This window comes from Drosophila nasuta, chromosome X, assembly GCF_023558535.2.
Source record: "Drosophila nasuta strain 15112-1781.00 chromosome X, ASM2355853v1, whole genome shotgun sequence".
Taxonomy (NCBI): domain Eukaryota; kingdom Metazoa; phylum Arthropoda; class Insecta; order Diptera; family Drosophilidae; genus Drosophila; species Drosophila nasuta.
This window is the reverse complement of record NC_083459.1, coordinates 2,434,458-2,685,021: the sequence shown is the minus strand read 5'-3', so window position 1 is coordinate 2,685,021 and position 250,564 is coordinate 2,434,458. Positions and strand designations below refer to the sequence as shown.

At 37.2% G+C, this 250,564-nt stretch overlaps 5 protein-coding genes and 1 pseudogene across 5 annotated transcripts; 4 read left to right on the top strand and 2 right to left on the bottom strand.

The window, feature by feature from the left end:
• Nucleotides 1-73,397: 73,397 nt before the first annotated feature.
• LOC132795472 (uncharacterized) lies at nucleotides 73,398-74,002 on the top strand. The gene has a single exon (XM_060806192.1). It carries the CDS (start codon nucleotides 73,502-73,504, stop codon nucleotides 73,643-73,645), a length of 144 nt encoding a protein of 47 aa, XP_060662175.1. The 5' UTR covers nucleotides 73,398-73,501; the 3' UTR covers nucleotides 73,646-74,002.
• A 28,581-nt stretch (nucleotides 74,003-102,583) lies between these two features.
• Nucleotides 102,584-104,539, top strand: LOC132796320 (sodium-coupled monocarboxylate transporter 1-like; annotated as a pseudogene).
• Nucleotides 104,540-104,806: 267 nt separating this feature from the next.
• On the bottom strand, nucleotides 104,807-108,529 carry LOC132796539 (importin-9-like). Its single transcript, XM_060807742.1, has 5 exons — nucleotides 108,194-108,529; nucleotides 107,482-108,123; nucleotides 107,010-107,419; nucleotides 105,535-106,944; nucleotides 104,807-105,478 (listed from the first exon to the last, which is right to left on the bottom strand). Exons 1-5 carry the CDS (start codon nucleotides 108,345-108,347, stop codon nucleotides 104,966-104,968), a joined length of 3,129 nt encoding a protein of 1,042 aa, XP_060663725.1. The 5' UTR covers nucleotides 108,348-108,529; the 3' UTR covers nucleotides 104,807-104,965.
• On the top strand, nucleotides 108,407-109,136 carry LOC132795409 (uncharacterized). The gene is made up of 3 exons (XM_060806104.1): nucleotides 108,407-108,428; nucleotides 108,515-108,917; nucleotides 108,977-109,136. The coding sequence occupies exons 1-3, from the start codon at nucleotides 108,407-108,409 to the stop codon at nucleotides 109,095-109,097; spliced, it is 546 nt and encodes a 181-aa protein (XP_060662087.1). The 3' UTR covers nucleotides 109,098-109,136.
• Nucleotides 109,137-136,194: 27,058 nt separating this feature from the next.
• LOC132795497 (hornerin) lies at nucleotides 136,195-247,028 on the bottom strand. The gene is made up of 6 exons (XM_060806237.1): nucleotides 246,187-247,028; nucleotides 187,933-187,969; nucleotides 162,580-162,673; nucleotides 153,241-153,948; nucleotides 150,541-152,411; nucleotides 136,195-136,333 (listed from the first exon to the last, which is right to left on the bottom strand). The coding sequence occupies exons 4-5, from the start codon at nucleotides 153,835-153,837 to the stop codon at nucleotides 150,600-150,602; spliced, it is 2,409 nt and encodes an 802-aa protein (XP_060662220.1). The 5' UTR covers nucleotides 153,838-153,948; nucleotides 162,580-162,673; nucleotides 187,933-187,969; nucleotides 246,187-247,028; the 3' UTR covers nucleotides 136,195-136,333; nucleotides 150,541-150,599.
• LOC132796831 (uncharacterized) lies at nucleotides 177,833-179,007 on the top strand. The gene is made up of 2 exons (XM_060808148.1): nucleotides 177,833-178,792; nucleotides 178,861-179,007. The coding sequence occupies exons 1-2, from the start codon at nucleotides 177,924-177,926 to the stop codon at nucleotides 178,874-178,876; spliced, it is 885 nt and encodes a 294-aa protein (XP_060664131.1). The 5' UTR covers nucleotides 177,833-177,923; the 3' UTR covers nucleotides 178,877-179,007.
• Nucleotides 247,029-250,564: the final 3,536 nt, after the last annotated feature.

Genomic DNA, 250,564 nt, shown 5'->3' with positions numbered 1-250,564 from the left:
AGACGCGCGCACTAAACGGCACATTCGAGCCTTGGCAACAGCTAATACAATGAGTTGTGCACAAATAAAAGCGGAGTTGCAGTTGCCAATAAGCAGACAAAGAGTGCAACAGATTTGCAAAAAAAGATTTGAACTTGCAGAATGATGCAAAGGTGCACAAACCAAAGCTCTTACCAAGACATAAGAAGGCCAGGCTTGCATTTTACGAAAAGTATAAGTTTTGGGAAAATAAATTTGAAAAAGTGATTTTTAGCGATGAGAAAAAGTTTATTTGGACGGCCCAGACGGTAACCAAAAGTATTGGAGGGATCCTAGACATCTAAGACAGACTTGCCATAAACGAAAAAAACGGTGGTGGCTCACTTATGGTTTGGGTCGCTTTTAGTGTTAAAAGAAAGTCTCCTATATGCTTTGTACCTGGACGGATAAATGCGCAAATGTATACGGATCTCCTAGAAAGTGAACTTATACTATTTGCAGAAGAGTTGCATGGCGAGGACTGGATATTTCAACAGGATAACGCTCCTATACACGCTGCGAGGTATACGATGTCGTTCCTGGAATCGAAAAATATACCCCTATTTCAGTGACCAGCAATAAGTCCGGACTTAAACCCAATTGAGAACCTTTGGAGCATCCTGTTAGCAAAAGTTTACAAGGGTGGAAGACACTTTGAGTCATTGAAGGGCTTGAAGGAAGCCATTGTTAAAGAATGGGATGCCATCGACACAAACACGCTCCAAATCTTGGTAAACTCAATGCCCCAACGTTTAGAATTGGTCGTACAAGAAAACGGAGATTCAATACCATATTAAAATAATAATCTCAAGTCATTTTGTTACTTAGTTCCTTAATATTATGCGTTTTTTCAATTTTGCACAAATATCAACTTTCGCTGAACAATTTTTTCAATAAAATTTTTTATGTATTAAACATTTTATAATTTGTTAAAAATCATGTTTATCAAATTTCAATACCAACTACCTATTGAAAAAAAATATTGAAAAAAAAATGCGCCAAATAAAAGTTAAAAAATAAACCAACAAAATATGATGCACAAATATCAATTTTACTGAGGTATATTTTGAAAAAATACCGCAATATTTTGCTTTTATTCAAAACGGGTAGCGGGTATCTCACAGTCGAGCACACTCGACTGTAAATTTCTTAATTACATATTTAAAAAAAAATTTGGCGTATAAAATTTTCTTAATGAAGCTGACGTTTATTTCGGAAATAAGAGTCGATATTCGTTTGTGATATATAGTATATAGTAATTTGTGTTCTAATTGTGTTTTAGTTTTTAACTACGTATATGGATTTTTACTTTATTATATTATTTGATTTCTATTTATTTACTCACTCATTTTTATTTTGTAATATGTAATTATTTTTTATTAATAGTTTCCCAATTGAAATATATTTGTTAGCAATGTTGTGGACCCTAACTCGTAGTTTTGAATTTAAGATTAAAGCCAACTTAAATTGAACTTTAACTTTTTTACGCAATCTTAGCACACTGTGCCGCATTGTTATTGTACACTCTAGATTGTCAGCTTTTGCAGCTTCAAGCCATTGAAAAGTTCTCAGTTGCAACTGCAAATTATGTTGCCTGGTGTGCGGACTGTTGTCGTTGGCGTTGCTGCAGTTGCAGTTGCAGCTGAAGTTGTTGCTGGCTGTGCCTGATAATGGCACACAATGTTTATTTACTTGCTTTAACAATTTTTGTTGCTGCTGTTACTGCTGTTCATTTTGCTTTACGTTATTTTCGTCGATTGCCCCGATGGCGCCGGCACAGCGTCCAAGCTTTTGCAGTCTGTGTTGCATGCAACATGCTGACAATGAGACACTTGAGCATTTGGCGCCTGATTGCATGCTACACTTTTGCTGCACAGCCGGGCAACGCAACGTGCAACAAAGACAGCAATAGCAACAACAACAACAACAACAGCAAACACACGTAGATAGATTCATTCATTCATCTCATTCTCGCCTGCAATGTTTGTCTGCTTTTTGACTTTGACTTAACTTATTTGTTGTCTCTGTGACTCTGCGTTGCACGTAAATGTGCGAGTGTGTGTGTTAAGCCCACACACATACTCGCTTGAGGTGTCCGGCATCGTCGCGACGCTACTGTTGCTGCCTCTACTGACGTCGACTGCGACAGCGACAGCGACAGAGAAGTTGTCGTGTTGGATTTGCGTAATTTATGCTCTATTTGCCTTTCGGCTTCATTTCACTTTTTGCTACTGCCACTTTTTGCAAAGTATTTTAAGTCCCCTACCAACCCACTAGGGTGTGTCTCCACCCTTCCTTTTCACTCCTCCACCCACACTCTCTGCTGTACATGAACTTATTCAGTACCTTTGCATTGCCCTTCGCTTTCAGAACACTAAGCCGCTGAAGCAGCGGCGACAACAACGACTTTCATATCACCTGCATACAAAAACCAACTATACAAATTTAAAGTCTTACTATATGTGATTCGCATTTCTTTAAAGCTTCACAAAAAATAATCATTTTCATGTCAGATTTTGAATCGATAAAATACTTTTATTAAACTCACAAATTCCTTCCCTAATCCTTCAGCTTTTGTTTTCTAATAATTTCACAAAAAATAAAAAGAAAAATATTAGCAAAAAATATATATATTTAATACGGCCGCCGAAATTCGACTCTTGTGTGGCTATTTCATGAATAAAATTTGAGTTAAATATTTGTGTTTTCTTTTAGTCAGAGATTTAATTTATGTATTTGGTACTAATTATTTGCTAGATAGAAAAAACATTTAGGATACACTTTTTAAATTCTGGGTTAAATTAAATGAAATACAAAAATAATGTTGTATATTATAATACTGACGATGCTCTCTAATTAAAATAAAATACAACAATAATTAAGTATATTTTAATATTGACTTCTCTGTGTAAATGGAATAAAGTGCAAATATATTTATCATATTATAATATTGACTATATGGTGTAAATATATATTATTATAATATAATAAAAATATTATTATTTATATATAATAATAATAGTATGATATATAATAATAGACAAACAAAATGTAGTATATTATTATACTGCCTATACACTGTAAATGAAATAAAATGCAAATATTGTTATAATACTAATTTTACGATATAATTTGAATTAAATACAAATACAATTTAGTATATTATAATACTGTCTCTACTCTGTAAGTGAAATAAAATACAAACGGAATTTAGTATTTTATTATACTGACTATAGGCTGTAAATGAATTAAAATACAAATATTGTTAAAATACCAACTTTACGTAATAATTAGCATAAAATAAAAATATTATTTAGTGTATTATAATACTGACTATGTGCTGTAAATAGAATAAAATACAAATATTAAAAATAGTATATTATAATATTAACTATACGCTACAATTTGAATTAAATATAAATAAAATTTAGTACATTATAGAAATTGAGTATTTTATTATACTGACTATACACTGTAAGTGTAATTAAATATAAATATTGTTATAATACTAACTTTACGCTAAAATTAGAATAAAATATAAATATTATTTAGTATAATATAATATTGTCTATATATTGGAATCAAATACAAATATTATTTAGTATATACAATATACTAAATTACATTTATTTGTTGCTGCCCTCTAAGTTGAAATCGTTTCTAGTGTAGGGTACAAAAGATTGAGCAACACAATGACTACAACAACTCGACTTCTACTCTTGAGGAGGGGGGAGGCGCAGAGGATTGGGCTTTGTTTGCTGCATTATTTTTATAACATTGCTCAATATGAGAACTCAATAAATTTGCCTTACTTTGGCGGCTGTGCGAGCCATTTCAACAGGCGATTAGTTGCCAGGTGCCCCGGTCTGCAGCTAGCTCCTGGCCAGGCTTTCCACATTGCCAACGACTTTTGCCACGTTCTCTCTGAGCTCCTCCCCTTTAGCTCTTTGCTACACTCTGCCCCGGGCTTTGCCTGCGGTGGCGTTGGCAAGGCTTGTGCAACAGTTGAGCGCCGGGGGCAAATTGAATGGCCGGCTGTGGCACACGTGAATTCGAGCCCAGGCCAAGGACCAGAGGCAGAAGCAAAGTCACAGTCAGAGTTGGAATTAGAGTCGAAACTCGAGCCTGTTGCCCTGTGTAAAGAGGAGACTGCTCGGAGAGGGGAGAGGAGAGAGGAGAGTCTGGATCTGGGTGGCGCCCTAATAGGTTTTACATAACACACACGTCGCAAATAAATCTAAATGCAACAGCAGTGCCAGCAGCGGCGGCAGCGACAGCGACTGAGGCAGCGCCAGGAAACTTCATGAAAAATCCTTTAGCAAATAAAATTTACATAGACCACACACACACTCGTACACGCACACACACATACACACACATTCTTGAACACTCACGTGGACGTTTTCTTGTGAATTTATTTGAAAATTTATTGAGTTTTCGTGTTAACCATGCATAATTAAGTTTTGCCAGCCCAGAGTCGAGTGCTTGGACTGGTAGCCAAAAGAAGGACACCAAGGAGCAGGAGTTTGAGGAAATGCCAGAGTTGGACTGGGGAATCTATTGGCCTGCGGCATAAGCCAAAAAGTTTTTGCATTTAAATACCCTAAGCCCCCAATGGCTACGATGTTACAGATCTGCTCTCTTCTGTAGTATTTGTAAATGCCACAGTTAAGCAATTGCTGAATTATCGTTTAATTATGTTTTGTTTGTTTTATGCAAACAATGACATCAGCTGAAACTGACAGCGCAAATCGATTAGGAAATTGTCTTTCTTTTCTCTCTTGCCATCCATCGAAATGTTTTGCAATGAATGGGCAATTTATTACTTTTGTTGTTTACTTATGAAATTCATTTAAATACATAAAACATGAAGCGCAGACACAATTTGAATGCATTTTACTTATGCTTAAATCCACAAGAGATATGTTAGAGCCTTTTATTATGAATGGTAATTGGGATTAAAAGATCATTAAGCTATGAAATGAGGCTTGACTTAAGTTAAACCCAAATTATGCTATTTAACAATAAAGACAAATGTTGACAATTAACACATTTTAAATTATTTAAAATAATAATAATCAAATTAATTTTTTACCAAGTACCAAAACTCATCTAGGAAGTAATCTTAATAAAATAGTGCTGGATAGTCAATGCATAGAGATAATATGTAAAAAGGTTAAATAAAAATTAGTTTAAATAATATTTAATTTATTTGTCAAAAAATCAATCATAATTCCTTTTAAAAGTTTTGAGATAAAGAAAATATTTAAAAAAATATATTTTAAATCATGGAAAATAATTTAAAAATATTTAGAAATATATTGAAATAGTTTTGGCTATCAATAAATAGAGCTAAGAGCTGAGAAAATTTGTTGGCTATAATTTTGAATAAGTTTCTTGGAAAAAAAATAATTTATTATAATTTTACTACTTATTAAACTATTTTCAAATATTCCTCCGCTTAAAAAGTTTTGCTAAAAAAAGACTATCAACATAACATTCCATTTTCACATTTATATCACTTTGAAATAATTAAATTATATATAAAGATATACCAAAAATAATTGTTTGTATATTTCAGAATTTTTGGTATACTAATTCAAAATATTTTAGGAATAATAAGGATGCTCAATAAGAAGCTTTGGTATATTTTAGTATTTATGGTATATTTTGAGAATAATACCACGCTGTTTTGCTCATATTCGTAAAAGAGTAACGGGTATCTCACAGTGGAACAGACTCGACTGTAGCTATCTCACTTGTTTGTTAAATCTGAGTGGGGATCAATCAAGGTCAGTGGAAAGTGAATACCTTGCTCGGACCGTCAACAGGGTATATTTACTTGAGGTTGTTGTTGTTTTGCGTGTTAAGTCGCCGTGTTGTGTTTTATTCCGGAGGCGTTAAAAGATAGGCTTTGGCTTTATTTACGAGCCAGGCGGCGCCATCGATGGCATCGCTGTCGCTGTCGTTGTCCCTTAATCCTCTCCTCAGTGGAGTCGCTGCCTTGACAAGTATTGGTTTAATTCACTAAATGTTGTTTATGCATCGCGATGTCGCGTTGGCAAAATGGGCAAATGGGGAAATGAAAAAGGGAAAGGGAATGGGAAAGGGTAACGGGGAACGGGGAACTCGAACGGCGAGAAATCAAGTTATTTGACTGCTGCTCGAATTATTATTCGTGATTGCATTTATTTGGTTTATTTCTCGCACGGAACACTCGGAACTTCATCTATAATGCAAGCAACTTTTTTTTTGCTTTCGCTGCCAGACAACCCGTCGCCCAGGCTCCACAATTTATCCAGACTCCGCCAGTTGCGACTCAACTCGACTCAACTCAACTTTTCTCGTGTGCCCTTTTTTTTGCAGTTACTTAAGTGAAATGCATAAAAATCAAATAATTTTCCTGTTTTTCATTTGCCTCACTTTGCTGGCTGCTCCTTTCTCCTTTCTCCGCTCCACTCCGTTCCGTTCCGTTTCGTTTCGTTTCGTTTTTCTTTTCTTTTTTTTTAATATATAAATATATACTTTGAGCCGGCTGTCTCCGAGTTGCCCCCTTTACATTCTGGCAGGCAGCATTCGAAATGTTAAAAGTAATTTCCTCGACTATAGTTGATAGCCACCGCTCCACTGCAAGAGAACTGCTTCTGGCCCTGGCCCTGGCCCTGGCTTTGGTCTTGGTCCTGGTCTTGGCCCTGAGACTGCACGTCACTCGACATCCTTTTGCGACGCGCTCTCTCCCCTCTCCCCCCTCCACCTCTCGCCCAATGCAGTCTTAAACTATGCAACACATTTTTGCAAGTAGCTTACGAGCTTGTCCCAGTTGCGTCAAGGTAATGGAATGCCATAAGGTTCCATTCCCATTCCCATTCCCATTCTCAGTCCCTGTCCCTGTCCCATTTCTGTTTTGACTCACTCAAAAAAGTTGCAAGTAGCAGCAGCGGCAGCAGCATAGAGTCAAGTATTGTGCACTTTGTGGCATTATGCTCATCAAGCTTCATTAAGCATTGTTATAGCAACGTTTCTATTATCCTCATGCATGCACTCTCATCAGCATACTCGTTGTTACATTTCTCAGCATACATTTATTAGCTGCATTTGGTGACTGTTTACTTTGTAATTACTTGTATTTTAATGAGCATCTGAATTACACTTATTTGCTCATGGTTTAAGTACACTTTATTTAATCCATCATCTGAATGTTTATTTTCAATTACAATAAAATCGAATATTTGTAGAGAAATTATTAATTGCATTGAAAACAAGTAAGAAAATTACACATTTTCAATATAACCATATTCTACTAATATACCAACATGATACCGAAAATATACTAAAGGATATGTTGGTTCTGCGATTTTCCATAAAACCATATTCTTGCAAAAATTGTAAAAATATTACTTTAATATTCATCTTTTTTGAAAACAAAAATTTTAATTATGGTATTCAAATGAATTTAGTGTTTGTTTAATTGTAGATTCGCAAGCTGTTTTATGCGTACTTCCTGCTCGAATTATCTAATTGTAATTGCAATTTGGGAATTCATAGCATAATATAGTAGCTTGACAATATTTTGATCGAAAGGTGTTTACAAATTGTAGTTCAGTTTGTGAACCAATGCATTTTTTAATGTAGAAAACAACGCTGACAGTGTAAGTTGCTGGTAATCATTTGGTAAAAAAATGTCTGTCAAAAAATATGTCTGTGTAGATCAGGATTTTTCAATGAACAATCCAGCTTTGTCAACTATTTCGCAGCTTGCTAAGTCTGTGTGTAGGTTTGTATGCTTCTGATCAACTGCTGCAAGTTTTAAGTTGCTGCAGTTAGTGCAGCAATCATCAGATGGAACTTACTTAGGAAATACAATAAAACTTGGCACATGTTCTTATCAATAGAAACAAGTAAGAAAGTTACAGTCGAGTGTGCTCGACTGTGAGATACCCGCTACCCATTTTTAATAAAGGCAAAATATTGCGGTATCATTTTGAAAATATACCGAAAATACTTTAAAAAAAAAAATACTAAAAATATACCAAATGATATGTTTGGTATATCAATATAGTACCGCATTCAAAATATACCATAGACGGCTCAATATACCAGATTGTCAGCCAAAGTAACTAAGACCCTTATAAGTAGGCGTTTTTGCCCATACAAAAGTATTTCTTTTATAACTTCGACAATTATCTGATCGCAACCAAATTTTCAGGAATCATAACTACTATAGTTATTATTATATATACCAAAATTTGCAACTCTAGCTTTAAAATTACGCTTGTTATTCGATTTTTTTGATTTGCGGGGGCGGAAGTGGGCGTGGCAAAAATTTGAAACAAACTTGATCTGCGTGCAAACATAACAAATGCTGTCGAAAAAAAATTATAGCTCTATCTCTCGTAGTCTCTGAGATCTAGGTGTTCATACGGACAGACGGACGGACACACAGACACACAGACGGACAGACGGACATGGCTAGATCGTCTCGGCTGTTGACGCTGATCATGAATATATATACTTTATGGGGTCGGAGATGCCTCCTTTTACCTGTTACATACATTTCCTGTCGGCACAAAGTTATAATACCCTTCTACCCTATGGGTAGCGGGTATAAAAATAACTATTTTGTTCAAGATATTTTGAAATACTTAATAGAATTGGAAAAATAATGTTAGATTTGTCGGCATCTTTTTTTTTTTTTATACAAATTTCATATTTCTATTTACATTATTTATAATTTCTTAAAGATTTTTAATTGAAATAGCTTTAAATTTGAAATGTTGAACAAATAACCAACGAATAATAAGTGTTCAAGCATGAACATGAAGATGTTACAATTACTAAGTTAGCGTAAGACGCAAAATATATGTATATAACATAATATTAACATATGGTGTTTGTCATAGTTTATAATAAGTAAGAAAGCTTCAGTCGACTATTCTTGACTGCGACAAATTTACATACATTTGTATAAATATAACAAATACTTAAATATACCGAAGACTATATTTAGTATATTGAAGTAGTGTTGTAAAATATACCATTGAGTACTATATATACCAGATTGTCGGTGCAATATTATTCTTAAAATATGCCCAACTAGTATACCACAAAATTACTAAAACATGCTGAAGGCGATATTTGGTATATTAATATAGTGTTATATTCGAAATATACCATAGAGTAGTAAATATACCAGATTGTCAGCGTAAGCAACTAAGACTTTCAGTAAGCAGACTTTTTTACTCCATGGGCAGCGCGTATAAAAAGTTGCTTAAATAAAACAATTTACATTTGTGATAATTTAGCATTAAATAAATTACTGGCATCACAACTACAAATACTTTGCTTAGTATCACGCGTAGTTTTAGCTTCCATTAGCAGCTGCTTATGCCAAATAATAAGGCTAATATATGTATATATTCATATTCATACTTTGCAGATGCTGCTGTCACTCGCCTTGTGGCTGGAGCTGAAGTGCTTTTGTGGCCAAGACACGCGACTGATGTTAAAGCTGAGATGAGTTGAGTTGCGTAGCATTGAGTTGAGCATAATTCTTAGTACAATTGTAAAGCAAAGCAAGAACTTTGAGTAGTTGTAGAGTTAGTAGCTGCTACTTAGGGTAACTGTTATTAGCTTTTGGCCTGGCAATGGCAGTGGAAATTGTAATGCTAATGGGCCACTTCAAGTTGAATTCAAAAGGCGCTCGAGTAAACGAACCGCAAAGCGAAAGCAGCGGCATCGGCGGCATTTAAAACTATGCGGCGGCGGCGGCTTTAAGGCGCACGCGTCGTATGCGCAATGCCAAGTGCCTCGATTTACATTCCTTTTATGTTTGACAGGCGAGTGGAAGAAGGCGGAGTGGGCAGGGGAAGGGGTTGGTTTAGCCTCGCTTGCATAATTTGTGGCATTTGGCTCGGTTTGTCATACGGCAAATCGAAATGTTATTTATATGCCGTACGTGTGCGGAAGACGAAGTGCCAGCTGAAGAAGCTCGAAGCTGGAAGCAGAAGCTGAAGCTGAAGCTGAAACAGAAACTGAAACTGAAACTGAAGCTAGAAAGCTGATGACGACAAATGCGAGAATGTCGACGACGTGCAGGGCTTATCGCTAGGCGTGGCACACACACACACACACACCCACAAACACACACACACACAGACTATCTGCTGTCGCTTTAGCTATAGCTTTGTTTATGATAAGATTTTTACGTGTCTACAAATTGAACGCTGCTCCGCTTCTTCTTTTTTTTCTTTGCCTCTATTCCCAAACTGCAGCTGCGTAATGCGACCAATTTGTATGGGCATCAGCTAGTGGCAGAAGCAATGCCTTCCAGCCATAAGTGCCAGAACAATTTAATTAAACACATTAGCCAGCCCCATCGAGTTCGGAGTTCCAAGTGCCGAGAGCTCTGAGCGTTCTCTTTGTATTGTTCTTGGGCAGCCATTTAGCCACTTAGCCATTTAAAGGCACACACGACTGCCTCGACACGGCTGTCGCCAGGAGAGCAAGAGCAAGAGCAAGAGCAAGCCAAAGCCAAAGCACACCAATGATCTCTATTTGCTTGCATTGACTTTGTCAGTCAGACACAGACAGAAGCAGCATCTTGAGCCCAAACTCAAATCTCAGCTGGCAGGCAAGGCTGCTAGGCGACTGATAAGCCCAAAACAAGCGACTGCATGGGTCGATGCCGACAGTTTCAAACACTTTCAGCTCTGCAACGTTGCCCTGCAGCTGACTTTCCAAATACCCTTAACCGTGCTTAGCTTCAATGCGGATTGAACGAAGCCTGCGAAATCATTATTAAAGCATATACAGGAACAGGATACAGTGGACAAAACTTGAAAAATAGTTTAAAGGCGGAGAAAATAAAAAAACAAGACATCTTTAAATTTTATTTATTTATTTACAAAACTAATTCTTTACAAAATATGCTCATATAATGGCGGTTTATTCTCGTACTCAACTAGAACTTTTGCTAGAGACTGGATAACTGATAAAACTTTTGAAATATATCATATACATAGGTATAACAGAGATGTATTTCAAAAGAAAAATTAAACACAAATCCAATTACGAAATAAACAGCTGAAAATAAAAGAACATTAAGTTACTATACGACTGTTTAGAGCACTAAAGCAAACTACTCTTTTATTTGAATTGTAATATAATTAGTTGTTTTTATTTAAAATAGACCTTCCAAAATTTTGTTTTATTTTGTCGTGTTTTCTTCTGAAGTGATCTTTCTATAACAATGCAACTTAAAAATTTATTTTCGCATAATAATTTTTATATAACTTCCCAATTTGACTTTTGATTCATTCGTTGAATATTAGAACACTAGAAAAGAAAATAAAAATTGGTGCCATTTTGAATTTGTCAACTGTAAGAATCGCAACTCTTGAATTTTAATTACCAATCTAAAGAAGATATCTTTAGATATATCTTTATCTTTATATAAGATATCTTTAACATTATGTTATATACATAACATATATATATACCATATATCAAACAAATTTTAATTTTGAAATTAAAACATCAAATAAACATTTAATTAAATAACATTTAAACATTTAATAAATAATAATATAAACTTAAATAAAACAGTTTTTGCGGTAATTTGTCGTTAAGTAAATAAAGCGTGTTAGATGAGAAAGAACACATGACATATATTTATTTATTGAAGTAATTTTAACTTCAAGTAATTAATGCATTAAAGGAAAAGTGACTACATCACATAGCTTTAAAAAAGATAAGGCACTTAAGGTTGCAGTATTCGTAAAACTATGTTATTATTATGATTATCATGAATGCTGCATGAACGCTTCTTCTGTTTTGAATTTTTTGTACACTTGCATATTAAGAGCGAAGATGTAATGAGCATTCATTGTGAGTGTGAAAGGAAAAACGTTGAACGTTGTCAAAGAGCAGTTGGTAGCTAAAATAGCTGACTTTGGCTTGCAAGGAGAGCTTGCAACTCGCAAAGTTACAGCAGCATGATGAGAGGGAGAGGGAGGGGGAGAGGAGAGGAGAAGCTGCATGAAAAGGAGATCAATTGAGAAGAGTGTGTATTGCAAGTAAACGCCTGCAAGCCTGTTGATTAGAGCGCAGCACTTGAATGCGCCCATGCACTCGTGTCGCATCGCCTGCTGCTGCTGCCACACGCCGCATGCCCCATGCCCCATGCCCCATGCCGCATGCCACCCTTTGCTGGGCTGTGGGTGGTGCAATAAAAATGCCAAGTTATAGATGCAAAACTTGCTTGCAACGGCAGCTGGCAGCCGTGTGTTGCCGATACGAGCAACAGCAACAGCAGCAACACAATCGACACCAGCAACAGCAGCAGCGACAACAACAACAACAACGATCAACGGCTGTGACATCGACACCTGACGCCATCGATAGAGTTGTTGGTCGCCAGCTTTTAGCCAAGTTTTTAGTTGGTAATGAGAGACCGCAGCGGCCGCAATGTTTGAGCTTTGAGTGCATAATAAATATGCTAACTTTGTGGCTGCTGCTGCTGCTGCTGCTGCCAGCAGCTGGCGGCGCTAATCAATGCGCAAAATCAAAAGTAAATAAATGTACATAGGTGAAAGACAGAAAGAGAGAGAGAGAGAGAGAGAGACAGAGAGTGTGTGAATGGCAGTAAATGTTGCAAGTGCGCTGGCAACCACGTGGCTGCCACTTGACTTTAGCGCACTTGTCACAATGGCAACAGCCTGTGGCAGCAGCCAGTCGCAGTGTGAAGGGGAATGAGGGTTGAAAGGGCACACGCAGCAGCACACACACACAGACAAAAGGCAACAGACTATGACGCGTTTTCATTTCTATTTCTATTTCCAACTTGCACTTCATCGTCAACGGGCCATCAATGGCAACGTGTCGCATTACTCAACATGGCTACGTGACTTAAATGCTATGGCGGCAGCATCACCATCACCATCACCACCGACAACAGTAAACGTTATGCCATTTTGTGGTCTCAGCTCTGCCTTCAGTCGTCAGTCTGCTGCCCAAGACATAAAACCTGCGCTACATTACGTAATGAATGGAAAAGTCCAACACTTGGCGTTCTCAAGCAGCTCAACTTCGTTATGCAAACAGCAAGACAAAACAAGAAAGAAATCCACAGTCGAGTGTGCTCGACTGTTAGATACTTGCTGCGCATTTTTAATAAAACCATGTTCTACATATATACCAAGAATATACTAAAATATACCAAAGGTTATATTTGGTATATTGATATAGTACGGCTTTCAAAATATACCACAGAGTACACAATATACCGGATTGTCAGCTATTCCAACTCAATAAAAACTGTAATTTTGTTTTGATCGCAACAAAATTTTCAGAAATCTTAAATTCCGTAGAAAAATTCACAATCTACAAAAAAATAAATTAAAAAAATACCGCAAAAAATACTAAAATATACCGAAGTCTATATTGGGTATATCAATATTGTTCTACTTTAAAATTATACTAGATTGTCAACTAAAGCTATTAAGACCCGGTTAATTTAGGTGTTTTTTGCAATACAAAAATGTTTTTTAAATAACTTCAAAAAAATTTTATCCGATCTGAATCAAGAATTTTAAATACAATACTATAGCTTTAAAATTTAGCTTGTTGTGGGGCGGAAGAGGGCGTACCAAAAATGTGAAACAAACTTAATCTGCTCATCAAGAATATATATACTTAATGTGGTCGGAGATGCTTTCGTTTGCCTGTTACATACAATTTCTGCGTCACAAAGCTATAATACCCTTCTTCCCTCTCAATGAGTAACGGGTATAAATACTCATTGTGGGGGCTCCTTCGAGATGGCTACGTGATAAAAAAAATACACACACACACACACCAAAAAATAGAAAATGAAATATGTATTTAAATACTAAAAGGAAATGGAATGGAAACAAAATAAATACAAATGTGGAAAAAGTTGGACGTACAGACATCACGTTGAAACAGCAAGCATTGCAATAATAATCTAATTATAATCATTCATTTACAACACATTCTCAAAAAAAAACAATAGTGTTGGGCGCGTGAAGCAAGTGACATATGTATGTATATAAATTGTAAAAATACAAACTTTGTATATGATAAAGCACTAGATTTTCAAATGCGATGATTCAGATTGGTATTAAAATTTGTAAATTACAAAATGATTTAACTGTTAACTTTGCTTTCTTAGCATGTCGATAGAAATATTTTATAAAGCCTGATTTTTTTTAACTATTTTTAATTTTTTTCTTATATATACTTTTATATATACTTTTTCGAGTTTTTATTTTGTGGGAAAGTTAACGATTCAACTGTTCTTTGTATAAATTATTGCCATTTGGGCTGAGAACTGATAGTTTAGATGGTCATGTAATCTGGATAAGGGATTATATATTCCATTCCAAAAGCAAAATTTATTGGCGATGAGAAAGCAAACAATTTTCATACTTACTTAATTAAAGCCCTAGCCTTATTGCTCTATAACCTTAACTCATACCTAAGTTCAGTTATGAAATAAGCTTAATCAAATATTTACATGTGTATATTGTATGTATTTTTTTTCACTCCTCTTGAGAATTTAAAAACCCAGCCTTTTTGCAAGATGAAATTATGTCAGCTGTGCTGTGTATAAATGACAGCCTCCTAGGTCTTACCATTTGATATAGTTAATAGCAAAGCTAGTCAATTTGAACAAATATATATATGTACATATTGGGTTGCTCATATAGTCGGCGTTTATAATTTTTTTAACTGCTTGTGACTCTGTAATTGCATTCTTTCTTTTGTCAGTTATTAGCTGTCACTATTAGCTTGCTTTAGAAAAAAAGTGCGCGTAATTTTGTTTACATTTGTTTGATTGGCGCCCTTTTTAATATGGAGTCCACAAAAAAAGCATTTTCGTCATATTTTACTTTATTATGTGTATGGTGATAAAGCCTTAAAAGAAAGACAGTGTCAAAATTGGTTTCGCAAATTCCGTTCTGGAGATTTTTCACTTAAAGATGAGCCATGGAATTGGAAGGGTGTGGTATATTTTGAGCTGCTCCCAAGGAACCAAACGATTAATTCGGATGTTTACTGTCAACAACTGGACAAATTGAATGCAGCCATCAACGAGAAACGGCCAGAATTGATCAATCGTAAAGGTGTCATTTTCCATCATGACAACGCCAGACCACACACATCTTTGATGACCCGGCAAAAACTGGGACAGCTTGGCTGGGAAGTTTTGATGCATCCACCATATAGTCCTGACCTTGCACCATCAGACTACCATTTATTTCGATCTTTGCAGAGCTCCTTCAATGGTAAAATTTTCGGCAATGATGAGGCTATAAAATCGCACTTGGTTCAGTTTTTTGCAGATAAAGGCCAGAAGTTCTATGAGCGTGGAATACAACATTTGCCGCGGGAAGATGGCAAAAGGTTATCGAACAAAATGGAAATTATATATTTGATTAAAGTTCATTCTAAGTTTGATTAAAAATGCATTTACTTTCTTTTAAAAAATCCGCAATTACTTTTTGGGCAACCCAATATATCAATATATATTGAAAATATTTTCTTCATTTCACCACTTAACGCTCACGTTCACGTGCTCATCTCTGGTTTTGCACTTCGGTGCACTTTGGCAACAAGTTTCACACTTTTCATTGCATACTTTTCAGCTGGGCGCACGCAGCTGTTGCTGCTGCTGTGGGAAAAGTTGTCGCTAAAGCATTCGGACTCTGGACTGTAACTAATCCTATTTACCGGATGTTGTCATATCACGCGCGCGTCATTTGACCCACACGCACAGACGCACATGGTTATATATGTACATACATATATATTGCGTATATATCTCTCACGTCTTTGCTTTGGCTTGACCATATGTCTGTCTGTCTGCGTGTCTGTCTGACTGTCTGACTGTTTGGCTATCAGCAGCGATGCTTCGAAGCTTCGTGCCACGTTCAGTGTCATTGTCAACATCTTGTGGCCATCAGGGACACGTAGGCAGGGATCTGTGGCCCAGACTGTTGGAAAGAAAGAGAGACAGAGAGAGAGAGAGAGAGCGAGAGAGAGTGAGTGGCTCTAGTCGCGATGCTGCTCTTGCTGCTGTTGCTGTTGCTGCTGCTATCCCATAACCACAATTTGCATTGGCATCGGCTGTCAGACGCAGCGAGGCGTCTGCCAATTTATGAAAGCGACTCTTAACCCGCCATCGCCGTTTGTTATGCAATAATTTATCAATTTTTTTAAGCACAATAAAAATTGAATTAAATATAAATCAAAGTGCGCGCACGCGAGCACAAACAAAAGAAATGCAAAATAAATAACAACAACAGCAACAACAACCATGGGAAGAGAGAGAGAGTGATAGAGGGGGGAGGAAAAAGAAGGATATACTAAATACTTGCATGGGCGGCTGCCTTTAACGGTGCGCGGTGTGTTCAACTTTTGCAACCGCAAAAATTGCCACATGTTTGCACGGCGCCCAGTTGCCAGAGACCCTTGACCACGCCCCCGATTCTCGCATGCTGCGATGCTCAAAATTGGCCACAAACCAAAAGTGCCAAAAACGCTTGCAGCACAGCAAACAACAACAACAACAATAACAATAATAACAACTGCGACAACAACAACGATTGTATTTTTTTTTGTTATTTTTTTTTTTGTAGTAAATTGTTGCCACTCGTTGAACAAGCGACACTCCACGCCTCCGACTTGTGCCCATCGGTGGCACAAACCACTCGACACCATTCGAACGCCTGCTCCAACCGCCGCAGCGAAGCGAAGCGAGGCGAAGTTGTCTTTTTATTGAACTCGCAACGCAGCGGCGGGGTGACAAAAAACGGTGACGATTCCTCCGCTTTTTCTGCATTTGCTTTTTAAACGAGTTAACTGACAACTTCCATTGAACCATTTCGCTATAAATTCGCAAATTCAAAGTTTGTTGTTTCTGTTTCTATTTCTATTTATCTCAATATTTTACATTTTTTATGGCACTTTTATAGTTGACGCTTTGTTGATAGTCTATAATGACTTCAGCTCAAAATCATTAAGCTGTTATAACTAAATTTTGTCTTCAAGTTGCGTTTATAGTAGTATTCAATTTCAATTTTAAGCGCAAGCTATTTCAAAGTTCTCAGCTGTATTTTTTTTTATGCATACTTATAATTTTAAATTTAAATTTAAATAAATTAGTAAGTAATTGAATAATTTCGGTGTTTTTGCTTTTCAATAACTTTTATTTTTTTAAATACAAATTTATTTATTTGCATTTTAAACTAAACTCTACTTTTCTTATACTATGTTCCTTCTTAGATTGGGTTTTCTATGCATATTTTAATGTTCTTTATAAAGGCATTCATTAAATTGCTTTTATTTTGATCAGATTAAAACTAAACTTTACTTTTCTTATACTATGCTTCTTCATAGATTGTTTTTCTTAAATGTTTGCTTAAGTAGTAAAGATTTAATTCACCAAAATTCTTATTTTGTAATATGAAGTCAGGTTTTCTTTTGAAATATTAATTTGTTATTTTTGTAATTTGTAAAATTCAAAGTTGACTGTAAGCTGTTGATATAAAGAAAAGATTGCTTTTGTTGAATTAAAATTAGATAATAGGTATTTCAATATATCTTTTATAGCTATAAATTTTATATTGAGTTCAGTAAATCATAATAAAATGTTTAATTAATTATAAGAGTAAATAATAAGAATTAACTTATTGTTTAAATTATTGTTAAGATAATAATAATTTCTCCATTTATTTTTTTTCAGCCCATTGATTAGTGATTGTGAAATAATTTCTGGGAATGCTCGAAATGTGTTGCACGTTGCTGGTTGAAGTGCAAATTCGTTTCAATGAGCAGCAACAGCCGTCGCACATCGACCACGAGTCCTCTCTATACAGTAGTATGTTGTCCTGTGCAGTCCTCTTCGTGTCCCGTCCCGTCCCGTCCCGTCTTCGCCTCGTCGTGCATCCTGTGTGTATCGTGTCCTGTGTCCTGTGTCCTGTATGTCCTCGGCCTGGTCTTTGTATAAAAGTCATATCCATTGCGTGTTTTTGTCGCGTTTTTTCAAGCGTGCTGTAATTTTTTTATGCGCTGATTCTCGCCTCCTTCTTCCCTCATTTCCTCGCCCCATCTTTCGGTCTCGACTGGTGCGGCTAGACGCATAAATATTCTGATTTGGCAAAAATTATATGCCCGTACGTGCTGCAGCCCTGCTCCCCACTTCCCTGCCCCCCACTCCACACTGTTCGACCGTATTTGGTGTTTATACCCGCACCTTATGGGGTAGAAGGGTATTCTAACTTTTTGGAGGCAGGATATGTGTGTAACAGGCAAAAGGAGGCATCAGAGATTATAAGAATTATTTTCATAAATCAATATACCAAATATATATTTCGGTACATTTCAGTATTTTACTCAGTATATTTATTTAATATACATATATCTATGATAATCCCGTACTCTTTTGCTTATTTTGAGTAGGTGTTGGAGTATATCACAGCATTTCAGTATATTTCAGTATATTTTTATATTTATTTCGTATATTACAATATCGCAACATTTTTGTTTATATTGAGAACATGTAGGCATATCACAGAAATCTCAGAAATTGGCCTATAATTTCACAGCACACCTTACCGAATATATATTTAAGTATATTTTATTATTATTGTGATATATTTTAATAATAATAACGCTCTCTTTGTATCTCACAGTATTTCGGTATATCTCAGTATTTTCCGGTATATTCGTTCAGTATTCTTCAACGATAATATCACACTCTTTTACTTACATATATTAAAATAGAATAAGGTTACCTCAGAAATCGAAGACAAGGGGCTATAATTTGGCAGCATACTTTCAGTATTTTCGGTATATTTATTTTGGTGTATTTAAACGCTAATACCGCGCTCTTTTGAGCTTTTATATTGAGAACATGTGGGAGTATCTCACAGTCGAGCACACTCGGCTGTAGCTTTCTTACTTGTTTTTCTTTTTTTTTTTGTATTCTGTGTTGAACGCCTCTCGGGCGCGCAGTCAGGCTCGATAATTTTTCGTCGCGTAGCCTCGCTATCGAACCGGTTGGACATTGTCGTTGTGGTTGTTGTTGTTGTTGCTGCTGTTGCTGCTGGATCTGACTGGTTGCCGGCAGCCGGCAGTTGGTAGAAAACGCAACGCAACGGGGCTGCTTTATGACAGCGCATAATTTACAAATGGGCCAAAAGCCTGTTGCATAAATTTAAAACTCGCGCGCACTTTTTTCTGGGACAAGAGACAAGCACAGTAGGCTGGCAAAGGGTGGCGGGGGCAAAGGGGGGAGAGGGGAGCTGCCCATCGAACCGCGCCGCTTAAAGCCGCATTCGAGTTGGGATTCATTTGCATGTTGCCACTGCCACAGTTTGTTGCGCCTCCTCGATGTCCCCATCGTAGGCGTTGCTGCCGCTGTTGGTGTCGCCTATCGTCTTATCGCTGCCCTCAATGCTTCTGTCGGCCTCGCGTCTTCTTCTGCCTACCCCGAGGGAAGAGGAGAGAAGAATGAAAGTGTTGGACGGGGAAGAGGGAAGGGCATGCTTTTATCTTTGTGAATGGAACGAACGACTTTGAAGTTGTTGTGGCTGTCCTACAATGGATGTCACATGGATTTATGGCGATTAAAAATGACACTTCACCAGCGGCAACGGCAGCATACTCGTAAGAGGAAGCAGCAGAATTTCGTTCGTCGAAGGTAGATTTTGCTTAGGCAAACATTATTTTCACTTATATGCTAAGCTGTCAACTCTTTGCAAATAGTTTCAAATAACTTTATTTATAAGCATGGAAATTAGGTTTTCAATTGATAAGAGAAAGATGAAAAAAGCAAAAAGGATTACGAATAAATTTTGTTCAAAATATATTACAAAAATTACTAAATATAATCACAAAGAATAATTTTTAATTATATTTTAGTGACTTAATAATTTGATTTTTAATTAAAAATATTATAAATACAATTGAATACATACAAATTACAAGTAATAACTATTTTGAAATATATTTCTGTGACCTCATTATTAGTCTCTTATTTTAAAATTTAGAAAACAACAACAAAAATGGTTTAAGTGTATTGAAATTATAGTTATTATACTTCAGGAGAGATTTGGATAAAAATCAACTACAAATTATTATTTCAAATTTATATAAATTACAAATAAACGTAGCGATTTCATAGTTCGAGTCATCATTTTATGTTAACTAAAGCATAATAAAGTTTGCAAAACATTTGAATAATATTCAAACAAAATTAGAAATAATTACATAAATATATTAGATTTATTGTGACCACTTTGTACGGTTCATGCAGAAATCAAATTGTGACTGACTTTAACATAACATTTGTGCTGACATTAAGAGAGTTTATATTCAAAATAAACACACACAATTAATTTAAATTGTAACTACGAGTAATTTCATAATTATATTCTTAATATCAAATTCACCAACTAATAATTACAAATACATAAGTTTACATATAGCTTTTGCACTGGAGTTATACCTAAAACATATAGTGCTGTATGTCAATTTTTAAATTAACTTTAAACAACGATAAGTAGCAAATAATTTCACCATATAAAATGCAAAACAAATGATTTGATGCTAAGAAAATATATTTGTTTCATTATTACATTAAAATAACTGATAAAAAAATGTATATTATGATTTAAGAAAATACATTGAAGACCTTCGCAGCAAAAATCATTCCAAAAATATTTCGTTGCCCCCAAATGTATGCTATAGATTTTAGGCATCTGAAATGTTTCGTTGCCCTTGAAAGTATGCTACAAATTGTTGATAGTTCAATTTTACAATTGAGGGCGAACGAATTGTGATTAGCTTGCCAAATGGGCAATCAAAACTGCGCTGTTGGTGGCATGCCACAGCCCATGGTACAACAAGTTGGGCTTGGGACGCTTCGTGATGCTGTTGATGCCTTTGCATTATTAATAATTTTTTAGAGCTCGAAAGTTTCGCAAAAGATTTTCTATTTCGTTAGGCGAGAGTCCCCCTCCTCTCTCTCTCTCTCTCTCTCGCTTTTGCTGGCGCTCTTTTGTCTCTGCCTACGCTCGCTGTGATTTATTTTTCTCGATGATTTATGTATGTAAGCGCGGCAGAGCTTTTCCCTTTGCTTCTGCTTTTGCTTTGGCTGCTCGCTTGCTTGCTTAAGATGCTCCGCTTGATAGGCGACGCCTTTTATGCTGCTGCTGCTTCAGCTCCTTTGTTTTTTTGGGTCTAACATATGCGATGCTTTCTAATAACTTTACCGACTCGCAAATATAATCGACAACATGTCTCTCAACCCTTGTTGTTGTTGTTGCTCTTGTTGTTATCCTTGTCATCTTAATCCTTGCGCGCAATTTGCGAAGCTCGCTTTTCGCTTTTCGCTTTTGTGATTTTATTTTGTTGTTTTGCGTTTCGTTTTTTTGTAAATGGGTTAAATAACCTTTAGCAAGTAATCTCAATGCGATGCCGGGTCGTTGGCTCTCTACAAAGTAGACAAACCACACACACACATGCACACACACTGTTACAGTTATAAAGAGCAGCCAGTTGCGCGCGTGTCAGCATCAATCCCAATCCCCTTCTCTCTTCCGCTCTGCTCTGCTCTGCTCTTCCGCCATTGTCGCGCTTATCAACAGCATAATTTGTCTTGGCGTGTGGCGCAGTGCTAGCCTCCCTTTCTCCCTTTCTCCCTCCCCTCCACACCCCTCTGCACTCCCCTTCTATTCCCTTGTGCTGCCTTGCATTCTTTTGTCGCAAAATTGTTGTTATTATTCTCACGCTTCTGCCATAGCAAACATCGTTTTGTGTGCTGTCTATGGGATCGTCCCCTCCCTTCCTCCCCTTCCCTCTTCAATTTGTTGCATAAGCAAATTGACGGCCCCAACTGCCACAAAAAAACAAAAACAAAAACAAATACAAGCTGCAGATAAAGCAGCAACAACTGCAGCTGCATCGCATTTTTATACCCGCTACCCATAGGGTAGAAGGGTATTATAACTTTGTGCCGGCAGGAAATGTATGCAACAGGTAGAAGGAGGCATCTCCAACCCTATAAAGTATATATATTCTTGATCAGCGTCAACAGCCGAGACGATCTAGCTATGTCCGTCTGTCCGTCTGTGTGTCTGTCCGTCTGTGTGTCTGTCCGTCTGTGTGTCTGTCCGTCTGTCCGTATGAACACCTAGATTTCAGAGACTATAAGAGATAGAGCTATAATTGTTGTTCGACAGCATTTGTTATGTTTGCACGCAGATCAAGTTTGTTTCAAATTTTTGCCACGCCCCCTTCCGCACCCGTAAATAAAAAAAAAACGATTTACAAGCGTACTTTTAAAGCTAGAGTTGCAAATTTTGGTATATACAATAATAACTATAGTAGTTATGATTCCTGAAAACTTGGTTGCGATCAGATAAAAATTGTGGAAGTTATTAAAGAAATACTTTTGTATGGGCAAAATCGCCCACTTACAAGGGGTCTTAGTTGCTTTGGCTGACAATCTGGTATATTGTGCCATCTATGGTATATTTTGAACGCGGTACTATATCGTACTATATATATATATATATATATATCAAATAGTATATTTGTAGTATTTTTGTAGTATTTTGGTATATTTTGAAAAAAAAATACCGCAATATTTTGCTTTTATTCAAAATGGGTAGCGGGTATCTCACAGTCGAGCACACTCGACTGTAGCTTTCTTACTTGTTTTCGTTAGCTTCGTCTATTTTTTACGAGTCCGTATGTCTTCATTGGGTCCCATATGTACTATGTGAGAGCGTGTCTAGACCCGACTCGGGCTGAGAAACAATAACCCAAACAAATTGATCCACTTGTCGCCAAGTCAAAGCCCAACTGTGGTCTATCCACATTCAGCGAAACGAATAAAGTGCAACTAAGTACACGCAAAATCCAAGCATCGAAACTTCAGGCACAACTTTCAGTGGAAATAACTAAGCGCTCTGTCGGAAAATGCAAATGAAAGATAACTCTAGAAGTGTATGAGGGAAAATAACTAAAATAACTTGCTATGCGTTGAAATATTTTCTTTTTAATAAAGTCAAAGAGCGAAATGTAAAACGTAAGTCCGATTTATTGATCAACATAGAAGTTTATTAATTATTTCAAGTGCAACTCCTTGACTAAAATTAGTTTAGTTGTTTTATTAAAGCAGACAGTGAATACTCTTCATTAATTTTTTTGATTAGCTCATCTTATTTTAAATATTTTCAATAAACTAAGATATTTATTGACTGAAGTAAATCAATCATCTTCCATTTTATACCCGCTACCCATTGGGTAGAAGGGTATTATAATTTTGTGCCGGCAGGAAATGTATGTATCAAGTAGAAGGAGGCATCTCCGACCCTATAAAGTATATATATTCTTGATCTTGAGATGATCTAGCCAAGTTTATCTGTCTGTCTGACCGTATGTCCGTCTGTCCGTATGAACACCTAGATCTCAGAGAGCTATAATTTTGTATCGACAGCATTTGTTATGTTTGCATGCAGATCAAGAATATATATGGTGTATACAATAATAAAAATAGTATTTATGATTTATGAAAATTTGGTTGCGATCAGATAAAAATTGTGGAAGTTATTAAAGAAATACTTTTGTATGGGCAAAAACGCGCCGTCTTTGGTATATTTTGAATGTGATACTTTATCGATATACGAAATATACCATTTGGTATATTTTTAGTATTTTTGTAGGTCTGTCTGTCTGGTCTGTCTTATATATATTCTTATTATTTTATATTCTTTTATATATTCTTGATCAGCATCAATAGTGGAAGCTATTAAAGAAATACTTTTGTATGGGCAAAAACGCCTACTTACTAGGGGTCTTTGTTACTTTGGCCCATAATCTGGTATATTGTGCCGTCTATAGTATATTTTGAATGTGGTACTATATCGATATACCAAATATATCATATATTTTTAGTATTTTCGTAGTATTTACGGTATATTTTGAACATAATAGCGGAATATTTTGATTTTATTCAAAATGGGTAGCGGGTATCTCACAGTCGATCATACTGTAGCTTTCTTACATGTTTTTATCACACAAAAGTATTTCTTAAATACCTTTTAAAATTATTAGCTGTTATGAATATACGTATAAAAATATGTAAACTATTTATAATTACATGAATTACAAACTCAAATAAGCTCAATGTACTCATTGTAGATTTGTATAAAAATATTATGAAAATGTATATGAAAAAATAAATAAATGATTTATAAATATGGTAAACAATTCCTTACTCAGAAATTTACTCATTGTAGATTTATTTATATTAATAGTTAACATTCTTTAAAAATAAAGTTTAGCTTTTGCTACATTTCTGTAGTTTTTGCTTGCACTTTGTTTCTTTATAGGTTATTGAAATCTTCGAAAAATTATTGCTTTGCAAAGTGATGTATCAAAGAGCTAATAAAAATTAAGGAAAGCTATGCAGAAAGTTGTCTGCTAATCCTAAAAAATATTTGCTGCTTCTTCGTTGTTCTCAGTCTCAGTCTCATTTTCGTTTTCATTTTTTGTTCTCAGATTTCGCTTTCAACTTAACTGTTGCCAAGCGAAGTCTATATTTAGCATAATAAGCAGTACTGAGCTATGCTTTTTTCATGCTTGACTCTCAAGTTAATTGCAATTGTTGCTGCTGTTGTTGTTTTGTTCGGTATCGATATAAATACTTGTGCTTACTAATGATTTACTTGACTTGACTTTTCTCTTGTGTTTAACACTTCGCACTATGGTCCAGGAGACCACTTTTCTTGATGGAAATAAATAACTCCTAAACTACGTGAGATTTGATTGATGCGGTTTATTTCAGTTGAACTAAGGAAGGTCCCTAGAATAATTTGTGAAAAGTGGGCGTGTCTACTCCTACTGGAAATATTTTTTTTTTAAAAAAATTTTGTTGTATATGAAGATGAATTCAAAAAATCACAATTTTATAAATTTTGACCTAAATTTGTAGTATTATATTTTCGTTAATTTCACTTCTGACCATAAGAAATTGGGTTTTTTTTTTTGGTAGCTGAACGAAATTGTTTCTTCAAGTCGGCTTCATAATAATAAGGGATTAAGACTCAATGGAAAATAATTTTTTGCTATACGTTTACGTATAATTAAAGCATATTCATCAATTATAAATCAAAAATATTATAGTTTTCTGCATTATCATGCTTCATAAAACTAAACATGTTCTCAGCGGTCGCCTAAAATCGTCTAAAATCTTCTTATTAACTTTTAAATTTCCCTTGTCGTATGCAATAATATTTGTTTTAGTATATAGTGTCCTCTTTTAAGATATGTAACATCAGCAGAGCCATATGTATATTGCGTATTGAAACGGACTTCAAATATCTCACTTTTGTTGCAATTTATTGTCTGATTTTACCAATATTGAAATTTAGATTTATTTTCAAATTGGCCCATGTTGCACGACACACTTTAACATAAAATTAGGAAGAGATTATACGCCACAAATAACAGAACACGTAGAACAAACCACAATCTTTATAATTAATTACAAATTACAAATGTAAAGAAATTATCGTTTTATTTAGTTTTATACTAAACTTTAAATTGCACTAAATTCTGCACTTTTCCACAATACGTGCTATTGCATCACATCAGCTGTGTTTAAAAGCTGATTTCGCGAAAGTGGCGCCCTCTATTGAAATTCATGGTAAGCAACATCAAAAACTATTGTTTTTTTGATCTTTCTTTAACTTTCAAAAATTGGTTTTCCATCAAGAAAAGTGGTCGGCTGGACCATAGTGCTGCGTTTGTAGTGTAACTGCAGCTGCTCCAAGATAAACACTCTTTCCACTAGGAAAGTCCTCTGTCTCTCTCTCACTCACTCCTCACTTTCTCTCTCTGCTTATGAGTTTATAATGTTATTTGACTTTGTGTGTTTGTTTGCCGCCTGACGTCACATTGCAAACAGCCGCAGCGCAGCGATATCTATCTACACGTAGCTAATACACACACACACACACACACACACACACACACACATAGATGTAGTCACACCAATTCACACACACACACACACCCATCCCTTTCCGCTTCGTACCCCTCCACTGCTGCCGTGTAATTTCCTTTCAAGTTGGCGTTGCTGCCAATTTGGCTGATTGCTTAATCGCATCACGACGCTGCGTCGCTGCCGGCGCTGACGTCGACGTCGCTGTCGCTGTTGCTGTTGCCGTTGCTCTGTTCGTGTTGCGAAATCAGCTCGCAGCCACATTACAGCAGCAGCAACAGCAACAACAACGTGACACAGCAATCTGTCTAAGACCGCCCAACACTTTCGCCTCCTCCTGCCTCCCTTCTCTTCCCCTTCCCCTTCCCCTTCCCCACTCCTCCTGCTGCTCCGCGCGCGCACAAAAGATGTCGCGTATAATTTAATGACTTTGTATGCCTTGAATTTTAATGACAACAACACAGCAACAGCAACAGCAACAGCAACAGCAGAAGCAGCAACAACAATCGACAGCAGCAGAAGCAGTTTCTATTCTGTTTCGCCTGTCCGCCTCGTCGCGCCGTGGCAAGCGGCTGTTAAGGATAATGGATCAAGTGGAGGCGGTAGCAGCAAACAAGCGACACCACAAATTGCAGCAGCACGCAAAGCCGCAACAGCAACAGCAACCGAAGCAGCAGCAGCAACCGAAGCAGCAACAGCAACAGAAGCAACAACAACTCAAAGAAGACATTGCCATGCATGACAGTCGCTATGTAGACAACGGGATTTGTTTGTTTGCAGCAACGATCAAGTTGCTGTTACTAGTCGCAGTCGTAGTCCTGTTACTCCCCCTCCCCCACCTTCTACCCCGCTTCCCCTCTCCGACGCCCTTGGCTTGCTCATCCGCTTTTGGCCACTGGGCAAGCAACGCGCATTACTTTAGTGGCAAAGATTTATGGGTTTATTTGTTTATTGTGCAGCCAGAGTTGCCGCTCTGCCCCTTCCCCCACTTCCTCACTCCTGCCACGTCACTTGCCGGGTTATTTTTTTATGTGGTCGCTGCGTTGCTCGGCTCAAAGCGTCATGGCAATGCTGCCACAGGATGAGTCTATGCCGGACCGGGCGACAGGCCTGGACAGGATGCCCAGCGATGCAGGCCGGACAATGTGAGCTCCACTGAACTCAGTACACCGCCTGCTGGCATTTTATCAGACACACCGACTGCTGCAATACCCTACAATTCAACTACATTGAATACAAATCATAAAGAATGAAAGATGAAGATTAAGGATGACGATAAATTTAATATAAAGCAGAGATGAAAAAGATTCTGTAAATAAGTTATAGAATATATTTCAATTTAGATACTAAAAAGTATATTAAATAAATATCCGGTAAGTGGACTGTGATGTATATATTGAAGATCGAGATTGATGTATAAAAATAAAAATATACAGCAAAACATTACAGTATACATGAGAAGCGAAATCTATAAATAATATTAAGTATACATATGTTTAAAATCTATATAAAATTTAAAAACTAAAAGCGTATGAAGGTAATACAATCTATAAATGGATTATTTTAAACTAATTGGATTCACTGTACATATAGTACAAGATATCAATTTAATTTGCTATATACCTCAAAACAAATCATAACCTTTATTTTGTAGTAATTTAGAAGGGAGTAATAAAATTGAGTTTTTCAATGGGAGTGAGAATGACAAAATTTATAACATTAATACAAGTGAATCAGGAAAACGTATTATAACAAATTTATTATATTCTAATTATTTGGTATTAACTCATATTTCATTTTCTATTTACAAGGTATATTATAATGCATTGTTGTAAGTTGGTTTGATAGAATTTTGTTGTAAATGCGCCCATATTAATTAAATCATAATTAGCATAACAAACATGACCGTATTAAGCTTTAAATACCTTTACTTAGTTTACACTTGATGTTAACTCTTTTTAGGTCTATAAATTTTTTGTGGTTAGATGCGCAGCTCCTAACGAAAATAAATGTTAATTATATATATTTAAGACCAAATCAATGTTGTGTATTTGACAATGAAATACATTTTTTGTTGATTGATTATAAGAAATTATTAAACAAATAATTTTCTTCAACCAGTTCAAGGCACTAACATATAAAATGTTAAACAAAATTATGTTAATTAAACTCTTTTAAACTCGAGAAAGCGCTACAATTGAATAATTATTTTAATGTAGGGTTTATTTCAGTGCACATAGAGCTTCTTGTGTTTGATGCAACTTGATAAAACTTCGTTATTTTCATACTCTTGAAAATATAATGCTAAAGCTTGGCTTCTCAGATAACTGACTTTTAAGATATTACTTTTTAAAATAATACGAGAAAATTAAACATTTCCAAACACAGTTGACAATTCTTTGCAGTGTTTAGATTATTTATATAAAGAAAACCTATATGTTATATATTTTCAAATAGTATTTCCTTAAAAACCAGATTGAATATTCCACAGAGTGAATCACTTGTTTGCTTTGATTACAGGGTATATGTATGTACATCATTGGACTGCACTTTCAGCTTGTTTATTGTGGTAGAGCATTAGACGAGTCGCTGAAACTGTCGCTTACACAAACACACACACACACTTGCAGCAGACGCATACACATGCACTTGGCAGTCACAAGTATTTGCCAGGCATTTTCTCTCTCTCTCTCTCCCACTCGCTATCACCCTTTCCCCTTTCTATCCCTCTCCCTTCAACGCGCTGTTTTAGTTATTTTTTGTGTGTGTTCTTTTAGTTGCTTTGACTTTTAGCTTGGCACTCGCTTCCTGTTTATTGACTTGTCTCTCAATTAAGTTGGTAGCACACACACACATACACACACATACGCACAACTGGCCTTTTTGCTCTCTCTCCTTCGGTCCTTCCTTCTCTTTCATTGCTTTGACTTGCCTCAACATGCTCAGACGGTGGCCACTAACAAGCGGACGCAGAACTGTCGCCTGGCATTGCGTATCCATGTCCTTCCTCTTCCTCTCCCTCCCCCCTTCTCTCCGCTTCTCTTTCTGGCTGCTGCGTTCTCTTTGTCCTCTTCATGTGTTTTTTTTTCCATGTTGCTTGTTGTTGCTTCTTAGCTTTCTTTCTGCGTTTCCAATCTCAATTAATTTGCTCATAAATTTGTTGCCCACTTCAACTACTTCTCCAGCCACTGCAACGCCTTGCCTCGCTCTCTCTCTCGCTCTCTCCCTCTCTTTCTCTCGCACTCTCTTACCTTCTCTCTCTCTCTTGCTCTGGCGCTGTCTTGCTGTTGTCGTTGTCTTTGGCCCTTGTTGGTTTTGCTTTATGCCCGAACAACTTATTTTTTATTGTAATGCCATCTTATCGCCGCCCAGCTCCACGTCTGGGTGATGTATGTGCCCAGGCTGCCACTTCTTCAGCAACCTCTTGCTTCCTCCTCCCTCGCTCTTTCTTTCTTTCTTTCGCTATCTGGCTTACTATCTATGCGTCTCGCTCTGACTGGCTCTTACTCCTTTGCGCCGCCTTGGCCTTGTTTTTTAACCGTTCGCATGGTTTATGTATTTTAATTTATGCTTCCCGACTCTCGCTATCTCTGTGTGCTACTATACATATACATATATATACCATATAGTATATATATATCCCTGTATGTGTGTGTGTGCGGCTTTTTTATGCCTTTCTTAGCGTCTCTGACGTTGATTTCTATCTGTTGAGATTGAGGCAGCAACATTCTGCTTAAAGCGCAACAACAACAATAAGACAGCCGAATAAGAATAAGATGTGGCATGGAAAGAGCGGGTGACGGGTGACCGAAAAAGGGAGTAGCGGGCACAAAATGTCGTTTTTATGGCGCTTAATTAACTTGGCCGCCATTTTCTAATTGCTTTTGCTGTTTGTCCAGCGCCCTTTTGTCAACTTGATTGTGTTTTGCTTTGTTTCCCTTTGTTTATTTGTGGCCGCGCCGAACAACAGAATGGGAGAAGCTGCTGCAGAAGAAACAGCGAAGCGAAGATGACACAGAACCCATACCAAAAAATAATAACGATGTTTGCCCAATTATTGGGGAAATATTTGTGCGTTTTTTTTTTATTGAATTTTTCAACATGCGAAAAATGTGTTCAACGTTTGGGATTATTAGTTAATTAAAGTGCTCAGCGAGACGCTAATGATTGAAACGTCGTCGCTCACAATTTCCCTCAACCCGTATCTCTCTCTCTCTCTCTCTTTTAGCTCTCATCAGTCGTGGCTTTTTGGTTTTTAGCCATTTGAACATTTTAACATTTTGCTGCCTTTTACTTTTCAGTGACTTTGAAATGCGCAGATTTATTGCGACAATTTGTTTAATGACAGGCATTTATTTTGATGGCGCCCAAGAGGGCGGAGGCAAAGGGTTTCTTAGCCAACTCTAATGGCCTGGGTGGCACTCGTGTAAGCTTTGCCTTTCTGCCATCCTGACTACGTCCCGTTTCTGCCACGTCTGCCTCGCTGCGTGAGTCTGCCACATTTGCTGCCGCCATCCTTGCCTTCCTTGCCTGCCTGCTCGGTTGCCACTGACAATTTAATTATTTTACGCTTACATCTTTCTTTTCGCACACGTGGGTTGCTTCTTACGTTGGGCGCCACACCGTAGCCAAATGACTCCATCTACCTTTCTCTCTCTCTCTCTCTCTCGCTCTCTCTCATCCTCTCGCGCGCCTATCGAAGGCACCTTTTGAATTTGAAGGAACGATTGCTTGGTTTGCGATTGAACTTTTCATCCGATTTTAATTGGCCCGTTGGCTGTTGCAGTTTTTGTGCTTCGCCTAATTGCACACACACACACACACACACACATGCGTGGCGCCCAACGTGCGGTGTGGTATTGAAGTGAAAAGCATTGAGCTGCTTAGCTGCGAGGCGCTCGCTTGCTTATTATTTGTAAACGATCAATCATGCAGTGCAAATGTGATGACACACCACCCGCTGTTTCTGCCACGCCCATCGCATACACTCGCCCCCCGCCCGACCGCACATACAAAGAAGCGCACAATTTATGCACTGCTCGATAAAGGGAAGCAAAGGGAGGGGAGACACGATGCGTCTTCCTCCATATATGGCGCATATAATGATATTTTTTTACAACGCCAACTGAATGTAATAACGAGCAGCAGGACAACGCCAAGGATGAGCACAAGCAACCAGCAACCAACAACCAGACGACAACAGCGACAACGACGACGACGACGACGATAGTTGTGGCACATATGAAGACAAGGGTCTGTCAAATACAAGTTTCTGGCGGGGCTCAGCCGAATACCTCACTCCCTCTTCTCTCTGCATAAGAAAAAAAACACGAGCGAAGAAGAAAAAGTAAAATAAAAGAAAAGGAAACGAGATGCGGAAAGCTCAACGTGCAAGCAAGAAAAATTGAAGATGTTTTTAAAGGGCAACACACACACAGACACACACACACACACCAGGCAAATACGATATTGCCATGTCTCCTGGCGTGCGTGTGTGTGTGTGTGTGTCTGCGGGGGAGAGCGTGCATGTGTGTGTGTGTGTGTGTACACAATATAAGCAGCAGTGCTACACACTTTGCTCAAATTGACAGTACACAAAACTGTCAAAAGCAGCGCCCCAGCAACAACAACAAAGTCTGTGAAATATATGCGAGTGTTTTGTGGGTTTGGATACACTTATTATACCCGGCACCAAATGGGAGAGTGCATGCTCATTTTGCGGAAAAATATATATGCATATATGTATGTATATTTGTTCAATGTTAATGTAAAAGCCAGTTTATATATATATATATATATATATATATATATATATATATATATATATATATATATATATATATATATATATATATATATATATATATATATATATATATATATATATATATATATATATATTTTTATATATTATTATATATATATATATATATATATATATATATATATATATATATATATATATATATATATATATATATATATATATATATATATATATATATATATATATATATATATATATATATATATATATATATATATATATATATATATATATATATATATTATATATATATTATATTATTATTATTATATTATTATTATTATTATTATTATTATTATTATTATTATTATTATTATTATTATTATTATTATTATTATTATTATTATTATTATTATTATTATTATTATTATTATTATTGTTATTATTATTATTATTATTATTATTACTATTATTATTATTATTAATATCGGGTATCAACTTGTCGAATACTTATATACTTATTTATTTTTGTCGCATTTTTTTGCACAGTTCTGCGCATTTGCTGATGCTGTTGTTTCTTGTTTCTCATCTGCATCTTCAACTTCATTTTCAGCTTTATCTTTTTGCTTCAAGTCTCTATCTTCCTTTAAGGAAGAAAACTAGCTAAATATGTGCGTGATCAAGGATCAGAAGAATGCTCACTAACTCTCTCTTTCTCTCTGCTTTTTAATTTCCTCTGCAGTATTTGGCAAACATTTGCATTAGCACTTGTTAGAGCAGGCGACGAATGGCAAAAATAACAACAAACAAAAAAGTAAAGTTGCAAGCACAACCAATAAACCAAACACACACACATATATCTATATAGCAGTGTGTGTGTGTGAGAGTGTAGACTAGACAGTCCTTTGCTTCATATTTTTGTTGTTGCTCATGTTTTTTTCTCTGGCCTGGTAAATGCGAAAACAACGACAAACTACGCAAAAAAGGTATCCGACTCGTACACAAATAAGCGCTGCGTAGTCTAGATTGTGTTTCACTGTGTGTGTGTGTGTGTGTTTGGGTGTGTGCGTGGGTGTGCAGTTGAGTGTTTACATATATTATAACGTTGGATGGCTACTGCATTTTAGAACGCCACATTAACTACACAACATTGCACAGCAAGGGCGACAGCGAAATGAAAGAACTCGATGCAATGCAGGGGGAGTAACGATGGGGGGAGGGGGAAGGGCTGAAGAAGGGTCCCTTGGACAACAACATGAGCATTTAGCAAAAAGAAAAAGTGTAGTAAAACACACACTCTAAACTAAGGCATTGCTCAACTAAATGATACCCTCTAAGAACATTACAAATATTTCCCCAACTTTTCGATTTAACAACCCAAAAAATTGTGCCACATTTTATACAAAAAGAGTTGCATGAATAAATTAAATAAATATTAAAAATATCGAAGACTTGTCATTGTCATCCTACACTACAGAGTATATAAAAGAAAACCTGGCTAAAAGGAAACGTCGCTGGGTTCGCTACAAAATGGTCGTCAGCGTCAACAAAGCGCTCTCCTCATCGTCGTCGTCGTTCTCGACGTCTCTTGTCACAAGCAAAACAAACTGCAAATTGTATGACAACGCCCCCCGCAACGACAGTGCAAATACTCTTGCCACACAGCGGAGCCAATTCGAGACAAACTTGCTGAAAACTTTGTGCGTTAATCCGCTGAGAAAGTCATCGATTGCTCTCGGTTATGAGGTATCAATCGACACAACTTCCCAGTTTAACTTAACTAAATAGCTCATTGACGAACAACAAACAAAGCAAAACAAAACAATTATTGAAATTGAAATCAAAATAAAATATGTTTTAAAAGCAGGAATTGTAATTTATAGAAAAGCGATATGGGAAAAATAATAATCACAAAGTACAAATTGAATACTAAATTTATTTATTATATCTTCGTTTTTAGTATTATGATTATTTACAACTTGATTATTATAAGCTTCATTAATTTTAGTTTGATATTAACAAATATAATATCTAGAGTACGAAACAAATTTTTAATTGAAAACTGAAAACTATAAACAAGTTAGAAAGTTAGTCGAGTGTGCTCGACTGTGAGATACTCGCTACCCATTTTGAAAAAAAGCAAATCAGCGCGGCATTATTCTTAAAATATACCCAAAAGCAGCAAACTACAAAAATACTAAAAGTATACCAAATGATATTTTTAGTATATTTGAATATTACTACTTTAAAAAAATACCATAGAGTGCAACATATACTGGACTGGCAGCCAAGGCAACTAAGACTCCTAGTAAGTAGGCGTTTTTATTTAATACCTTCGACAACAAAATTTTCGAAACTCTTAAATACTATAGTTATTATTGTGGGTACCAAAAACCGCTCTAGCTTCAACATTACGCATGCTATTTGATTTTTGTCGATTTGCGGGGGCAAAAGTAGGCGTTGAAAAAATTTGAAACAGACTTGATGCAAGGATTACAAGATTAGAAAAAATAACTATTTATCTGAGATCTAGATGTTCACACGAATAGACAGACATACGGACATGGTTAATCGGTTATCTTTATAATATTTGTACAACTCACATTTATTGTATATAAAACTGCTAACACATAAGACAAGATAACAATCTGTTTTTAAATTTTCTGCATGAATATGAATGTATATATACATATATAATATTATAATTATGACGAAAGAATAAAGCTCAATCGTTTTAAAGTTCCACAAGAATATTGTAAGTGATGCTATTCTTACTTTCGACAAAAATATTTAAAAGGAAAAACGATAAATTTATGATCTCAAATTCAATTTTAAAGGGGACATCTAAAATATATATACAAAAAAGTTGTTAAACATGTTTCACCCATATCATTCATTATTTGATGAATAAAAAACAAAATTTCGGAGCTTTACATTTTAAGTGCATTGTTAATACCAATGAATTGAAGTCAAATAGAATATGGATAATTCACTGTCGAAAATGTCACGTGCGACATTTATCTAAAGTGAATAAGAACATAAACTAAATAGTTATTTATTTGGAGTAAAATTTTATCTTTTAGCTCTTGATTAGCACTTTAATTAGAGCTAAGAATGACTTTCTAATTATTTTTCTGTTTTAAGATAATTGCAAAAATGAACGAATTCGTAAGCAAACCAAAAAGTCAACGAAATTGTATATTTTATCGTAAAACAGAAAAAGTTCTTAAAATCAATTCTAGCTCTAAATTTGCAATATATATACTATACTATATACACATATATATACTATACTATATATATATAATGCAGAGCTATAAGAATGACCTTTACTTATTCTTAATATTGTTTGAGCTTGAGTTTCACCAGAGAAACTTCTTCGTCTAGCTGATGGACTCTCAGCTGCGTTGTGCAGATGCCTTGGCCCTTGGGGCAGCAAAACTTGCAGGGCAAATGTTGTTTGTGTTATATCCGCTGTGGCAGTAGCCCGTTGTTGTCTAGCCCTCTCGCTCTCGTTCTATATCTGTGTGTGTGTGCGTTACAGGATGTGGCGCATTTTTATGCCGGCATTTAGCAATTTTCTGTATTTTGCTGGCTTCTACTTCTGCTGCTGCTGCTGCTGCTGCTGTTCGCCATCGTCGCTCGTCGCTCGTTGTCATTGTCCTTTCGCTTTTCTTTGGCTCGCAGCTGCTAGGGAAATTCAAATTCAAATTCTCATGTGCTGCCTCCCCGCCCCGCTTCGCCTCTCATGCATACGCTGCCCTCGTCATATAAGTATGCTCATATATTTTTATTCCCCCATTTGTCCAGACTTCCCTCCCTTTCTTCTCTCCTCGTTTCGCGTCCAACTCCCACTTGTTAGCGTAATGATGCGTTACGCATAGAGAGCTTAGAGAGCATCGCTCGTCCTGCAACTAAATAGATGTGCTAAACCCCCTCTTGGGAGTGCGATAGAGGGTAGAGGGAAGGTGGAGCGAGAAGTTTGTTTTAATTTCCGTTTGATTTCAGGCAATGCCGGACGAGCAAAGAGCACAGAGACAAGGACACAACGATTGCAGGGGGGCAAAAGGCGCAGGGCGTTAATGAGTGCGACTTTTTGCCAAATTTAAAAGCAATTTCATTTCGTTTTTATCATGTGTGCGTATGTGTACGTGTGTGTCTGTGTGTGTGTGTGTGTGTGTGTGTGTGTGTGTGTGTGTGTGTGTGTGTGTGTGTGTGGCACAACAACTGGCAAATGCCAAAAGCAAAGTTACATCATAATTTCTATTAGACAAAAGTTTTTCGAATGCGCAACTTTGCCCAGCAGCACAAATGTGTAAAATATAAAATCAACGTATGGCAAATATTTTTGTTCGGCCAACAAAAAGCCCAATATATATATATGCCATATATGTATGTATGTATGTGTGTATATCTGAGATCTTTGTGTCGAGTGTTCATTGGCTTTGCTGCGGTTGCATCGTTGCACTTTGCATTTTGTTGCTCGGAGCTCCAATTGCATTTACCGCAAGGGACAGTTGCTGTTTTGATTTATTAATTACAATTTATAATCCCGCATCCTGCAGCAAGACACAAGCCTGCAGCTGACACTCGACAAGCTCAAGTTTTTGATAGCTCACAACAACAACAGATGTTGCAAGTGTAGCAGCAACAAGCGATAAGAATAAACGATTAGAAGATGAGCTGCAGCCTCTAGAGAATTTCTCCCTCTCCCTCTCTCTTTCTCTTTCACTCGCCCTGTCAGGTGGCAGTCACTTCCGATGCTACAATTGTCAGCTCTGATTACCCTTCATCCCGCCTTATATGAGCATTCTCATCTCACAATTCCTGTGCATATTTCATGCTGGCATTATACTGACTTAGCAGCACTTTTCACTCCATAAATTTACATTGCACTGACATTGTTCTCTCTGCCCATTAAAAGCAGTTTAACTTATTTAAGATCGAATAGATCGCATACTCTATAAGGTGAAGTATTTTAGTTTTAATCGCAAAACACGCTCCATACACACACACACGTTGGCGCAACATGTTCGATCTCCAACAAGTTCGCTTGCAACTCAAACTCAATTCGAACGCTGCGCTAAAAAGTATGCAACGAAAAAGGAAAAACGTAGAAGAAAAGACAAACTTGGCATATTTTAATATCGTCTTAAGCCCTTAAATGTCATCTCAATGGACTTTGATTTGTTTGCTGTATGAAATGCAGCTGTGGCTGCTCGCCAAATAGTACAAGTCCTTTAGATTTTTAATCTCATCAACGACGCAGCCACAAAAATAGAATAGAAAATTCGCAATGCGCGGCATTTGGGGAGCTAGCCTCATTTTCACTTTTGTGGTTGCGGCCAACATGAGCTCATTTTGGCCAAGGATTTATGGCTGGCTCAAGTCGATGTCGCACGCCCGCCCAGTTTCAGTTTCAGTTTTAGCTTCGGCTTCGGTTTCGGTTTGAGTATGAATTTGAGTTGAGTTGAGTTGAGTTGAGTTCAGTTCAGTTTATTTAAAAATCTGTCGGCTGGCCAAAAAGTTTGCCGTCGTTTGCCGACTGGCACAATGGCCGCATTGATCATCTTGTCGTTTGCTAGATAAATGGCCCGGGGGACATTTTTAATTTACTGTCGCGGCTTAAGCAAACGCCACAATGATAACGTGGCCAGAACGTGCCACAGAGCTGTTGAGGCAGCATTGAGGCTGCTGCTTGCTGCCTGCTGCCTGCTTTTTGTTTGCTTCTAATTATTAATCAGATTTGTTGGGGACTCCTCCTGGACTCTTGTGTCCGGGGCTTTTTGCTAATGTCCTGTGTATCCTTCAACATTCAACTAGCTGTAATGAGCGACCATTGAGCGTAAATCGCATTCGCTTTCAACGTCGCAATCAGCGTCGCTTTTCTCCTTCTCTCATATTTATTCTGTGCTCCGCAATTAAATATAACAGGCGGCCAGAAGGTATCTTAAAGTCTATTTAAAACGTTCTTCTTTTGTCTGGGGATATGAGTGCCCATATTTATTTAGTTTACATTCATTTCGATACATATTTGAAAACATTCCAATACTCAAATATTATACTTATGTTATTCTTTATATTACAAACAACAAACTCCAAATATGAACTTTATTTTCTGAGAAGCATATATCTGAATTATCCGAATCTCATTTTTACAGTTAAGCAAGATTGTTTACTGTAAACGTGAGGAATAATTTTATGCTCTTTTATTTATATAAAATTGTTAGCTACCGTTTAAATTGTATTCATATATTTTCAAAACTTCAGTGCAAGCAGAAATTTAAATTTTTAGTATATGCAAATTTTGTATTATTTCTTTACTTTTACTGTTAAAAATAGTTATTATATTTAAAAAAAAATGTATTAGAAATAATTATTTTTATATGGCAAAAACGGATGCTGCAGTTAGAACTCAGTTGCTTAGATTTGGTATATCTATTATATTTTACGCTATATCGATATACCAAATAACATTTGGTGTAATTTAGTATTTCATCAGTATATTGCTTTGGTGTATTGTAAAAATAAAACTGATTTATTTATTTTGTTATTATTATTATTATTATTATATTTATAAAATTCTAATGTATATTTAACTTATATATTATATAATACATTTCAACATGCATAAAAGTTTTATTTAGTTCAATTAAATTTCATCACATATTTTAATCAATACCCATACTCAAATATAAGACTTACCTATGTTATTATTATTTTAATTTCTGTTGCATTATATTATTTACCAAAAAAGTATTCATCTGAATTATGCAGCTCTCACTTTCACAGTGGCAATTAGTTACTGGAAAATAATCTTAACCTCTTTGGTTTGTTTGAAGTGTAATTGTAATCCATATACCAAATATAGCACTCGGTATAAATTAGTATTATTTCAGTATATTCAATTGGTAAATTTTGAAAATAATACATTCATTTGGTATTTTTTGAAAAGAATACTGTTGCCTTGTTTTGTTATTTTAGCTTTCTTAAATGTTATTTTTTGATTATTTATTTTCCTATTATTATTTTGTTTTTATATTTGTGTTATTTATTGTTTACCAAATTCTGTTGTATAATTCATTCATATTTAAATTATTTCTCCTTAATTAATTTGTTATTATTTTTTATTTTATTATATCTTTATTTACCAACTACTGTTTTATAAAAAGCTTAAGCTAATTAAGCATCATCATCCATATAAACAATTTAGCTGCCTTAAACCTTGTCAGCCGCAAATGAACAGTTATTCCTTAAGGAAGAGCTATGCGTATACTTGATATTTGCAATGTTATTCAAAAGACAGTTGAAGTATTCATATCATTCATTGCATTCGTCAACTTAGTTTAAATAGTGATGAGAGTTTGTTCTCAGGGGAAGAAAAGTTTGCATTAATTCTGTCAAATGAAATGTTATAGAAAATAGCAAAACTAAACGCTAAAGTTTTTAGCTGTTCCCTAAGCGACTCACATATAGAATATAGAAGCAACAGAAGGCAGCGGGGAGAGGAAGCGTTGCATATGCTGCTAATGCAAAAGTAAAACCAAAAACAGAAACAGAAGCGAATGCGAATGCGAATGGCTTTTGGGTAGCGTTGACTTGGCTTTGGCGTTGGCTTGGCTTAGCTTTAGTTAACATAAGGAGGCTGTTAATAAATATTAAATACATTTTGGGCCACGTCAAATGGCAACTTCAAAGCACGCACGTAAAACGTTTACTTTGAAGGCGTCGTCCTTTAGGATCATCTTCATCATCTCTGTCAAAATCATCATCAACATCAGCTTCAGTGGCGGCTTTTGGCTTTCGTTGCTGTTGTTGTTGTTGTTGTTGTTGTTGTTGTTGTTGTTGTTGTCGGCTTAGGCCGCGGGGTCGTAAGCGAGTGGCAGGGAGGGAGGGGGAGAAGGGAAACGGGGCATGCCAGCGACTGCTCAATTAACAAAATGACGGCAAAAGAGACAGAGAGAGAGCGCGCAGAGGGAATATGAATTGGGAGCGAGAGCGAGAGAGCGAGGCGAAAGCAAATGTCAAAAGTGTTTTCTAATTTGCGCAACACTCGACAGCAACAGCAACAACAACAACGACAACAACAGCAACAATAAAGCCAAATGTATTTAACAAAGTGCCGAAAAAAAATGCGACAGAGTCTCCAGCGAAAGCCGGAGGAAGGGCGCCCAGTTCTCAGCTCTCAGTTCTCAGTTCCCTTACCGAGTTCTCCGAGTACAAAAATGTTTAATTTATCAAATGTCAACGCCTAAAAGACGGCAACATTTGTCGTCGTCAATGACAATGTTGATGACTACAGCGCCGTCGACGTCGACTGCGACGCTGACATTGTTAATACTATACATCGCCGCGATGCCCAGTTCTCAGTTCTCAGTTCCTCATCCTTGCTCCCTCCCTTTGCTCATGCAATTTTTGGACGACGCGACGTCCGCCCGCGGCAATGTTTTGAAAAATGAGCGTAGATTTTCCCATACGGTATTATTTATTGTCGCCATCTCCGCTCTCCGCTCTCTCCTCCCTTCCCCTCTCCCTCTCGCTTCTTGAGTTGCCACCCACAAGTTGAGTCAGCGTCGTGCATTTGTATAATGAATTTAACAAGTGAATTGTATCAGCAGCTGTTTTCTATAATTGAAGATGACTAAGAGACAACAATGAGACAACGACAAAATAAGAATAAAAAGAGTACTCCAAAGAAAAAGAAGAACAAAGATGTCCTTAGATCGAAATTGAATTGATCGAGCATTGAATTCATTCAACTAAGACTTGAGCTAAATTAGAGGGGAATTTAAACACAATATCCTCACAAAAGTTGAAATCAAATAATGTGAGATTGAGCAATTTGCATTTGTCTAGAGAGCGAAATAAAGTGGGATATAATTGCAGATAATTTTTAAAAGAAAGTTGTCTAAAGTATATTTGATTTTCCTTTACATTTTAGTTTTTGGTATTGTTTGTACACTATGGTACATTTAAAATGTAGAACTATATAGTTATATCAAGTATATCATTTGGTATATTATTGTATTTTTATACCCGCTACCCATACGGTAGAAGGGTATTGTAACTTTGTGCCGACAGGAAATGTATGTAACAGGTAGAAGGAGGCATCTCCGACCCTATAAAGTATATATATTCTTGATCAGCGTCAACAGCCGAGACGATATAGCCATGTCCGTCTGTCCGTCTGTCCGTCTGTGTGTCTGTCCGTCTGTTCGTCTGTCCGTATGAACACCTAGATCTCAGAGACTATAAGAGATAGAGCTATAATTTTTTTTCGACAGCATTTGTTATGTTTGCACGCAGATCAAGTTTGTTTCAAAATTTTGCCACGCCCACTTCCGCCCCCGCAAATCAAAAAAATCGAATAACAAGCGTAATTTTGGTATATATAATAATAACTATAGTAGTTATGATTCCTAAAAAATTTGGTTGCAATCAGATAAAAATTGTCGATATACCAAACATACCATTTGGTATATTCTTTGTATTTTTTAGTATATTTGCAGTATATTCGGTATATTTTGAGAATAATAACGCAAAATATATTGCTTTTAATCAAATTGGGTAGCGGATATCTCACAGTCGAGTACACTCGACTGTAGCTTTCTTACTTGTTTTGGTATATTTTTAGAATATGGTTACATTTAACATGAGTAACGGGTATTTCACAGTCGAGCACATTCGGCTGTAGCTTTTTAGCTTGTTACTTATGCTTGCTTTAGATTTGTTTTTTTAATTAGTTTAAAATGATACTGTGATATTCAATTTCAATTAAAAATTTAAAAGTCAGGCACAAAAAAAAAACTAATGCAATTTAAAAATAGAGGTATATACATATATACAAATATTATGAATAATAATAACATAAACAAATAATAATAATAATACAAACATTTAATAATATAAGAAAATAATAATTTAAATTTAATTTGAACTAAAGTCGAATTATCTCTTAAATATAAAAAGTGGGACAAGTAACTATCAATAAATATAATATTGTTCCGCATATTTCAATTTTTTAACATTTCACACATTTTAATTTCAATGATATTCGATTAAATTTCTCTCTCTGCATTTGTATTGGATTATGATTATAAAATTGCAAACAGATAATAGATTTAGAAGTCAAACTAACCTCTTAGACCTTACATTTTAAATAACTTGAGTTGATGGAAATGATAATAAATATATTGTTATTCAGAACACAATTAAATTTCGGTAGTTTCGTATATAATGATAATGTCTTATTACGAATAATATGAAATTAAATATAATTCCAATACTTAATGATACTTAAATGCATAAAATAGTTAGTTAACAGTTAACTGAACTACAAAAAGAAATTAAATGTAGAAATTAAGGGAAAAAAAAATAAAAAATTATCTGACAATATAATTCTTCGATATTTTTATTGAATCAGCAATGAGGATTATAAACTAAGTGCTGTGATAACTAATGCTTGCTTATTTATCATAATGAAGTGATACCAGAATTGTTATTAATTTTATTTAGAATAAGTGTCTATACGACATTCCTTAGCAAAGTTCTATCAAGCCTTTGATATTCCAATTTACAACAATAAATTCAGCTCGCTTTAAACGATGTTTTTCGTCAAAATTAATTCTGGCGAAAAATATTCAGTTTTTGCCTTCCAAGAAATATGAGTTTAGTCATTTAGTATTTGCAATTAATTTTGAGGGTAAATGTCCAGTTTTTCCACTACTTTTGATTAAACATTTTCTGTAATTCAATTGAATAGCATATTTAATAATATGTGTACTAATGTTATTAAATATGCTGTTCAAATTCGTTGCGCTTATCGGAATTTAGCCATCGATCTAAGCGTCCCTTCACGTTTTTTTGTTTTAAGCAACACAAAAAGCCGCTCAAGGCCAAACTCGAAGCTCCAGCTGCGAACTTATTATCCGGCCAACGTCCATTTGATGTCCTTTCTATCCCCGCTTTCCTTTCCCCCTTTTGCGACTCCTTTGCGCTGGCATTTCGATGCTCGCAGCCGTAAAAAAAAAGATGGCAAAATTCACGATAGCGAGCGGGGGCATAAAACAAAATGTATCTGCAAATATCTTTGGCCCCATCTTAATATTTATTTGTATTCGCTTTTATATTGCCGTCTATTCGCTCAGTTTTTCCTCGCTTTCGTTGTTAGTTGTTATTTTTTTTTTTTTGTGTTGTGTTGTGTGTTGTTGCTCGCTTGTTTTGTTTTTACAGCTCACGTAAAATTGACCACAAATGGAGAGCACATTCCTCGAGGTTCTCTTCCCCCTCTCGACCACAAAAACCCCTCGCCGGCGAAGCGCAGGCTTCATTCAATGTCCGTTCAATTACACGCACGATTTCCGCTTCCTGCGGCGGCGTCGGCGGCGACACAAGAAATAATAAAAAAAGCGCTAGCAAAAAGAGAAAAAAAAGAAAAAAAAAAATGGAAAAAGCAGCGAGAGAGCAGCAGCCGAAGAAGATGATGAAGAAAATTTGCCGATACTTTTCGTGTGCGTTTATTTGACAAATATAAAACACATTTTCACCCCGGACAAACGCAGATGCCGCCGTCGTGGAGTCCTGGAGTGTCCTGCCGGACTCTAGATCCAGATCCTGATCCAGACCGACTGAGCATTAATAAAAATAATATTTTCGCAGCGCCAACGACAAAGTGTTGTGCAAGTGTGTGTGTGTGTGTGTGTGTTGTAAAGTGGCAAAAACTCAGCAGGCGTTGCTGCAAAAAATTGTCGAGCTCAGCAGGAAACGTTCGCGTTCTGTGTCCTGTGTCCTGTGTCCTGCTGTTGTTGTTGTTGTTGCCACCTTCCTCCTTGCCTCGATTGTTACTGTCTTTGCTGCTGCTGCTGGTCGTCAAGTTTTTGGGCCAAGTTTTGTTGCCACTTTGCAAATATTTGCTTGTCGTTTGGCTACGCGCAAAACACTTTTGCAACAGGAGCGTCCACCACGCCCCCTTCCGCCCTTCCTCCCATCCCTTTCCTCCTTCCTCAGGCAACCACAAAAACCTCAACCCCAATTGCTTTCAGTGTGACCCATCTTTAGTTCGCTTGTTTTTTTGTTACCCCTCCCCGCCCACTCTCTGCTTGCCCTTTTCGCTTTTCGTTTTTTTTTCTGTTTGCTGCCCCTCGCTCTTCATCATCGACATCTTTTTCGCATGTGTCAAAAACTTTGGAAACTTCATTACGGTTATTTGGGAAGCGCGCGTGAAAGGCGCTCTGCAAACGCCGCGCAGCCACGCCCCTTTCTCAACACACGCCCCTCTTCGCACACACACGCACACACACACACAGTCACACACATGCAAATGCAGCGCAAATTAGCAGACTGCTTGGCCAAGTCCAAGTTATTACCGTTAATTTTGTTTGCGTCAAAGTTTCGCTTTGGTTTTTCCTATTGATACCCTAGCAAGAACTACAACTAAGCTGGGGTATATTGATTTCACAGGCAAGTGGCATAGATAGTGAGTGAGTATGCTTATTAAACTACATAATGCGGCTACTCTTAAAACAAACTTTAATTCGATTTAAGTTAGAAAAAAACCAACCCTATTTGGCCTTGCGTATTGTTAGCTGACTCAGTCGGCTATAGAGGGAATATATCCATACAACTATACTACTGTGACTACGTTTTAGTTGAAATGGGAATTTTTATAAACCCAGCTTTATTGCACTGAAGGTGACAGCCTTCTAAGTCTTACCATTTATGATGTGAATTGATACAGAGTGAATACATTTGGAATGATTGTCACAATGCTAACATAATACATAAGTCTTATAGCCAACATTAATGTGCGGTTTATTTTATTTGGAATAAGAATGAATGAAAAACCCAATCTTAAAGCACTCACAAATGCATTAAAATAGGAGCCTCTTAGTTCATACGATATGGACTGTACCTAGTATCAAAATAGGAGCTTTAGAGAATTATAAAGTGTGACTACTTTTTAATTAAAGTGGAAATATTAATAAACCCAGTCTTCTGCACTAAAGATAAAAGCCTCCTAACTCTTACCATTTATGTTGTGCCTTAATAAAGAGTGAATATAATTATAGTTATGGAATTATAGACACAATCTAATAATTTTAGCAAACATTGATGTGCGCTTTAGATTACTTGGAGTAAGAATGAGTGAAAAACCTAATCTTATTTCACTCACAAATGTATTAAAATAGGAGCCTCTCAGTTCTTACCAACTCAACTATTCTTTGTCAGCTCACTCCGTCGGATAGAAAGTGAATATATTCATACAAGTATGTTAGATTTTTTAGATAAAATATCAATTTAAATATGCTTAGTCTTAATGCACTAAAGATGTCAGCCTCCCAGTAATTTCCTTTTATGTTGTCATATATATACATACAAATACATATATATTGTGGTTAATTAAACTTTAATACACGCTAATGTTGGAGTCTGAAAGAATGAAAGACCCTGCTTTATTGCACTAATAAATGTATCAAAACAGTAGCCTCTTAGTTATTACTATTTCAACTATGCTTTGTTAGCGCAATTAGTTTGATATATTCATACATTTATATCGTAGCTATTTCCTTTTATGTTGTCAGTTGATGAAGAGTCAATATACGAGGGTGGGCTGATAAATAGTCGGCCTAACAAAGAAAAAAATTTTTAAAAATTCGTAAGTATTTTATTCGATTAGTGTTTTCTATCAGCCGATTACTGTGAAAGTTTCATACGGTTTTATCAACACTGGTAATTTTGGCGGGACTTTTAGCGCATTAACTTTTGCATTGTCGTCAACATGAATAAAATCGAATATCGTGCTGTCATAAGATTTCTGTTTTTTAAAAGAGAAATCCAACGACGATATTAAAAATGAGTTAGACAAAATTTATAAGGATTCAGCTCCATCGTTTTCAACAATAAAATATTGGACTGCTGAATTTAAACGCGGGCGGACAAGCATTTTTGACGATGATCGCCCGGGTCGTCCTAGAGAGGTGACAACACCAGAAATTGTGGATAAAGTCCATGGAATGATATTGGATGATCGCCGAATCAAGCTGCGAGAGATTGCAAATGCTCTAAACATTTCTCGGGAACGCGTTGGAAACATTTTACACGAATTTTTACATATGAGAAAGCTTTCGTCAAGATGGGTGCCGCGATTGCTCACAATGGAAAATAAGCGCAACCCATGAAAGAAATTTCATTCAAATGAACAGGTAATCTGTGAAAAAACGCCTATTTTGAGGACCTGGGACAAATCCTATTTTATGGAAGGTATTGGGAAACTGGAGGATCGGTGGTCCAAGTGCATACGTCTAAAAAGAGATTATGTTGAGAAATAAAAAAGCAAAATTAAAAAAAAAACGTTTTTTCTTTGTAATGCCGACTATTTATCAGCCCACCCTCGTATTAAGATTGTGGTTAGTTAAACCAACTTGGAATGAATGAAAGTCTCAGCCTTATTGCACTATCAAATTAGTACAAGGTGCCGCCTTCTAGCTCGTGTCAATTGAATTATGCGCTTATATGTCGTTAGTCGTTCATCTTTGGTAAACAACTACATATCAATAATTTTTAACGAATTTATGTTTCCTTGGTGTTGTTTTATCTAATTTCCGAGTCTCCATTTCAAGCGATCTTTTCGAAATTTGAAGTATAACCTCGCGTTTTGAAAAAAAACACTTTTTGAAATAACTTACCGAACTTATATACATACATATATAGATTATTATGAAAAATTACAAACTTTTATTTTGTTTATCCAAATTTAAACTTATAAATAAAGCATTAAAGTTTTAATAAATAAAATTAAATGATAACTATTTAGTTACGTTAGTGAATACGCTTCATAACAAAGTTGCAGTAGTTTTGAAAATAAAATATTCTTAATATATATTTTTTTATTTTCTAATTTCAATGATATTCAATGATATCTCAGCTGTTCATCATTTTGTGCAACCTCAAATCCTGCAATCGGTTCGTTTTTCATTTGACCGACTGCCAAATAGTTGGCCACAGAGTCTTAGTCCTCAGCCTTTGCTATTGCTCGAAGTGGGGGCGAAGTGAGGTGGGCGTGGCAGCGGCAACACGACGCGTCGTCCTTCCCATCATCTGAATTACTTTCGGCTAGTTTTGGTTACGTTTCGCTTCACCCATTTCCGTTTGTTTTCCTTTCGCTGCTTTCGCTGCTTTGGTCCGTTTTCTTTATTCTCGCGTGCCGCCCAACAAAATGATAAATTATTTTGTTTACTTTGGCGTGTGGCAACTATTTTCGTCCGCGTATCTGCAGCCGCACATTGATGAGCCATCGATTCCGACTCTGTGTGTGGCAAGCAAAAAAACACACACAAGTTGAAGGTGAACTTTAAAGGCGATTCTGCAACAGTTTGCAGACTTTAAGGCAGTCTCAATTCTCAATGTTGCAAGTACAAATCAATGGTCAGCACTTCAATCGCTTATAGAAAAGTTTCACTTTCATTTGACATTTGTGCAGCATGCGAATTGAATTAAATGCGAAACCTACAGAATTCAAAATAAATGAGTTCAAAAGAGTTTAGACATTTTCCTTTTCATCAGGACATTCATTATGCATCAATTTATTTTTTTTGTTAATCGATTTAAAATGAATTATTTATTTAATGTGATGAAGACATAATATTATTCAATTGAAATCTTTGTGTAATTAATTATTATGAAATTATGTTATAATATATTTTGCGTTGTCGATTTATTATTAAATGTGTTTATAGAACATATAATACAATTCTATAACATATACAAAGATTTTATATATAAGACTTATAATTTTATAGATCTCATCTCGGCTGTTTGCGTTTATCAAGAATATACATATATGTATGTAAGGAGATGCCTTCTCAATAATAATGGGATAGAATCTAGGGAGAGCTTTCTCCAATTAGACAAGTGAAGCAATTGTGTGACAAAGCAAGATGTATTCATAATTATGCATGGCGCATAATGTGTTAGAACGGGACAACTCGATGAACTCAATTAAATGTGCGAACAACTTCACTCATAGTGAGATTTGAAATACATATGTACATATATATTTAAAATGGTTGCAATATATTTGGCTTTACTAATAATTTTCTTGGAGAAGAGCACTCTAAAAAAGTCCAAAATAATTTGCACTTTACAGCACTGAAATTGGGTATTCAGATATTTTATATGAATAGAAACTAATGCTGTACTCTAGTTCATCTCTAGCAGATGACGTAACATTAACTTTGACCATCTCTAATTGTCATCTCCTTCTTTAATTGTCGAACGCCAACGTGACAAGTTTACTTTGCTCCTGTTGTTCAGTTTTTTTTTCAAAATGGATAATCTGGATGATTCTAAGTTAGGCGACTCTGCATCGCCGAGTAATGAAGAATATGGCATCGCAGAAGCCTGTCCTCGCAAAGGAATTTCCGAGGAGGACGATATCCATGAGTTGACTGCCCGGATGAACTCTGTGCAGGAGCGAAAAATGAATGTGGAGGCTTTAAATGAGACAATCGTGCAGGGCTGCGAAGAAACTAAGGGACAGGCGACAATGTCTCAAGTGATGGAGAATCAGCCACCTGGCGATATTTCGCAATTTCTGTTCGCTGCATTGCAGATGGCAGGGGAAAAGAAGGTTAAGCTCGTCGGCCAGCGGGGACAACTACTTGAACCCCACGAGCTGAGCGTGCAGCTACAACGTCCACCACCGGAAGAAGATTGAAGAAAGCAATACAATTCTACATTTTATTACAAATTATACACACATTAATAACTATACACATACACACACATACACTTTATACAACAAACACATACAACAGGCAACTAGTCAAACGTTGAATAAAATTCGAAGCTTTTTTTCGACTGGCCTGCAACAACTTCTGCAAGAATAGTTTAATTTGATTGTAGCGTTAGATTTTTACATATATACATATTCATATTTTTGTATGATGCTGCAACAATGGCAAGAACAAAAACACATGTCTGTACATATCTTACAGTGTAAGATAATAATAGTTAATTATATTCTTTTACATATTTTATTAGTTTGCCATATTTTACAATGCGTTGGTCACACAATAGTCACGCTTAATAATGGGTTTCTCGATTTCTTCCTTGTAATACTTTCTACATAAGTGTTGCGTAATGATTAGTTTATTTAAGTGTTGTAAAGGTTTTTGTGTTTAATGATAACTTCACTTTAGTGTTAAGTAGTGCTTACATAGTTTAAGTGTTGTATAATAATGTAAAAAGATAATCGGATAATAAATGAAGAATTTTTCTATTCTTTTATTCAGGTAAGGAACTAACATGAGTTTTGTATACTAAAAAAAGGTATATTGCGTTTTATAATAAATATTTATTTAGAGTCTATCGTGTGCAGAGAATAACCAAAAGAAAAAAAATACATGACATATTTCGAAAATGATTTTTCTCTTTTGGTTGTAACGAGGGAGAAATGTATTTTTGCTTTACTAGAAAACTAGCTTCGATTTCGCATTTTAAACGTTTATTGGAAAATAATAAAAATATGCTTGAGTGCCTTCTCCTCATCTCTCTCTCCCTCTCTCTCTTTCTTTGTGCAAAACAATCATCAGCACTTGAAATGAAATTGTTATAAAAATGAAATAAATGAAAATGAACCAAGTAGAAGCTGCTCAAATGGAGACTTCAGCATTAGATTGCTGTGATTGGAATGTTCAACAATTTCGTTATTCAAGCTGACATACTTTGTGGTCTTCCCTCTCTCTCTCTCTCTCTCTCTCTCTTACTCTTTCTTCATCTCTCTCTCGCTCGCTCGCATTATTGTCTTAGGCAGCGCCTAAAATGGGAAAATAGTAAATGGAAAATCCCTTCACAATGTTAGCTGATTTTTCAACTTTTAATGATGCTTTCTCGCTAAAATGTAATAGCTGCGAACTGTGGAATTTCGCCAACAGATAAAGTCCGAAAAATGGAGGAGTGAAGAAGGGAAAGACAGATAGAAAGAGGGAGAGCGAATAGTTTTATACGTTTTCAAGAAGCTTTTAACGTATTAATGGGCACTCGCCAGAGGCGAAGCTGTGGGAAATGGATTTTTTGAAGCTGGCAGCCCAGACTTGTGTTCGCATTATATCCACCTCTATCGCTAATTTACCCTCTCTCTCTTTTTCTTCCCATCTCGCTCTCTCTCTCTCTCTCTCTCTCTTCAGCCGATTGTTGCTCGGTTTTTACGAGCCAAAAAGTGCTGACTGTTGTCCATTTAGTTGCTCCAAAATTGTTGACATCAAACTGTCGCCATTGTCGTCCACGTCCAAGTGTTGCTCGTTGTTGTTGTTATTGTTGTGGAAGTTGTTGTTGTGGTTGTGTTAGTGTTAGCGATTTCCATCTGCAATGTCTTCAGCTGGCTACGATTTGCGGCTCTGCGTATGTTTTGTGGCAAATGCTAACAGTTTTTGTGTAATTGTCAACAGCAACAACGACAACGACAACGACAACAACGACGACGACGACAATGAGAAATGTACGTAAACAAGCAAATGAGCTGGGGCGCAAAATGTTGTGCAATCATCAGCAGTTTTAGTCCCCCAACTAACTAACCGCAAGCCCGAAAGCGAAACAGATTCAAGTCCGGGCAAACTGAAGAAGATTATTTTATGGCTTCAACTATGTGTGTGTGTGTGTGTGTGTGTGTTTGTGTGCTGCACACACTTTCATTTATTGAGTTAACTAAACAGAGGCAACTCTGCTCTAGAGGTGGCAAACAACACTCAAAACTGCCAACTTGGAAATCTTGTGGGCTGCGTTACGTTATTTCCGCACAAGGATTAAGCACTTGGCCAACGGCTGCTGCTTTGGCTGCTGCTGCTTCTGCTTCTGCTTCCGTTTGCTGGCAGGATTATCGTTTTGCTGAAATGGCAATGCGAAGCCAAAGAGCCACAGAGCTCCATTGCCAATGGCAACCGGGCCAAAAAGCAACAGCAAAAGCGGCCACAATAAAAATGCAAAAAAGGTGCGACAGACCATGAACCAAGCTTTCCTTTCCATTCCCTTTTTTTTTCGTCTCTCTCTCTCTCTCTTTCTGTGTGTTTGCCCCATAGATCTTTCATCATAGATAAAAGTGAGTTTAAGCTCGACAACAGCAAAACGCAGCGCATAAACATGTTATTATTATTATTAGTACATACACACACGTATACCTACATATATGTATTTTGTTTTGTTGCTCGCATATATTTAGAGCATATTTATTTTGTATGCAGTCTCTCTCTCTCTCTCTCTCTCTCTCTCTCTTGTTGTCGCTGCAAAGCTGCTTACAGTTTGACAAGCACTGGGCTGCAGCTGCATCGCCTTGCAAATGATTGTCAAAGCAACCTACACACACACACACACACACACACACACACACACACACACGCGAGCGTACACGTACAGCACACACTCACACAGACTTATTCTGGCGGGCACATGTTACTAACATTGTCTACTTAGTTAAGTTGTTATTTTTATTATAGCCAGCCTTCAGGCAAAGTCGGGCAGCTGCAGCTTCACTTCTCCCTCCCTCTCATCCTCATATTCGCTACATTGCTATCTCGCTCACTCCTTACTCCGCTGAGTTGCCCACGCTATTATGACAACATAAGTTCACAGATAGATGGAAACTGCCAGATAGTTACAGTTTCAGTCTCTCTCTCTCAGCGAAGACGAAGAAGAAGAAGACGAAGAAGGAGAAGGAGACGGGAAAAGCAAAGTGTGGAAGCTAGGTAACAGAATATTCCAGCGTTTTGAGCGCTTAGTAATAACAACAGCAGAAACAACTAACAAGCAGAACCTATGGCAAGACAATAGAGCGAGCGAGACGGCAACTCTATGAAATATGAAGAAAGTGAGAGCGAGCGCGATGAACACAAAAATACCCTGTAGAGAATTCAATTATTCAATATTTAAATTTAATGAGTCGGTGGTTCAGATAATTTATTAAATATAAATGAATTCAATCAATTATTGTACCTGCAGTCATCAATCATTGACTAAATCAGTAGTTCAATCAATCAATCAATCAATCAGCAATCAAGCTTTCTAAAATGGAATTATCCATCTGATCAGAAATTAATAAATTTAGTCTAAAATTTAGATATATTCAGTTATATGATAAATTCAACTATATTTGCATGACTCAATCACTTAATAAGGGAGAACATCGATTATTAATTGTGATAATCATGAAACAATTAAACATATTAATGATTTACTTTACTCGATTATTAATCTGCATTAAATTGTAATGTTCAGTAATGAGTCAATCATTCAATAAACGTCTACATCAAATAAATAAGCATGTCAATTAATCATAGCAACTGAAGTTTTTTTCATATCAACAAATGTATTAAAACGTGATTGTCAATCATTCAATCAATAAGCTTTCAAATTATTTCTTTAGTATTTGTAATTGTTTTCTAATTAAAAAAAATTTAGATATATAAATAATAGTCTAAATTTATAAATAATAAATCTAAATTTTTTCTTTTTTCATATATTAATAACAACAAATTTGAAATTACTACATAATTCTAAATTTTCATTTTTTTTTTTTAATTAGAATTAGTAACTACTTTTCTTTATCTATCTACGATGAAAATCATAATTTACAAAGCTTTATAAAACATATAAAGACTTCCGAATAATTGTCTTAAATTGTTTGATCAACATTAATTTGTATTTTTATGATAACCTTTAATAAATGCAATAAAAATAAATTGCTTTAAAATGTTTAAATATCATATGTACACAATTTGTTTTTAATTTTTAATGGAATTGATAGTTATTTGTGAATAATAAAAAATTAATATATACAACTTCTTTATTATTCATAAATAATTTCAGTTCCATAATTAAAAACAAATTTTATGATGTATGATGATATGCATTATTTTTAAAACTAATTTACAAAAAAGAATTTATGTAGTTCTATAATATTATTTGTAAATGAATATTATACTACAAATTCATACATAAATATGTTAATATATATTTCTTTTAATAATTGTATTGTATTTATAATGAAAAAGGATTCCTGAATAATTGTTGAAATTAATTAGTTCTCAAAGCCATGAAATGTAATAAGCTGTTGATGGTCTCTCGCGATTGTAGTATTATTACAGGGTATAGCAATGCTGGTTGATACTACTTGAGCCGAGCTGAGCGCAGGTAAGAATAACAGCAGCGATGAAGAAGAATGAGAAGGAGACGAGGAGGCAAGGTTGTAGCAATGGCAACGTTGCTGCAGGGCAGTAGGAATATTAACAGCAACAACAACAACAGAAACGGACCAGGAGAAGGAGACGGAGAAGGAGAAGGAGAAGGGCAGAGGGAAGGACAACATTGGCGACAACAAGGACAATGCACAGGAGCTGCGATGCGGATGGCAAGAAGGACAAAGCATTTGGAGTTGCTTGCTTGATTTCATTGAAATTGCTTGGCAAAGCAAGTAGATGATAGATAAGTTAACGATATAGCTATAGCCATAGGTAGAGCTAAATCCTTCTCCTCCCACTCGCACTCCCACTCCTCCTCCTCCACCTGCCGATATGCGGATGAGGATAAGGCGAAAGTCAAAGTGGAAGGGAGAAGGGAGAAGGGAACTCGGGTGATGGTAAGTAGCCATAACAGTTAACCAGAAACGAGTTAAGAAGATCGGAATGTCGCTGATAACAAAATGGCCGGTTTCAAGTCAACTCGAACAGCGAGGCAAAAGCTCTGAGCTCTCTGAGCATTCATAAGGATTACAAAGGACACCTCACACCATAATAATGACCTGCAATTCATGAATAACAGCTAAACTGAAAGACATATCACTTCAGCTGAGTGTTGCTATTTCCCTTGAGTAAATTACTTTCCACTTTTGCAGTTCTCGATTATATACGAGTAGAACATCTAGTTAATATCTGAGTTTATTTGAGTCTATTTGTAGTAGATAATATTATAAGACTTGTTGACTTTAATACTAAATATATTTATTAAGTATTTGTGGCGTTCAATCAAATATTTATTCACTATACTTTCCATTATTATATATATCATACTTTTTGTTGATTTAAACACTCACTAAATATAATTTTATAGTATTTCTAGTCTTTACTTTCTAAGAAAGTAAGATAGCAGTAGTAGAATGTTCTTCAAACTATAAAATCCAAAAAAATAAGTAATGGAGTTAAGAACTAAATCATTGAAAACATTTTTTTTTCTCAGTTATATGATTAAAATTCTGTAGAACAATAATTTAAACCAGTCTGATATTTTTTTTTTCTTACTTTACATAAAAAAAATGATATCAAATTTAATTCAATTTTTAAGATTTACCACTTTCCTCAATTTTTATAAGGAATATTTTTTATTCCAGCAAATAAATTGTAAAAGTTATTTAAAAAATAATTTTGGATAACAAATAGCGCATACAGAAATCAGGTTTTAACTGATTTGACTGACCGCAAAAATACTAATACTAAGGTATATCAATGGCTAAGGTACTAAATTCAAAATATATCATAGAAAGAATATACCTGTCTATTATATTTTCGCCTATAATTTAGTATATTTTCGCTTCTATGATATATTTTGAATTTAACTTCAACGATATACTTTGGTATACACATATATGTATAGCCTTTGATATGCCTTAGTATTTTTGCGGTATATTATTTGGTATATTTTACAATATTCACGTTATTATTTTCATCTTTTCAATAACTTTTGCTCTTTATTCGTCATGTTATTGTACTCAATATTGCCATAATTATAAAATGTTGTTTACTCATTTGAATTTCCTTCTCTTTAGCATCTTTGTAACTTTTAGGAGACTTGAGTTCGGAATATTGGTTTTGCATTGCCATCGATCGTTGCAGGTTGGGAATGGTAATATGGTCAAGGTGCTTCAGAGTCTCGCAATTGTTTCCATTACTTACACTTAGAGGCAGCTTCTCGATGCTTTGCATGCTTTGCCTACACAGAAGAAGGACGAGGTGGGGAAGGTGGAGGGGGAGGGGGAGGGGGAGGGGGAGGAATAGCATCGAAATTGAGTGCGCTGTGCGCTGCAAGGACAACAGCCGGCAGGACAATGGGAGGTAGGTCAAAAGTGGTTGTGGCAGCTGGCAGCTGGCAGGACTTTAACTGCTTTACTCTGTGCCGTGCTCTGCTGTGCTGTGCTGTGCTGTGCTGTGTGCTGTGGCCATGATGAGAGCTATGAAAATACCTGCAAGGAAATTATACGAAAACTGAACAAGCCCAAAAAACAACTCAGCTTGTTATTTTAGAGTTCAAGTTAAAGTTAAGCAGCGCCTGCAGGCATTCAGCCAACAGAATCGGGCAGGCAGGAAGGCAGGCAACAGTCAGCAGGCAAGGACTCGAAGCCGACTAAACGGGCAGACGCCAAGCGGCAATGAAGTGCACTTCAATGTGAATGTGAATGTGAATGTGAATGTGGATGTGGATGGCAACTGTGTCTGTGGGAGTGGGCTGTGTGTGGGTTGCATTCGGCTTTGGGTGCATTAAGCACTGAGCACTGTGTGTCTCTATGTGTGTGTGTGAGTGTGTGTGTTTGTTCCACTGTCATTGTCTGCGCTTCGTATCTTTGTGGAACAATTTTGCCTGAATGCAAGCGGCAAAATGCTTGAATGAATGAGGCAGTCAGAGGAGCCCATTCACACACAGAGCGAGTGAATAGCCAAGTCTCCCTTTCTCCCTCTCGCTCTCCCTCTCGCTCACTCCTGTGCCCATCTCCTTTATCTTCTATCTGCGTCCATTCGAATGACGCGGCGAATGGCGCAAAAGTTTTTGCCGTTGACTTAAGTGATGGCAAGTGCAAGTGAACAATGTTATTGTTGTATGCCCAAGTATTAGAAGTAGTTGCTGTTGTTGTCGACATTGTTGTTGTTGTTGTAGTTGCTGCAATTAGTGCACATCGCACTATTATTATCATTATGAATTTTAAGCAATCAGCAGCAACAACAACTTTTATTGGGCAACAATTCCACTTAAAGTTGACGCGAAAACTTCAAGAGCGAACTAAGAAGAGAGTGGGAGTGAGAGCGAGAGCGAGAGAGGGGGAGGCAGCAAAGTTAACGAAACTCTGACTCAGAGGCTGCGCCTTCAAGTGGTTCCTCCTCTAAAGTAAACACACGCAACGAAAAAGAGAACGAGACACACACAGAGAGAGAGAGAGAGAGCAAAACACAAAAGGCCGCAAAAAAGGCCAAGAGAATGCGCCACACAATTGACTTTTGTTTTTATTAGCCCCACTGTTATTCTTCTATTTATTTGTTGTTGTTTACCTATGATAATTGTACTGTTTATTTACGAAATAGCTGGAAAGATACGCTCGCTGCTCCTCCAAAATGCTCCGAATGCCATTAAAAGCAATCGCTTCAAGTGTCTTATCATCGAATATCATTTAAAGCACTTTTCTAGCGATATTTGCGAATAAACAATAAAACCGCGAGTTCGTCAAACCTTCGCTTCCTTTTGCGAATTGTGAAAATAATGCAAATGCAATATGTAGTATATAAAATATTTCTATTATATATACATATTACAATTCAATTGCATTGTATAAACTTGTTTATATTCCTTATTTATTACTTTATTAAATTATACTGAATTTATGAACTTCCTCTTTATACTAAGTATAAGTAATTAAACCATGTCTAAAATATACTCAAGTTAAGCTATTTCATATTAAGTAGATTTATTATTGGGCTCTTACAATAAAATATAATCAACACATTTGTGCGCACAAAGACTATCCACGAAACAAATAGTTGAAATACCGCAGTAAAAACTTTTCACAATTTTATTTTCATTGCAGTTAAACGAGACATGCAATTATAAATACCGGTAGAAAGTTAAGAGTCACAAGTTGTCCGAGCGAGCATTCATATCCCAAAAAGGATACTATGCAAATTTCATATCACATATGAGTCCAAATAGTTGTGCGCTGTGTTTTGGGTTTCGCTTATGATGTCTGATGCCCATTGAATTACAGTAAACTCTCGCTAATACAAATTACTTTAACTCATATTTTTGATAAATACAAATTTCACCACACACCACACTGTGCAATTTGTATTTTTTAATTGTATGCAACAAAAAATAGAAAAAAAAACTTCACAGGATTCTTTGTTGTGAGTTTCTACTGTACTGTAATACATAAATATGGGATACAAGTAATATTCTGCGATGATTGCAGCTCAATAAATGGACAAGCCGAATTTTGATTATTGATAGAAGCCAACAAAATTGACAAAAGCCAGCTGCTGTTATGTTATTGTTGTTATTGTTGTTGTTGTTGTTGTTGTTGTTAACCATAACCCTTTGGGGTTATGTGCGTGTGAGGATGGCTGGTCGAGTGACTGAATTGTCGGCTGAACGAGGGCGGAAAGGAAAAGGAGGGAGGTGGTTACGACAGAGGCTCATGCTGGTTACTGTACAACTGTTGTACCACGCCCAGCGCCAGACGCAATTTGTATGCAAATTTCATGAGAATCTCAACACATGCAAAAACAACAAACCCCGCACACCAAAAAAAAAGAGACACGAAAAAAGCACAATAACAAAAAATATATACTGCATGTGTGTGTGCGTACATACATATGTGAATGACAACAACAAAGAATTGACTGTGAGCGCGGAAAAAAAATACAAAACAGAACATGCAACTTAATAAGAAATGGCAAAACAATTGAAAAGTTTTCTGGCGCCGCTCGCAGCAGCCAAAGCAGAGAAAGCAAGAACAGAAGCTTGAACTAACGGTTAATGTCTTCTAGTGCAAAGAGCAGGCAGAGCAAGAAAAGGCGAAGCCTCATTACGGCAGAGTGAGCAGTAAGGTTGCTAGTACAATTAAGTGACAAGTAAACGTAATCAGTGCGCTCTCCTTACACGCGCTCTCGCTCACACTCACATTTGTGCTGAGCGACTCTCGCGATCTGCAGTGCACAAAAGAGAAGCCGAAAATGAGCTAACTAAATTTGCAGTGAACGCGTGTGTGTGCAATTAAGTGCGAGATTAGCAATGAGCAGCACACACACACACACACACACATACGTAAAACAAATAACAATAATAGTTAAGGAAAAAGTGAAATTAAAATGAAATCTATGGGACGCGGATTTCTTAAGCATCGTTCTTAGCACATGCCGTCTCGTTTACACCCACTCTGCCTCTCTCACGATATCTCGTTCTTTGTCTAGCTTTCACTACGCCGCTGTGTTAGAGCGAATGCGACGCCAGAAAAATACCAAACATACCAAAGCCACTTTCTATGCAAATTTTTATGTGTTAAATGCATTTTGTTGGATTTAACATTCTCGCTGATTTTTTGGTTTACATTTTTGCATACAAATGAAGCCTGCGCTACCATCAGTTGCCAAGATGGTTGAACAGTGGCGGGGGAGGGTCGGAAGGCCGCAAGGCGTGAGGAGTGCGTGATTCTGTATGTGTGTGGGTGTGTGTGTGCATGGTGGAAGAAAGAGACAACAGAGCAACACACGCAAATTAGAGGATTAAGTAGCTTGGCTGCTGCTTCTGCTGCTGCTGCGCTGCTTCTTGTGCTGCGGCGGCAGCGACGGCGACGCTGCAGTCGCCATTTGGGATTCGCTGCGCGCTGTGCGCAATTCGCCTTCATGTTCATTGTCCTCGCAGCTGAATAAGAAGAAGCAGCAGAAGCAGCAGCGTTGAGACAATTACGCTAATTCGCCTGAAATTGTTTTGCATTTTCTTAACGTGCCTCCCTCCCCTGCATCCCTTCGTTCACCATTTGCTATTTCACTGCTGCAGCCCGCATGTGTGTGTGTGTGTGTGTTGGTTCGAAATCTTTTCAACGCTTGTTTAAACAGTTAAATTTGATTGCGCTGTAAATAAGAGACAAACAGCAAAGTGAACATGAGAAAGTTTACGGAAATGGTGTGAAGCAATCTACGAATACTACCTTCATCTCCTGCTTCGCACATAACGGTAGCTGCAAATGACCTCTATAAAGAAATGCACACCATAAACATGCTCGTATAAATAGAGCTTTCTACAAAATGCGCTAATTTGAGGAAGCACAGGGAAAACGAGTCCAAGAACATCTTAAAGAAATAGAACAATCCCTTCATAGAAGGTATAATCTAAAATTTATAAAATATATTTATTTATTTTTTACCTGAAATGCTTTAAAATCTATAAAATATCTGAATACATTTTTAAATTAAAATAAAATAAAATAAAGAAAATTAATTTGAGGAAGCACAGGGAAGACGAGTCTAAGAACATCTTAAAGAAATAGAACAATCCATTCATAGAAGGTATAAACTAAAATTTAAATACATATTTCAATTAAGTATTAATTTTATAAAATATATTTATTTATTTCTTACCTGAAATGCTTTAAAGTCTATAAAATAATGTCTAAATACATTTTTAAATTAAAATAATAATGAAGGTATTTAGTAAACGGCAGTAAAATACAATTTATACATTGAAATAACGATTTGTAAAACTATATTTTATGGCAACTTGATTAAAATATTAAAACTGCAATTAACGAAATACTGTAAACTCACATAATGTGTCCACAACGTAATCTACATAAATTTGCATACCCAATATACATACATATATGTATGTATAGATGTATGTATATTTTAAGCAGCGGGCCCACATAATTAGCTAATTTCCATTAACATATTGCATGCTCCATTTTCGAAAATCAATAATCCATTTTAAGCTGCAATGTAGAGTTAATTAGTATTAAATAAGCACAGAGCGGACACAATATAAATTGCACAACGCACTTAGCTGCTTTAATGAGAGCAATGACAATTAGTTGTTGAATGGAAAAAAAGAAAACAGAAAAATACAAAATAAAATTAACCAACAAAATATTGATGAATATTCGCAAAAAGCAAAAAGCAAAAAATCAAAATCGCTAAATGCTGATGGTACAAATACTTAATGTGACTGTGCTAGGAAATTAAACGCATAATACTCACTAGTAACTAAGTCCGGCAAAAGCGTGTTGCAAATTGGCAACTGGATCCCATCGGGGCTTAGATAGGGGCAATTGGAATCCTTTTGTCATTAGTCCGCAACATTTGCCAATTGGCCTGAGTCGATTTATCATCGTTATCGCAATGGTTTTGTACGATGTCGATGCCGATACCAATGTCGATGTCGATGTCGTTGTTGTAGTCGTATTTAATATGCAAATCAGCATAACGCATGAGCGCCCCAAACAACATATGCAACAGGACACGCGTGCAGTGAAATGTGGCAAATGCGACTACTTACATGCTTATGACCATGTAGATGTGAATGTTTACACGCTTCTGGCATTTACTCGTACTTTTTATTCAATCGCTTACCCACTAAATTAACCAAAGAGAAGGCTGCTAAGCAACAACAAAAAATGTTGCATACTTCTAGGCTGTCAAATTAATCGTAGCAGATTTTATCATTGCACTATGTTGAATTTGACCCGTTTTTGTGGCCAAAATTAAAATTTTTTGAAATTAACAAGATTTTTGAATGCAGGTTTCTTGTATAATGAAGGTTATTACTGTAGAAAGGTATTTTAAAAAAGTGGGCGTGTCAACGCCCACAGAAATCGAAAAAAAGCGAATATCTAAAGCAATTTTTAAGTTAGCGACCCCAATTTTGGAACTCAGGATGAATGTCCTATTTCAAATGCGTCCTGCAAATTTGGTCCAGATCGGATAAAAAATATGGAAATTATTCAAGAAAAAAAAAATCGCAAAGGCTTGACCAAGGGCTTGTTTATCATTTTGCGAAAAGTGACGGTTTTTTCAGGGTTTAACGCAAGTAATCTTAATAGGACAGCAAGATCAACAAGTTATGACAGTGTATATGGCATTTTGTTTCTCGCAAAAGCTTCTTGCTTACGCCACACTTCTAGCAGTTCTGCAATTCTGATCAAAATGTTGCTCACTAATAATTCAAATTACGCAAAAAACCGCAAAAAACGCATAATGAGCTTACATATTATGAATTCAGAATTGACAGATCTACAACATGTATATGGACACTCACTGAACAAATTTGAACATTTTAGTTAAAACCTTTTGGAAAGTTCAACTTTCTTTCGAAAAGTGACAAGGGAAGAACACTTACTAAATATACAAATTGTTAGAAAAATGCGAACAAAACACGCAACATATTAGTATCAACACATAGTAATAACTTGAAGAAGTAATATTCCTTTTGAATTTTATTATTTAATGATTTTTGTGGAAGATATGCCAATTTGAAATTGCACCGCAAATTTAACATTTAACACTGCACGTGGTGTCCGCTTACAACAGCTAACTTTAACAGCTGTTATTTTAACATTAAACTGTTAAGTTAACATTTTAGGTATACAATATCGCGATTTGATCATTTCTTAACATGGTAACATTAAAAAAACGGAATTTTGAATACTTGCGAAAAATGAGTTTTGGCCACGAAAACGGGTCAAATTCAACATAGTGCATTGTGAACTAAATTATTATTGGTGTCTGTTACTCTAGCATTTTTCTACTTCTTATTCTGTTCTCTTCCAATTCTTATTCTCTCTCATTTTTCTGCAATTAGTTGTGTAAGTTTCGGAAATCCAGCCAAAGACAAAGCTGTTTGCGAAAAAGTATTGCATACTTTTAGGCTGACAAATTAACAAAATATATTCCATAAATTTCAAGTAATTGGTATCTGTCAGTCGATCATTTGGTTTATTGTTTGCTTGTTATAATGTTTTTCAATTTTTATTCTCATTCGGCTTTGTACAATTTGTTGTGTATTTTTCGGTTTGGTTATTCATTAAAAATAATGAGAATTGAATATAATTTTGATGTCAACTGTGCTGTGTGATGATGTCAGGCCTAATTATAATTATGTTAATCGCGCACGTTTAATGCAATTAAACATTGATTTCAATTCGTTAGACACTGTGCAATTTAACAAATACGTAACACATTTCGTTCATTCCCCCCACACAGAGAAATACGCGTGCCATTGTGCGTATACGCAATATACATATACGTGAATGTATTCCAATTCAATTCAATTGAATTTTCTTGCTGTTGTTTGTGTTGTGCTATTTGTATTTCGTTGTTGCTGTTGTCTTAAATAAACTGAATTGGCATGTGAAATATGCGTGAGATGCTTTCCGATTCATATTACAACCTGTTTCGAATTCCGCTAGAAAAATGCGCGGAATTAATTTGCAAATGCCATTGCATGTTCTCTTTCTCTGTGTGTGTGAGTGTGTGTGTTTCTGGCTTATTCGGCGATTAAATCTTTTTAACAATTAATACCTCAAATTTTTTGCGAATTCGTCTTATCGATAAGTGTATTATTGAGTTTATTAGGATTAATTTGAGTAATCCGACAAAGTGCTCAGATGACATGAAAATCATTTCGTTTGACTTCAATTGTTTACTGTTTTTTAAATATTTTACTTTTCAATAATTTATGCTTTCTCTTGTTGAGATAATAAATATTAATGAAAAATACTTTAAGCTGTAAAATTAAACATTACACATATTTTATTAAACGGAGATTAATATTACATCACAAAAAAAACGGCTACTAACAACCTAGTATATTTTGAATTCAATGGTATATTTTCAGCATAATAGTATGTATATCGGTATACCTTAGGTTTTAAGTTTAGAATCTTATCGATTTATTGATTTGGTATATTTTAAAAATTATTCTTAAATGTGTGGCCTTTATTGACTGCAGCTTTCTTACTTAAGAAAAGTTCCAATAATGTATGCTTTAATTTATACCAACTCTTTATTTTCTATACATTTTACTTTCTTAAACAACTTTTTGGATATAGCAACTTAATATTTTTTTAAAAATTTATCAAAACAGACTTTGTCAAAAATGAATTATATTTACAAACATGAGTAGAAGGGTTTAATAACTTTGTGCCTCCAGGAAATGTACAATATATGGTATATTTTGTACTCTGTAGTATATTTTAAATGTGGTGCTGATGTACTGAAATGTAGTATTGATAATATACCGAATGCATGCAATGGGCACTTTTAGTAATTTTGTGGTATATTAATTTGGTTTATATGGTATGTTGTACTATATTAATATACCAAATATTGCCTTTGGTATATTATAGTATTTAAGCGGTTTATTAATTTGATTTATTTTAAGAATAATACCACACTTTTTTTGCTCATTTCTAAAATGAGTAGCGAATATCTCGACTGTAGCTTTCTTACTTCTTTTAATATTGAAATGATCTTTAATTATTGAGCTCAATTCAATCGTATTTCTCCTCCCAGTTCAGTCTTTATCGCAACAGAGAATTTAGTTTGCTGGAGCTCACTTCGGTCTTTCGTCTGTCTATCATATTATGCTTTTATTATCCAATCTCATGCTCCGCTCTCAGTTTCTCATCCGTTGGTAATGTTTCGGGTCTATTCAACGATATGGAAACAATCGTTGAGCTTTAACGAGGAGGCGGGGAATCGGCTTGTCAGTGGATTGCCAAGTGGCAAATGTTTAAAGCAGTCACTGTCGACGCGACATTAGGCAGCGGAGGGAGGGGGCGAGGAGAGCAAAAGGGGCACGGGGCATGGAGGCACGGGGCATTTTGGTTTTTTGGCAGTTGGTTACAGCGATTGAATTTAATTAGCTTATCATGAAAGCGTATTTCACATAAATTTATCAAAATTGCTTTACACAACAGCAGCAACGGGAGCGGGAAAAGGGGGGGGGCAGGAACAGTGGCATCATATCTAGACAGAGCGAGAGAGAGGGAGAGAGAGGGGGGTGACTGGTGGATGCTACATGCTGTGGCAGGGGCAGGGGCAGCGATGAGGGGTGTTGCCCAAATTGCATTACGGCCCGCCCATTAAACTGATAAAAACGAGAATCGAGTTGAGTTGTGTCGACTTGGGCGACACTTTAAACTTGATGGGTGAGTGAGACAGTAAATGAATGAGAGAGCATGAGAGTGACAGAGAGAAAGAGAGGGAAGGGAGGTTAAAATTAAATTTATTAACGCACATTACAACGCATACACTTCACAGCACTCAAAAATGGGAAAGGGGGAAGGGGGAAGGGAAACTCTACTTTTGGTGGTTACTTGAAGGTCGCTCGACAAGCGGAAGCAGCCACAGGAAGCAAAAGCAAAAGCAACCGTCTTTTGTTTTCCAAATGGATTGCAACCGATGCCAAAGCCAAGCCAACAAACAATCTAGAAAAGCGACAGACGGGAAAAGCAGAAAGAAAGAGAGTCGAGGAAAAGACAAAAATAACAGCTTAAAGCGAAATGCAAAATGCAACAACGAACGAAATTTATTTCATTTACTGACTAAAGTCAGTTTCAGCTAATTTCATAGAAACAATTGTTCATTATTGCCAATTAAAACAAAGGCGAAACTATTAGAAATTGTTCTTAAATCAAATTAGCAGGAAATATTTACAGAATACCAAATTTTAAAGTACAATAGATTCTTCTTTTTATTGTTATTTATTTGTTTCAATTAGTCTATTTATTTCAACATAATTGTATTAATCAGACAAAGTACAATTCAGTGAATCAGAATACGACATGAATATAATTTAATTACATTTTAGTTGTCTTCATCATCTTATTATTTCACTTAATAAGTTGCAACAATTTATCTTTTATCAACAATATCGGACAGCAAAAAACTTAATATAATAACGAATTAAAACAATCGAAAATATATTTACTTACTTCAATTTGTTTAAGACATTCATTAAACTAGCCAAACAAAGTTTCATTTGATTCAAATTTATTTCCGCAAGCAAACAAATTAAATATAATTTAAATGATCGAACCCAAAATACATATATTATATTTTTTTCATTTATTTGTTAATTAAAACATTAATTGTAAACTCAAATCTAGTGATTTGCGAAATGTTTTAAAAATAATTGATTTACTGTTTAATTATTTCCGTTTCCTCATCATCTTAATTAAAGTTTTATACAAGAGTTCTTCAATATTAAGTTATTTGTTGGCATTTATTTATTTTTTTAAGAACTAATTTCGTTAATCAAAGAAAGTATACAACTTTCTATACAAATTAAGAGGATGTTAAGAAAATCATTTCAGTTAATTTTAATAATTTTTTGCTGTTAAACATTTTACCGGCAAAAATGTAAGTTCATTTTTTCTCCTTTGAAAAAATTAAGTAATATATTTCATGGAAACGAATAAAGAAAAATGTTCTTTATTTTAAAGAGTTATATTCAAGATATATAACAAAGTTATATTAAAACACGTTAACTAGCTTCAAGCTGCCTTTTACAATTCACATTTTTGGTTCCCTCTATTCGTTATTTAACTTCAATATTTTTAACTAGAATTTATCAAGCAATTTATATTTCAATATAACATTGTAACATTAGAAGCTTCAATAAGTTTAAAGTTTTCACTCTCATTATAAAATATTTTATTTTTACATTTTCGAAAACCAACTTTTTCTCTATAAAATAGATTTATTAAAGAATATAGCGACATTATTAAATGCAATTCATTTTTACAATAATAAAATAAAGTATGCTTTAAAAATTAATTATGGAGCTGTGACATTTAAAGAGCTTTAATAAACTTTAAGTGGAAATCTCTTCTCATTTAAAGATATTTGTTAAATAGATTGCTTAAAATAAAATTTATTAAATACAATTTATTTTTAACAATAATAATAAGTGTGTTTCAAATATGACCTTGTGACATTTGAAAAGCTTTAATCAGCTTAAAGCTGAAAGCTTCCGACAAGGCCATTGCATTGGAAATGTGTCAGATAAGTTTAATAGAGAAAATCTCCCATAAGTGCGCGGTTATTTGAGCAGCTTGTGGATGGGGTTAAAGTTGGGGGCTGGGGTTGGGTTTTGTGTATTGTGTATTGTGTTTTGTGTTGCTCGATTGCAGCCTTATCGATGACACTTTGATAGCTGGCGAACTGTGCTAATTGATAAGCGAACACTCCTAATCGCCTCGTTTGGCCGAAAAACAACAAAAGCCGCTACCATAAAAATGTACGCGCATTTGCCACACTCAAGCGCATCTTTTCCTCTTTCCCTCTTTCTCCTGTCCCTTATCGTGCTGCACTTGCCCCTTCCCTTCTCTTCCCATCACTTCGTGGTCTGCGCTATGTGACGCGTTCATTTATAGTGTCAATGCGATTATGATGATTATGTCGCTTCACGTGATGCACACAGAGAGGAAGAGACTGACAGAGACAAAGAGAGGGGAGAAATATATCTGCTAAGCCTCTGCTTGGCCTCTGTTCCCCCTCTGTGTTCCCTTCCTCCCTTTCAGATAGAGTGCAATTGAAGGCATTTGTGCGTGAAATTACATTGAAAATTTAATTGCGCACACAAAGTGCAGGCCGCTGTGCATTAGATACGCAAAATTTGCTCATAAATTAAAATGCAGTCCATGGATTATGTCGCACCACCCCCGCCCCCCGTCCCCCGCAACCAACTCTCTAATTAAATCCAGTAGATGAGCAGTTGAAGGCTTCAAGCTGCTTTTTAGTAAAATATATTACGATATATTCCGTTATGTTAACACGCAATCGCGCATCGATCTTTGGTGTAATGTTTGTCGTGCTGCACTTTGAGATGTGGCCAACTTGTGGTATACTTAATATACGTAGTAACTCTTTCAGTTCTTTGCCAGCAGCTGCTGCTTCTTCTACTTCATTGTCGTCTTCATTTTCGTGCAGCGCAAAAGTTGCAAAAGTTCGATATTTACCGCTAGCCATGTTTTGCTGTTGTTACCGACCGCACAGCAAGGAGGAAAAAAAAGGGAAAACTCGTAAACCAGTTGATGCAATTTTCCAGTGCGAAAATTAACAAATACACACACACACACACACACGCACATGAAAATGTGCGCTCGAGAATTCAATTTGCGTTGAGAAAACGGAACCGCAGTGGGCGTAGCGAGGATGAAGCTAAAGCTAAAGCAGAATCAGAAATGCCAGCGAAAGCGGAGAAAGGAGAAAGGAGAAGGGAGAAAGCGAACTGCATCGTCTGTTTACTTGAGGTTTTTTCGTTGTCGGCGTATGAGGGCCATCCGGAAGGAAGTGCAAGCGAACAAACCGAGCGCAGCACAAATACACCCACAACCAAAAGGGGCCGGGGGAGGGAGGTGGAGGGAGGTAGAAGCATAGACGGGTTCTAGCTGGGTCAGAGACTGCAGCCAAGAGACTCGAAGTCGGCCTCAGGTGGCGTCGCTGCATTGAAAATTGGCACAAACGGATGCCAGCGACGTTGCCGCGACGCGACGCGACGCGACGCCAGTCAGTTAGAGCTGCCACGCCCCCTTGATGGCCCACATCTTGTGTATTAGTGTATTTATTAAGAAATTTAATTTCAGCAGTGCAAGAAAAAAAACAAACGAAATGGTGCAACAAATGTGGCAAATTCGAGCAGCTGACATGAAGTATGGCATCAACTGTTGCCACAGTTGCAACGCGCAAAAGATGCAAATACAAGTTGCAGTTGCAGTTGCAGATACGTATACAAAATGCAGCATCAACACTGGAAAAATGAACAGTTTCTATAATCGAGGGCATTTATTTAAAAATTGAGTTTTAAAAAAAGGCCATTTTGAGATTAAATTATTAAATAGGTAAGAATACAAGTAATATCCGCTGTCCATTTTCAATAAAAATACTAAAATAATACCAGACACTATACTTGGTATATAGATGTTGTCAAATATTCAAAAAATATACCATAGAAATATACGTAATTGTTAGATAATTTCCAATTTTTATAAATATCGGGGCAAACTCAATCAGAGGTGCCTAGAATGTTTTTATCCAGCTTTCAGTTTTTTTGCTTGTTCAAAGCTTAGTCAGTTGAGCTGTAATGAACCAATCTTCGTTAAAGTCTGAGAGAGAAGAGGTTCTGGGCTCAAATGCAGCGCGATTGGAATGGTATTTTGTGAAAGGAATTTCTTATAATAAAATTTGTGGTCTTGAAAATATACGATTTTTTTTCATCTTATTAATTAGAACTTAATCTATCATCATATGTTCTTGAAATCAAGAAGTATTTCCTAAATTCTTAGACTTTGACTTTCTTTTCAGTGCACAACTGGCAAAAAAAATACACTTACGAATGCATTTACAGCTGGAGATACAAACACAGTTATAGCTGCAGATACATCTAGGGACTCAGATACACATGCCATTCGCATAGTCTCGCAGACCATAAGCAAACACAAATGATGGCAATCGGTTAGCTGCTGCTGTTGCTGCTTTTGGTGCTGTTGGTGCCACATGCCCCTGCCTGTGGCATGCCACCGTCTGCACAATGCTAGCCAAATTTATATTATTAATGCCTGTTTATCTGCATGCGACGATGTCGCCCTCCAAATAGATAGATGCGCTCTGTCCCCTTCCCTTCTCTTCCTTTTGCCCCTTTCCATCTTTCCAGTTTCGCACACAATATAGCAGCAATTGTTTGTGGGTGTTGTCTTACCTCTCTTTCGCTCTCTCTCTCTCGTTGTATGCGCTGCTTTATGAGCTTCGATTAATTTACGCGTAAACAGCGCGAGTTCTGGCACATTTGTAATCCACATATACTAAACTCGTATCTACTTCATGCTGCTGGCTTTAACTTGGTCAAATCGCTGGAATTTAAGTTGCGATTTGTGCTGCAAAATATGCGAGATAATCAGCTAGTCAATGGGTAATAATCTACAAACCCTTTAATCAATACAAAGCAATTAATAGAATCATTCATAATAAATCAATACGCAAAAATGTTTTATCAGTGATAATCAGAAACAAGTATGAAAGCTACAATGAGATAAAAGCAAAACATTGCGGTATTATTCTAAAAATGTACCAAATTGTATATACCTATACCGTGAAAATACTGAAATATAACACAAAAGATTATATTTGGTATGTTGTTATACTTTTTATGTTCAAAATATCCCATTGAGCGGAAAATATACCAGATTGTTGACCACAGTACAGCAATGAGGTAATATTCTAAAAATATACCAAATATTATAATCAAAAATACTGGAATATACTATAAAAACTAGATTTATTATACGAGTATCGATACACTTTTACTTTCAAAATATACTATAGAGTACAAGATATTCAATATGTTTATAACTAACCTAAAAAATAACAAATTCATATACTGTTAAAATACTGGAATACGATCTAATAAGACTGTATTTGGTATATCAAAATACTATAACATTCAAAATATACCATGTAGCATAAAATATACTAGATTGTCAACCAAAGCAACCAAAGAATATAATCTAATAAGACTGTATTTGGTATATCGAAATACTATAACATTCAAAATATACCATGTAGCATAAAATATACTAGATTGTCAACCAAAGCAACCAAAGAATATAATCTAATAAGACTGTATTTGGTATATCGAAATACTATAACATTCAAAATATACCATGTAGCATAAAATATACTAGATTGTCAACCAAAGCAACCAAAGAATATAATCTAATAAGACTGTATTTGGTATATCGAAATACTATAACATTCAAAATATACCATGTAGCATAAAATATACTAGATTGTCAACCAAAGCAACCAAATAATATAATCTAATAAGACTGTATTTGGTATATCGAAATACTATAACATTCAAAATATACCATGTAGCATAAAATATACTAGATTGTCAACCAAAGCAACCAAATAATATAATCTAATAAGACTGTATTTGGTATACCGAAATACTATAACATTCAAAATATACCATGTAGCATAAAATATACTAGATTGTCAACCAATGCTCCTAAGTGTTGACAGCAACAGCCGTTGTCACAAACTTATAATTCCCCGCTACCCAAAGGGTAGAGAGAGTATAAACAAGCTATTAACTTGACCAAAAAGTTTTCTGACTGCTGCAAATTCAATTGTAATCGACTCTGTTTTATTCTAGAAATTCTAGATTTCAATCTTAATTGATTCGAGAAGAGTTTTGAATCGCATTGCAATACCAAAAACATTCCATCGATAATTGAGTTGCAAGTGAAATACAAAAGAGACACTAGAGATAACCAAAGTCGTTGTTGGTTGGTTCAACAGCCTGCGATTGCGATAAGCTCTGACTGCAATAACTCATAGAGAACAACTACACATTTAATGAGTACTATGAATACTACTACGAGTTGAACATAATCTCTCGGTTCATTATCTTTGCACAAGACAAAGCAACATTTTGAATCGAAACTACAACAAGCAAAAAATATTGTTGTACTATGTTATGTATGTATGTAGTATACGGCGCATTGTTTGCTCTTGCGAATAGTATATTCAATTTACTCGCAATTACGCATACGCATGAGTACAGCCAGCACTCACCTTTGTATTCACATAATTAATGCGTAACTCAACTCAATTCAGAATTTGGGCAGAAGCCTTGCCAAAGGAGAGATCCTTTTATGGGGCCAGTTGTAATTTGAATTGCAATCGCAACTGATTAAGTTAACAAATTGAATGTGCTCGAACTCATTACGATATGAATAGGCTGTGAGTGCTGCTCTGAGTGCGTGAGTGAGTGAGTGTAAGTGCATATTATTGTAAAGCTGAAAGGCTTTCGCATTTAAATTATTGCAAAGCCTGATTAGATAGCCAGACATCGGACCATTTGTGCCTGCCCTACGCCCCACTCCGTTTATGGCCACTGACTCATTGTGTACTCAAAGCGCACTCACTGTGCACTCACAGTCCGAATGCAACTTGCACAATGACTGTGATGTTGTCATAGTCATAGTCATTTGTCTGGCTCCGCATTCATCAGCCGAGCGTCAATATAATCAACTACTTACACGCCCACATTCGCATTCAGTCATTCGACACTCAGTATTCACTACTCGCTATTCGCTATTCAGCAATCGACATTCAACACTCGCACTCGCACTCACAATTTGTACTTTCACACCTTAGCGATTAGTGAGTATTTATTGTTGAAACATTTGTCGCGACGATAACAGTTTATCATTATTAGACCCTCGCATGGCGTTGCAGCTAATGCGAAAAAAGTACTTGAGTAATGAGTGTAGTCGACGCAAGAATACCCTTTATTTGCATGCTTGTGATTTTATTTAATTTGCATTAAATGTACAGAGTATCTTCCTTTCATATTTGTACAGATTTTTATGGAAGATTAGCTTAGAATTTAGAATTATTAATTAAATTACATTTTTTTTCTTACTCATTGGGAGTTTATTTGTTTCAAAATACGTTTGAATATTTCTAAATTTATTTATAATTTATTTAAAATAATCTCATTTTATTTTCATTCCTTTTTAAAAATGCTTTATCATTTTCATGGTTATTTAAAATTTATTTTATATAATTTTAGAAATGTTTTCAGTATTATTACAAATTTTAATTTCTCAGTTGTAGCGATTATATTTATTCTAAGAAATGAGTAATTGTTTTTGTAGCTATACAGAATTAATTTCATATAATTCTAGAACTGTTTACAGTATTATTCTGAAAGTTTTTTCCTTACTCGTTTCGATTTTATGAATTCCAAGAACTGCTTGCTTATCGCTAAATTGCATTTACATTTTGTAGTCACCACTTAATCTTTGTTTGCTTTTTGTTTTGCGGATACAGGGTATTAAAAATGTTAGTAAGAGTAATAAAAATTAAATAGTTTTTGCTGTTCAATTAAAAGAAAACGCTTAACTACTTTTGGTAGCACCGAATGGAAGATGATCTAACAGAAAACTGTATTCCCGCAACTAATAAAAATAAATGACATAAAAAAACCATTACTATTAATAATCACAGAGTTGGTGCGAAATAATTGCATTGCTTGATGTAAATGAATAATATAATGAGCAAACAGTGATTAATTTATATAAATGTAAATATATAATAATAATTGATTGATTGTAAAATGAATTGTGACTGAGGCACAACAATTTGTAAACAGTGCAAAAGAAAGCAATAAACTATAAATAGCAAGGCAACAAATATATATGGCGAGAGAAAAATATATTTCCAAAACATGCCAATTTTTGTTTGATCTTGAAAATACGCCAATAAAATCTGCGCAAATTTTCGCAGCGAAAGTATTAACAGATAAGAGCTAAAAATACAGAACTGCGTCTGAGGCTGAAATGAACTTGGAGATAAGTTGCATACATATGTTAATTAATACAGTATTAGCACATTATGAAGTGAATACAAGTATATATGCATGTAGTATGGAAAAAATATAATATCATCTGTCTGTCCGCACCTATTGAAAGCACGCGCGGACAACGCAACCGGCAAGATTAAGAGATCTTTGATAAACAAATACTAAACTAATAAACAAACAAAAACATTGCGAAAAAAAAGAAAACACAAGCTAAGCAAATATAGAACGTGAGGGCGACGGGTATATGAGAAATGCTACACTGAGAGAAAGACTCATGAATTTGAGAACATTTCGATGAAAGAAATAATTCAAAAATTTTGTTTTCACTTTATTTATTATATGTTTGTTATTTTGTAATCTTGAAATAAATGAAAATATATATATAATAATAAAAACAAAATTTCTGCCACAAAACTTCTTTAATTTAACAGTTGAAAATAATATAAATATATATAAAAATACTTTACTTTTTTGAACTAAATAAAAAAATTATATTTTATTTAATATTGACTAACAATATTTATATATATATATATATATATATATATATATATATATATATATAATATTAAATAAAAATATAATTTTTTTATTTAGTTCAAAAAAGTAAAAAAATCATTTTAAATTATGTATAAATATTGTTAATTCACCAGAAAAAATGTATCTTTTAAAATTAACAATTAAATATTAGGAATATTTTGTGTCATGTTCAAGATTAATATTTTACATTATCTTGAACTAGATTAAAATTGTTAGTTTTATGTTTATGTTAAAGTACAAAATAGAAAATATTTTTAAATAATTCCACTAATAGTAATAAAACAAATAATCTAATATAAACTAAATATATTTATATAAATCGGTAAACGAAAATCGCTCTAAATGTAAAATAAAAATAAAAAATATATATTTTTTTTTGAAATAGAAAAATATCTATTTACGTTTAAGAATATTTTTTTTTAATATTTTCCGCTTGATCATAGTTTCAATGCTTGTGTTTCTCTCAGTGTACAAGAGCTGGCTGCGAAATGTGCGAAAATTCTTATCTAATGATCGATAATGATGGGCGAACGGCGGTGGAGGAAGTGCATAATACAGCGAGGAATGATGGGTGAGTAAGTGTGAAGAGGGGAGTGGTGATTGGGGGGAAGAGAGAACATATGGCAAATCGTAGGCGAATCCGTTGCTAAAGCAAAAGCTTCTGCTTCTCAGTGGCTGACGCGGTAGGCAGCAGGGCGACGTGACCAACCGCACATAGCGCATAGCGAAAGCTCTCGAAGTGAGAACGCAAAAGCAGGGAAGCAGTGAAGCAGGGGAGGGGGGAGGTGGGAAATTGCGGAATGGGGAATGAACTGGAGTCGCTGTCGCTGCGCTATATAAAGCGTCATGCAGGTCGTGAGGCTCGCGCATAGTGCAAACGCATAGCTCGAACGTCAGTCACTTTGTTGAGTTTCTCAGTTTCTCAATTTCCCAGTTTCGATTTCGATTCGATTTCTGCATTCAACATGTGGTCCAAGATTGCGATTACCGGTGCTCTGGCTGTAATGGGCGGCGCTCTCTATGTCAGCGCCGTGGACAACTTTGCGTATGTGGATCGCTCGCTGGAGGTTGCGATGCCCAAGGCGAAGCGTCATGTGGCCAAGGAATAGGCAAGGAAAGGAATCGATGGAGTTACCAGTGCTGTGATCGAATGTGCAACTAGTTCCGATTTGTGCCACAAAATGAACTAGTTCAATATCCGCATTGTGTGAACAACTCGCTCTTCGAGCTTGTTAAACAAGCCGGCGAAGAAGCGTCCACTTTCTACTCCATCAATCTTCAGTTGCCGGAACGAACAACAAAAGAGTTTCAGCGCTTTAAACTAATTTATAAATATTCTTAAGGAATTGTTTTTTTTTTCTGAGTGTTTTTTTTTATTATCATGTAGTTTTGGCAATTAAGTTCCTGAAAGTATTCTTAAATGTTGTAAATAGTGCATAAATAAATATTATATGATTACTTTTAAATGCTGCAAGTTGTTTACTTATCGAATTGACTTTTTTTGTAGCACACCTTCTTATCGTCATTGGGAATTAACAATAAAAGAACTCACTATTTGGAATTAGTTTCTTAAATGACTGTTGATTATCTGTTAGTAATATTGTCACTTGAAGTCTCTCTTTTAAATAAAGGGTTACTTATAATGAAGAACAACAATTTGGTTTCTTGAAGTATTCTTAAATATTCTAAATAGTGCATAAATAAATATTATATAACTATTTTAAAATGCAGCAATTTATTTCTTGAGAGTGCTGCCTTTTTGTTTAGCACAACTTCTTATCGCCATTGAGAAATTTTACTCATTGGAATTAACAATGAAAGAACTCACCATTTGGAATTAGTTTTTTTAAATGACTGTTGATTGTCTGTTAGTTTATTAATTGTCACTTAAAGTCTCTCTTTTAAATTAGAAAACAATAATTTGGTTTCTCAAATACAATTGAATTGAAATACTTCCATTTTGTAACATAACTTCTTATCGCTATTGAGAATTTACTCATTGGAATTAATAATAAAAGAACTCATTATTTATTGTGACAGACGGACAATTGTCTGCAGTATTCGCTCTTGAAGTTTGTTTTTTTTTTTAAATAAACAAAAATTGTTGTTGAATTAAAAAAAGCACAATTATTGTTTAAGCTATCGAATTCCGTTTGCTATTATCGGAGCGGCTTTAAATAATCCAATTATATACAAAACAAGATACATTATATACAACAGCTGGTAAGCTTATCAACGGATATGTTTGTTTTGATTAAACTCGATAATCGATATTGATTGAGTTTCACTGATAAAACGATTCAATACTCACATCGCAGAAACAAATTTATTTGGAATTCTTCACTTGGCATCAATTGCGTATCACATTTAAACGCACGAACATAATAACCATAAACAATGTTGTAGAAAAATGAAATGATACACAATATAAGCAAAGATGGTGAAGATTATCAACTTGGCATATTAAATTGTATGTGCTTACTAACAATTTAATCACAGGAGATTTTATAAAAGACCCAGTGAGAAGCATTTTTAAACAATTTGCTAAAATATATTTATATTTTTTATAAGCATTGTACAGAAAAACGATTTACAAATATATACAAACTTGTCAAGATTATTTACTTAACAGATTACATTTTATATGTTTTCTAATAAAATAAAACTATTTTTTTTATCGCAAACGATTTTAAAAAATTTTAAAAATGTACTGTCTAAATAAATGAAAAAAGCTTCAAAGATTATAAGTTTTACCATCACAAAAGATTTTGTAGTAGAGTAGTAGAGTACTAAATATTTCTTGATAATTTGTTAAAATATATTTACATATTTTTCGAACCATTTCCAAACACAAATCATGAAAAACTGGCAGGATTTTTTCTTTGGCGGATTAAAAATTCCACCACAATTTCTAACAATTTAAACGTAAAATATTTTGAAGAAGATTATTTATGAGCGTATTAAATTTTATATGGTTGCTAACAGTTTAAAATAAATAAATAAAATTTAATCTTAAAAGGTTTCAAAGAATCATGTATTAATACGAAAGATTAAACAACTAGCAAGATTATTTACTTGGCAAATTAAATTCTGTAGTTTTGCTTACTATTTAATCGCAAAAGAGATTTCGCAGAAGTAGCGAGTGATAAACATTTTGAAATGATTTGCTAAAAACACTGGTCAACATATGTCGTGAAATGAGCTACAAAACATTTGACTTAAATGGCATAAAGTCAAAAGATTCTATTAACATATTTATGATGCGCCATTCCAATGTTCAACATTGGAGTAACCACAAAAAGTGTGACAAAGGAGGAATGGAAGGGAAGGGAAAGTGGAGGCAAAGCGAGGCTGACTAAAAATCTGTGGGCGCACTAAAAATGACTGGCAAGCCGCAAATACTTTGTCAGGCTCAAGTTGACACTCGTTTGGTCGTTGGCCGGTCATAAGTCCGACCCCAAAAAACAAAAATACAGCCTAGAGAGAAGCCCCCTATCAACTTCTTTCTCTCTGTAAGCTTCACATGGGCTGCCACACGCATTTGACACTCATTTTGTTGTTGTTGTTGTTGTTGCTGTTGTTGTCGGACACAAATACAACAAGTAAGAAAGCTACAATCGAGTGTGCTCGACTGTGAGATACCCGCTACCTATTTTAAATAAATGCAAAACAGTGCGTTTAAATATACCGGATTAATATACCGCAAACAACTAAAATAATAAAATATACTAAAGACTAAATTTTATATTTTGATATAATACTACATTCATAATATGCAAAATATACCAGATCATTAGCTATAGCAATAAAGACCCGTATTGAGTAGACCTTTTTTGTCACACAAAAGTATTTTTCAAAAAACTTCTACAATTTATGTGTAATCACAATCATATTTTCAGAAATCAGAAATACTGTAGTTATTATTCAATGTACCAAAAATCTATTTATCACTTCCATTATTCTTCATTTTGGGGAGGTGGAAGTGGGCGTGGCAAAAATTTGAAGCTTGATCTGCGTGCAAGCATATCAAGTAATGTCGAAAGTTCTATCTCTTATGGTCTCTGAGATCTAGGTGTTTATACAGACGGACAGACAGCCAGACGGATATATGTAGCTATATCGTATCAAGTGTTGACGCTGATCAAAGAATATATATGCATACTTTAAGGGTCGGAAATGACTCTTTCTGACTATTACATACATTTCCTGCGGGCACAAAGTTATAATACCCTTGTAGCCTATGGGTAACGGGTATAAATACAAACACCAGCGTAGAGAGGCCATATCACTCATGTCCGTGTGTGCGAGTGTGTGTGTGTGTGTCGAGGTATTTTGGGCGAACAGATTGTTGAAGATTTGATTTTGGGCAGCCTGGTTGGTCGGCTGGTCGGTTGGCTGGTTGGTTGGCTGTTGCTCGGTGGCCAGCACAATCGTTAATCTAATGAAAGATGACGTTGGGCACCACCAACAACAAAATAGTCATGACCAGCTCCCATTTCCATTTCCCTTCTCATCCTCCTTGCCCGCCTGCTGTCATAGTGTGGAGAGTGTGCTGCTTCATCCGCTTTGTCTGCGGCTGTTTGCTAATCATTCATCATTGCCTAGGCTAGTTTTTGCGAGTGGCGGGTGACGGGTGACGGGTGGAATGCATGTCCTGATGAATAAGCGGTAACTAAAACCACTCCTGGCCAAAAGTATATATGTGTGTGTGTGTGTGGCACATGGCCAATGGTCGGCAGCATCATTAACAGTTAGTGGAAACCAGAGCTCGACTCGAGTTCGAGAGTTCGAGTTGTGCCTGCAACGCTGCTGATGCTGGTGCTGCACCTGCTGGGCAAAGTTCAATCGCTTGTTTCGTGTCGGCTTACCCCAATCTAGAGGAAGAGCAAAGGAGCGAATGTGTCCGCGAACCGACCAATAAAATTTGATTAGCCACCCAAATCCTTTAGGTCTCTCAAGATGGGCCAAAAGGACCCGGCAATATGAGAATTTATGTTTGCCGCACAGATTCCGATTCAGATTCAGATTTAGATTTGCCACACGGCCACTTGCCACTTGCCACAAGCACTCAGATAGCCAGATAGAGAGAGAGGGGGGGAGGGAGAAAGAACGAGACAGAATATTGTATATTCATGGGCAACTTGCAACTCAGCAAAGGACAGAGGACAGAGCACAGAGTACAGAGGACAACTGCAGGACACCGAAACGTGGCCCGAGGCCGAGCCAGCCAACTTGGGTTAATTTACATTATAAACTTTGAATATTTTATTGTTTGTCTAGGAAAGGACACAGCTGGCAGGCAGCAGGAGCCAAAAGCCAGGCACCAGCAACCAGCTACTAGGAGCTCCACTCACTGCCTCCAGTGGGCGTGCCGCTTGTGGTGTGTCTCAGTGTGGGTGTGTGGGTGTGTGGCAAGCCCTTTAAGCCTCGATAGTGACGCTCTGTGGCATTAACTCCCCGCCAACCGCATTTATTGACACTCTACGATACACTCTATGCGATGGCAAACCGGACTCGCTCGTTGCCCTGATTGAATGACAGCATCAACATTTTTGGCCAAATTATGAGACTACTACTAACATAGTCTGATTACCATTAACGTTGTTGTTGTTGTTGTTGTTGTTGTCATTGCCATTGGCAACGCTGCTTGTTAAGCTTTTGAGCATCAAGTTACTAAATAATTAAACAATTTCCCCATTGCCAGCTCGTAAACCACATCAACCGCACTTTTCTCCAATTTCCCACAGAGTAACGCTCTCTCATCGGTTCACACAGGTGACCCCATCGGGAAGGGAATGGAAGGGAAGGGAAGAGATTTTTGGGTCGGGCGGCATGTAAATTGAAGAGACAATACAACAAATACGAAATTACAAAATTACAAATGTAATCGGAGCTTCTAATCAGTCCACAGAGTGAATTGAAAAGTAAGCGAAAGACTGGGACACAGAACGATACCGACAAAGAAATAATTAAAGAGCCACAGAGAACTAGAGAAAGAGAGATATGACTTAAAATATGTTCGATGCAATACATTCGACTGATTCTTCGAACATGCATCGTCAAATCTTATGTAGAACAGTCGAGAATTAGTAAACCAAAATTTATATATTTTATTTGACAAACATAAGCAATAGAACCTCAGGAATTCCAAATTGTTTAAGCTACATTCGACTGGATGAGACCCTTCACACAATTGGACATTTTATTTCAGACAATTCAGAAATTATGTATAATTTCATTGTGTCGAGTTACTAGAAAAAGTTTTTATTAAAGTCAACAAATATTTTTTTAGATGAAATTTTGTTTGACAAAAAAGAAGTCTGCTACAGTCGAATCTTAGGGAATTTGAAATAATCTGGTTATTTCAATATAGTTAGGAATATTATCATAAATTGGTATATAATATTATAAATATAATACCATATTGTTTTGCTTTTAATGAAAATTGGTAGCGTGTATTTCAGAGTCGAGCACAACCGATTTTTATATTTATTATTAAATAAAATAAAGTAGAAAATAATTCTATTCAAGGTTTTAGGTCGTTTTCTAGACTTTCTATTCATAAAATTAACGATTCAACTTAATCAATTCCTCAAAAAATGTCAATATCACAAATTAAAATTACTTTTGAAATATTTATTAATACTTGACAGTTGCAAAATTGCAGATTGTTTTATAGTTAAATTAAGTAGTTCACACTTTAGTAATATAGTGAACTATTTAAGTAATATAAGTAAATGTATTTAAGTATTGAAAACTTGACCTGCTATTAATCACAATCTACCTAATTATCTTCAATGTTTAAGTAGAAGTGGACTGACGAAAGTAAGCATTTACTATCGTTTATTAGAAATAATAATTTGGAGTTACATTAAACAGTTTACATATTAATAAATAACGAATTATTTATTACAAGTTGTGACTGAAATCTTTGCTAGGTGTTAATTATAATTAACTCAATTATCATCTGCTGCATTTCAGTGCTGAATTAAAAGTAGGTTGGAGATAGTAAGCAATTAATATCGTATAGGAAAAATAGTAATTTATAGTTAAATGAAGCAATTCACTACTAGTATATAGCTAATTATTTATTAACAAATGAATACCTTGCCAGGAGTTAACTATAGTTTACTCAAGTATTATTATACTGTTGATTTTTCAGTTCTGAATAAGGAGTAGAGTGACGATAGTAAGCACTTACTATCGCATAGTCGTTATAATAATTTACAGTTAAGTTAAGCAATTCACATAAATGTATATAAAGAATGATTTATTAATAACTGAATAGCTTTCTCGGAGTAAACTATAGTTTACTCAATTATCATCATCTCGTTTACTTTCATTGATGAATTAGAAATATAGTGACGATAGTAAGCAATTACTATCGCTTAGTCGTAATTCTTTATTTTATTTCTATCGTTATCCTTTATCGCTGACTTCTTTTCAGAGTGGTAATTTGGAAGGAGCTTTTCTTTTAGCATTATCCAGAAGTTGGCTGCAAATGCTACTTTATTGGTTTCATACGTTTTTTGTTCGCCGAACTCGAGGAGTGAATCTCTCAATTCGTTGGTGGCACGTTTGATCAAATTTGTGTGTAATAAGCTGTGCGAGTAAAATACCCTTTCGGGGAGTGGGATTCCCCCAAAGACACTGAGTAATAAAAATACGAGACAATTTAAGCTAGCTGCTGTTTCTTGTTTCTGTTTTCCTGTCCAAGCGATTGTGCTTTAATCCCAGCACGTGACCAGAACAGAACAGAGCAGAAGGATACGAATGTCAGGCTGCCTCACCTGCTTTTAGCCAGCATAAATAATTTATAAATTTTGCTTACGCAAAGATTAGCAAAGGATTTCGACGCCTTTTCTTTTGCAAATGTCTTGCACTCGCAAATCTCTATTGCTATCTCTTCATTTAAATCTCCCTTTCTCTCTCTGTCTTTCTCTCTCACGCTCTCAACCACTCAGAGCATCATTTATGCCACAATCGAGCGAACAGAAAACTCATTTAAAGAAAATGTTTTCCTTTTTTTATCGGCGACGTCGCGTCGCATCGAAATTAGCCAAAGGAAAGTGGAATGAAATGCTTGGATGCATGGAATTCTCGCATAATAAATTATAATGCAAATCCGCGCTTAAGATCGCACCAACAACAACAACAACAAAGACAACAAGCGGAAAAAACGAAAAAGCCGGCACATAAAAATAGAACGGAAAAAACAGGCAGAACACTTAATGTCTCGTCCTCCGTCCCCCGTACCCCGTCCCCCTCTCTCTTGCCCCCTTCTAACTGTGCCCCTTTGTCCACCCGCACTTGACTTTTTTTCTCCTTGTGCTGTTTTTTCTTCTCTCATTTTTTGTGTCATTTTTTCTGTGTTGCTCTGCGGCCGCCATTTAAAATGATAAAAATCGCAAACAATTTTTGCCCGGACCGCAGTCGACAATGACAAAATGCCAGCACACACACACTAGCACACTCGCACACACACACACACACACACTATTGTGTATGTAGATGTATGCATAGGACAATTTTTTGGCCATTTCATGCAGAGCAACAGCAGCAGCAGATACTTAAGCTGGCAATTTGTAACGCTTTGCACTCACCAATCAATCAATCGTCGTCCAGATAGCCCCCAAGAGTAGACCAGTTAGTCCCAGATATGCATGCCCGATATGCCAGTTTCCACTGCCCATTTGTACATACATACATATGTACAACATATATATTTATCGGCCAAATAATACTTAATTTATTGCGGCATCTGCTGTCAGAACAGTTCTAATTGCTCTCGCTGTTCGCTCTCAGTCTCGTATAAATGTTGACATTCTATACTACAATATTTTTGGTTCTACACACAACAAAAAAAAGCAAAAAAGAAACAGAGTACAGAAATGAATAACTGAACTCAGTTGATACAAATTCGGAATTGTCCCTTATTTATTTTTCAGCTATATCAATTTAATAACTTCCATTTTTGCCCAAATTGTTACACTTGAGCCAACGCTTCGATTTATTTCAATTTAAGTTTATTATTTTTATAATAAAACAAATTACTGAAAATCTTAAATAAGTAAATGCTTCAATATTCTAATATTCTAAAATAATTGAATTATAAGATGAATTCAAGTCAAGAATTTGTTAATTTTTCAAAAGGATAATTGCTTATTTGGTGACTAAGCTAGCTGATTCAACAAACGCTTACTTACTACAGACAATCTGGTATTTTTTGCACTCTATGGTATATTTTGTATGTAGTACTATCTAAGTATACCAAATATAGTTTTAAGTATATTTCATATATTAATTTGGTATATTTTAAGAATAACACAGCAGTGTTTTGAATAGCGAGTATCTCACAGTCGAGCACACTCGGCTGTAACTTTCTTACTTATTTTTTTTTTTAGTTTTCTGTATCTTAAGATGGAGGAAGCTGCATACGAATATTTTGAAATATATATATTATTAACATCTTTATAACTTTTCTTTTAATATTTTTTATAATATTTACAGAAAATATTCTCAATTATAATAATAGTTAATTTGCTTTAAGGAACTCGCATTGTTTGCTAGAAATTCACATACTCTTTAGACATTTTCAAATAGCATTTATTCAAGCAAAGGAGTGAAAAGATTCATTTAAATTTGATACACTGTAATATTAAACTAACCGTTTAATATGTTTATCAGCTGAATTTTCATAATAAGTATTTATTTATTTAATTACTAATAACTAGTTTTGTTTGACAATTTAAATTTCAAAGTCTTTCCTTTTAAATTTTATACTCGCTAAGAATAATGTGTTTAAAATAAAAGTTGAATTCCAGCAAAGATGTTCTACGATTCAAGTGAAGTTGTTTAACATTTTAATCAACATAATTTTAATAATAACTTTAAAATTAAACCTAATTTATAATGCAATATTCTTCGCTGCTTTGCGCGGTTTTCAATTTGCTGCTTATGATATAAGGTATTCGACTTATTTTCCTTTTGTTTAATGGCATTGTCTTCTGCGGGGCATTATGAGGTCAGTATCTGCAATCGCCTTTCGACTGCTTAACAGGATTCGTTTTGTCCTGCGGTGCGACTGCACCGAATAAATGCATTTCTAACTTTTGCCATATGCTAAACAGCAGAGTTGAAAGTACTTCATGGAATCAGAGAGGAGTAGGGAGGAGAGTAATAGGAAAAAGGGAAAAGTTGGATAGTTACTGCAGGAGCTGCGCCCTAGGCCTTAGTGTCGACCTGATGCTCCTCGCTTCTTTGCTGCTTTGCTGCTTTGCTGCTTGCAATAATAATGCTAAATAATAAAACGCGGCGAAAGCAATAGCAAAAGTCGGAACGAAGGAAAGAAGTCAGAAGATGAAGAAGGAAAATAAGAGGAACAGGACAACGGGGGGGGGGGGAAATGATAATAATGCCAGGGTAGAAATTGGTCAAAACAATATAAATGCAAATGCAGCATCGTCCTCATCACCTCCACCCGCTGTTCGTTGGCGACAAGGTCCCTGAAACGCATTTTAATCAGTTGGCAGCGAATGCTACCAGTTATCTCGCTCGCAACGCAACGTGGGGCAACGTTCAAAGCCAGGGGAAAGTGTGTGTTGGGGGGAGGGGCTGGGACTGGGGCAGGGGCAGGTGCAGTTACCTCGTGGTCTGCATCGCAAATGCGTTCAGTTTATGGCCTGCAGCAGGAGTCGGAAGAGCAACTGCGAATGCGAATGTGAACGCGAACGCGCCACAAGTTTAGTTGCAACTACTGGACAGCAGCAACAGCAGCAGTGGCAGTGGCAACGGCAGCAGCGGTGTTGCAACCGGATCGCGACGTGGCCAATTTGGGCTCCTTTGCGCCATTTGGCATTCTCCATTCTCCATTCGCCATTTGGCATTTTACTAGTCTGCCATTCTCGTTACCTGTTGCCAACGATGCGCATGTATAAATCATTGACAAATCGCCGGGTGACTCCCATAAAGAGCAACTGGTGCATCGAGTAGGCGTGACAGCGAGAGTCAGCCAGCAGCACAGCGCGAACAATGAACTGATTCCCCGCTTACAAATGCATTACCATTCTCTAGCCTTTTGCCCCCCATTGGATATGCAGAAATGTTGCACAAGTTGGCAGCAATTCTTATTAAGTTTAACATTGATTAAATCTAACTTGGCGTATACGCAATATATTCATTCTGCTACTATTCACTTTTATTACCATTTGTTAGGCAGTAAATACCGTTATATATACAGTAAAAAGTCTCAAATCAGGAAACTAAATTCACCAAACACCGAAGTTTTCACTGCAGTTTTTTATCCTAAGAAAAAGAAACAAAAATATGAATTTATTCAATAAACTGCTTTTACAGTGTCTTTTCCATACTTCGCCTTCTACATAGTTCTCAAACGTATTGAAGTGGCTGTTTAAATACTTATTTCTTCGTACCAATTAAATCTTACCTTCTAATTCGTTGCTGATCAGTAATATAAATACATTCCAAGTTACAAATAATTGATTGAAGATATAATCTTAGTTGCATAGGTTGACAATCTGGTATATTTTTAACTTTGCAGTATATTTTGAATGTCATAGTATATTGATATACAGAAATATAACAACATTTTATTTTTGCTTTTATTGGAAGTGACCATACTCAACTCTAACTTTTCAGAATTGTTTCTTATTAAAATTTGCAGCAAATTAAAAATAAGTGCATTCCAAGTTTGAATGAAATTAACTAATGTTATTATTTACTTAAATTTCTTTATGAGTGGGATAATACTTATTGTAGTTAACAAAACATTCAAGTAAAAATATGTATATATACTATTATATTGTTCATAAATTTACAAATTAAGAAAGCTTTGTCAGCTAGTTATGTTTGTAATTCCTTGTAATTCACAGAATTAAAGAATAAAATTCCCTAAAAATTATTTAATTTATATTGAAATATTTCGTTTGCTTCTTTGATTTTAAATTATTGATGATTAACTTTATGAAATTGGACTATCGTTTGCCCCTGAATTATAATGCAAAAGTTATCACAAATTAATCGCTAAGGTCGAAGGAAGCCATCTGCTTTTGTCTCGAGTGCATCGAGTTAATCGAAAATTGTTTCGCTTGTTGCCATTTAATTCGAAGCATTGTTATTATTGTGTGGATGTCAAATATATGAATGCGCAAAGACAGTTAATTAATTGGCAATTTGTGCAACTTATCGGCTTCTCTCTCGACTGACTTATCTCAATTGGATGTGGAACACATGCTGTTGTTAACCAACTAATTCGCATTCAGATGTGAAAAGCGCCGCATCTGTCTGCATCTTGCCTTTGACATTGTTTCTATCTATCCCGCAGCTTCTAACTGCGAAGTTTTCTTTGTCATTTTTGGGGCATGCAATTTGCATTTTGGAATTGTGAAAGGAGGCCGCCTGCAGCGACTTCATTGCCACGGAATGTGGGGCAAGAAGTACTCCGCAAAATGTTAATGAATTACCCAAAATCGCAATGCAAACGAAAATTGAATTTGCGCAAAAATAGCAACAAACAAAATAAGGGCGAATGCTGAGCAATTGCAATAAATAAATTGCACATTTGCCGACGCCTTTGCAACTTGGCTGCAAATTGGCGTTGATTGGATTTGTGTGTGCATGTTGCAAGTTGCAAGCAGCAGGCAGTAAAGTAGAGAGAGAGAGAGGTCGATGTGCCGCATACACACAAAAGACTTTAGCATGCTTCATTATTTCTGGGGCTAAATTAAAGGATAATAGATTTATATGCATGCCTGGGCAGACACAAAGACTTGGCTTCTGTTGCTCGATGCAAAGATACGCGACTTCGAGTGCGTATCTTACAGATACATGCGTATCCATATATGTATGTACAAATATATACATAATGTGGCATCGACTTGCAGATAGAAGATGCTAGATACATGCATAGATACACACACTGTGTGCATTTTGAAGTGCAAACTCTCGCTTGGAAATATGAAACTACTGGCAACTTTAAGCCTATTACTGTGAACAGACAGCAACTGGCAAACAAGCTGCAAACAACAACAATAACTGGCAACCAATAATATTACCCAAAGGCCAACAATAAAGTTGTTATAAGCCAGACAACAAGAAAGCGCATCCATCTCATTGTTGCTTGCCTCCAACTTCGCCTTCGCCTCCATTCCCTTCCCTTTCCTTTCCTTTCTTTCTACTCCAAAGAATTTTAAACGAAAAAATGTTTGAAATATTCAAAAATAACAAAAAATAAGAGAGAAAAAGAGAATTTTCTACTTTGATTTTATAGCTAGCTAAAAAGCGGCCAACAAGCAACCATTACAACAACTACAAAAGCAACAACAACAACAATACAAAGTGCCTCCAATAGCAATAATCATAGATTCTATAGACATTACATCGTGGGAGGGGGCGGGGAGAAAAGCGGTGATGAACACACAGATGGATAAAGTGCTCAAATCGTTGTAGAACACTCTATCGATTTCAACGTCGATGGCAAACTTTATGAGTATTCGCAATTATTCATATATACTCGCACTCGCACTCGCACTCGCAAGCCAATCATATTCGAAACATGCTTTTATTAATCCCAGAAATCAATTAGAAAAACGATTTAAATTTGAGACTGAGAAACACAGCCCACAAACTCTGCGCAATTGTGATGCAAAGCATTTCAATTATCAGCCACAAAGTGGATTAGTATTTATATTTAAATTAACAATTCGATGATGAGTTTGTTAAAGTTCAAGTTAAGTCGAAAGGCAGCTAAATTTCATTAGTGAAATATACTACAATTATATTTAAAAATACGACATATTTTATTTGTTTGCTAAGAATATATATAAATATTAAAAAGTATTTCGCAATTTGAATTTTTAAATTACTATTTCATCAATAATTTAATGATGAGTTTGTTAAAGTTCAAGTTAAGTCGAAATGCAGCAAAATTACATTTGTAGAATTTACTACAACTATATTTGAAAATATTTATTTCGATTTTTAAAATAATATCTCATCAATTATTCGATGATGAGTTTGTTAAAGTTCAAGTTAAGTTAAAATTCAGCTAAATTTTATTAGTATAATTTACTGCAATTATGTTTAAAAATACGACATGTTTTATTTGTTTGCTAAGAATATATTTATGAATTTTAAAGAGTAATTCGCCATTTGAATTTTAAAATTAATTTTTCAAATAATAATTTGATGATGAGTTTGTTAAAGTTCAAGTTAAGTCAAAACGCAGCTAAATTACATTGGTTGAAAGCACTGCTATAATTATGTTTGACAATAACATTGATTAGTTGCATATTAAATTGTCATATTAATTCTGAATAATAAAGTTTATTTCCATTTTTCAGCATGAATTAAACCATAAACATCTTAACATGATATTGTCTGCTTGATGTTAGATTAGAAACAGATTTACGATCGCAATGAATACATAAGTCTCACCTCAAAATTAGAAAAATTGTTTTAATAAATTTACGAATTTCCAACTTGGTTCTAATTTTTTTCACCTTTTTTTGACGCCTCTGACAAGTCTTTATTTTACAGCTCTGCAACTAGTGATGGGCGTGACAGCGCCCTAAATATTACATTATTACAGTATTTATCGATTACGTGAGATAACTAATATTGTATTGGTGATAGTGTAAATTCAATTGACTGAGAGAATGAATGTTAATTTAACGCTTGCAAATGAATTTTTGACAAAAATCACTTCTAAGAAGAATTATTTATTAAGTTGAACCCTTTTCGAACCAAGAAAAAGTTTGCCATTCACAATATTCAAATCGTTTTGAAACTGATAAATCTAATAACTTTTTGTTCTTATAGAATTTGGTTACACTGAATTAAATTAGTTTGAATTAAATTATATTGTTATAAAGTACTAACAAATACCAATATATGCAATTCCTATGACGGAAAAAAAACCAAGCGACGTAATTTCCATGGGACAGCTTCATATTTGGACCGCTGCTTAAAAATGTTGGGTGTATAGCTTCTTTTTTCAGAAAGTGTTAAACTTAAAATATACAATATATTTATGTTATTTACACCAACATTTGAAGGGTTTATTCTAAGATTTATTTTCAGTTTTAGTCGATAATAAATTATAATATACAAGTTTTGAACAATTTTTATTAGATAGCGCAAAAAAGATTATTGAACCCAATCAGATAAAAGATTGCCTAATTCTTGTTTTCTTAGTATTATTATTTTAAGAAATGCACTTCAAATTTCTTTTGTTTTGAATCGAACATTCTGAGTTAGTATTTCTTGAGTAAGCTCTCATCTTAAAGTATCCGTAGAGTCTTACTCTCTCTCTCTCTCTCTCTCTCTCTCTCTCTCTCACTTTTTGGCCAGTTCTAACTTGTAATTGAGCTGAATATGGGATACTTTTTTGTACTTGGTAACTTTGTTAGCCGCTTGCTGCTTAAGTAATGGCCTGTTTGCTGGACTTACGAGTGCTGGGTTGTGGGGCAAGACCTGAATTTGCAGAACTCGGACTCATTAGCCAAGAGTCCAGAGGCAAAAAGGACGAGGACGTGGAGCAGCGAGTAGCGAGCAGCGAGCAAAGAAAGCCAAATGCAGTGTAAATGAAATGAACTGCTTTAAAGTAAACTCGGACTTGAAAGCATTGCTATTAGGATGTGGGCTTTAGAGGGTTAAGGAGGGAAGGGAGGCGGAACAGGGTCCGCTAACGGGGGCCTCGACAACGTTCAGCGAGTCCTGGCCACGGTTGCGGTGAAGTTTTATTGCATAAATTAACTTGGCCAAACACAATTTCGCAATTATTTTGCAATTAATAATTTATGTGCCCAGCCGGCCCAACAACGTACCGCAGCAGACCAAAGAGCAATCGCTCTGTGTGTTGAGTGTGTGTGGCATAAGGAAGGGAAGGGAAGGGAAGGCAAGGGGAAGGGGGAGGGTTCAAAGTTGTCTTCGCTTGTTCACCAGTTGCGACTCATTATATGCATTTCGCTGCCTCCTCCCCCTCCCAGACTTCAGCCCACTTTAATGGGCTTTTAAGTGGCGACTTTAAACGCCTCAACCGCAAGCAGCACCTCGCTCCCTCCCCCCTCCCACGTTCACTCGTTCCAGCCGGTTTTCATTTTGATTTTGATATCCGTCCGCGTGCGGCTTTTAGCCTTAGCAAAGTTTCTGCGGTCGAATTGTTGTCTTGTCCTTTGGGTGCTTGTCCTGCTGTCCTGTTTTGGGTTGTTGTTGCTGTCACTTTATTACTGTCACATGATAACTGGCTGGCCCCTGATGCTGATGCTGATGCTGGTCACCTCGGAGGAGGATGGGCCCTTAAGTGGCTTTCACCTTGACGCCTACCAGAGACCCCAAAACAAAACAGAGACCGACAACAACAACACAAAAAGAAAAAAAACGAAGCGACATGGACTTGGCCACAAGGGAACTCATTATACAAAGTCCGGCTAACATGTTGCCGCCCTCGTCTCGCCGTATCTATGCACGTTTTATGACAAGCACACACACCCACACACACATACAGCACACCCACACCCACACATACACACGGGCAACACTTTTATGCGTTGTGCTCACTCGATTGTATCTTCATCTCTGTAACTGACGCACTGCGCCTGTATTTCTATCTGATGCCCTCTGACTGTATCTGTATCTGTATGTGTACGTCTCTCTCTCTCTCTCTGTGTTGCGTATCTGTTGCTTGTTATATATAGTATGTAATATAAAAAAAAAAGAAACGCATCCGCCACACACATAACATTTTGCACATTATTGGAAATCGTGTGCTTCGTTAGTGGCAAATCTGTTGCAAAGTAGCCGGCGCCTAGGCTGGACAACAGTACTCAGCTACTCAGCACACACACACACACACACACACAGACACTGACAGAGAGCATTATATGCCCACCCCCGCCCCTTTTGGCGTTGCCCTGGTCCATTTCATTCGCTTTGTGTGTGACAGTTTCTCTGCCTTTGGCATTGTTGCCGAAGCTTATCATTTATTGCTGCTGATTGGTTTGGCAGTCCATCCCCCATATCACATTCCTCTTCCACCTCCACCTCCGCTTCCTCCTGCTCCTGCTCCTTCTCTTCCTTTCACTCTCTCTCTGTTCACGTCACGAGTAATGTGTCATCCCCTCAACGCTCAGAGCTTTGCATATGCGTTGCATATGCGTCGCACACCATAAGAAACTCGGCTTGGAACACAGCTGAACGACGCTTTAATACCCTGGAAAACTAACAAATGAATATTGAATATTGAAACTTAATTTGTTGAATTTACTAAGAACACAATTTAGCAAATGGGACAATAAGTATTGCACATCAAATTTGTAATTACGAATTTGTTGTGAAAGTATCGAGTTTATTTTTAATGGTTTAATTGGTTTATTAGAACATTTTAAAATATTTATAAAACATAAATTTTGAGAACGTATTTAGTTTATTTTTTTATGGCTCGAACTTGTAAAAGATCAATTTTTAAATGAAGGAAAAATTTGAGTTATTTATTTTAATTTATTTTATTGAAAACAAAAATAAACGATTTATACTGTATCATATTAATTTGTTCAGGTCTGTTTTTAGTTAAATGTTCTGCTTTAATAAAGGCGATTAAACTATGTTTTAGTTTTATATGAATTGTCAAAGCATTAAAATTATATTTGTAAGTACAATTAATAAATTCAAGAATTGAAAAAAGCAATATAAATAAGTTTATAAATAAGTGAAAATATATTGGCAATTTGTTTAAGATGCTAAAATGCTTATGGAATATTTCAATTGCAAAATACTTTGCTTTGCAGCTTAGTGTATGTGTGTGGCATGCAACAAAGAGTGCGGCATTCAAGCTACCCGTTTTGTTGGCGTTTTCAAAAAAAAACTGCCAATAAAGAAATTTAATTTAATTTTCCAACATTGAAGCATGACCCGGTGCTGTGTTGTGCTCTGTCCTGGTCTCTGCTTAATGCTCCTGTTCATGCCCCTGCCCCACTGCCACTGCGTGCGTCAGAAATGTGCCTCATGCCAGAGAAAATCGAAACGCATTTGTCAGCATTTTGCATTTAAACTTTTGGCTTAACTCGTAACTTTAATTTGAAACATTTACCGCCATTTGCGGCACATCAAACGATTTCTTCGCATTTGCCCGTCAAGTGTGGAACATACTGACAATGGGCCAAAAAGGGGGAATCGAGTAACAGAGGGGGATGCAAAGGTATTAAGACCATGTGTTGTACTTAAAGAATTTCTGTGACAAGATGCGAGCACGCAGAATTTTTAATTATATGCATATTTCTTAATGTTTCTTTAGCTTTTCTGTTTTCTGTTGTGTTTTCATTTACGAATCATCATCATCATCATGATTAGACAATGTTTTCATATGTATTCAAAATTGCGACATCCGAAGTGACGAAAGTTGAATTGAAAGCTGTGAAAAGTGTGTGTCATCACTGAAAAAGAAGAAAAAGGTTTGGTTTGGTATATATATTATGTATATTTTAGTATTTTTGGTATATAGATTATGTATATTTTAGTATTTTTGGTATACTGTTTTTTATACTTTAGTATTTATTTAGGTATATTAATTTGGTATATTCGAAAGTTTTATATATAGGTATATTTTAGTATTTTTATATAGCGTATGTTTATTTCAGTATATTTTGGTATATTGATCATGTGTATTTTTGTATTTTTTAGATACATTAATTTATTGGCCATATTATTATTTTGATTGGCCATATTTTAGTATTTTTAGATACATTGTTTAGGTAAAGTTCAGTATTTTTTGGTATATTAATTGAGTATATGTATTTTAAAATATATTTAAGATTAGTTTAGCTTGAAAAGATTTGATTGCTTACTGTTAGTCTTAGCCAAAGAGAAGCTTTTAGTATTTTTGTATATTTCATTACTTTTAGGTATACTAATATGGTATATTTTAAGAATAATACCGTATTGTTTGGCTCTTGTAGCTTTCCTACTTTCTATTTATTCATTCATTCATTCATAAGTAATCAAATCGTTTAATGCTAAAGTAATGGCAATTTTAAGTATTTCTTCGAATTGAAATAATTGCAAAATTTGAAATTATTTTCAAAATATCAATTTATCTAATTATTTAAATATCTTTACGTGAACAAAAGGAATACAAATCTTTGACTCTGAGGAAATTGTATAAAACATATTGATAAACGCAGCTGGAAACCATTTCACCCTCGCTTATTGCTGTCCCCGCCCCTCTTTGGAGGCTGTAATCAGAAGCCCATATTTAAATAGCGCCCACAGAAAACTGAACTCGGTCAAATGCTGAGGGAGCTGAATGAGAAAAAAAAATGAAAATAAATATATAAAAATTGTGGAATGGACGTGGGCACTGACTGATTAGAAAAATTTTGTAAGACACAACAAGCGGGGCCAAAGTTACAAAGAAGCGTGGAAAAAAATAAAATAAATAGAATAAAATACAAGGCAAAGTTTGAGCGGGTGAAAAGCGGGAAAGCGGGAAGGCGGGGGAAAGCAGTCGCTGCTGCTGGGGCCGAAATGAATAAAAAAGAAATTCATCAAATTTTGGCAGCGTAGCAAAAACCGAAGCTGACGCGTTGCCCTTTGTTGTCCCACCGATGGAGGGAGCTGCACTGTGCTGAAGGGGAGGAAGCGGGAAGGGGGAAGGGGGAAGGCAGTGGTTGGGGCAGGCGACAGGAAGCGGCATGTCAGCACGCGCACACAAAAAAATGTATATAAAAAATAAATACAAAAAAAAAAAACGAAAAAAAAAAATATTGTTGAAAACAGTTAGCGAAACAATTTAATGATGAATGATGGTCAATAGCAAATTTCTTACCAGGAAGGCGGCTCAGTCTCATCCGGACATGGGTAAGAGAAGGTGGATAAAAGGAATGGAGAGGGGAGAGAGCGGCAATGCCATAGATCCATTGAGGCATATGCACATGGTTGGTCAGCCAGCTGCGTTGAGCGCCCAAACCCCAAGCCCCAATCCCCAAAACTGAGCTGAGCACAACGTTTTTCAATTGAAAACCAATTTATAACAAAGTAACAATGAGCTGTAAACTTTTCGCTGCAAGTCGCACCACGAACACTCTATCGAGAGAAAAAAATATATGTATTTATTAGGAGTTTATTGGGTTATTTTGGGATTGTACTTTGAAGGATTCTCATACAAAAACAATGAATAAATATAATAAAAAACGAACAAAACAAAATGTAAATATATTTATTATTTTGCGTTCAATAAAAACACCTTAAATTTTAAAAGACTTTTGTCAAAAGATATCGCTGCATTTAAAATATTATTTATTTTCCAATGCAAAGGATTAGTACACCGAGAAAAATCAAACGAATCTAGATATATTGAGTGCAAATTTGTTGTTTTGGGTAAGTGTAAAGTTTCATAGAAAAACACACATTATTTTTAATCAAGGTAAATTATTTGTTTAATTTCAATATATAGATGACAAGTTTGTTAGTTTGGGAATTATGTCAAGCGTTAATTTAACGAACTTTAATATTATTCAAGTGTAGCATTTATTAAAAGAAATAATCGCAACTTAAATTTTTTTTGATTGAAATTTAAATTTAAAAAATTTGTATTAAATAAATGCAAAGAATATATATAATATTAATTCATATACAATATGAGTTTTAACGGTTACCTTGTCCTGCAAAAAAGTATAAAACAATGATACTAAATATATTTGTGTTGTTTGTTTTAATACTAGAGTACAATTAAGAGTGTACTATAATATTATATTAGTATATATTTCATTATATAATACCCTAACTATTTAATTAATCATTCTTTAATGATAGCACCTCTTTAAGAAATATGTTTACTTTAAATATACTACCTATATATTCTACATTATGTAATATCCTTATAAGCTATTAAATTATGGTTGTGACCAGCTGCCTGTTCACTAAACGAATGGACACCAGCGTGCAATTAGGGTATAGGCAATTGCAGGAGCTGAGCTAGAACTGTTCTGGACGCGATGGCTAGGAAATCATTCAGTTTAAGTGAGATTTGTGCCAGCTTCTTAATGACGCTCCGACTATGGATGGTCTTCGACTGGCAGTTGAATGTGGATCCGAGACGAGGCTGTCAGCCAGTCTCTATGTGTGTGAAGCAATTATCGAGGAGGAGGCGTCGTTTGATGGGCGACTTAAATTAGCATTTATCACAGTGACAAGCAATGATTCAAAGATTCATTCATTCGCGCTATCATTCAGTCTGTCATTCAGTGATTGTCAGTTGCCTCCAGCCTGAAGCTGCAGCTGTCAATCGAGGGCGCATTTGTCAAATGGCTTGCGGTGGTACAGTTGATATCAAAAGTTGCAACATTCACACTCTCTGCTCTGTGCTCTTTGCTTTACATTCATCCTTAATGCTGTTAGCTTGATTGAAGCGAGATAAGAGAGCAGATTCTGCTCGACTTGCAGATATCATTCCAAAAATATTAGTAAATAAAGGAAATGAGAACAAGTAAGCAATACACTCTATCCAATTAAAATAAATAATATATCGAATTAATATGTTAAAAAATATTAAAATAGAAGGAAGACTATACTTAATATGTCGATATACTATTACATCATAGATTGCAAACTATACCGAAGGCATATATTATGAAATTTACATAACACATTAAAAATATTCCATAGAACACAAAACACACTGAAGGCTATTTTTGTTCGATCGATATACTATTACATTTGAAATATAATATCGAACACAAAACATATCAAAAGCTATATTTGGTATATAATACCACTTTTAAAATATACCATAGAGAACAAAATATACCAAAAGCTATATTTGGTATATAGATATACTACTACACTTAAAATATACCATAGAGTACACAATATACCGAAGGCTATGCTGGTATATGGATATACTATTAAATTACAAAATACCATTGAGTACAAAATACCATTACATTTGAAATATACCATAGAATACAAAATATATCAAAAGCTATATTTGCTATATAAATATACTATTACACTTATATTATACCAGAAACTACACAATACTATGTGTATGCTAGTATATGAGTTTACTATTAAATTTACAAAATACCACTGAGTGCAAAATATACCAAGATCTATGTTCATTGTATATATAATTCAAAATATACCGAACACTTTTCCTGCTATATCGATATGCCATAGAGTAAAAAATATACCATCGAGCTCAAAATATACCAAGACTCGACTACAGCAACCGTTTTTTGTCATTTCAAATTATTTCTTTCTAATGCTTTATAGGATCGGAGATGAATTCTTCCTGTTACATATGATACAATACATACATGAAAGCGAGTAGAAAAATGTACATATAACAATTATTAGAGAACCCAAGTTCTCTATTTACTTTCGTTACATGTATCGCTTCGAAGTCGTTAGACTTTGCTGAGAGTGACAAAAAGCAGAGAGCGAAAATCTGACAAGCTGCCAAATGTGTTGGCGAAATCATTTGAATTTGGCGCCCAACATTTCCTGCTGGTCATTCAAACATTCGATGATGGCCGAATGGATGGAGTGGATGGAATGTTTGATGCCTGATGATGCCAGATGCCTATTGCTAATGCATTACATCGGGCAAATTAATGCGCACTCCATGACAAGCGAAACGTTTCAGGGTCATGATTAACAGCTTTTCATTTGTGTGCGTCATTTTCGGAGGCCAAGCGAAGATGCTTGAAGGTAAGACATTGCTGGAGGCCTCCAACAAGCTGCTTGGCCATAAACTGGTCAGCCAATTAAGTGGCCAACTCAGTCAGGCAGTTAGCCAGTCAGTGAGGCAGTTGGTTCAGCCTTCAGGGGGGCAATCAGCAATTGCAGCACAGCCCTGGATTCCTGGATCGACTGCCTCCTGGCTCCTGGGCGTATAATTTTATTGTGATGAACTGATAATGTGACATTATTGTAGCTCATTTGTCAACAAATTACATCCGCCAAGGCGAAAGGCGCAAAGGTGGGCGTGGCCCAAGCATTGGGGACTTCGAATCCAAATGTGATTGCGGAGCGACTGAGACTATGGATGGAGATGGAGATGGAGACGAAGACGGAGCCAATGTATCAATCAGTGTGTACATAACGGCAGCAAATTTGGCAAGGATGTGCCCATGTCCTGGCGCACATAATAAATGAATCGAGCATGCATTGAAAAAGATCAAAAGTGTCAATAAAACAAAGCAGACAAACAAACTGGCAAACGATACAGCCAAATGGGTATCTCCCCTCCCCCTCCCCCTCTCACACTCACACTCACACACATACGCGGAGAGAGTGTGTGTAAAAAATATCCCAAGATGGGGCAAGAACAAAAAAAAAAAACTGAGCAGAAAACAAAGCAAGCGAAATGACAAAAGTGGCAAACGTGGCATAAATTACTGCACCACACACACACATCTATACAGTATATATAGCATATATAAGACATAACTGAAGAGGGCAGCTTTATGCTCCTTGACCAGTTTAGTTTTCGGTTTTGCTCGCTCGCTCGCTCTGCTCAATGATGATGGAAAATTCTGCGCCCCTTCCTCCGAATTCCTTGCTAACAAGCGGCCATAGATTTCGATTCACGAGTTTGCAGCTAAAGCTGAGGACGGGGCTGGGGCTGGGGACGATAGCATCTACAGCATTGACAAAGTAAATCAAGGAAAATTAAATGAATTATTGCTGCAATAAATGTGGGCGGTGATGGCAGCCGGAAGAGGGCAATATAAATTGTGCATGGCTGGCGTCTGGGTGCCAGCGTCTGCACTTCAAACAAACAGGGACAATTTTACACAAACACTCTCGCACTCACCCACACACACACACACACACACAGACACGCACACTAGGCAAGCAGCTGAATAACGAGTCAACTTGACATTGCAAGACACGAAAGTCAGAGCGGGGAGCGGAAAGAACAGTCGCAGTTAAGCTGTCCACTATGGAAACAACGAGTAAAGGGAAGAAAGTAGCGAGTAACGCAACAGCGAGTAAGTTCTGCGCCCTTCTATTCGATTCTCAATGACACAGCAAAATAGCGAGTGATGAAATAACAAATATTATTTTGGTAATAGTTCTATATTAAATAAAATAAATATTGATAATATTTAAAAATCAAAAAAATCAATATGTTAATATAAAGCGTTGCTTTATTAACATAAATTTGTGACCAAATCTTGTCGTCTAGCAACAATAATCGTATAAATCAAATAGAAACTTTAAATTGGCAATTTTTAGGGCAATTCTTTAAAGCTGTAATAACATGGCTTATTTAACCTAAAAATCATGATTCGAAATTTAGAAATATATAGTGAGGTTTTGTTGGCAATTGTTAACGGCAATTATAATGACATATAAATCTAGTTTTGATAATAATATTATACCTCCAAAATATCGCTAAAAGTATGTTGTCTATATCTATATATGTATATCAATATCCCTAACCTCAAACGTGAGACACAATATCTAATAAATTTTAAGTTGGGTTATATTAATAACTTTAGCCATCAATAATAATGCTTTGTAATGCAAGTTTGTTCTAAACCAACATACCCATCATTTAGTATAATTATATGTTATTGACTATATGAAATTCCATTCAATTCCCAATTCGTTATGAACATTAAAAAACAAGAATTATTTCAGTTTTCACTTATGCACTTATAACTAAGCATTATAAACAAGTAAAAAAGTTTCAGTTTCGACTGCGAGATACCCGAGATAAAATTAGAACAGTGCATTATTAATTTTGAAATATAACAAAAATATTAAAGATATACCAAATGGTATATTTGGTATATTGATATAATACTACATGTAAAATACACCATAGAGTGCATAATATACTATATTCTCAGCCAAATTGATGTTAATTCAAATTGAAATTGATATTTATACCCGCTACCCATAGGGTAGAAGGGTATTATAACTTTGTGCCGGCAGGAAATGTATGTAACAGGTAGAAGGAGGCATCTCCGACCCTATAAAGTATATATATTCTTGATCAGCGTCAACAGCCGAGACGATCTAGCCATGTCCGTCTGTCCGTCTGTGTGTCTGTCCGTCTGTTCGTCTGTCCGTATGAACACCTAGATCTCAGAGACTATAAGAGATAGAGCTATAATTTTTTTTCGACAGCATTTGTTATGTTTGCACGCAGATCAATTTTGTTTCAAATTTTTGCCACGCCCACTTTCGCCCCCCGCAAATCAAAAAAATCGAATAACAAGCGTAATTGTAAAGCTAGAATTGGTATATATTGGTATATTTGGAATGGTGTGCTATATCGATATACCAAACATATCATTTGGTATATTTTTAGTATTTTCTTTAGTATTTTCGGTATATTTTGAAAAAGATACCGCAATATTTTGCCTTTATTAAAAATGGGTAGCGGGTATGTCACAGTCGAGCACACTCGACTGTAACTTTCTTACTTGCTTTCTTTAAGGTAGCTTTTAATGAAAACACTTTGGAGTAAACGATTGCTTTCAAGTTTGTAGAAAATCAAATTAAACGATTGTACAATTTCTACGTATTTCGTTGAGAAATTGAAAAACGATTATTTAACGCTTTTCTAATCCAACTACTATATCTTATGGTAGTATTTATACTTCGTCACGCTACAAGCAGCTTTTCTTTTATTTTGCTTTCGCTTTTGTTTTATTTGCCCCACTCTCTTTCCCTCTCTCTCTCTCTCTCTCTCTCTCTCTCTCTCTCTCTCTCTCTCTCTCTCTCTCTCTATTGTCTCCTTCTTAGCTTTGCGACGTTTTTACTATTCCGACTTTGATTTATTTCAATTGCTTATAATTTCGGGCACGAGCTTCAGTCGCCCAAGCTGGCCAAACAGAATAATGTAAGCAGCTAGATGGGAGGGAAAACGAGTATCAGCAGGAGAAAGGAAAAGGAAGAGGAAGAGAGAGGGGCCAAGCATAAATAGAAATAAATAAAAATAGATTAATAGCCGACACGAGCATCCGCGCAATAAATTCGAGGCGACGCGCCCACAAATGATATAAGGCCATTATTCCCCCCTCCGCCACTGCCTTTGCCCAAAAGGATATCTATATGAAAATCTATATAGTGTGTATAGCTAGCACCCAATAGATATCGATAACTATCTATCCATAAATGTGCATTTTTGTTTGTTGTGTGTGTGTGTGTGTGTGTGTGTGTGTGTGTCTAGGAGTCGATTAACTTGTTACAGTTCACATCGTCATCGTTATCGTCATCGCCATCGCTTAAGCGAAACGCATCGAAAATGAATCTCAAGTTCAATTTGTAATTCCGCCTTCCCTGTCCCAGAAAGTCACCCAGCGTTGACAACAACAATAACAATGAAATTCATAACAACAAGCAGCACAACAAGCAAAACAACAAAAGCTTTTAAGGCCGCATACATTTTTAATGAAACGAAATGCGACCATTAAACATTCCCGAGTCTGAGTTAGAGAGTCAGCGAATTCTCAGTATTTCGCTCTCGCTCTGTCTTTCGTTGACTTCCTGACTGAGCCTCTGCCCATGACCACTCCCTTTGTCCTGCTCTTGTCTGTCCGCTGTCTCCAGTCTCCTGTCTCCTGTCGTTGCCGTTGCACTCTCCCGGCGCCTTTAGCAACAATTTAAAGTTTTATTAATTTTACCGACCTGCTACCCATCGGCAGTCCTTCAGCCTCAACTGAGACACATACAAGTAGAGCAAGACAGCGAGACAGAGAAAGAGAGAGAGAGAGAGAGGGGACAACTCCCACACCCTTAGCTGGGCCTGGAGCTTCAAACATTTCCCATTGTTGTTGCGAGTTATTAAAAAAACAAGCAGCATGAAAAATCTTTTCTTAATTTAATATTTCTTTGTATGACTGCGAAAAGCGAAGGAAATCAGTGGAGAGCGCAGTACAGCAACAGCAACAACAAAAGCCAGAAGAAGCACACAACAAAAGCGAAATGAAGAAAAACATGAAGCTAAAAGGAAGCGCACGCCGTTGACTTCCTGTTGCCTTTAACCTCCCCTTACACATACACATACACCTACACGCACCCACACACACACACACCAAGGGAGGAGGGGTACAGAGAAGGAGGGAGTGTTGTACTCACCCCTCGTTTTGGGCAGCTCAACTTTGATATGATTTTTCATTTATTTTCGCGCTGTTCGCTTTGCATTAACCCAAAATGGAAAATTTTTGCTTAATTATTTGCGATGAAAAATTATTCCTTGCTCCTTTTCCTCAACTGGGTCAATTACAGCGCCATCTAGCGGCAACAGGCGGCATCATTTAATTACCCCCACCGCACACACCAGCTCAACACGATCCCAAACCAAACGCCTTGAACAACAGAACAGACTGCCACAAGTCGAGTCGCTGACTAAGGCTAATCGATTTGGACACTGATTGAGTCGAAGGGAGAATGAAAAGTGATTGAAAGCAAGAGTTTACAAAATAAACTACAACGGGAAATTATTATTAGTGTTAACTAAATAAGATTAGAGAAATGAAATGAATAAAAAGTTGAATTGAATGTAGCAGTTAATTCCATTATAATATATTAAAATGTGTGTACAATAAGAACTAATTTTTCATAGTTCGATCTACACGAAATCTAATAATGTCAATTTATTAAATTTACCTATAAAAACCACACGTAAGCGCAAATGTTTACGCACAATACATAGAAAAATTTGGGAGTCGCTCAGTTTACATGTGAAAAGAATAAAGAGCGCTCGCACTCATTCTCCGTTTCACTCTCACCATTGACATAGTTGGTTTTGCCCATGCAGATAATCATCTACTCTAATATGTGAATGCGTCTGAGTGACAGACACGATCAGCAAAGGTTGGCTTCAGCAATCGACTATCGCGCACTCGCTCACACTAGCATACAAACTAAGCTTTTGCAAATGCAGTTCAAAAACTACGCTAATGTGTGAATGCCTGCGTGATAGACACGAGCAGAAAATGCTTACGTTGGCAATCGACTATCGCGCACTCGCTTGCACTCGCCAACAAACATAGTTGTTGAGATTTGTTCTTTGCTAGTGACCGTCAAAAGTCTAACGGAAGACGTTGCTACAATAGAAGAAGGCGCGAAAGTTAAGCGGAAGAGGATGCTACTTAGAATGTGTACCAGAAGGGGTTGCTAGTAATCCACAAAAAGTATAACGGAAGACGTTGCTTCATTTCAATGAAATGCTGCACATAAAACAGAAGTCGTTGCTAGTGACCGTTATAAGTATAACAGAAGAAGTTGCTACAATACAAAAAATAAGACGAAGAGGATGCTAGTTTTGATTAGGTCTAACAGAACACGCTGCTGTTAGTTAAGAGGAAGCAGTTGCTAGTAGCCAATACAAGTATAACAGAAAACGTTGCTACAAAACCAGAAAATGCTGAAAGTAAAATGGGAGATAAAATTCGAATGCAAGGAGAAGTTGCTTGTGATCGTTGAAAGTCGGAATAAGTTGCAACAGATGAAGACACTAAAGTTAAACAGAAGAGGGTGCGATGTAGTTTAGTAGGGTTCAAGTCCGGGGACAGTGATGATCTTTAGTCTTCATTTTTTGCCACATTTTTGTAATATATACTATATTTGGTTCAAACTGAAAAACAATAATGTACAGTTCAGTTAAAATGTAGTATTGCAATTTATGAAATATTCATTGTATTTAGCAGGTAAACAAATCGCACAGGGTTGTATTTTCACACTGATCAAAACAGAGTTGTATTTTGGCACAAAGCTTCGACATTTGCAGATTTTCAAGTTAATAGTTTTAATTTTCTTCCAAATTAATTGTGTTAAGCTTTTAAAACAGTTGGCAATGATTGTGGTAATTATGCAATTGCAATAAAGTTAATTTTCAACTTGACAATAAATATACTTTTTATACTAGCTTAAAGCACAGGGTTGTATTTCTACACACACAAACAGAGTTGAACCTCACATACACGCTGTTTTGTTTTTGTTTTTGGCCACTTGCAATTTATGAAGCAAACATTTAATTAATTTAAATTTCTAGATTCTATAGTTTTGTATTAAACAACTTTTTTTTAATTTTATATAAGACAGTCTGGGAGGCTTTGAAAGTGTTTACAAGGAATGAGTAACGATCTTCATCTCGATATTTGGATCTCATTGATCTGTGAGCTGCGTTGTAATTCCCAAGTTGTAATTTGACACATGGTCAGTATAAATAGGAGCTTTCATGCATCCCTGATCAAGGGTCGGTCGCCCGTCTCACAGTGTCAAGGGTTGGCGACAATCCTCACTAATTGTTGCGCTAAGCACTTCTAAAGTCTCTGTAAATATTGTATATATGTAAGTGAAATTGTACACATTACATTCAGAGCCTCAATAGAATTAAGCAAAAAGTAGCAAAATTTAAGTTGAATTCACTGTGAGACAGCTCTCTAGGGCGCAGAGAGTAATGACCGACTTTTTGCCTTTATTTAAAAAAATCTTTTAAGCATATTTGTCAATATTAATATATGTACATATGTATATGTATGTACGCAGTTTGGAAGGTGAAACAAAAAAAAATGTGATTTCATTCGAAATAAGTGAAAGTAAACAAAAGACTGATATTATATAAGTTTCACAAATTATAATAAACAATCGTGAAAAAAGTTTATTATAATATTATTAATGTTATATTTTAGGTAGTTAAAATGTGTATTTTAAAAGACTCTTTTACTTTTTAAAAGCACAAGATGCAATTAATAATTAATATTATATCTTGTAAATTGAGTTGCAAGTAAACTGTTATGAGTATATAATTTATTTCAATTATTAATTCAAGTCATTTGCATTAATTGATTAGCAATTGGCTTACACTGTAGATTTGCTAATTAGAGCTGGGATAATATCGATGGCACTATCGATATATCGAACTTTTGCCTTTCTGAGCCACCATCGATAGTTTTTTAACACTATCGATGGTGCTGGGAATTTTTCACATCACTGGCGCAAGGTTGCCAACGTTAGAACGTCAGAGAGTTTGGGAATACCTTTCTGCACGGCTCTTGCTTCTCAAAATGAACAATATATCCCAGGTTCTCAGCGAGCTGCAACGATTCTCGTGGCCCGATTATGTTGCGTTTGTGGCAATGTTTCTGCTCTGTATCTTTATTGGCATGTACTTTGGTTTCATGAACAAATTCGTCTCCGAGAATGAATGAATTCAAATCGCCTTCTCCTTGGTGGCCAGCTTCATATCTGGCATTGAACTACTGGGATTGCCAACAGAAGTCTACTCGTATGGGACTCAGTATCTTTATGTGGGCTTCGGTGTCATCGGCATGGGTATCGTGATGGCAATCTCCTACTTACCAGTCTTCCACGATCTGAACATTACGTCCACCTATGAGGTAAGTAAATAATTAACATCTTTATTCAGACATATAGTATAATAATACATCTTGCAGTACTTGGAGCTCCGATTTGATCGTCGCCTGCGTATGTTTGGATCCGTAATGTTTGCCATTATGAATGTGAGTTAAATCGCGTGTCCAGGATGACCCAAGATTGTAATTTACTCTTTTAACTAGGTAGCCTACTAGGTAGGCCTGCCAATTGTGATATATGTTCCGGCTCTGGCTCTCAATCAGGTAACTGGAGTGGGAGTCCACACCATAACCCCCATTGTGTGCATAATTTGTGTGTTCTACACCAGCATGGGCTGACTTAAGGCTGTAGTCTGGACGGATGTTGTTCAGGCGGTGTCCATGCTGGGAGCCCTTTCATTAGTTGCTGTCAAAGGCAGCATGAATATTGGAGGCGCCAATGTTGTGGTGGAACGTGCTTGGCACTCCAAAAGCCTCGAGGCTCCCGAGTGAGTTTTATCAACTGGAAAGCTCCAAGCGAAAGTCTAAGGTTTTTGTTCATTTGCAGCCTGAGCTTAGATCCCACTGTGCGTCATACCTTCTGGTGTTTGTTCGTCGGCGGGATTGTATACTGGACACAAACAAATGCCGTCTCCCAGAACATGATTCCGCGCTACCTTTCACTGCCCACACTCGCCGACGCCCGCAAGGCTTTGTGCATCTTTTGTGCTGGAGTTCTGATCTTGATGGCTTTGTGTGGCTACAAAGGACTGCTCATCTATACTACCTATCAAAACTGTGATCCACTAACTACCAAGGCAAGTAAATTAAATTTAAAAAGACGTGTTCTAAATACTTAAACACAGCTGGCCAAAGCTCGGGATCAACTACTGCCGCTCCTTGTGATGGATACGCTGGGTGAACTGCCTGGCATGACGGGACTATTCATAGCTGGTGTCTTCAGTGCCGCCTTGAGCTCGCTCTCCACCTGCCTTAACTCAATGTCTGCCGTCGTTTTGGAAGACAACTCTCCAATAGTGCCACCACTTGGATCATGCGCTCCGTCGTTGTGGGCGTGGGTGCGCTTTGTGTGGCTTTAGTCTATGTGGTGGAGCACATGGGCACAGTGCTCCAGCTGACAATGAGCTTAGAATCCATAACGAATGGTCCGCTTTTTGGCATCTTTACGCTAGGCATTCTTTTGCCCTGGATCAACGACAATGTGAGTTGCAGGTCAAAAAAAATATTTATGTTATAATGAGCGCATTTTTCTAGAGCGCCATGTTGGGCGGCTGCGTTGGCGTTGTGGTTATGTCCTGGGTAAGTCTAAATGCGCAATGGGCCATTACCTCGGGTGCCATCAGCTACCGGACAAAGCCTTTAACTGTAGACCACTGCGACTATATTTTCGATGCAGCCGCTCTCGTTTCCAGTGGTAAGAAGAGATGCTCCAAGGCAGGTGCATAATTTACTGCACTGCATTTGTGTTTCAGTGATGTATTTCCATTGTACCGCATGTCCTATATGTGGTACACCAACTTGGGTGCCTCGGTTACCATTATCGTTGCCCTCATGAGCACAATTGTGTTTGGTACGAACGATCCCAACGCCATAGATTTATCGCTGATCACACCCTGCATACGAAAGTTCTTTAGGTGTAATCCATAAAAAAACAATGGTGAGTAAAATATGATGTCTATCTGTGTAGGTTTCGAACTAATGTTGCTTTTTTATCCAAGGATACTTGCAATGCTGGAATTTATCTTCAAAAAACGCTAAAAAGCGATGAGGTGGCTCTATAATTGAAAGTTATTTTTTCTTAAATTTACCGGAATAAATACATAAAAATTAAAAAAAAAATATCAAAAGTCGCTATTTTACATTTGGCGGTTCACACAACTTCATTAAAAAAAATCTATATTACAACTTGTTGCTTTTGCCTACAAATTTAGAAATTTGCTTTTATTAATATGATAAGATACAAATTAAATACGATTAACACAATGCGGTCCTAGGCATGATTTCACTTACATGCATGATTCACTTACATGATTTCACTTACATTGCATTGCAATTTTGCTTTTTATTTTGTTTTTATTTGTGCTGCACTTTGTTCAGCAGAGTGAGACGTTCGCCCTCGTCGAGATGTTCAAAGAACGTGGGAAAATGTTCGTTTTGGGTGAAGTTCGCTAAAAAATTGTGTAGATTATCCCCAATATCGCTGGAGTAGTTTGATTCCTTGAGCAGGTCCTGTAGTATTTGTTCGCCCTCCACTTCGTCTTCGTCGAATTGAAAGCAAAGATCTGATACATAGCACGGCGCATCATCATCTCCACTGACTTCACCCTCTGAGTCCGTAAGCGGGGCATCAATTTTACTTTCCTGGAAGTGCTGATACTCGGATATCAGCACCTTAAAGATCTTCACCAAGGCTGGAATGGTAACCCATTTCTGATAGTTGGATGCAACTGAGCGGGTACACACACGATTGCCACTTGGCTCCTGCCAACTCTCTCTCTCCAACTCCTTGTAGGTGATGGAGGTCAAGCGATTGTCCTGGGTAGCCACGCCATACTCGAACAGTTTGCAAAGTGCCATCGTGGTGACCTATGAGTAAATTTGCTATTCAAAATCTTATGAATATAAATATAATTTCTACTTACCTTGCGTTCGTAGGCACCAAAGGAGTTTTGGCGTGACAACCAATTGGTGAGCACAAACTGCAGAGCAGGCTCACCATTGGGTCCAGGCACAGTGGAAAGAAAGTTTAGCACCGCGTCCATTTGGGCTAAGAAGAGATGAGCGAGTATCACCACCAAATTCATAATAACCTCTAGGCACTCGAGGTTCTGCATCTTGCTTATGACGACCTTCAGTAACATGTCAACCGTTTGGCCCAGCATATTGCCCATTTTGGTAATGATGGTAATACCAAGACGTCCAATCTGCCCACCGGCAGTCATTTCTGTATTCATGGGATTCAAAAGTACTGTGGCCACTTGCATCACATAGTTGACGCCTTCACCATTCTTGTAACTGAAGATTTGCTCTGGCGAAACGTTGATAAAGCTACGCAAGCATTCGCCACCAGCCACCATAACTGTGTGATCGTCGGTATGCCTCACGCAGTTAACCACAGCAGGAAATGCTGTCTCAATCAGTGCATTGGACAATGGCGCTTCGGAGTTCTTAACAATCGTATTCAGCACATCCAAAGCAATGTCTGTCTCAATCAGTGCATTGGACAATGGCGCTTCGGAGTTCCTAACAACCGTATTCAGCACATCCAAAGCAATGTCTTGTTTCTCGCTGCATTGCTCGCTCTGCAGGGCTAGAATGCTTACTATGGTTGGTATAAACTTCTCCTGTAGTGGCCCAAGACATAGTTTCTGCTGACTTAGCGCCTTAATCATATCTTGAACATTCTTCAGCACGTATGGATCATCGGCATACTTGAGGAATGCAGCAATGGTAAGCGGCGTGATCTTTGGTTGCGCCGCGTAGGCAAAATCAGCATCAAACTTCACCATCATGGTGAGCGCTTCCATTAGCAGGGCCAATACAGAGGCCTTGCGGCCTTGCACGAGAGCCATTATGCCATCCAGAAATCCTGGAAGCTTCGATACCAGCAATGTACGTCGCTCTCCCTCAGCATTCTCGTTGGCGGAGAGAAAACCGTTTAGAGATTGTACAGCTCTGATGCGCAGTATATGCGATTTCTCTGGAGATAAGCTGCAGAGCGTAACGTCAAGAATCTCGGACAAAATCTGCGGATTGTACAAGTCCGTTTTAGAGTATGTGCTGAGCGTCCACAGCGCATGACCAACGAGATGCGGCGATTCCTGATGCACCAGCAAATTGCGCACAATCGTTAAATAGTTGAGTAAATCAAACTTTGAATCGCCCTCGAGTATAATATCGCGAAAGCCATGTACAGCATTCATACACGCTTCGTGTATCTTCCACCAGTTGGGATTGTTGGCCGCCTTCTCTGCCTCTGCCACACTAAAGTGTCGCCCCAACGCTTCCTGCAACGGCTGAATTGCTTCCACACCAAACTCATCGTTAATGGCCTGAAATGAAAGTTTGTGCAGAATTTAGAAGTTTGCCCACTGCATGAGTTTATCAATAACATTACCAGCAATACATCGCGGCCACACATGCGAACAGTTAATTCCACGCCACCGTCGTCTTCGTCGTCCACAAACTTCTCGGGATCTTCTTCCCAATCTTCGAGCTGCTCTTGACTGAGTTGTATGTAAACAATGGTGATGTAGATCAAATCAGCGAGCACATTCTTAATGGTGCCGCGAAGTTTGCTGCAGGTCACAATGCAGTTGATGAATTCCAGAATTTGTATAAGAAAGTTGGTCTGCTCGTCATCCTCTTCATTGGTTCCGCTGGCCAGCGGATTCGGTTCCGTCTGATTAACGGACACCTTGACGTAGGTTTCGGCAATCTGTGTGAGTAGCTGCCAGACAATTGGTAAGATGCGTTCCATAAACGGATTTATATACTTGGGCATTTTGTTCCCCAGATATGTAAACACTAACGCATATGTTAAAAAGGGTTGATTAAATACAAACTTTATTGATTAATTTGTAACTCACCTTCGATAATCTCGGAGCGCAGCAGGAAACTCGATCCAGCGCCGCAATTCATGCTTAGATAATGCAATAACTTATCCATGAAATTAGTGAGTATGGAATTCATCATGGAACTCTGCTCCTGTTTGTCAGTAATCAAAGTTAAAATGGACAAAAGAAGCTCTTTCAATGTGCGTATAGCTGAAACGCGCGTCTTGATTGAATAATTCTGCTCAGAGTCGAATATGCGATACACCGCCGGTATGACAACTGGTCCCAGTTCCTTGATTTGTGCCACATCGTATATGAAATCGCGTAACACTTGCATTGCTCCATGAATCGAATCTTCATTACCGCTCAGACACTTTACAATTATATCAAAGAGTTCTGCCCAGCAGTGGGGATAATCGGTGGCAGCTATTGTTGATATTGTGTGGGCCACAGAAGAGCGTATTTTCGAATTAGGATCGTAGAGCCCATTGGGTAGTATGTTGCGAATTGTACGTTTTGCTTGCTCACTGGCTACACCGCCACTTGCCTTCTCGCGGTCATCGAGATCTGTCCAGTGGTTTTCCACGTAACGTGTAAGCATAATGATTGCAATTTGACGCAGCGGAAGCTCATGAGATTGATTCATAATGATTTCCGCCAAATAAACGCCATACCCTGCAATTCCAATAAATTTAAGAACAACGCCCTAAAACTTAACTTATTGCCCACCAATTTCAGCGCATACCTTCAGTATATTGCAGCTGCTTGTTTCGCTTTTCCGCCTGTTGCAGTACAACCGTGTCAGAACTAAGCAAATTTTGCAGCTCCTCGATGATGGCTTGCTTGACCGAATCGCCGCTGCCGCGAACGACACCAACACCACTCTCTCCGCTGGACATGACAGAAGGAATATTAAGAATTACTGGCTCAAAAGGAAAGTAGAGGTGGGATAATATCGATGGCACTATCGATATATCGAAGTTTTGCCTTTGTGACTCAAGCAGAGGTATTCTTATAAAGTAAGTGTTATATGTATTTCTTTGTTAACTTCCAAATTCTTTTTTAGATTGTCAGACAATTTTTAAGTATATCAACAAATTGATTTGTTTTTCATTACCAAAATTTGATGTCCTATTTTGGCCTACTTTGGCCAATATTTTGTATATCCTCGAGCACTTCAAGTTGGACTCCGATAAAATTGAAGACATTCTATTCCAATATCAGAACATCAATCTTCTAAACTGGTCAAATTTGACAGACACCATAAGTTTTTGGGCCGAAGTGTCCAACTATGTGGATGCAGCAGGTAACAAAAGGTTTTCGGCACTAGCATCATTTGCGCTAAGCCTTTTATCGTTGCCATGGTCGAACGCAGAGGTGGAACGAGTGTTCAGTCAAATGAACAATGGCAAAACCAAGCTGCGAAATAGAATGGCCGTTGAAACACTAAATTCTATTTTACACATAAGGTATTTTATCTGTTCAACGCATATTTTATAATATTAGTAACATTAAATCATATTTGTAGATACGGACTACGCCGGGCAAACAAATGCTGCCATAATTATGAAGTCCCAGAAGATTGCTCGAAAATGATTGGAACCAATCAGAGCTACAAAAAATTCAGCAGAAGAAGAGGGCATGATTGAGGAAATTTCAGAACTTATCAAAAATACTTAATAAATAAATAAAATTAATAAAATATTGTCTTCCTAACGTAGCTTTATGTTTTGGCTATCATCCTAATTTTCTGGCGGTTTCTAGCGTTTTTCATATGTTACTTTAACTATTTTATGAGCAGAAGAATTGGCAACACTGTTTCTGAGCCACCATCGATAGTTTTTTGGCACTATCGATAGTGCTGGGCATTTTTCACATCACTGCAGTGCACTGTCTTAAGTCTAGTGAGGGATTAGCAGCCTGTACATTTTTGATGGACAGCATTGTCACCAGGCTGACAGAGTATGATGAACGTTCTTTACCGCGAGTCGGAACATTGCTAGACCCAAGATACAAAAAACAAGGCTTCCGTTCTCCTTTTAACGTTGTACAGGTCGAAAAGTTTTTGGAAAATGAGGTCACCGTCATTAACAGCTCTTGTGATTCCGTACCCCATGCAGCAGAGCCATCACCACCTTCTCAAAACCGCCAAACCCTATTCACATTTCTTCAAAAAAATATTAGTGAATTACCAACCTCGAAAAGAGCAGATGCGATTATCGATCTCAGACAGTACTTTAATTTAAAGCACTGTGAAGAAAATGTAGATCCCCTAGAATTCTGGAAGGTAAGTGTTCCAGTTTTCACTAAACATAAGGAAAAACATAAATAACATTTCTTTTATTTCAGCATAATGAATCTAATTTAAAAAAAATTAGTGCCGAAATTTCTATCTGTTCTCGTAACTTCGACTGAGTCGGAACGTATGTTCAGCAAGGCTGGACTCGTTATAAATAACCGCAGAGCTTCGCTTAAGGCGAATAATGTGGACATTTTGTTATTTTTGCAGAAAAATTCCTGGATAAAATAATTCTTTTGTTTTTTAATTTTATATCAAAAATGACCTGAATTTTTTATGACCTCTGTTGAAGTTACCTTATAATTTATGTTAATGATAAGATAGAATAATTTCGATCTTTTTTTCTCTTTTTTATTATGTATGCTTAAAAAACAAAAAACCTATGTATGGGAAAAAATGAAGTAAATATGACTATACTATCGATACTATCGAATTTTTGCTTTGAAAACATCGAAACTATCAAATGGCGCGACTATCGATATTATGCCAGCTCTATTGCTAATGCAAATTGGAGTGAATAAAGCGAGTGTATTGAGAAGCGGCCAAAATGTAGCTGTCCATGTCGCGCTTGCTCGCCACCCACCAACCAGGTGAACTCTTATAGTCTGCAGACCATTTTTTAGCCGTGTAATTTGCATGACACACCCCAAAAAGTCGCCCCGGGGGGCAACGGCGACAGGTTTGAGACAGTTTGACACATGCCCGAGTCCAGCTCCAGCTCCCGACCAGGTCCAGGTGGCTAAAGCAACTTGGCAACTGGCAGCTAACTTGGCTTTTGCCTCTTCATTTCTGGCTCATTTTTAGCGCGATGTCTGCGGTATGCTTCGTTCTCTGGCTTCCTTCCTTCTGTTCCTTCTGTTCCTTCCTTCGTCCGCTGTGGGCGCCTTTTTGCTTTTTTAATTGATTTCGCTTAAAGTCTCATAATCGTGACACTTTGGCGCCTTTTAATTTGATTTTATTGGCCCTCAACATGCCAGAGAGGCAGAGGGGGGAGAGCATGGGGCAATTGGGGGCCCCAAATGGGGCAATGGGCCAGATGAGGCAATGAGACAGGAGCTTAAGGGTTCAAGCGTTTCACGCCCAAGGGGTTCAAGAGTTGAGTTGAGTTCAGCTTTGGAGTTGAGTTCCGTTGAGTCGCGTCATTGGCGCGTTTTATGATGGCAACCTCAACGAACTTTATTATTTTGTTAAAAAAATAAAACACAACGACAACGACAAAAAAAGGGGCAACAACAACCATGCAGTCGGCATTTTTCGCATTCCTTTTTAGATATTTTATGCCTTTGCCGTTGCCTTTGCCTTTGCTTTCGCTTCGTTTTGTTTTGTTTGTTTCGCTTTATTTGTTTATTTGTTTATTTAACGCGGCTGCTTCATTTTCATTTTAATTTGCGTAATTGAGTGGCTCGTTTTAATTTCCTTTTTCTTCTTTTCTTTTCTTTTCTTTTTTTTTTTGCTCTTTCTCCCACTCCCTCATCTCAATTGTTTCCCGTCGCTTTTCTTCTTTTTTTTTTTGGTTTTGGGTTGCTTCATTTACCGGAAAATTCTTTTGTGCATTGCTCATAAATGTGTCGGCGCATGCGGCGTATACGCAACCGAGCGTCAAGTCAACGGCTTATTAAATTGTTGTGAGTGAACGGACAAAGCTGACCAAGTGACCGACCAACAGCCAAAAGGGATTTGAATTTCACTGTTTCACTGTTTCAATTTCAATTTCAATTACACTTTAGTTGTGGCTTCAATTTCCGACTCCGACTCGGACTCCGACTAAGACTTAAGGCACATTTGACAAATGCGTCGCTGTCGCAGGCCGCAAATAGTCAACGACAAATTACATTTAATTTAATTTTGTATATCGTTGAGTGTCTCCTTGTCGTTCTCCTCTCCTCTTCAGTCCTCTGCTCGCTTCGCTTCACTTGCGCTGGCTACTTGACACCGCCTCTCTCTCTCTCTCTCTCTCGCCCTTCCTCACAAGTTGGTGTCAGGTTTGTCCATGTTTTTTGGCGCACTCAAGCATTTAGCCATCCATCAGAGCAGAGTCAGCAGGGCTAGTCACACGGCCCCATCGGCTAGGCTGCGCAAAAATACGGGCTCTGGGACACATAACTGATGATAAACTTGAGCTGTCTTACTCTCTCCCCTTGCCTTTGCCCCTGGCTTAGCCCTTTCCTCAGTTGTCTGCTGCTGCTGCCCGGACATTCAATCAACGGGAGGTCGGGATGGCATTGATGGCATTCATTTATACACAACGGCCACGCTGGCAGAGGACATTTAATTTATTAAAGAATTTGTAAAGCAATAAGTTTGTAGCCCATTGGCCACGCCCTGACGCACTGCTGCCCTGCCGCCCATTCGCCAGTCGCCTTGGCAGTCTCATCCCAGTCGATAATCGTTTTCATTAAGCCAAAGCGGCGGGAGGGCAACACGGCGGCTTAATTGCTACCTCCCCCTCTCCCACCACCACTCCTCTTCTCACTCTCCATCTCAGTCAGCTCAGCGTCTTGTCGCATCAGTCAAATGGACATTCACACTAAGCGACACTTTTTAATTAAAACATAAAATGAAAGAACACGCAAATCTTTAAGCGTCTTCTTCCACCTCGACTCTCTGGCACTCATCAACTCACAGACCACAAAAATTCAATCAAATCACGGCGCATTGCTGACAAGAACATTATCCGTATTCCGTATTCCCTTCATACTCATCGCCCCCCCCCTTCCTCACCCTCTCCCACTCATCGCAGCGCTTTTCACCGTGTCGAGCAGACATCATTAGACAACGAAGAAAACATCTTGGCTGTGGCTCTGCTCGAAGGGTTAGCTTCGTCCTCGTCCTCGCTCTCTATCTCTTTCTCTTTCTCGGGTATCTCAGCTATCACATAATCCATTCAACGCAGCGCAAGATGTAATTACAATGTGCATATTTTTAGACATTGAACGCAAGACAGCCAATTCGTTAGTAATTTAAACTAGTAATAAACGAGGAAAATTCGAAAAAGAGCAAAGGAAATACATATAACTGTGTAGCATTTATTTTGAATATATTTTTTTTATTATTTGCTATTTATAGATAGATGGAAAAACATTCGGCTTATATTCTTCAACTATGATAATATTATAACTTTTATTCATCTCTTACTACGGTGCAAAATTCATAGGACAGAGGCAGTAACATATATTCAAACATTTCTGATTATATCAACAATTGTAAAGTTAAAAAAATCCACCAAGTTTTATAAAGTTGAAAGGTGACATTAATAAGAGTTTTATTTCATTTATCCTTTCATAAAAATTATTATTTTTTTTTTTTTTACAAATCATATTAATTGCTCTTATTCGCAACATTTCTTGTTTCGATCATCCAAGCGTCGCTTTATTATCGATTTCCTTTTCGATTTTGCTTTCGATTCTTATTGCAAGTATTGTGTAATGCAAAATAACTTAATTGAAGTGTTGTTTTGACCTGTTCTTTAAGACCAAGTAATCTCTCCACCTGGAATTAGAGTGTTTATTGATATTTATATTTAATGATACTTAATTTCAGTGCTGATTAGTGCGTTACGATTATAAAGTTTTAGTGTTGAATATTGCATAAAGATTACAGTAATTAACTTATTTTTGTTTATCATTCTTATAACTATTGTTCTTGTGATAAATATTTCAAATATATATTTTATGTGTATTTATATATACATTTAGTTATGTTTGTTATGAAATGAAAGTTAATTTAACACTTTTATACTATTATATAATTATATTATTATTTCAGTTGTGGTTATTAAATGATCAGTGGCTGAATTTAAGTGTTTGGATTATATTATATAAACAATTCTTGTGAAATTTCTAAAGTCTAAGGTTTATTATTTGTTATACTAATGTTATTACATGATCAGTAGTTATATTTAAATGCATTTGGGTTATTCAAAGTAGTTTATGGCTTGAAGGCTATGGATATTATTAGAACGAAAATTACGTATACGTAAAGACATTCGAAACAAAGTAATTCACACTAAGAGAATGTTTTGAATCCATTTAAGTAAACGATTTATTTTGTAACGAACTGTAAGTTTAGAAGTTGACAGACGTTCGAAAGTCTTGTAAGCTAATGACGTAAGAGTGAGAAGAGTGTTTCGCTTGGCGCATTGAGCTCAAGCGAAATGCACAACGCCGCAGCGTAATGATGGCAAACAACGTAACAATGTAAGACAGTTGACAGAATACTATTTATTGGTGGCGGACACACTCGTCGCCATTCGATTGACACTCACAACAGCACTCACATTCGCACTCACACTCATAAACACACTCAGACAGAGCGAAAGACATTCACACATTTCCAGTTGTCTGACCACAAAAATCCAATCAAATCGCAGCACATTGACTGACAAAAGGACATTAGAGCAGGTTGTCCTTCCACCTTCCGCCCCTTCCACCATCCTTTCTTCACTTTCCCCCCTCTGCCCGGTATGTTTACTCTCTGCTGTCTGCGTGGAGTTTAAAGGCCAGGGATCATTAGGCGGCATGCTTTGCTTTCACTTGAGAAAGGGTTCGTCGTCACATCGTTTGGGTTCGCTGCCTGCACTTTTGGCCAGCTCGCCTTCCCCTTCCCCTTCCCATTCCCCTTGCCCCGTCTCCCCCACTGTCCCCCTTCATCACACCTTCCTCTCCGCGCTGCTCATTTGCGTAATGCGCAAATTTAATTTACCAAAACGCAGGCTAGAAGTGAAAGCAGTATACACAACTCCATCTCCATCTCCATCTCTGACTCAGACTCAGACTTCGACTCGACTCGACTCGACTCTTTTTGGCCAGCTGTGTGGCAAAAGTCGCTTTGCCCGCAACGCATTTGTGCGGTCGGCAACTATGTAAAAGTGTGTGGCAAGTGTGGCAAGTCCAGGGGCAGCTCTCAATTTGAGCCAGAAAGCCAACGTTAATTGTGTGTATCCTCCGGCTTCAACTCCTGCTGCTGTTTCAGCTCCAGCTCCAGCTGTGTGGCAAAGTACCTCGCGCTTTTTGACGCCTCCCTCGAGCTTCGCTTTGCCGCTCATTTTAATCAATTTTTAATTTAAATTTAATAGAGTAATACGCTTGCTGGGGACACCAATGGGGCAACAGCAACGCGGGGGGTTTCCAAGAATGCAGGAATGCCCTTTATAGAGGGTGGAGCGGAGAGTGGAGAACGGAGAGCGGAGAATATAGCGAGGAAGGAAGCATCAATTGCTGCGGGGGATCTGCGAAGCTGTAGCCAGGTCAGTGACGTCTCGCACAACAGATTGTTGCTGTGATACCTCGCAACCAGCGGCATCAACATGTCCATCCATCCATCCATCCATTTGTCAGTCGGAATATGAATATCAAAATCAGTCTACAACTAGCCAAGGAATAGAATACATTAAAGTAGCAGCAATTGGTTAACCATCAGCCTTTGGCTGATTTTCAAATTTCATTTTGAATATTCAGCTCATTCGCAGTTACTGTTGTTAGCAGGTGAATCTCTGATTCTTGTCATTAAATGCGTCAAAATTATCGCAACAAATTTATTATTGAATACATTATTAAGGAATATAAAGTCATGTCGCTTGGTCACACTTTTCATCTTATTTTTCTAACTTCCTGTAAAGACATTCTGGCTAGAACAAATAGTTGAAGTAGTGAAAAATTAATAAATTGCTGTTTTGTATTTATTTCAAACTAAGAAACCAAGAGTCAAAATTATCGTTACAACCTTTTTCTTGAATACATTATTCTGAAATTTTAAATTCTGTCCTATCGTCACATTTTTTTAACTTAATTTTCTCACTTTCTAAAGACATTGTGGCTAGAATTAATAAATAAATAATAATAAATCGCTTTTGTCTTTTTATTTATTTCGAGCTCTTCAAACAATATTTTTGTTTGCCTCGTATTTTACCTGTTGACATTCCACTTTTTAGTCTCTCGCGTTGTCTTCGAGTGACCAAAAAGAAGTGCAGCATTAACTACTTTTGTGAGTGCGAAAGATCTTGGCAACTTTAACAGAAATGACTTGCAAAGTGTATCGTAAAAAGCAGATGAAACGAATATTATAGATTCGCAGGTAAATTTGTAATAAATACTGATCGAGAAAGTTCAGATCCTTGCTGCTATTGATCATCTCTTAAGAGAAATGAAATTAATTACATTGATTGCTTAAGATTTTCTTTTTTTTATGTTATATTATGTTATTTATCACTATGCAGATGAAACTACGGCTCAAGCTGTCTAGCCCCAATATACACTTACAATATGTTGTTGTTTTATTATTTATTTCATTAAATTCGAAAAAAATGTTAAAGTTTCCTAAATTGGAGTGTACTCTGTTATATTTAGAAACTTATAACTTATATACAATATAAAAATGTATAACAATATATACATAAATAGATGTTTTCCATACTAAGTTCTAAGCTAAATGTTACATTGCACAAATTGATTCCATTTGAAAAGTGTTAACTAGATAGTCACAATACATTTTTTTTTTTGTAAATATTCAATAGTTCATTTCATAAATTCTAAATATCTTTTAATTAATCTAGAACTGCAAATTTTATTTATTTGTATTTAATATTTACTATTGTATTATTGTTCTCTCTAGAGTCTTTCTTTTTCGCCAGATTTAGCTCTTTGAAATTAATATATGTATATTTATTATACTATTAATAGTATTAAATTACCAATAGTAAGTTTCCGAAATAATGATTATTATATTACTTAACAGTAGTATTTAACTATCAAAAGTACTTTTCTGAATTTCGCAATAATTTGTTATTAATCTGAAATGCAAATTTCTTTCTTTCATTTATTTATTTTTCATTTCGATTCGTCTATTTGAAAAGAGTTAACTAGAGTAGCTGTCTGGTGTTTTACAGGGTATTTAGCAGTCGTTGACACACCACTTTCACCGTGGCTGTTTGCTGTCGCCGTTGTTGTCAATTTACACGCATTCCTAGGTAGCAAAAAAAAAAGAAGAGCAGAGAAATCTGCAGAGCGTCACTAATGCGATGACGATGCCGATGTCGATGACTTGGATAAAAGGGGAAGCGACGTTTGACGGAGTCGAGGATTTGTAGCTGTAGCTGCGATTGTAGCTGTTGCTGTTGTTGTTGCTGTTGTAATGTAAATTTGCGCGTCATTTAATGTGGAAATGGCGCCTCTTGGCTTTGCCTTCGGCTTTGGCTTTGGCTTTAGCTTCAGTTCAGTTCGGTTCGGTGCGGTTCGCTGTGGGTTAAGGTGTCACGCCAGTGGCGAACGATATTCAAAAGGATTAAGTGATTTTACCAAAATTAACACACACACACGCACACATTGACACCGGAAGTGGCAGGTGTGGGAAACCGGGGGAGGAGGGAAATGAAAGTTGAGAGCTCAACAACGAGAATTGCGAGGAGGAGAAAAGCGGAAAAGGCGCCCTCGCCTTTTCATCGATTTGCCCGAGTTCGAATGTGTGTGTGTGTGTGTGTGTAGGAGTGTGACTGGGTGTGTGTGTGTGTGCTTGAGCCTCCGCCCTCCGTCCTCCGAATGGGGCGTGGCACGTGGAGCACTACGAGCGTTTGTCGTGGGCATTTTGGGTCTCCGCAAATTGCGTGTTATTTTGACCATTATGCGAGGCTTAACATAATTCAATTTATGGGCGCGACGCGCTGTCGCTGCAATGCAAAAGCGAAGCGAAAGAGAGCGAGACAGCAGTAGAGAGAGAGAGAGGGAGAGAGAGAAAGGGATAGAGTGAGGGAGCGTGAGCAAAGTGCCGGACTGTCAATTGGTTATTTATGCGCGCTTTTTAGATTTTAGCGGTTAATTAAAGCTCATTATGCCCTAATTACCGGATTAAAATGGGCTTTTGCGACTGCGCAAAATGAAAACACACCCACACACACACCCGCACACACACACACATAAAAAACGGCGAGAAAAACGTAACGTAACGAAACGAAACGAAACGCAACGCAATGAAAAACAAGTGGATGAGTCAACTGAAGTGCCAACTCAACTGGAGGGAAAGGGGAGTGCTTTTTAATGGCTTGCAATTAGTTGCAAATTAGATGGAGCTTATCTAAAGTATGTGCGGCTCCAAAAGCCTTCAAAATGCCACGCTCACAACTATGTAGTTGGCAAAGGGCAAGCAGGGAAAGTCTGCTTCTGCTTCTGCTTTAGCTTTAGCTTCAACTTCAGCTTATTATTAGGTCATTTTTGGTGAGAGCTCCCCAGGTTAAAATTAAAGCACACACACACAGCGCTAAATAACTGACCACATAAATGTTGCTATACTCGAAATATACTCTAAAATCCTACAGCAGAGTCCATTTAATTAAAAACACTTATTATCGCATCTACTTTGGTTAGTTTTCACAAATTGAGAGAATAAATTGTCATTGTATGTAGTCGATGCGAGCTTGTCTTTAAATATAAATAGCATTACTGCTGTAGTGAAAATGAATGAAATAATAAGTATTGGAAAAATAATGTGTAACTTTTTTAAAATTGATTTTAATAATTACAGAATCTACTGTCTGTACTAAACATTTTTAATAAAAGCAAAACAGTGCGAAAAATTCCAAAAATCTACCAAATTAATACAAAAATATACCGCAGTGCGAAAATATTCTACAAATATACCAAAATATACAAAAATATACCGATTTGGTATATCTAAATAGATCTTGTACCCATTCTTAATATAAGTAAAACAGTGTGAAATCATTCTAAATATAATATATATCAAATGAATATACCAAAATAAACGAAATATAAGAAATTTTATATTATATTAAAATGTATATACCAAATATACCAGATTGTCAACTCGACAGCAGCAGCCGCTTTTGACCATAGAAAATTATTTCTGAAAAACTTTTGCAATTTTTATCTAAATTTTAACATAACTTTTAGTTTTGGATTTTTCATAATTGAATTAAATTGAGTATTTAATAATAAATTCAAATCATTATTTCATACTGTAATTCATAACTTTTACAAATCATAATTTAAAACAATTCCATTAAATTGTCTCTTTGTTACAGATCATATTACGCATTTTATTGACTCTAAATCTTTTACCGTAAGTGTATTTTAGCTAATTTATCATTTCAGATAGTTTGTGAGTCTAAAAACATTCTGTTTTCTTGAAAATAGTTAATCGCTTTATAGCTATTATCATATATACTTATCAAAAATAATAATATATAGTTGATAGTAGTTGATTGTCAATATTCGTTTCCAAATAAATATAAATATAGTAAATATTTATAATGAACTTATTTTCGATATAAGCGGCACGTCCAACCCACCAAATGTACAGAGAAAGACAGTTAAGATCAAGTGTGACCATATAACAAAGTAAAAGATATTTAAAACGCAATATGGTCATATTTTTTATGGACATATTTATTACATAGCGATCAATCGTTGAGACACTCGAACGTTAATATGAAAATAAATTTGTGCAGCATTTTTATTTTATATTGTACATTGCAGATAATTGCTTCATTTAGTGTGTGATAATTGATATACTGTATATTTTCAGAAGTTTTTCTCTGTTAAATATTATGTTAATATTTGTTGGCTACATTCAAGAAAAATATAAAAGCTCCGTAAAGCATTTCAATTTCAGTTTAAGAGCTCTTATTAATTGACTTGAATTGTGAAATGAGCTCTAAATTTTGAGCCTCTGCTGTCTGCATGTCAATGTATTACAATTGAATGTGTGTGCAAGTGTGTGTGTGTGTGTGTGTGTGTGTGTGAGTTTGACATTTGTGTGCGTGTCACGCCCGCCCTCAACATCGATGTGGCTGTCAGCATCAAAGTGTCCCAGGTGGATTTTTACAGCAACTCGAAGCAGCCGCCGCAGTCAAAGTCAAGTTGCGTGTGGAGCGAATGAAGTGTGTAGAGTGGGCGAGGGGGGAAGGAGGGAGGAGGGAGAAGGGAGAGCTGGCCATTGCAGCTGTCATTTATCAGGCGAGCCAAGCGAACAAGCAGACAACGAGACAACGAGACAGAACCAGGCAATCAAGCAACACTCTTCTGCCCTCGCACCTGACAGTTAACTCTCTCCTTTTACCTCTGTTGAAGTTGTGGGTGTTTCAAGCGGGGGGGTGAAGAGGGGGGGCCTGCAACTGCATTTGTCCACTTTGATTGTCATAATTGCATTTCTTTGTGTGCGTGTGTGTGCAATGTGTCGCTGGCTGACAATGCAGCAACTCAGCCAACTCAGCCAACGAGGCAACCAGGCAGCCAACTATCCAGACAGTCACCGGGCATTCGGACAGGCAGACAGGCCGGAGTTGGTCGGTTAGCCAGCTAGTCGGTCCACAGGGCACAATGTTTGGAAGAGGTTATAGGTGGAGGGTGGAGGGGGGAGGAGGACTGCAACTGCATGCCAGTTACAATATAATGATATTAGAACAGGATAATGTATGCAAGCGTCCTAATAAGCGCACTGCACATCATTAGTTATTAATTAGTCAGCGACGAGCAGCGGAAAGGCGACAGAGCAGAGAGAGAGAAAGAGAGGGGGGAAGACGTGTGTGTGTGTGTGCTTCTGTGTGTGAAAAGCCTGTGAACACGCCTAGCATGTAAGAATGCGAGTGACGAGTGCAACCGACTTTGTAATACCCGGTAATAAAAGAAGCAAGAATGCAAATCTATCAGTTAGTTAGCATTTTCTTATTAAATTGTTGAAAATGTTGTTAATAGTTCTATAAATGAAATGCAATTAAAATTCTTATTCTATAAAATTAGTAAATATGAATAAAGTGAATTGAGTTCAACCAACGTTAATATGAATATAAATATGATGGTGTGAGTTGCGCATTGTGCGACAGGAATACAAAAGAAATGAAATGAATAACAATTAAAAATTAATGAATATTGAAATAAATATATAAATAAATCAATAAACAACAATGTAAATGAATTTCTAGCTTTATAATGTTGTCTCAAATAAAATAAATACAAAATAAATAATGATACACATAAGTATAAAAATGGGTATACAAAAAAAATAAATAATTTGATATTTTTTATAATGTTCACTTAAATGAATGATATATATTAAAATAAAAAATTCGTTAAATAAAAAACCAAATATTAAAGAATTACAAAATAAAAACATACATATATAAAAGAATAATGAAATTACTTTTTATATTTAAATTCGAAACAATAATAACAAAAAAATAAATAAGTATGTATACAAAATAATTCTTCTTTTTTATAATGTATACTTAAATTATATAAAAAATACATAAAACAATAATGGAAAAAAAAATAATAAATAAGTATGCAAGAAAATCAATTAAAATATTGTTTACATAATGCATACAAATTTCAACAAAGCAAATAAAAAAATAATGAAATAAATTAAATAAATCCATTTCTTTTTATATAATATTTGTTTTATTTAAAATCTATCTTGCTATAATAGTAAAGTTTTTTAATTTGAAATAATTATAGTATATTTGATATACAAAATGAGTAAATACTTGAATAACAAATTATACTTAAAATAAATAAAGAAAAATATAAATATAATATTAATATTAAAATGATTTCTGTTAATGTTAAATAAAAACAATATTACTGCGTCTTTAAATCTGAGAGATTTCAATTCACTGGCATTAGTATCTATAGGATCGAACAGAAGAAAGAAAGAAAGAGATACTCATTGCATTATAAAGCTCGACTCGACTGGACCGGGTATTAAAAGTGCGGTGGCATGCATCAGCTTTTGTTTGAAAGTATCGAAATGGCCTTTGGCAGCGGAAACATTTTGAATTATTAGCAACACGGAACTAATTGAAAAACTCGGTACGTTGTTAATAAGCGGCAACAATCTCATGTCACGTAATGACGTCATTCATCAATGTAACGTTACGTAATTGGAACATGTAAAAGAATCAACCCACAGAGCACAGACCACAGACCGGAGTCAAAAGATCAACTTCATGTTCTACGAACTTTTTTGAATAAAGTAAATCTAAAATAGAAAAGAAAAGAAAAGAAAAGAAAGGGGTAATTTTAATAAGAATATGCTATACATTGTTTAATAACTTATTCAAATTTAGAATGAGATAAAAATACAATTAAATAGCAATACATTAAGAAATATATTAGATGAGATTAGAACATCTATAATTATAGTATTAATGATTCCTCAAAATTTGGTTGCGATCAGATAAAATTTTAGACGTGATTTATGAAATACTTTTTTATGACAATCGAGTCTGAGCTGCCTTGGCTCGCAATGTGGTATATTTTGAACCCTATGGTATATTTTTAATGAAGTACTTTAACGATATTCCAAAAATACACTTTGGTATATTTTGGTATTTTTGTGGTATATTTTTTATTATTATTAAAAATGGCTAGCCGTTATACTTGTATTACAATCGAGCACATTCAACTTGTTTTTTTTTACCACTTTTTAAGTTTTGTATAAAATATTAATTGAGAATTTATTGTTATATATTTGGGAAAATATTTATTATCTTGTCTTAGGAGTTGCAAATTATTATGAATATATTCATCATATAAAATAAAGTGACAAATAGAAAACGTGGAATATTTTTTGGCAGTAACGTTTTTAAGTAAATATTCTTTGGCAAGTGCACATATTATTTAAGAATGTTGTTTTGCTCAGCAATAGCCGCCAGAAAAAACAATGAGACAACGTAAATGTTATGAGATTGCTCTTAATTTGTCAGCCCTTTCGATTACTTGGCTATTGTAATTCTTTAAAACCAGTTCAAACTAGCTATCAGATTTGAATTGCGAATAGTAGCAATATTACTCTGCTTAATATACAAAATATTTGAATTAATTTTAATTAATAGCTATAAACATTTTGCATGCATAGTTTATTTTGCAAGTAAGTAGCTAAGCTACTAAAAAAAGAAACGTTACAATAGATGAAATACTGGAGAGAGACTTGATGCTTACGTCGTGCGTTAAATGTTATGTAAAATGTCATAACATAGAGAGTCTCATGGCTTATTGCGCTTGAGACTTTGACCGTTGCCATAACAGATGGCGACGTCATCAACTCGCTGCGAGTTCTCTTCCTCTTCCTCTTCCTCCTCCTCCCTATCCTCCTCTGATCCGAGGACTGTTCGTTTGTCATGGTCAGTGGCTAAAAGTGCAGTGCTTTGTTTGGTGAGAGGGGGAAAGAAAGTCTGCTTTCTATGTCAAGTTATAATGACCTTTTGTCCCTGCATAATAACAGCTTAAGACAGCAGAGAGCGTGAGAGAGAGAGAGAGAGAGAGAGAGAGAGAGAGAGGAAGAGGAGAAGGACAACCCCTGCTTCGGCCTCATCTCGTGCTCAGCTGCAGCTTAAGCGCAATGTTTTCTATGAATGCAATCGCCACCACAGTGGACAACAAATCCAAATCCACAGGCGGTCCCGCCAAGCTACTGCTGATGCTGATGCTGCCAGCTCCGACCCCAACTCCAACCCTGACTCCGACTCCGAATCCAACTCCAACTCCGACTTGGACGGAGTAAATGTTCCATTTCCATTGCCATTTCCATGGTGCAACTGTCGCATATTGAAACGTTAATCGCATTGCTCCTGCTTCTTCTTGTCCAGCAGCTGGAGGCCAAAGGCCGTCATAGTTTCGCTGCACAGCTGGACGCCACTAGCCACTCCCCCTTCATCCTCCCTTCCCCCACTCTGAGCAAACAAGCATCAGCGACAACGTTTGCGATGATTACTTTTGGTGGTTGCTCACTGCGGCTAGCCTGAGCTTCAGCTTCTGCTTCTGCTTCTACTTGCCACACATACAAACATACTTGCAATGCCCCTTTGTTGTACGTGTGGCATGCGGCAACGGCGGCGGCAGCGGCGTGTGGTCAATGACATTTGCTTGAAAATCAATGCCACAACATGGCCAAAGATGCAGCGAGCACTCACTGAAAGCTCCACCACACAAGCTGTTGTACTTGCAACGTGTTGCACCTGTATGTGTGTGTGTGTGTGTGAGTGGGTGCCACAACTTTGCGGCAACTTTTGTGCTCGACTTGCTGTTGTTTATTTGTTATTATTCTCTTTTTGCCTTTCTTTTCTGGCATTGTCTTTGACGCTTGTTCAACATATTTCCAATTATAATAAATTTTGCTGCAATGCAAAATGGAGGCTTGACTTCACTTCACTTCACGTTCACGTTTTTTTTACTCTCTGTCTCGATAATTGTGTCGGTTTTTGTGCTTTTTACGAGGCGCGTTAATTGCTCTCCATAATTGCCAGGACGAGAGCCAGAGAGTTGTTCCCTCCCTTCCCCTCCCTTCCCCTCCCCTCAAGCAACCGCAGGCACAACTCGCACTGCGGAATTGACCACACTCGAAGAGAGGAGAGAAGCTGGAGGGGGCAGATTGGCAAGCAGATTGTCCAGATGAGAGCTGCAACGGAATGGAGCAGCTGCTTGAGGCGACGTCCGAAGATGACAACAACAAGCACATCGAGATAGGCGCAGTCACAACAGTTGATGCAACCAATTAGCCAGACAATTACCTGACAAATCAACTGCCCAAAGACATGATGAGGGACAGACACAGACACAGACGGAAAGAGGGTGATGGTGAGGGAGGGGGAGTTGTGATGTGTTGGCATGCGCTCATTAATGCCATGCAGATTTACTTTTGCTCTGCGCTAATGAGGCGACATGTTTCCAACTAATTTCATTTATCCCAAGTCCTCGCATCGCATCGCATCGCTTTGCTACCTTTTCTTCCTCTCTCCACCTGAGAGTTCATTCACTAGCTTTTGAATACACTTTCTACGGCTGAAGTTGATGTTATTCACAAAGTATGAAAGTGATCCCTATTCACTTTAATTCGAGTACATTTTATGTACTTTGACTGAGCTTGAAACTTGGTAGAAATTATATTCTTAGGGATTACATTTTGAATATTATATAGTAAGCAATGTGTAGTCAAGAATGCGAAGAAAACTGTAATCTACATTATATACCTATAAGTTATTATATGTACAATAAATTGATATAGTCAGAAAGAAGATCCATATTTTTCTATGACCATAAATTTGATCACCTTCGAAAAATCTATATGCTATTGAAAAATAAAAGAGAATTTGGATTTATTTATATTTGTATTTAAACATACTTAATGGTGATAAAAATTGTATTTCTTATTTGATGTGATATAAAAATTATATTAAAATTAAATGTTTAACCTTTGAATTTAATGTATATTGTATTTTTGTAATTTGACTTAATGAATTTCTTAGTTCTTAGTTCTTAGCATTTATCGATATACATATGATATAAATATTTCGTAGACATTTAGATTAATATAAGCTGCAGATAATTTAGTTCTAAAATTTTTGTCAATAACGCAATATAGAATTTATAATTCCACTTTAACAATTTATTCAGTTTTCATTGATTAATTATTTTTAATACCTCATAAATTGTATTTCATTCTGTTTGTTGAATATTTCTTTGAAATGTATTTTATTTTAATTTACTTTGAATTTAAAAATTGCTTTTCGATATTTTGAGAAAATATCTGTTTATAAATATAATATTTTAATTTTGTTTAATAATAAAATTAAGTTCAATTTTGAATATAAGATATATTCAGTATTTTAATTTTTAATTAAAATGTAAATTAATTAAATAATGTTAAATGAAATGAAAATAAAAATGTATAACAGAATAAAGATTGATAATAATTTAAATTTAAATTAAATAGCATTCTTTTTATAAAAAAAAGCAAAAATAAAGAGTTATTATACGTGATACTTACAGTTAATTTTAAACTTCATTTTAATAAATAAATAAATGTCTCTAATACGGTGTAGAATTTTGTATTTATTTATTTTGAATATTTTCAAATTGTTTCTGTATTTTACTTTCATACGCAGATAAGTATGCTATATTTATACCCGCTACCCATAGGGTAGAAGGGTATTATAACTTTGTGCCGACAGGAAATGTATGTAACAGGTAGAAGGAGGCATCTCCGACCCTATAAAGTATATATATTCTTGATCAGCGTCAACAGCCGAGACGATCTAGCCATGTCCGTCTGTCCGTCTGTGTGTCTGTCCGTCTGTCCGTCTGTCCGTCTGTCCGTATGAAACACTGGATCTCAGAGACTATAAGAGATAGAGCTATAATTTTTTTTCGACAGCATTTGTTATGTTTGCACGCAGATCAAGTTTGTTTCAAATTTTTGCCACGCCCACTTCCGCCCCCGCAAATCAAAAAAATCGAATAACAAGCGTAATTTTAAAGCTAGAGTTGCGAATTTTGGTATATACAATATCTACTATAGTAGTTATGATTCCTGAAAATTCCGATCAGATAAAAATTGTCGAAGTTATTAAAGAAATACTTTTGTATGGGCAAAAACGCCTACTTACTAGGGGTCTTAGTTGCTTTGGCTGACAATCTGGTATAGTGTGCCGTCTATGGTATATTTTGAATGTGGTACTATGTCGATATACCAATACCATATACCATTTGGTATATTTTTAGTATTTTTGCAGTATATTCGGTATATTTTGAGAAAATACCGCAATAAAAGAAACATTTCTTTTATTCAAAATGGGTAGCGGGTATCTCACAGTCGAGTACACTCGACTGTAGCTTTCTTACTTGTTTTGATTAGGTTTGCAAGAAGAGCATTGAATTGTTGGCCAAGTTCTGTTAACTTGTGCTGCTTTTTTCTTCTGCTGTTGTTTTGCGATAGGCAGCAGACAAGAAGCGAGCGGGTCATGAGGAGGCGGGAGGGGTTAGGAGTGGTTGCCACCGCCTCCCACACGCTGTGCTTGGGCCAGCGTTGCCCATTTGCCCATTTGCCCGTTGCCCGCCTTGCGGTTAAAAGCAATTAATTTTGCAGGTTTATTATTGCCCTGGCACATCTTTGCCTGTTTGTCATTTAAAACGATATTTATCATTGTTGCCTCTGCTCGAGCTCATTTGCATATGCGAGGAGGGAAGAGCGGAGGGGGGCAAATGCTCAAAACTGAAACTGAAGCTGAAACTGAAACTGTGAACTGAGGAACTCGAACTGGGAGTGTCATTTGCCCGATAACTTTTACTGCCACCACCTCAAAGTGTTTTTGCTGTTTTTTTTTTTAGTATTTCATTTTATTTTCCATCTTCTTGTGCTGCTGCTTGTTGGGTGTTTGTGTGTGTGTGTGTTTGTGTGTGTGTGTGGTGCGGAAGCCGGGCAGCTTTTTCACTTCATCAATTAACCAAAGGCAGCAGAAATGTGTTTTTTGGCTCTAATTAGCATGCACATAAACAAAGTGAATCCTATTAGAGGGACTTTGGTCCCCTCTCTCTCTCCCTCCTCTCCCTCCTCTTTCCTTGGCTTCCTTTGCTGTATGACAATCCGATGCTTGAGGGCGGAGAGAGAGAGGAGGTGGAACGTGGCAAGCATCAATGTTGTAAAAACTGGACAATAAATACTTTGGCTAAGTGGGCGGCGGTCATCAACTTGCCGCTTGTCGTCGACATCAAACTCCGACTCCTTGTATTTGCCACATTTTGTCATTAGCGCCGAAAGGAAGGACACCCTTGAGAGGGGGAGACGGGGACGGGTACGGGGAAGAGACCCTAATGAAAACATGGTCGTAATGAGCCACACGCAAATTGATTGAAAAACCCTCACGAATTCAATCCCAAAAGTGCAGAGAAAGTGAAGCCGGGATAATTATGCTTGTCTCCTAGCTGCAGGATTCTTTTCCAATAAAAAGAAACATTAATTTATGTGCGAAACAATCCTTTAATTGCCTCACAATAGACAAGGGATGCCGGGAATATATCAAAATATCGATATATCGATAGGCGGTATTGATATTTTTAAGATGATATTTCCGATAGCAGCACAGCTCCTATGGAAGTCTATGTATATATTCTTGATCAGCGTCAACAGCCGTGACGATCTACAAATGTCCATCTGTCCGTCTGTCCGTATGAACACCTAGATCTCAGAGACTATAAGAGATAAAACTATAACATTTTTTCGACAGCATTTGTTATGTTTGCCCACAGATCAAGTTTGTTGTATTTTTTTAATTTAATTCTTCTAAATTAGATCAAATATTTCAATCGAAAGTTAGAGAAAATCATCAGTATCAGTTTGTTATTTTGAATAGACGAACTTCAGGCAACTCACAAGAAATGCTCTCATCCTCCACTGAGAGCATTTCTGGTGAGTTTTTAAATCGCAGAATATTTGTCTCGATTTGTGCCATGGAAAAATTTATCTCGGGCGTTTACATTTCCTTACAGGACCTGAAATAAAAAAACCCTTTCTATCTGGTCCTTTCGGGTCCTGTGTCAAACGAAGTCTATTGATGAAAGCTAAGCATATGCTAAAGAACATTCTAATCATCGTTGTGCTTGTTGTTCTTCTCGAGTTATTCTACCATTTATCATTTTGTTTTGATGCCATTCCATAGAGTTGGACCTTGTTATCATCCTTGCCGCACCCTAAAAGTATGCAATGAAGAATAACAAATGTTTTGCAAGCAAGCAAGGACTTACGAATTCGTCACCTTTCAAGGGATTAATGTCTTTCAAACAAGCAAAGATACAAAGAATGTTTTGTTTACTGTAAATCTCGTATATTTCGGTGATATTCTATTCGATCCTAAGAAGTCGCGTCAATCGAAGCGCTTGGGTGTAACCTATCAGCATTTAAATTGTCCTTATAGCTCACGAATTATCCTGTAATTTACAATTCACTTTTGATATTTTTGGTTTTGATACTTTTTGTTTTAACGAGAGGAATGCGGTAAGTTCTATGAAATGCGTAAGATTATTACTGCCTCACAATTCTACAATATATTCTGTATTGAGATGTGTGTCAATTAGGAACGCAGCTTTCGACGTTGCACAATGAAAGCGAACGCAAGATTGTTGTTGCTTGCCTGTGAAGTGGACGCAACCCAAACGCAACGCAATTCAAGACGGGGCTCATTAGTCAGATTTTCCCCCAAGTTTTTCAACTCCTTTACTTCTCTCTGTATCTGCTTCAACTCGTGCTTTGTTTTTGTGTCTAACTCAAGTGGGCAGCTTCCCCCATTTAGGGGCCATGCAACGAGCCTAGGGAGCAGCAAGTAGCAAGCGATCCCCCTCGTGTTTGCTTGAGCCTTGAGCAACCGCCGGACCAGCTTCGAGCTGCAGATTCCCGATTCCCGATTTGGAATGGGATAGGGATTGAGGGGTAAAATAAAGAGAGCAAGAGACCGAGAGAAAGCGAGAGAGTGCGTATCTAAATCGCAACCATATGCCCGAGATACGGATAGCAAAGCCAATTACCTGTCTCGCCGCACATTCACCTGTCACAGCTCCCCTTCCGCCCTTCTTTCCCCCCTCTTGCACAGTCCCCACGCGTGAGCAGCCAGCGGCTGCTCGGGGAAATAGCAAACTGGCGGCTCTGCTGGCACTGGCTCCGACAACGGCATCGGCATCGGCATCGGCACTGGCGGTTGCTGTCTCCGTGGGCCATGCGACAAATTTGACTTTTATGCTTTTGAGAATTGCCAGTGACACAGATACAGATACAGATACAGATACAGTTGGGGAGCTATAGATACAGATACAGGTACAAAAATAAACGCCCTCGACAGTTATGCAATTACAAGAGGTATGAAAATGCCAGCGTGGCACTTGATGTCCGTTGATGATGTTACACCTGTCTCCCCTTCCCCCTCTCTCTCTCTCTCTCTACTTCCCCCTCCGTGCTCCCTCTGTTTCCCTCTTTAGGATTGCAGCAACTGTAGCATAACTGAATCCACACCAAATCCCGTTCAGCTTCAACTGACTGCAGCCAGCAAATGTAAATGCTAAATGCGAGAACTTTTTGGTAAACAAGTGTGGCGGCCAATTGCCTGGAGGGTGTTGTAAAGAGCACAGAGAACGGAAGAGGAGAGAGTAGGTGAGGGGTGGAGGGTGAATATACACTGCGTGGCTGTTTAGTATATCCTGCTGTATCTGTATCTATAGCTGTTGCTGCTGCTGTTTGCTGTATCCGTATCTGTATCTGTCGCTAGCTAGCTAGCTGACTGGCTGACTGGCTGGCTAACTGGCTGTGTATCTGTATCTGTTTTTGTTGGTCAAAAGCAGAGAATTAAAATTCAAATTCCCAATTCATCAAGATAATCGCATTTCAGAACTTTTATTTGCTAAAGCGCGCTGAAGTCACATGTGTGTGGCAATTCGAAACTCTGTTTCTCTATCCCTCTATCCCTCTATCTCGCCATCCCCATCTCCATCCCTAGCTCACACTGTGTTGGTTGGTTTTGTTTGTGTAGCCCGAGCAGCGGATGTTGTAAATATTTGCAAATAGCCGCCGCTCGTTGCTGCTGTTGCGCCAACTCAATGCCCCCAACGGTCTGCGTTCACTCTGACCCAGAGCTGTGCTTTGCTTTGCTTTGCTTTACTTGTTGTTGTTATTGCTGCACACTCGCACACACACACATACACACACACACACATATGCACGCATTTGACATAGAGTGAAAAGGGGTTTTTAGGGCCAATTATTATTAATTGCTTTACAGATACAAACAACAACGACTCCGTTGCCGTCCTCAATCTCTCCCTCTCTACCTTTCTCTCTACAACTTTCCCAAAACTCCCTCCAAACACGAGCAAGCCAAAAAATGCTTTAAAATCCAACAGAAATTCCCACTGCTTTACTTTCGACCAAAAAACTAGATAATGAATGAAATGACTTAAAAAGCGCCTGCCAAAGCGGTAATAATAATAATAATAACGAAATGAATAGAAGTGGCATCAAAAAGTAGCAAGTAGCAAGTGGCAAGCAGAGGAGAGAACAAATAATAGATGCTTCAGCGAGTTGAGCAAGTGGCAAAGTAGACAAGCTGTTGCATAATGCGACTGTCTACTTCACAATGTGAATGACTCAATGCTTGAAGTTCGAATAATCCCGCTCTCCTTCTCAGTCCCAATAACGTCTGCACTTGTCGAGCGGATTTTCCAGCTGGCCAAGCAGCTGAAAAGTCGAATGCGAATAACTCTGATCCCTAAGTCGACAATGGTCCTTCCACTATGGATTATATGTCCATATTTTCAAAATTTAAGCTGTCTTTTTGCTTGTTATTCATTTATGTTCGCCTGCTATGTCACCTGCCACTTACGCCACTTGAAAAGTGTCAAATCATTATTTGAAATACCAGGCGAACATAACTCAGCAGTAAGCAATTAAATAAATATTTCACAATACTAAAGGATTTAATTTTACGAAATTTTAAATTTCAAATTCGGAGATCAAACAAAAATATTAAAAAATTTAGCATACGTTAAGGCTGAAAATCGTCATTGTCGTATCAAACGATAGATGGCGCTAGTCTTTAAGCAAGTAATTTGCTTTAATCACGGTTGCCATTCCAAAAAAATTTTTTGTACCAATTTTAGCAAAAATGCACCACAAATTTTTTCACGAAAGATCTTTTGTATTTCACAAATTGTGATTCACAATATATAACTGTTTACGTAGTGATAGACCATACATATTTTCTCAATTGATACAATACTTCGCAAATCGACTGTATGCGATATTTTCCAGTGTTAGTCATGGTTCAATTTCTAACTGATATAAAATTTTTGTCTGGTGGAACAGAGCCATTTGTTTAAATAATATGTGTGAACATAAAAGGCAGGCATATTGAAAATGTACCAAAATGAAAAAAGTGATACAATGTACCAACGCATAAAAAATGTACCAGTTTTGGTACATTTGTGCCAAAAGTGGCAACCGTGGCTGTAATATTGCTTGCAGCTGATTTATGTTCGTCTGGTATTTCATCAACTGACCAGGCTAAACTCTCACATGTATCAGACGAATCACGTCAAATCATTTTTTAAAATATAATACCAAACAAGCATAACTCAACAAGCAAGCAGAATTACAGATTTTTTTAGATTTGATTTATTTATTAAGTAATTTAACCAGTATAGCAATAAAGTACAATAACAAAACAGAAATTCAGTCATCTAATAAAATATAATACAAAATAAATATTTTGCTATGTTAACTGATTTAAATTTCTATATGTACATACTTTAAAATTTCAAATTCCGAGATCAGAGAAATATGTTTAACAAATTTGTAGCATACTTTGAGGCTGTATGAATAAACAAAAGATGGCGCTATTCGTTATTGCTTGCTGCTGATTTATGTTCGCCTGGTATTTTCACTTTTTTCTTGTCACTTTTTTGCCGTAATCAACAACAATAGACAGGTAGACAACTGAATTGAATGTTCAGCTACTGAATTGTTCCTGACTGTGAAATGCGGAGATGCTGACTTCTCTTCTATCTCTTCCATAATTTTTGTATTGCCACAAAATTATAATACCATTCTCTCTCACAGTCAGCCTATAAATTAAAAATTGATTGCAAGCCTCTCAAGCAAATTCCTTCTAGTGCATTGTGCTAAATAATTTGATGTTCTAACCAAACGCAGAATTAAAGTTTCAATGCAATTGTTATTAACAAACATCACAATTCAATTGTGGAAAAATGTTAATTGATGTGTGCCTCAAGACAGGCTTCAATACAGTTCAAACTTGCAAGACTTTTCAAAACAAAACGAGTGGCATTCAAAATGCCGCCCGAAAGTATGCAGCATACGACGGCCACCTGTAATAAGTATGCAATCAAACGTGTTCGACTTGCAACATATCGCAACATGTTCCACGTGGATGGTGTGGATTGTGTTCGAGAGCGTCACACACCAAACTGCTGCTAACTTAACAGCAATTGCTTCGATAACATAGACTGCTTAACATATCAAAATGTATTTTGAGCAATTTGAAAAATTGCACAAAATTAGCTGGGGAGAATCTATAAATTAAAAAGAAGTTGTTGAATTAAAACATTTTTGTTATGCATTTTAAATCTTTATTAAGTTTTCTGCGACTTTCGTTTTGTTTTATTCATCCTTTTTTGTTTTTTGTTTTTGTGTTAAATTTCTCATTAAATTAATTATAGTTTTAAAACGAGTTTCCATTTGTTGTGTTTGTTTTTCTTTAATAATTAATATATGCATAACGTTACTTACAGTTGGGTTTTTGCTTAAATTATACAATAATAATCATAATTTAATGACAATAATGTGCAAAACGTTTCGTTGCGATTTGCAAACGTTTCTCATTCATTTTGTTTTTTGTTTCGTATGTGTATGTGTGTGTGTGTGTGTGTGTTTGAGTGTATGTGTGTCTACTTTATCCATAACTTGCCTTTGCTCTCGTTCTACTGTTTTGTTATTTTGTGTTTGATTCTCAGACGGTTTTATTCGGTTTCGGTTTCTTAACTGATTTCGGGCGGCCCTTTTTAGTTGCACTCGCTCTCTCTCTCTCTCTCTCTCTCTCTCTCTCTCTCTCTCTCTCTCTCGCTCCCTCTTGCTTTCCCTCTTCTGCTTCTTGTTGTGGTTCATAGTTTTTCTTGTTTTATAAAATATCACATTTTAAGCTTTTTTTTTTTTTTTCTTCAAGTATAAGACAAAACTGAACAAATCTAGTTAACTTAAATAGCAATGCATACAAAAAGAAAAAAATTAAAATACAACTAATCATTATTATGTATAGCGACAAATGGAAGAAACTAGTTAATCAATGAACGCAAACAGTTTCATAAATCATTTCACTTATGTTCGTGTGTGTGCGCGTGTGTGTGTGTGTGTGGGGGGGAGGGGGATGTTGCACTTGTGCTTAATGTGGTTTTAGTTATGCTGTGTGTCTCTCTTTCTTCGTATTCTCTTCATTATTATTTATTTAAATCCAATAATTAATGCATTTCATTTGCTCTTCTTTTTTTATTTATATATTTTTTGTGTTTTTTTTTTTTTTTTATGCTTTACGTTTATGTTAGACATTTAAAACACTGCACAGTTTGAGAATTTAAAATTTAAATTTGATATACATTTGTGTGTGCGTGTGTGTGTGTGTGTGTGTTTCTGTGTGAATGCCCAAAAGTATGCAATGATTTCTTTGCGATAATATTGCCTCGCTGAGCGGTCATCTCTCTATCTATGCATCTCTTTCTATCGCTATCGCTATCGCTATCTCCATCTCTCTCTTTCTCTCTGCTGTGGTTCGACGTTCGGCTTTTTGCTTTCGGAATTCTCTTTTGAGTGTATTTTGTTTTGTTTTGTTTTGCTTGCTTTCTTTATATCTGCTACAAATTCATTTTTAAAATTTCCTTATTTATATTTTCTGCTTGCCATTTTATTAGTTTCATATTTTGTTTTGTTTTAATATGCGATTTGCAATGAAATTGGCGTTGACTTTGCTTTTTTTTTTTTCGTTTTTAAGTTTTTTTTTTCTTTTTTGTTTGATTTGGCGAATTTGCTGGCTGTGTAGCGAATTTTCCATTTCCATTTCCATTTTAAATTTTCCATTTCCTGTTTGTGATTTTCGGTTAAATTTCATTTTCATTTTCATTTCCAATTTGACTTTCACATGCGTCTTCAGCCATTTTGCTCTTTATCGATCTGTTTATATTGTATATTTATTTTGCCATCGACAGTGTGTGTTTTTTCTTTATAGTTTATCTTTGCTGTAATTCTTAATCGTAGTTTCAGTTAGTTGCACCACATGAAAGGGGGGATTGGGATACGATAAGATGGCTAGACAGGACTGAACTGGACAGGACAGGACAGGACAGAACGAGACAGAAGGGAACAATAATAATGACAACTTTTGCAATACTCTCTATTAATGTATATTGTATTTGTTTGTTTTTTATTTGTTTGTTTGTATATCCATCATATGTATGTTTAACTGTAGCTTTAGATCTACACATATATATTTTTTAAGACACATTTTTCAATAAGTAAGTGAACAACTCGCCAACTATGTGTGTAAGTGTGTGAATATATATTTATTTTTTCGTATTTTTGCGTTTTTTACTTTATTATGTTACTAAACTTGATTTCATTTCATTTCTATCATTATCATTATTATTATTTGCGCTTTACTTAAAGTTGACAGGCTTTGAACAAACACAAATAGTTCGCTTTTACTTTGCTTCCGCTTCCGCTTTCGCTTTGCTTCTCTTCTCTCTTCTCTTTGTAGTTCTTTTGTTATCGTTTTATAATTCCATTTGTTTTTGTTTTGTTTTTTTTTGCTGTTGGCTGCACGTCAATTAAATTGTTAACATGCCCAGTTTATTTACATTTTTATTTAACACTCAGAGCTTAAGCTTTACCAAGTAATTATCGTAATAGTAATAATAATATTAATAATAAAAAAAAAACATTTATAATATATATATGTATTTATATTTATTATTAAAATGTTTGCCATCAATATATTTCATCGTTTATCTCTATGTACAAGCATTGCTAGTTTATAAATTAACAAAAAAAATATTTATATGTTTTTATATTTCATATATATATATTTTTAAGGTTATCGATATATATATATATATATATCCCATATATATTAATGTGTATGATAATATGTTTTCCATATTTTATAATATATATATTTCTCGTTCATTTCGTTCGTATTTTTGCTTTTATCGAATCTACTTTTTAGATCTAGTTCACAAAAAAAAAATAATATATATATATATATATATATATTTAGATATACATAACAATTCTCTCGATTTCCATTCCAATTCTCAGCTCAAGTCTCCGACACATCAAAAAAAACGCTTTTCACATTAGTTAGAGGTTATTTATATGTATGTATAAATATATGGGGTATGGTTATCAATTGTTTATGTACATGAATAAATATATAGCATATAGACGTATAGCGTGCCCGATCTGCCAGATATCAATGGTTAATACATATATTTTGAATATATATACTCAACATGTTCTGTGCACATTTTGCGAAAGATTACACACACATACATACAGATATATATGGTATTATGATCGATATACATATGTATATATCTACATATATATCGATATTTTATATTCAATACTCAAATCGTTTATCGTTTAATATTCATAAAATTTACTACTTGATTCTTAAATGCCGAGCTGCAGTGAACTACCTAAGTATCCATATTTCTCCATCTATCGTTTTCAATCGGTATCGTTATCGGTATCGGTATCGCATTCGCATTCATCGCTATCGTTATCGTTATCGTTATCGTCTTGGGTGTATAACACTTTGTAGTTAGTCTGTGGTAGGTACCTTGCGTTCCGCTTCCATCGCTCGATTCGCACTCACAACATGTCCGCAAACGAACCATAATGCTCGTGAAAGATCGGACGGCAGCACTCCTCGATGGCATCATACTTATAGTGGCGACTGTGGTGGCCAGTGTGACCAAAGCGTTGCTTTTGCTGCTTCGCCTGTTTGTGGCTGAAATTGCTTTTGCTGCCGCTGTTGTTGCTGCTGCTGCTGCTGCTTGTGATGCTGTTGTTGCTGTTGCTATTGCTGATGATGTTGCTGTTGTGGTACTTGTGTGGTTGCCGATAACGCTGATGCTGCTGATGTTGATGCTGATGCTGATGCTGATGCGAATGCGAGTGCGAATGCGTATGTGGATGCTGATGCGGTTGATAGTAGTGGATGGCATGGCATGAGGCAGTCTTTGTATTGTATTCCTGCAGAGAAAGAGAAACATTTCATTAATTTGAGTGATTCGTCCATATGGTAAGTGCATACTTAAACTTTAATTGCATTTTTAAATGGCAAGTGGACAAGAATTTTGCATTTTCGACACCTTTGAGAAGTCGAATTACCAGCTTAAAACTGAGATCGATCTCAGACTTATCGAGCATCTTTTATAGATCTATTTTCATATCTGTTATCATCTCTATCATTTGGTTATTTAAATGAAAAATTTTTGTGCTTTCATTTTAACTAAAATTTCATTATTCTCCATCATTTCTGGTATAAATAAACCATATTTAATCTAACATTTCTAGTTTCTATATAATTTTTTTGTAATTTAATAGAAAATAAACACAAATTTATTTCTTTCTCTATCATTTTTGGTTTTTTTTGCACTAAATAAAGTATTATTAAACTAAAATTGTTTGCTTCTCTATATTTTTTTGGTATTTTAATATTAAATAAAGAATTTTTAAACTAACATTTCTCTCTTCAATATTATTTTTTGGTATTTTAATACTAAATAAATTAGCTTTATACACAATTTTAATTTTTCCCTTTAATTTTTTGTATTTTCATACCAAATAAACAATCTTTAAATTATCTCTATCTATTTATGATATTTTAATACCAAATAAACCATATTTTAACTAAGAATTCGTTCTTCTCTATAATTTTTGGTATTTTTAACATCAAGTAAAGAATCTTTAAAAACACTTTAATTTTTTTAACTCAAATTTTTGGTATTTTTATACTTAATAAAGGAGATTCAAAAACACATTTTTAGTATCTTAATACAGTATAAATTATTCATAATCTACATATTTCTTTCTTCTCTTTCACTTTTGGTATTTTAGTACTAAATAAACATTCGTATCACAAATTTTTCCCTAAAGAAGTGCATTTGGCACATGAAATGCTTTAAGCCACTTTTTAATTTCGCTCAAATCGTTTTCTTTCACACTTTTTATACCCGCTACCCATAGGGTAGAAGGGTATTATAACTTTGTGCCGGCAGGAAATGTATGTAACAGGTAAAAGGAGGCATCTTGACCCTATAAAGTATATATATTCTTGATAAGCGTCAACAGCCGAGATGATCGGGCCATGTCCGTCTGTCCGTCCGTCCGTATGAACACCTAGATCTCAGAGACTATAAGAGATAGAGCTATAATTTTCGACAGCATTTGTTATGTTTGCACGCAGATCAAGTGCCACGCCCACTTCCGCCTCCGTAAATCAAAAACATCGAATAACAAGCGTAATTGTAAAGCTAGAATTTTGGTATATACAATAATAAGTATAGTATTTATGATTCCTACAAATTTGGTTGCGATCAGATAAAAATTGTCAAAGTTATTAAAGAAATACTTTTGTATGGGCAAAAACGCCTACTTACTAGGGCTTTTAGTTGTTTTGGGCGACAATCTGGTACATTGTGCCGTCTATGGTATATTTTGAATGGTGTACTATATCGATATACCAAATATACCATTTGGTATATTTTTAGTATTCTTATTATATTTGGTATATTTTAATAATAATACCCCAAAATATATTTTTAGTAGTTTTGTAGTATAATTGGTATGTTTTGAGAATAATACCGCAAAATATATTGCTTTTATTCAAATTGGGTAGCGGGTATCTCACAGTCGAGCACACTCGACTGTAGCTTTCTTACTTGTTTTCAGTTGTTGCAATGCCTTTAGTTTAATTTGTCTCTTTCGGCATAGATTTCTACATTTATTGAAGTACTGCAACTAATGCGCTAATATCTGTGTCCACAAGGTCTTCTCTTAATTCTCTTCTCTATCTTTCTCTAATTCCCAGCTCTCTCTCTCTCTCTCTCTCGCTCTTTGTCGCCTTCTTCGTGCAGCAGTAGTCAACTATCGATGTTGCCCCATCTGCTTTGCCGCAAACTTTGCCTTCGATGGTCAGCAAAATGTTGCCAAAATTTTGTCGCAACAAATTGGCAAATGTTTTGTTGCATTTGTCGCTCTTCGCTCCTGTGTAAAGGAGCGGCTTAAAGGTCGCATGTGAAGTTGTTGCTGTTGCTGTTGCTGCCATGGCCCTGAAGCCGCATACATAAGTATTATCAATAAATTGCATCTGACTGGCAACGCAGACAACGACGTAGGGTTAGTTCAACCCACGCCGGAAGAGAGGAAGAGAGGCGAGGCGGGGGCAGAGCGAGGGCAACAAATCTCTTGGCCATTGTCTGCTCTGTGGTCCAGTCCATTATTAAAAGGCTAAAACAAAATGTGTTAGCCGCATTTCTCTGGCGATCTCAATTTTCAGCTGTGCAGCAGCAGCAGCAGCAGCTGCCTCGTGTGGCACCTTGTTCTAATTTATTTATTGTTGCATGCATGTACAATATAATTTTATTGGGTGTCTGGCCAGTCAGCCAGCCAGCCAGCCAGTGAAGCCAAGCCAACAGCCTGCGACCCACTTGCCACTTGCCACTTGCCACTTGTGTCTTGCCAACGCTTCGTCACTTGACCGCATTGCGAGCTTTAACAATTATGCTGGAAATTTGTGAAGAGTCAACACCGTAACGGGCTGCCAATTTGATACACTTGCCACAACACACAAATACCCAAATACACACACACACACACACACAGATGTGAGGAGCTGTTATTAGTCCTTTCTGTTGTTGTTGTTATTTTGAGGGGGCAGCGCATTTGACATTTGGCGCCAAAGTTATTAAGCGGACGGACAAGAGAGAACTCCCCAAAAGCGGCTTAAACAGCCAGCCAAATGAAATACAAATGCGCCAGATACCGAGACAATGACAGTGTGTGTGTGAGGGAGAGAGAAAGGGAACGAGAGAGAGAGGGAGAGGGAGAGGGAGAGGCACACACACATGTTGGTCCACCGGATGGTTGGGCAAACTGCTTTTTTGTTTTAAGTTTATTGATGTCGACGTGCGTTTTTCATGCCTCAGCAAACAGGCGCACAGAATGGACAGCCTGATGGCTACAGGGCAGGTAACACACACACACACACATAGAGGGGGTGGGTGGGGGTAGCAAATCGGCTGGCAGACGCGTCTGCGACGTGACAAAACCCATTATAGATGCGACCACAAAGATAACACGCTGCCAGCGCCCAGACCAGAGAACAGAGAACAGAAAACCGAAAACAGACAACAGACCAGCAACTGAAAATGAAACTGAAACTGGAGTTGGAGATGGAGATGGAGACGAAGCTCCTCCTGGCAACTGGCAACTGGCAACTGGCAACTGATGGATGCATGTAAGCGTATGAATGGCAATGAATTGGGAGACGGACCCCCGACCCCCGAAAAAAAAAGGAACACACAGATAATATATATAACCACACAACAAAACGAAAAGCTAAAGTGAAGTTGCTGAGTTGGCAGCTGAGTGGAGTTAGGGTATTTGCAGGTCGTGCAAGCTGCGCGCTGTTTGGGTTTCATAAATTTCATTTTGTAACCATCAAAAAGTTAAGTCAACGATAAATTGAATGGCTGCATGATTGACTGACTGACTGAGTGAATGAGTGAGGGAATGAATGCGTGAATGGTTGAATGAGACACAGCTGAGGCCTTCGCAATTGCCTCGTCGGTCATTGTGCAGCACAACGGTTGCCCAGACAGACGGATAGACGGACAGACAGACGCTCTGATAGGCAACCAGACAATCAACGACAGCAGACAGCAGCATACACACACACACACACAGCACACACTAATACACACTCGCACCTATAGATGGATATATCAAAAGCGTCAATATAAATATAAAAATGACAACAGCAGCGACAGCGACCAAAAGTCAAAAGCCGTCAAAATGCGACATTGAACCTTTAACCATCGCTTCAGCAAAGGAAAAGAGGAGCAAGCTGGAACATCAATTCGGAGCAGATGGGAACTGAACTATGCTTTAATCAAAGCGCACAGCAGGCACTAAATATTTGGAATCTGGTTCACTTAGTGCTCGAAAAAAAAAACATAAAATATGATCGCTTTAAAATGACAACTTGTTCTTTGTTAAGTGAAGAATCTGTTAATGCAAATAGTATTCTAATATGTAAGATAATAAATGCATATTATAAACTCACAAAACTTATAACAGGCAATGATAAATTCATCTGTGAAAAATTTAATCTAATTTGTCTTCTATTTAATTGAATTTATGTTATTCGCAACAACAGCATAATTAAAAGACAGATTCTTGTACAGACTCTCCCTCTCTCTCTCTCTCTCTCACTCTCTTCCTCTCTCCCTCTCATCCGTAAAGATTAAACTAAGTTGTCTTCTATTTAAACCATGTGAATTTAATTCAAATTATTCATAACAATAGTATAATTAAAAGATACACACACTCTCTCTCTCTTCCTCCCTCTTTCTTTCTATGTCTGTTTATCTCTTTTCTTTTCATTCCCACTCCACACTGGCCTCACTCTCGCTTTATTTGCTGCCTCTTCACATATTGGCTTTCACTTGGGCCAACTGCATTTCGTTGAGCACACAGCAAAACCAAAAAAGAGTAGAAAAAGAAAAAGTGTTGCCTACTTTAGTGCGCACATTTCGTAGCATACTTTTTTGGGCGCATCGCCATTAAAGCGTTTTGAAGGCGCTTTTCGCGCAATTCGACTGGTGCACAATTTCTGACAGGCCATAAATTGACGCCATTGCTATTTTCCATTTCCATTTCCATTGCCATTGCTGTTGCCCCACAGTTTGCCAACGAAGCAGTTCAGAATTGCTTGAGACTGTTGCTGGACGAGGAGGGGGACGTGGAGGAGGAGGAGAAGGAGGAGGAGGAGGCTTTTTCTGTTCTGTTCTCTGTTCTCTCGGCTTTGGTTGTCTGCATGGAAATGCGCGCTGTGCCAAGCCCAAGTAAATATGCAAACAAACACACACACACACACACACATACATACATACAGAGGTGGTCAGCAGTGCGGTTGTTGTTGCTTGTTTGTGTCTGCCGTTGTTTATGCTGCACGGCGAAAACGAAGCGCAAGCAACGCACTGCAGACAGAGAGAAGGCCGCTCCGCCTCTCTCTCTCTCTCTCTGGCAGGTCAAACAAAAGCCGTTGCACAAATATAGGTGTGAAGCGGTAACAACAACAACAACAGCAGCAATAACATCAAACAAAGTGGTAACTCGCTGAATACCCTGTAAAGTCTGCAGCAGCTCAGAATGCTCGAAAAAGCGCAAAAGTTAATTAATATATTATAATATTGTTCAAGTTAAATATATCTTCAGAATATGAGCTCAATTTGTCCTCTAATGCGTGGTAATTGCTTTTGTTTGCTTGTATTGCTTCACTATCCAATAAAGTTGCGATTTATTAAATGAATCTGTAGTTAAATGTCTAGCTAACAGTTTACCTTATTACTTATATTGTTGTTTCTCTCTTATGCATAGGAAAAAACTAAAATGGCCCAAAAATAGATGCTTTGATTGACTATGGTATATTGTGAATGTAGTAGTATATCGAATACATATTCTTCGATATATTCTGTTGGTATATTTGAAGAATCCGGTATATTTTAATAATCTGGTATGAATATAGTAGTATATCGATTTATCAATTGTATAGCATTCAGTATATTAATTTGCTATACTTTAAGAATTGTTTGATTGACAATCTGGTATATTTTTTACCTTATGGTATATTGTGAATGTAGTAGTATATCGAATATATATTTTTCGGTAAATTTTTTTGGTATATTTGAAGAATTTGTATATTTTAAGAATCTGATATATTACTGGCTTTATGGTATATTGGGAATGTAGTAGTATAAGGATTATATATTCTTCGGTATATTATTTTAGTATATTGTGAATGTAGTAGTATATCGATTTATGAATAATATAGCATTCAGTATATTAATTTGCTATATTTTAAGAATTGTTTGATTGACAATCTGGTATATTTTTTACTTTATGGTATATTGTGAATGTAGTAGTATATAGATTTACTTATTATTTTGAAAATAATACTGCACATTTTTCATTAGAAAGGGGGGCCTTAACATAATATAAGCTAACTTTGCATTAATAATCAATATTGATAACAAAAAAAGTATGCTCGTGGTATATCAAAGATTATATTAGAAAAGAAGGCAAAATACACACATTTGTGCTTCTCTTTAGGGTTATTAATAACCGTATACTAGAACACACACAATATGCTTAGAGGTATTTACAGCATTCAACAATTCTTCGTTTTAAACGACATAGCATAAAAAACAAGAAGTCTCTGCTTTCGCGGAGTATCTGGATGTTGTTGATTGCAACCAGCTGCTGTTGTTGCTGCTGTTTTACTTGTACAGTTAATGAAGCACACGTCGCGTTACATTGCCAAACTAAAAGTCCAACAACCGCAACGAGCTACTTTCCCCTCCCCATCGTCTCCTTGACAAACACAACACGCTGGCCAAAAAAAAGAAGGCAAAATAAAGGTGTTGCTTGTTTTATTAGCCCAAGCAGCAGCAGCAGCAGCAACAACAAAATGGCGGCTGCACCGGAAACGGAAACTGATTGTGCGGTCAACGCGGCTTGCCTCAGTCTACCACACACACACACACACACACATTTGCCACTTTCATATGTGTGTGTGTGTGGCATTGTCGTGTTGCATTTTCTACAAATCTCGTCTCATTAAAAGCGGGCGCGATTTGCGCGCGTTTCGCACGCGGTTTTCCAATCAGTCGACCATTTGACAGATTTCTCTGTCTCTGTTCGTTATCTACTTTTTTTTGTTGTTACTGTTGTTGCTGTTGGTTTTTTGGTATTTCTTTGTTGTTGTTGTTGTTGCTGTGTTTTTCGCTGTTTCGCCCATCAAGCGTTGATTAAGCGCAGTTGACTGCGGCAGCTGTGGCTGTAACGTTAACTGAGGCCGACTCTAGCTGCGCCACTGATTGTGGCGCTCTCCCTCCCCCTTCCCCTTCCCCCTTTCTTTGTGCACACTTTGTTGTCTCTGTCGCTCGCGGTGTCCTCGATATCTCGTCAATCGTTTTGTTTGTTTGCCAAAAAATTGACTTTGAGATGCTTTTGCACAGCCTGATTGATGTGCCAGATAGCGACAGAGTGATGCGGTGCGGGGCGTGGCTGCTATCTGTTGTTGTCCTTGCTGTTGCTGTTGCTATTGCTGTGGTGGTGGCTTGTCGCTTTCGTTATTGTCTCTTGCATTGTTGCTGCCAACGCGTCGCATGCATTTAACTGCTCTGCTCTATGCTCTGCAACATTCTTAGGCATCTTTTTTTCTCTCAGTTTGCCAGCGGCGACAAAGAGAGAGTGGAAGAGGGGGGAAAGACAGCGCACAACGCCTAAAACTATGCAATCATGTTCCCCGTCGCTCTCCCCACACACATTAATTGATGTGTCTGCCTTTTGTTTGCCGTGTTTCGCTGCTGCGACTTCAACAGTTCAATTTGCTTCGATTTCAATGGAACTGCGCTCCGACAAGCTCACCAAAGAACAAAAAAAAGAAACGCGCTACCTGCAGCGCTGAACCTCGATTCAGGTTCGTACTAGTTTGCACTAGTTTAATTAGATGATCTTTGCTTAAAGTTGGAATATGAAATACCCCTCAAACCCACCTTTTAATTATCCTGCCACGCTTTGATCCACAGTATTCATTAAAAATACATTTCAGCGATTCCATTTGTAATTCTAAAGGCAAACATTTCATTGGTAATCAAATTAATTAGTAAAACCGTTTTGATGATTCTATTTATCTAAGAAACGGTTCCTAATCTTAAGAAACTATTCAGTCACAAGTCACTTTTCAAGTTGAAGAAGCTTTTTATGGAGTCAACTGAAACTAAACTATTATTAAACCAATTTATAATTTATGTAATAATTCATGTAACTCTAAAAGCTGACGAAGTATTTTGAGCATTTAATTTGCAATCAAATTAAAATATTGTAAATCTTCTATTCATAATGCTCTTAAGAAACGGTTTACACTATTCCGTCGCAATAAACAGCTTTTCAAGTAGATGAAGCTTTTTATGCAGTAAGCTTAATTTGTTATAAGATGGCTAAAGCTTTATTGCGATTATTTCGGTTGGTTAAGTTTGGTGCTAAAGCCTTAATATACTCGTATAAACGTAATTACAGCGTGCTATCTCAATACTCAACCGATCACACCAACACACACATCGCACACACACGCACAGGCACACGCACACTCTGCGTGCAGATGAGCTTAATTCCTTGCTCCTCAGCGTCCCGCAGCTTCGAGTCGATAATTTAATGGTCTGCCATTTAATCTGCATTGAATTTATTATCTCGGGAAAAAATTAATCTTGATATGTGGCCTCTGCTTATGGCAAACCCGAGCAAGCGAACGAAGGAGCGAATGAGAGCGATGCTCGCTGACAAAAATAGCTAAAAAGCAGCATCAAGCACGCTTCGGCTTCGGCTTCTGCTTCGACATCGACATCGACATCGAGTCACCACCCCTCTTGATACTCTTGCTCTGCTCGATGTGTCTTGGGCGTATATCTCATAAAAATTTGCAATTGCTGGCAACGCATCTGTTCTCCAAGTGTCTCTAAATCTTTAAAGAATTATTTACTACAGTTTTTCTTGTGCCCGCAGACGACGCAGTTTCGAAAACCACAACAACAACAACAACAACAACGAACGTCAGTTAAGCAAATGGTGGGTGATTTGCAGACACAACCCCCAGGACAGGGCGCAGTTATAGTCCAAGGCTGACAATGTCACGCCAACAGCAGCAGCAATAGCAACAGCAACAGCAACAGAAGCAGCAGCAGCAGCAACCACCAAGAGCACCGTTGAGCCACAGTTGAGCCACCCTCGTATTATTACTCTACTTCCATTGTCCGCTTTCCCCCGCCTCCGCCTCTGTCTCCACTCCATGGCAAGCATCGTCTAGCGTTCTCCCTGGCTCAACCAAATTCCCATTCCGTTTTTGCGCTTGGCGCCCTGCCAGCTTGCACCTTGGTTCCAAAACACACAAATCTTTTATTCAAATCACTTGATTAAATTAATCACTTATTCAAATTCATTTCAAATAATGCGAAACTTCTATTTAAATATATTTTGTGAATATGGTTTCACTTTTATTTATCAGTAGCAATTGTCTGTTGAGAAATCTATTAATTTGCACAGTAATCAAAACCAGAATTCTTTTTGAACATTTTTTTATTTTATTTACTTTTTACCTAATTTCCCAATAAGCTACTTTTATAAGAATGCGATGTTTATATTTTCTTTTTATTATGAACTGGGAATTACTTTTATAAGCACAACAATATTGAACTTTAATAATATATACATATATTAAGTGAGTAACTTTGGAACAATCCTGCATCAAAAAATCTATAATTTTAAACACGATAGTCAAAAAATACGAGTTGATATTTTTGAATTTTTGTCATTTTATAAATTCTTTGGTTTAGTCAACTGTTCTAGTGTGACTATTTATTGTCATTTTGTCTTAAAGTACTTAAATTATTTTTAATACAAATTTAATTTGTTCTCGTAAGGGTTAAAGGCTTGTCTCTTTTTCATAATCGAATTTATATAATGAAAAACTGCACCAAATTGCATTGAATAATTCATAGCACATTTGGCCCCACTTGCCCCACTGTGTCAAATGCGTTGCGGGGTCTCGTCTCGCAAATTTATTATGTTATGTCTCCGGCTTTGGCTTCGTTCCGGGCGCCATCAGTGGGTTAAGGTTTCCTTCTGCTTCTTCTTCTACTTTGACTTGTTTCTTTTCCCTTTTCTTTTTTTTTTGTGCTGCTTGCATGTGTGTGTGTGTGTGTGTGTAATTGTTGAAGGGCATGACGACCATGAGCACAAGCCAAACGCAAAACCAATCGCCGGTCTGTCCTTGTGCCGCTTTCGTCTACTAGTTCCGAGTTAGCGGATCGAGCTTCTTCTTCTTCTTTCGCTATCCCCTCACTCCTCTCTCTCACTCACTCTCTCTTCTCGCTCTATTCCGTTGGCTCAACTGTATAGCAATTTCTATGTCACTCGTTGTCGCTGTCGTTCTGGCCATCATTCAATTTTAATCAGCATGGCTAAATCTCGCTGGCCGGAACAGTTTCGCAACCCCGCCGCTCCCCCTCGGCCACAGCTTTAGCTACAGCTTCAGCTTCAGCTTCAATTTGTTGGCCATGTTTACATCTCTCTTTCCGCCCTCTTCTATGACCGTTGTTGTCTGTTGTCTCGGGCTGCTTATCGAAGCTGGCAACTTGTGCGTCGAATTTGGCAAACAAAACAAATCAAAAAGAAAGCAGCAACCAAACAAAAATAGAAAAGATTGCAAAAATATGTGGTAGCAATGCGAGAACAACAACAACAACAACAACAACTTCGACTACGACTTCGATTTCGACAACAACAACAACAACGAGAACTGACAAATTCGTTGTTCGTTTTGCAATTGAAATGTTTGGCATTTCGTGTTGTGCCATTTGCTCATTTCTTTTTATGCTGTCTAAGTGAATGTTTATGCCCGATTTCCTTGCGTACATATGGAGCCCTGTCTCGTCATCCTCTTCCCACCTCTCCCTCTACTCCACTCCCATTCCCGCCTGCTTCCGTCTACATTGTCCGGCGATCGGAGAACTTTTCCTGTCCCATTCTTGATACCAGTCCTTTTTACATTCGAAATCCTTTTCATTTTCGTATTTGGCATTTGATGTGGCTCCCTTTTAGTCGCCGCCTTCTTCCTTCTGTCTGCATTTGTTATTAGTAGCACATTGGTTACAGGCGATTTGACAATATTTAAAACGTTTTGCAACATAGAGTTAATAAGGATATCAAAGTAACTGGGAAAAGCTGTTTATTTTCAAAGAGCGTTTTAAAAACGTAAAATAAACAAAAAACAAAAACAAAAAAGAATATGTGTGACGTTCAACTCTGTTTTTGTGTGTCGAAATACAACCCTGTGTTTAAAGCTAGTATTAAAATTGTAGTTATTGCCAATGCAATAATTGCAGTTGCATGGGAAACTATTTTAATAGCAACAAACAATTAATTTTGAAGAATATTTAAAAATGCAAATAGACAATTACATTTTTGCATTTAGTTCTATTGAGTACCAAAATACAATTCTGCTTGTGCGTGTGAAAATACATACAACCCTGCGTTTAGTATTTTTCAAGCTAGTATAAAAAGTATATTTATTGTCCATTTTAAAATTGGCATTATTGCAATTGCATAATTAGTTGGAGCATCGCATATATACAATTAAATGCTTTTTTACAATAAAAATACGAAAATGCGGCATGTTGCATGCAACTAGTTTGAAGCATTGAGCAGAAAGACGGACAGCTGGCTTCGATATTGACGTAAACATGGAATATGCATGCGGTTCATTCCGTTTCATTAGCTTGCCACCCTGCCAAGCACTTTCGATGCACTCACCACATGATGCTGCCGCCTCCCCCTTTATCCCTTTCTCCACACACACACACTCACGCACATCATTTTTCGCATGCTACTTAACACTCGAGGCAAATTAGTTGCGCCTCGGCACAAAATTCGACTATAAATCAAAACACGCACAAAAGCAAGCAACGAGAGCATTTTGCAACAGCTTTTTTTACGTTCGCCCTGCGGATGCGGATGTCGATGCGAATGCGAATGTGAATGTGAATGTGAGTACAAATGTAGTCTCGAGCCGAGTCGAGTCGAGTCCTCAGGCCAGCCTCAGAGTGTCGTCTGCATTGATTCACCCTCCCTCACCAACAACTCTGAACAGAACTCAGCCTTAGTCTCATCTCTTTCACACACTCTCTTTGTCTCTCTGTCTTTTCCTTGCACGGCTTTTCCGGCCTGACCCTGTCGAATGCACAAAGCGCACGCACAATTGTGCAAATTGACAGATTTATAACAAAATGCAATGAATAACAGCATTATTCACAAGGGTGCTGAACATTGAATGGGGGCATTTCATGCTCTCATTGTGCGTGTGTCGTGTCTTCTTCTCTTCTCGTTGAAGAAAATCGATACGAGAGGGCAAATGCTGGAAGCGATTGCATCTTAGGCCGAAAGACATTTAATGTTATTGGGTTTTCGATTTCAACAGGCGCCTTAATGGCCAAATACACTCTCACACACACACACTCATGAGGCTGGTAATCCCTGTGGCAGGCCAAGATGGGAAATGGGGGCATATGCCACAGTCGCTGCCGCTGTCGCTGTCCGAGAGCAATGTTCCCACATAGCCCAGATGATGATGCGGTCCGGATCTAAGTCCGAATCGGAATCCGAATCCGGTATTACCCCAGTTTCAGTTGCAAGTGGAAAGCATAAAAATAACCAACCACAAAACAAGAGAGCGAAAGAGATGAGAGAAGCTGCAACAAATCTATGAAGTTCAATCAGTTTTAATTGATTCATTTTGGGGTTGGGAACCAAAAAAACAAAAAAAAGAGTATAGAGGCCGGTGGGTGTGGGGAATTTAGCGCTGCCCGCTGCAGATAATGATGATGTTGTTGCTGTTGCTCTGGCGGCCTGTTAATAAATTTATTATCTTGGGAATATGCGAGTGCCGGCTCTTTGGCTTTAGCTTCGCGACGCCAGCAGCGACGTCAACTGCGACTGCGACTGCGACAGCGGAAGTGGCTCGTTGATTTGAAATGGAGCCGAGGGTTTGAGTTTGCAGTTGAAGAGTGCCACCACTCACCCTCCTCCTCCACTTCTCGCTCAGGGTCTGGGCCATGCCGCAAATTTATTATGATTAAAGTTGAAAAGTTGAAATTGATGCTGCTAACAGTTAGACAGACACAGACACGGACACCAAGAGACAGACTTCGTGGTGCAGCTCGCGAACTTTCCGAGGGGAGTTGCACATAATAATAACGATAACCATAACGATAACGCTAAGCGGTAACGATATGCTCAGCATTTAACGTTGGCTTTTAAATAAAAGTTGCGGCAATTGCAACAATTTATTATGATACTGTGTGTGATAAACAGTTATCGCGACACATCTACAAAATCTGCATTGATCACAGAGAGAATTCATATACATACATACATATATTAATAGTGACAAAAATGCTTAAAAGATTTTTTTTAAATAAAAAAGGCAAAAAGTCGATCATTACTCTCCCATCCCATAGAGAGCTGGTCTCACAGTGAATTTAACTAAATTTTGCTACTTTTTACTTAATTCTATTGAGGATTAGGATTATAAGGCTCTGAATGTAATGTGTAATGTGTGTACAATTTCACTCACGTATATTTACAATATTTACAACAGAGACTTTAGAAGCCATTAAGCGCAACAATTAGTGAGGATTGTCGCCAACCCTTGACACTGTGAGACGGGCGACCGACCCTTGGTCAGGGATGCATAAAAGCTCCTATTTATACTGAGCATGTGTCAAATTACAACTTGGGAATTACAACGCAGCTCACAGATCAATGAGATCCAAATATCGAGATGAAGATCGTTACTCTTTCCTTGAAAACACTTTCAAAGGCTCCCAGACTGCCTTATATAAAATAAAAAATTAAAAAAAGTTGTTTAATACAAAACTATAGAATCTAGAAATTTAAATTAATTAAATGTTTGCTTCATAAATTGCAAGTTGCCAAAAACAAAAAGAAAAACAAAAACAAAACAGCGTGTATGTGATGTTCAACTCTGTTTGTGTGTGTAGAAATACAACCCTGTGCTTTAAGCTAGTATAAAAAGTATATTTATTGTCAAGTTGAAAATAACTTTATCGCAATTGCATAATTACCACAATCATTGCCAACTGTTTTAAAAGCTTAACACAATTAATTTGGAAGAAAATTATAACTATTAACTTGTAGTGAGACTTGAAAATCTGCAAATGTCGAAGCTTTGTGCCAAAATACAACTCTGTTTTGATCAGTGAGAAAGTACAACCCTGTGCAATTTGTTTACCTGCTAAATACAATGAATATTGCATAAATGGCAATACTACATTTTAACTGAACAGTACATTATTGTTTTTCACTTTAAGCCAAATAAAGTTTATATTACAAAAATGTGAAAAAAATGAAGACTCAAAATCACTGTCCCCGGACTTGAACCGAGATGTGCACGTCAAACGACGCATCAAAATGTAAGCGATCTTTCTCATATTAATAAATACATATACATGCATATGTAATCTCATATTAATAAATTTACAAATATTTGCTGTCTTTTTTTATAGTTCTCGAATGGCATCCAAAAAAAGAGTACTCACCATAACAATGCTCCATTTCTTGCAAATGTGTCGCAGGGCCTTTTTGTAGCATCACGGTTTCATGGTCCAGAAATTCTTTTTGGGTTTCGCGCCATGGCAGCAACGGCCACAGCTCCATTTCCGGAACCAGATCCCGCAGTCGAGGCCATCGAGCGTCCCGAGGCCCGCTGTTGATCCGCCGAGCAACGACGCTGATAGTTGAAGGGGGAGACGGACGCCGCCGACTCCGGCAGGGCACCGACCATGGCCATGTTCATGGCTATGCCTGGGGTCATGGTCATGGGCATACCGCCCATCGGCATGCCTGCCATGCCACCGATGCCACCCTGACCCATGCCAGCAATTCCCTGATCCTCGCCACAGCTGGCCATGCTGCTCTTCGATGTGGATGTGCCCGATGCGGTTGAGGATCGACAGCTGCGATTCAGATTGTGCGGCAGTGTGTGTATGTGATTATTATTGTTGCTGTTGCTTCCTCCGCCTCCGCCTCCTCCGTTGTTGTTATTGTGACTCTGGCTCTGGCTCTGACTATGGCTGTGGTGATTATGGCTGTGGCTGTGGCTGGTGGGCGTGCCCGTTTTATAGTAGCGCAGACTCTCATTGTAGCTGGCGCCGCTACTGCTGCCGCTGCCACTGAAGCCGCTGTCCAGGTCGCCCTCATCGAACTCCGGATTGATGCAGCTGCTGTGCGCATGATCCTTCAGCTCCATGCTGTTCAATGTGCTCGACAGATTCTCCAAGCTGGCATGCGATGCCGAGCTTGAATTGGATGCGGCACTTGTCGCCGCACCGCCCAGCAAACCGCCGCGACGTGGCCGCTGGCCTGTGGCCAGCACTTGATTCTTGGCCGCCTGTGCGGACGATGACGACGACGACGAGCTGTTGCCCATGGCACCCATGCCCATGCCAGTCATGCCACCCATGCCCCCCATTCCCATTCCCATGCTCATGCCCATTCCCATGCCAAAGCCGCTGTTGCTGCCACTTCCACTGCCACTGCCGCTTCCGCTGCTGTGACTTGTGGTTGGCGCCTCGTGCTGCACATCGCTGGAACTGGCGCTGGCGCTGGCCGGTCCGCCGTGGCTAGGACTGATGTCGGGCGGCGTGGGCGGCATGATTAGGGCCTCCAGCGACAGATTCAATTCGTCGAGCACCCGGAAGTGATTGTGCTGCACACGACGCAGCTCCTCCTTGACATTGCCCGAACCGGAGCTGGCGATCCGATTGTCGGATAGCACCTTGCGTATCTTCTGATCGCTGACCTCCTCGTACAGATTCTCGGTGGTGCCGTAGCGTGTGGTGTACGTGTGACGATCCCGCTCCTCGGCGCTGGGTGACGACGATGTCGATTGGCCGCTGTGCGACGATGACTTTGAGCGAAAACTCTTCGCCAGCAGGGCGCGTATCGAGTTGCGTGGCGGACTCTTTGAGTGCGGATGCGGCTGCGGCTGCTGCTGTTGATGGTGATGGTTATTGTGATGGTGACCGTTGCCCTGGGCGGGCACATTCGTATGACATTTGGCTGCCCCGGGTTCGTAGTAAGCATACGAGTACACATGATTGAATGGTGCTCCGGCTGCAGCTGCTGCTGCTCCTCCTCCTCCTCCACCTCCGCCGCTTCCGCTGGCTGTGCTGCTGCCGCCAGCTGCGCCGCCTCCGCCGTTGAAGGCCACGTGCAGCGAGGGCGTCGAGGACATGCCCAACGAGCCGGAGCCAGCGCCGTGCGAGGGCGTGGCACTGCTGCTGCTGGGCGTCATGACGCCAGCGGCGAAGCCATAGTCCAGCGAGGAGGTCGACGACGACGACTGTGTGTTCGTGGTGGGCTCAAAGCGCTCCATAGTGGCGGCGATGTTCTTACGCGACCACTTCACCTGTGCACAGGAAGGAGAGGAAGACGAAGATTGAGAAAACAGTGTGAATAATTTGAAGACATTGCTTGAAAGGTGAGTGGAAGTTAAGTGAGGGCGTTACAGAATGAGCATAAAGAGAATTAAGGCGATGAGTGAACGAGTTAGGAAGACAAGATTAAGGGGTAGAAAAATAAGGAAAATAGGGAGATAAGAACATATAGGGGAAGTAGCGAAGAGCAACGCTTAAGGAATAGAAGATGAAAGAGAGACCTCAATAAGCACAGTTCAATGGGGAAGGTAAACTTCTGATCGCAAGAGAAGTAAAAGTAAACAAGTTTCAAATGAAACAACAGCGAATCGTTAAGAATAGAAAAGGCAAAAGTAAGATAACACAAAAAGAGATCAATAAATGAAAGAAAAGGGGGGAGGGAATATATAAGGAAATAAAAACAAAGAAACAAGACAACAGAAGCAAAGACTAAACAATTGGGCATGAAACAAAAAACTAAAAACGTTTAAGGATAGAGATAGAAAAGTGAAAGGAAAATTCGAAATGAATGTAGTGCGGGTTAAACAGATGTGGAATCAATAAAAATTAAAGGTAATGTGAAGAATAAAATGGGAAAAATTTAAGAATAGAATGTGAGAGAAAATGAATAGATGATTAGATGTAAGCGATCAAGAGTCAAAAGAGATATGCAACTTAGTCATTCAAGTAGTTAAGGATGGGAAATTAATGAACAGCAAGCAAGACAGATTGCGATGCAATAAAGGAAAAGATATAGAAAACAGGAAGAAGGAATGGAAATAGGTAGCAAATAAAAATATATAATCTCAATGACAATCTTACCTGCTGCTCCACATCCATCTTGTGATTGCTGCGTCGACTGTGGCCGCGACGTCGTCGCTCCGTGAATGCCTCCCCGTGGCTACCTTGCAGCAGGAGCAGCTCCCCGTTTTGCTGTGACGATGAAGACGAGGATGATGGCGGTGCTGGCATGCAGAACTCAATGCTATCCATGTCATCGGGGAAAATGAGATCGCCGCGATGGCCACCCTGATGGTGATGTCCCAATGTGGCGGCGCCATGTCCCATGCCCATGGCCATATTCATGCCCATGTTGATGCCATGTCCATGTGAGGCATGACCATGACCTGGATGTCCCGGATGGCCATGTCCATGTCCGTGGCCACTCATGGTCAGCGCCTGGTTGCGCTGCAGATGTCGCATCGAGCCGTGTCCCGGTGCACTGTGCACAGCCACCGCGGTGGTTTGTCCCGACAGCAACTGTTGCTGCTGCTGCTGTTGTTGCTGTTGCTGGGGCGGCGGATAATCGGAGGGCGGTGGCGGCGCAAAGCTGGCGAATTGCGGCGACACACAACGGTTCTGGAACTTGGTTGCGGCAGCGGCGGCGGCGGCATTGCTGCTGGCGCTGGCCGGATACATGTTGCTGCTGCTGCTGCTGCTGTTGATGATGATGGGGACACTCAGGTATTCCGGTATCGGTTACACTAACGACACTCGCGATACTCAAGCGCTGACAAAGAAGCGCATCATCTGCGGGAGAGAAGAGAAATCAAAGCCATTAATCAGCGTTGAGAATTGAAAGCGTTACGAATGCGCATGCGGGCGGATGGGCCAAGCAAAGCGAAGCAGAGCGGAGTAGAGCAGACACACTCACTCCACACACTCACACACACACAGAGAGAACGACACATGACTGACATGCCATGCCGAAATCCCACAAATAAAAGCTGGAATTATGAGCTTTGCCCATCCAGACGAGCCAACGGGGGGGAAGAGAGCACCCAAAACCCAAAAAAAAAAAGAAAAGAGGAGCGGACTCCTCGACTTCAATCCCAATCCCAATTTATTTATGCGACCGCCAAACAAAACATTGTTGCCGCCACAACAACAGCAACAACAACAGCAATAAGCACAACAGAGCAACACGCATGTAAAACATTTGGCGTTGGCATGCCAAGAGTCCCAGTTCTCAGCTCTTAGCTCTTAGCTCTCAGAGTTCCCAGTTAGCAGAGTTCCCTGCGCCTCTCGCTCCCCCTTTTTCCTTCCACTGGCAGTTCACAGGGCTCAGTAGCATTTGCTGGCCACTCGACGAATGCCATAAAACAGCATTAAAGCTATTAACAGCCACCGAGCTGAGGCAAAACTTTTACCATATCCTGCACATTTACTGCTGCTAGTGGAGAGAGTATGCATTCATAATTCTATATTACAAATGCCACACAAAACTTGGCTGCAGAGTTGCCTAACATATTTATCGATAGTAACTCTGCTATCGATATTATTGACTGATTCCTTATGAAGTTTTGAAGGGAAATCATTATAGGACAATTTATAATATTCTACAAATTAGAAAGTGACATATATAAATAAATATTATAAAAATCTAATCTGTTTTTAGCATCCAAATAATCAATTATTGTGCTTCAAGGAATTTATCTTGTTATTTTAAACATCAAAAGTCTTGCGTTGAATTGGGAATCATTATAATAAGCATCTAATTATAGTTGTAATACATTTCGATTTATTTAAAATAATCATAAGGAAATGAAACTTCATTGTCTGTAATTCAACAATAAGCATACAATTCGAATTGAAGCTAATAAATTAACTTTTAAGAAATATGAAAAATAATTAATTTCTTTAAAGACATATTGCTGAAGCTGAATTTTTTACCCAGGAGTTTATTTCTGATTTACATATAAAATTAATTATGATTTGTACTAGAAATTTCTAAAATATGTATAAGTTCTTTATTGCAAGACTCTTTGAATTGTGGAAACCTCAAAAAATAACTATTCTCAGATGACATACACTTAGCAAGCCAACATGGTGTAGATCAGTCTAGGGTATCTGGCAGTCTGTCACCTTGTTTGCTTTTGCTGTGCGTGTGTGACTGATTGCAGAACCAAAAAAAAAGAAAACTGACATCTTCCCACTGTTTCTTCTTTTGCTTCATGCCTGAGCCGCTTTACCGTCGCTCCCTCTTACTGTCCCTCCCTCTGCTCTCCGCACTCAGCACTCGGCACTCCGCTATCCCTCCTCTCTCCTTCCAAGCATCGGTTGGTAATCCGCTGACTCGCCGCTGGCCACCCACTTTTATGAGCGTGACCATAAATCAATCAGAGCACAGAAGGCGCATACAGATCCCCTTTATGGGCAGCAAGCAAAGAGCTAATCCTTGAGACAGCCAGCAGAGAGCAGAGAGAAAGAGAAACGGAAGAACGAGACTGAAGCATGGCCTGCCACAAGGCCAAGTTGCAAATGCCGCAGAGTCAGCAGCAGCAGCAGCAATTGAAATGTGCTGCAATTGCGCTGGCATTAAGTTTGCAACAGAAACTCCGATTTCAAATTGCAGATTTGTTCCCTTTCCACCTAACCAACTATCTATCTATCGCTGTATGACTCGTCTATTCTGTTTTTTATTTCGCTTTGTTTTTTGGGCATTCACAGCAATAACGAACTACAAACAAAGCGAGGGAGAAAGACAGAGAGAGAAAGAGAGAGAGACAACTGGCAATCATTTTTCTCCCACGCTGATTGATATATCAAATTGATAGCCGTGGCCATGGCTAAAACGTTGTAGCTGCTTTTATTATGGCACTGCCAGCGTACCCCTCCCTTTCCTTTCACTTCCTTCCTTTCCCCTTCACCACTCGCACTCACTCACTCACTAAACTAAAACTGGACGTTGCTTTTGTGTTGAGCCAACTGCGTATTCGCCTCGTTGTATTTTTTGTCGGCTATATTTTTGGGCCGTTTTTGTTTTAGGCGATTGCATTTCACATGCAAATTTTAACGAGTTGTTTGTGGTCTTGCATAGACATTTCACTAGCAACAGCAACAGCTAGTCAACAATTGGCGTTTATTTGTAGGCAACATTTTGATTTGGCTGATTGAGTTTGGCGAGCACAAAAAACTAAAGAAAATATAAACAACAACACGAAAGCACTCCAACAACTTTTGCACACAAATGAATATTTCAATTAGGTCCGAAATGTAAAAGAATAAAACAAGTTAGATAGCTTCAGTTGAGTGTGATCGACTGTGAGATACTCGTTACTCAATTTCAATAAAAAATACAGCGTAAAGCGTTATCGTTAATATAATATATTAAATAATAATTAATAATTAAATAATATTAATTAATAATATATTAAATAAGCATTCCGAAAAAATCAAATATGCTGAATTAGTATACCGAAAACATACTAAAATATACCAAATGATAAAGCACTGCAGAAGCGGTAATATCGATAAAATATACCATATAAATACTCCGACAAGATGCGGAAATATACCAAATTAATATACTGAAAGGCCAACTTTGCTAAATTAACATACCGGAAATAATACTTAAATATACCAAACATTAAAGCGTTGCATAGGTGGCTTTATCGATAAGCCATATAAATATACCGAAAACATGTGTAATCATACAAAATTCATATACCAAAAATACGTAAAATATACCAAATGCTTTATTCAAGTCATCAAATACATTGTGATTGCATATTTCTGTTATTACTTATAATAACTTTGTACATTAAGGGTGGGCGAGTATAGAAAAAGGAAAAACTAAATCGCTATTGCTAAATGTGAGAGGAAATTCATAAAGTTTAGGCAAATAACTTCTTTAAAGCGGAATTAAAGCGTTGTTCTGCAGTTGACATCAGTTCCATAAATACACACATGTATTTTTTAAGGTGTTTTACATTTTTTAATTTATTACTTGTGCTATGTAGCGATGCAGATGTGCAAATTTTAAAATTTTAATACACATATTTGTTTTGATGCTGTTTTAATTAAAGCAATCACACGAGTTAATTAAAAGACTTAATTGAGTCGGACATGGGTTCAATTTAATCCACTCCCGAAAAACTATGGTAATGAAAGTATCAGCACTTTAAATATTTGAAAAACTTTTTGCAAAACTTTGCCAAATACAAATTTCAATTTCAATATAGTGCAATATTTTTACAAAGTTTTTTCAACTGCTGTATTTTCTTTTCATTCAAATCAAGTTGGCAGCATTGTTAATTATCGATTGCCATCGATAACTTTACCGGACTTGTTCTCATTCCGATTCTCATTCTTTAGTCTATCTCTTCTATGCCAGCTTGTGGGTGTGTGGGCGTTGCGTTTAAGCAAAGCAATTTAGCTGTGGCTCTATCGTTTAATGTTTTTTCTTTTAGTTTTTTTTTCCAGCTGCAACAGCAATAGCAACGGCAGCAGCTGCATGTATTAAATGGCCAGAGCACAGCATGTGTTGCCAGTGAAACGAATGAACGAGTGAACGACTACGACTACGAGTATCTTGTATCTTGTATCTTATGGATACACGAGATGGTGGCGGCTGTTGGCCAATTCGATTTCATGCAGCAATTCAATTTCGCCTTCATCGTTGCCGTTGCTGTTGCTGTTGCTGTTGCCAGTACCGAATTGCCATTGCAATTGCAATTGCGATTGCGATTTGTCGATGTGCTTGAAAAAGCAAAAGTAGCCCAAGGATAGCCCAAAGCGGCCAACAGGTTTTTGCCATTGAAAGTCAATCAAAGAGTCGCCAAACTCAAATGAATTGCCAGACATCCAGTCTCCATCTGCCATTTATCTACTTCACTAGTCACTGTCACTCTCTCTCTCTGTTTCTGCCTCTGTCTATCTGTATTTGTATCTCACTTTGCTTATCAGCGACGTGCGACTCATTAACACATTTTGTGCATGTTGCACATCATTAAGAGACCCAAAAAACACCCACGAGTCTACCCTAAAACTGTAAAACTTTAACTGGAAAATGTTACGCATGTATTGTTGTTTGTCGTCGTCGCAACAACACTCGACATTCGGCTTTCAGATTGTAGCAGGTCGCATGTGGCATGCACCATGTTCCATTATGTCGAACACAATGCTTTTCCGACACGTGCCCCACGCAGTCAACTCTTCACATAATGCCACTCGCAACTCGCAATTTGCTTTCGAAATTCGCATACACACCAAAATCTATTCAATTCAATGTCAAGCGAACGCTGCTCATTTACTAATTGATTGAATTATGATGTCATTCAGTCAGTCAGCGAGTCAGGCTTTCAATCAGTTAGTTAATGTAAGCCAGCTAGGTTTTTAGTTATTTTGATCTGGTCTGTTATTTTGATCTGTTCCTACTTCAATCATCTAATAAATCGCTCATTCAATCAGTTATTCAGTTCAATCAATCAATCAATTCAATTCAATAATCTAGTAAAATATTCATTCAATCAATCGTACATTTCGTCACTCCTTCAGTCAGTTAGTTCTTTTGCTAGTCTATCATTCAATCAGTAACAATTAACAAATCAATCAGTCGCAGCAATAAAATCTCTTAGCAAATAATTTATTTAATCAATACTTTATTCTATGCGATAGAAGTTTCTGCCAATCCTTTGGTTAGTTTTTCCATTTACTAGTCTAACAAGTATTCAATCATTAAGTCAGTTAAGTCAATCATTCATTTCGAAGGTCAATCATTTTAATCTATATAAGTAATCATAATTAAGTGTTTTACATTTATTATTATTGTTAAGCTCATCATTTAGTATATCATGCATTCAGTCGTTTGGGATACTGGTTAATCAATCATTCACCTCATCATTATTAAGTATATTAAATCCTTCAGTCAGTAAGTCAATCATTTCGATCACACATCAAGTAAATCAATAGTTTTTCACATTTACTAGTCCATTTTATTTATTCAATCAGTTTTTATTCTATTCAATAATAATTTCTTTCAATAACTTAGTTAGTTTTTTAATTTTCTAGTTCATCAGCTATTCAATCTTCTAGTCAGTTAATTAATCTTTAATTATATTATATCCTTCAGTCAATAAGTCAAGCATTTTAATTGCGCTTATAGTTAATGAATCGATTGTTTTTCACTTTTATAAGTTAGTCATTTCCATCACACTTTAAGTTAATCAATCGTTAGTTTTTCATATTTATTAGTCATTCGTTCAGTCAGTCAATCATTTAGTAAGGCAGTCATACAGTCGCTCACATTCAGAGAGTTCGACATTCATTTACCTTGCCTCTGAAAATTGGCCAATTGGGCCATTCACTCTATTGGCCAGTGAACAGCAAACAGCAAACAGCAAACAGTCAACAGCCAAGAGCCCAAGAGGCAACTAGCCAACTGGCAAAGGAAACACAAAAGCTGAGACGAGGATCGGCACACGGCGCCGCAAGGTACTTCATTTTGTGGCACGCAGCAGGCAGCATGCAGCATGCAGCATGCCTCTCCACGTAATGACTTTAATTAACATATGTACATCAGCTGGAGTTGCTGTTGCTGTGGCTGTTCTGTTCTTGCTGCATGTGGCATGCTTTTGGGTGGCTCAACTTGGTCTGTTTGCCTCGCCAGTGTGGGCGGGTTGCAAGTGGCTGGCTCGAGTGGAAGTTTTGGCACAATACAACAGCAGCAGCAGCAGCAGCAGCAGCGAAATGTGTGCCACACCATACAGCAGCAACAACAAGAGCAGCAAAAAACAAGAGCAGCATGAACTACGTGTATTTAATGAAAGCGAAATTCGCGCATGTGTTTTTCTTTTGCAGCTTTTCGTTTTTTTGCGCAGCCTGCTTTATTTGCCTGTTTGTCTGTTTTCATTTTCTCTTGGTCGATTTCATTATTTTATAAATACTCGTTTGCTGAATGAGTGCAACATGAATGACTGCATGAATGCATATTGCAATTCGACTTGCAACATTTATTTCTCTTTAACCTGATTGATTGATGTGCTGCTGCAGCGAGTGATTGACAGACAGACAGACACACGGAGAGACAGATAAACCAGCTCAATTGCTGACGCCCTTAATACTCTAGCAAAAGCTTTTATAATTTCTCATATACATACTATATGAATTCTTAATCAGCAGAATATGTGCTGAATTAATCCAACCGTCTGTCTGTCTGTCTGTCCTGTGTTTTCTGTTCAAATTACTCATTCAGTTTGGCAGCTATTCTAATGAAATTTGGCATAGATATGTATTTTTGTAAAACTTAGTGATTGGAATTAGTTTTAGTCGCTTATTTTATCCCATTTTTGTATTTTTCAGTTTAGCAATGAAATCGTATATTAAAGTATTGCCTGACTTTGCTTCGCTTTCCTTTCCAATCTTTGTATTATAGAGTTTCTTAAAATTTCCTCTCTCTCTCTTTTTGCATGGATGCTTGTCTAGCCCAATCAACTCAAATCCCAAATCAATCTATTCAACTCTTACTTGAGGTAATAATTCGCTCTAATTTGCATTAACTTTTGGCGCTCAGTGTACATTGAGTTTTCCTAGAATGCAAATCCAAGACGAAAATACAAAATGGAATCCTTTATCAACACTAACTTGTTGTTGCTAGTGTCGAGTCTAATATGTCGCACACACACACACACACACACACACACACACAGACACACACACAGACACACACACACATATACATATGTATATATGGACCTCCCATTGTTTTGATGCTTTTCCCGCCAGCACCAAAAACAAAAAAAGAACAAGAAAAAAAGCTGAGGAAAAAGCAAAGAAATGGCAAATCTAACCAAATGCCAACACAAATTTTGTTTGCGCTTTGTATTAGGTTGACAAAAATCAACACCCGGACAGACAGACAGACAACCGGACGGACGGACAGACAGACGGCAGGCGGCAGGATGTCGTTGTTGCTGTAGCTTCTCCGGAGGCTTTCCCTCAATCAGAAGTCAGCGAGCGTGAGCACACGAGAAGTGGAGAGAGAGAGAGAGAGAGGATGAGGCTGAGACTCTAACTGAGGGAGGGGAAACAAGAGAGAGATTTATGTTGCCAAAACCTCCCACACACATAACCGCGCCATGAAGATGTGCTCCAGACGCAGGCGGAAAGCGAAGAGGTAATTGTGTGTGTGTGTGTGTGTGTGTGTGGGGATTGGGCTTAGCTGTTTGTCTTTCGCAAATGTTGACAATATTTTGCGATAAAAGGTGAATTTATTAGCACTCCTCTCAGACAGGCGGAGAGGAGTTCGTCTTTTTGTTTCAAATTATGGTCACCATAACATATTGTCTGGCTCCCTCTCCCTGTCTCCCTCTCTCTCTCTCCCTCGCTCCCTCTTACGCAACTCTTGCAACTTGTGGCCAGCGACAAATTTCAGGTTTATTTCGAGCGAGCGAGTTGCTTTTCCCACCTTTGGCCCAATTCTTATCGTAGGCGCTGCAATTTAAAACACATTTTCGATGGGATTAAAATCTTGACAAATCATAAACAAAACGTCGAGCGGCGACGCAAAGAGGCAAAGAGGCAGCTGCATGGCCAGCACGCAATTACGGATACATTCGTATCTGCATCTGTATCTGGGGTAAATGTATCTGTATCTGTGACGTCGACTGTTGACTGATTTAGTTGGCCTAACAAAAGGCCGCAGATACAGAGAGAGAGAGAGTGAGAGAGAGAGAGAGAGAGAGAGAGGGAGAGACGTGGAGCCCAACCACAGACAATGACAATAAAATGCCACACACACAAAGCAGCTCAGATGCATATCTGTGCGAACGAGACAGCGACAAAATAGAGAGAGAGAGGGAGAGGGAGAGCAGCTATTAGGTGGAAATACGTTTGCAGCTTCATTTGACCCCAGCGACACTTTATGAAATAGAAAATGAAAATCTTCAGTTACATCTTGAGAGAGTGAGGGAATTGGAGAGAAGAATGGAGACAGGGAGGGGGGACAGTTCCATAATGCGTGCGGCAGCCGCATAAAAGCTACAAGATACGCATCTTTCGGATTGTTGCTCTCGAATTTTTAAGCCGATTTTTGGTTGACTTTGGCTGCGACATAAAATACAATAAAACTGAGATAAAAAAATAATAAAAAGGAGGCGGGGGTCAGCATAAGAGGAGGTCGCTGGCGTGCGGGGAGAGGCGAGTAGAGGGAACAAACTGACAACGTTTTCAACGCATGTCAATGTCGACATTTTGAAATTCCAATAAGTTTACTGTATGATATTGTTGTTGTTGTTGTTGTTGCTGTTGCTGTCATTGTTGTGATGCTCTTTGATAAAACGGTAAAATAAACCAAGTGTACACACACACACACACACACACACACACACACACACACACATGTAAGTAAGGCCAGTATATATGTAGATATGCTCAACTTACCAACTAGCTGAAAAGCCAAGTTTTGCGATTTGAGTTGAAAGTCCTGCTGCTGCTTCTTGTCCTTTGACTGTTTATGAATATGGAAATATGTGAGCTGCAAAGAGATAGAGAAAAGGAAAAGAATTTAATTAGCATGCGTATACTTGCAGCACCCACTGTGTGCCAAAGCCAAAGCCAAAGCCAAAGGGATCAAGTGAACTGTAACTGTAACTGCAACTCGAATTGCAACAGAATCAGCAAAACTACAAAAAAAAAACTACAGCAAATTGAAGATGTCAGATGTGCAAGATTTTTTTTGGGTAGCTACAAAATTGAGTTATTTAAATATGATGACAGCAGACCCACACAGACACACACATACACAAGTGCAGCTTACAGTGGCTGTCAATAGCATGCGCCCAACTAGGCAACGAGGCAACTCTTGCAAAAGTTGTCAAGAAAACACTCTCTCAACATCCTTCAGTTCTCCAATTGCATGCGTAATTAAATGTTAGCCCAAACTCGAAAAGTTCTCATCTCTCTCTTTCTCTCTCTCTCTCTCTCTCTCTCTCTCGCTCGAGTAGTTCATGACAATTAGTTTTTGAATATCCGAATACTTTATGCCTCACTTTGTGATTGACATTTGAACGAGAGAATGAGAGAGAGAATGTGGTTTTAATTTAACAGATTTCCAGACACAATTCCATATTGAGTAGTTATTTCTTATCGTAAGCAACATAATTTATGCGCTTCTGACACTTTTGTCGCCTGCACGCCATGTTATCTGCAAAAGCACTTAAAGTGAAAGGGCAAAGAACGCGAAGCGTGTTCAGATTGAGCCGCGTTGGGCTAATAAATTCTTTTTTTGCTCAAATAAGTCCACAAAATAATGTGCCAAAAAAATGGTAAAAAAGTGTTGCCACAAGCACCAAAAAAAAACGAACATTAAAGAAGAAGCCAAGTAAAGCTCATAAAAAATGTCAGAGCATAGGGTATGGAGAGAGGGGAAGAGAAGAAGAGAGGAGAGGCAGGCAGTCACAACTCTTTAAGCAGCTTTAAAAACTCGCAGACAAAAGGCAATACTTAGGCTCTTTTTGAAATATGTGACAGGCTGACGGAAGGAGAAGCATCGCTGCGGCACAGGGTGTCTCGAGTGTCGACTTCGACACGATGACAGGGTGACCCACTCGAAATATTTTGAAATGGTTTTAATTGAGCGAACTCTGGCAGAGTGTTCCATATTTTTTGTGGAAAAGTTCCGTTGGCAGTTGTGGAAAGTGAAAGCATTCCACAAAGGAAACCAAACGAAACGAAACGAAACGCAACGCGACGAAATGAAACCAAAACCCCAAGCAAAAGTGGTAGCCAAAATGAGGACATCACAGACAGAGAGAAGAAAAGAGAGAGAAGAGTGTAGGAGAGGGACAGAAGGCGTTTGGCAATGGCAATAAAATAAAATAGAATTTTAAACCACAGGCAAACGTGCGTTATTCATTTTTGAATTTATAACACAATTGGGAGACTGTCGTCGTGCCGCGTGCAAAATGCCAAAGGACTCGCAACTCGGAAACAACAACAACAGCAACAAGGAGAAAACACCAACTAGAAAGGAGTGAAAATGCGCAGCAAAATAAATGCGTGTGGCTCCTTTCGCCGTGTGTGACACATAAAAATAGAAATAAATAAGAATGTGTGTTTCTCTTTTTCTTTTCTTTTCTATTTTTTTTTTTTGGTTGCAGAAACAGGAGCTGTAGCACTGTGTGTGTGTGTGTGGCATAGGAAGGTGAAACGAGAGTCGTAACACTAGAGAGCGAGAGGGAGAAGAAAAAGGTTGGCAGTCAAAGGAAATCGTGTTGTGGCAAATGTGACAAGCTAACGTTGTTGCCACTTCCACAGCGCCTCCTTCCTCTTCCCTTTTCACTCACCTGCCTGCCACCCACCATTTCCTATTCCCATTCCCATTCCCATTCACAGTCAGATTCACATTCACATTCGCATTCGCAAATGACGCGAGTTCACAGAAAATTGTCAAAAATGTAGAAAGAAAGCAAAGGCAACGCAATGAAAGTAACCCACAATGATAATCAACATCATAATCGTGATGATGATGATGATGAGCAGAGAACATGGCAAGTTTGCTTGCTAGCGAGTGCCACTTTCAATAGTATAATAAGTACTCACACTCACATTCGCATTCACATTCGAATGTTTTGTCTAGCAGAAGCGAAAAAAAACGTTCAAAGACTTTCACGAATTTAAAGTCGAGTCCTTAAACACACATGTGTATAGCTCATTCAGCTGGAAATCAGAGTGCAAATCACTAAAGCTGATGAATGGAATCAGAGGGCGAGCTTAAAGCGACTTAATGGGATTAGTTTCGTAATCTCTTTAATATATGTCACAAGTTAAAGCTCAATCAATTTACCATAATGCTTGACTTTGAATTGGTTCAATGCTGTTTAAAATGAGCTTTTCAAAATGCACAATCTGAACTGCAATTAAAGCGCTGTTTTAAAAACAAAATAGATAATAGTAGTCTATACAGTTCTTATGATTCTTGGTTCGTTGCGGTCAGATATAAATTCTAGAACTTACACATGCATATAAGAAACAATTTTATATGCTGTCGGTGGTTAATTGATTTTGTTGACAATCTGGTATATTTACTACTCTATGGTATATTTTGAATTTAACAGTATATCGATATACCAATAATAACTTGATATTTGGTTGACAATCTAGTATATTTAGTACTCTAAATATTTGAATTTAATAGAATATTCTAAATATAGCTTTTAGTATACAAAAGAATATTTTGAAGTATCTAAACTATTGTGTACTCTATGGTACATTTTGAATTTAATATTATATCAATATACCAAATAAAGACCTCAGTGTATTTAGTATGTTTTTCAGTATATTTACTTGGTATAATAAAGAATAATACCGCACTGTTTTGCATTTATTGAAAATGGCTTAGCTTTCTTACTAGTTTTTTTATAGGATTCATATACGGTTTAATTTTATATTTTATTTTGCACAAGTTAATTTAGTTTATATTCACACTTTGATGTAATTTATTTAGTTTTTTTTTAGTGGCTACTTAAAGCATTCTTTTTTTGTACTTTTGATAAATCACAAACAGGTATTTGAATTGTAAAGTTAATCGATTTAACTGCTGAAGAAAAAGCATTTTTAACTTTGAGATGCTGAGATGAAGGAAATGTGAAAAGTTGATTTAATAATTGAACTAAAAATAAAAATTGCGAGGGAGTTGTGCCCAATGAGTCATCCAGAGGTATTCAAAGAGTTGTTTACCCCACGACGATGATGATGATGGAACTTGATATGGCAGCAAATTGGTGAGTTTGTCGCTCTAATCAATTTACAATTGTTGTCCAATGATCTGAACTGCAATAATCGTCAGGGCAACCGAACGATTCTGAAGTCCCACAACTACACAAAAGCCCAGAACCCAGAAGGGGCAACTCACTGACTGAGTTCAATGAATGAATGAATGTGTGTGTGTGTGTGTGTGTGGGTGGGTTGGTGGCACACTCACATAAGAGGGAACCCTTTTTCTTCGCATGAGTCACGTGCAAGGACACTGGCATTGTCCTGCGCCTGTTTACATGCAGATAAAACGCCGCTTTCAACTCACAACAAAATTAAGCATACATAACATGGCATTTTCGCATATGCTAAAAGCAGTTGCGAGTGCGATGCGTTGCGATGTGAGTGCGAGTATTTCCTTTTGAATAAGTTGAGGGTGCACTCATTTTATTTCTTCCAGTACAATCAACCAAGACGATGAATCGACGACGACGACGACCTTGTGCCGAAAAGTTATTGACTGCACACACACACGCGCACACACGCACAGTGCAAATATGTGTGAAATTTATTTGCCACAGCCTGAGATCCTGGCAAGAATACGAATACGAATATACATTCACGGACACAGTTAAGGCAACGAGTGCGGACCAGAGGGGAGGGAGAACAACCCTTTTTTTGCGGGGGTTCTCAAGGGTTGCTTGGCGATTGCGCTGCTCAACTTCGATTACAGGCAGCCCCCAATTTTTGTTGTTTAAAATCACTTGATTGCACAAATGCTCATTGAGCTAATTTTATGTTGTTGCACACACACAAACCCAACACAAGCACACACATGCGAATTAAAGACTGGCAACTTGAGCCACGTTTACATTTGATGGGATTCCATTGGCATATGCAAAACCAAAAACAAAAGCAAAAAAAAAGGGCCAAAGACAAAGGCAAATCCATAGTGAAAGTCAAAGTTAAAGCCAAGGGCTGAGCTAAGAATTCCTCGGCCAGGCCAGTTTTACCTGTCCGCAAAACTTATTAGCCCCATCAGAATGAATGCTCGACTTGCTGGCAAAATGTGTGTTGATGCGAACTGCCCCGACCCTGCCTATGCCACGCCCCCTGGCCCACTAGTGAAACAACAACAACAACAATAACAACGACGACGGAAAAAGGTGAATGAAAGAAGGAAACACTGATCAAATTACCAGACAACTTTGATTCACTTGATTCCGCATCGTGGTCCTCCTCTTTGCGACTAATTTGAACATGGTTTACTTAAATTAATTACATTGCATGACTCCACGGTCTGCACAATGGACACACAGAGAATAACTCAAAGCGACCAATTCATTTGCGAGCACTCGAAAATCAACAACAACTACAGCAACAACAACCAGAACTACAAAGGCAACGATCAGAAGTAACAGGTAACAGGTTACAGGAGGTAATACAATCACTTTTGGTACTCTATTCAATTGCTCTTTTGTTCGCACATTCATACAATGCCAATGCGCAATATTTTCCAATTGTTAATTGACATTCATTAAACATTAATTTCACAGAGTTTTGCTACACCCGAATATCAAAAGAGACAACATTAATTGGTGAACTTCTAATGTGTTTGTTTCTACCGCTATCCATAGGATAGAAGAGTATTATAACTTTGTGCAAGTATTTCTAACATGCAGAAGGAGGCATCTCAGAGCTCATGATATATAATCTTGAACAGCGTCCGTTTGAACGCAGCATATTGTTATGTGTTAGTATATCGACATACCAAATTTAGAATTCGCTATTATTATCATCATATTAATATGGTATTTCTTTAATATGGTATTTATTTTTATACCAAATTTAGTTTTTGGTATATTTTAGTATTTCTAGTATACTAATTTGGTATTTTTAAAAGTAATATCGCATTATTGTAATTTACTTTTATGTTATACCAAATGTAGCCTTTGGTATTTTTAGTATTTTTCCTTATTAGTAATGCCGCATTACTTTATTTTTTATATCAAACAGCCTTTAATATATTTAAGTATTTCTTCAGGATATTAAATTGGCCTTTTTGAAGAGCAATACCGTAATAATTTACTGTTTTTATAGCGGGTATTTCACAGTCGAGCACACTCGGCTGTAGCTCTCCTACTTATTTTCTTCTGCAACTAAACAACATTTTCTTCTTTACATTATCTCTACAATTAGCATTCCCAGAGTTAAAAAAGAAATTGAAGCTCATGCATTGACAAACTAAAAAGTTATTCAACGTATGCTGAGCCTAACTTAAGTCTATTGCGACATATGTATATTCAAGACTTGCCATCATCATTTTTTAATTAAGAGTTGCCCATTGGATCGCTCTTTAAATAAGTTTGAAATCGAGGTTGAAAATAAATGTCTAATTTTATATCCCATTTTGATTTAGGAAAAAATAAGGCAGATATTAGTTTATTTTGGGTCTGCAATCGCTTTTGCTTTCAAGTCGTTGTATTTATTTGTATTTTTAATGCGATCTCATTAGCTAATTCATTGAAGCAGTTAACTGTAAAATGCACACTCAGAGTGTAATCCCTCTCACATCTCCCATCCATTGCCATTGTCAGCATCCGCATCAGCATCTCTTTGGCATTTTGGCAATTAAATCATTTCGGTCATAAATCGAATTTCACTTCACCCACACACACAAACACAGCACGCACATCTCTGCAGTGTTAATCCAATTAACTGGCTTCAAACACATTCCATTCTACCTACAACATAAAAAACAACTAAAAGAAGAAGACAGACAGCACAACAACACGAAAAAAACAACTAAAAACAGTTTCAAAGAAACTCAAACTTCAAGTTTTATAGTTTGTTTTGAGGCTGTTACAAATTTCATACGAAACTTGGCTCAAAACTTTTCGACGGCATTTCATTGGAACAGCTCCAAAAGCACACACACACACACACACACATGCGATCAGTGGATCAGGGTGTGGGCGGGGGGCGTGGTGCTCCCTTATAGACAGATTGGCAAAAGGTGGCAGCGGCTGCCCGAAAATGTTTTCATTGATTTTTACGAGCATCAAACGAATCAAATAAATTCATTTTTTCCTCTCTCTCTCTCTTTCGCTCTCTTGCTCGCTTTTCATTTTTATGCGCGACGCTTGGCGCCCAACGTGTGGGGGCTTCTCCCACTATACCAAACGTACATATATATTTCATTTTTTCCCCCGGCTTTCTATTTTTTTTTCTGGCTGTTTTTTAACAATTTGCGTGTTTTGCAATCACGACAATAACAACAAAATGATCAACAACAAGCGTTCCGTCTGTCCGTCCGTCCGTCCGTCGGTCGGTCGCACTATTATTTTAGCTCGACACCCGTTAGTATTACGACTCCTCCCCTTCCCACCCTAGCCCCCTTTAACGATGCTGTGCTCTCTGCTGTCTGCCACGTTCAATGTTCCCTCCTCCTCTGCCTAGGCACGTGTACGTGTCCTGTGACGTGTCGTAAACGCATCATAAACAGCTGGCACTCCTACAAGTACCGACAGCTAGACAGACAGATAGACAGATGGACGGACGGACGGACGGGCAGACAGATATGCATATATACACACAAATCAACATGTATACAAACACATGCCGTTGCTTTTGCTTTTGCTGTGGCTGGTGCATTATCATCAACATGAAAAAATGCTCATATTTTTTTCACTTTACGCTTTTTTAAACAGTTTTTCCACTGTGCCGCATTATGTTGCAGTCTCAACAATGCTGAATAAATTAAGCGCAAAAACTTCACACAAATTCAACCGAATAAATAACAAAAAACAAAACTTTGTTGAAATATGTTCACAAAAGAATAATTCTTAAAATTAAAAAATATTTATATATATTGTCTATATATAAAATAACTTTTGATGGCTACAATCATTTCTACGGCGCTATATCTGCATGTAGTAGATATAAATTTTCAAATTTAAATTGTGTTGATCTAGCATTGTTTTTATAGTCATTGAGATTAAGTAATAATACATCTCTAACTAACAAATTTTTTAAAGCTTACAAACTTGATATGCAGTTGAAATAAGTGTTATATTCAAATTGTGTTAAGCATTTCTAGTCCAAATAATATCCAAATTATTTTCTTGTTTGGTACTTTTATTCACTTTAAACGGTATTTTGTATTTTATTTAATTTGGTCACACTTAAACCCTTATTCATTACTCTTTAGTTGTGTCCTTAAGCCGTTTGTGAATCATAAATTTTAGATTTCATCAATCTTTAACCAAATAGAATTTTCATAGTGTCTGACAAGTACTTTAAATTTTGAAATTCTCACTTGTTTTGCTTTGCTGGGTATCAAAAAATGCCAAAAAAAAAATGTGAAAAACATTTGTTGAAAATCGAAGCGATACTTTGTGGAAGTTAACGCTCTTTTGTCTTCTGTCTGCTGCAGACACAGTGGAAACGCTTTATTTTCTGTCAGTCACTGTCGCTGTTTGTTGTTTGTTGTTTGCCGTTTGCTGTTGTCGCTGCTGTTGTTGTTGTTGTTGCTGTGGCTGTTGCTGTTGCTTTTGCCGTTTGTTGCCATTGCTGGTGTCTGTGGCAAAGGTTTGATTAGCCATAAAAACGCGCATTTGGTGTCGACGTAGTAAGTACTTGTTTCTATGATTGTTGGTTGCCTGGCATTTTATGTCAATGCTGTCCCCTCTCTCTCTCTCCTCTCTCCTCTCCATCGCAGTCCTGCCCCTGCCACATGCCAGCAATTCGTGCCACATTTTTTATGAGCTTTCGTATTTGAAAGTCATAAAATGCATTTTAACAGCTCGCAGCCTCGCTTTCGCTCGCTCATCCCTCTTTCTCTCTATGTTTCTTTCTCTCTCTGACAGCTGCATGTTTTTCATGTTGTATTAAGAGAGGGCTGCGTCTCCTCATCCGCATCATCCCCCTCCCTACGTTTCTCTGGTCATCGTGTTGTTGTTATCACATTGGATTGTTATTGTTAGTGTTATTGTTTTGTTTTTGGGAGCATTAAGTTATTATGGTTATGGCCGCTGTGAACTTTAACCCTTGAGGCAGTCACTTGCCCCAGCTGAGCGATGAAGATCTTGGCTGCATCTGCATCTGCAGCTTCCACTTCCAGTTCGCAGTTGCCTTGTTGCCAGTTGCCAGTTGCCAAAGTGCAGCCCAATAAAATGTAATTAATTTGCAAAAGTTTTGGCTGAGCCAATAAAGCAAACAGCAGCCGGAGACAGAAGTTGACTTGCAGTCGAACTACGAAATGCAAGTGAAGATGGAGATGGAGATGGAGACAGAGATGAAGATGTGAATGTGAATGTGGATGTGGATGGCGAGGCAGCAGCTGTAGCTGTAGCTGAAACATTTGCATGCCAAGGATGAGCCAAAAGCCACCAAAAATGCCACAGCAAACTGTGGAAGGCAAACCAAGGGTGGCAAGTTGGAATTGTGGCAAGCAGGCAAGCAGGCAGGCAGCAGACAGAGATCAAGGAGCAAAAGCTGTTGCAGGAAACGGAGCTGAGCTCAGCAGCTGCTAGACATGAACTTATAAAAGCTAGCAAAACTCTTGCAGCAGATAAGAGAAGAGAGGCCAGAGGATAGTGGATAGAGGATAGAGGGGCAACTGCGCTGCATTAAAAAGTTAATAAAAGTGGAGCATGCCACAAGTCGTGCCGCAATTTGCGGCAGCTGCCGCTGCAGCTGCAGCTGGCACACAAGGCGCAAGGATATGGATATGAATATAAGTACATAAGTACATACATAATCTGCCACACACTCTGTCTCTGTGTGTGTGTGTGTGTGGCACGTTATGTGCCGCTGCGGCTGCTAAAAGCTTTGACTAACAGCAGAGAACGAGAACGAGAACGATAGAGAGAGAGAGAGAGAGGTGAAAATAAAAGGAAGCTGGAGCTAAAGGAAACTTGTTGCACAAGGTGCCATAAGCTGCGACTTTGACTTACCATTTCCCACTTGCCACTTGCTACTTGGGCACGCCCCCCTTCTCCTCCTCCACCGCCTTATTAAACACTCCACTCTCCAGCAGCCCTTCCGGTTGCGGTTGCCTTCCGCCTGCTGCTGTTTCTGCTGCTGCTTACCCAACCAAGTGGCAAACAATTAAAACGCTCAACATTGAACGAAGCTGCGGATTTATCGAGATGTGTGTGTAAGCACATGTATGCCACTGTAGCTGTAACTGTAGCTGTAACTGTAACTGTAACTGTAGCTGCGTAGCTGCAACTGCTGCCAAGTGGCGCCACACTTGTGGTTTAAGGGCATTCCACGTTGCACTTGCTGTTTGCTGCTGCTGCTGCTGCTTCGACTTCATCTCAAGTAATGTGGCCAATTGAAAATGTCGAACAAGTGCCACAACTTCAACTAAAGCAGCAGCTCTTTCCCCCTCACTCTTTCTCTCACGTCTCCCCCCAACGACAGAAGCTAATTAAGAACGCATTAAAAACGATTTGCAGTTCGAGACAGAAAGTGCGAGAGCAATTTGTTCAAACTCAAATAGCGCAGGGAGCAACTCAATTGTACTCGATCTACTCGATACATATAGCACTATATACATGCATGTGTGAGTGTGTGTGTGTGCAAGTATCGATGCCAAGTTGCTAAACTTTACTCTACGCTAAACATAAATCAATAGCAACAATAATGGCAACAAGTCAATTAAAACTTTTCCTAAATAATCTCTGTGGCACTCTACAAAAGTTTCCCTGTTGCCGAGGTAAGACTGTAACAGCGATTAAATGATTTAAATGCGAGTTTTTACAACAATCAAACTACAATATTACAACGTCAGACAAGTCGCAGATAATCGACAATTGTAATTCTAAAAGTCAAAAATAGAAAATGGAAAATGGCATAGTTCAATACTTAAAAATTGGAATTTATTCGGCATCATAACAAATTCCCCTATATTTATAATTGTTGAAAATGGAAAATTAAATGATTATAAGTAGTCAACTAATTATGAATATATTTGGCATAATATATGAGAAGACAATTCTCTTCCATAAAAAGAACGGTTTAAAAAGACAGCTCAAAATAGTTAAAGACAATTTCAATAAATCATAATGAATTCTGAATTAACGAATATTAAAAGTAGGCACTTAGAGCATAAATGATCCTGAAAAGTCAACTAATTAGAAATTCAGCTGCCTTGAAACAAAATATGATATATTTCTGTGAAAATGAAGATAAATTTTTGTCATTAGATTTTGACATTATTTTGCTCAAAAGGCTGCTTAAGGAGCACAAAGAAAAAAGGAGCAGATTGATGGCATGCCAGGAGTCGAACAGAGCGAACAGCTTGAATAAGAAATAGTTATAAGTAAATGAGATAATCGTTGAGCCTTTTTTCTCATGCCACTGCCACTGCCACTTGCAACGTGCAACGTCCAAGCGCAGTGGCAATTAAATAAAGAGACGGAAAGCCATTAAAAATTGAGCGGCCATTTGGCGAAATGTCCTGCTGTCCCCCCTGCTACTCCCTCTCTCCCATTCTGTTCTTGTTGCTGCTGTCGCCGTCTCAATCTTGTTCTGGGGCAACTGACTTTAGCAGGCCGACGGCCAGAAAAAAAATGGAAGAAAACTATGGGCAAAAGTACAAGGAAAACTTAGCGGCAACTTTTCTCGGCGTGTGTGCGATTGTGTGTGTGTAAGTGCGCACAAATATTTTCAATTACAAATTGTATTTTTCCGTTTAGATAAGCAAAATTTATGGCAGCTTCAGCAGCGGACAACTGCTTGCCCCCCTTTTGAACCTGCTTCGATCGTCCTGCGTCCTGCGGCAACAAACACTTTTTGCGCTTGGCCGGCGACGCAGTTGTAAACAAGGCGGCAATGAAAAGAGAAACGCAAAAAGAACAAAAAAAAAGTGAACCAGACGAAGACGTTGAGAATGAAAATGAAACAGGATGAGGATGAAGGACGAGCCCGAGAAGGCAAAGTCAAAGTCTGGGCAACCTTGCAAGACCAAAAGACGCCAGCGAGCAAAAACTAAAGTTGGGCGAACGAAAAAAAAGCGAAACGAAATGACGTACAGATTTACAGAGTATTTTCTTTTACGTGCTTTTGTGGCGCCGCCAAATGTCACGTACGTCGACCGAGACGGAGACGGAGACGTGGGCGCAGGTAAGAAGGTGGAGAGGAAGGCGTATAAATGCAGAATTGAAGGCGATGCCCCTCGTTACGAGATTGCACATTTTATTTTCGGTCACTCTGCAGACAGGACTAAAGAGAGAGCTAAAGAGAGAGAGAGAGAGAGAGGAATGCAAGAAATGGTCAGACAACTTATTACAAATGAAAGACTCGACAAGGCCACGTAACAACCACAAAAGTCGACTGCCTCCTGCTGCTGCTGCATTACTGCTGCCACGCCCACTGTCCAGTGGTCAACCGTGGCAGAAAACTTTTCACTTGCCACTCATGCCACTTCCAATTGAATTAGAGTGGAATTTTCTCCGACTACGTTGGCACCTGACAGACAACTGCACACCTCCATTATCATGTCAGCAGCGAGGTGCAAAGTTTTGCGCCTCCAACATTCTGGGCGACACATTCAAAGCGCGCTGCAAACTCGCATTTGAAATCAATGTCTGAGCTCGGAGATTGACTCATTTAAACCACCAGACAAACTGTGTTGAAGGTGTTGCCAAGACGTGGGCGTGGCAGCGGCATTTTCATGCCATTGAACGCACGTTTCTCGCTCTCATTATTTGCTTTCCATGAGCATTTTTTTGTTCGTCTGCTGTTTAATTTTCCCCTTATCGATAAATGTTCGACTCCCCGATATGCGTATATATGCTCTATATGTACATATGTTTGTCTTCAAATTTCCATGCACGTGCTTGCGATGGAAATGACGAGCAGACAGACGGACGGACAGACAGACAGACGGAGCGAATGAGATCTTAAGAAAACGAAGAGACAGCAAACGCTTAAGATATTTATTTGTCAGCTCTTCAAAACTTAAGAGCAATTCACACATTAATTATGTTGTGAATTTAACAGCAATTATATATACACACTATATTATATTTTTTATAAATTAGCAAAGAATTAAAAAAAATATAAATTGCCCAATGTTATTTATTAAATAGATTAATATATAAATATATATATTAAAATATAATTTACAATCATACACTTTAAAATTAATATTCGTACATATTTTTCTTTAAAACCTTGCCAAAATCCTTTTTTTCCTAAACCAATTAAATCAATATACAATTATATTTAAATTCTTTAATATAAAAATACCGGCATTCTATTTGTATGTAAAACTTTTAAACAACTAATTATTGTTTATTGTAGAATTTAAATATTTAGTAATAGCTTCAGTAGCAATAATAAAAATCATAAATTTTAATTTTAAAATGTTTAAAATATAGTTGGCAATTTATAACTTTATAACTTTATTAAACACATTGTATTTTTTTCTAAAACTTTGCTAAGTTACTCGCCTAATAATCATTAAATAATTTTTTTACTTGTTCTTACTTTTATTTGCCAAGAAGCAATAACAATAAAAATAAGCCTGTAGCCCACAGTCGCTCTGACTCATTTCATTGCAATAAGGAATTGCATTCGGTACAATACAACAAAAACGAGTAAGAAAGCTATTGTCGAGTGTGCTCGACTGTGAGATACCTGCTAACCATTTTTTCTGAAAGCAAAAGAGTGCGGTATTCATTTTAAAATATACCGAATTGATATACAGGAAAATACTACAAATATACCAACGATTGTATTTAGTATATTGATGTTGTACTACATGTAAAATATACCATAGAGTGCCAAATATACCAGACTGTCAGACTCGTTTTTGTGCTCATTGCATTAAAGCAAACGTGATTAATCAAATAATAAGTATTGTACATTTTGTCTGAAAATAAGAATGATTGAATTTGCAAATACACAATAATAATAACCATAAGACTTAGGTGCCTAATATTATATAAAAGTTAAAAATAATATTTGACATTGAAGAACTTTAATTGTTCGTTTAATTTTTTTTTGTTTGCCTGTTATTCCAAATAAATAAGATTCATTTATGTGAGATATAAAAATAATGTAGTTTGCAAATCACATTTACTAATCATAAACATTAATTTTATGTTTACTAAAAAGAATTTGCAGCTAAAGACTTTTCTATTAATTTGTATTTAATGCTTTGTGTGATGTGGTTTCGATTTGGTTTCGGTTTCGGTCTAGTTCATAAAAGTTGCTCGTTTATCGATAAGCTAAATGGTGGTTACAATAACATGCGCCACGCTTGACAACCCTGGACAAGCCTATTCATAAATGGAGCCCAAGCTGGAGCTGGAGCTGGAGCTCTGCCATTAAATGCGAAGGCGGCTCGCGTGTCTCACAAATAGAATTGACACGCTCGCAGTCGCAGTCGCAGTCGCAGTCGCTGTTGACGTCGCTGTTGCTGTTGGCTTCATCTTGTGCACGCCAACGTCAACGTCAGCATTTAACAATGGCAACAACAAGAGAGTGGAAGGAGAGGAGGAGTGGAGGGGGGGGCAACAAGACGGGGGCCCCACATCAGATGTGAAGCAGGCGGCCTGGACGTCGTCTTATCATAATGATGACGTTTACATTTCAATTAACGAAGAACAACATAATTGCAGCAGTCAAATTATATAATTATACACAAACACAACACACACACACACACGTATATACATATATAGATACTTTTATATGTATTTGTATTCTCTCTCCCCATCGACATCAACATCGACATCGACAACGACAGCATTTCATGCATATTGAAGGCGGGCTCTTTGGCATCGGATCTGTGGCAGCTGCAAGCACTGAGCACCAAGCAGCGAGGCAGCAGAGCCATCAAATGCGATGCAGGTGTTGCCCCATGTGTCAAAAAATAATCATTTTGAAATCACTTCACAGCAGCAGCAGCGGCCAAGCGGAGAGATGAAAAATGCGTTCGTTAAATGCACCCGGAACGGAACCAAACAGAGATGCTGGAGTAGGAGAGAGCAGGAAGGAGGGAGGATGGAGTAGGGAAGAGCGAGGAGAGAGGAGGGAGGGCAGAGATCTGTGTCTGGGCCTGTCAAGTGTTTGCCCGGACAGAGCCCATAATTTTTGTGTATAAAACGTTGTCTGTCTTATAATTCCATTTCAACATTCAATTCAATGAACGACTTGAAGCAGTTCTCAGTCAGTCAGTCAGTCAGTCTCTGACACGCCAATGGATCGCAGCTGCGTAGAGCTGCACTCAACAAAATAATGGGTTATATATGTATGTTTGTATATAGCGTATCGCAAGAAAAGCCTACGATGTTGAAATTTGAGCCTTATCGAACATGAGAATAATATACAACGAGTAAGAGATGAAAGAGTATCTCTTGCAACACGAATATTTCTCCCTATCTAATTCATCAGAGTGACTTGAGTTTAATTTCAGCTTACTCTATCACACTCTTTAGCTTTAACTTGCAATATTTTTACCTTGGAATTTAGGGACATTCGTTCCTAGTCTGGCAATTGTACAAAAATTTGTGCATTTTATGACTTTGAGCCAGAATGCGGATATAAGGCATTTTTGATTCCAGCATCTATTGATAAAAAAATTATCTGTAGAACTATTAATTTATTACTCCGATGGATTTTATTTTCAAATTTTCTACAATTTACAAAAATCCTGAACAATTTCATAAATTTTTTTTTCAAATCAATTTATGTTTAACTTAAGAAGTTCTTAATCCAATCATGTAAAATTTGGTATGAAAAGACTAGCAGAGACAGTTTACCAAAGATATTGAAAATTATAAAAGCCATTTGTATTTGTATTTGTAATTTTTTTTTTTTGCATTTCATTTTTCTCAATCAAAGTAGTCTAGAATTTTTCTAGCATACGTGAGCATCTAAAGCAAATAGATGCTTTGGAACTCATTCGTAAATTTCTATCTAAAATAGTAGGAACATTTAATTTGTGTTTCTTATTTTTTTTTTTAGAGATTTTTAAGGTTTTGCATTCTACATAATTCTGTACTTTCTTCGATATGGATCGATCTACAATTATTAGTTTTTTGAAACCCTGCCCACACTGTGCACGCACTTTTGATTCATATTCGCTGAAACGCCACGTTGCTATATGTTTGAAGGCCTCGAAGAAACGAGAAGTTTTCGACTCGATCAAACAGCGATGGAAAAACGACAAAGAAGACTATAAATTTACGCGTGTTGAAAAACCGATGGCACGTCCCAACAATAAAAAGGAACAGGTGGTGATGGAGCAAAAGAAGGATAAGAAGGAAACGAAGGTGGAAAATAATGTGGTGACACCAAGGCCTGAAGTTCAGAATAAGAAGAAGCAAGTGGCCAATAAGAAGGAGAAGCCTGCTAATCAGGATGGAAATAAACAAGAGGTGAAAATGAAGATGATCGTGGTCCAATTACAAATGGTGCCATCCCAAAAGGATAAACGCGTGCAAGCTTTGAGCAAGTCCTCGCTGATGCGCATGAACATAGATCCTGCCGAAATTATCCGCTTGGCACGGACATCGTTGCGATCTTCGCCTTTATCGGCGCGAGTTTCGCCGTCATCAATGGGATCGCCGCCATCGACGGATCGATCTTCAACGATATTCGTGCGATCATCGCCGTCAACAGAGCGATCTTCGCCGCCCAAGTCGGAGCCGCCGTTGGTCAGTCGCCGCCTTGTTCCAAACTTTTACAACAAAGCGTTACAAACCTGCGTCCATTGCGGTCGCAGCTTCAATGAAAAGGCTTACGATTCACACGTGGCATGGTGCGGGGAGAAGCACAGCGGTACGAAATTTGATACAACTTTTCAAACTACCACGATCGGCAATGAAGAGGCCAAGCAGCGCATGAATCGCCGCATAAACTACAAGCCGCCATTGCCCAAGTGAGTGTGATAACGGTACTCAAACATATAGTTATAGCATAATTCCCAACTTCCTTTCCTCTCTATAGATCGGCAAGAAAATAGAAAGCTTGCAACATTATTGCAACTTTCGCCAGAAATGCCAGCAAAATTCCTAGTTTTAGTCTAAGGACAAATGCAACTATTTTATTTGATATTACTTGTTTAATAAACCAAAATTTACGAAGCGCTCTCAGGTGAGTAGAGGTTAAAATCACATAATATATTATTCATTTATATTTTTTGATTTATTACACATACATTTTTTTTTGTATATTTTAGTATATTTTGGTATATTAATTTCGTATTAGTAAGAATAATACCAACATATTTCTTTTCCTTCTTCTACCAATTCTTTCTTTTGGTATTTTTGTAGTATTTTTTCGGTTAATTAAATTAGTATATTTTAAAAAAAAATATTAACATTTTATTTCTCTCTTACACTCAATATCACTTCTTGATTTGGACATTTTCTTAGTATATTTTATTTATTACACATGCATTTGTGTATATTTTAGTATTTTTTGGTATATTAATTTCGTATTACTAAGAATAATACCAACTTATTCCTTTTCCTTCTTCTACCAATTCTTTCTTTTGGTATTTTTGTAGTATTTTTTCGGTTAATTAATTTAGTATATTTAAAAAAAAAATATTAACATTTTATTTCTCTCTGATTCTCAATCACTTCTTGAATTGTAAATTTTCTTAGTATTTTTTCGGTATATTATTTTATGATATTTTGAATTTTTATTTATCTATATTATTTATTACAATTTATTTATTTTCCATAACTAATTTGTTGTTTTGCCATAAAAATTCTTGCAGAACAAACTGTCGACACGAAGTGAAGTTGCAACATGCCGCAAGTTGCGTTTTCGTAGTTTTCTACACTATCATAAAGTGTGTGAATTTTAATTATTTTCTGCTTTTCACTTGAGCCTCGCGTTCCTTTATGACACATGTCCAAAAGAGTCACAAAAATCGAAACCACGAAAGCGCAACCGACACCAAGAGGAGAACGGAGAAGGGAGAGAGAAGCGATTGTGGTTGGCAGCAAAAGATGAAAATGGTTTTTTATAACGTGACATTTGAGAGCGCTTCACAAGGCGATGGATTCATTTACTAAGTTTTCACATATGTACTTATATACTATATACTTATAAATATAGTAAATGTATAATGAACAATAAGCTGGCGCATAATTTATTAACATTTTTTCGCCCCTGCCCTCTCCAATGACGCCTTTTGGCGGTTTCGCTTTCAACATTCAACGTTGCCCGATTGAAAGCAAATTGAAAGCCGAGACCGGCACCTGTCTGTGCATCAAAGAGTGCAACTTGAGAGGGGGATCAGGTGAGGAGAGAAGGGGTGAAGGGGAAGGGGGAACTGCGGTTGACTATGGATCAATGTCTCAACCAAGGCAAAAATGCCCAACGCTGCTTGTTTGATGAGGCGCATTAAACAAATAACGCGCTGGCAATTTTTCATTAAGCGGAGATTGTGTTGCACACTGCCTCACAGGTGACGGGGAAGAAGGGTGGAGGGAGAAGGAGCACAGTGGGGGGTGCTAATGCAACATTGGCGTGTGCGTTGCACTGCGGTGCATTGCGGTGCCATTTGATGCACTCCATACACCATTACACATCTGCTATTGTGTGGCAGATATTAAACGAGCTGTCTGTGCGCTGTTTCCCTCGCCTCACCTAATGAGCTCTGCCCCGTTTGCTAATGCAACAATGATGTTGCAAGTGCAAAAGAAAAGAAACAAACATAAGCTCGTTTCGTGTCATACTAAAGCTTTGCTTGCAATCGCATCTATCAGATTTACCTCTACTATGACTATGAAATGTAGAAGGGGTTATTTATATATTATATATAGTTTGTACAAATTTAATTAGTTTGTTTTGTTTTACAAAGTTCTAGCATCAATGACCCACAAGTAGTAATGCCTTTCATTACTTATTTTAAGTGTTGTATAGTTCTTTTATTTAAGTGTTGCATAATGTGTAACTTTAACATAGTTTAAGTATTCCATAATGTATAAAAGTTAAGGGAGAAGAAGAAAGGGATAAATAAGAAATTACTTCATTTTAAGTGTTGCATAATATATAAAGATTAAGTGAAAATAAGAAAGCAATTCTGCAATTATAATAAACCGCTGATAAATCTGATTTCTGCATAATTATGCACACAAAACACGGAAGTAATCATAAGTCAAATGAATAGCTAATCGATTAAACTAAAGTTCCATATATTAAATAAGCTTTGTATATATGTATGTATCTGCTGAGTCCATATATGGTAAAAAGTCAGACACACTCCATTCTCCAGCTGTCAGTCTCGGAACATATTCTAATGTCTAACGAACTGCATAAATTAAGCTAACAAATAAATATTGCACAATGCAGTTGTCATTGCCATATGTTGTTTGTTTTTCATTCTTTGCTTTGTTCATTGCTGTTGTTTTTTCCCCTTTTTTTTATTGCTAATTTCTATTCTATTGTAATATTTCTATTATGCGCTTTATGATATTGTTTTAATTTGGCAACAAATTTAGCTTTTAGCTTACAAAATGAACACAATGTTTTTCTTCGTAATTCGGACATTTTGTTGTCCAATTAATTTGTATAATTATTTTGAATAGTTGTAATAATTGCCAAAAAAAAGTCATAATTAATTTGTTATAATATATATTAGCTATTAGAGTAATCATTTTATTGTGTCATAGTTATGTAAGTAGAATCAAGGCAAATAAAATATATCGATAGTTTAAGCACTCACTCGATAGTAATCAAACTATTGATTAAGTTGGCAGCTCGAACAGTCGAGAAAGAGTGATATACCTATTTTGTTTATATTTGGTCTTTTTTGTAAGTCTAAATAAGATATATCGATAGTTTATGTTTTCAATCGATAGTAATTACAAAGTATCGATAAATAAGAGATTGAGAACTCGAACAATCAAGAGTGAGTGATATATCTTCTTTTATTTACATTTTGTTTTTTTGTGAGACTAAATAAGACATATCGATAGTTTAAGCACTCAGTCGATAGTAATCAAACTATTGATTAAGTTGGCACTCGAACAGTCGAGAAAGAGTGATATACCTTTTTTGTTTATATTTGGTTTTTTTGTAAGTCTAAATAAGATATATCGATAGTTTATGTTTTCAATCGATAGTAATTACAAACTATCGATAAATAAGAGATTGAGAACTCGAACAATGAAGAGTGAGTGATATATCTTCTTTTATTTACATTTTGTTTTTTTGTGAGACTAAATAAGACATATCGATAGTTTAAGTTCTCAATCGATGGTAATCACAAACTATCAATAAATAAGAGATTGACAGCTCGAGCAATGAGAAGGAGTGATATATGTTCTATTATTTACATTCTGTTGCTTATGATCATATCTGCTGTGCGGTTTTACTTAATCCAGCCAACAAATTAAATTTGCCTGATTGCTGTATGCATTTTTAAAGATATGCGTTCGCTAATCGGCCAGTTGATATACTATGTATCTCACCATACATATATCTCCGTCTCTTTCTGAAACTACAACTCCATGTGTTGTGCAATAATAAATTAATAAAATTAATGTTTATTACTTCTATTTCATTTGTGTGGCTAATACTAAATACACATGCGTTTGTTGCGTGTAAACGTTAACGTTCTCTCCTCTCCACCCGCTTGGATCAACACGTAAATGAAAATGCCTCAGCATTTCAATAAAAAAATTTATGTTATAATTATGGGGCCGAAACGAGGAGGCAGATACAATCGGGAGGGGCAAGAAGAGCTGGAGCGAGGAATGCATATAAAAATTTAGGTTCCCCTGCTTCCACCGCGTCGTCTGCTGTTTTTCTATTAGGCGGAGCGAGGAGGAGGTTTTGTCATATGAGAGTGTAATAAATTTTATTAAAAACACATAGCCAAACATGAGAGAAGAGAAGAGGAGAGGCGAAAGAGAAAGAGACAGAGAGAAGGTGAAGCATGTGGCAAGGCAGCGAAGAACTCTAGTTGAGGAGTTAAAGTTGAGGTTGAGGTTGAAGGAGGTACACATTTGGGTCATCATACGTGACCAGCAATGGAATGTGCCCCCTGCACCCCGTCTCCCTCCCTTGTCTGACTCATGTTGCAGGCCCTCTCAACGTCCAGCTGAGCCAACACACATAAAAAGAAAACAAACAAAAAGGCAAAAACGAGAGACGTGTGGCCAAACCAAAGGCAAAGGCAAAGACGAAGTGCAACAAGCGCAGCTGACTGATGTAAGAGAAGGAGAAGGTGCGAGAGTAGGGGCGGGGGGGTGCAGAGGGGCATCACAGGGTGGCTTCAAGTGCGGCCAGTTTGAAGTGAAGTGTGGCCAAATTAATGGACGTTGAATGAAGTTGGAAGTTGACCGGCTGTCATAAGGCGCCATAATTACTTTTCACACCAGGCGGCGGCAATAACACACACAACACACACAGCACACACACACACATACAGTCCACACACTCTTCACACACTTACTCCCCCCAAAAAGGGTGACTAACAGCACATTTGGATAGCTTTGAATAGCTGGAGCCGAACCCAAGACCAAGACCAGCCTATGTTTACCCAAAGCGGGGCGAGCAGAGAGAGAGTGAGAGGTTGAAGTCTAAGCACACTATCTCTATCTACTATCTACTATATCTATCTCTTTCTCACTTCTAACCACACACGGGTCGTAAATTCAGAGAAAATCAAATTCAATAAAACACTCTGTGCGTAGGGGTTAAGCATATTGCACATTTATTTATTTATCGCCAAATGACAATAAAATTTAATAGCTTTGACACAATTTAATTAATTTCGATTTTTAATGACAAAAAACACACAAAAAATAAAACAAACACACACACACGCATAATAAAAACGTAAAAGCAAACATTGAAAAACCAAACGAATGCAATTTCTTTTCGCAACCGCCGAAAAGCAAATGATGAAAAAAAAACCATTACAAAACAATAAAACCCAATAAAATGCTAAATGAAAAAAGTCAACAAAAATTGATGAAACACTTTCCGTGTGTCTCCGTGTGTGTGTGTGTGTGTGTGTCTCTGTGCAAATATTGGAATTGTTTTATTTTATTCATAACGCATTTGCAAAACGGCTCTACAAATTAATGCAAAATTGCACTGCGAGGTTCAATTGTTCACATACATACATACATATATGCACACATACATACATATACATATGGTTTATAAATTTGATTTAGTTTGTGTTTTTTTTTTTGATTTTGCTGTGCAGCTAAATTAGTTTTGATTTGTTTTAGAGCAGCCTTTGACAATCGCACTTTGAGTTATTATTTGCATTTTCCGAATATCTGTTATGTGGTTAAAGTGATATCGTAATTAGAATGATATTCAATTCGTTCTTTATTATTTTTGTTGTTTTTTTTTTTGGGCTTATCATAATATTTTACAAATTTGAACAAAGGCGTTTTATTGTATTCGAGTCAAAGCAAAATATATCATTAAATAATATAAATATATATAGAATGGTATTTAACGTCAATTTATCTATAAATCGATATACATTTCTGATAAATCTGGTATTTTTGTACTCTACGGTATATTTTCATTGGGTATAGTATATTGGTATATCGATATTCCTAACAAATACTATATATATATATATATATTTTAAGAAAAATACCACACTATTTTGGTTTCGTAGGAAGGTTTTAAACGTTTATTTACTATAAGATTTATAAATCGAAATCTTTTGACGTGCAACAATTTGGTATATTTTTGACTCAACCATATGTTTGCATTATGTGTAGTATATTAGTATATCGACATTTCCAACAAAGTATATTATTATTTATAGTATTTTTTGGTATATTGGTTTATTCAATTTTAAGAAAAATACTACAGCATGTTATTTAATTCAAAACTGATAGCTTTCTTACTGTTTGCACTTGATTTATTTATAGTTTATAGATAAATATACTTATGTACATACATAGTATGTCAATATCCTATCTATAAACTGTGTATACACTTTAGATATTCAATTTAGTATAATAAATTGATATATTTGAAAAAAAAAAAATGTTCCACCAGACAAATCTTGACATTTTGCATATTCCTTTCCTTTTTTACCTTTTTTTGGAATATACATATATTATAATAATATGTTTAATATAGTATCATAAAAAATACATTTCCAAGTATTTAACCTATTTCTGTGTATAAGCAGCATAAATTGATTGATTTTAAGAACTCTTTAGTACTATTGGCAATACTTGACTTTTGCAAATCATTTTCATGGCTTTACTTACAACAATGTCCGAGCTTAAATCGCCAAGAGCAACAGCAACAGCAACAGCAACCGCTGGAGTCACCCACGCAATTTGTCAGCTCGTCACGTTGCTGTTGCTGTTGTTGTTGTTGCTGCTGTTGCCGTCGTTGTGCACACACAAATTGACAGAGTTATTATAACATTTGTTGTGCGGAGTGAAAAACCGCAATTGAAATGCAAAATATTGTGCATATTTAAAAGTCAAAATGCAATCATTGAAAAAAGGTGCAGCCTGTGTCCATATTTATGTGTGTGTGAGCTCCCTCAGGGAGAGAAGCCAGGTGAGAGGGGCAAGTGGAGGTGTAAGTGGAAGTGGAAGTGGAAGGGCGTGAGTAACAGTTGACTTTAATTCGGACAACATCAAATAATTGTTAAAGACCCAAATAACAATAAACGAAATGCATGACTCAAATGCCGCAATCGTGGGACAGGAGGGAAGTGGGAAGGGTTTAAGGGGGAGAGAGCACTGTTAACTGGGGAGCTGGCTGCAATTTATAGTGCGTGTAAATGAACTGCTGACCAAAAACCAAACCAAACCGAACCGAACTGAGCTGAACTGAACGGAACCGAGCGCAGGTCTATTGGGGAAATTGGCCATGCAAGTGCTTTTGCTTTTGATTGTATGCGTGCGTGTGCGTGTGTGTGTGTGTGTTTGAAATTTATTGATTTCCATATATTTATTTGTGTAAAATGCCATAAATTACAATTATTTAACATGGGGCCGGACGGATGGGAACAGCGGACGAGGCCACAAAGTCAAAGCGAGTGGAGTGGATGATGATAAGGAGGGGAATGCAGGGGAAGCGGCGAGGGGAAGGATCTCCGGAGTTGGCAGTTGGGTCAGTAGAGCGCTATTTGTTGCTGTTGTTGTTGCTGTTGCTGCTCCTTTGTGTTGGCTTGTTGCTGTGTTGCATAATTTGTTAGCCAAATTGCAACTCAACAAGCCTAGCAACAACGTTGAGTCTGTTCAAAGTCCTGTACACACAGGTATATATACATATATGTATGTATATAGTGTGTATGCCAATACAAACACATGAGAGAGGGCGCACTCTAATGCATACTAGACTACAGAGATAGAGCAGAAGGCAGCTACGACTGAGCTGCAGCTCATTAAATATGCAAAATTTGCCAGTTTCAGCTCGAAACTCAAAGTTCGAACTCGAACTCGAGCTTGTGGCGCAATTTTGTGCTGATATTCCTGATAGTCTCCAATCGACGGACCGCCAAGTCAAATTCCGTGACTGCAATCGGTGACTGTGACAAAAGCTCTCAAATGATGACAATCAATAGTTGCAAATACATCTAAACACATAAATACTTAAGAATTCCATCTGCTTAAGCAAAAATGATATTCTAAGCACCAAGTTTTACGTTAACTTTTCCGCAGAGAGCTAAAAGAGTTATTTTTCTCTGGGAAGATAATCTTTTAGCAACGATTAATTTCTAGAATAAGCCATTGCATATTCTTAATAAAAAATGATTCTTACTATTTGAAAATATGTTTGAATTTTAATTTAAGCAATCAAAAAAAATTTCGAATTCATACAATAAAAAATGGTGATGAATTTTTAAAAGTTTGAAGTCCAAGAAGATTTCTAAATGGATCTTACATTCATTTCTCTAATATAATATTTGTGTATCTATCAGAAATAAAATATTATATTAAAATATAATGAACAAATATATAAATATTAAAGAAATAAAATTAAATAAATATTTCGAATCACTTATCACTGTTGAACTTTCGAAAGTAGAATACAAAACTTAAAATTCGCTCTAGAAAAAATGATTTTTTAAGAAATTGAAATTGAATGTAGAACTCTTGCTGGATAAAATGTATTTATAGGAAAATGAACTTTATAAAATGGGAAATAGCAGAAGATTTGTAGATTGATCTAATATAATATTTGCGTATCTATCAGTAATAAAATATTATATTAAACTGTAATGAACAAATATATAAGTATTGAAGAAATAATATAAAATATTATAATATAATATTGTACAAAATATATATAACAAATCTCTCATCACTGTTGCACTTTCTGAACTGCGAATGCAAAGTGATGCATAACGTGATTGCTGTCGATGGGAACGCTTGATGAGCATCTCCATTCGCATAACATTGCAACGAACGTCACCCCTTGAGCACCCCATTGAACCATCCACCACCACCAATCAACCCTTGGCCCCACAAATGCAGTTCAATCGCCTGGCGATTTGTTGGCTTTGCATTTTGCACTATTATATCGGGGGCTTATTAACTGCCGACCTGGCTCTCTCTCATAAATGCAATGCAAATAAGCAAATTTGCAATCAAAAGAACGATTTTCATATTTAAGATGTCAAGTTGCAGTCAGATACACACACACACACGCACACACAGATACACACACACACACACATACTATGATCAGATGTAGTTAAATGGAAATGAGCTTTCGATGGGTGGGAGGAAGTCAACTATGCACTTAATTTGGCAATTGTCTACGACAACAACAAGAGCATTCATGTCTCTGTGTGTGTTTAAGTGTGCGTGTATATTTATGTCTATGTGTGTGTGTGTGTGTGTGTGTGTGTGTGTGTGTTTGTGTCTTGGCCAGCCTTTGTCATTAATATTAATTTCGTCTTTAATTTATTGTAATTTACGTGCATTTGATAAATCGTGTTATTATTATAAGCAGTTGCCTGTCTGACAACCGAAGCAAGAGAGAGGGAGATAGAAGGTGGAAGAGAGAGAGAGAGAGCAAATGTAGTGTTCTTTGCCAATAACAGAAACTTACCACAAACAAAACACTTTAAGCCGCTTTAAGCCACACTCTGCAAGTAAAGAAGTGAGAGAAAATTTCATGATTAGTCTCTGGCAAAAAAACATTTGATCGAGTTGCATAATATTGACATTTGGCTTTTAAACCGGATGCTAATGAGAGTCTATTGCAATTGCATTTCGAGTGCTTTTGCGTAATTACACTTATAGCTCAATATAATTCCAATTGCCAGCATCAACACAAAACAAAAACAAAAACAAAAACATAAACAAATTGCTGCAGATATGTGCTGTAATTTATTAATTAATTAGGCATATTTACTATATATGAGGGGGGCATAAAACTGTAATAATTATAAAGAATTGCAAAAGTATTCGTTGTGGTTTTCTTTTCATTTAATTTGTAATAATTTGCACACTTAATTGCAATGAATGTTGTTTGTTTGCAACCGTTTTTTTTTTTTTCATTTGTCACCTCATCAATAGCATAATTATTTTTGAATTGTCAAGTCATCAAACGTCAAATGTTATAAAATTGTTGCTGTTTATTAGTTAGTAACTAAATGAAATATATTCAGGCAGAGCGACTTTAATAATTGTTGAATAAATATATATTAGCGAAATAAATACTGAATATTGAAGTATTAAAATGAATATTTGCTTTTTTTTTGTTGTTCGACAGAGCGACGCTTAAGGCGCTTATGAAAAAGTTCAAAAATCTCATTAAATACAAGAGCAGCCACAACAGCAACAACAACAACAACAACCACAACAGCAACAACAGCTGTAAGGAGCAATAACAACAATGGCAATTGCAATATACTAAATATTTATGCCTTGTTGTAAAATTCTTTTGTTGTATCGCATTTGGCTCTCATATAAAAATTGTGTAAAATAATAAAAATAATTTCGCCCCTGCACACACACACACACATATTGTCGCCAGACGCCATTTTCTTTTGTTGCTTTTGCCGTTGTTGCGTGTAATGGACGCCGTTATGTGCATTGCCATCGAATAGAGAGAGAGAGGGAGTGGGAGAGGGAGAGAGAGCGGGGGACTCCTTTGCATTACTTTGGCTTGAATGCGTCTCGCAATGGCTGCGCAGCCGAACGCTTCCCACAGTTGTGCGCTTATAAACGACATAAATATAATTAAATTGTTATAAAAATGCATTCGACACAGCAACAACAACAGCAAGTTTATTGGCCGCACTTCGACTTCAACTATGAGTGCAGTCATCTATCTGTCTGTCTCTCCCTTTCATGCATTCGAAGTGCACTCAAAACGCACTTCAGTGTGGCTCTGGCCACTACACACACGACACACACTACACACACCACACACTACACAAATAACAACGTCAATGTTAAACCAAGTTGCGTCGTCTAAGCCTGACAGTCTTACCATTTGATGCCACACAAAGGCGCTGTGAGCTTTTAAGGCTCTTTGTCGCCAGCTTACGTGAATTGCTGACTCTCTGCTCCACCTCTAACGAGAGAGATAGAGAGAGAGAGAGAGAGAGAGAGAGAGAGAGCATCACGAGCGAGACAAGCTGTCAAATAATGTGTGCAAACATATCTAAGCACAATATGTGTGTGTGCGGCTCTTAACGAGCTTATGCAGCTAATATCCAAGTGTTTTCATCAAATATCATCACAGAAAATACGCAATGAGAGCGTTTAAGTGTGGTATAATGAATAAAAGAAGTAGTACCAAATAATCAAAAATGTGTAAAATAAGTCATAATGAAATGTAGGATTCCATTTTATGATAATTAATAGCATAAAAGTAATAGTGATAATAATAATAATAATAATAATAATAATAATAATAATAATAATAATAATAATAATAATAATAATAATAATAATAATAATAATAATAATAATAATAATAATAATAATAATAATAATAATAATAATAATAATAATAATAATAATAATAATAATAATAATAATAATAATAATAATAATAATAATAATAATAATAATAATAATAATAATAATAATAATAATAATCATAATAATAATAACAAGTAAGAAAGTTAGATACCCGCTGCCCATTTTTAATAAAAACAAAATATTGCGGTATCATTTTCAAAACATACCGAAAATACTATAAAAAATACTAAAAATATACCAATAGATATGTTTGGTATACCGATATAGTACACCATTCAAAATATACCGTAGACGGCACAATATACCAGATTGCCGGCCAAAGCAAATTAGACCCCTAGTAAGTAGGCGTTTTTGCCCATACAAAAGTATTTCTTTAATAACTTCCATAGCTTTTATCTGATCGCAACCAAATTTCAGGAATCATAATTACTATAGTAATTATTGTATATACCAAAATTCGTAACTCTAGCTTTAAAATTAGGCTTGTTATTCGATTTTTTTGATTTGCGGGGGCGGAAGTGGGCGTGGCAAAAATTTGAAACAAACTTGATCTGCGTGCAAACATAACAAATGCTGTCGAAAAAAAATTATAGCTCTATATCTTATAGTCTCTGAGATCTAGGTGTTCATACGGACGGACGGACTGACGGACAGCCGGACATGGCTATATCGTCTCGGCTGTTGACGCTGACGCTGAGTATATATAGACTTTATAGGGTCGGAGATGCCTCCTTCTACCTGTTACATACATTTCCTGTCGGCACAAAGTTATAATACCCTTCTACCCTATGGGTAGCGGGTATAAAAACAATGCTTAATGGTCTGTATTCTGTGATGGCATATATAAAATATGCTAATTAAATAACAAAGTTTTTACTCAACATAAATTTATTACATATATCTTCTTATCTGCAAGCACGTTTTGCTATCGTTTAGTTCAACTGTTGCCCTTCTTTTTACATCACCCACGCATTTATATCACCTTAGTTCAGTTTCCAAAATGAAGAGTTTTCGATATTTCATAACGTTCGACTTCATTTAATCGCTGGTGACTCGCTGAACTCAATCAACGGGCCACCCACGAGCAGCTCACAAGAATTATTGCAATAATCAAAAAAAAATATATATATATATATATATAAATATATTCCACACTTTATATAGTATATCGCCAGCCAGAGGCATTATTAATAGAGTTCATTAGGCTGCACAGAAGTCACTGTTTACCACGCTGCGAAAACCAGTTTCGGTTCTCCGTCTGTCTCTGTGTCTTGCAACTGTCTCTTCTCACAGTGCCGGAATTCCAGAGTGTTCGTTATGGTTTCGGTTGAAAAATGCTTTGTTTATAAATGCGTTTATCATTCGTTTCGTTCGATTCGATTTAGCTGTCTCTCTCTCTCTCTTTCTCGCAGCTCTGTCTGTTTAATGAGAACTAATGAACGCGTTGGCCGACTGACTCGATCGAAATCGCCATCGACATTGGTATCAACATCGACAACATCATCATCATCATCATCAGCATCACCATGACCATCAACATCAGCATCAGCATCAGCATCCTCATCATCATTCGAACTGCTGCCGGTTTTCAAATTTTTGGTGATCGTCGAAAAGAGTTCCCCAACAAAAACAAGAGCACAATAAAAATTAACAATAATATTTAAGAAAACAGAAAGCGTGCAATCAGAAAAGAAAGGGGAGCACAACCCACACAAGTTGATTGGATCGCATCGAAATGTAGCGTCGAGTGCAGTCCCAAGTCGCATCTCTTTCAATCCTCTTTCTCTCTCTCTCTCTCTTTTTCTCTGAAAACAATGACAAATGGTTGCCAAGAGATACAACATCTTTGACTTGTATCTGTATCTGATTATGCTAAAAGGGTTGAAGGGTTTTGTCCACAGTTCCAAGGAAGAGTTTTGTAAGCGAAAGATTGATAACTCAACAAAATTGTAACTCGTAACTTTGTCAAGCTGTTTGGTAATCAGATTATAACGTAATAAACTTGAAGCGTCTTTAATAGATCTGTTTTGTAAACATCTTGCCATACTCCAAATGTGACAAAGACAAATGATCGACAGATGCAAGATGCTCGATAGCCGCTTCTTTACGAGTTATTCAAGCTTCACAGATTTTAATTAGAAAAAAATGAAATTTGATACATGTTTTGATGGTTTGATTTCTTAAGATATTCAAAGGTCTTTTCCCCCCAATTGGCCAACGCTTAAATCTATCTTTAAGTTGGAATTAGCTGCACTTAGTCGAGTTCAGAGGACAGTTAACCCAGTCAACCCTTGGCTTATACATACATTAATGTTGCTGTTATTGTTGTTCTTGCTTCCTCTTCCTTTTCGTTTTTTTTTTAACAAAACAAAACAAAACAAAACAAAAATTCCCTTTATGCGAAACAAGTAGGAAAAATATAGAAAATAAAATAAGTGTGGAAGCCAAAAAGTTGCAGAAAATTGCCAAAGTTTTGTTTGCTTTTGCCTTTGCCTTTCCTGTTACCTAAAACAAGCAGGCGAGAGGACAGAGGGGGGGGGAAAACAGCGAGAAGACTTTATATATATACGATACGATACGATACGATATGTACCATGTTTGTATATATGTATGTACGTATATATAAAATTATGTCAGCAGTGCCAGCAATAACAACAATATGAATAACAACAGGAACAAGTCTGCCTTGGGCCAAGCGTGTAAATTATTTATGTGGCAACTGTCCTTGCCCCTTCTACGCTTGCCACACACACTTGCCACACACACCACCCAACATAATCCCAATGTGGCACGCATGGCTCCTGCTAGCTTCAGACTCTGTCTCTTGCTGTTGCTCGTCCTGCGCCGCAGTTTATAAATAAAAATCATTATTACTGATGCCGCCGCCTATGTGGCACTGCTGCTGCTGCTGCTGCTGCGACGCTGTGGCACTGTGGCAATGTGTGGTGGCACTTTGCGTAGGTGTGGGCAGCACCGCAGCGTTTTTCAGTCGCGCGACGCTCCAGAGTTTTTCGTTTGAAATTAGCACGCATTGTCCTTAATTGTTGGGGGCACATTTTTTGGGTTCTCATTAAAGGGGACACGCGCTACTTTCCACACAGTGGGGCAGCCCACAAATGCGGGGTGGGGAGGGGGGTGCTGCTCAAGCCAATGAATTTCCCTCTGGCTGCGTGTTTATTTATTTGACTTGTGCATGTCGCTTTTGGGTGTTAACTTTAATAATTAACGGCATTAATTGCCGCATATGTCACATGTTTGCTTTCGTTCTTGCCTCCCTCCGCCACACACACCCTCCCCCTCTCCCACCTGTGTGTGTGTACTGCATTTTGGGGCTCGGGAGTTTTTCAGTGTTTTAATTTGGACTCTTTGTATTATTTAAACGCTTATGTCATGCCAGCCAAAAAAAAACAAAAAACAAAAAAGAAAAAAAACAAGCAATACCCTCAATTGAGCATCCACTGCAAGCCCTCCCACCTCCCTCCCTCCCTCTCTGGTTACGCCCATAAAATTTGACCGCCCTGCTTTTTGTTGACAACTGCATAATTCATAAACGGTAAACGTTAATTATGCACATGGTTTAGGGGTTTGTTTCTTTATAGCCATCGCCCTCTCTCTCTCTCTCTCTCTCTCTCTCTCTCTGTCTCTCAAAGTAGGAAAACACACATAGCAAACGTTGCTCCCATTTTTTGATATGTGTGTTCAAAATACTTGCGTTGATTGCTGATATCGATCCAAGTGACTTTAAAGCAAATAAACGAGTTCAGCCAATATAAATAAACAATTGTGTAGATTTGAGTTAAAAGCTTAAAAAGGCGAATTTTGATTGACAAAAAATTGACGTAGCTAAAATACATAAATATAATTGCTGACATAGATAGCTGCATTCATAAATAGTTGATACTTAGATCTGAGATTGAAGAATATTTGAAAAAACTCATTTCATATTTCTAGTTGATAAGAAAGCTACAGCTGAATGTTCAATCAATTTTCGATTTAAAATATACCAATGAATATACCAAAAAAGTACTAAACCATGCCAAATGATATATTTGTTGGGGTCGAATGAAAAATACACATCTTCAATTTAAATATACCGAATTCATATACCAAAAATATACTAAAATATATACCAAAAGATGTATTTGGTGTATTTGAATATGAACTACCCGTTGCCCATTTTCAATAATAATATACCAAATTTGTATAACGAAAAAATACTAAACTATGCCATATATTGACGTAAAATATAAAGTTTCGTGGATAACGAAAAGAAATTTGATATTGAAGAAAGAAAATGCTCATAAGTAATATATAAAAAATATATTAAATTTGTAGATACAGTAAATAAATGTAGAATAAAAGACAATAAACTCTAAGATATATTGACACTAAATGAACAAAGTAGATAAATAATTGAAAAATTTAAATTCAAAGTACAAATTGTAGATACATTAATTAAATTTCAAGATTTGCGAATTTAAATAATATGAAATAAAATAAATAAGTGATTTAAGGATTTTGAAAGATAACTAAATTTGTGAAAACAATGAATAAATTAATTAAAAATAATATAATTCTATAATTAGAAATTCGAAAAGTAAAAGCATATAAATAAACAATAAAATAATTTTGTGTTCACTCGAATTTATATTTGTTAACGTTGCGATAAGAATAATTAATTTCGATATGTTCCAATTAGCTAATTATATAGGCTACACTCTTGATTACACTCTTCGATAATCAAACTCAAATCTCGTTAAATAAAAGAATACAGAAATGACCAGTGTTAATAGGTAATAAAATGTTCTACTTAAGTCGCCTTCACGATGTGCTCTTAAATTGAGGCAATTGGCAGTTGAATGCAAATGGATGGATGGTGAGTGAGCGGAGTGAGTGTATTGTGAATAAGTGAATAAGCTCACACATGAGCGCACTCAGAGGATACTCAATTAAAAAAACGTTTGGCTGTGGCAAATGCCTTGGCACTTAACTTGGCCCCTGACGATTATGAAACTGACAATGAGCAAGCAAGGCGAATGCGAATGCGAATGTGAATTGTGAATGTGAATTGTGAATGTGAATTGTGAATGTGAGTTGTGAATGCGAATGAACGAGCAGTCCCAAGGATGACAAGCAGCTGGATGGCTCTGGACTTTTGCCTCTGTTTGTGTGCTGAAGATTGGGATGAGGATGAAGAGCAGCTAAGCGCTGCTCTCTTGTAGCATATGATTTTCAATTTAAGCCACAAATCCATGGCCCAGACAGACGCCGCGGCGGGGCAAAAGTTCTGCTCTGTTTCCGTTTTTTTTTTTCCTGGTTGCTTTCGTTTCGGTCACAAGCTGGTGGCTCAACGCCTACATCGATAACGCGCGGGGGGGTGTGGCGAAGGGGGTGGCAAGTAGCAAGTGGCAAGTGGCAAGTGGCAAGTGGCAATGGGGTCGTCACCATCATCGGCTTTGTCGTAGTCCTCCTCCCGTTTTTTGGCGGCCGTTGAGCGCCATTAGGCGGCCCGTGCAGACATTAAAAACAGCTGCCATTGTCGTTGTCGTTGTCATTGCTGTTGTTGTTGTTGTTCTTGTTGTTGGTTGTTGCTCCTCCTCTTGTTGCTGCTGCTGCTGCTGTTGCTGTTGTTGTTGTTGTTTTGTTGCTGCTGTTGTGGCATTTTTGGAGCGGCGCACAAAAATTGCCTGTTTATATTCGCAGCGACAGCAAATTTTATTATTATTTTTGTTCTTGACAACGACAAAAGCAACAGCAACAGCAACAGCAACGGCAACAGCAGCAACCAATAGAGGAAGCAGCAGCAGAGTATCCAAAAAGCGGCTGGCTTGTCGTTAGTTGTCTGTTTTGAGTTGATTTTGTTTTGCAGTGTTTCTGTGTTTCCATGTTTCTGTTTTCCTTTTTTTTTTTTTGCAAATTTTGCAACATTTTATTTTTGTATATTTTTTTTTTGGTTGTGAAGCAGCCGTCGCAGGCGGCGGCAGCAAATCAAAGTTGTTGTTGCCACTGTGCCGCATAGACACAATTCATATTGATGACAGCAGCAGGCGCAAGCCAAAAGAATGGGAATGAGAATGGGAATGGGAGCAATAGATAAGCTTGTGGAGTGGCAGCACCTAACAAATATTTCTTCTATGGTATAGTATGTTGTTTTTCTTTTTTCCACTTAATTTTTTGGGGCGCGCAGGCGCATGCCGCTTTAGAACGTCGTGGCTGCCAATTAAAGAATAATTCATTTCAATTGAAGTCAATCAAAAGAAATTATTTCACGCTTAATCAATTAAGTCTACACACTCCAACACACACACACACACATCTGAGATCTCTTTAGAGAGAGAGAGAAGAAGAAAGCAAACAAAGAACAGATTTTTTTTTCGGGGCAAGATCAACATTCAACATCTTATATTATTCTTTTTTCGGGAATCTTTTTTTTTGTTGCGGATGCTCATCATTATGATATATGGGGAGATATGCGCGCACTTGAGCTTTGCTTTTGAACCCAACAAATTGATTTGACTGTCGACTGTCGAGAGTCGTGTGTTGAAATGCTGCTGGCAAAGTGGCACTTGAGTGAGATTGGGCAGAATTTACGTATATATAAATATATGATCTGAAAAAGAGAAAATAGCATTACGCCAAAGTAGCTGCAATTGCATGAGAATAATAAAGATAATTGTATTTACTTAAGCCCTGATATCTCAACACACTTATCGAGCACTCTTTCGTAACCTCTCAAAGTACTTTTCCAATTTTGTTGAAATTTTCAGCATCAAAGGTTGGAGGGAAAAACTTCTTGTGTGCCAAAATGCGGCGATTTACTGGCTAGCAAAATGGCAACAAGAAATTTTCAAATCATAGAAAACGAAAACATTGTCAATTTTAATGCATCTGTCGACAGATGGCGCCACACACGAAACAGCATTTATTTTGTTGTTTGCTGTTGTTGTTGTTCGTGTATTTATAGTTTGCAACACGCATTGTCAGAAACAGTGTTTGCAACTTGCAACTTGCAACGCCCACCCAAATAGCAAGAGGGGGTGTGGAGAGGGGAAACGAGACGAAACGAAGTGAAATGAAACGAAATGCCAACACCAAAGCCAAGCGTCGCATTAATTTGTCATTTGCGACTGCGAATGCGAATGCGAATGTGAATATGAATGTGAAGGGGGCAAAAGCAGTGCCACATCAAGTGGCAGCCACACACACACACACACACACACACACACACACTCACACACACACACACACACACACACACTCACACACACACACCCACACACACACACACACACACACACATGCAGGCTCGTATAGCAAACTTTTGTTTTTGCTTACGCGTTGTAAAAAACTTTTCAGTTTTTTCTATTAAAATTCATTTTTTTGCATTGTTCCCTTTTTTTTCGTTTTACACCCGCTGCCTTTTTGACTTCTATTTCTGCTGCTGCTGCCACACACACACACACACACACGCAATTTGACTTTGAAAAGTGTAAAAAAAAGAAAAAGAAAACGAAAACAAAAATGCAAAAGAAGCGAGAAAAAGGCGATGCAAAAACTGTCACAAAACTTTTATGGAGACGCAGCTACAAGGCAAGTGGCAACTGGCAAGTGGCAAGTGTGGAGTGTAAAGTGTGGAATGGTGGCCAGAAGCAGTGGAAAGTGGAGAGGAAAGGGAGTGCAAACATTGGGGGGCTCATGTCGCTGGTGGCGACACTCGCTGTTGCTGCTGCTGCTGCTGCTGCTGCTTCTGCGGTGGCAGCCACTTCATTTGCTTGCTCATTAAAAGTTGCGACACATACAAATGCATGAACGGAGTCAACACGTTTGCCTGCATGTCAAGTGCCAGTCAGTTGGCAGTTTTTGGACCCCGGTAAAACGCCACTGCAACACATCACCATTTCACCACCATCGTCGTCGTCTCCATCGTTGTCGCACAATGAATGTCAAGAACGAGTAAAAATTTGCGCTTAAATGCAGCACACAAAACTAACAGGAGGCCAGCGACCTGACCCAACCTGCCTTACAGACAGTCAAACAGATAGACAGACAGACAGACAGAGGAGAGAGTGAGAGAGGGTTGTGGCAAATGCACCAAAAAATTTGTCACTTTTTTTTGTATGTCGCGAGTTTTGCCTGTCTGGTCATTATTATAATTTTTCATGTCTTGCACACAGCCGAGAGCAATCAACACACACACACATTCACACAAGGGACACGGCTCAGCGATTTAGTGGAGCGCTTTGAGTGTGTCGCAAGGCAGGAGACAGCACACCTGAGACACACAGGTGAGACTGTCAACAAAAATTTACAAATGACTACAAGTTGCAGTCACAGATTCACATTCAGATTCACTAATCGCAATAGGAGCTACGCTTGGCTGACCCTCAATGTGGAATGCTAAAAGGGAAAGCGAAAGCGAAAACGGAACAAGGAATTCATTTGTCTAAGCTATTGATCAAGCGACCGCTCGCTTAAAGTTCAGAAATTTTAGCTGTACGAAAGCGATTCAGTGTCCTGAACGATTCTCATCAATATATGTATCAATGATTTTTAGTTTCGGCGATTCTCATAAGTTGATGTGCCAAAGAAATTTAAGAAACTCGAGCAAAGCATTTCAATCTCGAGTAACTCACAGATAATACATACATTATCATCGATATGTTCAAAGTGTTCTTAAAATATATGAATTTACAAGATAATCTCTAAGGCCTTGAAAACCCTTATGTATAAAACAATATTTTTCAAATGCTTTTCAAGTTATTTTAAAATTGTCAATTACGATTTTAGTAATGCTGCCTTTCTCAGCGATTCTCATGAACACGAGCACCAAAAAGCATTCTAAGCCTAAGAAATTTCGAAATATTGCGCTTTCTTGGCGTTTCTCATTAATAAGTGTATCAAAAAATTGTAAATTCCTTCAGCGATACTCATAAATTGCTGCAGCAAAGAAATTTTACAAACTAGACCTTTCTCAGCGATTCTCATAATTAGATGTACCAAAGCGTTTATGTGTTCTCTATGATTCTTATAATCAATGATGATTCAAAGCATATTAAGCTCCCTAGACGATTCTCATAAATTGATTTACTAAAGATATTTTAGAAGCTTTCTTGGAGATTCTTTTTAAAACATATTGCAAAGCATTAAAAGCTTCCATTGCGATTCTTATTAACGGATCGGCAATTAAAATTTCTCGTTGGTATATCACAATTCAATAGCAATTTGCAATGAACCTTCAAATGAAATTGGCAGCATATTTAAAATTCGTTTTAATTAGTTTGTTTTAACTACGCTCCTCAAAATGACTAATCAAATTGCATTGAGCGTTTAAGTTGAAATACCTCGTCGCTCTCTTTTTCTCTCACTCGTTTTTTTCTTGCTTGCTTTTATGAACTGTCTCCCACACACACACACACACAGAGAGACACACACATCTTTGGCAAGAGTTGTCGCCCAGTCGTTGTGTCGCCAACGTTGACCCCATAAATAAATGCGATTAGTTAGTATCTCTCAGTTTAGTTTCAGTATTGTCGCCGTGCCAAAAGAGCAAAGTCAACGAGAGACACACAGCAAGGGCAAATTCAACTGCTTCACATTGGCCGGGCGACAACCCTGAACACTAGCAGCAACTACTAAAGTCAACTCTACATACATACAAAACTTACTATCTTAATGCGTCGTCGTCGTCGTCGTCGTCGTCTCTTGCTCATCATCAACTTGCGCGTCGCGACATTTTGCTAATTAAGCTGTGCGGGTCACGTTAAAAAATTGTTGCAGCACTCTGTCTTCAACTCTAGCTATTAGCATTAGCATTTTATGAGAGACAGAGACAGAGAAAAGTTGAGAGAAGAAGGTGAAACACTTGAGGTTTATCTGAACAGAGTTTATGTCTGACAGCGGTCACTACTTAGTCTGATTATTGTTATTATGGCGTCGCAGTTTTCATAAATTCCCAGCAAGTTATTTTCCCATAAATTTCGAGCGACCAGACAACAGCGCAACTCTGGACAACAGGCAACAGGACACACGGCTCGAACAGGTAAGTCGACGACAACGACAACGACAAAGGCAAAGGCAAAGGCAAAGATGGGATCAGAAGAAGAAAAAGCGGAGCTGGCGGTGTCCTGAGCTTCTGTCAAGACGGCCAGCAGATGAGCAGCAAGTGGCAAAGCTTGTCTATGCCACAAAAATCAGTGAGTGGGGCAAGAGACGAAGGCGACGACGACGACGACGAAGTCGAGACGAGCGAGTGGACATCATCAAGCAACCACCTGTCCCAGACTGTTTGTCCTTTGGGATACAATTTAAATTGGCATTCCACATGACGACGAACAGAGAGAGAGAGAGAGATAGAGAGGAGTTTGCTGTGCAAGGACACGGACACGGACACGGACATGGACACGGTACACAGACAGGACACAAAACTTTAGCTGTCATCCAATATCACCTGCTCGCCATGCACACAGCACAGCACAGCTCTTTGGCATTCTTAAGCTGGTTGTCTTTGCTCATCGTTGTCGTTGCTTATGCATTCCACATTGTTGTTGTCATTACTATTATTATTATTATTATCATGTATTCATTTTTTCTGAGTTCTCCTCTGTTCTGCTTTTTAGATTTTTAGCTTTTGCTTTTGCCTTTGCCGGGCAGAAATCATCATCAGGCAGGCAGCAACTCGTCTTATCTTGTCGCGCCCCATTGTCGTCTGTCCTCTGTCCTCTGTTGTCTGTCGTTCGCATAGTTCTCAGTCATTGGGCAGATTCAACGCTTAGGTAAACAACCAGTAACAAGCAACACAACATGCAACAGCAAGTTGCAACATCGTAACGCCAACAATTTAGTGACGGTTCCGCTGTCTGCCTCACCTTCCCTTCTGTGCTGTTGTTGTTGTTTCTGCTTCTGTTGCCATCATCATTATTACATGCAACTCATGAGACTCTTATCTTGTTCATGTTGCAAACACGAATGCAACGCCGCATCGTTGCCTGCATTGCTGCTGCTGCTGTTGCTGTTGTTACTGTTGCTGCTGCGGGGCAGCTATCAATTGGATATCATCTCAAAAGGTGCTGGCCTGATGGGCTATGATAGCCAAGCAAAGCGTAAGATATGAAACTAAATAGTTGCGACAGCAAATAAACAGACACGCCTTCGATGTGTCATTCGCAACGTGTGGAAGTGGCAGCCAAAGCAGCAGCAACCAAAGCAGCAGCAGCAGCAACAGCATCTGCACTCGACTCAAGCCGACACATATCGTCTTTATTCCCCACCTTGTTTTCAACGGATTTATAGCAAATCAATTCCCATTATAACTTTAATTCGTTCAACTCGAGTACTCAAGGCAATTTCTTAACGTCTTTTCAATTTATGGCATTTCGCTACTCTAGCGATCAAATCGATTTAATCGGGGCAAGAACTAAGCACGGCGTGGTATTATTTAGAAAATATACCGAAACAATATACTAGAAATACTAAAATATATAGAAGTTTGTATTTGGTATATTACTATACATTATGAAACTATGAATTATTTTGAAAATATACCAAAAAAATACTAACATATAGCAAATATATGACCATGTTATGGTATATCACTATCAAGTTTCAATTAAAACGGTGCTGTATTAATCTTAAAATATAGCAAATTAATATACCCACAAAAATATTTATATATACCGAAAGCTATCGTTGGTATACCACTCTTTTTTTTTCAATAAAAGCGAAATATTTCGGTATTTTTTAAATATATCAATCTTATATAACTAAAAATACTAAAAATGTACCGAAGGTCAATATACATTTTCAATAAAAGCAACACATTTCGGTATTTTTAAAATATATAAAATATATATATTAAAAAATACTAAATTATATGTGTGGTATTTTTTAATAAATAAGAAAATATACTAAAAACTCTAAAATATACCGAAGGTCGCTATCTATTTTCATTAAAAGCAAAATAGTGCGATATTTTTAAAATTAACCAAATTAATATACCACAAATATATACCGCAGCTTAAATTTGGTATATCTATGGTCTTTTCCACAGCACAAATGTATTAATTTTCGTTTTGTTATATACTATACTATACATTATTTTATTTATATAATTCTGCTTCTTTTACGCCTTCGACAACTTCTCAAAAGCTTTTCCGCTCACACTTAATATTTTCATTTCTTTAACTCTGGCATTACTTATCAAAACTTTGCCGTGACTTTCTCTGCAATTAAAGTCACCAAGAATTAAAACTCCGCTTAATATTCAGTCATAATTGCTGTTCTCTCTCTCTCTCTCTTAAAACTTCATTTAATTGCTTGCATTTTGGTTAAATGAATTCAACAATTGAATTGTTATTGTTGTGCCATAATTTTTGGCCTTAATCATTTGTGGCCCCAACCAACATAAACTGCTTGTCTTATCTAAGACTGTAAACTTGGCCAATGCTGTCGCTGCCGCTGCCAATTGTGATTCCCATGTGCAACATAATTTGTACTTTAATCGTGTAGCGAGCAAGCAAAGCAACGATGAGGCAAGAAGCTTTAAGCTGCCACTAACAATGGGCTGAAACTGAGGCTGAGCTCACAGCTGACATCTTTTTGGCATTGGGGACTCGACTTGAGTCTGTTGTGTGTGTTGTTGTTGTCTCCCTTTTGGTCTCCATCTGCCTCTCCATCTTCATCGTCATCTTCATCTTCATCTCCATCTACGTCTAGTTCATTTTCATAAATACCACATTAAAGATGCTGTTGCTGTTGCTGGCGAGCAGCGGAGATCACCAGCAGAACAAGATGTGGCATCAAATGACATTAGCTTGGACACACACACACACAAACATACACAAAGCAGAGATAAATACACGTCCTCAATGTATGTTTTTACGGCCGGTTTGCTGCGCATGGCTATTTTGCCAACTGGGAGCATGCAACTTGCAGCAACAGGGCGAGTCGCAACTTCCTATATAGATTCCTTGAGCTGCAGCCTGCCTGGGCTTGCCTTTAGTTCGCTTTTGCCAATTTATACAAAACGTTGATCACTTTATAAGTAAGTATTTATACATGCAGCTTGCAATCGAGACGAGGCCCAAGTCCATTTTCAGCTCCAACTGCAGCTCTTTGTGGCCCTCTGGTGGCCATCAGTATCTGTAGCTATATAGTATAGCTATATAGCTGGCTACTTAGCCATGTCGTTTTTACCGTTTTCGGTGCATGGGGTATGCCAAAAATGTTGTGAACGTCTCAGCGTTTTGTACAGTTTTGTTGTTGCTGCTGCTGCTGAGCTGCTGTTTTTCGTTCTGGTCATTTATATTGCTCTCTTCCTTATGTGTCAGTGTACGTGTGTGTGTGTGTGTGTGTGTGTGCATGTGTCAAGTGGACTTGTTTAATAATTTATGATGAGGCCAAAAACGTAGATCGTGCGTTGCGCATTGCCAGCCATTAATCATGCCGCCAGAGTTGGGACAACAGCCACTGAGGCAAGCAAGCAACCAGCCAACCAACGAACCACAACGCTCGAGGAGAGGAGAGGGGGACAAGTCCAGAGAGAGAGCCACTGAGGAATCGGAGCGTTTGCTGCTGTTGCTGCTGCTGCTGCTGTAGTAAAAGTTCAATTACCCGCCAAATCAAAATTCAATCTGCTGGCAACAAAAACGACACACACACACAGCGAAAAACAAACACAGTAAGTAAAAAAAAAGAGCGCTGGCCAACACAGTAGTCAATGCTGGCGGCAGCCAAGCAGAGAGTGGGGGGAAGGGAGGCAGCAAGCACTGCATATTGACTGCAGTCTGCAATGTGGCAAAATCAAAAATTCCAAACGCATACGACAGACAACCATGACGACGACGACGACGACGACGACGAGGACGACGATGAAGACGAGGCACCAGAAGACGATGAAGAAGCAGCAGCAGCCATGTCATGGCGGGTGTATGCTCAAAGCAGTGGGAGGGGAGGGAGGGGCCTGAAACGGGCCACTTAGCAACGCCAGAGATCAGATGACAGCAAGAAGACGTCACCGACGTGGCAGGATAACAGGCATTCAGGCAGGCAAGCAGGCAGGCAAAAAAGCGCCAAAAGCAACGAATCCAACCAAATCGCACATTCGTAACTGCGCCACTGTAAATGCTCTTACTGTCAAAGAGAACAAATCTTTCTTTTTGCTTTATAGCTGAAAATATTGTAAACAAATGTTTTGCTAGCAAAATCTGCGCTTACTCAATAACTTAAGCAATATCTCGTTTAGCGGCCACTTTAATTTACATAATTTTAGCAGCCACTTTTTATTAGGTATGAAAACTCATTTAGCGGTAACACGCATTAAAACAATTTTAATAAAATGTCATAGATTTGCCTAAAGTAATTTTGCACTTAAGGGCCACTCACTTATCAGTCACTGTTATAAAACAATAAAAATACTTGTAAAACATTTTTACAAGTTGGAAAATGCTTTTTTATATTTTTGCACTTAACGGCACACACAAAGACATGATTACGAAATTACATATTATTGCACTTAGCGGCATCACGACATTTAATACGAATACTAACAAAAAAAATGCATAGAAACCTTCCTTTTTTTTTGTTGGTATATATTTTAATATTAAAACTAACTTAATGGTCAAATTTATGAGAATTTCCTAACGTCTTTTCGCTTTAACTTCCATACGAGGCCATTAAGCGATAAAGAATAGGCCACTAAGTTGAACTCTGTTTATATAATGAATATGTAAAGTGTCATTATTTGGTAATTTTGCAAAAATACAACTTTTATTGGCCACTAAATGTAGGCAATAATGAAGCGTTGCAAAGTCATATTTCATGCAATCTATAAGCGCCTATCGATAGCAAGAAGTTGCAGCTAAGCACGATTGCAGGACTATTAGAGAAGAGTATGCAGGCGAGTTCTTAGCCTCCTCCAGCTCCAGCTGCCACAGTTCTTCTTCGCGTTTTGTTGTCTCCTCAGCCATATGTGTGTGCACAGTTCTGTCTGCCACTGTGTGTGTGTGTGTGTGTACAAGTATGTGTGTGTGTGTGTGTGTAGTATGTTTGCGTAGCGGCCACGTAGTAGGTGCAAGCATAAGCGCTACTAATCTGCTACTCAGTGGCGTATCAAGCTAAGCAGCATGCCACCGAGCAAACAAACAGACCGACAGACGGACTGCCGAGAGGGGTGGACAGTGGAGAGAGGGGGGATGAGGGGGACAGATAAACAGACAGTCAGAGTGGAAAGACTGGTAGACGAATGGCAAACGGAGGCCACAGCAGCAGCAGCAGCAGCAGCAGCAGCAGCTGTGTGAGTGATCAGACAGCCGCAGATTACGTATACGCCGCGTTGTGTGCTTAACTTTTTGACTTTGGATGTGGCTTCTGTGGCAATAACAACGGCGGCAGCGTCAGCGGCAATGGCAGCAACAATAACAACTGCAAATCTTTCTCTACTGCTGCTGCGGCTGCTTAAAAAGTCCGCTCAGGTCTTGGCAGTGCCGCAGTCGCAGCCTTCATTTGTTATTCAAAAGTTTTTGGTAGCCTTTTTTTTTTTTGGTTGCTGCTGCTGCTGCTGCTGCTGCTGTTGTTTCTGCTGTTGGTATTTTTGGCTCACGTACAGCTTCAGACTGCGACACACAAACACAAACACAAACAGAAACAGAGAAAAGGAATGTTTGGACGTATGTACGTTAGTCCAGAGCGAGCAGGTTTAGCCTTGTGGCTAAATGAGCAGCAAATGCGTCCAGCAGCAACAGCAGCAGCAACTGATGCTGATGACTTTAATGCCCCTTTGACAATGATTTTGATTGAATGGCATTTTCCATACAAATTCCAATGACAACGCTTAATGCACTTAACGGTAATGGGAACGATTCGTGTGTGTGTGTGTGTGTCAACTTTACAAAACGAATTGCAAAAGTTGAAACTCGCATTTAATGTTTGTGTTTGTGTTTGGTTTGGTTTGGTTTTTATTTCATTCGCTCGTTTGGTTCAATCGATAGCATTATCAATTTTTGCGTTACACTTTTGTAATGCAAAATAGCATTATTTATTTATTTATTTTCTGTGCGGTTCATAACTGTTCAATATGCGATTTGTTGATTTAGCGGCAAAGGCAAATTTCATAAAAATTTATCAGCTAAAGGAAAAAGGAAAAAAGCGAGAAAAAAAAACCGATGCGCAAAATTTATGGCAATATTTCGTGGTATTTATTTTCCAACAGTTATTGCTTTTATTTCCTTTCGGTGTGTCGTTTTTCTTTTTTTCTTTTTTTTTTTTTGCTCTCTATTTTTTGTTGACTGTCTGAAAATTTGTTGTATTTGTTGCAAAAATAATGACTAACTTGATATGTGCTTCGAAGCTGACTGCAAGATAAACAATATCAATGACAAAAACAACTAAAAGCGATTCATATGAAATTATTATAAATAAAAAATAAATGTATTTCTGCATAAATGTTTAACAGCCCTTTAATAGTTTATAGTATTGGTAATCGTAACCCTCGCTAATTAACTCTGCTTATTAACAATTACATATATGTAGCTGCTTTTCACTATTATTATTTCCAACAAAAAGTGATGATGAAAAAATGTACTATAATGTAGAAAACTCTCGCTAAATATGTGTAAATATAAATTATGTTAATTATATTTTTTGGGCCTTTTGTGGGCGTGTTGACGCCTATCCCATTGTTGATGTTGATGTTGATGTTGTTGTTGCTGCTGCCGCGTTGCAATTATGCTAATTGTATTTTCAATTATTATATGTTTATTTATTATTATTTCTCTGTCGCTTCTGTTGCCGTCTCTCGCATTGTTGTTGCTGATGATTAAAATTATACAACGACCGTCGATTTATGAAAAACGTTGCATGAATTTTAAGATGATTTCATTTCCATCAACATTAAATTGATTTTCCCCGCTTTTTTTGTATTTTTTGTTGTGTGTTGCGTGCTGCTTTTTTGTACAATTTTTTACTCGCCAATTTACAACGCCCAAAGCGTATAATTATACACCCACATTTCACATACACACACACACACACACACACACACATGAATACACACACTGGGACACACATACGTATTCATTAAATAATTATGTCCATAATTAAAATCCAAGTAGACAGCTGCCCGAACTGGTTCTCTGACTCCAACTCCAACTCCAACTCCAACTTTGACCAACCAGTATGGAACAAGCTGTGGCCTGGCTTGCCTTGCATGCCCATAATTATATACCCTGGAATCCATGAGATAATCTTATTAAAGAGTAGCTCCATAGCTCTGTGTAAGTGCATTTTATAGCAGCTCGTTTCCCCGTTTCGTTTCGTTTTTCATGAGCTGTTAAGCACTGAAGAAGCCTCCATCCAGCATTCCATCCAGCATTGCACCCCAAGATCCCATTTCTCAGTAACTCTAACTGTAATACAATCTATCGAGTTGAGTCGACTCGTTGTCAAGGCCAGCCACTCTTTGTCTAGCTCAATAGACTTGACAGTTTTTCTTGGGAAATTCATTTCCTGCCATCGTGTCGTTATATTTTGTTTTGTTTGATATTCAACTCGAGATTAAAGTGAAGTAAGATCGAACTAAGGATTGATTTTGAAGAAACAATGCAACGATTATGCAATATTTATAGATGTTATATTTATATATTTTACATATTTATTTTAAGTAAAGTGTATGAATTTTATAAGCCAAGTTTAGCTAAATGCTTCGTTAAATTGGAAAGAAAAGTTGAAAAATTAACATGAAATTTAAGCTAGATCAGATCAAAGATATGTTGAGCATCAAAAAAGTATTTATTATCTCAAGAAACGTGAAGATTACGCTCAACTGAGATAATTTTATTTTATTTCCTTTAGTGTCAAACATGTAAGACAGCTAAAGTTGAGTGAGATCACAAATATTAGAACTTCTCAATTACAATTCAGGCAAGAATTTGTAAATATAAATTTATATTTGTTAATCCAGCAGCACTTTTATTAATCATTAAGTATGAAAGAGAAAATTACTAATTGCAAATTTAAGTCTAGATTTAAAATTCAATTTTAGATAAAAGTGAAAAGGAGAATTTTTAAAGATATTAAAATTATATCTATACGAATAAAATAATAATTACACAACTATTTTATAAGCCAAACATACATTACTCAATTCATTGAATGTATAAATTTTTCAATTGCAATTCAAGCATAAATTCATAATCGCAAATTTCTATTTATTGTATTGAAAACTGCAAAAAGTGGAACATTTTGCAATACTTAGAAAACATAAATTTATATTTAATACATAAAATTGCAGCTATACTTCAAATAATCAAAACATATAGAAAAAGTAAGTTTGCCAACAGTAAATTCAATTTTAGATAAAAGTCAAGATAGATCAAACTAAGGATATATTGGAGAATTTATTAAGATATTTAAAGTATTCTTACACTTGTAATATGCAAAGAAATATTAGTATTTTTAAAACCAAATTTAAATTACCCAATGCATTGAATATATAAATTTGTCAATTGCAATTCAAGTATAAATTTATAATTGCAAATTTCTATGTATTTATTTGAAAACTGCAAAAATTGCATCGGCACTTTAGTTAATCATGAAATGAGAGATTACAGAGCATCGTCAACTCGACGTGGCGGTGTCAAGTAAACATTTTTCATGGCGTTGTAATTTGTTTTATGCTTAAAAGGACTTTTGTTTATTAGCGCCTGCAAACGTCTGCGCCCTCTGATAAATGATAACGTCTATCCGGTCCTTTTGCTCTGTGTGCTGGACAGCGATTATGCAATTGGCTTTAATCCCGAAAGTGAACGAAGAAACGCGAGGGAGAGAAAGATGAGAGGCAACAGCTCATAATTACGCATACTGTTGCTGGCAATCTGTGCCTGGAATTGGGTTTGAGATTGGGATTGGGATTGGGATTGGGATTGAGAGTGGGACGCGTTGCTCATATTGCTGCACAACGTTTTTGGTATGCCTGAATTGAATTGACGCCATTCGGCTTGGCATTTGTTTAATTAAAGTGATGCACAGGCCCCATTTCGCATTGCCGCATTCCCCTATCCCCTATCCCCTATCCCCCATCACCTCTTCACCTCTTTTTGCAATTGGGAGAGCCACAAAATATTTTCGAAAAGCCGTTGGCATTATTTAAAATGCAACGCAATGCGACGCTCGAAATGCAATCAATGTGAATTAAATTCCCCGCTTGCAGCCAAAGAAATTGCAGTCACTACCAAAAAGAGACAGAGAACAACACAGAGAGAGAGAGAGAGAAAGACTAACCAGAAAGGCAGGTGGTGGGCGGTTGGGTTTGTGAATTGGGCCACGTGGGATGGCTGGCTGACTGGCAGACTGCAGCTGGAAAAGCTCTGGTCAGATGGTCAGCTGTGGCATCTCCGACAGGTTGCGCTTTTTGACTGCGCTTGGGTCGACAGTTCTTCGCTGGGGTCAAACGGGGTGGCCGCAAAAATGTTGCACAAAAACTGGCCGGCAATTTAATTGAGCGTGAAATATGCGCCCTCATTCTAGCAATCGCCAGTCGATGGGCGTGGCCATAGTGCAGCACAAGCTGCAACTCCCAACGAGCCCTTCTTTTTTTTTTTTTTTTTTTTTGGGTGGCAGTGGAGAGAACCGCAACAAATTCTTTAGCAAGTCAACAGAAGATTATTATATTTTTATATTTTGAGAAAGAGAGGAATTTTCTAAAGGCATTTTCAATATTATAAAATACAGCAATTGAATGCTCTGCAACAAATATAATGAAAATACAAAAAATTATGAATTTGGTTAAGTTAATTACGAAGGTATTGTTGTTTCTATGAAAGCATTACAGTTTAGTGTAAATAATTTGCAAGGGTTAAAAAAGAAAAACAGCTAAATATTTAATATTTATCAGAAAACTAATTCAATTCTCTTTTTGTAAATTATTAAACATTATTACTCCCTGAAGCAAATTGAATATCATAATAATCGAGTTTAACATTATAATTCTGCTTTTCGAATATAAAATGGTGTTTGCTGTACGATTCTTAGTATCGTAGGATCGCGGATTTTATGAATTCTAATGAAAAAATGTTGATTGATTGAAATATATATTTCGTTTGCACTATACTCAAAATGATCTATATCATTCTTCGTAGAAAACCTAGTCATATACTCTCTTTAGTTGCAAACTTTTGGAAACTCTTGATTTGAAAAAAAAAGATCTGTTTAAATAAACCTAATATAAAATCCCAGTTCAACTTGCATTCTAAGTATAACAAAGTTATCTAAAAAAAACGTTTTTTGGAAAGTTAAAAGAAAAATATTTCATTATATAACAAAACAAAATAAAAATTGTTCCTTTTTTTTTCTACCCACATACCAAATATAGGCTACGGTATATTTTAAATATTTGTTAGTATATTTTAAGAATAACATCGCAATGAATTGTTTTTATAAAATCTTTCTTTCTTCTTTGAATTTTATAGGTTATCAATTTGGTATATGATTTGTTTTAATTAAAATGGATCTCTTCCTTAGTTCCTCACTAGATATTAATAAGCGATAAGCATTAATTTATATTTGTATTTTATTTGTCATAAAAATGTATTTTCTTATTGCAAGTATCTGCTGCTCAGTTCGTGGAAATTAAAAATCTTTTTCCTGTAGCTTCCTCCCCGGAATCTCTTTCATTCTCTTACACCTCTCGAGTTACCTGGATATTGAAAATGTGTGTAGCTCGCACCTCGTTTTCTGATGGTTTATTACCACAAAACAAGACCAAACAGATAGGATTGTGTGTGTGTGTGTGTGTGTTTGAGTGCATCGAAGTGGCTCATCTTACAGAAGGCGTTGCCTTTGGGTTTGGGTTTGGGTTTGCGCTTGAGCTTGGGTTTAGTGTTACCGTTACACAATCCTTGGCAGCTGGTGCGTGTCTTGGCTAATTGATCGCGTTGCGTTGCATTTGCGAAATCAGCTCTCGAGTCTGAGCACCTCTCCCCCTTCCCCCTTCCCCCTTCCTCTGGGACGTTGCCTCTTGGCCACCCTTGTGAGCAGACACCGTTTTGGGTTATTTATGCATGTTTATCTTGTTGTCGTTCCTGCTGCTGTTGTTGTTGTAGTTTTTGTTGTTGTTACATTTAGCTCTGGCGAGGGCGCAGGTCACGGGGTATTGAGCTCAGTGCAGAGGCGGCATCAACTGCATCCTGTGCCTGCTGTTTTTCCTCTTTCTTTTCTTTACATTAATTCTCTTCATTTTGTTGTTGTTGTTGTTTTTTAACTGATGCCGCACACATGTTTCGTCCCATCGACTGCTGTTGTTGCCTCGGTTCAATTACTTGTAATTTTAGCCGCAACAACAACAACAGAAACTTGAAAGCGTTCCCTTTTTATGAGCGAGAGTGCAGTGAGGAACAGGTAAATGGAACGGCGGATCGCCTAGAGATGGTAACGTGATACTATCGTTAGCCAATCAATGTTTCTCTCTCTCTCTCTCTCTCTCTCTCTCTGTGGCTCGATTATTAGTTTAATGTCACACGAAATTAAACAAACAACGCAGCGAAATCTTAGATGTTTATTCAATCACAGACATGCTGTTATCAAACGTCCGACGTGCTGCTATCACTGTGCAGTGTAATCGATTACTATCGATAGTATCAAATGGCGAAAGTATTACACAATGTGGCTCTACTCATTGTGTGTATCAATAACACTCCTTACTCTTTTGATATGTGCAACTTTTGTGAGCTATAGACTACTAAAGGGGAATTCATAGTGTTATGCAATACTATCGATTGTATCAAATGAAGCAAATATTATATAACTCATTATCGATGTGTATCGATTATACTCTATTCTCTTTTGATATGTATAACTATTAATAATTAATAATAATTAATAGATAACTGGATAAATAAGGGGAGTATATAAATGGTGATACATTACTATCGATAGTATCAAATGAATGAGATATTATACATATGCGCTTTACTTTATGGGGAATGTATCTTGACATTTCTGTTTGATAAATACGATGGATAAGTAAAACCGACTTAACACTGTAAACATATTTATAGTAATCGGAAAAACTATCGATATTTTATCAGTCAGCGTTTTCTTTAGCAGTTAGTTAAGTTTCTAAAATACTCCAACTCGAATGCATATTTAAATAAAGTAATTCACGATCAGAGTGTCATCTCTAACTATCGGCTCATTCCTGCTCGTATGTGGATGTGTGTGTGCGTGTGTGTGAAAGTGCATGTATGCGTGAATTCTCACCATTGGCAAAAGGGGCAAAAGAGGGGATGCGAGCTACGCCTCGGCACAATGTTTCATCCTTTGCCAGCGTTTTCCTGTCATTTGCTATCCTGCCAATTGCCAGCTATCTCCCTCTCCCTCGCGCTCTCCCTCTCTCTCTCTCTCTGTCTCTGTCTGTCTGCTGTCTTTATTTAATTTCAATACATTAAGGCTGCTACTGCTGCTGTATTTTGTTTGTTCTATAATGTGTTGTGTTGTTTTTTTCTTTCTTTTGCTTCTCTTCTGTGTTTTGTTTTGTTTTGTTAACGTTTTTCGCTTTAAATGTGATTTTCCTTGAAGTATCCTTAGGCTCATTATCCAGCCGCCGCCCTCATGTCGTTGTTGTTGTTGTTGTTGTGCTTATCCTTTTTGCTCTTCTTGATGGTTGTATTTTTATTTCACGCTCAAGTTGTTGCAATTGAAGTGTATATTTTAACAGCTGTTTAATATGCATTAAAAGCTGAACGACTTATTCGAATATGAATATGAATATGCGAATGTGAATGTGAATGCGAATGCGAATATGTGAATAATGCAAATCGATAAAATGATTAAGACGCCGCAAGTTATCGACTTGCCACCAATTATTGGGCCGCAATTTGAACTCATTATGAAAACGAGGGACATCATCGTCGTCTCTGCTGTTGATTTTCCGCTGTTTTTCCAGCCGTCGCACACTCACACACACACACACACATATGGTAGATATGTGTTACTCTTCCTCTTCTCTCCAGTTGCGTTCTATTCGAATTTGTGTGTTTGTTTCTGTTTTGCATTCATCTGGCAAACAAGTCACGTAGCCCAAACGACAAAGAGGCGTTCTCGAAGTCTGGGGGCGTGTTAACATTTTGTAGGTGAAGCACACACACACACACACACACACACACACATACAACAGGGGGAGGTCGAAGAACAAGAAAAATATGTGCATAAAACTTTTCTAATAATAAGGATAAGCAGCTGGCAATGGGCTCGTTTCGTCTAAGCACAAAAACTGAAGAGCACAAAGGATGGGGAAGCAAAAAGGACATGCCACACAATGCAGCGAGGGCAGCCACAAACGTAGCGTGCAAAATTAATTGCGTGACTGACCAAAAGACTGAGCAAAACAACAACAACAACAAAAAAGAGAAAAGCGAAAGCGCAAAGTCGAAGAAAAAAAAATCGTTGGATAAACACTTTTGTAGGCAATTTGCAAGGACTCGAGAGAACAACAATAACACAGCCATCAGAGAGTGGAATGAGTGGGGGTGGCAACCCTGGCACAAAAGTTGCGCATTTGTTCGGTTTCGCCAATCAATTCGATAAGCGCTTTTATTGAAATCAATTTCAACTTGAAGTCATTCGCTGCTATACGGCAAAAATATCATTATAATTGTGAAATGAATTCTCAAATAAATAAAGTGCACAAATATTTTACAGCACAGCAAATTCAATTGAATATATTAAAATGATACGCAAATTTTAAAGCGAAGCAAAGTGCAGCAACAGCAACAGCAACAGCAGCAGCATATGTATAAATGCATAATGAATTTAATAAATAATAAATTTGTTTAATCAAATTTGCCTTACAGCTTATAAATATGTGAGGCGTTGTCTCCGCCCCCGCATCGCCCCGCCCCCGTTTTTTTGGTGGCATGCCAAGCAGTCAGAAGAGACTGACATCTTCAAGTCAGCGAAGCGTAGCCAAATCCCTGGGCATATGCTAAATAGCCTTGGACCGACAGACAGACGAAGGAGTCAAAGTCAGAGGCAGAGGCAGAGGGAGAGACAGAGACAGAGACAGAGACAGCGATGTGGAGCAGAAAATCAGAAACAGATTTGTACTGTGTGCGTGTGTGTGTGTGTGTGTAGTTGGGGGCGCCTTTGAAGTGGCTGCCACAAATTGACAATGTTGAAGCCGGAAATGGCAGACGAAACCGGGCGACAGTCGGAGAACACAGAACAGAGAACAGACATGACCAATAAATTGAAATTGTTGCTAATTTTTGTCTTTTTCGAGAAAAAAGAGATTGGATAAAGCAAGAGACAGAGAGAGAGAGAAAGAGAGAGAAAGACAGACGAAATGTAAACTTATTTCTCACAGATTTCAAAGTAAATATGCAAAATATTTCCTCGTAGCACATTAATGCATCAGAAGAGAAGTTGCAGACTCGCTTGGCTGACTTGGCTTCGTTCTTCGTTCTTTGTGCTTCGCTTTTGGTCTGCCTCACTTGCAACGTATTGTGGCATAGGGGCCAGGTCGTCACTCACTCAGTTGTCGGTGGCAATGTGGGCGCGCAGCTCAGCTAAAGCAAAAAAGAAGGCACAAAAAAAAACAAAACCTATGCTATGCGAAAAGCGTGCAACAAACTATGCGTTCATCTCGCTCTTACACTCGCCTTGCCCCCTTTCGCTCTTGCCACTGTCCGTCTGTGAGCCCGAGCCCGAGCCCGAGCCTGAGCTTAAATGTTGGCGGCATGTCATGGAAATAACATTAAAAACACATTAAAACCGCGAGTGTCTGGGCAGCACAACAAAAGCTAAACGATGTGAGAAGCCAGATAGTTGTGTGCGACAAAGATTGTGTTGCCTCTCGCTCGCTCCCTCCCAAGCTCTTGCCCCTTCTCCCTCTCTCTCTCTCTTTGTTACTGTTACTGTTGTTGATGATGATGATGGCCAGAGCCCAAAACCCGAAAAAAGCGAAGCGTAGAGCGACAAGAATAACGAAAGGAATGCAAAAAAAAAAATAATAATGTTGGCTCGACGTTTCATCTCTCCAGCTGCACTTACACACAACACTTTGCCGTTAATTTGGTTACAAACACACACACACACACACACACACATACAAAGAAAGAGAATACTTACATGAAAATATTTGCGTAACTTTGTTGCTATGTTGTTTTATTTGTAACATACCTGCAAAGAGAGAGACAGAGGGAAAAGAGAAATAATCATGCGTTAATACAGTTGAGCTTCACAGTTTTCAGTTACAGTTACACATAGTTGCACACAAAGATACAAATCTGAAATACAAACATACGAGATGCAGATACAATGTTTATCTGCTGACTGAGCAAAAGCATATCAAATGGCTTCCGTTCGATTTGCCACTAATTGTTGCCAGATATCGGTTTATTGACTTGCAGGCAAAAAGACAAAGCCAATTAAGTGACAATCCAAAGAGAGAACTACGACTAGCTTTGTACTCTTTATGTTATAATCACCTCATTAATCATTGACTAAAGTCTACATGCATAATTGTTGCAATATTCATTTTGTATCAACACAAAAGTCCGACGGTCTGCTCGAATATTTCAACAATATTATCTCAGGTATTTCAAAAGTTTGACTACAACATTTTGCGTAGAATATTTAACCCAGCGTTTGTTTCCAGATAAAGTTTGTTTTGCAATTTTTGGCGCTTATCGAAATACTAAACAAAATTTGAATATAAGCTACGATAATAATAACTATTTTAAAGTTTTCAAAATTCGCTCAAAACTAACAATAATTATTATTTTTTTTTTATTGATGGTAATAAAAACTCATAATATAATTATTATAATTGCAGTTCATCTAGTTTCTACAGGTTTATTAAGGTGCCATAATAACGTATTTTGGGAAACATATTTAGATCCAACCACAATTTCATATAATGTGAATACGTGTACTTAAGAAAACAAAAGAGTTTGGTATTATGTTTAAATTACATCGAATCAATATACAAAAAAAATATATACATATATGTATATAAATATATATGAAAATAAATATTAAAAAAATTAAGTAAGAAATTATGCGAGATGCTCGCTACCCATATTCAATAAAAGCCATAAAGTGCGGTATTATTAAAAAAATATACCAAAACAATATACCAAATATATATAAATACTTAGATATATGGTAAGTATCGAAATATACCAAAATACCAGTGCTTAATAATATATTTGACTACTACTGTATTCAAAATATACCGTAGAGTACAAAATATACCAAATTGTGTATCATACTGTATTCAAATCAAAAGATATCGAACAATTTTATGACAAAAGACAAAGTTGATGCCGAAAGGGTTGATAAAAATACTGTAATAGCAAGCGTATCCGGCTTTTTGAAAAGTGCAATGCAAGTGAAATGACTTTACTCATAAATTGTGAGCAAGAATGACTTATTTATTACTTATTTCCCAGAAAACTCACTACACACACAACTATACACTTGCTTACACACATTATTAAGGTGCCCTATATTTATAGTTTGTTAGTATAAGCAAATGAATGCAGTATTATCCTTAAAATATACCGAATTAGTAGACCAAACAAAACTTAAATACAGCAAATGTATATAAATATGTATATATATGGTATATACTAATATGTACCAAAATACCATATATATTTATATACTACGCTATTCAAAATATACCATAGAGTACAAAATATACCAGATTGTATATTACCTGTAACAACAATACCTAAAATGGCTAATAAAAATACTGTTATAGCAAGCGTATCCGGCATTTTGAAAAGTGCAATGCAAGTGAAATGACTTTACTCATTAATTGTGAGCAAATATGACTTATTTATTACTCATTTCCCAGCACACTCACCATACACACACACACACACACACACTTGTGCACACCTTAGTACGTGCCTTTGAAATGTTGTCATAAAAATTGCGTTATTTTGCGTGGCAAGTTGACGAAATCTGTGCGGCAAGTTAAAAAGGTTATCAGCGAGTGCCGATGTACTATGCTAAACAACAACAACAGCAACAACAACAACACTTGGACAAGGCTTAATCAATTTGAGCAGCGCTTAGAGGGGAGGAGAAGTGGGAGGGAAGAGCGCTGATAGCTGTTGGCAACGAAACTGAAACTGAAACTGAGACTGGGACTGTGGGCAATGACTTGCTTAGTAAAAGTTTTGCCACGCGACACGAGCCATGAATGGATATCAAATACACACCAACTCACACACACACACACACAAATTTGTATGTGTGTATAAAATATATTTTTGGTATATGTTGTATATTGTGTTTGGTTTATGATTGATGATGCCATTGATTGATGCATGACGCGCTTCGTTGTCGTTTGCCGTTTGCTGTTTGCCGTTGTTCAATGTTGTTGCTGCGTTTTAATTGAATTTTCAAAGCTGCCACTGAACTTTTTGCATGCTTATCAGCGGCACAACACTCCCCCCTCCCCCTCCCCACCCGGGCAAAGCAGAAAACTGTGAGCTGGAGGCGAAAATTTATGCGTTGGCGTTGAGGCAAAATGCGCCGCATAATCGCCGTCATCAACACATTTTATTGCAACATCATTGGCAGCAGCAATACAAAAAGAAGAAGAAGAGCAGTAGGAGCAGGAGCAGCCACCCAAGTGTAAAGCATATTTGTCATTTGCTTTATGCCTTTCCTTACTCGCTGGTCGCTGTTGTCGTTGTTGTGGCATCTTCCAGTGAGATGGCAGCTTTGTGGCCCAAAAGTGAAAAATGGCCAAAAAGCGCGAGAAATTGCCCCTAGAAAACTGCCTTCGATGTCTGTTTTTTATGGTCCCCCATTCCCCTTCCCCTTCCCGTTCCCCGTCTTCCTCTACCTCTGCATTCTAACTGCTGCTCCACTTGTTGTTGATAAATGGCCAGGCCAATCAAAATTGTTTATAATTGTCATTACAGCGAGAACCGACAACGACGACGACGACGTTGACTTCGGCTTTGGCTTTGGCGTTGGGCCTGACGACTAATGCGGCACCTTGGAATGGTCATGGCGTGCGTTGGGCAATTTCAATTAAACACACTGTCGACTGCCGACTGCCGACTGTTGGCCATGGCCATAATCACAGCCACTTTGTCACCCACCCAGTTTGTGTGTGTGTGTTTGACTGTGGTGGGTCCTCCTCCTGCTTTTCTGTTTTTCTGTTTTTCGCCTACTTCAAAATGGCCAAGCCCGATGCCGCAGCTTAATGCAGCTGCCACACGCAAGTGGCGCATAAAAACAAAATGTTTTCGTTGCCAAGCACAAGAGAGAAGTGAGCGGAGAGCGGAGAGCGGAGAGTAGAGAGCGAGGCAGAGCGGAGCGGAGCGGGGTCTGAAGGAAGTTGTTGGCCTCGAGCTGTTGCCGGAAATGAAGATGATGCAGCACAAAAACTATGAAATAAATAAACTACACGCCACACAGTTGAACTACGACTTCGTCTACCGCTTCCCCTTCGACACCCTCCACTTCACTTCACTCCATTCCCATTACAAATACGATATGAGTATATATATTCGATGTATGTATATACACAAAGTAATGTGTGCATAATGGTTCATCCGATCCGAAGCCGCTTTTAAAATTGCCAACAAAATGTTTGCAACCTTTCTCACTCACTTGACTGCGACTCCGACTCCGACTCCGACTGCCGCTGCTGTTGTCTCTATCTCTGCTGTGTGCAGTACATTGACATTTTTGTTGTGTAAAAATAAATGTTGGCATGCCCCAAAATGTGGGCGAGCGCAGGCAGAGGGTGGGGACAGGACAGGAAAGGAAAGGGATGGGAATCAGAATTGGAATGGGTTGGGAGACGACAGCAAAGGGTCAAGGCATTCGCATTTTGGGATTGGAATTGCGGTTGCCTCTCGGTAGCCTATCAATGGATCTTTACTGCCGCTCACTCTCTTTCTCCCTCCCACACACACACACACACACACACACACACTCTATCTCTTTCTCACCCTCTGCTTGGTGACAAGTGGCAATTGGCAATGTGAATACGAATACGAATACGAATACATATTCGAATACAAATACGAATGGGAATGTGAATTCGAATGCGTCTGCGAATGGAAATCGAAATGGAATCTGTGATAGTCAATCGCCTGCTTTTGATTGTAGTTTATGTCCGATTCACAGTTATTCCAAATGCGCAATCCCAAAACTGTTGAATTCTCATGAAATAAGCTGATACGAGTGTTTTTTTTTTTCTTCTCCTTCTTTTTTTTGGGAGTCTATTCACCCCAACCTAATTTTTTTTGGTTTTTAGTGTTTTTGGTTTTTTGACTTGCACTTCATTTCGATTGTAATTTGTGTGTTTTCATCTCTCTTCGTTCAAAAAAAATTTCAAACAATTTTCTAGCATAAAGTCGTATAGTTAATTACATTTTCATTTAAAACATTTTGCATTTCATTTCGTTTTTCGTTTTGTTTTAGATTTCTTCTTTGCATCTCTTGTATTTTGATTTTTATTTGCATTTATGTGTTGTGCTTTAGCTTTCTTTCGTTTTGTTTCTTTACCTTTTGCTCATACATAATTAATTTCATAAAATAATTTATTTAATTGAAGTTCTGTATGAGTTTCGACAGCGTCAAGCAACTGACGTCAGCGTTGACTTCAAGTCAACTCACATTGAGTCGCATGTTGCTCAGATCTCAATTGCCAAAAGACAAGAATGAACACTTGAAAATGTGTTGAAATTAAAGCGAAAATATTCTGTATTTAATGCCCAAATAATAGGCCCAAAAATATAATGAATATGAAGTGAATAGAAAGTCTTTATTTTTCCATAGGAATTGTCCATAAGAATTCCAAGTAGTTTTCCTATGGAATTCCATCATTTTCTAATCAGCACAAATAATATTTTTTTTCACATTTACATGATTCTTACAATAATATGAAGTTAATAGGAAATATTATTCTTTTCCATAAGAATTATCCATAGGAATTCCATGCAGTTTTCCATAAGAATTATCCATAGGAATTCCATGCCGTTTTCCCATGGAGTTGTGTGATTTTCAAATATGTTTTCAATTGCACATGATTCTAACAATAATATTCAATTAATAGAAAAAAATTGTATTTTCCATAGGATTTCCGATCAGTTTTCCTATGGAATTGAATGATTTTGGATTCTGTCTAAATATTCTGCACGATTCTCACAATAATATTAAGATAACAGAGAAATTTATGATTTTCCATGGGAATTCTATGCAGTTTTCCCATGGAAATGCAAGATTTTCAGATAAAAGAGTTTTCAACACTTAATTTATTTATTTGTGAGTGACATTATTTTGTATTTTATGCGTTTTCTCTCCACTGTGCGCAGAGGCAACATCGCTGTTTGTTGTGTTTGTCTTTTATGCAATGTCAGAGTTACAGTTGTGTTGTTTTCTTCACACTGTGCGATGGAGAAGGGAACGGAGAGGAGGCGGGCAATGGTAAAAGTTTGTGCTATGTTGCAGCTTTTAAGCTAATTAAGCCAAATGCAAACATTGTAAAATGTTTCGTAAATTGTATTTACTTCACTCAATTTCCCATTTTGTTTTTTATTGCCATTTCCACTTCCATTTCCATGGCATTATTTTATTTAATTTTGGTTAAATTAATTTCACTTTAAAGCAGAATCGCCTTCTAACCACTTCTTATAGCCATCTCTATCTCTCTCTCTCTCTCGTTCGCTCGCGTCGCTTCATCTCCATAATCATCAAGTGTTCCCCGACTACCATCCACCTGCAGGGGCATTCAATCATAACGACAGCGACAAAGTCATAAAAAAAGGGACTCCAAATTGATGAGGTGTGGCACTGACTGTCGCCTCTTCCACTCTCTCACTCCCCCGCACACTCACTTGTCAGGGCAGGCAGGCAGCAGCAGCACCTTTCCGCCCCTTTCAGCCCATTTAAAAGAAAATTAATTAGCGCCTGGTCGCTTGGCCTGCCACCAAAAGTCACCAAAAAGGAAAAAAAAAATGAGGGGAAAAAAATGAAGACGGAAAAAGATGTTGGGCAACGTTCAAGAATGAAGAATGAACGAGGCAAAGGCAAAGTGGCGAGGAGAAATTGAGAATTCCGAATTGAGAATGTTGCCCCATGTAGCATGTAGCATGTAGCATGCAGCATGTGGCTTGTGTGGCAGCGACAAGACAGCATTACCAAACTGTGGGCGTCGCATGTCGCGTGGGTCTTCTTCCATCAACTGCGTCGCAGTTGCCTCATCGTTGATGTTGTTTCTGTTTTTGTTTTCGTTTTTGTTTATGCTCGATGGCAAAGTGTCATCCAAAATTAATTGCTAAACAAATGTCTAATCTTTGCCATTTAAAAAGCGCATAAATCAAGCGCAAATCAAACACTATAAGCACAACAGAGTGGCGAGCATATAAAAATGCTCAGATACCCACAAAACAGTAGCAACAATGAAATACCCTGTAAACAAATCTATACTTCAAATTGGCTGAATATCAATTTTAAACAAAAATAGTAACTTTCAGCATATGAAGATTTAACTGGGATTTGAGAATGAAGTGAAATCATTTCTATATATATATGATAGCAACTTTGAGATACCCTATAATTGATATGATGCTTTTAGAATATGAAGAATTAAATAAAATGGAGAACGATATTTTCTGATTAAATAAATATAATATCCAATCAAAGATAATCATATTTTTATATATACATTAGCAACTGTGAGATACCCTGTAAATCAATGAATGCGAAGCTTTAAGAATATGTAAACAAAACTAAAATAGAGATGTGTATTTACTTTTAAAACTGATTAAATTAATACAAATTAAATGCAACAAATTATAATCAAAAAAATTAATAATTATTATGTGTATAGTATCAACTGTGAGATATCCTGTAAACCAATTGGTATGACACTTTCAGAATATAAACATTAAGTAAAAATTGTGAACGCTATTGACTTTTTAAATGGTTAAATATAAGATATACATAAAATATAATATATTATATCAACTTTGAGATACCCTGTAAGCCAATTGATATAAATCATTCAGAATATAAAGATTGAAAAAAAAGTGTGAATGATATTTACTGATTAAATAAATTCAAATAAAATGCAGTACAAAATTCTAGTTCTTTCAAATTATTTATGGAAATCCGTGACGCAATATTTATGACTCAAATTTTCAGCTGACAATTTGCTATCAGTTCAATAGAAAAGTCGAGAGCATTGACAGCTTAAATGCAGTATTAGCAGCTTAGCAAGCTTGAGCTTACACTGAAGTTTTTTGCCAAATCTAAAACGCAATTGATAAAATAAGTCTTGCAACTTACAGTTGGCATTAAAAACTCAACTCGCACGGAGAAAAGACTGAAAGCGTCACATGAAATATGCATTTCACTCACGCTCAACAATTCTCTGTTTTATTTTTGCTGCATATACATACATACTATATAGAGTATAAGTATTTTTCGTTTTTTAGCTTTATGCATACGTAAAATGTATTTGCAAAAAAAAAGAAGAAGAAAAAAATCAAATCAAATCAAATGAAATCAAATAAATATGAGAGAGCGAAGCTTCGTTATATTACATAAATGCGGGGCCATAAATGTCAGTTGAGTTTTGTGAGCTCTCCTCAACGACGAGCAGCGAGCAACGAGCAACGAGCTTTGCTGCTGCTTTACGTACTAACTCAATTCGCAGTTTGCAGTCCTTGGCTGCAGTCCTTGACCCTCCCTCTCCGATGTCCCCTCTCTCTTTCCCCTTTGAAAAATGCTGGCTCTGGACGTCTGGCTGCCTTTGGCAATGCCTTTATGATTTACTTTTTGCTCTTTTGGCATTCACAACGCCTGCTATGGACTCTGGGACGGTCAGTTGCACTTATAGCCAACTTTGTTTGCCAGCACTTTGCACATGGCCCACAAGAGAAGATGCCATCCGCTCCCCTCCCCTTCCCTTCCCTTCCCTTCCCCCTTGTGCCACCGCTTGCAGTTCCGTTCAGAGTTGCATCGCATCGCATTGCGTCGTCGTCGTCGTCGTCGTCGTCGTCGTGGTCGTCGCGTTGCATCCCCCAGTTTTGTTTCGTTTACTTTTGCAGCTCGCTCAACTCGTTCATTTTTATGTCACTGGACAAATGTTCAACAATTCTGCATAGGCAGTGCTTTTCCAACCCCTCCCCCAACCCTTAGCTGCAGCTATCGACACGAAGTCCATGATGGAGGCACCTGCTGAAAATTTGGCTTTACTACCCATATAACATATATATATTTATACCCGCTACCCATAGGGTAGAAGGGTATTATAACTTTGTGCCGGCAGGAAATGTATGTAACAGGTAGAAGGAGGCATCTCCGACCCTATAAAGTATATATATTCTTGATCAGCATCAATAGCCGAGACGATCTAGCCATGTCCGTCTGTCCGTCTGTGTGTCTGTGTGTCTGTATGTCTGTGTGTCTGTCCGTCTGTCCGTCTGTCCGTATGAAACACTGGATCTCAGAGACTATAAGAGATAGAGCTATAATTTTTTTTCGACAGCATTTGTTATGTTTGCACGCAGATCAAGTTTGTTTCAAATTTTTGCCACGCCCACTTCCGCCCCCGCAAATCAAAAAAATCGAATAACAAGTGTAATTTTAAAGCTACAGCTACGAATTTTGGTATATACAATAATTACTGTAGTAGTTATGATTCCTGAAAATTTGGTTGCGATCAGATAAAAATTGTCGAAGTTATTTAGGAAATACTTTTGTATGGGAAAAACGCCTACTTACTAGGGGTCTGAGTTGCTTTGGCCGACAATCTGGCACATTGTGCCGTTTATGGTATATTTTGAATGGTGTACTATATCGATATACCAAATATACCATTTGGTATATTTTTAGTATTTTTTTTTAGTATTTTCGGTATATTTTGAAAATGATTCCGCAATATTTTGCCTTTATTAAAAATGGGTAGCGGGTATCTCACAGTCGAGCACACTCGACTGTAACTTTCTTACTTGTTTTTTTTTGGTTGGTTGTTGCCTCTTTTTTGGCACTTTCTCTTGCCCAGTTTGCCGCTTGACCGGCGCCGCCTCCCCCTTTAGCCATTAGCAACCCCATTACCAATCCCTTACCCTTTCTCCACCTTTGCGCATTCATCGTCCGAGTTTATGGCACTTTTGGTCTATTTCGAAAATATTTATTTGACAATTTTCATTGCATTGTATCGCAAAAGTTCCTTAGCCAAATTCTCGTCACGCCCTTTTGACCATGCCACGCCCCCTACACCCACTCCCACTCCCACTCCCACTCACTCTCTCGACCCCTTCGGCAGTGTTGTGTCGTTCTTCATTTGGGATTTTGCACTTCTGGCTAAAGTTGCATGCGTCTTGTGCACAATTTTAACACTTCTTGTGCAAATTTTATGCAGTTTTCTTTTTGAAGTCTTCTTTTTTTCCACGCTGTTGTTGTTAACTTTTTCAACAGTAGTGCTTCTGCTTGTTATTGTTGTTGTTGTTGACTGTTTGTAAAAATTTGCATACTCTTTTCCTTTCCTTTCTCGCTGCTCTGTCGCTACTTTCATGTCTGCGTAGCCACAATTAAACTTTACGACTGCAATTTTCATAGCGTGCTTTCTTTATTTACATTTACATTTACATTTATTTTTATTTTTTTCACTTTTATTATTATTTTTGTATATACACAATATATGTACCATAAATAGATTTGTTTCTCTTTTTTTTTTTTGCCAAAAGTTTCGTAAAATTTAAAGCGTTTGTTTGGCATGCAAAGTTTTTTGCGGACAGGCGCATAATCAACACAGTTTCCACCTCTTTAACACTTAATACTGCGACGACGTCGGCAAAAGTTTTGCACCGCGGCGGAAAATTCAAGTGCGAGTCATGAGGAAATTCACTACTTCGATTGCGACATATGGAAAGTTGTATTGAAGACACATGGGGCAAATTGACAGACGCTTCCGCCTGCGGCAGAGACCGAAAGAGATTGGGTTAGGAAGACAAAAAGCTGCCGCTGGGCAAACCAAATGCTGTGGCAAGGCAAGGCTTTGCTTTTATTTTATTTTATTTCTTTTTGTTTTCGGGGGGCTGTCTCAATGCTAGTTAGGCTCGGGGCCTAATTAGCTGATGCCGAGAGCAGAGGCAGAGACGCTTGGTTAAAAGGAGAGTTGAGTGGAGGGGAGTGGAGGGTGGATCCCTTTTCATTGATATTTGATTACGTGGGCCATATGGCAAAACAATGAGCCTTTTGTCAAAGCGACTCTCGCTCCTCTTCTTCCTCTTCTTCCCAGCCTGCCCTTTTATTTTGTGTGATTTTTCTCTACTATTTTGTTGCCCCCTCCTGTGCTTTGCTTTCGTTCCTTCTCTCTACTCTTCTCTTCATTTCTCTTCATACTTTTTTTTTGTCTCGGCGTTTTTGGGAGAAAAGAAAAAAGGCCGCGGGCGGTTTGTTGCGGCGTCTGTCGCTTGACATTTGATGTCGCTTTGAAGCTGCAGCGTTTTGCCTCAGATTTCAATGAGTGCCACACCACACACTGACAATGAGCCGCTGCTTGCTCAAAATATGTGGCAGCCACTTGAGCAAAAGATGGCAACAAGAGAGGTAGACTCTCAGTCTCAGTCTCAGTCGCAGAAATAGTCGGACGATTTGCTTATGCTTATGCCAACGGCAACGACAACGGCAATGGTTAACTGCCATTTGATACGCTGATGGTAGTCAGGTAGTCAGCGATGCGTGGGAGAGCAGAGAAAGATACTCGCAACATACGAAATTGTTAATGAAGCATTAAGCAGTGGCCTTAAGGATGAGACTGACACTGAGACGGAGACTGAGACTGAGAGGATGCGGATGCGGCACCACAGCAACAGCAACAACAATATTAACAACTTCATATTGAGATACACAATCACAGCTACAGCTCAGCTACAGCTAGAGATACAAAGATAAAGATACACTCACAAACAGTTCGTTCGCTCGGCCTGTGAACGGAAATTGCGCTAAGTGCCCTGGCACGCAAAATAAACATTGGCTCGCCGTTCGTCTGCGAGCTGCAACTATAGTTTGCTAGCCTTTAATATGAGTCCTGTTTGCCACTCTCCCCCTCTCATTCACTCTCTCTCGCTCGCTCTTTCTGCCTGCCTGCTGTTTTTGCTCTTTAGCAGCAAGGGGCGCTGCCATTTTGGGTGCAACACACTTTCAAGTACTCGAACTGACTCAAAGCGGCAGCTATATAATTCCCCTTTACCTTTCCTCCCATTCTCTTTCCCATTCCCATTCCCATTCCCATTCCCTTTCCCTTTCTCGTTGCCTTGCCCTTCTTACACTGCTTCTTCTTTACAGCTGTTGTTGTTGCTGCTGCTGCTGTGTTTTTTCGCTTTTTTTTTGGGAGGGTGCAGTGCATTAACCCCACTGAATGGGGGGCTAACAAAGCGACCACAAGGACTGTCAAAGGACTCGTTTTGCACAACGCACTTTGGTTGCTCTCTCTCTCTCTCTCTCTCTCTCTCTCTCTCTCTCTCTCTCTCTCCCCTCTCTTTGTTTTCTTCGTACTATTCATTTTCTAAGGAATATATGAATCTTCACTCTACTCTAAAATCCTGTGCTATCAATAATATTAAAAGAAGATATATTACTTTAAATGTTACGATATTAAATAGCATAGATGGAAGCATTTATTATATTTTAGCGTTCATTGATGGTTTATCAAATAAATTAGCTTTCTTGCGTATAACACAAATTATAGCTATGTTCACATGTAATGTATGCATTATACATATGTTACCTATGTATGTAATCCCCTAAATCGTTTGATATTTATTACTTGTAAAATATTTGATACTCATAAAATACTTTATACATGTAGAGCACCACAACTCATAAAATACTTTGAAATCATACAAGTTGTTATACTCATAAAATACTTAAAAATCATAAAAGTTTTTATACTCATAAAATACTTTATACCTATAAAATAATTTCTACTCATAAAATACTTTACACCTATAAAATACTTTATACTCAGAAAACATTTTATATTTACGAAATAGTTTATAACTAAAATATAATTTGTACTCATAAAATACTTTATAACTATAAAATACTTTATACTCATAAAATATTTTAAACTCATAAAATACTTTGTACCTATGACATACATTAGAGTTTACTTCATAAAATAAAATAAAATATTAATTTGATCGTAGATGTCTCTATTTTGTTATGTGAACGCTTCGAGTAATAAAATTGTTGTATGCAAGTCTCTTCAGATATTAGAATTACCGTAAAAATAATTGCTAATAATAATAAAATGTACAGTTGTTAAGCTTTCAAGATTCATTTAAACTTGAAGCAAGTTAAGGATAAATTCATATGTCGATCGCAAAGTCGATCTCATAGCTTAGCAATTGCAACCTAAAGATGAAGAAACTGGCGTTTCTTCAAAAATGTCATCGCACTGTTAAAAAGGAGTTATAGATGATGTTAGCAGAGATTTGTCCGTTGCATGAAATCAAAGCTGACTCTGTTCTCTCCACATGCCACTTGCCTCTTGCCACTTGTCACTTGCCTCTTGCGTTGTGTGCATTTTTGCAGCTGCTGCTGCTGCCTGACACCATCATAATACCCAACCGGGGGCTATAAAAAGGGCCAACAACCGCAGTTGCAGGTCTCTTCGCTAGTTTCCCTTCTTTATTTCGGTTTTTGTGCTTTACTTTTCTTTTTTTTTTTGCCATTTCACTCCAACTCTCGGTATGTGCGTTCTTTTTTTTTGTATTTTGTTGTTTCACTTTGGGGGAGAGCCCAAAGTCGTGGCTTTGATTGAGAGGCAACAGCAACAGCAGCCCGAACCAAAACTAGAGTCAGAGTCAGAGTCAGAGTGAGAGTCAGAGTCAGAGTCAGTCAGCCCCAGCACAAAAGCTGGGGAAACCTGTGACTCGGCTGCTGCTGCTTCAGCTTTGGGGTCCCGGACTCAAGTCATTAGGCTCGCAATGTACGGATAGTCCTTGCTAGTCGTCCTTTGTTTGACAATTTTGTGCCCGAAAAAAGCGAAAAAAAAAGCGAAAACATCAACAACATGAAACAAGAAAGCGAAACGAAACGAAACGAAACCAAACGAAACCGTGCAGTCATTGTGTGTGTCTTAACCTGGCCAAAAAGGGGAGTATGTGTAGTTGTGGGAGTGGGCGTGGCCAGGAAGCAAATGTCAGCGCGCTTAATTTTGTGTGCATGCGAGAACGCCAGCTGAAAGGAGCCAAAGTCGCGAGCCACCGAGAAGTCGGGGGGAGAATTACATAAAAAATATTATAATAAATTCAAAAAAGTAGTAAAAATAGAAAAACTCGAAAGAGAGGAGAAACATAGAAATACTTGGCGCAAAGGGCGCGGTTGCCAAACACACACACACACACATATACACACATATTTACTATGTGTGCTGCAAGTGGCAAAGGCAAAAGTTGCAAGTCGTTGCCTTGCAGCAAGCACACACACACACACACACACATACACGATATTATTATGACGACGACAAGTTCCGGGTAATATAGAAAGAGAGAGAGAGAGAGAGAGGGAGAGGGCAACTGTTTTGCCAACTTGTCTACTTAATCCAATGTGGGGGAGTTAACACCAAGGCACAAACTTAAAGGGTCATTCATTTTAATATGCCACACGATGCACGCATGGCCAGCAAACAGCAGCAGCACCCCAACAGCAACGGCAGCAACGGCAGCAACACCACAAAGCAATTGGCCCGTGTTTCATTACGTTGCTTCCTCTCTCTCTCTCTCTCTCTCTCTCTCTCTCTTGCTCTCTCCACCTGCAACACATTGGAATATTTGCATAAATTAATTACAAAACGCTGCCGCAGTCGCTGCCAGCATTAACTGCGTCCAAGTCCAAATGTGCGTAACTGGCAGCGGTAAAAGCGGAATTGGATATCGGATGGGGCACCACACCGTCCATTCAGGGGCAGGGGCAGGGGCAGGGGCAGAGGCAGCATTTGTATTTGTATGGGTTATGCTGGGGGATTTCCGAGCATTGGGGTTGTCAAGGTAAACTTTTTTAATTATGAAAATTAAGTGCAGCGACTACTGCAATGAGAGGGAAACTTTGTCAACGCCCGCGCGTGAGTGTGTGTGTGTGTGTGTGTGTGTGTGTGTGTGTGTGTGTGTGTGTGTGCACACGACACAAACGTAGCGCAAAAGCTTCGCTCTGTCCCCGAAATTGAAAGCTGTTTTCTAAATTGGCAACAACAGATGTTGACATTAATTGGAGTCCATTGTTAATGAATGTGAATGTGAATGTGAATGAACGTGAATGCACGACTCGTATGAATGTTAATGAGTGCGCTACACTATTCACACGCCACACACACCGCATTACAGCCAAAAAAAAAATATAAAAATAAATAAAAAGCCAAAAATACTTGTGGCAAATATTGCAAGCACATTAAATAAAAGTTATACAATTCTTTACAACAAATTGTATAGAAAATGTGATGTGAATGCATATGAATACAAATGTATTCGTCTCATTAATTAATAATTGTGTAAATTAGAAAACTCTTGTGGAAAATAATCTAGTGCGGATGCCATAAATATTTTGTGTACTATTTGTGACATTATTAATAAGAAAATTTTGGATAATTCTTGTGTCAAAATAAGTATTTGTCTCTTTAAACAAAGTTTATAATTTTTGTAAAATATTTTACTTGAAAATAAATTATATGAATGACAATTGATTTAGTTATAAATCAGAAATCTCTTGTATAATACTAAACAATTGCCATACATATTTTATATGATTTTCATATATAAAAAATAAAAATTAAGTATTATACAAATCTTTTATAAAATTGAACCAATTTCTTAAGATAATTTGAATAAAATAATGCAAACATAAATTAAATAAAATTGTATTTGACATCCATATTCAAATAATTAGTTGTATTCTTCTTATTAAAAATAATTATTCTACACTGATAATATAAACTGGATAAATCATTTTCAACTATTCACCACATTAAACAAATTTCAAAAACAAAAAAATTCTTTAAAATAAATTGCATAAAATTGCAATCTGGATTTATTGTGTTTGTCTCAAAGCTTTAAAATTGGAATTTATTAAAACCATTTTGCAGTACACATAAAGTATAACTTATGTGACTTTAATGTATTCGTTATTAATGATTATGAATTGCTTTAAGCTAATTGCCATGCTATGAATGCGTATGAATGAAATTGAGTCAAAATATTCAAGCTATATTCAGTGATCTGAATGCGAATAGCATTTAAATCAAATGCATGAAATGACCAAAAATTTGCATTTGGCTTGAATACAAAATGTATTCATACTTGACATGCATGAATCTAACAAATAAATAAATGAATATTTGTATGTTGTGTTGTCCGTAGTGTGTTATGTGTGATGTCATTAAAATCCAATCTACTGTAACAAATGATGCATATTTTATTCATTATTCACTTCGCTTACAATTGTGAGTCACTTTTAAATATACTACAACTTTAACTACCATTCATATTAATGGGTACCCGCATTACTCAAAAAGCATTCACTCCCCCCAAAAAGCGAATAGTTTTGACTTTGTCCCTCCACCTGACTGAGTCGAAGTTGGAGGCTGACTTGGAGTCGGAGTCTGAGTTGGAGTTGGAGTCTGAAATGTGAGTCACTTGCTTGGCTACTTTCTCGTGGCGCAACTATTCATGCACTGGACCAGAAAGAGGGGGACAGCAAGATAAATGGTTAGATAAAAATAAAGACAGCTAGCGAGAGCGAGAGAGGAAGAAGCAAGGCAACGCCTCCGCCTCCGCCTCTACCTTCGTCTCCATCTCCATCTCCATCTCCGCCTTAACAATTCCAGAGTAAATCACGCCAATCACTCGACAAAAGTTTTGCATAACAAAAACAAAAGCACAAAAGCACAGGAAACACACGAAAAAAATACACACACAACGAAACGAAATGATAGATAAAAAAGTAATGGCCAATAAGTGAGTCGAGTGGAGAGGAGAAAGAGACAAAAAGATGAAGCAGCAGCAGCAGCAGAAGGACGAGGTAAGTGGAGCGAGGCAATGTTAATGAGTCTTTGTCATTGTTTTTGGGGAGGAGGAAAAACGTCGCTTTCCATTCATAATTCGATACAGATGCCATCATAAACTGTGCAACGAGCTGAGAGGGATTCGACCAGACCTAAACACACTATAGTTGGCTCCTATCTCCATCCTCTCTCTCTCTCTCTGTCTTCTTCTATCTGCTCTGTCGGACTGTGTAAAAAGTATTTTCAACTTTTGGCCACATGCTTCATTTATCACAAATTCATTTATCATTTGTCGTCACACACACACACACACACAAACAGTAGCAATGTGAATTTGAATCGCAATGTGAGTGTGAATGCGAGTATGTGTCCCAAACAGTAGCAGTAGCAGCAAAAGGAAGTCGCCACGAGTTAAGCCCTAAAAAAAAAAAACTGGGAGGCAGACGAAGAAAAATGATAAAGCAACAGCCCAACCAACATTGCATTGCAAGGGGATGATGGAGCGGCTCTATTTCGCATAGCTCGATAAAAATGTTGGCGGAAAAGCAAGAACACCCAATCCCAATCCCAAGCCAACAGCAAATGCAAGCCAAAATAAAAATACATTAAAAAAAACGTCAAACGACAAGAAAACAAGCAGGAAAAAGTAAGAAAGCTTCATTGAAGTGTGCTCGACTGCGAGATACCCGCTACTCATTTGCAGTAAAAGATCTACAGTGCGGTATTATCAATTAAATATACCAAAGAATACTGAAATATACGAGAAGCTATGCCTAGCATATTTATATCTTAATTAAGCCAAACAGTTCGTAATAATCGTGAAAATATACCGAATAAATATACCAAAATATACTGAAATATACCACAAACTTTATTTCGTATTTCTATATTACAATCAACGAAAAACAGTGGAGTATTATTGTGCAAATAAACCATAATAATATACCGAAATAATACTAAAATATACCAAAAGTTATATTTCGTGTATTTGTATCTTAATAAACCCAAACAGTCTGATATTGCCGTGGAAATATACCAAAATACTATACCGAATAAATACTGAAATATATAAAAAGCTATGTTTCATATATTTATACCCTAATAATACAAAACAGTTCGGAATTATACCAAAATAATATACCGAATAAATACTGAAATATATAAAAAGCTGTTTCTTTATGTTTCTTTATTGATATCCTAATATTACGAAACAGTTCGGAATTATAGTAAAAACATACCAAATTCATAAATCGAAAAAATACTGAAATATACCAAAAGCCATATTTCAACTACTGCATTCATAATATACCAAAGAATACCAAACCAATGAAGACCACACAGCTGCAGACGGTTTTTTTTCACTTAAAAGTATTTCTTGAATATCACCTCAAGTATTGGTACAAAATTATTATACCCTTTTACCTGGGTATCGAGTATAAAGAGCAAACCCAGAAATTTCTAAAGTTCTGATACCCTTGTGTATCAATTGCAGGTTGAACTGCAAGTAACAAAAGAAAACTTGAAAAACTGCACAGCTTACAAAAAGATTTTCTCAAGTTATCAGCAAAAAAAAAAGACGAAAACCATATAAAAATTGAAGTTGCAAAATCAACAACTAAATCAAATTCATGCACAATTATTTTGGACAACGTTTAGGGCCGACAATTAATGTGGACAGCACATTAAATTGCAATTACTTGCGTAATAGTAATTAAAAAATATATGCAATTACCGGTAATAAGTTTTTAATTCTCATTTAATTATGTGTGCAAACATCTTTATAAAGTTATTGTACCCCCTCTCTCTCTCCCGTCATGCGCGACTTGTTCGTGTTGCTAATACAAAACGAGTAGAGCAAAAAAAAATACAACATCAAAAATACGGGGCAAAAAGAAAAAAAAGCAAATCAAATAAAGAAAAAGGTCAGGAAAAGCTTCGAAAACACAGTCGAAAAGTGGGCGAAAAAAAAGCAGGCAAAGAAAAACCGAAACCGAAATATATCCCAACGAAACGAAGCGAAAATAAAATTTCCAGCTAATGACAAAAATTTCCGGTTTCGGCAACAGCCAACAGCAACAACAGCAACAACAACAACAAAAACGGCAAATGGCAATTTTGTTGGCGCTGGGCGCAGGAAGAGACAAGCGTATCAGCCAAAAGAGACAGAGACAGGGAGCAAAAAAAAAGAAGAAAAAAAAACACGGCCAAAATGCGCGCTACTAATGATAAACTTCGCATACGGAACAACAACAAAAGTGAAAGTGCGCAATTTATGGCCTGACAGCGACTGCAAGACGGCAAAGGATATAATCGCAAGAAGTTGAGGGGGGGTGTGGAAGGGGCAAGTGATTCGCTTGGCACACAAATCAGTTGGCGATTAAAAACGCCAGCAAGTCGCTAGCAAAGTTGACAGACACCAACTCATTACCCATTAATTACTCGATCGCCACACTGCGCTCCCTAGTGTAATGCTCACAGCTGTGCTCATCGTATATGGTATATGGTTATTTATCCTGGTTCGATTACAGCGCTATAAGAGTATTCAATACACTCATGGGTATTCATTCACATTTTCTCACACTTCATTTGCGGCTAATTAGCCGAGCTCAACTCGAATCGAGAGAGCGAGAGCGAGAGCGAATGCGAGAGAATCTATGGAATTTCAAAAGCTTTTTGCCCAGATACGATCCATTCAAACACACACACACACACACGTGAGTGTATTCATATACATATATATTTATTGGCAGAGTGGAAAACCCTTTTTGCGATTTGGTGCGCGTGCGTCGCACGTTTGACGGCACATTTTGCGGCGGATTGGAATGTTAAGTGCTTCGACTGTTCGCTCAAAAGGTGTTGCCCAAGGTGTTGCACCTCCCTCTCTGCTCCCTCCCACTCCCACTCACACTTGATGAAAAAACCAACGAAATACAACTGAAACCATAACATAAACCGAGTGCGAAATTTGATGAGGGGCGCGGCAGACACTTGAACTGAAGCGTGCAGCGCTAAATCCACGTAGGTAATAAGGTAATGGCAATGCTAATGGGTAATGGGTATGCTGTAATGGGTAATGGGTAATGGGTAATGGTTAATGGCCAAATGGCCAAGCGATGGGCATTGAGTAATCCAAGCCAAGCCAAGCCAAGTCAAGTCAAGTCAAGTCATGCGTCTGCCACTTTTTTAAGTGGTTTTTTGTTGTTTTGGTTTTTGGTTTTGGTTAAAATTGCTTTCATTTTGTGGCCAACATTCCGCGAATCGCAAATGCAGTTTGTGTGGGCGGTTGTGGGCGTGGCAGAGCGTTAGCGGTTTGTATTGTGTCTCAAAAGCATTCAAGTACTATTTGTACTTTGTGAATTGAATGCAAGTCAATGTTTGTAAAACTTACGCAAAAATACGGATTCTCATTTTCCTTTTAGTGAATTTATTTTATTATTTATTTATTTATTTATATGTCGCTATTCTTCATGAATAAACTGTGAAAGCTCTAGAAATTCATAACAAGTAAGAATTTTCGATAAAAAGCAAAATATATAAAATATACTAAATATGTCAAAAGTTATATTAATTAATTAATCTATATACAAGTCAAGTTCAATAAGGTTTGTGCAAAACAGTGCGGTGTTATTCTAAAAAAATATACTAAATAAATATACCAAGAAAATACCGAAAATATACCAAAGGATATATAGAGTATATCAATATACTAGTCAACTTAAAAAATGTTGGTGCAAAACAATGCGGTAGTATTAAAATTTTTCATAACAATACTAAAATATACCAAAGGCCATATTTGGTATATCGATATATGAGTCAAATTCGAACAGGTTTGTCCGAATCAGTGTAGCATTATTCTAAGAAATATACTATATTGTTACACAACAAAAATACAATATAATACCAAAGGCTACATTTGGTATATCGATATACTAATCAAGTTCGAAAAGCCTTGTGAAATTGCTAAAAACGTTCCGCTAGCGATTTCTGTGGCATTCCTTCTACGATATTTCAAACGAATATAAAACAAAACATTTAAATATTGGATGCAAGCAATCGCTGCTACATTTTTCTCCTGTTTGATTTTAAAGAAATGTTGCAAAAATAGTTTTAATGTCGCATTAGCGCATTCATTGATTCATTGATAACCCATTTTGTTATGCTTTGTGCTACTATTTAATGCTGTGAATAAACTAGAAATTCCTCGAAAAAAACACACATTTAAATACATGAATGAGCTGTGAATGCATCCACAAGTGCACTCGCATTATTCATGAGTGCACTCAACGAAATGTAGTGAGCAGCACAATCGAACGAACGAACGAATGAACCAACTAATACACTAGTACCCTAGTTGCAATCAATGTGCCAAACAAAAATTAAAGAGACACAAAATAAAAGTGAAGTGCACTCACTTCGCACACTCACGAGTGACAGACAGAGAGACAGCTAAGTAATTGGGCCATCCATTTGGGTACTCGTTGGCCCATTCAATCGCAATTATTTGGCAAATTCGGTTTAAATCAAAAGCATTAAACATACCGAGTACATGAACATGTATGTATGTATATCAAACCAATTGCAGCAATGCGATTCATTGAATCAAGTTGTTCAATGCCTTTTAGCCAAACTCCATGATTTGGTCTAGACAGTCTCAAGATGCCCACGAGTGTATGTTCGAGTGTGTCGAAAAGGTTTGTGTGTGTGTTTCGAGTGTGTTTATAAATCTACTCAATACTCGCTCGCTCGTCGCATATGAATTTGTTTTGTTGGCATGTTGTTATGCTGTTTGTATGTGCGAGTTTGTATGTAAATCAACGCACATTTTCCCACGTCGTTTCAACAAAAAAGCCAAAACTCATTTATCAGCGGCATTTCAACAACAAACAACAAACAACAAAAGCGGCCCACATACAACAGCCAACAGCCAACAACAACCAATAACAACAACTACAACAAACTACGCGTCAATGCACAAGAAATGAGCAGCATCATCATTTATAGAGAGCATAGGCTCAACCTCAACATCCATATCCACATCGACATCAAGCACACACACACACGCACACACACACACTTGTATTAAACTTTATTTTTCGATGTATATGTTATATGTAGATGATGATTATATAGTGCGCTATTTGGCCATGGGCGACATGCTTATTATCGACTCCGGTTTTTGGCGTTTTCAGCGAGTTTTTTTTTTTTTCGTTTTTTCTTGTGTTCTGTGCTGTGTTTTTTATACCCTCGCCAATTAGAGTATTATCAATTGATCTAATAAAGGGGTAACGCCCGAGCAATATCAAGTTTTCACATCATTAACAACAAAATGTGTTGCACTTATTAACCATAGAGCATTAGTCAAAATCACTGAATATAACTATGCGAACTCGACTTGCTGTGAAGCAAACGCGCTGAAATTTGTTTAAGTAATTGCATATTATAAACATTTAATTATACATGCAGCAGATCAAAGATTAACAGCTTAGAACTACTCGTTTAAGCATAATATAATTTAGCATTTCGTTTTCCATACTACAAAATATGTTAGATTTTAAAATGGAATTTAAGCTTTTACAAAGAATTTGGAGTTTTCTTTTAATTTATTCCCAGAATATACACAATAAATATGTTTAAACTTGTTTTTTAACAATCTTTAATTAAGAAGAATATAATTGCATTAAAAACATACTCAACTTTTATATATTTTGGTTTCAATATTATTTCATTTCTTATCAGAATAAACACAAAAAATCATTTTGAGCTAGTTCTTCAGCAATCGTCTTTTAAGTAGAATAAAACACTTTATTCAACTTTTAAGTATTTCATTTCAAGTATCATTTAAACTTATGCAACTAAATTATCATTTCTTTATATATTTTCAGAATATGAATAAGGATTCTTTTTGAGCTATTTGCACCCTAAAATTTCTAATACAAAAAAAAAGTAAATGGTAATTTCTTGGCATCATTCTGAAGAGTATTTCGACTTTTTCATCAGCAGCAGCTTCGTTTCATTTATTGTTCTTTTTTTTGTGTGTGTTTTTTCATTGCTTATTTGCTATTTATTTATTGTTGACCCAGACGCCATATAATTTATGGCCAACATTTAATTGCAAATTTGTCCTTTCAAGAAGAAATTGGCACAGATGCGCGACGAGCCTAAAAAACATTGCATATTTTAGAGTATTTACACATGTATGAAGTGTGTGTGTGTGTGTTGGTGTGTGTGCTGGTGTGTGTGTGGGGCCTATATATTACATTTAATGACTACAAAATTGTCATTAGACACGGCGCATAAACTTCAACAACATCAACAACAACAACAACAACAATAACAAAAAGAACAGCGACCACAACAATGAGAGCAAACAGAGCGCATAGTTCTTTTATGCTTCGAACATTCTTTTATAATGTTGTTCGTGTATGCTTATTTTGTTGTTGTTGTTGTTTTTTTTTGTCATTCTTGATTCTCGGCTCATAATATTTCATAATTTGTACAGCACTTATGAGCGAAAAGGAAGCAGCTATCGATGGTCATCGATTTATGAGGCCCCCATTTAATTGATTTTACAACTTGACTGGTTCGCGCGAGACAAAAAAAGAGAGAGGTGGGGAGGGGGAGTTGAATCGTCTTCGTGCCTACAACCACTTTGAAATTCAAATCATGAAAGTGTTAAGAAAGCGAACAGGCCCAGTCAAGCGACCAAGCCAAACAGGCAAAAAGAATAAGAATACGAGAATACACAAACATACATATGTATACGAGTATGTGTATATAAAACCCTAGAGAACCGGACTCTAAACAGGTTCTGTCAGCGAACTGTGAAGAATTTTTAACCTGCCTTTTGCCTGCCTCAAGCACACACAAAAAAAAAGAAGTCCGAGAGTCGGGAGTTCGCTCGATGGTGTGTAAAAAGGCAGCAAAAGAAACCAGTTCTCAATAATAAAAACTAATTTATTTACTAGGTGTAGTAGGTACAAAACACACATATGTAAGTAGAAAATGACAGACACCAGAAAAAAAAAATATACAAACATAATACGAACCCGAAAACAACTGAGCCGAGGGAGATGAAAAGAAAGAACCTCAACATCAACCTCAACCTCAAGCATGGGCGACAAAACAGTTGATCAGAAACTGCGTGTGTGGCTAATCAGAATCAAATTGATTTAAATTTGAATGGTTCGATGAGTAAAGTGCGCGGCAGTCGAAAGAGAGACAGATAGAGAGAGAGGGAGAGAGGAGAAGAGTCGGAAAAGTGAGAAAAGCGATAAGCAGGGGCAGCCAATTGTTTGTTTGTGTGTTTGGACTATTTGGAAAGAAATAAAGGTAGATATCTGATGCATATTTGCATAACATTTAACAAAACAAAATCGAAGGACAGAGACAGGTAGAGCCAAAGAGATATACTATATGTAGATATAGGTGGGTGAGAAACTAACCATACCATAAAAAGTTGCTCTGGCATAAATCATTTCAAGCGTATTACTGTTATTCATACCCCGCGCTCACTTTGCAACAAGTTGGCAGCACCGACGTCCGTCGTCCATCGTTTAGTTATTTAAACACGAAATTCACATCATTTTATCCGTATGTAAATATCCGTATGTAAATCACGGAAAAACTGCTGCTCGCATTGTTATGAAAAAAAAAAGAACGAAAAACGAACAACGAACGGAAAAATAAATACTATTCGAGAATCGAAAATCGAAATATAAGTGAAATTTCCATATAATTTGTAGGGTCTTTCGGTTGGAAACACACATTTTCCATAACATGCACATGCTAATTGCCGCTGGCTCCGTTGACACCTACTCCATAAGTACTATATGTTATGTGTATTTTCATCGCTCAAATAATTGAGGTAATTCTTCAGTCGCGTCGGAATAATTCCAGCGATTGTTAGATCAGAGTTCAGAGTTGAGTTTGACTTTGCCATTTGCCTGTTGAGTGGTTGCTGCTGCATTCTTCAAAAATCGTGCTGCTTTTTGACCATCAACTGAACAACAAACGACATGAAATCCTTTTGAGTGATATGCAAATGGGAAAACAGTTCCCAAGCCAAAACAATCGAAATGAACATAACAGAACAGAAGAATGATTTTGTCGAATGAAATCAGAAGTAATTTGTACGCTGGCATTTAACTGAAATCAAAATAAATAATTAATGATCAAGTTGCTTGCTGAAATCATAAAATCAACTGACAACAACATCAACAAAATGCTAGAGATGCAAAGTTACGATAGAACAAAAGAGAACAACAAAAAAAAAACAGAAAAAAAGAAGAGCAGCTGCAGGGAAGAGAGAAGCTGTGGCAAAAGTTCAGTTGGATGCAGACACGGGGCGAACCACAAAAGTAACTTAAAGATACAAAATCTGTGTAGCCACCGAAACACAAGCGAACGGATGTCAGCAGCGGCCCATTTAACAGCAAAAGAAATAAGAAGACGCCAAGACGCTGAGACGCTGAGAACGAGAACGCGAACGCGAACGCTGCGAACAAGTTGAAGCGCAAACTTTTGCGCTCACTTTTGACGTGTGCTTAGCCCCGGCCATTAGATAGACCCCGCAGCAAACAAAGCGGCGCCAAAGATACTAAAAACACCAAACGAAGATACACAGCGAGCCAACTGCCAACTGCCAACTTCCAACAGCAACAACAACAACAACAACAACAACAACTGGCAAGAAAACTGACAAGTAGCAGCAACTGGGCAACCGGGCAACGGGGCAACTGGCAAAAGCTGGCAACACGAGCAAAACTGGTAAGTGGCAAATGGCAATGGCAAATGGCGGCGCCCCCGTCGCTGGTTGACAACAGGTGGCAATTCTAAACAGACTCAAGATATCAGACCACCTGCCCACTGTCCACTTACCTTTGGCTGCTGCAAATGAGTTTCTGTCCCTCTCTCCCTCTCTCACTTCTCCTTTCCTTTCCCCTAGCTTAGGTTTTCGTTTTCGTTTTCTTTTCTTAGTTTAGTTTTTTGTGTTGCTGTTGGTCAAATTACCTGCAAGATGAAAGAAAAATAGATGCACTTTTAGCTTGAAATGTAACTTGACATTTTCTGTTAAGCTTATGTCTAAAATAAATGAAAAGCGTCAAGAAATTGTGAGAACAATTTGCGGAAATATATTACCAAAAAATGTTTCACAACTAAAATATAATATATATGTATGTATTATTATCATAAAGTAAACATGAAATAAATAAACATTGTTAATATACGAGTAGAAATATATAATATTAGCTCTTATTCAGAAAATAATTTCAATATAATATTCAATTGTGAGAACAATTTGCGGAAATGCAATACGAATAAAATATACAGTAATATAGTATTGCATACTAGTATATTATTATAATAAATAAGTATTCTAATATAGTATATATATAGAAATATACAAATATACAAATATATTAGTTCTCAATGATTCCAAAAAAGAAATATTTCTAATACAATAACAGCTTCTGTGAAAGTAAGTAGATTTCAAAAACGTAGAATTTATTTTTATTTTCTTTGGCTATTCTAAATATTTAAGCATTTTTCCACAGTATCTCTTTCCATTAAGAACAAATTTATATCAAAATATTTCAAATGTATTCTTTATATAGTTTGAGTTCTCTCAAGGCCTCTTTTATATACAATCGTTATTACTATCCCTTAAATAATTGTAAATAACGCTTACTAAAAATAAGTGATAAATACATAAGGAATAATTTCATATGCAAATTATTTACATTAATGTAATATTTTCTCAAATCAAATTTATTTCCACTGGATCGTTTAGCAAAATTATTGAGTTCTGTTTTCCAAGAAACTTTTCGGGGTTCGAAATTAAATTTGTTCTCTTTCTCCCTTATTCTCTGACTTGCTGGAATTCGCCAATACTTCGATCTTTTCTCATTTTTTTTTTTTTTTTTGGTGGGCCGAATAGTTTTAGTATCACAATGTTCGAAAGCAAACGCTGTGACGGGGATAAGAATGCCCATTTGACCCATGACTTTTGTGTGAAACAAATAAAATAAACTAAGCAACAACGCAAAAAAGAAGCAGAAAGAAAAAAAATGCAGAAAAAACTTCAAGTTCAATTTCTTTGTTCGTGTTTTAATCCATTTAAAAAAATGAAGAAAAGAAGCAGGCAAGAACGAAAAAAAAACTACAAAATAAAGTTGAAACTTTTGCTAGCCTTGCGAAAATTTCCAAACTCGTAGCGCAAAAAAAAAGAAAAGAAATATATAATACGATATATATAAAAAGAAGAGAGAAGAAAAAAAAGCCACAAGAGAGGAAGGAGGAGGAGGAGGAGGACGAGGAGAGAAAACAGTCCAAAAGATACTCAATCGAATTAAAATGCATTCGAGTAGCAATGACACTGACACTGCCAAAAAGAAATTTGTGTGCGTGGCCAAGGCGGCAAGGCTGGCAAGGGGCGTGGGGCGTGGCAAGGGGCATTGGGGCAGATACACAGATACAAGATACGCAGCCCGACATGGTGGCAGCAATGGCAACGGCAACTGCGACAGCGACAGCGGCTTAAACTGTGGCAAAAGTTATTGTAACTTTGCCCGCAGCTGCGACGACAATGTTGGCTTGACAGGGAGTGAGGAGTGAGGAGTGAGGAGTGAGCGGTACTATCATGCCGGGGGGCGGGTTCAGACTTGGACATGGTGGGAAGGGAGGAGGTGGCAGAGGCAGAGGCAGATGAATGTTTTTAGGAGACGCACGACACGCGCCTACTGACTGCCACGCATTTCCTTTCTGACCTCAATCGTTCGTTGGTCGCAACTCCCGAAAATACAAATCGAGCTGGCTTTCTTTGTTGCAGCACTGGAGGGGAAGGGGGGAGGGGACCACCCCCTGGTAGAATGCGGCTGCCCTTTCCGTGTTTAAAAAGCATTTCTGTTCCAGATCAAGACGCAGCTTCTTGTCCGCTTTGCTTTGAACATTCATTCGCCGCGTTTTGTTTTTTTTTTCTGCTGCCTTTTTTGTTTTTTTTTTTGCTTCATATATTTACTCGCTCGATTCTTTTTGCTTTTTTAGCTTTTTTTTCCCGGCCAGTTTTTGGCTCTTGGCTTACAAAGATGCTTTTAAATGATTAAACGCTGTGATTTCTTATGTTACCAGGGTCGGGCATGGCACTTTATACAATTTATTTTTTTATTACATTCAGAGTTCGTTTGGCGTCGCTTTTGCTTTGCTTTGCTTTTCTTTTGTTTCATTTTTTTTCTCTGTGATTTCACATGGGTGACATTTTTAAGCATACGCTGATTCATTTTGCCATCGCACAGCATCAACTTCTTCATCATCATCAGCATAAAGATGTTAATAAGCGTTATACATGCTTTGATATGGCCATTTAGCTAATCGATAGATTTGTATTTGAATGGCAGCGGCCTTTGTTCGCGTTGTAATAAAATCACAAAACAATTCATAAGAATTCATCGAAAATTTGACTACCCAAATTAATTTAAAAGCGCAACGAATTCTCTTCGCTCTCTTCTTTATATAGTATTTTACAGTTGGATTTCTTTTTTGTTCAGCCAAACGATATCAGCTTTCAAGTTATTTGAATTGCGTTTAACTAATTTGATTAAAGAAAAGAATACGAAATCAATCATAATTACATGCGGAATTTACAACATCTAAATACATTTATTATACTATATATTCTACGCTTTATCTAGAAATCAGAAGTAAACTTAATTTATGGCCATAAAAAATACATTTTCTATATTTGAAGCGCATATTTTCAAAGCTAAACTCATGCCACAACTTGAACTTAAAGAACGTTGTTAATCTATTAAATTTTCCCAGGAATTATGCTGCTCTCTTGTTAAAATTTCGCTTTCGAACAGTGATGATTGCATAAAATGAGATGCCATGAGTACAAGTATTTTCTTAAATGACTTTCGCATAAACAACTCAACAGAATGTCTATTTGTTCAACGGGGCGTTTCAAGTTTCCTGTCAACGCGACGAGATGGTGATGGTGGGAGCAGATCCTGCTTTGCTTGTCATTGAATACGACATTGACATTTATTTAACTTTAGCGACCGCAGATGCGTTGCCAACTCGATGACAAACTTATTATGCCATCAACATAGAAAACACACACACACACACACACAATGGAGGACAACAACAGTAACAAGGGAAAATGCTTTGGTCAAGTGTCTGGCAGTGAATTGGCAAAAAAAAAATTATATATAAGATATGAGAGTGAGAACGAGAACGAAAACGAGAGGGGGGAATGAAAGATGACAAAACTCTTTTGTGGGCAACCAAGCATGCAGCAACTTTGCCACCAAACAATTTGTCGAGCCTTTTTCAGTTGAAAATTTCAACGGTTTGTGTTTGTTATCAGCAATCAAAGCCAACTCACTTCCCATCCAGACAATGCACAAGCAATCTCTGCTCTATAATCTTGCCAGACTGATTGAAAAATCATTTGAAATGTAATATCCGTCGTTCGTAATGTCCGTAATAAGCCAAGTCCGCTCAATTAAAAGGATAAACTGCAGCTAACTGGCATTCAAACAAATACTTTACCCTTTTTTTTTGTTTTCCCCCCTCGTTTTCCATCCAACTTCTCTAACAACTACCCTCTCGCTACCCTCTTGCCTGTTTTGTTGCCAAGGGCAGCTGCAAATCGAGCTGCCTTTTGCCTTTTGGGCCAAGCTACTTGCAATTGTGGCACTAAAATAGTGACATCAAATCAAAATCAATTATTGTGCCACTTAAAGTAAAACTACGAATGATAGAAGTCGCTTCTCATAAGCTCCTTAAAGGATTGCACTTGAACCGGTTCAACTCCGGGAGGAGTTTGCTTTGTTGTCTATTCTCTTAAGTCAAGTGACTTGAAGTTAAAGTCAATTGCTTGTGGAAATACCTTTGAACCGGTACAGAAAAACGGTTCACAGCAATAATCCGAATCAGAGAAAGTAACTGAAAACATATTTACAAGTTAGCAACACTTTTATAGTTTATCATAAAGTTTTAGAAGTTCAAAAATTCCCGAATTATTTATCGAAATATTCTTGAACCGGTTTAGAAAATTGATTTACAGCTATATTCCAAATCAGAGAAAGCAAATGTAGACACATAAGTTAGCAAAACTTTTAGTTTATCATAAGATTTTGGAAGTTACAAAATTTCCAGAATTATTAATCGAGATACTTTTTAACCGGTTTAGAAAATTGGTTCACAGCTATAATTTGAATATAGTTCTACAAAAAGTAATTCTGTAACCACATTTATAAATCGGTAGCTTTTTTAGTTCTTCATAAAATTGTTCATCTCTGTGCCTTTGAGCGAATGCAGCGGTAATCTTTATATAATTCTAGTAAAAGCACTTCAGGACGCACATTTTGCAGCAATCGCATATACTCTATTGCCCAAAAGGGTATTTAAAATGGATGGCGCTTTTAATTCTTCATAAAATGACATAAATAGAGAATTTTTAGTTTGTCGCACGCGGCGCTTGGTAATAAAAGTTGGATAAACAGTCGTTAGTCGTTAAGCGGAAGGAAAAGCAGTAGACAAAAATAACACAAAAATGAAAGAGGAGAAGAAGCGCAACAACAAGAGCAAGAACAACAACAAAATTATATATAGAAATATCAACTGAAAAGAAGTTAAATTGCAGCTGAAATTGAGCTGGGCCCACAGTGAAGACCGAGCAAAAGGGCCAGAAAGGGGAAGGGAAACGGGAGCGAGAGCGAGAGAGAGAGAGAGGGAGAGAGAGCAGAGCTAAGGGATGCGATGATGGCAAGAAGATTCTACGAGAGTGAAATATAAGCTGAGCATCTTTTGGTAGCTAATGAGCAGTTAAGTTTCCGGCAAGCGACTCAATTCCGAGTAATTGGAAATCTCAATAAATTTCTAAATGATTTGTAATCTTTAAAAACACACAAAAAATAGAAAATCATATTTCTGAAACTGTTTTCAAGTCAACGGAAACAACGAGTAATGAAATAAAGTTCAAAAAGCGCTTAGCAAATAAGTAAAAAGAAGACAGCAGAAAGAACGCAACGGGAAAATACGTAAACAAATAAGTCGATGCAAGAAGTCTTATGAGAACTGTAAGCTGAAAAAGTAACTGTAATAAAAAGCTGCTAGCCGTATGGTATTGGATGCTTTGAAGCCCTATTTAAATAAATTCATTCTCTCTTTTTCTTTTTGGATTAAATAGCAAAAATCGTGTAGCCCAAAAAACCGCAGGGAAAAAACTCAAACTCTCGATATTGAAACTAAAACCGAACCACATTATGTGCCACTAAAATTGAAGTTTTTTTTTGGTTTTAGCGGCACTTGAAATGCATCGGCTCATTAGGAGTAAACCCCCAATCCCCTGAGGCTCCAAGAGCCCTCTCCCTCGCAACACACACACACACACACACACACACACACACACACACACACACACACACACACACACACACACACACACATGCAAGGCACTTAACATTGTCAAACGCTTGTATCCCCCTTCCATCCCTCTAATACGTCCCAGAGAGAAACATTAAAATGTCATGCACTTGGCGCGGCTAAAAACTAAAACCAATTTTCCAATGCTGCAAAACTGCCAAAAACACCGTTAAAAAGCGCGTATGTATTCGCGTGTGTGTGCATGTGAGTGCAGCTACACCGAACTAGCGAGTGAGCGAGATAGATAGTGTTATTGGCCTGACGCTCAATTACAGAGCATAGAAAATACAGTGAATATCGTTTAAAGACAACAGCAAAAATGCAGCAAGCATTGCAAATGTTTAAGCATTGTATAGCAATTAAATAATTAAATAATAAGCAATTAGTATTTAATGTTAATAACCGCTTAACTCATAAAATATTTATAATGCGACTGAATTTTTCTTATTCATTATATGTATTTGCCACTATTCACTGTACTAGCATTTGCCTTTGCTATTGCTGTTGTTGTTGCTATTGTAATTGCTGTGTTTGTCGTGGTTGCTGCAGTTGTTGTTCTTGTTGTTGTTATTTCCAAAGGGGCTGCAGCAAAAACCACGAAACAGCAGCAACAGCAAGAAAAACAAGAACACAAATGATATATTGTAATGACAATATGATAATACCGACGCTTAACATGAATTGATCGCCACACTCACACACACACACACACACAATCACACAGCTTCACAGTTGCACAGCACAGCATGAGTGCAATAGGAGAGAAAGAGCCTGATGGGCTCAGGTAACTGCAGCTCACTTGCCATTGCCTTTACTCTAGCTGTTGTTCTTGTTGTTGTTCATTGCCCACGCAAAGTGAATGAGCAGCAACAACAGTTAGAAATTGCATTTTGCTTTTACCTTTTCTTTTCGTTTTGTGCGTGCGTGCTTCTTCCTTGCTGTTGTTGTGTTTGATTTCTGGTACTTTTTGCCTTTACTTTTAATTCACACTCCTATTTGCTTGTTGTTTTTTTTTCTTTTGTTGTTTCGTTTACTTGGTCTGTTTGTGTTTTTGTAATTCACATGTTTTGCATTTGTTATATTTGCATTTGACTCTTTACTCTCTTTATTTTTTTTTTACAAATTTGACTTCTTGATTTGCATTTATTTATTTTTTTTGCTGCGCTTTTTGCTTTTTGCTTTTGGCTTTTGCCTTCCTTCAACTCTTGGACTCTTGATTTGATTTTTTTTACACTGGCAATTTCATTTAGAAAAAACACACACACACCAGAAAAAAATATTTGTGGATCTTTTTACCGATTAAACGATGCGCGATTTTGTTGATTTTGATTTTAGATTTCGATTCTTTCAATATATCGCTAGCGATCCTTGGCGTGGGAGTCAACGCACACACATACACTTTCACAAAACACACTCGCAGACGGTCCGAAAATGTGTAAATAAATGAATTTCTTTTCTTTGTGGTTGTTGTTGTTGCTGCTGCTGCTGTTGCAGTTGGGACGAAAAAAAAGGCGTCGCGGCAGAATAAACCGGTTTTTACATGGACAGCAGCGAGACCGGCATTTATTACAATTGCACCGACGACGAATTCGAATTCAGTTTCGTTGCGTGTGTACAAAACAAAAAAACAAAAAGAACGATATGAGAATCTTTCACATCAACAACTAACTCTCTCTCACTTTTTGGGAAACTTCTTTTTCAATAACCGCACCGCGTCCGTTGCACACGACCGCCTCGTTCGGCTTTGCTTTTGCTTCTGCTCGCGCCGCGTTAACAGTTGTGCTGTTGAGCGGCGTCGCTTGGCGCTGTTAAGCCGCTGTTGTTGCGGTTTGAATGCGTTCGCTTCGAACGTGGCGACGCTGTTAACGCAGCGAACGCAACAAAATGCTAAGCAGGCGGCTCGCTTGTTCGAGTTCGCTGTGGAACATGAGTGTGTGGATGTCGAACATGTTGCGGCAAGTGGCATAGAAATAGCGCTTGTAAATTGCACGTTTATTATTTTAATATATTTAAGAAACATTCAATTATGAAAATGTTAAAGCGAGCATCGCATGCTTTCTCTCTCTTTCTTTCACTCTTTTGCTAGGAGTTTGTATAGAATGTGGGCGCCGTGTTTGAGGCTAAAACTGAACCGGTTCAACAGGATGCAAGCTGATAGAAGGAAACAAGGGAGAGAGAGAGAGAGCAGGAGCAAGAGTAAGAGTGAGAGCGAGATAGACTGCAAAATATGCTACCAAAACAAAAGACGAAAATATAGCAACCATAACAACAATAACAACAACGGCAGCAATTGCAGAGTTCTTTTAATTTTTATTCGGGTTTTCGAAGTGAAGTAACCGGGCAACAATTTTTTGCTCTGCGAAAATGGCAACGCTGCGGCTGCGGCTGCGGCTGCGACTGCGGCTGGAAAAACCGGTTCACACGCAGCCCAGGAATGTACAAAATACCAAAAGCAATAACAACAACAACAACAACGGGAGCAATGCAATGAACTAAACCGAAAACGGACAAACAAACATAGCAACAACAACAACAAGCAAACAGAAAAACAAACAAAAATCAAAGAGTTTGCAAACTCGCAACTGGAAGTTGTAACTGGAAAACGGCAACGAGCTTTGCTTGTGGATGTTGTGGAATCTGGATGTTGGGACCTAAGTGGCTTCTGTAGTGTTGCTGTTGCCGTTGTTGTTGTTGTTGTTGTTGTTGTTGTTGTTGCTGTTGTTGTTGCCTAAATGACATAAATCTGCGTGGCAAACAAAAGACTTAAGCGACGAACGTGGCGCTGCTGCAGCATGTTTGCAGCAGGGACTGCAACTGGATTACTGTTACACCAGGCCAGGCCAAATGGCAACTGCCAACTGCCAACTACCAACTACCAACTACCAACCACGAACTACCAACTAGCGACAATAACGGTACCAAGTATCATTGCCCAAAAAAAAAGGGTCAGCTGAAAGCAATTGGGCAGCACCTTTATTTCTCTACTCTAAGGATTGAATTTTTCATGGTTAGGGAAATATTTTACATGTTTTGAAAGAGTCCGAAATATATAAACTATTTATCAATTATCATCACTTATTTATTTATTATTATTTTTATTACATGATTAGAATAAAATACAAAACTCCTTCTGTGTTATTTTAATTGCTTACTTAATATTAATAATATATTTCAATATTTTTCTATTTTTGATTAAGCATTAAACATAAAACTTTTTCCATTTACTTTTTAATTAATCAAAAAATATGTATTTATAATGTTGAGAGCGGTCTAATCATCATTTATTTATATTTTTATATTTTTCTTCAACATTCTGATTAAGAATAATACATAAAATTCTATTCTTTTATTTATTTATTGTTTGATGAATATTTTCATAGTTCAGCAAATAGTTTACATCACGAAAAGATTAAGATATACATATATTTAAATTATGATATCGCTCACTATATATTTTATTAAACAAATTAAATAATATTTGCTTGGTAACAAATTACATCTTTGTTTCCATGCTACAAACAAAAATTTACTTATTAAATTTACAAGCTTTATAATACATTATTTCGTAATAAATTTTTTCTTATTTTTCTATGTATAACTATGAATGTAATTTTATCATATATTTTTTTAAGAAGCTACAGTTTAAATTTCAATTAAATTATAATAGAATTAAAAATAATTAATAGAGCACTTGGTACTAAACTCTTTAACCCTCTAGTGCCCAAACTGAAAACAAAAAATAATTATTTTTACGTACCTTATTTCATTGTTTTAGAAAAATGTTGACTTTTGTATGAACTGAAAAATAAAAATAATAAAAAAAAACTAAAAAGCTTACGGAAATTTTAGTTTTGGTATGGATTTTGTGTTTTGTGCCCTTGAGACTGTAATTTTGTTTCGAGCAACAAACTTTATAAAACATTAAAACAAAAATAAATTTTGTAAAATCGATGTTTTAATCGTTGATATAAGAAATTTATTTTAAAAAAGTTGAACAATGCAACAAGAAGGAAATATGTACATATAAAATTTCATTAAACAGCGCGTGAGTCTGTGAAAAAATAATAAGTACTATAAATCTTCAATTAAATGATCGAAGAGATCTGAAAAATTATTATTTTTATAATATTGAAAATAAAATAAAGTGAAAGAAAAGAAAAACAACATTTACGGTTGCCATTCAAAGATCGACTAAAATGTGAGGCACTTAAATGCATTCTCATTCACAAACAGATTCAGATATATATACATATATATGTTATGTATATCCATCTCTCTCTGGCGCGATCACTGATCACTGCAATTAGCTTAACAAACTTGGCCAGAGCGATAGATTAGATCAGCGTTGAGTCAAGTCAAGTCGAGTCGAATTGCAAACATTTTGGTGGATCGACCCTGAGCTGTTCCTCTTACTATTTTCAGCTCGATAGATCTTCAGCTTCAGCTTCAGTTTTGTTTTGTTCTCTTGCATTTTCATTTGACATGCGAACTTTGAACTTTTTTGTATTTTTTCAATTCGATTCTCTTTTTTTGTTTTCGCTGTTGTTGTTGTTGTTGCTGGCTTGTTGATTTTTGTGATTTTAGTGTGCTGGGGCCTAGATTGGGTTTCTCATTGTTGCATTTTGCTGCCGTCTTGCCGCTGCTTAGAAACCGCACAACAAAACACTCGACCAGCAAAAATTTGACCCAAAAAAAAAAAAAAAATGTACGCGGCAAATAAAATAAACATTTTCTTGGAGTGCTGCGAAAATTATGCAAAGCGCAGACAAATGCGCAAATTTGAAAAAGAAAAAAAAAACATAAATGCCAGCAGCAACAATAAGAATGAGAAACACACAAATAAATAAAAAAAAAAAAAAAACGAAAAAAAAAAGATAACAATAACAACAGCTGTGCTTTTTTCCTCCACCCAAGTGCGGGCGTTACTGGCGTCTAAAAGTCATTGGGAGAAAAAAAAAACAAATTAAACAAAACGATATATAGTATAAATTATATTAATCGAAATACCCTAAAGCCGCACTCTCAGCTCAAATGCAATATTTTACCTATTACCTAAATATTGATATGCAATTCAGTTTTCAGATCGCTCATGGGCGTTGCTTCATAAATTACTTAATTTATACCTTACAAAAAGTTAATAGGAAATGGTTAAATATATGATGTCTGACTATCAAAGTATGTCTTGCGGTATATTCTAGTATATTTTTGGTATTCTCATTTGGTATATTTTCTGGTTTTCACACATTTGCGTTGCTTCATAAATTACTTAATTTCTACA

Coding starts and splice junctions, on each gene's coding strand:
- LOC132796831 (XM_060808148.1), top strand. CDS start 177,924: ATGGATCGATCTACAATTATTAGTTTTTTGAAACCCTGCCCACACTGT.
- LOC132795409 (XM_060806104.1), top strand. CDS start 108,407: ATGGCACTATCGATATATCGAA. Junction 108,429..108,514: donor GGCACTATCGATATATCGAA/GTTTTGCCTTTG, acceptor ATTCTTTTTTAG/ATTGTCAGACAATTTTTAAG. Junction 108,918..108,976: donor AATTCTATTTTACACATAAG/GTATTTTATCTG, acceptor TCATATTTGTAG/ATACGGACTACGCCGGGCAA.
- LOC132795497 (XM_060806237.1), bottom strand. CDS start 153,837: ATGTATCCGGCCAGCGCCAGCAGCAATGCCGCCGCCGCCGCTGCCGCA. Junction 152,412..153,240: donor AGATGGATGTGGAGCAGCAG/GTAAGATTGTCA, acceptor TCCTGTGCACAG/GTGAAGTGGTCGCGTAAGAA.
- LOC132795472 (XM_060806192.1), top strand. CDS start 73,502: ATGTGGTCCAAGATTGCGATTACCGGTGCTCTGGCTGTAATGGGCGGC.
- LOC132796539 (XM_060807742.1), bottom strand. CDS start 108,347: ATGTCCAGCGGAGAGAGTGGTGTTGGTGTCGTTCGCGGCAGCGGCGAT. Junction 107,420..107,481: donor GCGCTCCGAGATTATCGAAG/GTGAGTTACAAA, acceptor CATATGCGTTAG/TGTTTACATATCTGGGGAAC. Junction 106,945..107,009: donor GTGGCCGCGATGTATTGCTG/GTAATGTTATTG, acceptor CTTTCATTTCAG/GCCATTAACGATGAGTTTGG.